General features: G+C 33.8%; 1 long non-coding RNA gene and 1 pseudogene across 1 annotated transcript; one reads left to right on the top strand and one right to left on the bottom strand.

The window, feature by feature from the left end:
• Positions 1-95,291: 95,291 nt before the first annotated feature.
• On the bottom strand, positions 95,292-208,889 carry LOC134477562 (uncharacterized). Its single transcript, XR_010049576.1, has 4 exons — positions 208,496-208,889; positions 112,833-113,019; positions 106,447-106,784; positions 95,292-95,562 (listed from the first exon to the last, which is right to left on the bottom strand). It is a non-coding gene; the product is annotated as an uncharacterized LOC134477562 (long non-coding RNA).
• A 779-nt stretch (positions 208,890-209,668) lies between these two features.
• LOC100731551 (pre-mRNA-splicing regulator WTAP-like) lies at positions 209,669-214,013 on the top strand (annotated as a pseudogene).
• The last annotated feature ends 74,345 nt before the right edge of the window (positions 214,014-288,358 follow it).

Genomic DNA, 288,358 nt, shown 5'->3' with positions numbered 1-288,358 from the left:
ACTGGTAAGGTTAAAGATGTCAAAGTTAATTGCATCCTCCTAATATTTAGATCAATCATTTGCTTCCTATGCAGCATCAAAGAAGCAGAGTAGTTAGAAGTTGTCAAATGTGATTGATATGGAGAAACACAGTAGTATTAATGCTATCCATAATAATAGCAATAATGATTTCTAGAAGAACTGACTTTTCTAATGCTTCAAAGAATTATTAGTGCTTCCCAGGCACGGTTACCTTTTACTCTTAAATATGAATGTGAGCATCGTAGTGATGAAGTGAGCATTACTATTATTCCATTTTACACATGTTGGAACAAATAATTTTTTTCAGTGTAGGTTAATTTGTAAGTGAAAGAATTGGAATTTGAATCTATGCTCGCTTGATGACAAAATCTGAAAAGAAAAGAAAGTGTTCTAAAGGTTATAACTGCATATATGTTTAAGTGTATAAGATAAATAACCATATTACTGAGTGTTTTTTGGATCATTGAACAAGACTGTTTGCACTCTCACTGTTTGAAATTCCACTTTATATGTTTCTATTTTGTAATTTGAACAACTATTTCTAAGATGAGAATATGTAATCTATTAACTAGTGATTTCTTACTGATTATTTTTTAAATTTTGTATTACTTGTACCCTTTTTCTATTTTTTCTTTTTCTCCTTAAATAAAAAAAAATCTGAACTAAGATTAAAATGATCACTGCCACAGAAAATTTAGTTTTGTAAGGAAAGTGTTGGAAGCATAAGGCAAAGTGCAAAGCCAATTGCAAAATTCATATCATATTTAAAATGGAATAATTGAAGCCATAGGAAAATCTGGGAAAATCTTGGATTAAACAGAGGCAGTTATAGTTTTGATAACATATTCTTTGGATTCAGACCTGTAATCACAACCTTGTTTTAGAACTCGGTGTTAATTACCTTTAAAATGATACTTAAACATGCCTAAATTCTTGGTTTTACATGATCAACTGCCCAGAGGAATACAATGATTATGCACTCCAAACATGTATTGATAAAAATAAAAGTTGAAAAAAAGTTAAAACATTGTCAAAAATCTTTTTGTGGGGATATTACAGTTTATATACTGCATGATGAGATGAGATGGTATGAAATGATTTTCTTGGAAGAATAACTGATGTGTTGTGAATGTTGTGTAGATAGCAGCTCTTGTTTGACCAGGCTAATAAAAGACAGAACAAATAGTGTATCTGAGAGTAAGAACATTAGTGATTAGAAAAGTCAGTTGTGCAAAATTTTTAAGAAAATACAATAGCGTAACTTGAATGTAGTTTAGAAAAACTTCACTTTCAAGCCCAATAGTTTTCTATTAGGCCATTGTGAATCTCAGAAAATAAAAATGGAGAATTTCAGAAAGTAAAACTAGAGAATTTTAGATGTACTTTATTGACTACTGATCTGTATAACTGAGCTGAGGAAATGATTAAAGGACTTTTTTTTTTTTTTTTTTTTTTTTTTTTTTTGGTACTGGGGATTGAACTCAACCTCAAGCTTGCCAGGCAGGTGTTTATGCCACAGAGCTAAATCCCCAGCCCTGATGTTTTGCAACTTTAAAGGGCCTACGTTGTAATTGGCACAATTTTAGTAATAACTCTTGTCTTAGTTACTTTTTTACTCATTGCTGAGACAAAATACCTGATGCCCAATTTAGGAAAGGAAAGCTTTATTTCTTACAGTTCTTGGAGGTTTCAGTCGATACTCTGTTGACTCCTAGGCAGGGTGGCATGGCGGGTCCGCAGCTCATGGAGGTTGTAAACAGCAAGACAGAGAGACACGCCTTCTTCCAGCCATTACCCTGTATGCTGGCTGAGCCCCTAGGCGGGTGTAGCACTGACACCATCAATCAAAGGTCTAGACAAGGAACCAATCACAAATGCACAATGCAAACGCATGAGGCCTGGGGCCACCAACATAAACCATGACAACTCATATTAATATATTACTTTATTTATATATTACTTTATATTTTAAAATATGACTTATAGGCAGATTTTAAACTTAATTTTCATACTAGGCCTATAAGGTGAGCCAAGCAGGTACTATTTTCAACATTTTATAGATGATGACAGTGGGACTTGCACTCAGATATCAATGACATCTGAAATCTTATGTTCAGAAAGTGGTAATGCTTGACACATATGCCAGTATCCAAACCAGTTCCAGTACTACATCTTGTACTTCAAGTAATTGTATACAAAAAAGCATGATGTAGTCTACCACAAAAATACCTGTAAAACTGAATTCATACCAGAAAGCATAAAAATACTGATAAATAACCTTTTACAGCAGGATGACGGATGGGGCAAGATTAAAATATTTTCACTTTCTACTGACTCACACAAAATGTTTTTGATACCGTTGTTTACTCTTTTTGTATAAATACGTACCTTGGGAGAGTTCTATTTCCAATCAAGTTCAGGTAGCAAGACTCAATTACACTTATGCTTAAAAAGTAAAAAGTTTTTCAAAGTGATAGGCAGTACATACTGAAAGATAATGAAGTATAGGAAACAGAATAAAAATGAGTTGATTGGTGTACGGCAATGCTTTGAGATGGTTCTCTGGAAGAAAAGGAGATGGAATTCAGGAATTAAATGAATGTTAACAAAATGTAAATATTATTACAAAGTAGAATATGAAGGAAGAGAAAGATGAACAGAGAGAAAAACAGATATTTTAGAACCAGTATAATTTAGCTGTGTGATTATGAGAAAAATACACTAAACTAAGGTATTACTACCTAAAAGACTATCAGGAACAGTACCTGGAATGACAGAGGGACAGGAATAGGGTCAGTTCCCTTCAGTCAGACTGGAAAATTCAAGGTTTCTTAACCTAGAGTGTCACAAAAGGAACTAGGCTCATCAGAAAAGAATAATTAGCCACAGATTTTTGACAATCACAATACACTTAAAATGTAGTAGTAGCAAGATATAAAAGAGTATAACTATTTACAGGTTATTAAATTCCATTGTGGAATAAAACTCAAGACTATCTATATAAGTAAAAAAAAAATCAAACACCAAAAAGGTAAAACATGTGGCATCTGAGTATAAATGATCAGTAATGCAAAGAATCAGGAAAATAACAGCTGTCACAAGTAACTAAATCAGTCAGAACAAACATAGGTATTATAACTTAGTGAGAAGAGGATGCAAAGAGTTTTTTATGATTTTATTTTTGTATGTAAAATATTAGGAGACATAAAAGATACTAATAAACAAATTCTACAGATGAAAATTATGGTATCTGATATAGAAAATGTTATGAATAGAATTAATTGTAGATTAAGCTTTGTAGAAGAAAAGATTAGAACTTGAAGATACAATAATAAACCATTCAAAATTAAATAGGAAGCAAAGACATTTGGTAGTCTAATAAATTTACAATTAGAGTACTAAGAAAAAAGCAAAGAAGTATTTGAATGTACAATGTTCCAAAAGTATAAACAAATAAATACAAAAGGCTTGATGAACCCCATACATGAGAAATATTGAAAAAAATGACATAAATATGTATAATTAAATTGATTAAAAACAGTAACAATAAAAAATCTTAAATCAGAAAAAATACTGAATAAAAGAATGTACAGAAGAACCAGTATAAGGATGGTAATGTCAATGAGAGAAAATACAACACTCTATTTATAAAGTATGAAAAAGAATAAAAGAAAAATAAAGCAACAAGTTGAGACCTATATGCCCAACAAAAACTATTTCCCAAAACGAAAGTTTGGTGTCATTTGTGGTTTACAAAACTGAAAACAACTAATCATCACTAACTCATAATAAAGATTGTTGATCCTTCGAGCAGAAAGAAAAGTACAGCAAATGGAAATGTAAAATTATACAAAGGAAAAATTGCACTGCAACAGGTAGCTGCATGGGTAAAGTAATGAGATTTCTTTTTTATTTAAACTTCTTAAAGAGTAAAAATGTAATAAATTTCAAAATTAACACATGGATTTTTAGGTAAACTTCTTTCAAATAGAAAGGATACAAGCAAGTATGTTAAAGATTGAAATATTATTGACCAACTTGTTATACTGATATTAATAAAATTATAGAATACAACTATAGAATACAAGGTTTATACATGGACATAGCCACGTAGAAAATTTATCAATATTCTAGGTCACAAAATAAGGCTCTGTAAGTTTGAAATGTCTCATGTCATAAAAAAATTATATTATCTAACTACAAAAAATTAGATTGAAACTCAGTAATGTCCGTCTCTATAAAATTCTCTAGTTCTTGAAAACTAATAGCATGATGGCCTAGCCCATGAGTCAAAAAGAAATCAGAAGAGACAAAGGCAATGTTTTAAGTTAAATAGTAATAAAAGTATTCCTATCACGATTTGTAGAAAGTAGTCAGGCAGTAATTGCAATGCTACACATCAGTATCACAAAAGAAAAGCTGGTATCAAATAAATATTCTCAAACTTAAGAAACTAGATAAGGAGATAATAGAAAGGAAATAACAAAAATGAGAGAATTAATCAATAAAGTAGAAAACAGTGAACACTAAAGACTTTCTTCTAAGAATTATTTTTCTTTTCATTTTCCTTTTCTTTCATAAGGCATGACTTTCTTTTCCTATGGGATAAAAATTCTTTAACATGTACACATTGACAAAAATGATAAAACTAATGACTAAAATCTGAAAAGAAAGGAAAAATCCCTACTTGTGAAGAAAGTGATAAGAAAAATTTGTCAACAACTTCATGCTACTAATTTTAAAAATGTATAATGATGTGGACAAGGTCTTTCAAAACTACAATCTAAAATGTCACTCAATATCCAACATCACTAAATAGCTTCATGACAAATTCTACTAAGTTTAAAGAAAAAAAATTATAAGACGTCTACATAAACTCTTACAGAAAATTAGGACTAAATCTCAAAAGTGTCAATATTCTTGACATTTAAGTTGTTTCTTTATTGTAAGTAGAAATTTACAACATCTCAGAAAGTAAATTCTAAAAATATTTTTTAAAAAGTTACAATTTTAATGACAAATAATTTTATCCCAGGAATTCAAGGGTGGTTTAACAAATAATGTAAGTTACCATATTCATATGAAAAAATATGTAAGTGACACATAGATTAAGAAAATATTTGATAAAACCCAACATGCACTCATATTAAAACTTGTGCATAACTAAAAATCAAGAGGTATAAGTCAATTTAAGAAACATGGATGGAAACTATTAAAATGGGGAAGAGATTAATGGTGTCCTTAAGATCAAGGTACAATGGATGTTCTATATATTTTCAGCCTTTTATTTGAATTTTAGTCATTAAAAAGTAAAATTTCAAGTCATCCAAATTGAAAATGATATAGAAAAAAATTTAATCATATATGGCATTACTTATAGAAAATCTAAAGTTATCTCCTAAAATCTAAGATAATCTTAAAGCTACTTTGCAAAAATTACACATTACATAATTAGTACTATAAATTCATTATAGTTGCAGAAATTCACTAGAAATATAAACATCTTTGAATACAATTTGCAATATAGCAACACATGAATTTTGTGGCTAAATCTGACAAAACTATAAAGGAATTTAGAACTGCAATCTGTAAAATTTGGCTACGTTAAAGCACAACTAAAGAAGAGCTATACTATGTAGATGAGTGTAAATACAATGTTATATACAAGATGGATAACTATACTATTTATCTCTATAAATTCATCAAAAAGAATAGTTTGTGCTTTCTTTGTTTGATTGTTGATCATTTTTTCATAGCTAAATCTTATAACCTGAACAATTACTTCTAAGATAGCAATATGTAATATATTAACTAGTGTTAATTTCCTACTTTTTTTGAAATTCTGTATCATTTGCTTTTACTATTATTATTGGTACTGGAGTTCAAACTCACAAATTGATGCTTACCAAGCACCAGTTGAATCACTTAGCTAAATCCCTGGCCCTTATTTTTTATATAAAAATATTTTTAAAAATCACAGTTCTCCCTCAACTGATCTAAAGACTTCATTCAATTATAACCAAAGTTCTAGTAGTATTGTTTTTGGAAATTTATAATTGATTCTAAAATTTGTGTTGAGATATAAATGACTTAGAATAGTCAAAACAAGTTTTGATAAATGTATCCTATTCAATTTCAATAGTAATTTTTAAATTACACTAGTGAGAACATGGTGGTATTAATATAAAGCAAATCAATAGACCCTCATCTAGCTAGATAACTTCTTCTCAAAGAAATTTTTGAAGCAACGACATGTTCATTATATTGACAGTGAGAATAGTTTCTCATATCTTATTTATGAAAGAGTACACATTAGAAATTCATGCAACTCTCAAAAGCCTGTCTTTTCTTGTACAAAGAGAAGCTAACAGACATATTAGAAAACTTACTGCTTCCTTCCTTCCCTTTTTAATTTCCCTCCCATGGTTTCTTCCTTCCTTTTATTTCTTCAGTCATTCACCCTTCACTTTTTCCTTCCTTCCTGAAACATTCTCTTCCTAATTCCATAAACCAGCTTCTAAAAAGCAGAGAACAAGTCCGGTTTTCATTCGTTTCCCTATTAACCAGACCTATATACCTAAATGTAATGAGCTCAATTTTTGAAGTTAAATAAAAATAGACTTAAATCCCCTCTTTGTCTCTTTCCATCTGTGTGATTTAAAGAAAATCATTTAGTCTATTTGAACCTCAATTTCCTCATCTGCAAAACAAGGATAATTACAGTTGTTCTGCAAAGATAATGCATAGATTAAATTTAAGTAATATGTAATTTGAAACAAGACTCCTTATCTTTTTTAGATTTAATTTTCTCAACTGCAAAAAGAAAAAATATCTCAAAATTATAGCCATTCTTTTAAGGCTGATACAAGGATTAACTATAGATAATACATGTTAACTCTTCTGAGTCTTAATACTGAACATGATAATATTCCTTCTCTCTTGTAAGAAAGGGTCTTTTGTACGGAAGGTACAATTACAGGTCTAATAACTTAAGATTTGAAAGACATAGTTTCAAAGCTCTTGTTTCTACAATGGTAGAATACGGAGCTCCAAAAACCCTCAGAGGAAATTAGATCATTCAAAACTTCCTGAGAGTTCATTTGGCTCCAAAATCACTGTATTTTTGTGCCTTGAATTGTGTGAAAGTGAGTAGAAACATCCTCAACCTTCTGACAACCTGGCTGTCCAAGCTGATTTTTCCAGGAAGCTGCAAATCATTTCCAGGCTACCTTCATTACTACTGCTTTCCACGAGAAGCCAATTCTGTCTCTTGTGCTGCTGATTTCCAGTCTGACTGCTCAAAGTAATGAACCTTAACTGGAAGCCCCAAGTTGTTCCTCAGTCACTGTAACTCTTTATTTATGCCTTTGCCTAAGCTGCCTTCTGTCAATAGAAATCAAGCTGAGAACCATCCTTTCTAAGCAGCCCAGCGAAGCTTTGCATTTTTTTTTAAGCTTTGCATTTTTAAAAACATCATTTCACCAGACATTGAACAGATCTCTGATTGGGCTAAATAAATGTCAGAATAGAGTTGAAATATGTCACACTCTGATAAAATCAGCTGAGGCACTCATTGTGGGGAGAACAGTGAATTTGCTTCCCTGAAGAATCCAGAGCAGGTCGGCAGAGAAGAAGACATGTGTCTTATTTCTCCTTGAGAGAGGATTTGCAAAATCCACTGGGGTTTTTCCTAATTAGAGTCACAGAGACACCTTCAGCAATTCGTAGTCCATATGAAGCACACCATCTTCCCTCACTAACTTGTTCTTTCTGGACATCTCATCAGCATCAGCTCCAGCACGGAAAAGAAAGTCATAAACACGACTAGGAAAATGTGAAGGGAGACACTGGAAAGGAAAAGCTATGGTGTCTTCTCTGAGCTAATTCTGCCTAAGGATTGCACGTTTTCAACTCCTTTAACCGTCAAATACACCTTTGCAATATTTCTGATTCATAGAAAATCAAGACAGAGAATAGTGGCAATTCGCCAAAAGGCAATGATTCAGTGAGAATAAATTTTTTAATATTGTATCTCATGAGCAACTATATAAATATATATTAACTATTAAACATGCTTTTTAGAGGTGGAAAACAGTTAAATATCATCCTAGCCAAATATATGTGTAAAACTACTAATATTTAAATTGTCTTTTAAAATATTATTATTGTAATTATTTAGAATATTACCCATTTGACTGACTTTTATTAACTTAATAGTGTGTCATCTCTGATTAAGTATTCTCCACTCCCTTCTCACTCTCTGACTTTAGATTGGCGATTGCTTAAAAAGATCAAAATTGTATTAAATGTAGCTCAATGCAGGGCACAATCAGGTAATATTTTAAGTATGATTCAAAATGAAAATTTCTATTAATATTGAAATAACTAACTTTTATAGATTACTTATTACTTAGCTAATCTTTCTGAGTGACTTCATTTCCCCTTACTAAATAATGAACCCATTTAATCTTTTTCTTACAGCTTAAACTGAGGATGAAGGAAAGAAAAATGCTTTATAACATAGATACTAACACTTGCTTTTAAAATTGGGAATGGATTCTTGGTTCAAGCCATGTTGGTTATTCAAAATAAGTATAAAGGATAATATTATTATTTAGTTGTCTCTACCTCTATCCCATTATCTCTTTGTTTAAAAATTACCTCCCTCATAGTGCTGTAATCAGTTAATTCTTTCATTATCCCAAAAAAACTTCAGAGCAATAAACTACTGCAAGTGTAGAATCCGCTCATCGTAGAAGTGCTCTTTCCATTAAATTTAGCTAATACCAATGGCTGATGCATTTCAGTTAGTGTCAAGTTTGTGATAAGAATGTGACAAGATTGTAAAAATGGAATACAAATTATTCCTCCCCTTTGGATGTCCTCCCATAGTAGCAATGGAATGACCTTATACTTTCTTCATCTACTTAGACATTAGTAAAGGCCTCAAGGAAATAAAGACTTGTGCAACAAACACAGATTCATGAGGTCTTGCTACTTCTGGAACTCTGCTATTGCCATAAAGTGAAAGGTTGGATATCCAGTTGGAATTAAAACCACAAAGTATTCCAGGAGAATCTGAGTGTCAGCCTGATTAGGGTCATCCTTGGTCAGTAGTCTCCAGCTGACTACCACGGAACTTGAAATAGATAATCAAGCCCAGAAAGATTTGGTCTGCCATCCCAGACTGCAAGAACTGCCCTAATGTCCCAAGGAACCTGCAATTTTTTAAAATGGGATCAAAGCTTAATGAAAAAATTCGACATCCCAGGAAACATTTGCTACTAAAGAACAGCTGTATTCTGAAACTTTCTCACACTTGTATCAGTACACTACCCCATTAGTTCCCTCTAAGAGATTCCAGAAATCCTTCAATGGAATATTAATTAGCTAATTCTGGTTTGCGTGTACCTTCAGTGTTACTGAAACCTAGATTACATGGGTGTAAGCCTTGTGTAATACTGTTGTTTGTTTGTCGTGACATGAATGTTTCTGTGTATGTTGCTACAAACCTTTGATTGCAAAATAAGGCATAAAAACATATATTTACGCAGTTATATAAATGAATTAGCTTTTCTATACGTGTGTATAGAATGTATAGTATGCGTGCACGTGCGCACACACACACGCACACACACGCACACACACACACACACACACACACACAGGATGAAGTCTCATTGTGTTGCCTAGTGCATTTCAAACTCATGGGTTTAAAAATCTCTTGCTTTAGTGTCTGGAGTAACTGAGAGTACATGATGGTACTGCCATTCCCAGCTCTGATTATATTGCTATTTGGAAATACATTATGTTTTTATCATATATACGTGATTTGTTTGGGATGACAACTCAAAATTTAGTTCTTGGGTTTATCATCAACTATAAGCCAGAGCTTAAGGGATACCTCAAATAAGCAAAAAATTAGAAAAGTCATTTAACTGTTTCTGATTTAAATTTAAGCAGTGATTTGTTCTGCTCAGATCCACAGGGCAAACTATGCAGACACTGCATCTATATTTAATTCCAGGTTCAATTTTGTACTTCCAAACTGCAAGTTTAGCATGAAACATATCATAGGCAGCAGTGTAGTTAAGAGCGTAAGACTGTCAAGATCAAACTACCATCACCCTGGAAATTTACTCAATACTTTTAAGTGCCTCAAAGGATTGTTCTAAGTATTAAATAAAACAATTGTTATAAGGTATGTGTATGTACATAGTCCAGAGTCAATTCTCAGTGATGTATTTACTCACATTAATGCATTTATTCCCTTAGAGACATTCATTGTATGTAAGTTCATTAGTGAGAAAAAAATCATCTGCATAAGACTTTTAAAATAGTTAAACAGTTGGTTTCTCTTAGTTCATTCAGGGGATAGTTTTGTTCTAGAAATTTTTTGGACAATGTTTTATGCTCATGTCTTGTACTCTGAACCACTACTGTGAATATAACAATACACAGTGTGTTGGTTATTGTTATTATCCTACTATCCTGTTTTGAAACTCTGTTTTATTGTTATTTTTTTATTTTTGCTGTTTAAAATTTAAAAGGTCATCTGAATTACTAATCATTAGCAATCTCAGTTCTCTTTCATCTGGCTTTTCAGACAAAACTCAATTTTGGCTCATTTTATACTCTATATTCTATGCTCAATATTTGGTTCTTGATATGAACTTGTCATGATATAATGATTAACAACACAGAGTCTGAAATCACATGATTGATTTTAGATATTTATGCAAGACTTGATTCATTATTAAATAAATATCTGTGACACAATTTTTTCTTTCATAAAATGAAGAAAATAATATGTTCTTGTATTTTAGTAAAAATAACATTTTTAGTAAATATTACAATTTTTGGTACTTGGGATAAATTACTATTTTTTTTTTTTTTTGTCTTTTTCATTTTTATCGGTACCAGGGATTGAACTCACGACTGCCTGCTTGAAGGCAGGCGCTTATGCCGCTGAGCTAAATCCCCAGCCCCTAAATTACTATTTTTAAACAAAACTTTATACTGACATTTTTATATTTGGAAACTGTTTAAATTTATAAGTAGAAAAAACTTGATTGCCATATCATGTTCTACATTCAATCTGTACTACAAAAGTTTTTTTTTTTTTAAATACATTTTCTTCTGTGTATTTAAAGTATAGAGCATATTATGGAAGAAAAATAAAAATATAAATACCACGTACTAGATTCAATTTGCACTGACAATTAAAAATGAATATGAATATGATTACAACCAGTTTTCTGAGTAATGTTGATAAAATCAAGTAAAATATACATCAGAACTACTGCAAAGCTGTGTCTTCAAAAGCCATCTTGGATTGCATTATTCTTGTGATTTTACTTATTCTAATTTTTGCAACAATTAACTGAAACAACATTTTGTTTAGAAAATGCGTGGTTTAAGAAGATATACACATTTATATTCGTGTTATCTTTTGTTGGATATGTAAATTCAAACAATGTTGTTCCCTTGTGTCTTCATCTACTTATCTGCAGAACTTAGTTAATAAAATATGACTTCTAGGACTGTCACTAAGGATTAATGGAAAAGTATATGTAAAGATGTCTGGCACAGATACTTTCAATATATGTGACAAATACTAAATATTTATTTGTATCTAATTTCAATTCTCAACAATTGTAAAATGTTAAAGTGGTAGGAAATTGATAAGGCCTTATTATAATGACAAAAGTGTTCAGAGACATTATGTGGAACATGAATTCCTACTAGTAGAAATCAAATTGGTAGAACAAATGACTATTGTCATAGTAACCATATCTTAGCAACAAGAAAAAGAGATAGAATATTTGTGCTGCTATCATGATGCTTCCAGCTTTACATTTTTATGTAGCAAGATATCAAGATCCCTACTTACTATCCAGATCAGGATAATGGTTGGATACAAGGCAAAACTGCTTGTACTCATACTGATTTGTTTTGCCTATTGAAGCCTGATTTTATTTTAGTAATAGTAATCCTGTAATGTTTATACACTAAAGGATTTTGAGTATACCCTGTCTGATAATAACTAAATGTTGTATATTACAAAAAAGTGCAGACTTTGGAGAAAAAGTAGCAATTTCTGTAAGTGTAAAGATCAGGACAATGAAGTTAAAGGTATTTGAAAAGTGGATTGGTCATTTTAATTTTAAAGAAAATAATAAAAGTTCTTGAAGATTATAAAGATACACAAAAACAGATTTTCCTGATTTTTAAATTCATTTTATTTTTTATTTTATTAGTATATGTTCCTGCTTTCCCATGTAGAATCCATTTTTATCCTTGTCACTCTTACTTTTTATCACATAGCCTTTGATGATACATAGTCATTAATTTATTTGCTCTATTCAGAATCTGTTATTCATCAAGAATATATATACCTAGATTTTGGTTACGCAATGACTAACAAAAAACTCTAATTTTGATTCTGTCACTCTTTAAAATATCAAACCATCAAGTGACTGAGGAACTTTTTTCAATTATCAAAGAAAGCCAACTCTGTGGTAGAACACATGCCTCATATGTGTTAAACCCTGACTTGACTTAAAACCAAACAACAACAATGAAAAAAAAACCACTGTAGGTATGGAGAGGGTTATTACAAAGAATCAAAGAAATATATAGAACATATGTAATTGTTAATATTCATTGAATGTGCCTAATAGTAGAAATACTCTTGCAAGCATTTTGTATATGAATGGATTTAATCTAATTATATTATCAGATGGACACTCATCTTTGCATTATTAATTAGATACTGCAACTGTCACCATTTTATAGGTGGGAAACAAAAGAAAAGTTAGGAAGCTTGCCTAAAATCACACATCTAGTGAAAATGGGAAGAATCCAGGTAGGCCGTCCCTGATAGTCAAAGAAGTATATGATGCACGTACACCACAGGGAATCAAGGGATTGCAATTCTCCTCCGGCTCAGTATCTCACAATTCATCCTTCACTTTTAGTCACACAGTATAATTTGATTTCCACATTGAAAAAAATTCACCTGGAGAACAACTAGTCTTATGTTTTTATTTGTCAGGTTAGCTGCTTAGATACCAATAAATATGGTTTCTTTAATCTTAACTTGCCAGAAATACTGAAACCCAAACTCTGTTCTCTAGAACTTCTGAAGTATATTGAAAATATGTGCTCCTTCATGCTGCTCTTACTCATATAAGCTGATTTTTATATAAAAATTACTGAAAGTCCTGAGTTCAGTGGATGGGACATCAATTCTCTTCCTTTTAGCATATATTTATGCTCAAAAATGTATCAAACCATAAATCTGACTGCAAAATGAATTATTTTGAGTGATATGCATTTCTACCAGAATCAAATTTTAATGGTACTATTTTCAGTCCATGAAAATGAACCACGTGGAAGGAAATGAATACTTTATCCCTAACTACTGGGAGCCTCCATGTACCCCACATAACAGCCTTCCAAGCACACCTTGAAAGTTACTTCTGAATTAGTGGGGAGTACATTCATTAAAAAGGCAATCCCTGACTCTTTACCACAGACTGTTTTTTGCTTTTGCTATTTGTTTTTGTTTGACTGAATGACTTATTTCTTCTCTAAGTATCTGCAAGATTTTCACCTTGTGCATACCCAGTTCATTACCAGAAAGTTCTGTAGTCATTTTCCCCTCCTCTTACAGCACTAATAAATCTCCATTTATGTTAATAATAATAATAATAATAATAATAATAATAATATTGCTGTGTAGACTGAGTATAAAAATGTTCCTAAGCAATTTTCAAGTAAATCTTGGCGTCTCCATCAAATCTTCTAAATAGTCCTTCTCAAGCCAAATCCTATGTTATCAGGGACTTTCAGTATTTCTGAAATGAAATTCAGTATTTCTTCTAAATAAACATTTGATTTGTTGTTTCAGGGAAACAGCCTAAAGCTAAAACAATAAACAATTAGTTTTCTTAAGACAAAATTAATTAAAACTCACTGGCTATGATTCTCTGCATAGTATTTAATAGATACTAATGTTTTGACACAAAAGCGGAAAGTTTGCTTCCGAGATTTATTATCTAAATCGTAGTTCCACAGGAGAATTCTGTGTTTTCTGCCTTAACAGTGATTTTAAAATTGCAAATCTGGAAAAAAAATGATGATTTGAAGTTGGAACTCTGCTATCCTATGATTTTAATGAGGCTCTTGTGACAGAACTGTCAATAGTTTATTGTTTCGTGGGTGGTTAAGAACATTTATAGATTATTTATGGTTTTCCCAGAATGGGTATAAATAATCAGTTGATGAACTAAGCCTTCTCGTCTAGGTTTCAGTGTGTGAAATATTTTCAATATACAGTGGCAGAAAAGTCAATATTTTGCCCAAATGATTGGAGGTAGTAAGAGTCAAGCTGGTTTTGCCCAGTGGAACATCTGGCCTTAAATGTAAAAAATGATTATTGTGATCTCTGGGGGAAAGACTTCAAATTAGCTGTGAGAATATCTGGCTTTCCTTTTTTAGAGACACGTATAATTTTTTTTTAATTTTTTTATTTAAGAGGAAAAAGAGAAAAACACAAAACAAACCAAAGCGGCGTAAGGGTACACGCAATACAGAACTACAAAACAAAACAAAACAAAACAAAAAAACATACCAGTAAGAAATTACCTGCTAGTAGATTACACACTATCTTCTTGAAAATAGTTCCTCAAATCACAGTATCAAAGAACACAAGGTGGACATTCAAACAGGGAGACTGCAAACAGCTGTGTTCAATGTTCCAAAAACATTGATAAAGTCAGCTATTTAACACCCCCAAACACACTTGCTGTTATATCCGTTAGAGCTCTTTTTCTTTTTTTTTTCCCTCTCTTTTTTACAACAAAATTTACACATCTTGGATTTTATTACTCCTTAGTGCTTATTACTTTCTTTGGGGGGGGGGAATAATACAGTCAAATATGACAAAACAAAGCTGTCAGTCAATACCAAGGATAGACATAGCACATGGTGTAGAACAGAGTACAAGTTTATCAACAATGGTTATCAACGTTGTCCCTTGTTTCCTTAAAAAGAATTGTCTATCTTATTAGATATTATAAAGTTGGACAAAACAGTAGAGAACAAGACCAATAAAACTTAGGCATTGTAAACATTACAGGACTTCCAAAGAAGACAATAGTCAAACCAGAATGGGTATCTTAGTGAATCTTATTGTCTTCAAAGTAGTTGCCTATGTCTTCAAACTTGATACTATCATATAGAATGGAACAGAGTCTAATCAGTCAAAACAAGATCGTGGGAGTACTACAGGACTTCAAAACAAGTTAATAGGAAATCGAAAAGAGTTACTATTTATATATCCTAATTTTTTTGAATTTTTTCTTTAATTAAGACAAACATAAGAAATGACTAAATATTTTTTTTTGAAACAATAAGGGGGAGATTGAGATAAAACAGGACATAACAATATAACAATAGAGGTCACAGCATGACTGTTTCAACAACCTAGTACTTCACCACCTTATAACCTGACTTAATAGTAGTTACCATAGGAGACACGTATAATTTTTAAAAAGAAGCAATATAATTAAAATAAAGTCTACGGAAGTTGGAGAAAAATCTAGATAAAAAAAGGTGCAAAATGAAAGCAAGACTAGAGAGAGCTGGGCATAGATTGATTTAAAAGAACTGTAGCCAGTGATATTTTTATTAGCATACATTGTTTGCAGAGTAGAGCGAATACAGGAAATGGTGCAAAGGACACACAGTTAATCAGTTACAGCTCTGTAACAAGGACAGGAATGAGGAAGGTGTATAAAAAGGGCCTAGAAAATGTGAAAAAAGGAACTTACTTTGGAATACTGAGATGCAGGAGAAAGTAATATTTTGTTGTGTCACTAACAATACATTGTTATTCATAGCAAAGTTTCTAAATTGTCAGCTCTATTTTGAAGTCCTGTTTCCTAAAGGATTTCAAAACTTTTAACTGTCATTGACTTTATTTCACTTACTTTTGATCTTTGATATCTATTGATAGTTTTCTATTAACTGCTCTTTCACTGTCCATTTCTCTTCATATACAGTTAAGGTACCTTTTCTTCCTTGGTCTAAATGAGTATATATATATATATATATATATACTCATTTACAAGAACACAATATATATTGTATTTTTGTGTTAAGAGTAAGGTGCTAAAATGCTAATTTAGAAATTTAGAGTTAATATGCACTGGTAAACAGACCTGTTTACTAGTATGATTATCTGTAGGGTTAATAATTTAGATTTTTTCTGATTGATTTATAGATACTATATATAGAGATTACCTTTTAAGATTGCTCAATTACTTTCAAAGTAATCTTCCTAGTATCTCTCTTGAGGTATTTTTAACTGCTGACGTTTCAGCTCTGGGTGAGAACATGTGGAATATGACTTACACTGTCCGGCCCTGGTCTCAGTTTTATTCCCCTGCCATTCTCTGATCACTACCATGACTTTCATTTAAGTTTGAGAGTCAGTAAATTTAATAAAGCTACATAATACAGTTTGACACTCACTCTTTCAGGAGAACACATGAGGTACACCATATCACTTCCTAAGAAGGATTTTCTCCACCTCTTCTTAAAACGTCTTCTAACTTTTAAAACTAATCAGTGCCTGGATCTTGATTCTCCTGAGGATTCTATGTATAAATTTGTTGCTTCTGACCCTTCAGAACTTTGGGTTGAAACTTCTTCAAAATACATTCATTCTGTCTTCAAAATATAACCCCAGCCCCCATTCTTATTTCTTGCAAGATTTTCTTCCACTGTAATATGGCATTCATAACTATTTATTTCTGCATACTTGGTAATGTTTTTTCTCATGTAAATCTTAAAAGATCCTCTAAGACAGTGATATGCCATGCCTTCTTTTATGCTTATTTCTGTTATATCTCACTTGTGTATATATAAATTTAACATATGCATGTAGGTATGTTTCACTTCTGCCTTTTTTCCAGTCTGTAAACTTATATTTCAGTGTTCTAGTAACTATGTGAACATTATTAGGCAACAAGCACATATGGATTTGAATGGACAATTAAATGAATGAAAGTACAAACAAATTTTCTGTAACAATAACACATAGTTGTTAACAGGACTCAGAATGCAAGCAATGTACTGTAGTTAATTTGGATTGAACTCTACAAATGGAATGACATCATGTGCTTAGTGTAGTCAGTAGCTGAACACTAAATGGGACCTGAGTGACAGCAGGAAAAGCATTATTTAGGAAGGTTCACCAATATCTAAAAGAGTTGCACTAGAAATTGCTGTAAGGAGAGTGATGGAAAGAAACTAATGTTGCAGAACTAGGTAACAGCTCATGCAGTGACATATGGAATTACACGCAGCAAGTATTTTTTTGCCCTAAGTTAGTTGGACATAATTTTTCTAGCAGCTACACTTAAAGGACTATGTTTTTTATGGTTTGCATTGAATTTCATCTTCAAAGTTCCACATAACCTTACTTCCAAAGTTCCCCTTATTGTAAAATAAAAATTTAGCTTCTGAAGTAACAAGAATTCAATGAATTTTCATTATTTGCTTTACAAATATTAAAGACATATTAAATACTTTCCAAGAAGCTAAGCTGAATGAATGAATCCTGGTTATAAGGGTGTTGACAAAAAGAAAAAAAATCTTTCTTACAACTGCTATTGAGTCATTGTAATGCCTACAAGAATGTCATAGATATTTGAATAAATATAAAAGAGCATGATTTACACATTTAAAAGGTAAAATGACTTTAGAAAACAATTATCCTTTACAGTTCTGCTCTAGGAAATACTTTGAACATGTATTTCTGAACACAATTGCACAAAATGGCTATTAATATAACAGTTGTTGTTAGATATTCAATCTCAGATTAGAAAATATGTTCAAGGATACAGCTTGTAAGTAACTTATATAAGCATTAATTATAGACGTATTTTTCTAAACTCATGATAATTCTTGTAGGTCTTGCCAGAATGATCAGAATTCATCTAGTCCCCTTTAATGGTCTGGTTAGACTACAAAAGAAAGACTACTGAAATATTTTTCAAAGTACCACAGACTCCTGTAGAAAAAATATATCACGATCTTAAATATGTAATAATGAATTAGTTCTTCCATAAGAATGTGAATTTTTTTCTTTGTTTTAATATTTGTTGTCTTTGAAATCACTGAACACTACTCTGAGGCCAAGTCATCATTTTTACACATTGATACATCCCCTAGAATCATGAGAGTGTGAAAAATGAGAGGATCTCCTGGCCACCACATTTGGCAGTGGCTTTCAGTCTAAGGTTTGTGGTTGAAAGGCATTAAGCAAAAAAAAAAAAAAAAAAAAAAAAAAAAAAGATACCTATGAATGTTAAGAGACAAGGTAGATTATAAAGACATCATACATCTAAAAAACTTACAGAAGCAAAGGTCACAGAATAGTTTCCACAGAAAGGAAGAGTTAGCAACTAGATAAACAGACATAAACCAGAGCTTTAAACAAGATAGCCCTAGACGCTACATGAGGAAATGTTCAGTCCTTGTTCCTACAGAGTTATCTGGAAAGGAGAGTGTGGAAGACACTTTGTCTTCACCTTTTATTCAATCTGAGCTCTGCTTTTATGTTCTCAGCCAGAGCTGTCTCATTTTCTAGTCCCTTCCTAACTTTCCTTACTGCTCCTTAGAAGCCTCATATAGAATTAAAACACTTCTGCTCAGATTTTAATTGAAAGCTTGACTTTAAATGCATTTTCATTCTTATTTCTTCAATGCTGGCCAAACTAAACGAACTTGAAAATACTGCTGTTATTTTTCTATATGCTGTGTGAACTTGGAAAATTTCTCTTTTATTTTCATACCTCCCTCCCTTGAACTCAGAAACCTGTATCTAGATACTAAACATGCTCATTGCTTATTTTAGTCCTTCTTAGATGACAAGAAAAGAAACCATGTCACATATACAAACAAGGAAATATATCTGTAACTATTTCTGTAGATAACAATTGAAGTCTATAGTAAAACTAAACCTGGGTTTACATTAATGTTTAATCCTCTATCATATAGGTCATTCCAGTTTCTTCCTTTTGATTGACTATAAACTTCTACTTAATAATAAGTGTATCTTCTGCTATGTTACAATCATTTACCCAATTTCCTTAATCTAGTATATTAGAATAACATTTGCAAAAGTATTAGCTTGCACACTAATACCTATTTTGGGAAGTGGTATTCTATTCCACTTCTGTATGCAGTTCTTTTTGCCTTTAGCTTTATGGTTGCCAGTCTTCCCAAAGATACTTAGATTAACATACCCTCTCCCATTCCATTTCCTTCTGTGCTGTCTCGTGAACTATCAAGATTCTCTTGTCGCAGTTCATGTTGCATTTCTTCCTGGAACTCCATAGCCTCCTAAATAATAAGACATTCAGGTATTAATAGCTATGCTGGAATCTTGCAGTAAAAACTTATTCGAGGAGTCTGTTTGCCTTTTTTAGAATTTTTCACATAAACAATTTTTTAACTATAAACATAGTTTTCTTCCTTCTACACAATTTATTTCCTTTCTTTATCTTTCTGCTGTTTTCAAGACTTTCAGCATTCTGTTGAACTAGTAATCATAAAAGGGAACATCTCTGTCTTCCTGATCCTACAGGAAAACTTTTAACTTCTCACTATGAAGCATGATCTTGGTTATAGAATTTTGGGAGATTTTGTATTTAATCAAGTAAAGAATGTCCTCTTCTATTCCTAATTTTCTGCCAACTTTTATCACATAGGTAGTATATTTTTAGTAAATGCTTTTTCATACAAAATTGGCAAGATCTGCTGATTGCATTTCTTTAGGTTGATGATGTAGTGAATTATATTACTTGATCTTCAGTTGTTCAATTAGCTTTGCATAAATCTCCGGAATAAATCCCACTGGTTGTGACATAGAACAGCTTGTATCCATCGCTGGGTTTAGCTTTTTAATATTTTGTTGAGGATTTTTTCATTCTGGTATGAAAGAGGTTGGTCTGCAGTTCTCTTTCTTGTCTGTCTTGGTGTTATGTACTATGGGTTCACTGAATGAGTTAAGAAGGATTTCTTTTCATTATATTTTCTAAAACAGGTGACAAAGAATTGCTATCATTGTACTTTAATATTTTGCAGAATTCACCTCTGAATTCTTCAACATTTGGTGCTTTTTATTGGGGAGTTCATTACATACTGATCCAATCTCTGAAATTAATTTGACTATTTAGGTAATGTACTTTTCTTGTATGAATTATTATAGATTTTGTCTTTCAAGAAATTGATCTATTTTACCAAAGTTTTGAAATTTGCAGTCATATAGTTGTTCATCAACTTATTTTATTACCCATTTAATTGTTACAAGATCAGTAATGATTGTTCTATTTCATGTATTAGTAGTTTGTGTCATTTTATTATAGTTTTGGTTGTTAGTTTAGCTATAGACTGTCAACTTTTTCTAGCTTTGAAAGCATCCACTTTTAACCTGATATGGTGGCATACTCCTAGAATCCCAGCATTGAGAGGCTGAGGCAGGAGGATTGCCATGCATTCAAGGCCAGCCTGGATTACACAGTGAAACCTTGTCTCAAAAAAAAAAAAAAAAAAAAAAACAGCAAATAAATAAATACATAAAGTAAAATGTCAGCTTTTAGTTTTGGTGATATTTTCTTTCTCCTGCTATTAGTTTCATTGATCTCTAATCCAATGCTTATTATCTCTTTTCTTCTTATTTGAAAGTAGACTATTCTTTCCTTTCTAGTTTCTAACGTGCAAGCTTAATTATTCAATCAATATTGTTTTCTAATATACACATTTAATACTTTACACTTCACTCTGAAGCATGGTTTTGCAGAATCTCACATGCTTTAATTTAGTTTCAATTTTTTAAATTATACTATATTTTTAAAAGTGTTAGATTCATATTAAAATTAAGTGAAGATACAGAGATATTTGAAAATATCCTCTTCACATATGAGAATCTTCTCCTTTTTCCAGCCTTCAAATTAAAAATAGTATATTAGTTATGACTAAGGAAATTACACTGAGACATGATCATTGCCTAAGGTCCAGAGTTCAGGTTCACTTTTGTTGCTATACATTTCCTGACTTCTGGCAAGTGCATGATGACATGTATTCATTATTACTGTACTGTATGCAGTAGCTTCTCTGACCCGAAATTCATGTGCTCTGCCTTTTCATTCATCTTCTTCTATCCTAAACCCATGACAAACACTTATTTCTGCTGATTCCATAACTTTTTCCTTCCCAGAAAACAATATAGTTGTACTCAAACAATATTCACTTTTCAGATTGATTTTTTCACTTCCTAATTGATATTTAAGCTTCACCCATTTTTTCATGGCTTGATACTTTTGCTTATTTTGTTCTGTTGAATAATATTCTATTATCTGTGCATTCCAAGGACACCTTAGTAACTTCCAGATTTGGGGAGTTTTGAATAAAGATGCTTTGAACATCTATGCAAGGTTTTGTTTTGATACAAATTTTTAACTGCTTTGGGTAAACACAAATGAATGTGATTGCCAGATTACGTGGTATATATATATAGTTATACAATAAACTATCAAACCATTCTGTGTCATTTTTATTATCATTAGCAAAAAAACATGTTGCATTATTCCAAAATTCCAAATATTTCTCTTAATATTTCTTCTTGCCATGCATATTATTTAGAATAAATTTTCAAAATTCAAATATTTGAAATTTTGTACCTATTATTTTTTCTTATTGATCTCTAGTTTATCTTCCTTGTATCTGATAGTATAAGATTTTGTTGAAGTTTCCTTAGTAAAATACCATACACTGCATAGCTTAAATCTAAGAACTTCTTTTCCCTCACAACTCTGGAGGCTGGAAGTCTAAAACTCAGCTGGCAAAATAGCCCAGTTTTCTTGGAGTTTGTTGCCCTGTGTTGCACATAGCTGTCTTTTTCAATTATTGCAATTGAGAGCCAAAATTCAATCCAGATGAGAGAACATAATTTCTGTTCTTTTACTTTGCTAAATTGTTTTATGACCCAGCACACAGTCTGTCTTGGAGAATTATCTACATTAGATTGGAAAGGAAGATTGTTGTGCTAATATTGAATAAAGTGTTCTACAAGTGTCCATTACACCAGTTGTCTTTGTGCTTTTATAAAAACCAAATCCTTCATACATGGAGTCTTATGGTTCTTTCAGTTGAAATCCATTACCATACCAATGTGGTAGTGGCAAGGTATGGGAAGACATGAAAGTGTTCTACATTCCTAAAGTCTCCAATTTTTATTTGCTGTAATTTGAGAGTTTTTAACATCTTTGTTGACACCACTGATGGACAAAACTGGAAATATAGGGTGTATAAAATTTGAGAGGTTTGGAATTATGCAATTCATATATTCATGGAACTGTCATCATTTCAGTTAGTCCTCCAAATTTCCTTGTGTCCCTTTTTGTGTCTGTACATGTGTGTATTGGTATTAGAAATATTTAACGTGATATCTATACTCTTAAATTTTACATGAACAATATAGCATTGTTGGCTTTTAGCACTATGCTGTGGAGCATAAATCGAGGACTAATTCATTTTTGCCTAACTGAAACTTCTGAAAGTTTCCTTTTATGCCATCTATAAAATGAAAATCTACACTTTCATTTCTGCTGAATGATTAGCATCAACCTTATTTGTAAAAGTGACTAACACATAATAGGTACTGAATTGTTTTAATGGACAATTTCATAAATGATTTAGTTAGACTTTATGCAAAGAAAAGAGACAATGTTTTATGTTAAGTGCTCAAAAATGAACTTATTTTTTTACTTTTGTTTTAAATATAATGCAGTAGAAAGAAACAGCATTTTAAAATTTAGAAAAGTAAGCATATTTCAGTTATGCAGTTTGAAAACACGTTTTTTGAATGTAGAAAATAACTATACAAAGATTAAAATAATGGCTTTATTAAGATGAAAGTATATTATTTTGCATCCTAAATGTCTTCATTCTCATTCCATAATTTATATAGTTCTGACTTTAGACATATGCTTTTCTAACTCTCCCATAGATAATTGTAGTGAAAATGTAAGGAAACAAGAGAAAGACAAAGAACTAAAATCCTTTAACCAGTGGCTGAGAATTTAGCTCAGCAGCACAAGTGCCTACTTGGCAAGTGCAACTTTGAGTTTGATTCCAGGTAGCAAAGAAATAAGTAGATAAATAAAATCCTTTCACTTGGCTATAGAAGAATGGAGTCCAAAGACATTGGATTATTTCATCATGTTACAGAACTAGTTATAATTTTCTTCTAAATAAGTCTGATACACTTACAGCTACTCCCTGAGCTTGCATGGTTGATAATATCTCGCATTTTCAAATATTGCCATCTAATGAAACTACTATAAATTCAGTGATCCTAAAATCAAATGAAACTATCATTTGGCTGTGCTTTGATGAATACAACCTGCTGCATTTTCAAAGTGATTCTTCTTGAATATATTCTTAGAGATTAGTTTGGCTATATAAAGCCATTCTCTCAAATATAGGGGGACTGTATTGTCCATTTGACTGACAAAGAATGATTTTAAATTATTTCATAACAAGTCATTCTAAAGGAGTATTTTGAATCCAAAGGCTTTTTCAAAAAGAGCTCAGTGATATGTAAATAGAAAGAGAAACTATGAATAGATTACATGCCTGATAAAGAAAAACCTGGTAAGGAAGATGTACATGAAGTTCATGAAAGAATTATCTTATTAAAAGTGTACTATCTACTTGATATTTTTAATGTGGACTCACTCAAATATTTGTCATTTTAGTGGTCTATAATGAGCAGTAAAATGACAAATATCTTGCTAATATTTTTACTGTTATTTCTCCTTCAACCACCACTACCACCTCTATAATATGTACTTTTCACTGAATTTCATTCCAAATACAATATAGCTGAATGGCTAGAGTTTTATAATACATTTTTAAAAGGCATGAATTTTGCATTAAAATAATTCAAGTCTGTCCCATTAGCTTTTAATGTGTAACTATGATGAGGTTACTCAAGTGGCATGAGGCTGAGATTTTATTGATAAAATCAGAAGTAATAATGTGTTTTTAGGATTAATATTAATAGTTAATAGAACATGTTTATGACATTTTTACTATTTGATATTTAAACTATTATTATCTATGCTGCAACTATTATTGTCTATGAAGTTTAGCAGTTCTTATAAAGATAAATCTCTCCCTTGCTTGACTACTTTGTTCATTCTTCCAAATCTTACTGATGTTTCCAAGAGAGGCTGCACAGGGAGGTATCAAGCAAATATAATATTTGCATCTGAGAGCTGAGGAGAACTTCTGTCCCCAAGTCCACACTTTCCACCTGCTGAATTAGTAGCATCAACTTTATCAGCAAAATGACACACTTTCCTTTTCTTAAAAAAAACTAAGAACCTAGGTATGTTCATTAAGTACTTTATGTCATAAGTACTTGCAAAGTCTTTATTAACGATTTAGTTTGAATTGAGCATCAGCTGATATCTGGTTATGTGTTGATAAAAGACAGATTCCTGATTCTTGTGAAAACTCAATACCTGACAGAAACTGCCTATCCATCTGCTGATCACATCAACTTTGGTGAAATGCCTCAACACATTTCACAAAGCCACATGGAGAAATGCCATGAATACATTTTTAGGACAAAAGACTAACCATAAATAGGTCTGCACTGAACGTGGATGAATGTGGATGAAATGTGGTACAGTAGGACTAATTGTTGGGCATCTAGTGCTTGCACAGACAAAGCTGGTAGGAACTCAGATAAAGAAGCATTTATACATGTCAGGGAAAACAGGAAGCATTTATAAAAGATACAATTGAAGTTTATGTCAGAGTTTACTTGCAAAATTGGAGAACACTCTACTTAAATTCAATATGGACAACATCTTGCTGTTGTGGTATTATGTAGTATAAATAAAAACTGCAATAAATTACACTTGGATTGTAAGCTATGAAAGTGAAAATGCCAGAACTTTAGTGCAAACTCCCAGGTTAGTTTCAAAGATCGATACAAAAATTCTAATTGTTCTGGGTTTTAGTTTGTAAACAGAAAAAAGCCATTGCAGATTACTGAGGAAGAAAATCATAGTATCATGTTATTATATGTTATCTAGAATGACTTGTAAGAGATAAACTGGAATAGATGCATATTGGCAAAATTTTAAACTCTGAAAAAGCCTTTGCAAATGTCCAGACAGAGCTGATGCTGGTTTTCATAAAGTAGCTCTGGGAGTTTCTATTCTCATAGAGGCAGAGCCTAGATTTGTAACAGTCCAAAAAAGTGAACAGCAATGAAAACAGTCTAATGGTAGGAAAAGTTTTCCTATTCGAAAGCTAAATTTTCACATTTACAATTAACCAAAGTCAGAAAGAGAAAAGTAAAAAGAAATGGGGAAAATGAATTAATTTAGAACTATTTTGTATTAAGAAAGTTATGGTACATCCACCTGGCATATAAAAGGATTACGTTAAAATATGTATTTAATATACTTTGGTAACTACTAATAGTCACAAAACTGGAAAATATATGACTATCAATTTTAAGTTTTGTATTTGTAGGAGACAGCAAAGTATCTGTCTAATGTTGGAGGGAAGAGAGAGCATCATTCAGATGACTACTGGAAATGCCAGCAGTGTGAACACAAGAGTGATCCAGATATAAGTAAGAATAAAGTGTTATTATCATATCAGAAAATTAGTTTCTAATCACTATTTTTCTAACAAAGGTGGAGTAAATATGCCTCGTAACTGTCTGCAGATTACTATTTTAGAAGGCTAATAGAAGATGTTACTCGTGAAGGAACCAATGCAGGACCAGGAAAATTGATCAGTCGTAATATTAAGTTACGTATAAAATTAATTTACACAAATGAATAAGTAATTAACTGGAAATATACTGAAGTCATTGACAAACTTGTTTAATAAAATTGACTATAGGAATTATGGTACTTGAGATTTTTTTGAGATTAAAATGGATTCAGTTATCATCATCTTATTTTTGTGCTTACTTAATTCTCTATTAAATGTGTTTACAAAATGGCTGGGGATTTGACTTAGTGGCATCAGGGCCTTCCTGGCAAGAGTAAGGTCGTGAGTTCAATCCCTGGTACCAATAAATAAATAAATAAATGGGCTTTCAAAAACATGACTGTAAATATGTCCCTATAAACCCAAATCCAAATACATATAAGCTGTAGATGCAAAGAATTGTCATCTCCCAGCTTCTGAATACTGATTGAATATTATGGAGACCAAAGCATCACAAAGACATATACTTGAGTAGAATTATCTAGCTATAACTTGAATCAGTGGAAATAAATTTTGTACTTTTATTCAGAAAAGAAATTGAGTTAATCTACAGTACTCAGAATGCTCTAAGATCCTGATGGATCCTATTTTGTGAATGAACAGACAGAACTTTTCATTTAGAAGGAAAACCTCCCAGTTGATTGTTGGAAGAACTATATTAAGCAGCATGAATGAAGCCAACTGAGGAAGAATCAGGAGTCTGTTTATGGTGCTGTGTAGCAAGCAGCATGTTGATCTTCCAAATTCTTAAGTTCAAAGAACACCACTTAGCATTTTCTCCCCAAATGAGAAGTTACATATAGACCACTTCTGCAACCTGCAAGCAGGAAACCTCTATTATTTCCATATCACCGGAAGCCAGGCATGGTGGACATGTTCTTTGTAAGAATGCTTTAAAGACTGTACAGAGTGTTAAACTTTGTATGGACTTTGACATGTTTCTTTTCTTCTACTTCATTTTGACATGTGTCTTTTTTTCTTGCTTTTATCTCACTTTTTCTAAAAACTAAAACTCTATAGACTGAGTTCATAAATTCACTATTTCAAATAGTATTAGGAATGTCATTTCCATAGCAATTTCATTTTCAATATTATCATTTTTGAGTCATAAACACGGTGTTCTGAGAGTATTATTTCTAGCTTCATTACTGACCCTTTCAGCAGAAACTTTCTCTAAACAAAAGTGTTTAAAACATGTGTCAGTGTTAGCTAGAACAGAGGATTTGTCAACTGATTTCTTCTGACTAGTGTTAATAAAAAGTCCATTTCTGATGCAGATGTTATATGTTCTTTAAAAATCTAAAAAAATGATGTCCCACATGTGAATGTTCTCTTCATTGTATTTTGGTGGCCAGTTTTCCATTGAAGACAAGGAAAAAGTGTCATGTTGATATTTTCCTGTACGTATATCCTATATATTAGTCTATTTTAAAATCTGGAGATAAGAAGGCAAAGTACATCCTGGGAATATGAAACATAGTGTGAAATTTGAACAAATAGAATTATGTCAAAATAACAGGAAAATAAATGAAGGAAACAGAAACAGTGACAAGCTAAGAATTTTTCAGAACTAAGGAAAGAAGAAAGATATGAGAGATTAACATTAATCAGGAATCAAATAGATTGTTCTTCATCATATGTGGTATATAATATACTGTATACTATTAAATATTTATAATATCATTGAATATAAAGCATATATCATTCTCTGTAAGGAGCTCTGTAAGTAGCCCAATAGTCTCTGTTTGTCTCAAATAAAGGCAGAGGTATATGTAACGAGACCAACACATGAAAAAAGACATGATAATTGTTAGTGATCCCTGTATTTTAAAACTTTTATAAAACTAGATTTTAAGAAGGACTGAGGGACTTATTGAGTTTGGTTTAAATATAATTAGATCTAAGAGACAACCTGACTCCTACATGGATATTTCTAGCAGGTAATTGGCATGTGGATCTCCATTTAAAAATTATTCTTATGAATGCAGCATCTGATCTATTCTAACAAAAATCAAAATAGATTAAATATCTTATGTATGTAAGTCTAAAATTGATATATGTGTGAAATAAGTTGAATAGTGCTACTTAGATTTCCTATAAAATGTCCTGGCCAAGAATGAGTGATTTTGGCCAGTGACCATGGATTTTTAGGTTTCATTTGGTAACATGAAAGTCTCCTCAAAAGTCGTGGCTAAAAAAAGTTCTGATTAAGCATGAGAGTGCATGCCTGTAATTCCAGCATCCCTGTACTGTAGTGGCTGAGACAGGAGGACGGTGCCTTTGATGTCAGACAAAATTGCATAGCACATTCCTGTCCTAGAAAAACAAAACAAGAAACAAACAATCAAAAATCCAACTATAACACGAGACTCATTCTGAACCAAAGAAATGAGATGATGAAACCTTCTGAAACATACATGGAGAACAACTGTCTTGTTTCTAGACACACAAATACGTGATGCCCAAAGATGGTGATTGTATACAAAAAGGTATATATATATATATATATATATATATTTCCTGAAAATCTCTCTCTCTCTCTCTCTCTCTCTCTCTCTCTTCTCTCTCTCTCTCTCTCTCTCTCTCTCTCTCTCTCTCTCTCTCTCTCTCTCTCTTGAGAGTTCAGTTAGTATCCTTATAAAAGATGACTAAGAGAGCTTGTTTCTCTCATCTATCATGTAAAGATATAGGAAGAATTTGTCCACTATGAAGAAGGAAACCACCCTCAACCAACACTAACTTTATGTTGGTCTTAGACCTTGATCTTAGATATAAAGTATTTCAATATAACAATATGAATAAATAAGGACATTACTATTCTTTGAGAATTTAATCCTCCAAATTCCTGTGGCAAAAATCAGATAGCCTTTTTTTTAAAAAAATATGTTAGATACCCTTTCAGGAATGAGAGGAGAACCATAAAGTTAGGGAGGTAAGAGAAGGCATCACGTGCCTAAAAAGTAAGACATGTGCTGAAACAAGAAAGATACACATGTATACATACTTTGGCACACACTGTGTCTTGAATGGACTACTTAATTGGTGTCTGTGTCAGGTCTTCATAGAATTTGAGACAATAAAATATACTTCAGATCTCTTCTTCACTTCACTAAACGTCAACCTAAGCTCAGTGACACACCCTGGAATTAAATATACCAACCTGAGAGGACAGAGGCAGGCAGATGTCAAAATAACTACTGTTAGGCAGGAAGTAATTAAAATTAGGCCCTTAAATAGTCTTTCAGAGAGCCAGAGCTGCAGACACAAAGGAAACCAGGTTGATTCTGCAGTACCTGGGAGGAGAAACAATGTGTCTCTCCTCAGGTAAGTCTGCTTATTCCCAGTTTGTACTTGCAACTAATATGAGTAGAGTTGATTTAAAATCTACATACAAAATAAACCCAGGGATTTATCAATTGTGGAAAAATTGTGATGATGCTAATAGTGAGGATTATAATGACTATAATGATGATATAGATTCTGTAAATTCTTGTATAATAAAACTTTCCTGCAAAAAATTTGTTGGAAAAATGTATTTTCACAAATATGAAGATTATTACAATGTGTAGACCAAATATTTCCAAATAATTTCAACCATAAGTGAAATATATCACCACATAAACTGATGAATATGCATAGCAATCACTATAAGTCTTCAAGAATAGTCTAGAAAATATTTTTTAACATTTTATTTTTTTAAGTAGGGCTAGTGTAAGACACGTAAAGATATTTTTTTAACACTGAATCTTAACATAATGTGGTTTAGCAAAACAGTATGTTGTATTCTGGAAAAAATAAGAAATTTAATCATAGGTTTTAATTTCAATTCTACTATTGCTTTAAGTTTGGTCAGAAATCTTTACTCTGGGCCTATAAGGTCAGCTTTAAAATATCTTTCACCTCTACTATGCCATACTTTTATCATACCTTTTTGATAATGTGCTAAGATGGAAGCCTTTATTCAAAACTTGTCAAATAAATTAGCAGTTAAGGTCTTGGACAATAAGTGAATTGATATTTTTTAATACCTAAGAACTGTGTGTGGACAGTAAGATAATAAGCATACTCCATGAATAACAAACAATCTTCATATATTCTCAACAACTTAATCTATAAAAATTTATAAATTATGAAACAACAATTTACAAAATACCTCAGGAGAAGGGGTTAAAATATATTTCTTCAAACTTACTGTCTGGAAACATTATATTCTAATTTCAGAATTATGATTATCTACATATTGATATATCTACTTACCTATTTATTTATCTTATGTTTTATCTATAAATAATGGTCAGTTGCATAGTATCTATGATAATTTATAGAAAAAATTAAAACTATAAATCATCACAACTCATAAACTGCCTATTGGGAGCCAGGCATTCAGCACAGCACAAGACATTGTATAGATTTATGATGCTCAGGCAGTTTCTTTCACACCCAACTTTAAGAAAATAAAGAGAAGGGGAAGGTATTTAATTAAGATAGTGTCCATAGACAATGTTTATTTAAACAGATGGGATCGGCTACCTGGAAGACAAAAACCTCCCAAACTGGATGGGGTATTGGGCGTGTATTCACTTATGCGACTCCACATAGTGAAATTCCAGCTTTGCATGATGCTCCATAGAGATCTTCTTTATATAATTTCCCTGCCAATAATAATGATTCATACTCATTTCTTATTTTCCTAATCTTTAGTAAGTTTTATGCCTTATGTAATAGCTAATATATTGTTTAGGCTTATTGGGGCTTTCAGAGAATAGGCAAACATTTTATATTATTTTATCTTTGAGCCTAATATTAAGTTACATTTCCATCCCATTAGGAGTGGGATTATGATATAATTCTGACAGTCAGTTACAGAAGTGACCAAGTATGTGGCCCTCTCTCTCTCTCTCTCTCTCTCTCTCTCTCTCTCTCTCTCTCTCTCTTTCCCTCTTCTTTATTCTGTCCTTAATTTCCTCACTTTCTTCTCTGTTCCCAACAGTTTGATCCATCTAACAGTTTTATGGATCTCAGGCACACTAAATTTTTAAAAATTAATGTACTTGGTATCTTAGTAGGAACATGAGTTGTTGGATAGTTTAACTCCCTAGGAATACGTAAGTATTTGTTGAAGAATTAGGCCTAAAGACACAATTTAGAATTTGGTGCTACTTATCATATGAGTAATATAAATTGTACTAAATCATTACATAAATTAAAAAATAATTGGTGACACCTTTGTCTTCTTAGCATCTCTTTGTATACTGGCTTTGTTCTCCAGAATACCTTTAAGGTTTTCTCACTCTCTCCTCTTTTTGAACATTCTGGGCTACCTATATAGCTTTGAAATTTATGTTAGAATGACACTTTCTGCTTGGATCCAGATTTGGATATTAACTTACATTGTAGGAATGTATAATTGAATGTTAGCACCACAAGCACATTAAAATGAAGCTCTTGTCTTTTCTTAAAAATATGAGCATCTACATATTATAAAGGGACTATATAAAATTACAAAACAGAAAAATAATAATTCTGATAGAATCCTTTTCATTCCTACTCCTATCTGTCAGTGCCCCCAAAATAGTAAGTCTACCTCTTTATTTTTAACTATATTTTTTAACTTTATTTTTAAATATGAATTCCTTTTAACTGGTTGTTCTTCAAAGACTAGTTCTTTGTAATATTAATATGTCTCTCTGGATTATTGATATAAAACTTCAAAGAAAGTGTTCATACTCAAAGAAATTAAGTTTCATCTGAATATCTATACCCAGTCACTGAAGTTATATTCCTATGGCAAAAGTTATGTTCAGTTATGTCTTCCAGTTGTAAATAATTTGCCTTTGCTACATGAATGTTTATAAAACTTTTTCTTTAAGTGGAAACTTTAAAAACAAACTTTGAAACGTTGCCATAGTTTGAAGCAGCTAACGTACTTTTAAGGTTAATTTTATTTAGATTATAAAACACTCAGCGTCCACATTTTGGGTTCCAGTATGTTGCATATTTCCATTTTCCTTGCTTTCACTAATTAAACAGTTTTTAGTTAAGCCATTAAGACAAGAAACAGTCTGTATATTCCATTTGAAACAAATGTAAAATATGTTACTATTTTTATAATTATTATAATTACACAAATTTATGAATGATGATATTATAATTTGATATGTGTGTACAGTGTGTTAGGAAGTCACGCATTAATACTGTCATCTACTCAAACATTTTAACAATTTTACTGACACATAATAGTAACTCAGAAAGTACATATTTATGAAGTACAGTGAAGTACTTCAGTAGGCGTATACAATTTCTATAGGTCAAACCAGTACAGTTAATGTTTCTGTTTCATTATCATTAGTATTTTGGAGTATTGACCTCATTTCTTCTAGTTATTCATAACGTATCATAGACATTTTTTTTATGAGGCTGCAGTTTAATTCCAAGCACTGTATATATTTTTCTCTCCTTGAGATTCAGCCAAACCCTCTTTAATTATTATGTGCAAAAGTTTTCACGGCTTTATGCAAAAGTACACAGAGAGACTGCCCAAAACATGTGTGCACGCTTCAGTGGCTCACCATACTAATAAAAATGTGGAAGCAAACAGCTGCCATTTGAACACCTCTTGCAGTTGTGGAGACCGAAAGTAAGTTGAATTAATCTCTTGATGTCTCAATAAATTTAGTATTAAAAAGTTTACACAAATTTCTTTTGCTGATGTGTACATTTTTGGCAAACTCTCTCTCTCTCTCTCTTTCTCTCTCTCTCTGTGAGTTCTATTCTCCTGTCTGCTGAATTTTTACTTTTTCTTTACTATTTCATTTAGTATCTATTTACAAGCATTTCACTAAAATACAAATAATAAAAATCCATTCACTTTCTGTACATATCAGAATAATGTTGAGTCAGAAACAGAGGATGACAAAAATGTTTACACACTTCATGAACAGAAAAATATTATGACTTTTTTTCAATGGATGGTGTTATTCTCATATGGGGAACTCTAGAGGATATTGCGATTTGCAGAAAACTTTATGTCACTACTGGCTCTAGGAGAACAAATCAAAAATGCACATGTTGCAATCACAATAGCCAGGTTACCCAAGCAGGAGTTTGTGGTATTAATGAATACCTGAAAGGTAAAGCCACCACTTTAGGCACTTTGTAATTCTTGAGGCCAAAGGTAACTTGTGTTGATTTCATGAAGTCTCAGTAAATTTGTTGTTAAAATATTTATGCAAGTTTTTATTTTCCAAAAGTACGTCTATGGTTTTGGTACTCTATATACATACATTTAGACAGTCATACAGAATAGCTCCAATTAACTTTTTTTACTAGTTATATAATATTTTTCTCATGTAGCGTAAATTTAGCATTAGCCTGGTTTGGAGCTTTTCTTGTGTTGATCTGTGTTGTAGTTAGGGATTGTGCAGAGAACAGTTAGAATCAGGACATGGAATTTATAATATTATTTTTATAATGGTCATCTGCAGTTAACACAAGAAAATGCAGGAAATCTGTCTGCAACACCAAAATCATAGAATATTTACTCAAGGCCTAAATCCCACAGCAATGTCCGACATGAGTCCAGATGAAAACCCAGAGCTCTTGACAATGCCTCCCACGAGTCCAACTGGAGGTTCAGACCTCACAACAAGGACTCACGTCAGTCTCTTTTACAGATCTGAGAGGAAGGTCCAAAGGACAGAGGTGGAAGCCAGAAAGTCCATGCCAGCGGGTGAAGGAGCTGTGTTAATGGGATGAATGTTCTATGCTGGAGCCAAGAAGCTACACTCACAACAAAGACCAGGGCTGCCCTAAAAGCATCATAGTCATCCTCAGTGACATGGAGGCTCTGAGCTCCTCCTCCGACAAGCACAGTCGGGTACATGTCAGGAAGCAGAGTGACAATTTCAACCTGGAAACCAAGTGGCACACATCTTCTCCTCTGGAGCCAGGAAGCAATGCTCAATGTGAGGACCAGAGCTTCTCCAGGAGAACCAATAGCTCAAACAGCAACTCGTAGGAGAGCCCAATGCCTCAACACCTCAACACAATAATGTGTCAACACAATAGCTTCTCCTTCTCCACTTCTCTATTTATGCTGGCAACTTTCCTCAGGCGGGATATCTACACTCAGCACCATGCTGATGTAGTCCACCTGGCATTAAGTTGACCACCAGTTTTTAATCCATAACAATCTCTCTCTCTATTATCTGTCTGTCTCTCTGTCATCTATCTCTGTCTGCTATCTATCTATCTATCTATCTATCTATCTATCTATCTATTTTCATGGTTATAAATAATATTTCAAAGATTTTTTTTAATTTACCGATGTCTTTATCTTTTGAAACTAAATTCAGGTGTGTGGTTTCTTTTAAAGAGTATTTTAGTCTATAGGTACATGTGTACAGTGCATAATGTTTCTTTTCCTTGTAGGAATACAGTACCTATACTTAGCACATTTTAATTCCTTTTTCCCCATTCCTTTTTCTTCCTCTGCCCATCCATCTTTGGCTTCTTCCTGTTTCTGGTACATATTTGTAGAAATGGGATTTCTGAGAAAAATGTATTTACACATTTTATATGGTATTGTGAGCTTGCATCATTTTATTCAATCTCAAGTGAAATCAACCTTCTCATTTGTCCAATCATTCCACATACTTCCGTATTACCTTCCATTATTCACACCTGGTCTATGTTCGTCTTGTTAAATACATCCTCCTATTTTTTTTAATGTCAACATTCATGAATTGGGCTATTTCTAAGTCTCTTTTTCCTAGGTGATTATTTTTGAAGTAGGAACTCCATCTCTCTCTATATATATATATTTAGTTTTGTCTCAGTCACTTGAACTTTTATTTCTATTTGCTCTCTTTTTCTTTGATTCTTTGTCCAATTTATTATGTCTTCTTTGATTGGGCTAATTTTTATTTTAATGAAGATATATGGACTAGACATTTTCCCCAAGAACAGCTTTTTCTGTACCTCAAGATTTCTATAGTAAACATTGTTGTTCGCTTCTCTTCAATAGAATATGACTACATTCTCTTTAAACTAGGCATTATCTAGATTTGTTCATACAATTTTAAGTAGTTCTTTACATTGTTGTTGTTCTCCTTTAAATAAGTGGGCTTCTCATTTCATTTAACAGTACTTTTTTTCTTTGTAAATTTTCTTTTTTCCTTGCATGAATCCTAAAACCTATCCCAGACATGCTAAATGTGTACCTGTATCCCTAATTTTTCTGCCTAGAAATACAAGTATGTGAGTGGTTTTGATTTGCAAACTGAGGTGTTTCTTGTGGAAACAGACTTTGTTGAGTTTATTTATTGTCCTTTCTTGCATTGCTAACTCACAGATTATCTTGAAAATTCCTGTTTGGACTCAAAATTTCTATTCTTTTCCATCTTTGCTATATTTCCTGGCCACTGATTCAGTTTTGAATTGTGATCATTCTCTTCTTCATTAATTTTCTGAATTTCACAATCAGTATAACAGAAACTTTCAACTTTCTATCTAATGTATATACTCTTTCTTTTCTAGAATTAATTTGCGTGTGTGCGTGTATGTGTGTATGATGTTCAACTTTTGTTAATTGCTTTTATCTTTAATTTTTAAGGGTCTATCCCAGTTTTTCCAGTATATTGAGCATACATTATAATGTATCTGCTATTATCCTCTTATGGGTGTGGATTTTGATAACTGAATCAGAGCTGGTAGATGGAGTGTAAAGGGTACAATTAAGATCAGGTTCTCTCAGGTGGGACAGCTGATATTGTGTCCATAGCCTTGTAATACAGGTGAGAGAGCAGTGAAGTTGCCAGGGTCTCGCTGCAGTTCCCTGACCTCCACCATCCATTTCACACTCTTTCCCCTTCAAAGGCAGTGAGACTCACCTCTCCATTCAACACATCTTTTAAAATTTCATTTGTGAATCAGAACAACCTAGTAAAGTCAAGAAAGTCAGTGATGATTTTAATATAGTGAGAGTTCACCAACATTTGAAGTACAATTTAATTTAATGATTTGCCACTGTGTCACTAACTTTCTACGACTATCTTAGCTTTCAGAATTAAAAATCATAGACCACTTCATTTTACCATGGTCCTAAAAGATTTCATGTAAATTTCATACAGACTGTGTATTTGCCTGTGGTTACAGAAATCTTTGTGAATGGAGGTAAAAGAACTGAAATCAAAGTGGAAGGAAACAAGGGCATTCAACCTGGTTTAAATTGTTATTAATTTTTTCTAAGAGTCATCTTTCAAAGTTTTGTAAGTCACACTATTTTGCACTAATAAAAGCTTTTCTTGGCCTTTGTGTCACTTATCTAATTCTTTATACTTTGTGTCACAGTTATTTTTCTGGTTAATAAAACAAAATTCCCAACAAACATGTTAAAAGAGGAAAGAAAGATTTATTGTTGCTGACGGTGTGTAGAAGAATTGGTCCGTAATTGTCTGGCTCCAAGGCAAGGCGGCATGGAGGAGGGGTACCACAGAAGAGAAGCACTTCTAAGTGGGAAAAAGGCAGCAAAGCAGCAAGTAACCACAACACCAATGGATGGCAGCCACCCTCTTTCTGTCCCTCGTATTCCAGCCGGGCTAGCTAACCTTAGGGCAGGCAGCACTCACACCCAGGGCCTGTCTTCCCATCTTCTACACTCAGAGCTATGTCAGACCAATCAGTGGACTACCTTAGTAATCACACACTTAATCCCAAATCACACAGTCTAGATCCAGTCACCTTTGAAAAGCCCCTATGATGGCATGAGAATTTGGAGAGACATCTAGACACAAGCCGTAACACTTTCCCAGGGCATCTTTTTTTTTCTACAGAAAATCATTTGATCATCGTACTTATTTTTTAAGTTATTTCTCATTAAAATAAAATCATTTTACTTATTCAACTATGAATATAATCATATTCTGTTCATTTTCCATAATCATTTTACTTTTATTAGTTTATATTTGCCATGCATTTCAATTTTACTTTTAAATTTATTATTGAGATATTTCAGAGATATAATTCTATATTTTAAGAAATAGTGGGTCTTTTAACTAAGTAAAGGTAAAGTTTCCCCATATATTTTGTATTTAGAATAAAGTGACATTCTAATATAAGCTTTGATTGGTCCACATTAATTTGAATTGTAATATACAACAATATAAATCTGTATATTTCACATATCTGTGTAATCTTTGCTATTTTCTATTTCTTAGTTTTATATGTTTTAATGTTAATTTCTTAATGCTCAAGAATTTAATACCGTTTGATTTGCACCATTACAAGTCAATTTTGGAATTATAAATGAGACTATTAATCTTGGTTAATGCTCTTTGCCTTAAATTCTTCTTTGCTGCTGTTGACATTTCCTTCCTCAATTGCTTTCTGTGTGTCCATGCATGATAAACTTTTACTTATTCTTTTTTTTGAAAAGGTGTTGTGTCACATTTTAGGTATCTTAAAATTTGATTTAGTTTTATAATTCTTCCTGAGGTTTGCTTCAGAGTCACAGAACACTTTAAAGCAATTTCCTCTACTATAATGTGCTTTGCCTTAATTCTGTCACTTTGTTTTATGTTCTAGTTTTCTTTTTATATTTCTTTTTTGTTGCTTTTGTTTCCTGTCATTTGCCAGATATGTGTTTGCTTTCTAGCATCCAAAATAGTAGAAAAAATAATCATCCTCTTCATAGTAGATTTTTATAATTTCCAGTTTACTATTTTTCTCCTTTTGAAAATGAATATAAAGAAAAACAATGAGTTTATTTTCTTGTTCCAAGTCTGAGCTATCTTATCTTTGCAAAATTAATGCCTTCTTATAGATTTGTTTCTTCTTATAGTATTTATTAACATTAATATTTAATTTTATATTTATTTATAATATTGGCACTTATGAATTATACTACATATGTTGGCTAGCTATTGTTTCATACAACTATCAATATTACTTTTATTAATTCTGATTATTTCATTAGACTGCAAAGCAACATTAAACATATTTTTCCCAGGAAGTATGTATTACTAATACATGTTTTTTCATGTTTAGTAAACTTTTGATGTTTCAAAGTACTTTGTTGACATATGAAAGAAAATTCAGTGTTACAGAGAAGTTTTGAGAAACAACATCTTATTACAAAATTCACTATAAATTGCTGTACTATTTTTGATGTCTAATGTTGTGAAGAAGCTGAAACTATTTCAGAATGTATTGATTTGTACTGTTTCTGGATATACTCTTCTGAAAGTACATCGAGAGGTTGTGCAAAGTACAGAGATTGTTTTATGTTCTTTACTTAAAACATAATCAGTTTTTATCTTATGTTTTGATAAGTTTTCACCTTTTAGTTTGACTTGTATTTTGATTTTTTGTATCTATTAAAATTTACTTCTGATCTTTTTGTTTTTAGAGTACATTTTCATCATTTAACCTAAATGTATATGTAATAAAACTCATCAGTTTAATTTGTGTAGCTCTATAAAATTTGACAATTGCAAATAGTAACTTTACACCCAACCCTAACATTGAACAACAGCACACACTTCAGCACTGGACTTCTGTCTTTACTCATATAAATTTTTACTTGCCATTATCAAGTTATTTTCTAAAATTTATTTGATCACTTTTTAAAACATTGTTTCGAAAAGGCATTTATCTGTTCTCTAAGTAAATGACATCTTTCTCATGAGTTACACAATGTCTTTACCTCTACCTCCTCCTCCTGTCAACTGATGTTTTCTTTTTTCTTTCATCACTAAGTAACAAAAGATGCCTCCTGTGGACAGGATGCATCCTTACTTTCCCCAGTAGCCTTGTTTTGTACGTCCTTGCTGGGAGACAGTTAAAGAGTTAGTACCTGCTTTCATTCCACTTGAGCGATCCTGTTACCAGGAGTGTAAAATTTTGCTGTTTAGGCCTATATCTTTCTAGTGGGAAATTACATTAAAAATTCAAATATTCTTGACCATGAATTCTTATCTAAAGGAAGACTTCAAATTGCTGAATAGATATCTAAAAATTAATTCTAATATTTGAAAAATAAAATCTTAAAAAGAAAAAAAATGATTTATATTTGAAGTACTATGATTTTCCTTTACTAACTAGGATTGTTGCCTTCTCATGTGAGCAAACTATATTATTACTCATTATTACTGCTTTCAAGAGTTATATAGAAAATCAAACTTTAGCTTTCAACATTGTAAAAATTCCTCCTAGTCTCATTATTGCAGGTATGCACAAGTGATTCAATAGGTGTGAGATACAGGTAATGTTAAAAGTTATCTTGACCTAAACCCCTAGATTTACATTGTAATGCCATTATTTCCTCTTATTGACAGCTACTGCTAATTATCTCTTGCTTTTTGGTTTATGCCTCAATAAGTTACCACTCTGACAATTTTCTGTTGACTTTCCCTTTCATTTTACTGTGCTTCCGAGTCCAATCTTGACTAATTGAAATGCAACCTTTTGTATTTTTATGAAATAAACACAGTTTTATTATACTCCAAAAATGTCTTTTTTGAATATTTATGTCAGAAATACTGAGCTATCTGATGAATTTGTCAAGACTAAATATAGAGAGCATCTCAACTATTGGGACGCTACCATACATGTTGTAAGGTTTTGCTCAGTTTTCAAAAGGTGAATGAGAAGGGTATTATAGACCAATTTTTACTTAAATATAGATGTGGAAGAAATAATGAAAAGTGGTGACTGGAGATACCATAAGGTTTGAGTTATCAGTCTGAGGATTTAATAAATACAATTTTGTGATTTGAGTATCAAAGATACTTTCCTTATGACTACTCAGATTTTGTTGTGGTTTGGTTTCTGTTTTTGTTTTTACCTTTCTTGAAACATTATGTATCCCAGAATGACCTTGCACTCATGATTCTCTTGCCTCACTCAGCTGCCAGAGTGCTGAGATTGCAATTGTGAGCTTCCAGTCTCACCTCAGTTTTTTACTATTGGCACCACATATGATAATGGAAATGCAATCCAAAGCAAATAGTTGTTTTCATCTGCTGCAAAACAAACAAATAAACAAAAAACCATACATTACAAGAGGTACTGTGTGTGTTTAAATGTCTAACATATCGTGTGTACGTGTTTATGTTTAGTGTTATTTAACAGAAAGAATACTAATTAGAAACCAGTAAAAAGAAATGAATAGGCTATGCATTTTGAATGATGGAAGTTTATAGTTAACTATAAAAAATAAGAATATACAAAAGTCATAAATATTTTATATATTTCAGTTTTGGACTTCTAAAAGGATGGCAACAGGGACTGGGAATTTAGTTAGCGGAATAAGCACATACCTGGCAACTGTGAGATCATAATAATCTAATACATAATATAAGGAGTCAGGGAAGGTAAAAGATTAGGAAATGAGAGTCTAGACATATAGCTTTCTTAGTCATTATGTGTAATTATGCTGATAATTACTTAATATAAATTATTTTAGTCAACTTCTTTGTAACAAATAAGTTGGATCTTCCTCTTTGTCAGTTTTGATTTAATAAGATAAGACAGCGTGTATATTTGAGTGCATTATTTGTTTCACTCACTATGATATATTTGAAGGATCATCACATTTGCCATTCATCAAAAATCTGTTTATCCTTATCTTTGTGTTAATGAATATTTAGGATTTTTCATATTGATGTAGTATGCATACAATGTGAACATTTTTCCATAGGGTTTTTGTGGAATACAGTTTTCCTCCATTGTTTACATATTGCGAAGCAAATTTTCTAGGTAATGAGGCAGATAAAATTTTAACTTTCAAAGAGAGTAGCAATGAGTTTCTAAAGTTACTGTATGGTTGATGGTATGCAGAATAAACATTCTCAATGACTCCCAGAACCTAATCTCTGGAACTTGTGAATAAATGTCTCCCAAGGCCAATGGGACTTTACAGATGCCATTAAGATTAAATATAAAAGTAGGATTATTCAGTGTTATCCAGGTGGACTCAGTCTAACTATAACTAAAATTTGTGAGTTCTTAAAATAGAAGATAAAAACAGAAATCGGGTCAGAAATGTGATCATGCACAGAGGAGCAAAGACAATAGAAGCATGAGAGAAACCTAAGGGAAGCACTGCAGGAAAGTGAGAGACTTCTAGAGACTGAAAATAACTCTCAGCCCACACTCGACAGTGATCTCTATCCTAAACCTCAAGAATCAAATTCCTCAACCATGTGAATATATTGAAGTTAATTCTCTCTAAGTCCTCTAGAGAGTAACAAAGTGCTGCTGATACACTGGTTTTAAGGTCACCACACACATATGATTCTCCTGAATCATATAAATATGAGCTATTCTAGATCACTGAATACATGATTTGGATGTAGGTTGAAATTCCCCCTATGGTTCATGTGTGGAAATCTAATCCTCACTGTGAATGTTACACAGGTGAAATCTATATGACTATTATGCTTGGAGTGGGGTTTGGAAAATGAGGGTTACATAGGGTCATTAGTGCCGGTCTCCTGTGATTTAACCCTGATAGCTTCATAAGAGAAACAGAGACCATAAACACATGCCCCTCTTCCTTGCTTTAGGATACTATTCTGCCCCTCTTTGGGAGTCAGTCAGCAGAAGGGTCATCACCAGACCAAGCCGCATGTCATTTGACTTTCTGAAAATGAGACAAAATAACTGAGACTAGTTATAAAGAAAAAAAAGATTTAATTTGGCTCAGTTTTAGAAGTTGCAGTTTATGGTTTCTTGGCCACATTACTGTGAGGCTATGGCAAGGGTGAACCCAAGAAGGAAAGAAGTCTTTTCCTCTCCAAGCAACCAGTATCAACAACCTCTGAAAGTTCACAATGCTAATGGTGTAAGTTCCTAGGCCTCACGTCCAAATACTTTAGCACATAAAACACTTTAAAGAACATAATAGGTTCTTAGACCTTACAGCTGCAGAAGTGTAAGTAAAATTAAACATCTTTTGTTTAGAAAGTTAGCCTGCCACAAATATTTTATTATAGTGTCAGAAAGTTGACCAGTATAGCAAGTGTGTGCTAATTTGATATAACTGTAATAAAATAAAAACAGTACATTTTACAGTTCTGTGAGTGATATTCTAGAAAATGAACTTTTACAGATTCTTTTCAACATTTGATAATTTCCTTTTTCATTATATTCTAATAATTTTATTTTGATTTATTTTCATTTGCTTTGTGTCTAATTTTATTTCCTTATAATTCATTACTTATTTCATTTGTGCATTTGCCTTAAATCTTTTTTTGTGAATTGTGTATTGGAAATTTTTGCTCATTTCTGTTGGGCTGTTTGTATTTATATTATTGAGTTGTGGAAGGTCTATAATGTGGTATATTCAAGTTCTTTGCCAGATATGTACTTTGTAAATATTTTCCCAGGCTCTAGATTATCTTTCACATCCATAAAATATTTTTAGAATAGTAGAAAATTGAAGCAAATCTGAATTTAGATGAAAAACTTTATTCCAAATAAATACTGATGAAATAGGAAAACTTCCTCATCTCTTCTGTAAATGGCATCTCAAGGACCACTAGATAGTCTCAAGGATTTCAGACTCTAACAGCAAAGAAAGACTGCTGAAAAGCAAAACATCCTGACTTCAGATTCATGAGGATCTTGGAATTTAACAACAAATGTTTTGGTCTAACTGGGAACTAAGTAGTATGGGAAAGTTAGACAAATAAAATTATCCTCAATGTTAGACAGAAAACACTCTGTGTTTGTTTGGCTCTTTGGATAATTTAACTACTTTTTAGTGTTTTCGCAGATTGGAAGTAAGCAGAGGTCAGAGGTCTTCAAAGAAGACTATGCCTGGTTAAACTCTGGTAAAGACTAAGAGCCCGTAATGGCAATTTTAAAGTTTGATCAGCTGAACATTTTAAATATTATTAAGTCAAATTTTTTCATACTCCTTTCTGTGTAATGTGTGTTTTGTCATCTCAAGCAAATCTATACTTCCCATATTTAGTGAGATATTCTCTTGAATTGTCTCATAGTGTTTGTTTTTATGTATTTGCCTATTTATTTATCTTTACATTTAGTTCTATGATCCATGTATATTAACGACATTGATGTTTAGTGAGGAGTCAAGGTTGATTTTATCCATATGTATATTCAGTTTTCTATCATCAGTTACTGAAATATTTTGGCAAAATTATTGAAATTTCAGACCAGATCATATCTGTGAGAAGTAATGGTTGACTTCTTTTTCTGTTCTACGTATTTTTGTTTGTTTCTATCTATATGACAAATTCTTGATAATAGTAGCCTTAAAATAACCTTGACCTTTGTGATGCCTCTAAACATTTTTAAGGGTTATATGACAAATTTTTGTTTTTTGCTTCTCTGACTAAGATTTCAAATAAGCTTATAAATTTCTACATGTTGACACTTTGAGATACACTAACCCTATAGATGAATTTGAATAAAATTGATATTTTATCATACTAAATAGTAGATTGTATATCCCACAGTTGATTTAGATCTGTTTTTGCTCTTGTCAACAAGAATTCTTTTGAAAGAGGAAATCATTCTTCGTACTACCATACATTGAAAGAATTTCAAATGCTTCAACTTGATATAATTAGAAGAACTTACCATCTCAGTTCTCTGATAGATTTTTAAAACTATTATTTTTATACTACTTGCCTTCTTGTTAATAAGGAGCACTGTTTTACAGAGATAATATTCTAAGCAGAAACCTCTTGACAGCCATAAAATTTTATACACTTTAGATCTATTTTTAGTGGAAAGATGAAGCCAAGGGATTACATGACCTGTTGTCATAGCATTTCTAGAATGGTTTTCTTGTAGACCAGGTTTGCAAGTACCAATTTACTGTTCTTTATTTTAAACAAGATGTATGATGTAAGATGGAGTTTGTTTCCTGATTATTTTCCCAATTATTTTGCTTTTATGGGCAAAACCCGTTTTACTTTCTAAACAGTCATAGCTACAAAGAAGTATTGCTGACATCTTGATTTTAAAATTTTGAATTCCCACCAAGTCACCTAGGTTCCATACAGGAAAAGGAGTCAATTAATCAGTCACAGTTATGCTTCTTCCATGAATAGAGAATTTGCATTCTTTAAAGAATATGACTTTAAATTCAAATTATCTGGTAATAATTGCTTATATAGTCATGTTCTTTCAGAGATACTGTAGATCATTTGCTTATATAGTCATGTTCTCTCAGAGATACTGTAGATCATTTTTATGATAAATTAATTAAACTCACTTAAAAGCTGGGAGTGCTATTACTTCCCAAGAAAGCTATTTCAGATTGCCTTTTAATGAATACTGCCTTCAAATGAGAAATAAAAAATATAAATGGGAAACAAATAGTAATATCCTAAAACATAATTTTTCAATGAGATGAATATATACGTCACATATAATTTGTAAAATGGAATAGGATATTTATTTATTCTATACTTGAATGCAACTATATGTTCTAAATTTTCTAAATCTTCTATAGTTTTCCTCATGCACTTGTCTCCCAATGGGTAGCAGAGACAACTTAAACCTGCCACACTAAACTATTTGGTCCTAGTTTAATTACTTTCTTTTTATTTTAAATATCTTGTCATTTCAAATTTTATTTATGCATTGGTCATGGCTTACATCTTCCATAGACTTGTCTCTTTAGTAAAATCTGAGTCTCTCAGATCATCCTTGTTTCTGTCTTAATTGAGGTTGCTGCAGTATGCGAGATAGAAATTACTCTGTTTCTGTGACAGCTGGGGAGTAGTACTGAGACTTAATTGGTAAAGAAGAGATCAGTCCGAGAGTGAAGTCAAGGAATAAAGGCAACTGCATAAGAGGAAAAGAAGAATATTTACTGAGAATTATAAAGTAGTATAGAAAGACTTGTTTAAGTCAGAATAAGGTAAAACACTATTTACACATTACCCTGCTGTTAACTAGTGATAATACAAATCATAAAGAACATCCTTTAAGCTGATGACACTGGACAATTTAAATTATTGTTGTTGTTCATATAAAATATCTCTGAAATGCTTTTCTTTAACATGAAAAGGAAATGAGATACCCAGTTTCAATTCCTGAAAATAAACAAGTTTGAGCCAATAATCCTACTCCTACTCTTATTGCACTAAAAAGAGAATGGAAAATCAGTGACTTTTGAAAGATTCGTCAGACAATAAGAATTTCAGAGAAATGGTAAGAAATTAAGAAGAGAAATAAATTCACTCAATTTGTTAAAGAACATCTACAGAAACTCACAGTTAACATTATACTTAATGGGACAATGTAGATGATTTTACACTAAAATTTTAAAAAGGGCATCATTTTTCTTTCTTACCTACTACTCAGCATCATCTCAAAATTCAATAAAATAGTCAATAAAATAAGATGTCTAAAGATATAAAAGTTATACAGATTGAGAAAGAAAAAATAATTCCATAATATATAGGTAACATAATTTTCTTTGTAGACAATTTTTTTTTAATTTTATTTAAGAGGAAAAAGAGAAAAACACAAAACAAAACAAAGCGGTATAAGGGTACATGTAATACAGAACTACAAAAAAAAACATAAACAAAACAGTAAGAAATCACCTGTTAATAGATTACATATTATCATCTTAGAAATAGTTGCTCAAATCACAGTATCAAAGAATACAAAGTGGACATTCAAACAGAGAGACTGCAAACAGCTGTGTTCAGAGATCCAAAAACATTAATATAGTCAGCTATTTAACACCCCTAAACACACTTGCTGTTATATCCGTTAGAGCTCTTTTTTTTTTTCCCTCTCTTTTTTACAACAAAATTTACACATTTTGGATTTTATTACTCCTTAGTTCTAATTACTTTTTTGGGGGGGAGAGAATAAAGTCAAATATGGCAAAACAAAGCTGTCAGTCAAAACCAACGATAGACATAGCACATGATGGAGAACAGAGTACAAGGTTATCAACAATGGTTATCAACGTTGTCTCTTGTTTCCTTAAAAAGAATTGTCTATCTCGTTAGATAAGAAACCAAAAATAAAGTTTTGGTAATAAATAAGACTAAATGCCATAATTAAAGGATTAGAGGTAATTTTTTTCCTTACAATGTTAACAAGGAACTATTAAAAATACAAATTGAAAGAAATATCATTTAAATAGCATCAAAATGGATAGGCATAAAAATTAACAAAATATTAATTATAAGCTTTATGTACAGAAAGTAGCACACAATCCAATTTAAAAATGTGCACAGTATATGACTAGTTGTTTTATCAAAAAAGATACTAAAGTGGTAATCATGCATATGAAGAACTGATCAGTACAGCTGAAGTTGAAAATCAAAATAATATTGGGATTCCATGGCACACCTATTAAAATGGTGAAAATCCGACATCTGACAATCCCAAATCCTGCTGAAGATGTGAGGCAATACGAGCTTCCACAGGATGCCCAATGGTACAGCCACATTCAAGACACTGCCTACTTTTTGCGGAGCTAAATATAATCTTGTCATTTCATTTAGCATTTTTGCTTTTTTTGGAATTTAGGCAAATCAATTGAAAGCTGATGTTAAAAATGCAACCTGCTAATGAAAATTCCCACTAGCTAAAATTAGAATAATCTGGGCAAAAAAGTAACATGATTTATAAGAAGAAATATTCAATAAGTTTCCATGCATCATTATTGAAAGAAGTGAAAGAAAGAATAAATAAATCAATGGAGAAGACATTAATCTCACAAGAATTCTTAATAATTTAAGAAAATGCCTTATCTTCAAAAAGATAAAGCACCACTTCCGACTCTTTAATTGTGGCTACAAGTTCCTTCAGTAGTAGAAATTAGAACATAAAGAAACATAGTGAAGTATTTTGACAATCACCATCTCTACCAAATACAAAGGTCAGTAGTAGCAGCAGTAAATTCTGTTGGCAATGTGTAAACTTAACATGACCTAGTGAAGGTAGAACTCTATCTTGGTAGTTTTCTCAAAACATATAATATTCTAATCATAACACATACATCAGCCAAATCTCAACTGAGGGACACTCTGTTAACTTACCCTGCCAATATCCTTGGAATTGTGAAGGTCATCTAAGACAATAAAATTCTACAAAATTGCCACAAGAATCATGATCCCAAGGAGACGTGATCAATATAATATGGTGTCCTGAATGAGATAGAAAGGCACCAAGAGATGAGGCAAAATCTAAAGCATCTTGATACATTTCTACAGTAATTAATGAAACTGGAAAAGATATTTATTTTTTATATTTGAAGTTTTCTGTAAATCTTAAAATAGATCCAGGAATAAAGCTTACTTAAAAGAAAAAAGTCAAAGAGTGTCTTGTTAAAAGAATGTAATGCAGAGACAAGGTCGCTGGACTAGGATTCAGGAGACCTATGCAGTGGTTACCATCATGCGTCAAACTATGAACATATCATTTAGAGTCTCTGGACTTTTGATTTCATGTCTTTATAATTACATTTTTGCTTTTCTGCCCTTTTTGCTCTTGCTGTTTGTAGCCGGCATGCACGATTGCCCCTTAGCTACACCACCTTGTCTTGGAGCCAGCTGAATATGGACTGAAACCTCCAAACTGTAAGATAAATAAACCTTCGCCTCCCTAATTTTGGCCTTCAGGTATTTTGTCTCAGCAATGAGAGAAAAGTATCCAAGACACGCAAAAAAATTAGAACTCCTAAATTTTAAAGACACAAGCCAAAAATGGACATCAGAAATGAATACAAACTTTTCAGATGAAGAAATACAAACAGCAAATAAATATGTGAACAATATTTTCAACATCACTGGTCATTGGAAAGATGCAAATTAAAATAATACTGAAATTTCATCTCACCCCAGAAAGAATGGCAATTATCAAGAAATCAAGGCTGGGTGTGGTGGCACACACCTGAAGCCCAGCACTCATGAGGCTGAGGCAAGAGGATCATTATGAGTTTGAGACCATCTTAGGCTACACAGTGAGCATAAGGCCAGCCTCAGCTGCACAATGAGATCCTGTCTCAAATGGAAATCATAATCATAATAATAATAAAGAATACATGGTGACAAGAAATCATCCAATAAATGTTGGAAGGCTTTGGGAAAAAAGGAACCCTTCTCCACTGTTGGAGTGTAGACTGGTGCAAGCACTGAGGAAATCTAGATAGAGATTTCTCAAAAAACTAGGATTAGAGGTCACATTTGACCCAGCTGGGCACCTTCCCAGAAAAACTGAAAACATCATATTACAGCGTTATATGTGCCCACAGATTTATTGCAGCACATTTTGTAATAGCTAGATCTTGGAAGCAACCTAAATGCCCATCAATCAAAGAATTTTTTTAAAATGTGGTATTTTTATATAATGGAGTACTATTCAGCCATAAATAAAGATAAACTTGGACTTTCATAGGTAAATTGATACAATTAGAGACTATACTCATAAGTCAAATAAATCAGACTCCCATGTATAAACATCATATTGTAGTGTGAGAGGCTGCAAGAAATTATTTATATATGTAATATATAATACACACACACACATACACACACATATATATATATATATATATATATATATATATATATATCCACACACATATATAAAATAAGATAGTTATGCTGCTAATTTCTCTTTAAAAATCCCGGCTTCCAAATTATATTTCTAATATAACAACTCTAATCAGAACATCATTGTATCACTTGCTTTATATTTCAAGAGGATTTATGTCATAAGGAAAATTTTCTTAGCTTTATTTTGAATATAGAGTCCTTTTATCATTTGTACCTGATGTACAAAAAACATAAAAAGACATAGAAATTTCATCCAAAAGCTTGTTACCTACTGGAGATGTATCAAAATTTATAATTCTTTACTACCTTAATAGCTTTCATTATTTTAGTAGGATTATAAAGATGAAATATTTTGTCACTTCATGGAGCCTTCATTAGATAGAAAGGCAGCATTACAAACACTGTTTTATTATAGTTCCAAATTAAGAGGTGGTAAGCCAACTATTTTATACATCTATTTCTCATTTTCATGTTCACAAGAAAATAAGCATTGTTTTATAGAGGAAAATGGAAACACAAAGTGGCTCTATAACTTGCTAATGATGTTCAGTATTCAGCAAGTCAGATATAGTGATAAAACCTGGCCTGGAGCTTTTTATTCCAAGGTGAGAATTTATTTAAATCAAAGCTTGCACTTGTCACATGATTGAAAATTTTAAAAATACGTATTTATGGCATAGATATTTGATGCTACTTCTCCTTCCAAACTAGCAATGAAAAAAAGTCAGATAATCTATCAAATTTCTGCCTTTTGAAAAAGTATTCAGAGGTGTAAGTTTCCCAGGTGACCTAGTGAAATGAATTTTAAAATGTGACAAAACATTTTTGAGTAAGACCTTTGCTGAACAAGAGAAGAAAATGTGATGTTCATAAAAGAAAGAAGAAAAAAACCAAAATTTTATCACGATGCTTGTAGGCCAATGTGATGGTTTAGTGTCTATAAAGATAGATTTCTTTTTCATGGTTCTCTAAAAAATGTGATTAGAATGATTGTAGAAAAGTCAAAGATACAATAATTTACCCACCCCCTTTTTAAGGGTCACAAGCATAAAGTACTGCCAATTTCTGTGATCTTTCTTTTATGTAAATCAAAAACACCCTCAACCTGATCAAGAATATGATCAAAATCATATGCATCATATTTAATGAGGAAAGAATACATTGCTCAAAATTAGGGATAAAGCAAAAATAGTTCATTCACAAACCTGTTCAATACCATCATGGAACTCCTAGAAAGAAAAACAACATTGTTAAATGTGTCACAAAACCATGTAGAGTTTTTCTTTATTGGAAATAACTGAATTAATCTTTATTTATAGATGATGTGAACACTTACATGAAAAACAACCAAATCTCAAATCTCTAATGCAGCAAATACAAATGATATCAATTTTGATGAATAATATTTTTCTGAAAATAATATTTGTTTAATATATTAGTAACAATTGGAAATGGAAATTTAAAAATATTATTTACTTGGGCATAGGAATAAGTTTCCTAAAATTCAAAACCTAAATACTGTAAAATAAAATATCAACACATATGGAATAATAAAAGTTAAAAGTTAAACATTGTGTGGTGAAAATAAGATATTAGGGCTGGGGTTACAGCACCTGCTTGGCAAACATGAGGTGCTGACTTTGATTCCCAGTACCCCCCCCACCAAATATATAAGATTTTAAAACTAAGAAAAATCAAAGAAAATATTTCTAACACAAACCATGTATAAAGAGAAAATATCACTAATACATAAATTAAAGATATGACAATACAATAATAGGCAAAAATACATGATCGAACAGTCAAAAATATGTCAAAGTAAATTTTACTATTTTATAATTCAATATCTCTGTTAATCAATCAAATAGCAGCATAACACTTCTTTCTAGACTTGTAAAATGTGAAAAGCGAAGACTAACTTCTGTTGAGGCCATGGTGAACCAGATAGCCTTACCCATTATTAATAATAAAATTAAGTTTCACCAGGTTATGTAAGGTCATTGAAAAACTTATATATGTTTACAATTTTGAAAAAGTAAATTTTTATTTTGCCATAGATTAGTCAAATAGATAATAGTTTTACAGATAGTCAAATCTCCATTGTACCCAAATGCAACCTTCCCAAATCATTATGATATTAGTATGGTGCATTTGTCTTAATTAATGAATTAATGTTGATGTGATACCGTGCAATAAAGCCCATATTTGATTTAGATTTTCTTCACTGTAAACTGATATCTGTTACAGGAGTCTGTTGAGGCTACATTTAATTAGAAAATCTCTTTTTATATGCTCTTGCCTATAACACTTTTGCAGATTTTCTTTCTTTTATAACCTGACAGTTTTGAAGATAACCATCCATCAATGGTAAATGCCTCTTAATTGAAATTTATTTAATGTATGCTTCATGTTAAGAATGAAAGGACTAAAGGTTTCAGAAAGGAAATCACAGAGGGAAAATGCCATTGTTTTCTTCAAGAGAATAACAACATGACTTTTGGTCACTTATGTTCATCTGAATCACCTGCCTGTGGTAGTGTTTTTATATTTTCCATACTCTCACATCACTATTTTCCCTTTTTCCTGTAGCATTCTTTTGAAGAAGTCATTATGTGAGGCAAAGTATTTGCAGTGATTTCAGACAGGTGGACCATCTTCTAAAATTATTAGGATTTTTCTGAATGGATTGGTCTTTCCTCACACACGTATTACTTTGCTCATTCAAACATTCATTTATATCAGTATCAAGAGGAATAGTTATTTTTTATCAGGGTCATACTCCTAATACATTTTCTTTTGCTGCTTAAAAATGTCTACTTGTGGACATTGGGAATTCTACCAAGTGATTTTGGCATTCCTTTGAAATAATCAATCATAGTACATTTTGTTTTCCTTTGTGAAGCCTTTATGTTAACACCACAAGATAATTTAGAGTCATTTTATGTATTTTTGTTCCAGAATTAGAATTAACAATTGCTGAAAGAATCCTGGTTTATTTTATTACAAAATAGAATTAGAAACTTGGATGTAGGCAAGGTATGTACTCATTTTTTCTGGGAAATCATTGCTTCTAGATACCCTTAGCTAACAAGGAAATGTACATGTGTATACTCATCTACTTATAATCATAAATCTGTAAATATTTATCTATATGTATATTAAACTTAACAGAATTCAATACTGTTGCATCCCATTATAATTCATTATGACATGGCTTTTTTATCCTCCTATACTTGCTTATCTAAACATTTCCAAAATGAGCCAACCATTATCTTCACAACTGTCCAATGCTAGTATAGTGGTTTCATTATTCCATGGAGGACAATTTTATAAACTAGAGCATAATAGTGACGCAGGGTCTATCTTACCTTTAGTTTTCAGACTCCACACTGAAGTTAGTATCGTTTGTCCTATTCATCTTGGTTAAGTTTCTGCATACGCACATGACTAATTTCAATGCTTTTTCACATTTTTTATTTCCCCTTGTAATCCTCCAATATCTTAATATTTTTTTAATTTTGCATTTATTACAATTCACACCATGTGTAGCCAAGCTCTATGAATTTTAATACAATGCAAGATAATGTTTTTTATCTACCATTACAATATCATAATTAACAACGTTAAATTTTATCTCATCTAATCAACATGCCCCCCCAATTTATATAGGAACAAGTGATCGGTTTATTGTTCTGTAATTCTGCCTGTTTCAAATGTTCAATAAACTTAATAAAACATTATAGAGTCTTTTCCTATATTTTTGTTTCACTTAGCAATATGGATTTCATCCAAGTTACTATGCCTTGATAGTTCATTCCTTTTATCCTCTGAATACCATCGTATTAAATGTTCCTACCACAGATTGCATTTGTCATTCAATTATGAATAAAAATGCTATAAATATTTGATTGCATGTTTTTGCAAAAACATGTTTATAAATCAGTTTATTCAGTACCAGAAATGTAGGTGATAGATCCTATGGTAGATTACAAGTAACTTTCTAGGAAGCTGACAAACTGTTTTCCAAAGTAGGTGTTCTACCCATAATGATTCACCAGTTTCACGTTCTTGCCAGTAATTGGCATTTGCAAAGTCTTAAGTCATTCAAGTAAATGAGTAGTGATATCTTTTTTGTAGGGGAGGACTTTTTGGTTCTTTTGAGACAGGGTCTCACTCTGTTGTTTAGTCTGGCCTTGAACCCATGTTGATCCTCCTGTCTCAGCTTCCTCAGTGCTGGGATTATAGTCTTGTGCCACTATAACCGGCAAGGAGTGACATCTTATCATTGTTAAATTTGCTTTTCTCTAATAAAAGTTTGTGTATATTTTCAAATCTTTTTCTGTCTGTCTTCCTTGATGAGATACTTATTTAAATCATTAATCATTTAAAATAGAATGTTTGTTTTCTTATTTAAAGTTAAGTTCCTCTAATCCAGGGGTTATAAATATATTATTGGATGTGTTTTTAAAAATATGCTCTACAATTTTTGTTGCAGGCAGCTGAGCTAGTTAGAAATATTATAGGCAGTGAGACAGTGCTGTCCTCAATAGAGCCAGTGCAAAAACCTGGCAGCTGCTGGGAAGCTGAGGCCTCCTCTTCAAAAGACCATAGAAATGCACCCATATCCTGGGTTTGATACCCTATATATTCCCATTCCCCTAGGAAAGAGTAAGAATGCCAGCTTTCTGCATGACTCATTTCCCCATTTGCCTTTAATGTAATCAATTTTACCTGAACTATTGATCTTATTGGCTGACCATAGTTATGTCCCACCTTATGCTCATCTGTTTTGTCAGTTCCCAGTCTTCTCCTGCTTTGACCGCATGGTTTTACTCTATAAAAGTCCCTGGAAAATGGGGGCTGGGGATTTAGCTCAGCGGCATAAGTGCCTGCCTTGTAAGCAGGCAGCCATGAGTTCAATCCCCGGTACCGATAAAAAGGAAAAAGAAAATAATAATAATAATAATAAAAAGTCCCTGGAAAAGACACCTGCTCGGGTCCCCTTCTGTCTCTTTTCAGACGGAAGCTCCTTCGGTTTTGGAGAACACGACATAGCAGACATAGTGGTTGGGCGTTTCATTCCCCTGTATCACTTTGAACTTTGTCTTTTCATTCTCTTCCAAGTGTCCTTTATGCAGGAATGTTCTCAGTCTCAATAAACTCCTTGTTAACTCTTTCTCTCATGTATTAGGTTTTTGGAATTCTATTGCCAAACAATGTCACATGTATTTCCTCCTACATCTTAAAATATTATTTTATTGATTCATTTTTACCTTTAAATCTATGTTCCACTTTTTATTAACCTTTGCTAAAAACAAAAAGTGTGGAACTTGGTTGATTGTTTCTGTATGGAACAGTAAATATTCTAGAATCATTTATTAAAAAATCATTTTTCTCTAAGTATTTTTATTCTTCTACATAAATCTTTTGAATGTATTTGCATGGATTACTCTGGGCTATTTCTATTACTCTACTATCTACAATTAAGGAATATGTGCAGCTTTTCACTATACAATGCGGTCTTGACGCCTGCAGTTTAGGAATTGCATAGTGGTAGCACTGCTACTTGTTATTTCTTCAATTTTTTGTTGACTGTCAAATTTTTCATGCATTCACATAAATTTTAAAAGCTATTTTTCAATTCCTCAAAGTAACTTATTCAGTTTAAGTTATGTTCATGTTAAATATATAGATTGATTTTGGAAAAAATTATATCTGATGTTTCAATGCTTGTTTGAATATAGAACTTTGCATTAGAAATTGTTTTCTATTTAAAGTTTTGTTTCTTTCATTGATATTCTCCTTTCAGAGCCATGAAGATTAACTTTTTCCTATTTCTATTGTGAAAAAATTAAAGCCCCTAAGGCAAAGTTTACAAACATACAGCACTCCTTTCTGAAATTACAGCTCCCAGGCTTTACCACCTTAATAGTAGTATCCATGCAACCTCCAATAATCTGTTAGCATTTCCTTCAATGATTTTTAAGTGTATCGTTTTAATTCTTTCTGTTCCTTACAGATGTCCTTGTTACTCTGGGTCTTCCTGTTTCTCCAGTTTCAGGACTGCAGTTAGCCACATGACTCAGTTTTGTAAAGCAAATGTCCTACCCCCAATCAGGATGAGTCTTTTCAGTTTGCTGACTTATGTGCCATCATCACTAGAAACATCCCCCAGACACAGCTAAAAGGCATTCCATTTATCTACTAGGTGCTATTTGATCATTTTAGGTTGCAAATTTACGACAACAGGTCACACAAACTATTCTGTAAGTGACAAATCCATAGGAAGAATGCATAAGAGCTAATCCTAGTAACCTAAACACAATACAAACTAGTAGAATGAATATTTATCTTAAATTGAAAACAAAAAGTACTATGGGCAATAATGACCTCTATTTAGTTTTGAAATACTGTTTTCTACTTTGATGTACTTTGTGTAGATTGCTGATTTCTGATCTGAGAAAGTTTAAGTTCATCCTAGTATAACTCTGTGTCCCAGAAATCAGGAGGAACAAGCAGCAAGAGGCTACCACAGCCAGCTTAAAAGAGCTCTCACTGTCCAATAGCAGAACATTGGAGCATTAAAATAAGTTATAATAAGAATGGACAGTAATTCAGAATAAATAAGTAACATAAGACAGTTTTTCATTATGTAAGGCAACAGAATAAGGAAATTATAAAGTCCAAAATTGTTATTGTATGTTAACTCTAACAGACAAATAATTAGATGAATAATTATTTGCAAAATAATTAGATGTTTACATAGTCTCCACTATATCGCACAAGATAACTGTTCATTATAAGGAAAAAATAGTAATTTGACACTCATCCCAAACCAAATGACCAATGTTATCATCAGTATGGTACAACTTTGTTATGGAACAAATTGACAAGGTATCATTTGGATCTTGCTATGATGCCCCCCAAAACAGCATATTTATTCTGCAGTATTAGTACTAGATAATGCATCACATGAATGTAAATATGAGGGAATATGAAATAAAGCCAAACTGAGAGAATTCTACTGAAAGAGTTTTGGCCCAGACCAGACACTGTAGCTGGAAAAGCCTCAGCCTGAACCAAGGAGCTCCTATCTCCCCCACCCCTAGGAATCTACCTATGGCGCCAAAAGTATACGAATGGGATACTTATGCATCACTAATGCCCCTCAGGCACCACCTAAGCTACATGTATGCCCCCACTCCAGGTGTTCCACGGAGAGATCGCAACCCAGGGGCGAGATGCCATGCCCCAGGGGATTGGGGGTGTCTCTCCACGCATTCTCAAAATAAAGGTCATTTATATTTCATACTTCTTATCTTTTCAGATGCCGCCGGTCCCCCACAGTTCTGTCATCTACTATTTTCTACTCTTCAAAATTTTAATGCTAAGCACAAGGAGATTTGCAGGTTTGAGGCCACACTGGGCAGCTTAACAAGGCCCTGTTATATGATTACAGAAGACCTACAGATGTAGCTCATTGATAGAGGGTTTTCTGATTACCTTAGAGGCTATGGTTTCAACCACAAGTACTTTGGAGAGAGAGCAGGTAGAGTGAGAGAGACAGAGACAGAGAAGAGGAGGGAGGGAAAGGGAGAAGAAAGAGGAGATTCCTCAAATAGAAGAAGTTAAAGGAAAAGAACTAGAAGCAACAAGTTATTTGGAGACAGAAATGATTGATGAGTTCTGAATTAGGTTTATAGATTAAATAAAGAGGCATTATATATGTATGTAACGCAAGTGGTTTAGAAACTAAATAACTACAAGGCTGCATAAATAAATGTGTGTGTGTATAAATATAAACTCTAGTAAAGAGTAAGAATTCTTGTTGTTATGCCTGCAAAATTTCACTACATCTAAAGTACTTTAAAAGGTCTACAAAAGTATAAAATTAAATACAAATTGCAATAATACTACTGACGTTTCTTAATTCATGAAAAAGAACAGTTAGTGCTGTTATTGTTTGATTGATCACTTTTGTATCTAGATTTCATAACCTAAACAAATGGTTCAGAGATAACAATGTACAGTATATTAACTAGTGTTAATTCCCTACTTTAAAAAAATCTGTATCATTTCTCTCCTTTTTTTCTGTTTTGCTTTTTAAATTTAAAAAATTCTGTAATTTATATGTGTGTCTATAGAGTCACTGTACCAACGAAATAAAAATTCACATTCTTATAAAGTTTACAATGAAATGTACATAATAATAAAAGAGGAACTATACTGAGACTTTTATGCAAAGATTCATATATAAAACTGTCTCTAATTTACCAAACAACCCATAGAACATTATCATCTATTACTAAACAAACTTACTTCTACCCACAAAGAAAGAGAACAGTAGAAATAACATTGGCTCTAGTTCTTATTGCTTCCAAATATAATGCTTTTAAATACATTACAGTATTTTTCTTATTAAAAATTCAAGCTCAATATTATTTAAGGTTTTAGAGTTTTACTATGTTTCAAAATCTCTGATACTTTTGACTACAGGAGAGCAAGATAGCAACACAGTTTTTTCTATACTTCAAGGCAAGAAACAATGTCATCACTGTGTGTTGTGGTATGCTGCTCAGTGGAAGAGTATATGATCATAATTGGGAAACTCTAGGTTCAATATCCAGCATAAATAATCTATTTATTTATCAATCAATAATCAATTCTGTTAAATATTTCTCATGAAATAAAATTAAATCAAATAATTGTAATCATACCTATCGTTTAACCATTGACAAAGTTCATTTTTTGGGAGACAAGCTTTAAAAATTCTTGAAATCTGTATTATTTTGTGAAAAACTAATAATATCACAACCTAGTGGAATTATTGCAAATACCAAATAATAGATGGACTATAATACATGCAATGGCAAATTTTAAAGAATATAACAATATAATAGATTGTGTGCTTGAGTGTTTTTTAATTAAAAATCTCATTTCTTTGCAGCATTTTAAATGATGTTTGCAAATTTTGCTAGTATTTTAACATGTTAGCCTGCTTTTCATTTTAGATCTGACTAGTTTCAGGACTATGGTATTCACTAGGAAAAAAAAATAACAAAGAACTTACTGTACTATGCAAAGAAATAACTTATTCACAAAATAAATTATAGAATTTTAAAAAATTATATTTCAGTGATGAATAATACCAAAGGAAACCAAAATCTTATTTCAAGGCATTTCTAATTTTCTTTGCTTCTTTTTTCCATTTTTACTTTTTGTTAGTCATGAGAAAATAAAAATAATGATTGTAATACTTCCTAAAAAAGAAGAAAAGATGACAAATATTTAGATGATAGTACAAACAGAAGTTTCAACAGGATTTCAACTTTGTGGGCATCAATAAATTACAATGTCAAATCCAAGATAATTTAAAATTTTAACGTAATGTAGTGGAGACACCAATTCTACTTGAACAGTGGGAAATATATTTGGAAAGAATAGGATTTGCTTAATTTTGGAGATATTAAGAAAAAATACAGTCCTTTGACAATCTCAAATTTATTTTGTTTTCTTTTAAATGTTTACTCAATGCCTATTGCTGTTATAGCAATGACTATACTTTCAAAAATATACAAATATGAATAAATAAGCAATGAGTATGTATCTCAGTATATTGTATTTCTACTATTTATCACTTATTATTGTTTCATTTAAGCCAAGAAAATCTGAAATTATCAGAAGAGAAAAATATAGGACAAATTAGTGAATAAACTATTTTCAAATGCTGGTAGATATTGAATGGGAAAACTTGGGTTCTAATTTATGTACTTTCCCTCCAAAGACTATTCCTTCTGATGATATAAATTATTTACTCAATATGTTGCAACAAATTGGACAACAAACTATAAACCAATCAACTGTTGATTGGTTACATGGCAATGTAAAGGTAACAAGATATTTAAGAGGTTCATTGTTCACTCTTGAGATAGGAAAGAAAATAGTTTAAAATTTTTTCTGAAAAAAATTTGTAAAGAAGGTGATATGGAAGATATATTTTTATATTCTTCAGATATTTAACAGGAAAACATAGAAAGACAGACAAATAAAAATAGTGCAAACAATTGAAATCCTTGTATCTCACTAGCAAAGATGGAGCCTGAATTGCCAATGACATTTAAATTAGTAGTTACATAATTAGAGTGTGAGAGGATAATGTTTAGACTGATATTTTCCTTTGAAGGAGGGTGTGCCTGAAACTCTGCGCTTGAATCTCCATGCGTATCCTCTTCTCTCCTTGCACTGCTACCTACTCCATTTTTCTCTACCTTTTAGCTGGATTTATCTAAGCACATGACTTTTCATGTACATTAATAAACATAACTATTATTCTTAACATTGGTAACAATGTATTGCACTTATCTATTGAGGTCTAGAGATGGTAAATCCCTGTTACTATATAATCCTTGAAGTTCTCTAATACTCAGTTTTTGCAAATGAATACCTTTTAAATAAACCCTCCTCAAACTATCCAGTTTCAAGTGTGCCATCTGCTTCCTATTGGAACCCTTCCTAATACAGATGGCTTCATGTAAAAGGCATCCAAATTCAAGAGAGTACAAGGCTTAATGAGTTGGAGTAGGGAGAAGAAAGTCCATGTAGGAATGCATGCCGGGCTGAAATAAATGTAACTTGCACGGAAGCACATTGAAAACTATGATCGTTAGGCAGTCAACACATAATGAAAATGACTGTGACAGCATTATTGACACAGACCACCTTGAGTTATAAAAGGCTGTGCCCAGGGAGTAGAGTGGCAAATTAAAACAAGAACAAGGTACCAACTGAGCAACTTTAACAAAGTTAAAATGTTTGGCTACCAATAAGATAGCTGGCATAGTCAAACCAGAATGGGCATCATAGTGAATCTTATTGCCTTCAAAGTAGTTGCTTCTTTTGAAGTCCTGTAATGTTTCCAAGGTTTAGGTTTTATTAGTCTTGTTCTATACTGTTTTGTTCAATTTTATTATACCTAATGATATAGGCAGTTCTTTTTAAAGATAGCAAGAGGCATTATGGTAACCAATGTTGATAACTTTGAATTCTGTTTTTACATCATGTGCTATATCTATCCTTTGTTTTGACTGACTGCTTTGTTTTGTCATATTTTGTTTTATTCTCTTCCAAAAAAAAAGAAATATGAACTATGGGAGTAATAAAACCCAAAATGTGTAAATTTTGTTGTAAAAAAGAGAGGGAAAAAATTGCTCTAAAGGATACAACTGCAAGTGTGTTTAGTTGTGTTAAGATAGATGACCATACTACTAAGTTTTTGTTGGATCATTGAACAGAACTCTTTGCAGTCTCACTGTTTGAATGTCCGCTTTGTATGCTTTAATCCTGTAACTTGAGCAATTATTTCTAAGATGACAATATGTAATCTATTAACTAGATTTCTTACTGTTGTTACTCTTCTGTATTACTTGTACCCTTGTACTGTTTCTTTTTCTTTAAATAAAAAAAGAAAAGAAAGCTGGCATAGCCCAAGAATATGTCAGTGACTGGTGTGCACAAGAGGAAAGGAGTGGGAGAGGCGGTCAGTGTTGCCCACTGGCTTGCAAGCCTGCTATGGCACTCATCACATATCTGTTTTAGGGCTCATAATGGCATAAGTGAAAGGCAAATGGTGGAGGCTAAATGTTGTGCAGTGTCATGGTTTATGTCAGTAGCCCCCAGGCCTCATGCATTTACATTATGCTTCTGTGATTGTCTAGTGCTTGGATTGACAGTGTCAGTGCTACACCCTCATAGGGGTAGAGGCAGGATGTGATGCGATGGCAGGAAGAAGGCGTATTTTGCTCTTTTGCTGGTTTCTGCCAAGCTGTTTGCAGTTGCCATGAACTGTGGCCCATTATGCCGCCCTGCCTTGGAGCCAACTCACTTCGGACTGAAACTTCCAAAAACTGTAAGAAATAAACCTTTCTTTACGAACTTTGGACATCAGGTGTTTCGTCTGAGTGACAGGTAAAACTAAGACATGCAGTGATGATGAGACAGGATAGTGATACTACAAGTCAGAGTGATGGTGCAGAACATGGAAATTTGAGGATTATGTCGATAAGATTGCATTGGAAGTTCAGTGAGGGAGAATTCGGAGAGGTGTTTAGATGGGTGATTGCAACTGGATTACAAAATCAAAGTAAGTGCTTGAGTCACGTCTATTTCTCTATAATTATAGAATGATAGCTGTACAGATTGAGCATTCAGTTGAGAATGTACAACTGATGAGCACAGTGACACTGAACAAAGATTACAACCATCACCAAAGTGAATAGGTTTATTTGATAAAATTTCTAGTGCCCCTTCAGTTTATTCGAGTCTGTAATTTCCTGCCTCTTCACTCAGTAGTGATAAGACATGTCACACACTGAACTAATGCTAGCAAGCAGGTGCTTGTTTGCTTTCTTGCTGATTCAGGATTTCAGGAAAGGATAACTCATTCAAACTATGACTTGCTCCAAGAAATTAAACCCAATAGGAAGCAGTTAGTTTTATTTAATTTTGAACTGAAAAACCACAATTGTATATAAATATAAACATATATATGTATATAAAATTTACAGGACTGAGGATTGGATCCAAAGCCTTCACAATGAGTTATAATCCTATCATGTTTATTTTTTTCCTTATTTTGCCACAAGTGCTAGCTAAATCATTGATTGTGACCTAATTGGATTCAAACTTTCAATCCTCTTGGCTCAACTTACCAACTTCTGGGATCGCAGATATAGACCACAGCGCTCAGCTTATCAGTAGTGTCTACTTGTGATGTTTTGCAGGTTAAATGTTTAGATATAGAAACACAATATTACTCAAAGGTAGGAAAAATAAACTAAGTACTATTGGGTTCTTATATAACATGTTGCTTTGGTTATGTTTACTACTACTGTATTAATATGCTCAATATTTTATCATTTGGGCTACCATTCAGATTAGGTCATACATATACATTACTGGCCATTTAGTAATTTAACTACCAACTTGGTACATAAAACCTGTTGGAGACAAATATCTAAATTCTATACTAGTGATACAGGGGAAAAACTGAGAAAATTATCAAATTTCCAGGACAGCCTACAAAAGCTTTTGTAGATTGTAGTGTGGCTGAATTTCTTTCTTACTCCTACAAACATTATTAAGCATCTACTTTGTTTCAAATACAACGCTAGGTAGAATAATCATAAATAAGAGAGCAGCTCTGATGGTAGCAAAATATGAACTCATGAAAATCAAAAGCATCATTTTGTGTGATAGAATGGAGTAAATAGGCTTTGGAAACTAGCCTGGAAATGTTACATATCACCTTGGATTTTACAGCCATCTCTCTTCAAGGAGGTTTTGAGAAGGAAAGAAAAAGGGCAAAAAAAGCAATGTTTGGTAACTGAAGCGGATCTTTTTCTCTGAAACAGATTTTTAAAATTTTTATATTATTTTATGATTATAAAATTGGAAGGATAGAAGGTTTAGAATAGGGTTTTCCCAACATGTTCACATTATGACACATAAAAAAATTATGATACTTGTGCAGCACATTAGATAAAACTAAGATTTTAACATACAGCTACATGTAAATCTATTCTTTTTAAAATAGTAACTTAAAAGTACAAAAATATTTAAAAATTAAATATTGCTAACCCAATGTTTTATAACATTTTGACAAGAAATTTATTACTCTAACTTGATCATTATTCACTATATACATGTGTTAAAACATCAATTCTACTCTATAAATTTATACATTTAAAATACTGGTTAATAGAAAAAAGGAAAAGAAGTTTGTCCTATTGTTGTGAATATAACTTTAGAAAATATTTTAAATTTAGTCTTTATAATTTTTATATTTTATGCTTTAAGTGGCATAAATTATGTATCAAACTATTCTGAGATTAATATTCCTTATAAATATGATTTATATAGTATAAAATTATATTATTTAAACATTTAAATAAAATTGTGGTTTAAGGAGTTAAATGAAAGGGTTATAACAAAACCATTTCTGCCTTTTTTTCCTACTCTTATCATCTTACCCCAAGACCATTTCTTTTAATACTTTCAATATAATGTATATGCCTTGCTTTATCTTGATTATTCAAATTTAACAATTATCTATTTAATTAATGTATTTAAATTTGTGCTTTTTACTGTTACATCTTTGTAATAACCTATTATTCTTGTTCCTATTTCCTACAAATGACTCAAGTTTTTCCTTTTTTGGGGGGCAGAGTAGCATTTCATTGGGTTTAAATACCACATTGTATTTGTCCAATCATCTTTTAGTAGACATACGGGCCTTCTAAGATTTAGGCACTTATAGATTTATTATAACTGTGTTACTAAAACATGGGTATGCATGTCACTGGAAAATGATGTCTTTAACTCTTCCAAGAAGATATCTAGAAAGGCACTAGCTCAAAGATTTGAAGCAATCTCTTTCAGAAGTGTCATCTTTACCGCATTCACTATCTCAGTACCACTATCAATTTTTATGGTATAAAGTCTTTACATTATTACTATGTAACTCTGTAAGCTCAGCATTATAGTATACTCCATTACATTGCCATTCTTACCTCTTTTCACGAATATTGAAATTTTATTTATTGTTTGTCCTCTCCTATAGGTTTTCAAAGTCCTTTAGCATATTTCTCCACAAGTTCACTGTCAGCATTCGTGTCTCATTTTCTGTTTCTCACTGGAGACTCTTCTCTTGGGGTGGTCGTTCTCTTCTCTAGGCTGAGCAGAGAATAGCTGCACTCCCCAACATTCTTTTGACCGGGAGGGCCTACCTGGAACTGGCACATGGAGCCCTGGATCGATGTCTCTCTGCCTTTGCCCTTATGTCATGCTGAAGACACCTCAATCATATCCTGTGTTGAGCCACTTGCTTTGTTGTTTCTGTAAATCATGCCTGTTCTCTCTTTCTATCAGACTCTTTTTCTTTTTTCATATTTGATGGCATAAAAACCAGAAATTTTATGCTCTGATATCAGGACACAGTAGATTCTAAAAATTATTAAAAGTATTCTTACAATCAGAAAAAATAGCTGAAGTCCTACTTGATCATAATAGATGAATCCTTATATGTATTGCTGGATTTTATTTGTTAATAACTTAGTGAGAATTTATAGTAGATGTTCATTAAAGATATAGGTCTGTATAATTTTTTCTTGCAAAGTCATCGCCTGTTTTTTTTTCAGTGCATACTTTTCCCATAAAATAAATTGGAAAATGAGAAAAAGAAAATTGTCATCTAACTCATACAGCACTGTAGTGTTAACTGTATGCACATGGGTACCTCGTACATTCCTACAGATTCTTATTATGTAAAACTGAAACTCTGTGCACTTTAAGAAAAATCTTTGTTCCATCCTCTCCCAACTGGTAAACCATAATTCTACTAAAACTTTGTTCTACGTTTTACCCTTTTGCAATATTTGTCTTTTTGATAACAGATGTTATTAATTCAACTAAAATTACTGATTAGGTACAATCTATTTTTTTTTTCTAATGTGGCAACTCCATGCAGGTATTTGAATGTGATTTTTTCTAGTATCTCTAGCCTACCAAAGCTGCTTTTAAATTGTAAATCTGATCCATTTCAGAACTAGAAATAGAAGACCAATTAGGTCCATTGACATTTTTTAGATAACTAACAAACTAAGAATGAGTTTTACATTCTTTTTTTTTTTTTTTGTCTTTTTCGTTTTTATCGGTACTAGGAATCGAACTCATGACCACACACTTGCAAGGAAGGCGCTTATGCCACTGAGCTAAATCCCCAACCCCCGAGTTTTACATTCTAAACAGTTGCAAAAAGCAAGACAAATAATATTTGAGAAAATTGGGATATCATATTTTACATCTGTAAATACAGTGCTATTAAAATACAAATTTGTTTACAATAGCCACTTTTATCCTAAAATGAGAGCTGAATGCACGCAAGTGTTACTTAACTATAGGGTTACAATCTGGGAAATATGTTGTCAGGCAAGTTCATTGTAAGAACACTGTAGGGTAGATTTACACAAAGCTACATAGTATACTCCACTAAAAACCTAGGCTGTACGGAACAAATCATCACATTCGTGCTTCATTTTATACCCACATTTCATTATCTGGGAGATAAATGTTATGACAGAGATTGGCCCTCAAGACCTAAATTATTTACTATCTAATCATTTGCTGAAAATATATGTCATTCTCTGTCATAGCAATTCAGAGGTGTGTGTGTGTGTGTGTGTGTGTGTGTGTGTGTGTGTGTGTTCAGGTCTTCCATTGGAGCATGGAGAGTGAATTGATGGGTAATGCACTTCCATTTCTTGAACTCCAGCTTAAAAAGGACAACTTTCATTGATAATAACTAGTCACATAGACCCATCCTCATACAAGTTCAGAGGAGCATTTAAAAACAGCTACTTTTGCCAACAAATTTTATTTATTAAAATAATCACAAGTTTTTGTTGAATAACTAGCTGTTTTGAATAATTAGATAGGTGACCTGATTCAAAAGTCCATCTACAAACTTTATAGCTGACATGACTTAACTCTGGCTTCACCATAGTAATCAATTCAATAGAATTAATACCTTGTCTTAGAGTAAAATATACAAGCTAAATTACTTAGGAATGTCATGGTCTTATATACTTTAAAGTCACTGTAACCAATGATCTAGAGAAAAATAAGTAACAGACAATAGCTTATAGAGAGAGAGTTTTTATGATTGTGGAGGTATGAACTACAATGATTCAGATACTTTTAACAGTTATTTTTTAATCAAAATAAGAAGTAAAGTAGACACAATCATTCATTTTGAGAGTTGACCTGAAAATTTACCAAGTTTTCAGAAGACTTTACAGGTAGATAGTGATACTATCAAAATTCATCATTAAATCAGTGTAGCACTAAAACCACCTTTTCCTTAATATGTACCCCAAATTCTGTGACTTCCCATAGTCAAGAAGCAGAATGATCCCTAAACAGAGGGCTTGAAAAAGAAAATGGCAGTCCAAAGGTTAAAAATGATAGAACAACAAATAAAGATCTAAACTAATTTATATGTTTAGCATTTGCTCTAGAGAAATATCACACAAAATATATCATGTCTGAAACCATGTCTGATGAATTTCATTATACTTGGGCATTTCGTTGAATTCCCTTTTGACAAGTTATTTCTGGAATATGAAGCCTATATGAAAAAATATTCATTTAAATAAGATATATAAGTAATTAATAAGAGTCAAACCACTCTCCATGCAAATTTTTAGTTTACCACTTCAACAAAGAAAAAAATTAACTAAATATTGGTTACCTTTAGAAAGCAGTGTTAAGGAACTGAGAAAGGACACAAGGAATGATTTCAAAAGTTGATCATATCATATTTTACATAATCATGCTTTATAAAACTTCAAATAACCTACACTTAAAATACATATATGTGTATGTGTGTGTGTGTGTATATATATATATATATATATATATATATATATATATATATATAGTGTCAAGAGATTTGACAGTAGCATTCAACTGTTGAGGAGGATAGTTTAGGTCATACTAGGGCAAACTTCTGAAATAATTAGAAAAAATAACTCCAGTTTTTAAAAATTATACTTTTAAAGATATGAGAAATTATTTTGAACCGTCAGAAATTCATCAGTTAGAACTCAGAGCAGAAAATCTTAGATGAACTGATTGATGATCTACAGTTGAGCCTTTTCCTTTTCCCTCCTCTCTTCTCTCCTGCCCCTGACAAGTTTCTGTTTGGTGAAATCTTCTGCAAGTGAAAGAAAATCAGGCTCAACATTGACTTCCAAATGTTGGCTTCGGGGGCTTTCCAGAAGCTAGCAATTTATAAAGCTCTCAAAAGGCAAAGTAAAATCTTCTACAGTATGTATTTAGTGCCTAGAAAACAATGATCTTCAGAATAAAATACTAACTTTTAGTTCGTGAAAGACATTTTCTTCATGATATTTATCAGAACATGAAGTTCTTGGAGCAGGAAGATAGAAGTATTGTCCTTAAAGTATATGTGAACTGAGAAAGTACATATGAACCCTCCTAAAAATAGAAAGTCACTGCGAACTGTTCACCACCGTAGTCAATTGATATGATCAATAAATCATAATTTCCAGCTAAAAAGGAAAGGGATAATCTTTCTGGATGTAGATGGTTGGTCTTCTACTTCTCAGAATACCTTGTCCTTCATACATAAATGAATGCATTTCTCTCTGATTGTCCACCCAACAATGAATTTAGTTAATGCAAGATGGGAATGAGTCATAGAGGTTAATTTCCCCTTAATCCCAAACCAAGGAAATTTATTTGCCATTCTGAAGAATGATCACTATCATAGCAGGAAATGTGCTTTATCCCAATGAGTTGTTTCTTCCTGGGTAGGCTAAGGTGGTGGGCACATCCTGATGAATACGTGTAGGACTGAACTGAGCAGTCCTTTGAAGAATATAGGACAGATATTTTTAATCATTTTTAAGAGTATGAAAGCTTACAAAGCAAAAAGTTTTTGTCTAATCAAATATAAGATTAGCAACTGATCTGAGAAATTACAAAACACATTCATAATTTTTCAATATTGCTAACGGCATCAAAATTATTTGGGATATTTGGCAAAATAGATAATAGATCTGTGGGATTTGAGAATAGCTGGTACAATGAAGGTGTTTAGATTTTTGGATTCAGATGAGTTTGAACTCCAAACTTGCCTTTCCTTAATTTGTAACTTTGCTTCAATTTTATAAAAGAATCTCTGAACTCAATATTTCCATTTGTCAAACGAATATAAAATTCTTTAGTTTTACCTGGGGTTGCTGGGAGGCTTAAGCAAAAATACATAACACAATATCTTTCATTTGATGTATATTCCGTTATTTTTTTATTCTCCTTCAAACTAGGACTAAATCCTAGTGTGACCTAATTTTTAATGTGACTATTTTGAATTCAAGCAGAACTCTGAATTGGTCAAGACTGTGATATAGCCACAAAGCAGACAGACAACATAACCTGAATAACCAAATGTAGATATAGGAAGAACCCGTCTCAGAAGTTACTAGGGGCCAAGATCACAACAGTAATTATAGTTTAAAGCGCATATATTTAAAATCAGGACAAGAGCAGGCTAATGTTTTCACTTATATTCTGAAAATTTACACCACAGTCTGGAGAAATCAAGATAATTAAAAAAAAATTTGAGAAGATGCTGTGTTGTAGTTATGTCAAAGAATTCCCTGTGAGAAGCACAACCAATTGTCTCTCAGCTTCATAAATTTCAGAGATCCATGGGGTTCTGTGAAATATAGTATCTTTTTGAACCAATAAATTTTGCCACTTTCCCCTTAAATTATAGAAATTTTTTTTATAAAATTCAACCAAACATACTAGAAATCTAAGAAGATTACAAAAAGTAAAAATGACAAAATGTACAATAGATATTGTGAAAATGAAAGGAACTGCTCAAAAGGAAAGAACAAATGATATGGGGAAAGGAGAAAAGAAAGAAGGAAAAAGATAATGTGTGTGTATATATATATATATATATACATATATTTTTATTTTATATATATCTGACAGATAATTATACTATTAATCTCTTAGTTCATCAAAAAGAATGGTATGTGCTTTCATTGTTTGATTATCTGATCATGTTTTCATGTCTATATCTTGTGATCTGAACAGCTACTTTGAAGATAACAATACACAATATATTAACCATTGTTAATCTATTATTTTGTTTTGAAATTCTGTATCACTGTTTTTATTCTTTTTTTGTTTTTCCATTTTAAAACTTAACAAAGACCAGCAATTAAAATATAAAACACTATTAATTATAATTTGTGTAAAGCAATTGAATTTATAAATCACTTTGCACATTCTATATCTATTTTTTTACAAAGTGAACAAGTAGTTTCATTAAGTAATTATAATGTATATAATAAGTGTGAAAACTAAAACATAGATTGAGGAAATTTCCAGTCTAGAAAGGGACCAAGCTACTGTTCTGTTTGAACTTATCTCTGTTTTCAACTAGTCACTTTGTTATTGTTTATGAAATTTTAATTGTTCTAGAAATATGTCAGTATTAAAGATATCAATAGCTCTTTTATCCTATTATGTGAAAAACTATCTTTGGTACTTGATATATAAAATATTTTAAAGAGAACATAATCATGATTTTCTAAAAATTCAGTTTGGAGATAGAGTTGTGACAATGTAATTGCTATAATATATACTACATTAAAAGAAGATAATTAGGGGCTGGGGATTTAGCTCAGTGGCATAAGCGCCTGCCTTGCAAGCAGGCAGTCGTGAGTTCAATCCCTGGTACCGATAAAAACGAAAAAGATCAAAAAAAAAAAAAAAAAAAAGAAGATAATTAAGAAATAATAAAATAATCGACTTTGCTTATATTGTCAGTCAAAAATAAGTTGTTATATAATATAAAGTTATTGTGATGCTGTTTGCTATATGACCTTATGTAATTTCAAATATATCCTGAATATTAGGGTTTTTAAATGCTTTTTTATAGATAATTCAGCCAAGTTGTAAAGTAGTAATCAGCCACAGTTCTAAGGGCATAAGTAATGAGAACCATGTGTTTGCCTTGTGCTCATAAGTATTAGACACACTAACTACCTCAGAGGTTGTTGCCCTGGAGAATGAGACAGGATGCTATGTGTTTAATCACTAGATAAACTAGGAATGATGGTCACAAGGGAAGTTTAATATTCACAAAACCCCAAAGTGAAGAAACAATGCATGCGTTTCAATCTTACTGGTCAGTGTAAAGCCCCCATGGAGAGTGCTGAACTGAGATGCTAAAGAGAGGAACACTAGTCAGATTTGACTGTCCTGGGGAGCCAGCTAAGAAAAAAGAATGATTCAGAAGCACTAGCCAGTAGCGCCTTCAATTAATATGAATTCCTAAATTCCAGCAATCATATCCTTGAGAATTTCAGAGAAAGATCAGTGAACAAAGGGACTGAGGCTTCAGATAAGCAAGACTTTTTATCTTCTCTGGGTTTTTCTCCATAGTGCAAGCTGGCAAAGAGTATCACTTGCATTCAGCATCTGTGAGGATCACATGTAGTTTCATCAAATTGGGCAATACATTATGAGTGGCAAGACATATGCAAATTAGTTTCATTTATTATACCCACCACAACCAGCCCTTGAGGCACGTTACCACAGTAGTGGTTCATATCTCAATCTGATAGTGATTACTTCCACACAGGAATTTAAAGTAATAAAAGGAAAACCATGGACCAATGCCTACTGATATAATATTTCTCTAGGTAGCACTGACTCATACAACTATCCTCATGATTATGTATTAAAATTAAGTATAGTTTATATGTGGGAAGCCGCCTATGATGGCGCCCATTTCCTGCTTCCGGGTTCTTCCCGGCCTGAACAAGCCCGCCAAATTGTCATGTCTGCCCAGTTACCCGTGACGCTAGCCTATCAGCTTGTTAGACGCGCTTCTCTGTGATTGGATACTGCTTCCCCTAATAAGAGGTTGTTCCTGCCCCCAACGGGCGGAAGAGGAATCAACACTGAGGGTGGCGGACCTTGTTAGGTCCGGTTCGCTGTACGCAATAAACTTTGCGAGCTGATCCTGCTCGAGTTTGGTCTCCTGTCTCCTGCGGCTCCGGTCATCTGGTGGCCCGTACGGGGAAAAAGGTAAAAGACTCAGCGACCTGCCTCTTCGGCCGGGAGGTGCGATTGCTGTCACCTGCGGTACGATGGAGGACCTGGCCCAATAACAACGGAAGACCCCGAGCGCCTCTTCTCTTCACCCTGATCAGCTACGTGAGATACAGCGGTTCCGGGACAGGTGAGTACTGAATCGCCTGGGTTGGGTGGACGCACCTAACAGATTTTGAGCACCACACGGGTGGACGCCGGTCTCTTTTTTTTTTTTTTTTTCCCTTGCATTTGTTTCGCTTTCATTTCGCCATTGTGGGCAACGCTGCTCGCAAACCCCTCGCTGACTCCCTAAGAGTCCTGCTGCGGACCCGAGGCATCTACATAAACCGGGTCACCCTTTCGAGATTTCTGGATCGTGTTAATGAAATTGCCCCCTGGTTTTGGCCCACGGGCTCTCTAACCCTCCCGTCATGGGAGAAGTTAGGAGGGGATCTTAGATGCGCCCGAGAAGAGGGACGCTTGGATCCCATGGTTTTACCCCTGTGGGAACTGATTAGGGCTTGTCTGACGGACGAACAAACCCCCGGGCTTTGTTCAGCCCGACAGGCTCTTGACAAAGCTCGATCCGAGTGCTCGGAGGAGCCCGAAGTCACACCTGACTTTGGGCCTCCAGAGAAACACAAGGGCTCCGAAGCTCGCGACCCATGGTCACCCCCTTCAGGGCGCCAGGCCCTACTGCACCGCCGTGGCCGGAAGAGGAGTTGCTCCCTGGGCTGCCACCTCCACCCGTGGCCGCCAGAGGGCGCCCACAACCTATGGCACCGCCCTGGTTAGAGGGAGAGCTACTTCCCGGATTACCTCCTGCGCCCCCTTCTGGGGGAGGAGGAGGACGTTCCTTCCGTATGTGGTAAATGCTCTCCAAGTTCTGGAGACGGCGGGTCCCATTAAACCCTCTTCAACGGTAGCCTCCATATTCCTAGGTATTCAACATCAGCTATGGAATAGAACCTCAAAAGTGTTCATCTCACATATCAGAGCCCATACTAATTTACCTGGGCCCTTGGTGGAGGGCAATGCCTTGGCAGACTCGGCCACGCGCCCGATATGGGTCTTCACCTTTCCCAACCCTCTGGAAGCAGCCCAAAAATTCCATTCTCAGTTCCATGTTAATGCCCGCACCCTCATGGCGCGCTTCAACATCACGAGAGCACAAGCACGAGAGATTGTACGGTATTGCCCAGCTTGTGTGATCTCTTCACCCCAACAATCTATTGGCATTAACCCAAGAGGACTTCGCCCAAATCATATTTGGCAAATGGATGTTACACACATCCCAGAATTCGGAAAACTTAAATATGTTCATGTTTCGGTAGATACCGCCTCCCAGGTTATGTTTGCCTCGGCAGAACCCGGAGAAAGGGCCACCCACGCTATTAATCATTGCCTGGCAGCCTGGGCTGCTTGGGGAAAGCCCAATATACTAAAAACAGACAATGGTCCTGCCTATACCAGCAAAATTTTTATGACATTTTGTCAACAAATGGAGGTCACTCTTAAACATGGCATTCCTTACAACCCCCAAGGACAAGGCATCATTGAGCGATCCCATCGGACACTCAAGGGTGTCTTACAAAAACAAAAGGAGGGAATAGGCCATGGCCTAACGCCCAAAGGAAGAATATCATTGGCACTCTTTACCATAAATTTTTTAAACCTTAATCACAATAATCATTCCCCTGCCATGGAGCACAATAACCCGTCCCCGGCCGACAAAGGGCTGGTGAGATGGAAAGATGTCCTTACAGGACAATGGATGGGCCCGGATCCAGTGATTAGCTGGACCCGAGGTGCGGTTTGTGTCTTCCCACAGGAACCAGGCTGTGAACCGCTGTGGGTCCCGGAAAGATTGACGCGAGCAGTAAACTCCCCACCAGTTCCTGATAAAGCACAGGAGGATAAGCCCGCGGACACAAGTCAACTTGACCCTTCTGGGACCGACGCTCAGCGCCCGAGACCATCTACAAACTAAAATGTCTGGTTTGGAGCTTTTTCTATTCTGTGGGTTCCTATTAATCACCCCTGTTCGCACAAATTTGACCAACACTGTTAAAAATATGACAGCTTGGCTGCAAGACACCTACCTACCTAAGTTTCACAATTTGTCCCTCATAGTCGGTCAGGAACTTGACAATATGGACGGTATCCAACTAGGTCCAGTCAGGGGTTCTCCTGGCCCAACCTGACTACTTGGATCCTGATTGCCGTGGCCATCCTAGTGGGGCTTGTGGTTATTAAATGCTTGTTAGATCGCCTCATACAAACTCAGCAGCAGGTTAAGATCACAGCCATGGCAGCCATGCAAATGGCATCAGGTGGCCCATCAGGCCAGCAGGCCGCCGCATATCTCCTTCACATTGCAGAACATCAGCTATAAGAGCTGAGTGGGCAAGCCAATGATGGGTAAGACGGGAAAAGCCCTCCCGGTCAACCTAAGACGGGCTCCACTCAGATATACATGGCCTATAAGGCCAGGGGTCCCTCCCAGAGTCAAATTATTGGCATTGAGATGCGAGACCAAGGGTACTGCAGTGCCATCCGCCCCAAAGGTTGGGGGGAAGGCAGGAATGAATGTCTATATGCATCCAGGTTCGGTTCACAAAAGCCTGGCCCTGCGAAAAAATGAACCACTCACCTTGAGCATGGTCCTGGCGCAAGGATATGCACAAAACAGGGTGATGCACAGCAGGGTATAGACCTCTACATTCTCTCATGCCTCGGCCTACAAGGTAGGCCCACTCCTAGGTGTCTAACAGCAACAAGGTCATAGACACCTTGGAGGGACCCACAGACCATCCTATTTTAATAAATAAAAAAGGGGGAGATGTGGGAAGCCGCCTATGATGGCGCCCATTTCCTGCTTCCGGGTTCTTCCCGGCCTGAACAAGCCCGCCAAATTGTCATGTCTGCCCAGTTACCCGTGACGCTAGCCTATCAGCTTGTTAGACGCGCTTCTCTGTGATTGGATACTGCTTCCCCTTATAAGAGGTTGTTCCTGCCCCCAACGGGCGGAAGAGGAATCAACACTGAGGGTGGCGGACCTTGTTAGGTCCGGTTCGCTGTACGCAATAAACTTTGAGAGCTGATCCTGCTCGAGTTTGGTCTCCTGTCTCCCGCGGCTCCGGTCATTTATATATGATAAAATTCACAGATTATAAGCAAGTTTGTTTGACCATCAGTCCAATAAACTATAGAACATTTTCAGCATGTAAGAGTTTTCTTATGTCTTCTGTTATAGCTTGGATCAGAATATTTCTCAATGGCCTATGTGTTAAAGCTTTGTCCTCTGCCTGTGGTTTTATTGAAAGGTAGTACAATCAAGAATTGGTGCAAAGTGAAAGAAGTTAAGTCCTTAGGAACATGCATTTTGAGAGAATGTTGAGCTCCCAATCCCTCTTTTTTGTTTTTTGTACGTAAATTAAGTAGCCTCTTCTGCCATTTGCTTCTACCGTAATACAGATTAACTTCCTGGCTATCAACACCAAATAATAGGGGAAAGGCACTGACAGAAAGCCCCAAAACAAAGTCAAAATAAATCTTTCCTGCTGTAAAATGTATCATTTTAGGTATTCTTTTGCAGAAATGGAAACCTGAGTAACATAACACAATGTTCTTATCACATTCTCCATAGACAACCACTATTCTGATTTGCATCACCATAAATTATTTATATTTTTTCAACATCTAATAAATCACAAGCATGTAAATATATAACAATTTGTTTATCCATACTATTGATAAAAACTTTGTAGGCATGATCTTTAATTGTGATGCGTCAACTTTTATAAATAAAAGAATCTTAGTAGATTGAATTAATTCAAGGTGTGTGCACATGATTGACATGCAAACCAGCAAAATGAGGGTTGAATACCCACTGCTGACATGAGTGGCAACAACCAATAGGCTTATAGTTTAGATAAAATTCACAAAGGAAAGAAGATGGAAGTTTTCTCTTTGCTGGAGGAGTCATTGTCTTCATCATTGCATTTGGGTATTAGTCTCCTGGTTCTTCAGCCTTTCTGCACAGACTCATAAGACTGACGACCTAAGAGTTGCACTACTGTCTCTGTCTTGAGCTTCTAGACTTTCAAACTTTCACTACTAGTAGGTTCTCTGTTTATCCAGCACAAAGATGATTTTTTGAATTTTTCTCCTTCTGACTCTATCAGTTGCCATTGGGAAGCTTCCAGTTCGGATCTTGTAAGCATATATAATTTACTGTGTAATTTTTTGTAATAAAGATGTGTGTTTTTTGAGGACTTAGTTTTATTTATTTATTTAATATATCAATGAGAAAATTCACAATAATTGATAGAAAAATAGTAAGAGTTAATACATTATGTATCATCACCTTCAAAGTAGTTACTCAGACACTAACAAGTGTGAGACATTACTCAGTGACAAGACATTGAGAAAAAAGTCTTTTACAACAATAAACATATTAGCAGAAAGCATTCTTTTCAATGAATTAAGAGCAAATAGTATAAATTAAACAAATCATGTATAAAATATTTTGAAACAACAATATAGAAATTTTTTCATCAGGTTGTTCCAGAGAATCAGGACATCAGTGAGACACTGATGCTTAAGGGGCAGATTGACTTGACGATTGCAGATTTTTCAAGAATGAATACCTGATACTTTGTTCTGATAACAGAACAGGTACTATCTTGTACTGTAGATTATCCATGGCCCTTTTACCTTTAGAGGATAGCTTTTGTAATAATTCTTATTTCAGATTTTATTAGTGGAATCCTCTGCTGTGTAATTTGAATATTTTGTGCAATTTTAGTCAAAGGCTCAATATGTGACATAACATATTCAAGTCCTATTTGAAGCAGAAAATGAAGGCCAAACTGGCCTGTGAAAAACTGATCTGGTCCTTCAGTGTGACCAGACTAGAAATTTAGCCATCTGATCTACAGTTTTAACACAGGATCCTTGCAACCACGCACATTCTATACGTTTGTGCCACAGAGTCACTGGGTATCATCTGGTGATTGTCATTTTATTCAAGTTCTTCTTTACCAATAAACAGCAAACAACTCAGTATCTAGTAACACAGAAGTGTGATTACAGTTTTGTGGAGGAATTCTTCCCATATTTTGGATTACATTAGCTATGCCATATAACATTGATTTTGCTCCTGTAATGAATAATTAATAAACTATTTTATAATATGTTCCTGTTGACTTGTTAGAGAGACAGAGTATACACTATAATCATACAAGCATGAATTTTCTATACTCTATAACTTACTCAAAATATTGATTGAGAACAGTGAAAATAAGACTTTTTCTACTTTCAACGAACATACTACTTAATGGTTTTATATATAAAATGTTAATGTTTTAGAATGTTCTTTATTATAGATTATAATGTGTTAACAACTTTTTTCATAGCACCAGTATGTTTTTCAGAAAGCTTTCATGTCAAACACAGACCCCATTATATGATCAGGATGTGATTAAAAGAACTAAATTATCAGAAAAAGAAGAGGAGTAAAGATTCCTCGTAAGAAAATCATATTGAAACTTACTTATATAGTACAGACTGTGCAGTGTAGGATGCAGTGTAACATGAGCTTGAATAGAACTCTCTGTTTTCCATATGTACTAGAGTTACCTGCTGAAACATGCAGGTATCTCATCTACAGTAAACATTCAGTCCAGTATGAGAAGCTCAGATCATTTTCTTAATCTCTTTTTCCCACTCAGATGTTTTAGATAGATTGGGAGTATGCTCTGCTAACTGAGTCAGCAGACCAGAATAACTGGTAGTGAAGGAGTTGTGGATTGGCGCATGCCCACAGATTCCTGCGTTGTATCTAAAAATGGATGCCTGATGAAGATGCATTTCTGTGCTGCACTGCACTGTTTATGCCATACTTGTATTGAAATCATACACAATTAGTTGATTGACGAGTTGAATGTGATCAAATTGGATGATCAAATCTAAAGATGCAGAAGAATAAATTATAAGGAGATTTAATTCTAGCATATTACAACTGGATGATTGCAATAAAAGACGAGAGGGAAAAGAACAGAATTCACCTATTAGTCAGTAAAGCTCTATAATAGCTGACTCAGAGCACACAGACACCCTACAAAGGGCAGTGACATAATGAGTATTTGAGTGAATATGAATATACAGTGGTGGCAATACTTGGACTTATTATAAACTGCCATGAGTAGTGTTTGTGGTCACTTACTACATAAATTTGAGCACCTCACTCGAAATCTCTGAGCAATAATTACCTTGTATAGCAAAAGGCAATGCTTTATCTTTTCTTAAGTTATGGGGCACTGTATAAGTGACAAAAAATTTTTAAATATTTTGTCAACTATGAAAAATGTTTTGGAAAGTGACAAGAATGGGATTTGTGTGTTCAAAGTGCATGGGAATATTTTTAGGTGGATTAATGGTAATGTGTCTTTTCCTGTACTTTTTTAATATTTTCCTGCATTTAAGAATAATACTTCGTAGACCCAAATGTTGTACCTCTGGGAGTGACCCAGACACATCCAGAAATAGCAGTATGTTTTAATGTTTCCCTAAGTGATCCTCAAGCCAATTAGGTTGACAATTAAGATTTTGTATTGCAACCAATTGTAATTACCTTTTTCTACCTTTATCCTATATTGTACATACAGACCCATATATCTGTTTTTCAACATGCCATGGAATGTTCATCCTTGAATTTAAACTCAATAAAAAACATTTCATGCTTTCTGTGTAAAAGTGTACAAATGTCAATGAATAAATTAACAAATGACTAATAATTTAATTTGTTGATTATTGAATAAATAAATATAACAATGAAGTTAAGCTCTGACTGAACTCTACTCTTTGTCTGGATTAGCAACCTTTCACACATCTTTCAATTGTTCTCTATAGATGGATTTTACTGATCAGACAATAAAATGCACTTGAAAATTTTAAAATGATGGAACTTCATAGTAAATGTTGCTGGTTCAGCTCTGCCTTTCTCTTTTCTCTATGCATAGTTAAAGTTTCATGACATGCATACAAACAAACTGATACATTCCAAGACCATTAAGACTTTAGTCACATATGTCCCGGACCAGAAACTTGCCTTTGATACAACAGTGAAGATTACCAACTCATTTAAGCTTTTTTTAAAAAAATAAAATGGTTTCTTGCCTTGGGACTAGATTGCAGAAGAAATGTTAAATCACATTTGTGTCTTTTTACGCGTCTGTTAACTTTCTGAATTACATTTTTCTTCGTTATGCAAACTTAAACTACTGACTCAAGCCAAAGCCAATCCTTTTTGGCTATAACAAAACCCCTCTGCTTATTTTGGTCATATCATTTCTAGAACTGCCCAAGATAGTGGTATTATCTCCCTGAACTTTTCTTTTCTTTTCTTTTCTTTTTCCTGATCTTTTCAATGCTTCACCTATTGGGAAGACCAATCTGTTGTGGGTATAGATCCATAAATTTGTGCCAACCTAAAAGATTTGTCTAATCTAATTGTGTTTATTTTCAGTGTTTTCTCATTAAACACCTTTTCAATTTTATTTGGTTTCCATCATATATCTGCATATTAAAGTGCTTGAATCACGCAAATGTGAATAGTCACATCCATATGACCTCTCTCCCTCCTTTTTATTTTTTTATGTTAGATTTAGAGGCTTAGCACTGGGAATCAGTCCCAGGGAGATTGCTCTGCTCACAGTATGTTGGCAGAATGGTATTTTGAGCCCAGAAGGTAAGAGATAGAAGGGTGAATTTTCATCAAGCATGTTGAAGAAAATATATATAGTTATATTTTAATGAAGATTTTTAAATAGTATTATTTGTTCTACATTTGAACTGATGACCATAATGAACAACTTCCCAGTGGGTTTCACTAACATTACCTGATGATGTAGAAATTTTAGCCATAAAAGTATTTGCTCTGCACATTCTAGAAATTATTCATGGCTCCCTGAAGTTGTTTATGAAATTATATTTTATTTATAGGCATCAAACTCTTCCAGAGATAATTTCACATTTTCTGAATGGTACCTTAAGAGACAGGATTTAATAGTTTTATGGAGCATGATTAGAATAAATGAATCTCTGAAGTATCACCTGATTTGAAATTATATTCTATTTGGTTTGGAGATTGATAAAATTAATGTATACAAATTAATAAAATTCTAATCATACAAAGGTATAAGACCATTCTATTTAAAAATAATAAGGAAATAAAATAAACCATCATAATTGATATTTGAAATGAGAATTCAAAAATAATTTTCATAATAACTATAACATGTTATGCATATTTTGGGCACTTGAACTATTTTAAATAATTTTATCCATTAAATATGATTTTGTTCAGCATCTAAATGTTTACATCCATTTGATTTAAAGTTTTAAATTATATTCCCAATGTAACATTGATCACTGGTTGCATGATATCAACAAATAATTTATTAGAAGATGCATAGAAGGGAATGTCATTTTTAGGCTATGCATTATCTTAGATTCCTGAGATTCTTCTGTGAGAACACTGATCAATGAATTCATCAGAGGTCTTCATACACATGGGATTTTTTAGGATCATCTAATCTCTATAGTTTGCAGGATAAGTAATATGAGAAATGATTCGGCTCAACTATAAAATAAATTAACATGTACCAACTCACCTGTGAATTTATTTATCATGTATCACAAACATACATTACTAGCAAAAAATGAGGAGGAGATCCTTTTAAACATGAGGATTTTCTTCACTTTTAAAAGAATCATTTATTTTGATTTCCATCAGATTCAGTGATAATCAACTATTTCCTAACCAAAAGAAACTTTTTGTTTCATTTTAGCAAATCTTTTGACATAAAATATAATGAAAAATCTCCATTAGTTTTAGTACTCATGAAGACCAACACTTGGGGGTTTCCTTCACAAATCTGTATCACAATGTTTTAGATTCTCAAGAATAATGAAAAACTACTGGGGATCTTCCACATATGGACTGCATGCATATCAAAGTAAAACATTTTGAAGACTTAGAATTCAGCTCACAATTTTAGCATGAATGAAGTAACACAAAATGCCAAATACATGGTTAGTATAAGGGAGCAGAATATAGCCATAGTCATAGTCTTTATCTCAATTACCCAGAAGCACTTTTGAATGTAATTATCCAAACCTTGCAAGAACCAGATGACTCAATTACAGAAGGAAACTATTCACAATTCAACCTGCTTATGGTTTTCTTTCACTGTTGAGTATACTCCAGAATTTTCTCAGATTTGAGCAGGCTTCCATTTGGGTATATTGCCATCAACCTCATACATAATTTCAGATGCAGGTTCAAGTCAATTACAGATATTGTCTTGCTTACTGTTGGTGAAAACTGTTGTATTATGAACATTTGTAGATAAGAAAATAGTATCTCAAATTGATTCAACAAACTGATTTTAAAACCCATGGTGAGTAAGTGCCAGAATCAAATGTTCATGTGGGGTTGATCCTATTCCCTTTGTTTCCATCACATTATTCTGATTAAAAATTTAAGAGTAGCAATCATAGAAGAATGATTTACCTTGATCCAGAGATACTTATAGAGTAGTCAACTCTGTCCTGAGTAATAAAAAACACCTCATCAACTGGAATAATAAAAAAAAAAACTATGAGAAGTATATATTATAATTTCAAACAATTTTGAAACTGTCACTTCAGTTGGGAAACTTATATAGTATAATAAGTTCACCTGGTCTTCAGATTCAGAACAAATGGGCTTTAAATTTCATCTTGCCACTGCATATGCATATTACCTTAGGCAAATCACCTGAGACTCATTCTGTCTGATACCACATCTCAAAATTGTTTTAAATAACAATTAAAGAAAAAATAGGAGGGATGTTCAAAGTTAAATCTCTTCTTATTTTATAAACTATATTTATTATTCTCTTTTGTTATTATCAACTGAATCCTTGCTCTAACAAACAACAAAATTAGTAACTGTAAAATTAAATGAATCTGTGAACCTGTTTAAAATAATACTGAAGATCCAGGATTTGTGCATACTTTGTAACATTCTCTGACATTTTAAATGAAAACATTGAAAAGGATAGAAAATTAGAAACTGAAGATTCAAAACAACAATAGAAGCCGGCTGACTATCTAGACCTTTTGAAAGACAGAGGTGTTAGGCTTCTTGCATTCTAAAGACAAGTTTCAGGGCCTGTAATATCCAAGAATAATGAACAGTGTTATGGTAACCCTTCTGAAGAGTTACAGTGTCTGTTATTGTGGTTTTTCCACAAGTGAGAAAACAGATTCAGACAGACCTTGGTTTTTCAAAACCAGAAAAGATCAAAAAGCTAATTTGTAGTTGCTTTTACTGATTCTGAATTCTTTCCCAATATAGTGTACTTTCTTTTTCAGTGTGGTATAATTTTATAATCAATTTACTATTTTCTTTCTGCAAGTAGTATTATAATTTTCTCCACTTAAAAAAGTTGAAAATATCTGTTGTTTATTATAGAAATTAAGAAATAGCAAGGAGTACTGTACACTGTTCTTACATTTCTTCTATATCATCTCTGTCACAAGTTTTCCATTTAATGATGAAATGGTCAGTGCACTCTTGCTTGTCTAGAGTACAAGTGATCTCCAAATACAAATTCAATCTAATGAGCATTTTGGATATCATTTGTCAAGCAATCTTATTTTCAAGAACATAATTACTTTGTTCAATCAATGTTTCTCCAAGTGCTTTGCTTGGAGATGTCATGATTTAGTTTCTATCAAAGTACTTCAACCCTGAGATGTGAAATTTGATTTAATAAACATAAACAGAAATGATGATTTTATGCTTCTCAGGAAAACAACAGTCTCACAGTTCTTATGTGCTTCTAAGAGCCTTAAAGGACAATAACAGATTTATGATCTCATTATTGCCTGGAGCAATAACTCTTCCAATAGGTAATTCTTATGCTATGGGATCACAAAACATGTGGGAATAAATGTTCTTTAATAAACGAAATGGCTGACAGGGTTTTCAAATGCAGCAGTTAAAACAGTAGATTTTCACAAAGAAATGGGCTTCTTTCCTCCTTAGTTTCTCCCCCATGTTCTGTCATTAACCACATTAGAAACACTTGTCTCTAAGCAGTAGAAAAAAATACCATACTAGCAGTTGATAAACATTAATACAAACCTCTAATGCCACATCCAGTTAGCATTTTAATATTAGAGAGATTGAAATTCATTAACATAGTACTGGGTACTAGTTTAATAATGAAGAAAATTAATTATAATAAACCATCTTTACTTAATGATAATTCCCATTCATCTGATTCCTATTCTCAATTTCAAACAGGATTCAGTAGAGCACTGAGAAGGTTATAGGAAATATATTGTGCATCACTTAATATATTTAAATAGATTAAATAGCCATGAGTATATTTAATACTAGGGATTGAAACAGTGCCTTGCATGTTCTAGGCAAGTGTTTTACCCAAAGCTAAGTCTTTACGACTTTTAATTTAATCTTATATTTTATTTGGAGACAGGGTCTTGCTAAGTTGCTCAGCAGAGACTTGAACTTGCGATCTTCTCCCTCAGCCTCCCAAGAAGCTGGAATTATAGGTATGTCCAGTATTCCTTACTATATTTTAACAAGAGAAAAGAAATAAACATTTGCATTTAAAAACAAAGTTTATGTGGGAGTTTTAATCCCAATACATTGTCATCCATATCTAAGCACAGTTTTCTCAACCTTGCTTGCTTCAAGTCACCTTAGCTATGGCGCCTCATTTCATGACTACACCAGTGGCCATTATTTCATGATTACACCAGTTGGAATTATCTTTTTATTTCATCACATATACTCTGCTGTTTCCCCACTTCTAAAATGAAACCCTCTCATTGGTTGCTCATTAATACCTAAAATAGTGCCTGGCCCAGAGAAGAGCCTTAATAAATATTTGCTGCATTGAGTTTAGTTTTATACAAGTAATAATACAAGCTTGCAGCACAAGAACGTGACATTTATAAAGAAGCAGGCTTGAATGGTGGGAAGGTGGTGTGTTTGAAGCCAGTGGAAGCCTGAGAACTTCCATGCCCACTGCCTCTTTGCTTTTTCCCCCCTGGGAGGGACAATGATTGTCTTGATATTATGGAGTATAATAAGATATATAATGTGGGTAAGTTTCACAAAATACTCTTAAAAGAGAGTTTTAGAAAGGAAAGTAAGACCATATTGTTTTATTTCTTATTTCCTGTATTGAACCACTAAAACTTCATAGGAAGAGAATATATAATAAAAAATAATATTGTAAAGGAAAAATTAAATAAAAATCTTAGAGAACAGAATATTTTTAGTGAATATTATAAAGTGAGGACAGTTATAATTAATGAAAGATTATAAATATGGTGACTAAAAATTAAATTTGGTATTATAAAAAACATATATTGAGCCATTAAATGATTTTTGACTTGGAAATCTTAGCATATGTCTTACCTTTTATTCAACAAATGTAAACTGCCAAAATATGGGAACTGAAGTAAATGATTTCATTTGTTCATTAAACCCAATGTAGTGGCATGCATGTGTGTGTGTGTGTGTGTGTTTAAAATGTGGCTAGGAATAGAGCACTTTTGGAATTGTACTTTAAAATACTAAAGCCTCTGTAAAATCATTACTTCTATTCCAGTTCTATAGCTATTCAGAAGGTCAGTTCTGCAGGTATCTCACTACAAAAGACTGTAAATGTATGTAAGTAAAACAAAAGCAGTGTGTGTGTGTGTGTGTGTGTGTGTGTGTGCGCGCGCGCGCGCATGACAGTATTTTGGCAAATTGGATTAAACGGTTAAAAATCATCATAACCTTGGATTTTCATAAGGTATACTTGGATGTGATTCAAACAAATTCATCTGCTATGTATCAGGGATAAAATGCTGTATATTTCAACAAACAATAATGTAAACAACAGTCCCTAAATCTGTGTTAGTGATAAATTTCTGGAAGAAAAACTCAAATTACAGGGATGACAGGATATGACGAAGCTACTTGTTAAAAATTAATTTGAAAATACACACACACGTGAAAATGCATCACAATAATTGGTTTATTTTAATAGGAGATAAACCAAATACATGTTATTACTTACAGCCTTAAGGTTAAAAATGTTGATACGCAAATTCTTCAGCTAAGTAAAGATATAAGCATATTTTAATTATACTCATATATCTATTTAAATTAGATTTCATTTTATGTATAAAAGTTACCTTGAATTCATATAGTATGATGTAGTCAAAAATTTTAAATTAAAGCATCTATTTACTAAATTGAAAGCTCCTAACCTGACTTAAATTTATTATAATTCTATTTATTTGACCCAAGGGGGAAAAATTAACTGAGGCCATAAAAAACAAAAATGAAACATTTGATACAATTATTTACAAGATATACAAATAGTTATGTATTATTAAAAATATATCAATTTTCTAATTTTATGTTTAAAGTTACCTTAGAACATGGGAAAATATTGACTATATTAGACATGTAAAATCAAAGCAAAGCTAATACATATATTATTTTTTTCTGAAAATATGAATATTGATCTGAAGTTCCCAGGATTTAATAATTTATTGAACAAATAGCATTACTGCACTAGAAACTTGGGTCAAGATAAAACATAGGTTGCTTCCTCCAGCACTATTTTTCTAAAATAAGGTTGTAATAGAACCTATCTGTATACTCTAAAAGACACTTTAAACTGCATATTGTTTCAGTAATTATTTACCACCATGTGTCTGTTTCAATCCCCCAGAATTGAGTCATATCACCTCCAAATTATTTTTTGGCAAACTTTCTGGGCCTCACTTTCATCACTTGCCTGATGGGAAATTTCAGGGTCTTTCCACAAGTCTCCCAGTAATTTAGTATCTATTTCACCATCTGTTCCATGGAGATTTGAGTTAGGAGAGTATAGGAAATAGTAGGGTGTTCTCTTTACCTTCTAAAAGCATGAAGAGTCAACCAGACTTTCTCTGTTGAAGTCTCAAATTGTCCTTCCTTCATCTAACCTCAAGTTACAAATAACTACAAACATTTGTAAAAAGACTTGGGCAGAGGGCAGAACCCAAACACCAAGAACAATATATCCAGATTCTTATTCTTGTGTAAGAATTACATGTAGTATTGTTGATCTGATACTTTTTCTCTCTTTGATATTTACCAGCAAAGATAAAATTAGAAGACAGATTCCATATGAAATAATATTTCTAAGTTTACTATTAGACTCAAAACAGTATCGCACTTGTGAGTACAACTAATGTTTAGTGTAAAACAAGAAGATTAAGTAAAATAGGAGTCAAAGAACATTTTTTAAGAAACATAGCTTGCCTCAGACAAAAATCTCTCAATCTTTAGCAAGTGTAAAAATTTTTATTTAAATTTACATGAAACTATCATAAAATCAAGCTCCTCTGCCTCAACTCCTCAGTACCTTACATTTCTTAAATCCAGTATAATCATAAAATATGTTTCCTAAAGCAAGATATAAGAAAATCAGAGTAAAATTTGTATTTTATGCATAGGTTATTTTCACCACCGCATCTTTCTAAATAATTAAAATGCATGTAAATTAAATAAAAATATTTTTAAAATGTCTTATATTGCCTATCAAAATAACAGTAGAATAATTAATATATGAATATATTATTAATATAATCAGTTTGTTAGCAATACCTGTTTTAAATATCATTCAGTAGACTGTTTTTGGGTGAAAAAAATATTTAAATACAATACTCTCACTAATCAAGATTTTTTTACAAAATTTTCTGCAACATTCACATTATAATTTGTGGTTAATGGACTTTCAATATAATTATACTATTTTAAAATATATCTAAATATTACTAATATATATCAGACTGTAAAAATTTTAATTAAGAATTATTTTTCTCTGGTGGAAAATTCTCAGTCAACTCAAAAAATTGTCCTAGATAGATATTTTAATTACTTAAAATGTGCTGATTGAAATGTGCACTTTTTATAGAATTTTATAAGAAAAGAATCATCATATGTGCACTTAGTTTTTAATTACTTTTAGTTATATGTCAAACTTAAATTCTGTGAGACAATGTCTTCATACATTTATTCCATTTTACTCAAGTCCAAAAATCAATTTCAAAATTATCAAAATAGACTTCTAAATATTCAAAATTTAACTCAAGATTTTTAGTGAAATTTTTATTTTTATATAGATCAACTCTATAATTTTACCTTTGCAAACTTTATTGGTTTTTTTGTTGTTGTTTTTGGTTGTTTTTGTTTTTGTTTTTTTGTACGAGGGATTGAATTTATGACTGGGGGCTTGCAAGGTAGGCTCTTATGCCATTGAGCTAAACGCCCAGCCCCATGTTTTTAATAAGTACAATTCACCAAAAGCTTCATAAGCTAGAAATTTCTTTTTCCTGCTTAGAATATTTTGATTAAGGGTTCCCACCTGACTGTTCAAAATATAAAATTAAGTTTTTCTTTGGAAATATGTATTTTTAAATTTATGGATAAAGAGAATTATCACTATGGTAAAGTACTTTTTTCTAGTCAATATTTATTTTCTCATTAAAATCTGAAGTTAATGCTTATATGTGCAATAAACATTTTTAATTCTTGACCTCCTTAGTTTATATTGTTGGAAATATAACAACTTGACTGGCTAAATTCAGGAATTTATTTGTGAGACACCATCAATTAAGCATACATATCTATTTATTAATTTAATAATTTAGTGACTTATATAATCTAGTTCATCAGGTCTCTAAATTAATAGCTAAGTGATGCTCAAACATAATTTTATATGAAACATAATAAAAAAAATCTTTGTATTTCACCTTTTTGTATGAAGTTACAAAGTGATTTATTGTAATGTAAAATGTTTCACTTTTGACAGAATTTCCAAAAACTTGATGTTAATCCCATAACTGCATGAACTTTAAATGTTTATTGGAAATTAATTGATTTTTTATTTGATTCCTCATATGGCATCAGCATAAAACTGACATAATTGTGAGTGACATAACTAAGTTCTTCTGCAAATAGACTCCCACATTATCAGGTATTGTATTAGTTTACATCTACCCACAAAGATATTGGAATCAAGAGTAAACAAGATTATTTTAGAAAAACAATCAGCTGAGTTGGTAAAAAGTCATGCTTCACAGATTGAGGTGTAAATCATCTTCTGCAACAATCTATCCTAAGCTGGTATCTTGAAGCATAAACTTCTAAAATAACAGTTGATTTATTGAAGACATTCATCAGTAATTATTTTATTGTTTTATATTCTATTTCAAAATAAATTGTCTTCCAGGTGTGAGAAACTGAAAGGGTAAATAAAGATAAAAATATACAATGAATATTGTGAAATAGGAATAAATTGTTCAAAAGGAAAGAAGAACTAGGGAGGGGGAAGAGGGAAAGAAAGGAAGGAAAAATGAAAAAAATAACAAAGAATAAAAGGCTTTCTTTGCTTCTTTTTTTTTTTTTATTTAAGAGGAAAAAGAGAAAAACACAAAACAAACCAAAGCGGCGTAAGGGTACACAAAATACAGAACTACAAAAACAAAACAAAACAAAACAAAACAAAACAAAAAAACATAACAGTAAGAAATCACCTGCTAGTAGATTACACACTATCTTCTTGAAAATAGTTCCTCAAATCACAGTATCAAAGAACACAAGGTGGACATTCAAACAGGGAGACTGCAAACAGCTGTGTTCAATGTTCCAAAAACATTGATAAAGTCAGCTATTTAACACCCCCAAACACACTTGCTGTTATATCCGTTAGAGCTCTTTTTCTTTTTTTTTTTTTTCCCCTCTCTTTTTTACAACAAAATTTACACATCTTGGATTTTATTACTCCTTAGTGCTTATTACTTTCTTGGGGGGGGGGGAGAATACAGTCAAATATGGCAAAACAAAGCTGTCAGTCAATACCAAGGATAGACATAGCACATGGTGTAGAACAGAGTACAAGTTTATCAACAATGGTTATCAACGTTGTCCCTTGTTTCCTTAAAAAGAATTGTCTATCTCATTAGATATTATAAAGTTGGACAAAACAGTAGAGAACAAGACCAATAAAACTTAGGCATTGTAAACATTACAGGACTTCCAAAGAAGACAATAGTCAAACCAGAATGGGTATCTTAGTGAATCTTATTGTCTTCAAAGTAGTTGCCTATGTCTTCAAACTTGATACTATCATATAGAATGGAACAGAGTCTAATCAGTCAAAACAAGATCGTGGGAGTACTACAGGACTTCAAAACAAGTTAATAGGAAATCAAAAAGAGTTACTATTTATATATCCTAATTTTTTTGAATTTTTTCTTTAATTAAAACAGACATAAGAAATGACTAAATAATTTTTTTTGAAACATAAGGGGGAGATTGAGATAAAACAGGACATAACAATATAACAATAGAGGTCACAGCATGACTGTTTCAACAACCTAGTACTTCACCACTATATAACCTGACTTAATAGTAGTTACCATAGTGTCTTTTTCCTTGAAATATTTGGATAAAACTTCATATACTCTAGCTTCAAATATTTTGATATCAAGAAGCCCAGAATAAAGCCTTTCTAATTAATGAGTGAAAACTTTATAAGGCTTCAAGGCCACCTAATGGGGAATCATGATTACCACATATTTTTTATATATTTGAATCATTATTTACATTAGGGAAACTATTCGGTATTCACACATGCGAGATTGATTTATTTCACTAATGAGTATGGTCTCAAGCTGCGCCCATTTATTGATAAATATCTCAATGTGATCCTTCTTTATAGCTAAATAATACTCCATTGTATAGAAATACCACAACTTTTTTATCCATTCCTCAGTTGATGGGCACTTGGGTTGTTTCCAAGATCTGGCGATTACAAATTGTGCTGCTATAAACATAGGTGCACATATATCACTGTGGTATGATGCTTTCAGTTCTTCTGGGAATATGCCTAGAAGTGGAATAGCTGGAATAAATGGGATTTCCAGTCCCAACTTTTTGAGAAATCTCCAGACAGATCTCCACAAAGGCTGTACCAGTCTACACTCCCACCAGCAGGGCAGGAGAGTTCCTTTTTCCCCACAGCCTCTCCAGCATTTGTTGTCGGTTTTCTTGATCCTGGCCATTCTTTCAGGAGTGAGATGGTATCTCAGTGTGGTTTTAATTTGCATTTCTCTAATGACCAATGATGATGAGCATTTTTTCATGTATTTATTTGCCATTTGCATTTCTTCATCTGAGAATTGCATATTCATCTCAGATGCCCATTTTTGGATTGGATCTTTGAATTTCGGAGGTCTGAGTTTCTTTAATTCTTTATATGTTTTAGACAAGAGTCCCTTGTCTGAGAGAGAGTTCACTAAAATCTTTTCCCAGTTTGTGGGTTTTCTTTTCACTATGCTGGAGATTTCTTTTGACATGCAGAAACTTTTTAATAAGAAGTGGTCCCAGTTATTGATTCTGGGAAGTATTTCCCGTGCGGTTTGAGTCCTGTTCATGAATTCTTTACCTACTCCTATGTCTCCAAGGTTTCTACCTATTTTGTCTTCCAATAGATTTAGTGTTTCTGTTTTAATATTCAGATCTTTGACCCATTTAGATTTTAATTTAGTACATGGTGATAGACATGGCTCTAGCTTTAGTTTTCGGCAAATGGAGAGCCAGTTTTTCCAGCACCATTTATTAAAGAGACTGTCGTTCTTCCAGTGAACCTGCTTGGCTCCTTTATCAAAAATAAGGTGGTTGAGTGTGTTCGTAGTTGTGGTTGTATGTTCTAATCTATTCCACTGATCTTCGCCTCTGTTTTGATTCCAATACCATGTTGATTTTACTACTGTTGCTTTGTAGTATAACTTCAAGTCAGGGATTGTGATGCCTCCTGCTTTGTCTTTGCTGCTTAGAATTGCCTTTGTGATTCTAGGTCTCTTCTGGTTCCAGATGAAATTTAGGAGTGATTTCTCTAGATCTATAAAGTATGTTGATAGTATTTCTATTGGGATTGCATTGAATCTGTATAACAGTTTTGGGAGAATGGCCATTTTCACAATGTTTGTTCTTCCTATCCATGAGCAAGGGATGTCTTTCCATTTTCTGAGATCATCTTCAATTTCCTTTTTCAGTGTATTATAATTTACACTGTATAAGTCCTTCACTTCTTTCGTAAGAGTAATTCCTAAATATTTCATTTTTTTGCTTGCTAATGTGAATAGTCCAGTTTCTCTTATTTCCCTCTCTGTAATTTTGTTGTTCGTGTATAGGAATGCTATTGATTTCTGAGTATTGATTTTGTATCCAGCCACATTACTGAATTTATTTATTGTATCTAAGAGTATTTCAATGGAGTTTAGGGGGTCTTCTATGTAGAGTATCATGTCATCTGCAAACAATGATAATTTAACTTCTTCTTTTCCTATCTTTACCCCTTTTATTTCTCTTTCTTGCCTAATTGCTCTGGCTAGTACTTCCAGTACTATATTAAATAGGAGTGGTGATAAAGGACATCCTTGTCTTGTACCCGATTTTAAAGTAAAGGCTTTCAATTTTTGGCCATTTAGTATGATGCTGGCTGTTGGTTTGTCATAAATGGCCTTTATTATATTGAGGTAAAGACCATTTATTCCAATTCTCTGTAAAGTTCTTATCATGAATAAGTGTTGGACCTTATCGAAGGCTTTTTCTGCATCTATAGAGATGATCATGTGATTCGTATTTTTGGCTTTATTGATATGGTGGATTACATTTATTGATTTGCGTATGTTGAACCATCCTTGCATTCCTGGGATGAATCCCACCTGGTCATGGTGTATAATCTTTTTGATGATTTGCTGGATCCTATTTGCAAATATTTTATTGAGGATTTTTGCATCTGTGTTCATTAGGGAGATCGGTCTATAGTTCTCTTTTATAGTTGGGTCTTTCTCAGGTTTTGGTACTAGAGTAATATTTGATTCCAGGAATGACTTAGGAAGGATTGCTTCCCTTTCAATTTCATTGAATAGTTTGAGGAGTGTCGGCATTAGGTCTTCTTTATATTTCTTGTAGAATTCTGCAGTGAATCCATCTGGGCCTGGGCTCTTCTTGGTGGGCAAGGACCCAATTACATTTTCAATTTCATTAGCAGAGATTGGGTTATTCAACAGTTTTATATCCTCTTGATCTAGCTTTGGTACTTCATATGCTTCTAAGAATCTGTCTATTTCTTCTGTGTTATCAAACTTTTGAGAGGTTTTCGAAATAGGTGTTGATGATCCTCTGTATTTCTATTGGGTCTGTAGTGATTTCTCCTTTTTCATTTCTTATTGCATGAATTTGAGCTTTTTCTTTCCTTTTTTTAATAAGGTTGGCTAGGGGCTTATCGATTTTATTTATTCTTTCAAAGAACCAACTCTTTGATTCATTGATTCTTTGGATTGTTTTCTTAGTCTCTATTGCATTGATTTCTGCTCTGATTTTTATAATTTCCTCTCTTCTTTTGGCTTTGGGCTTGACTTGCTCTTCTTTTTCTAGTTGTTTGAGGTGTAGCATCAAGTTATTTATTTGTATTCGTTCTGCTTTCCTGATGTGGGAACTCAGTGCAATAAATTTTCCTCTCAGAACGGCTTTCATTGCATCCCACAGATTCCGGTAAGTTGTATCTGCATTTTCATTTTCTTTTAGGTATTGTTTAATTTCTTCTTTAATTTCTTCTGTGACCCACTGATTACTCAAGAGTGTGTTATTTAGTTTCCATGTGTTTGCGGAATTTTTTCAGTATCCTTTGTCATTAATTTCTAATTTCAGAGCGCTATGATCCGATAATATGCAAGGGATGATTTCAACTCTTTTGCATTTGCTTAAATATGTTCTGTGAGCTAATATATGGTCTATTTTAGAAAATGATCCATGTACTGCAGAGAAGAATGTGTATTCTGATGTTGTTGGGTGGAACATTCTGTATATGTCTATCAAACCCATTTGTTCACAGGTGTGATTCAGTTCTGTTATTTCTTTGCTCATTTTCTGTCTGGTTGATCTGTCCCTTGGTGTCAGTGGTGTATTAAGGTCTCCTGTTACAATTGTGTTACTGATAATTTGAGTTTTCATTTCTGTTAATAATTGTTTTATATAACTGGGTGTTCTGGAGTTTGGTGCGTATATATTTAAGATAGTTATCTCTTCCTCTTGGAGTTTTCCCCTTACGAGTATGTAGTGACCTTCTTTGTCCTTTATGGTCATTGTTGGTTTAAAGTTCACATTGTCTGCAAACAGAATGGCTACTCCTGCCTTTTTTTGGATTCCTGCTGCATGAAGAATTGTTTTCCATCCTTTGACTTTCAGTCTCTGAGTCTCTTTCTGGGTTAGATGGGTTTCCTGTAAACAGCATATGGTTGGATTTTGTTTCTTGATCCATTCTGCTAGTCTGTTTCTTTTGATTGGTGCATTGAGACCATTTACATTAATGGTTATTACTGTTAAATGCTGGTTAATTGTAGGAATGTTATCTCTCTGCTGTTGCATCTTTATCTTTCTGTTCTGTTTAATTATTTGCTTTTCTTAGTGCTTTTTTCCTTTGTGTATCTAAACTGTCTTTCAATATTTTTTGCAGGGTTGGTTTGGTGTTCATGAAGTTCTTCAGCTGTTCTTTGTCATGGAAGTATCGTATTGCACCATCTATTTTGAATGATAGTTTTGCAGGATATATCAGTCTTGGTTGGAAATCATTTTGCTTTAGGATCTGGAATACTTCACTCCATGCTCTTCTTGACTTTATCGTTTGTGCTGAGAAGTCTGCTGTGATTCTGATAGGTTTTCCTTTATAAGTGATCTGTCTTTTCTCTCTGACAGCTTTTAATAATCTATTCTTGTGTTGGATTTCTGGGATGGTGATTATTATATGTCTGGGTGTAGTTTTATTTTGGTTATGACTGTTTGGAGTTCTATATGCTTCACTGATCCTGATGTCGGTTTCTGATCTCATGCTTGGGAAATTTTCAGCTATTACTTCTCTAAATATCCTCCTGACATCCTTCATGTTGTCTCCCTCTCTTTCATTAATCCCTATCATTCTTATGTTATTCTTCTTTGCATCGTCTTGCAGTTGTTGAATTGTTGTTTCCTGGTTCCTTGTTATTTTCAAAAGATCTTTCCTTTCCTGTTCACTAGCTGCAATCCTGTCTTCAAGGTCTGAAATTCTATCTTCACTTTCATTAAGGCGGTTTTTACAACTTTCAGTGGAGTTTTTTATTTCCTGTATATCTCTGTGCATCTGCATTATGTATTCTGTTTGTTTCTTATATTGCTCGTCTAGGGATTCTATCTTTTTGTTTAGTTCCTCCAATTTTTTATCTGTGTTTTCTTTAGATATATTTAGAATCTCTTTCATTTCTTTTATCATTTCTTCTTTTATCTGGGAGATTATTTCGAGTTTGAATTTCTTTAAAGCTTCCTGGAGTTGCTTGTCAATTTCAGTGGCTATTGTGTCCGATATATGAGGTGGATGGGATATATTTTCTTCTATATACATCGCTCCTAGGGTTTCTTGAGATGGGCTGGAGGTTTGAGGTTGTAATTTGGTCTTTCATTTTGTCATTTTCCTATATTTCTGTGTTTCAAGTGTTATTTGAAAGCTTCCTCAGGATCTGTTGAAAATCCCCTTCTATGTTTGGAGCTACTGAGACTCTGGCGCCGCACTGCCCCAAGCCATTAGGCCTACAGAACCAGTGGCCCTCCTCTGCCTGCTCAGAACTCCGCAGTTCCAGACAAGCTGGGCCTCAGGGACACTGTGCGCCCACCTGCCCCTTGGAAGCTCCACAGTTCTTCAATCGCAGCCGGGTTAGGGTACTCACCACAGGCCGCAGTGCTTCAGGAACCTGTGGACCCTCCCTGGTTGCAGAGATATCCACAGTCCTCCAGACACATGGAGAGGCCGATGCAGGCACCCCAAATCTGCCCAGCTCCTCCTCTGCAGACCAATGGCCAGGCGCGGCAGCTAAAAAGGCTGGGCTAGGCTGGTAGTGTGGGCCAGCCCACCTATCGGGAGCTGAGCAGGTCTCCAAGTGAAGCCGGGAATGGGGAGGCTGATGTGGAAGCCTCAAACCCACCTCTCCCCTTCACTGCACCTGGAAGCCTGAGGGAACTCCAGCAGTCTGGGCGCAGATATCCAGAGTCCTCCAGACACGCAGAGAGGCCGGTGAGGGCACCCCAGATCTGCCCAGCTCCTCCTCTGCAGACCTATGGCCAGGCGCGGCAGCTAAACAGGCTGGGCTAGGCTGGTAGTGTGGGCCAGCCCACCTATCGGGAGCTCAGCAGGTCTCCAAATGAAGCCTGGAATGGGGAGGCTGGTGTGGAAGCCTTAAACCCACCTCTCTCCTTCACTGCACCTGGAAGCCTGAGGGAACTCCAGCAGTCTGGGCGCAGATATCCAGAGTCCTCCAGACATGCAGAGAGGCCAGTGAGGGCACCCCAGATCTGCCCAGCTCCTCCTCTGCAGACCTGTGGCCAGGCGCGGCAGCTAAACAGGCTGGGCTAGGCTGGTAGTGTGGGCCAGCCCACCTATCGGGAGCTCAGCAGGTCTCCAAATGAAGCCGGGAATGGGGAGGCTGATGTGGAAGCCTCAAACCCACCTCTCTCCTTCACTGCACCTGGAAGCCTGAGGGAACTCCAGCAGTCTGGGCGCAGATATCCAGAGTCCTCCAGACACGCAGAGAGGCCAGTGAGGGCACCCCAGATCTGCCCAGCTCCTCCTCTGCAGACCTATGGCCAGGCGCGGCAGCTAAACAGGCTGGGCTAGGCTGGTAGTGTGGGCCAGCCCACCTATGGGGAGCTCAGCAGGTCTCCAAATGAAGCCTGGAATGGGGAGGCTGATGTGGAAGCCTCAAACCCACCTCTCTCCTTCACTGCACCTGGAAGCCTGAGGGAACTCCAGCAGTCTGGGCGCAGATATCCAGAGTCCTCCAGACACGCAGAAAGGCCGGTGAGGGCACCCCAGATCTGCCCAGCTCCTCCTCTGCAGGCCTATGGCCAGGCGCGGCAGCTAAACAGGCTGGGCTAGGCTGGTAGTGTGGGCCAGCCCACCTATGGGGAGCTCAGCAGGTGTCCAAGTGAAGCCGGGAATGGGGAGGCTGATGTGGAAGCCTCAAACCCACCTCTCTCCTTCACTGCACCTGGAAGCCTGAGGGACCTCCAGCAGTCTGGGCGCAGATATCCAGAGTCCTCCAGACACGCAGAGAGGCCGGTGAGGGCACCCCAGATCTGCCCAGCTCCTCCTCTGCAGACCAATGGCCAGGCGTGGCAGCTAAACCCTTTCTTTGCTTCTTAAATAAGAAGGGGTTGAAGGGAAAACAGGAGATTGGCATAGAAAGGATTTGAGGTACATCATGTACAGGTACACATTTCATATGAGGAATACGATTAATATGCATATCTAAACTGTGCCAATAAACTTAATAAAAAAATAAAATCCCAAATGTAATCTCATTAAAAATCCTTTGTTCATATACTTGATTATTAACTATCTTGAGGAATTAAAAGCATCTTAAGTTCTTACTCAAATTTTATAGTCCCTTTATTAAGCTCATTATTGTGTAAACAATATATTTTAAAATAGAATATAAAACAATAAAATAATTACTGATGAATATCTTCAATAAATGAGGGACACAGTATAAGAAGAAAATTAAGCAAATCACTATTCACTCTAGAGCAATAACATTCGCACTCCAGTTCTGCACAAATATTTACAATTATTAAGTGCATTCCCCCACATTCCTTGGTGGATCTACTGAGTCCTTGGAAGTCTTGTAACTTTCTGAATGTATGGCTCGGGCCATCATGTGGACATAGAAGACAGCACTAGGAAATACCACTGAGGCCTGAATTTTGTTATTGTTTAATTCTTCTCTGTAAATTCATCTCTAAGATATGGAGCTTGATTAGCTCCCACTAAAGGAGCTGACAAAATTGTGAAATTGGACATAATACCAAAGAACTGGCATAAGATTTGGTTGTCCTAGCACCAAAAATATTTATCACTTTTTAAAAATACTCCAGAATATGTTTTTCAAATTAAGTTTATTGGTTCATTTTCGACATACATATTGACTACATTCATTATAGGGAATTTGTAGAAGAAAAAAGGATACTTTTCAGACTAACAACTCTTTCATAAAACAGTGTTTTTATCTTTGTTAGCCTGTATCAACCATAGGTTAAATTTTCATGGGAGATCTCAATGGCATTTTGTCGTGCAATTAGTTTGGTAGACTTGAGTCAGACTTCTCAATCTAAATTCCATCTTCATTTTTCTGTAGCTGAGTAACTTTGCACAAGATAGCTTTTTTCCTGCTACATCTGCTGTATGGGGAGAAATTAATATTCATAATAAAACTTTTCATGAAAAGTGAACAGTATATCCAAAGCTGGAATAGCACCAGACAGTAAAAAACTGTTGGCTATTCTTATTACCAAACTTTTTTTAGCTACTCTATTTATATAGATTTCTTTCTTCAGATCACATGCCATTCAAGGCCAAAATCTTTGTCTTATTCACACTTCTTATGGCAAAATCTACCTTGCACATATACTGAGCATTTCATAAGTTGTAAATGAAAGCTACAGTGAATGATTAAATTTTAAAATTCGTAACAGTAAAAGATTCATTATTACTCATTCCCTCAAAGTACTTCCCTGCACTTTAAACGTGGCTTAACTGGTGTCTTGAATTCATTGAAACCATTTGCCTCTTATTTTGCTGTTGTTGACTTTGGGAAAAAGACAGAAGTTGCATGATGAAAAAGGTGAAGGAGGACACGAGAATGTACTTACCAGCCTGTCTTTCAGGTGGATGATTCTCTGCTATAGCATCTATTATATATTTGATCATATCTCCTAAAAATACTCCTTTTACATAAAAGTAAACTGTCAGAACTTCAGAAAGTGACAAGAACTGTGAGATAAGTGTGTTTAAAATAAATTTTAAGTTTCACTAATGCCAATGTGTCTTTTACTGTAATACTTTCTAATTTAAATATTCACCATATATTCTGATCACATCTCAGATGTTTAATAGTATAAATAAGTGTGCACAACAGCAATATCTTGATTCGTGGTCACTACTGTCCTTGGATGATTTGGTTCTTGAATAGTAACTTTTGCCACAGTTTGTTTTTGTTAGTGATCTCCACATCAGTTGAAAATGACCATAGTTATCTTCCCTGTTCTGGCACATGGCCATGACTCTCTCTAGTTAAAACCACAGTTGCAGACAGACCTGTGCACATTTTCTGGAAAGCTGTTCTGCATGTTTTTCAGGAGCTACAGTACTGTATGATATTATTCAATCCAGCATATCTCCAAAGAAAATGCACAGCGAGCATGGTGTTAAAAACAAGGAGCAGAGTGGCTATGAAGATGGTAAGAATGTGCAGGACAAGAGCATAAGAAGGAGATTTTGAAGAAAATAACCATTGAATTGCAGAAGAAAATTGAAGAAAATGGTGAATATGGTATTTCTGCGACTGATCTGGCTTCAGAATAAAAGAAGGCACAGTCTCAACTACTTAGAAGAGTAAAGATGACATCAAAGTAGCTGATGTGGCAAATAGAATAATAATATTAACCAAACAAAAGGCTCAAGTTCTGGAAATGGTGGAAAAACCTTTATTAGTGTGGTTGAATTAGAAACAGTGGCATATGATGGTGTAAGTGTAGCTATGATCTGTGAAAAAGTCAAGAAATTTCACAGTGAATTTACTGCACAAAAATTTCCTACAAAAGCAACACATTATGACTTTAAAACCAGTAGAAGGCAGTTTGGTAAATTCTGTAAGAAAAGTGGCATCCACAGGATGGTAAGCCCTGGTGAGGCTTGCAATGTGAACAAGGCCGCTGCAGAGGCCTACAAGAAAGAATCCATGGAATTCAGAAAGTTGCAAGAGTATGCTGCTCAACAAGTGTTCAACCATGATGAAACATAAGCAAGAGACACCATTGGGCACAATTCTATAAAGGACAGATTGACCTTTTTGCTGTCTGCAAATACAATCACCTATCTGAAGATTAAACCACTAGTGCTGTACTCCATCCCCTCATGCACTCAAGGAACAGAATGGAAACAAGATCAGATTCTCTGCCATGTGGAGGGCTAATGCGAAAGCATGGGTCACAAGGCAATTGCTGCATGAGATGCTCACACCCACTGTTAAGAAATAACTTTCTGACAACCAACAATCTGAAAGTTGCCTTCTTTTGATGGACACTGCTCAGCATAGACATCAGCCTTGGTGGACAATATAGATATTGAGTATGATTTCATAAAGGTAAACTTCCTCTCCCAACACAATACCTCTTCTGCAGCCCATGGACCAGCAGGTGATCTGCAGTTTCAAAAAGCTATACGCAAAGGTGCAAGGTGCTCTTTACTAGTTGTTTTAATGTCACTGAAGAGATGTCACTGACTCTAAAAGAATGAGAGAATTATGAAGGGACATTTCAATATCTTCCATTGCATCAATCTCATTTACAAAACACAGGAAGAAGAACATTAAATTCAGCCTGTGGAAAACTAGCCAGAATATGCCACTGAATGTGACTTTAAAGGGTCTGATGCACAACTAGTGGACGAGGTTGTGCTTGTGGGCAAGAGTTTTGGTCTGGACATCAATGATACAAACAGAGAAGCTTTCTGAGGACCTTAAGAAGGAGATGATGACAGAAGAACTTGCCAAACTCCAGAGTGAGCAGCAAAAGGCACTTGTTGAGAAGCATTTCCCTGAGGCCAAGGAAGGCAGGGAGGAGATAGCACTAAGGCATAAAATCCATTATGGAAAAATGGAACCAGTGCCAGGATTTCTTTGAGAAACATCACCCCAATATAACTACTGACCAGAGTGTTGAATGTGATGAACCATAATGTGATCTTCCATTTCTAGTGTTATGAAGTGCAGGGAAAAACAGTGACTTTGCAGATGTTTGTTATCAAACTGAGCTTATAGTTAAGAGACAAGGAAGAGAAAAAAACCCTTGAAAGAGATCTTCCAGATGTCCTTATGGAGGGTACTCTCCCTCCAAACACCCATTTTCCTGTCCTCTACATGAGAAGGCACCTTAAGCAATGTTAATATTCTGTCTCTCTCTCTGTCCCTGTCTCTGTCTGTCTCTCTGTCTCTCTGTCTCTCTCTCTGTCTCACTGTCTCTCTCTCCCTCTCTCTCTCTCTTTCTCTCTCTCTCTCTCTTTCTCTCTCTCTCTCTGTCTCTCTTCTGTACTATACTGTACTCTATTGTAGTTTGTTTCAATTTTTGCGGTTAAAAAATACGTGTTGCTCAGAATGAATAATCCTCACTTGAATTGCACCCTATGGGTGCAATTAAGCTTGCAACCAAAATTGGTTTGCAACCATATTGATAAAGGCCAGAACCTTTTTTACAATAGACATCGTGGGGAAATTTGATTTGGTTTGCAACCAATTCAGTTCAAAACCAGAATCATGGAATAAATTCAATTTCTGAACCAAAGCACTACTCTACTTTCATAACATTTACCATATTGTGTTATAACTGTTTATTTAAATATTTCAATTCCACTCAGAATAATTGTGATAACAATGTTTGTATTTAATGCATGTTATTTAATATGTGCTATACTATATGCTATATAATAAGTGCTATGTACATCTTAAGTATGTTTAGAAAAGCTTTTAGTATTTTACTTTCCACTTGGGGAATGTTCCAACATTATTTTCCCTCTGTGCATCCTAAATTCTTTACTGTCTAACCACTGATTTACTGATCCATAGTTTAAATACAAAGAAGAAAGAAAAAATAAAATTGTTTTGGTTTATTTTCATATAGTAGGACAGCATATTCCAGGGAGCTTCATAGAGCGGTGTCTGCTCTGAGTGGAGTCATTAGCTTTTTGCAATGATGAAAAGCTAAAGAGAGAGATAGTTCAAAGCCATTTGTCCCTCACAGTCCTTTTCCTCTTGGAAGAGAATGCTATTTTGTTAAAATTGCAATTGTTATGAACCTGGCAGCCCGGAGTTTCTACAGTTTCACAAAACTGAAGTTTATAAATTAAATGGTCAAATTATTCAAAAATGATAACATTGATTCTGAGAATTAAAAATTGTGACCCTATAGGTAATGAGTTTTCAGATCTGAATGAGCTATACTGCTCGCTCTTCTACCCCAGGACTGCATGCACTATCATCATTTGAAGGACTAGGAAGAGTTATACTGAGATATACAAGATGGTTTGTGTTATATAGATGCCTGGTGTTTCTGAAAAATTTCGATATTGTGGTAAAATTCAGGAAATCAAGAGAGCAGAAAAATCATATATAATGTAAAAAGATTTTTTTTCAAATAATACACTTCTGAAACATAAGCTGAACAAAGATAAATATGCACTGTATGATTCACTGCAGGAAAATTCAAAACTTTTAATATGCTAATATATGTTGTGAACCTCTGATAAGAATGTGGAATTTACAGCATTTGTCAAATTACCTAATCACAGAAAATTCTGTTGGCCTAGTGTAATATGAAATATATTCTGGGAACCGAACTAAATCAAGAGAAATCAGAGCCTTAACTGTAGTGTTTGCTGCATTTAAATTATGTTAAAAACTTTGGAGCTAAATTTTCCTCCATTCTTAGTAAGTTTCATTTTATCCAATGTAAAATATAGATATATTTGAAATAATTTACATGTTTACACAATTTCCTTTTACAAAGATGTCCACAAAAAATATATATGTGGGTACACATATATGCATATAAATATATGATACATATGTATAATTATATGTATATAATATATAATATATAGTATATTCACATATTTTACAATACTATTTTAAATATTATATTCATATATAATACCTTTATATACTCATATTATATATGCATACATAAATCTATACACATATAATGTCAGAAAAAGTGTTTGCCATACTCTACATGTTTGTGTCCTGCCATAAATTCACATGTTTATGTGTTTGGGAAAGAGACCTTTGGGAGGTCAGTAGGTTATTATTATAGAGACTTCATGAATGAGATTATATCTCTTATAGGAGGTGGCCATGGAGCTAGTTATTTTTCTACTGACCAGGAAATAATATCAACAGGAAAAGGAAGTAATCTCGTTTCAAAAGAAGCCCCAGAAAATTTGTTTGCCCTTCCACCACATGAAGACACATTAAGAAATAAAACTCTCTGCAGAGGAGGAAGTAGAACTTTACCAGACTCCAAATCCGAATATGCCCGGATCTTGGACATCAAGAAATAATGATTTGCTGTTCATCAGCCATCTTTGAAAAGTTGTGTTGTATTTTTCATCTTAAATATAACTTCTGTTGAATATCTTTATATTTCATACTCAAGGTTTCAGAAATTTTTGACTTGGAGAATTTAAATGCTTGATGATTTTAATGAACAGCTAGTACCCCAACCCTGCAGTTAACATCAATATGCAAAACTCTACTAGATATATCAGATTATTTTCTTGGGATACATTTTCAACAATGAAAAAGTTTTCATACATATAGCACACTTATTTTACCAGAGGATAGAAGGTTAGGGAATGGGAAGTATTTGCAAAGGACCTTGAAAATGTTCAAAGTTACAAAGCCCTTCAAGAAATATGAGAAAAAATTTTATGTGAACTAAGAGTAGACGTTATCAATAATGTTACTACATTATTACAAACATAACATAAAATTACTAAGCTGTTTATAAGCTAAAAACTATCTTAAACATTTAATTTTTATTGCCTTTTAACCTCTATGAAACTCAGAGATAATTAATTTTATTGTTCTCATTAAAACTTAAGGCACAAAGACATTAAGAAATTTATGAAAAGTCTAATTAGCTAGTCAGAAGTAAAATCCAGGTAGACATCCAAACTGCGCAACCTCAGATCTTCTTTCATAATCACTTCTCTTAATAATTCACAGAAAAGTATACATTAAGATCAATCAATATGCAGATGTCTATAATATAGTTATGAACTGGACTGCTAACCTTGCCTTGCAAACTACCAAAGCATCACAAATTTGGGGACAATTCATGCAGATCCTTCTATCTTTCTTCTTACTCCAAATTCATACTGAAAAGTCAGAATTAATCTGTTTGATTTGGAATTAAATTCCTGGCCATGTGGATATTTAATGTTCATCTGTATTGATAAAATCAAATTAAAAGCTGACAGTATTTCCAAAAATAAAATTTCAGCATAAATGTCTTAGATAATATATATATATATATATATATATATATATATATATATATATATATATCAGGTGAACTAAACTTTCAACAGGCTCAACTGTTACAAAGCATGCACAGGGTCATGTTCATATGTGGACATATATTCCCAATATTCATGATTATCATGCAATCAATTGATTAGTAAACTCATAGTGCTTTGGGCTGTTTTGTTTTTGTTTTTGGTGCCAGGGATCAAACTCACAATTTAGTGCTTGCCGTGCAAAGTAAACTCACAGTGAAACGTGAACTACCAAAGCTGTTTGAATGGAATAGATCTTGAAAGTTACAGTTCTGTATATCTCTTATCCAGTACTGTAGCACCTTGCTTGGCTGACAATTACATTCCCTAAATCTTATTAACTCATTTTCCCAACCAATATTTGGCTAGGACCTGGCTCAATTTCACTTTCATGGAAAGATGCCCCTTGAAAATTTAATTTGTATTTGCTTAAATGCCCTCAGACTTACTTCTAGTAAGCATATGCAAATTAGGTTTTTCTATAGCATTCTAGTACATATAACTTATTTCTTTTATGTCATTTACTTTCTACAAATTACCCAAAAAGGCAATAGCTATATTTTTCTGAAAAATTTTATTGCTTTTTTTTGTCTTAAAAACTAATTTAAACTAGGAGCTAATAAACGTAGGTGTTTTTACTTATAGGACTAATTGGTTGGTTGAAAAACAAATAGAACTAAATATTACACTTATACTCAAAAACTTTCATAATGCATAAACTGAAGATTTATGAATTTTTATTTATTTATTTTTGGACCAGGGATCAAACTCATGACCTAGTACTTCCCAGGCAGGCACTTATGCCACTGAGCTAAATCCCCAGCTCCTGATTTCTGACTCTTCAATATGAGCTCTTATGAAGTACTCCCTTGATTTTCTTTTTGCTGCTTTACTAAACTTCCCTTTTTCTTCTTTGGACATTTCTCTACATCTTCACAAATTAGGAACTTTAAAAATTATTGCTTCACTATATGGAATGCATTTTAAATGAGGTATGAAGAATATTTGATCCTTTATACTCTAAAATGAGCAAGAAAGACCTATACGACAAGGTGAAGGCTTACTTTATTTGCTATTATCCTGTTAAATTATTCCTCTTTGAAAACAATTACAAAATGATTTTATGAAAATAATAATTAACACCAATCTGATGTTCAGAGTTTCTGGTGGAAATTTATTTCAAGATTTATTTAACAAAGTGAATAATCAGGGCTTTATTCTTGCCTACTGAGAAAAGTTTGTCTTCAAGGATTTCATTTAACCATTAATACTTCTTATATCTATAGTAAAAAGAGAAATTTCTTTCAGGTAGTTCCCTTTCTTCTTTTTGCTGTATGGAACTTGTTCCTCTGACTCTGTGTTGGTATATCAGGAAGTCCATAAAAAAGCGTATTTCTGCCAAAAAAGGATATAACTGCCTGAAGGAGTACACAGATTTCCATCTACACTTTGTGTGACCTATTACTCTGAAAATCTTCTAGGTAAGAGTCACAGGATACTGTTGCCTAAATATAAACTTATATACCTATTTATTTTATAATTTCTTGTAACATTTATTATAATAACCTTACATTCATGCATAGTAGTGCTTCAATAATTTTGTACTAAAACACTGACTCAATGAAGAATTATACATTTGTAATTATATATATAATTATGATATATACATATATATTATATATAATTATATATATAATTATAATATATAAAAGAATTGTGTATACGATCTTGAAAATTTCATCATCCATTGTCTTTTGGTGTTCTATTTGATATTCCCAACATTAATCCTTCTCTAGTTACACTACTGGTCCATCACTGAAGTGACATCTCTACTATAAATCCATGAATATGACTCCTTCACTTCTTGTTCACTTACTTAAAGAGCCAAAAGAACAAAGCTCAGTTTAACGAATCACCTATATGAAATTTAGAACATTTAAATCTCAACCACAGTTTGTCACCAGGCTTGGAGGACTTATTTAAAGTCTTAGAGCTTTTCTTTCCTCAACTGTTCAGTCATAAACACAGAATTATCTATTTCTGCCAAAAGATTGCTGTGAGATATCCAAAGAACTAATTTAAGGAAAAATAGAAGAGAGGAAATAATAAAGATCAAAGCAGAAATTAACAATATTGAGACTAAGAAAATAATACAAAGCATTAATTAATTGAAGAGTTGGTTCTTTGAAGGAATAAACAAAATTCACAGACAACTAGCCAACCTTATCAAGAAATGGAAAAAAAGAATTAAAATCATGCAAAGAGGAAAGAAAGGATGAAATTACTACCAACCCTTTGGAAATTCAGAAGATCATCAATAAATACTTCAAAAATCTTTATGTTCTTAAGACAAAAAATAGAATAAACAGATTCCTAGAAACACATGAAATGCCAAATTGAATCAAGAAAATATAACAATTTTGAATAACCCAATATCAGCTACTGAAATTGAAAATGTGATTTAACACTTACCAACAAAAAAAATCCCAGGTCCTGATAAATACATAGCTGAATTCTATAAGAAATTTATAAGACTTATAAACTTATAAATTCTATAAGAAACTGTTTAAAGGCAATACCCCTCAAATTCTTTAATGGAATTGAAAAAGAAGCAATTATCCCTAACTCAGTACTGGAGGCAAGTACTACTCTGATACCAAAACCAGAGAAAAGTTCAACCAAAGAGGAGAACCAGAGGCCAATCTCCTTAATGAACATAGATACAAAAATTTTCAATAAAATACTAGGAAACAGAATGCAGCAAATCATCAAGAACATTATACATCATGAACAAGAGGGATTCATCCCAGGAATGCAGGGATGGTTCCACATATGCAAATCAATAATTGTAATACACCACATCAACAAAGACAAGACAAAAATCACATGATCATCTCAGTAGATGCAGAAAAAGCTTTTTTTTAAAATTTTGTTTAGTTTTAAAGATAGTAAAATATAGCAAAACAAGACAGAACAAAGCCAATCAAGAAAATGCAATGAAACTGGTACATAATTTCAGAGCAGGATACTGGGATAACAATAATAGCTTCCATAGTATGTCTTGTTATCTACACAATAGTTACCCATTCAATCAGTTATAGCAAAATCAAATTGAAAACAGAACGCTATAAAACCAATCAAAACAATATTGAATAGTGCAATCAGAACAAGGCAAAAAAGTGAAAACAATATTGGACTTCAAAGACAAGATAGAAGGAAATCCCCCATATTTGCTATATTGCATGTTGTTATCCTCCCAAGAGATGCTCAGAACTCTGGCCCCAGGTCAGAATAATCAGCCAAACAATATGAGTATTCGGTTGTTTTATGTACCTTAGATGCTATAAACTCTGGCTGACCTCAAAACCATCCAGTTGCTAAAAAGCAAGGATGCGGGTGTTGGAACCAGACATTTGATTCTCAGCCTGCGCATAGGTAGGTTTATGGGAGACACTGACATGTTCTCTCTCTGGAGCACCCGCAGCGGCGTGCTTGTGCTGCTTACCAGGAAGGATGGCTCGTTGTTTTCTTGGTTGATCCCCCAAGTTCCAGCATGGCTGATTCTTGGGAAACACTGGCTTGTTCTCTCCTTGGCACACCCATGGCACACTTATGCTACTTACCAGGAAGCCAACACTCATTCATAATAAAAACATACAGAAAATTGGAATAGATGATATCTACCTCAATCTGATAAAAGCCATATACAGAAAACCAAAAACCGACATCATAGCCAATGGGAAAAAACTGAAATCTTCACTCTAAAATTAGGAATAAGATAAGGATGTCCACTACAACTACCCCTATTCAAAACAGTTCTGGAAATGTTAGCCAGAGCAATTAGACAAGAGAGATAAATAAAAGGAATAAGGATAAGAAAGGAAGAAGTTATCATTATTTGGAGATGACATGATATTCTACATAGAAGACTCTAAAAACTCCACCAAAGGACTACTAGAATTAATAAGCAAATTCAGTAGTGTAGCTGGATACAAAGTCAACACTCAAAAATCAGTAGCATTCCTGTATACAAACAACAAACTCACTGAGAGATAAATTATAGAATAACACCTTTCACAATAGCATCCAAAAAATGAAATACCTAGGAATCAGTCTAACAAAAGGATATAAAGATCTATGTATTCAAAAGTATAGTATAATGAAAAATGAGACCGAAGAGGATCTCAGAAAATGGAAAGATATCACTTGTTCTTGGATAAGAAGAGCCAATATTGTGAAAATGGACATACACCCAAAACTGTTACACCAACTTAATGAAATCCAGATCAAAATACCATTAACATATCTCTCATATCTAGAGAAGTCACTCTTAAAGTTCATATGCATCCCTAAGAGGCCTGGAATAGCAAAGGCAATCCTGGGCAACAAAGGCAAGATAGGAGGCATTACCATCCCTGACTTGAAGTTATACTACAAAGCTATTGTGATAAAATCAGCATTGTACTGGCAAAACAATAACAAAAACAAAACAAAAAAAAAAAAAACCCCACAGAATTGAGGATGAGTGTAACAGATTAGAAGATTCAGGCACAACTACAAAGACACTCAACCACCTGTTCTTTGACAAACAGGCCAAACATGTTCACTGGAAGAAAGATAGACTATTTAATAAATGGTGCTGGTAAAAAATGGCTTTCCACATGTTGAAGACTAAAACTAGACACATATCTATCACCATATGCTAAACTAAAGTCAAAATGGATCAAATATCTAAACGTGAAATAGAAACACCAAATCTACTGGAAGACAAAATAGATAAAAATCTTGAAGTCAGAGGAGTAGGCAAAGAGTTCATGAACAAAACAAAATCCACATGGGAAATATTTTTAAGAATCAACTAGTAGAATCTCATTAAAAAGATTTTGCACATATATGAAATCACAGAGTGAAAAGAAAACACACAGAATGGGGAAAAAATGTATCCAACTGACCTGCAGACAAAGGACTTCTTTGTAGAACATTCAAAGAATTGAGAATTATTAGGCCCCTCAAATTCAAAGAGCCAGTCCAAAAATGGGCAGCTGAGATGAACATGCACTTCTCATTACAGCTACAAATGGCAAATAAATATACGAAGAAATGTTCAACAGTACTGGTCGTTTGAGAAATGCAAATTAAAACAATACTGTGATTCCACTTCATTCCAGAAGATATGGCTGTCATCATGAAATCAACCAATATCAAATGCTGGCAGGGCTGTGGGGAACAGGAACTTTTCCCTCTTGGTGATGGGCTGGTACAACCACGGTGGAAATCAGCATGAAGATTTCTGAAAATGCAAGAATTAGAGGTCCCATTCAATTCAGCTATTTCCATCTGGGTATTTTCCCAGAAGAATTGAAAACATTGTACCAGAGTGATATGTGTTCACCCATGTTTATAGCAGAACAAATTGTAATAGGTTTTACTTGGAAACAACCCAAATGCCTATCAGCCGTGGAATGGATAAAATAGATATGATATTTTTATGGTGTATTATTCAGCTATAAAGAAAAATAAACTTGAGACTTTCATAGATAAATGAATACAATTTGACACCATACTCCTCAGTGAAATAAATCAGACGTGCATATGTAAATATCATCTTGTCTCCCTAATATACAAAAAAAAAAAAAAAAAAAAAACCCTGAAGGTAAATAAGATCAAAAATCTAAAATAGATATTGTGAAAATGAAAGGGAAGGAAAGTGCTCAAAAGGAAAGAACATCTGGGCTAGGGAAAAGAGGAAAAGAAAGAAGGGAAAAAATATGTGCATATATATATGCATATATACATATATATATGCATATATACATATATACATATTTGTGTATGTATATACCTGCAAGATAGGTAATTACACTACTAAATTGTTAGTTTATCAGAAAGAAAAGTTTGTGTTTTCACTGTTTGACCATTTTTTATGCCTAAATCTTATAATTTGACCAACTACTTTGAAGATAACAATATGCAATATATTAACCAGCATTAATTTCCAATTATTTTATTTTGAAATTCTGTGTCATGTTTATCTTTTAATGTTTTTAAAAATGCAACTTAAAGAAAAATGTTTTAAAATATTTAATGAATAAAGGAAATGTAAACAATTATTGTAGCAAAATGTTGAAAGTATATGCAGTTTTTTGCCTAGATCCTTCTTAATCTTCCCAACTCTCTAGCTGTTCTAGTATTTAGAACTAATATTACACTTAATGAGATAATGACAATGGCCAACATGCCTACCACCGAACAAACATAGGTTTACATATTTACACTTTAATTTTTGCAAGAACTCTGTGAAGTAGTTTCCATTACTAACTGTATCATATAGATGTACGCATTAAGGCTTTCAGAGGCTTGGAAACTTATCCAGAGGAAGAGCAGCATTATGTGAGAGAGTTCATATTCAGAGATATAAAATGAATGACCTCAGAACCTGTAATCTTACTTAATGAGCTACCAACCCACTTTTATCACATTTGAATGCCCCCTTTTCTCTGTGTCCATCCACATGAAGGTGCCAAGTGTGAAAACTACTAGGATCTCTTCATTTGAGAAAGTAAGAACCCAGAGAAAAATGAAAATTAGGTCACAAATTTATTGTAAAACAGAGTTCAGGTTTGAAAGAATTCATCTGTTGAATATCTGCAGTTTAAATGACTGAAAGTCACTTCTCACACAGAATAATCTCTTCAAATTCAATTCAGTTACATCAATGTGATTATGGACTATGTAATGACTTATGGAAATTTAAAGTTGGGAGCAAACAGATTGATTTTTGCTCTGCTGACCAGAGCCTATTCTGTAGGGAAGATATAAATTTTATTTTTATGCAAATCACCTGAAATACACCTCTTTCTTCTAAATCATATAAAACTGGCATTTGGTCATGTGCATTATTTCCTGGGCAACAGGAACTTTGCCTGGCTCTTGAAAACTCAATGCAAATCCAAATGTGGATATGAGGGAAAATAGGAGGGAAATGTTAAAATAGAGAGGCAATTTCCATTTTTCAATTTCAAAAGTTGACAAATGCATTGAGACTTAATGACCATTTAGTATGATTTAATAGAAAAATTTGGAATTAGACTCAGAAAGTGTTGGGTTCAAATTCTATGTTAATTTCCTTTAGGAAACTTGACCTCTCATGTCTCTAAGGTACATGTCTCCCCCATTCCCCACATGCTTTCAACAAATATTTAATGAGAAAGTCTATACAGCAGTCACTTGGATAGGATTCCAGAAAGTGGGAAATATAATTCAGTGTACAAACTAGAGAGAAAGTCAAAGACTTAAGCCTTTACATATTGGAGTAAGAAATGTTGTGCGTGAGGGAAGATGAAACATAGAGAGAAATATCAATTCTACTTTGCTAAGGGAGACGTCTGAGGAAATATAGGATTGTAAGTTAATGTAATGCTTAATAAATACACTTTTGATGGAAAATCAAGATATGTATGTATTTATTTAACAGAGTCATTATTGGAAGTAAATGCTACAACATATGCAATATCAAAATAATAGTTTTTGAGTATTAATCAAGCATAAAACCAGTATTTAGTCCTTGCTTTTCAAAATCTATTCTGCTCTGTATTAAAAAATAATTTGTTAATATAGTTGGTCTCATGTAGCTATAAATAATGCTCACTGTGAGTATCAAATCTTGGAACTACCATAATGTGGCAGGGGAACATTCAGAACACTATGATTCAATTCAAAATGAATTTTTCATCCCCTGGAAATATAAATGCAGTTGAGCCATTCATACCTCACAGCCTTTCACACACATTACAAAGAAATTACTTAGGTACAATCAGGGGTGGGGGGGTGGAATCCTGGCTTTATATTTTTTTCCTACTTACGCTCACGTTCTTCCCCCTCAACCCACCACAACCTATAGGATCATAACCCGGCAATCTTTTTTTTTTGTTTGTGTATTTTGTTTTCCTAACCAATTTATTTGGTAAAATGTGTGAATTATTGCATCAAGGTTATTTGTCCTGAACTCCTCAAAACATGAAGGATTATGAAAACTATTTAATATATCATAGAAATGTTATCAAAAATAATCATAAATTATAGCATGATGAATTTTCAGAAAGTGAGAGTCCTCATATAAACTTTATACAAGTCCACATATAATGACAACATCTCAGAAGTGCCTCTTTAGGGGTTAGATCTAAAATGCCTCTCAGAAATTTCAAGTTTGCAGGATGGAACGCTCAGAAGAGGATAGCTCACGGGCCATTTTTCTCATCAGTGGATTAATCCATCAGTGAGTTCACCACTGAGTGTGCGGTTAGGAGGTGGGACCCAATTGGAAGGGTAGATCACCTCAGGGCATCTTTGTCACCAGCTGTTCCTGTTCTCTTCGCTTTCTAGCTGCTATAGGCTGAAAAACCTTCCTTTACCAATTAATTCAACTATGATATATCTGCACTGGAGCCAACAAACCATGGACTAAAACCATGAAGCAAATCAAATCTTCTCTCCCTTAATTTATATATATTGGATATTTTCCCAGGTTTTAAAAGTTGAAAAATAGATAACTTAATCTACTTCCAAAGGTAATCACTACTTAGATAGCTGGTATCAAATTTTTTTCAAGTATGTAAATATATAAAAATTAAACTTTTTAGTGTAAATCCATTTATAGTAACTTGTATTCAATATTCTATTTATGAGATCCATGTTGTTTCATTTTAAAAACCTACCAAAGCATTTTTGTGAGTTGTACTGTTAGTGGATATGTGTCATTTCCAGTGTTTTTTCTATTATAACTAGCACTATCATGACTATTTTGTATGTAAATTTTGGTTCACATATACCCTATTGAAAATATCAAAATGAACATAAGTTTAACTTTGGTATCTCACGCTTGCAGGGCAGCCACTGCTCCACTAGGTTGCATCCCTGCCCACACTCAATAATTTTAGCCCTATTTGATATTAGCTTTTTTGGTATATATACCATACTATTCACTTATAGTTTTATTGTGCTTTTCTTTGATTGTAAACAAAGCATTTCATTTTTGTATGTTAACTGGCAATTGAGGTATCCTTGTTGTTGCCTGGCTAATTTTTTTTTTTTTCCTAAATGGATTTTCTTTACAAAGAGTCAAAAGAAGAAATGCATCCACAAAATGGTCACATCTTGACCCTTGCAAACTAGAAATACGTAAATAATGTTAGTTTATATGGAAAAGGCATTTTGTAGATATGGTTAAAGTTAAGGTTTTAAATAAACTAAAATGAAATTTAAAGTATATCTTTTACAAGCTGTTTTCTAATTATTGGTTACAAATAGATACTTATATTTTATGTGACTCTTGGAAGCAAATGCTTCCTTTTCTTCAGTTGTGTCCACTGACATCACCACAGTCAATGACATTAAGTGTTACCATGTCTCTTCAAATTTATGGTCAGAGTTCTTCAGTGCTAAAATTCAAGAACATAAAAATAAGTAGCATCTAGGTTATAAAGTGTGACACTCATTTTACTTCCAGATATTATCCTGCAATATATGAAATTTCTTTTTTAAACATTTGTGAGTTTTTTCCAAGTTGGATATTAAAGAACTATGTATAATATGGCATATAAAATAATATTTCTGCATTCCATAGGTGAAAAATATGAAATTACAATTTAAAATATTGTTATTATTAAACTATGAATTCTTTGAAAATTTCATTAGAAGATGGACAAAATATAGAGAGGTTTGCTTTTTAAAGTACTTCCTGCTATTAGACACTATTATATGCATATAGTTATGTGTCCACATTTGTAAACATGGAATACATTTTTTGCAATCTCTGCAATAAGAATTGAGATATTCATGAAAGTCCCTAGCATGATATCACACAGTAGGAATTAAATGAATGAAAATTATTCCTTCACTTAGTTTCACTAAACATAATTTCACTAAAATAGTTTTGGAGAAAATTTGATGAGGAAATAATTTATAGTACAAGATTCACAACAGCCAATCTGGAGGAGAAAAGAGAAAAGACTTTGAATGGTCAAGGAAAGGGAATTGTTTCTAGAGACAGTGATCAGCAGTACCACAGAAGGGGAGGGACTGCAAGAGCTAACAGTCATGGAGAAAATCAGCCACTGCTGAGTATGAGGCGATCAAGCGAGAGGTAGAAAGAGTTCTGCTTCTTTTGTCCCCTGATAAAGACTGATGAGTCCAATGAGTGAGTCCAATCAGAAGCCAGATGTCTGGGAAATACAGGAAATGCACATAGAGTCCCTCAAAGCACACACCAGAAGAGACAGAGATGATGAAGGTGGAAAGTGGCTTCACACAAGGGACAATCTATAAAGCACCTTTTTTCCTTTTTAAAGAAAAGAAGACACAGTGGGTGCCAAAGGTGCTCCGCCTCATTTGTCCTCAAGCCACCTGGCTCTGTGGAAGTTAAGTACACTGCAATCATTTGGCTCTGTCTCTGAGACAAATGAGGCTGCAAGCTGACTTAATGGTATCAGTGTATATTACCTCCCAGAATGCAAACTAATTTTTCAACATTTGACATGAAGTAATTAAAATACTACAGAGTAACAGGACCTGTTCTAATTTCCTCATTTATTATAAAACGTTATTAGACAAAAGCAGGTATATCATAGTAAGCCATGAATACAGGCAAGTGGTTTAATAGAAAAATTCCAGACTAATAAGGAAATAGAACCCAATTTGCATGATGAACCCTGACTGGCACTTAGCTACCCCCATAATTACATAGATTACTCTTTTCCTTATAGGCGGTGTGAAATTTGTGCCTTTGCATGTACAAGTCCCTCTTCTTAAAGTACTATTTTTCCCCATTACCAACTATTGAAACCTTACTCATCCTTTGCAGACTCCAAAAACAACCTCATTTTTTTTCATATTCATTCCTGGAGCCTTAAGACTTGCTAGAAAATCTCTTTTCCTGCAAAATATCTCTGACTTGCTATGATCATCTCGTTTTTCACCAGCACAGTGATTTACAAAAATGTAACAACAAAACAAAGTTTGACCATAAAAATTTCCTGCTTTAAACTGCTAAATTATTCATCATTGTCTTAAAAATCTATCTTACGGGTCTTAGATATAGAGGCTTTCAAGCATTATTTTATAACCTCTCAGACTCACCTTTGCCAATTCATAAATACTTTTAAACTCCACTATTTAAACCACGGCATAAAATTTTCTCTGCCACGTTTGTTTCATATTCACTCATATGACTTTGATCTTGGTGTTAACTTTACCTAGAAGTTCATGCTTATAACCATGCCAAGAAACATGTTGTTCTCTCATCAAATTTTGGTGACTTTATACCTCAGTTCATTTTATTTACCTGAATTTAGGTTCTTCTTCATCCCACATGTTCTCAGTCTGTATATACTTAAAACATATTACTTTTCATCCTCAATTGCAGAACGCTGCTAGATGTTGAGTTCTTCAGATGCTGGGTTTGTATTTTATTCTCTTTTGTGTTTCCACACTCATCATATTATGTGGCATATACAAATGTTCAATAAATACTGAAAAAATGAAATAGAATTCATATATTTAGTCTATCTTCAAATGGAAATTTATATATTGTGCTCAGCATGTTGCTTATAACAATGACTATATTTTGTTTTTGCTTTTTAGTTTGATTTTTTGAGGCAAGGTCTTGATACATAGTTCATATTGGCCTGAAACTCTCATATAGCCTGGGGTGGTGTTGGACTCTAGGCAATCCTCCTGCCTCAGCCTTCCAAGTGCTGAGATTATACAACCACACCTGGCTGAAGACTCTCTATTTAACTAACCTATAATTAGATTTTAGTAAGCCCTTTTTAAAAACTACTCTTCATCTGCAGAGCTTGCTGTCAAGTTTACATCATCCAGTAATAATCTTATTAGTCATTTTTTTTGAGAATCCTCCAGTCATCATATCTCATCACCCTGGCCTGCCTTCAGTAAGAATGTTAGTTAGGTCATTTTAGCACAAATTCCCCATAACTTTGGTATCCCATCTTAACAATTTTTCATCCACAAATCCCTCGAGACCCAGATTGCTCCTTGACTATTAATTTCTACTTGTTCTTGTTATATTTAGAACTAAGTCCATTTATATATTTCTGTTGTAATAGTCTCACAAATATCTACCATTCTAATTTCTTTCTAGCTTCAGTTTTAACACCATTTTAATCATCCTATTTTTTTACGTAAGCATTTGTTTAATCTAGATTAATTCATTGCATGGCATTAAAAAGTTAAGCTTCTAGACATTCTGTCCAGTAAGTATATCTATGTGATTCCAAGTAGTACTTTTATTAATGATATTCTGTCTCCCTGAATTATCTAGTCATTTATTTTAGCCCATAAATTTAATCAAGATATTTGTATGTCATGGCAGTAGGGAAAGCATTAATTGATTGTGTTACAGATGCAAGCCACGTTATTGGTTACCTCTTAATCTTTTTATGCACTAGATACCCAGTTAGATAATACTAAAAGAGGCAGCCAAACTCACAATATCAAATAAACAGATAAGGACATATATAAAATTGTAAGGAAAACCAAAATATAATTTCAAACTGCAACATGTTTATGGAGAAAAATAAGAAGGATAAAATAATGGAAGATAATGGGGAAACTGCTATACATTTATCAACTTACCAAAATAGTTGGCAAATGTAATCGACTGACATCTTAAAAAGATTAGCAGTGATCTGAAAATAATTTAGTTGAAACATTTTATTGCTGATGTTACATTTTTTGTATAGTATGTTAAAGTGATTGAATCAATTTTAACATAATATTCAAAGTGGAATTCTAAAATTTATCCAGACATTTTTGAATGTTTACTAGGTAACTTAGGTCTGGACCTTTCCTCATAAGGTTGAAAATCTTTGGAAACAATATGACATAAAGAATTGCACAAATAGTCATTTATTTGCAAGTTAAATTTTAAACATTTTTATTAGTCCTAAATGTTTAAAGTCGATGAAGTCTAACTTACTATCTATAAATTGAAACTTGCAAATAGCATCTGTATAAAAAAGGGAAAATCATGGAAGATAAAACATGCCTGACAATATACATAGGTGCTGTATTATATGCTATTTTGCATGTTTGCACAGTAATTCCAAATGTCTGGTAGTGATAGGCAAACAACTTTTACTTAAAGTAATTAATACCCAGAGAAAATAAGGAACATTCCTTTATCACATAGTTGCATCTCAGAGGCACAATTCAAAATGAGCGCTGTCTGGTCCAAGACCATTTCTTGCTCATCTCATGTATTCTATTTCAAATAACAGAAAAGAGAGAACATAATAATTTTTTTTAAAAAATCATGTTACCAATTTGATTGAATCAGTGGCACATTTGGAATTCAAAGTTTCCATCTCACTTTCAAATAGTTTTCATTTAAATATCCAAATACAATAGAATTTGTTGCTTCTTGCAAGAAAACAAACAAAAGTACATTAATGTGATTTAAATTTAACCTAAATTCCTCTAATGTAATAATGTAAAAAGGTAGATATTCACATCATCCCATTTAACTGAAAAAATGTAAAGCAAAATTAGGTAAAATGACTTGCCCAAGATCACAAAGCACATGTATATGAACACTTGTACAATCTAAACTCTAAGGGCACTGATCCAGTATGTCCTATCATAACTCTGTATTAACTTTGTAATATACACATTTCTATAACTTTACATTCATATTTCCTGACAAGATGTGCTTTTAATATAGGATTCCTCTCAGTTATGTGGGAATGGTTAAACATACTCAAATAAATAAACAAAATACATCACATTGGAAGAATCAATTACAAAAATATATGGCTATCTCAATAGATCCAGAAAAAAGTCCTGAAAAAATCCACTATCAATTCATGAAAAAACCCTTCTATTACTGTATATAATGATACAAATATAGAGTGCATACAAGTATAGAAGGACCTTACCTTCTGATAAAAGACATTGTCATAAAACCTGCTGCCAACTTTATATTAAATGAAGAAAAACTGAAAGTTTTCCCTCTAAAATAAGGAACAAGACAAAATGCTCAATGTCACTATTCCTGTCCAATAAAGTGCTTGAAATATTAGCCAGAGCAACCAGGCAAGAGAAAGAAATAGAAGAGAAATGTATAGCAAAGAAAGGTAAATTGTCTTTGTTAGCAGATGACACGCTTCTTTACATAGAAGACCCAAAAAAATCCACAAAGACTCTTAGATTTAATAAAGAAATTCAATACTATATCATGATAAAAAAAACACAAAAATCAATATTTGAGGGGCTGGAGATTTAGCTGAGAGGCATAAACGCCTGCTTTGCAAGCACATGGTTGTGAGGTCGATCCCCAGTGCTGATAAAAAAAAGTCAATATTGTTCCTGTATACTAATACAAATCCATCAAAAAAGAAATTATGAAAACAATATATTCTCAAGCATCAAGAAAAAGTAAATACTTCAGGTCAGAGCTAGCCAACGAAGTGAAATCCCCACAATAAAACTACAGTACTCTGAAAACAGAGATAAAGGGACAACTGAAATGGAAAGCTGTCCTCTATTCCTGAACAAGCAGAGTTAATATTGTCAAAAGGCCACAGTCTCAAAACAGATATATAGAGTTAATACAATGCCAATGAAAACACCAGTAGGATTTCTCATATAATAAGAGAAAATAACCCTAAAATTCATATGAGACCAGAAGAGACCTGGAATAATCAAAGCAATCTTAGGCAACAAGAACAAAGAATAGACTTCACAATCTCCAACTTAAAATTATACTCCAAAGTGCAGTGATAGAAACAGCATTATACTGGTACAAAAATAAGATGTGCAGATTAATGGAACCGAATGTAGGATACAGAAAAAATCCAGGCTCATTCAACTATCTAATCACTGACAAAAGTGCCCCAAACCTACTGAAGCCTCTTTAACAAATGGTGTTGGGGAAATTGGCTATCCATAAAAATATTTAGCTTAAACCCATATATGTTACTGTGTATGTAACTAAAATGAAAATGGGCTAAATAAATAAGTGTTAAGATGGGAACAATCTGCTGGAAGATAAAACTCTTGAATTCGTAGGCATAGGCAACAACTTTCTCAACAGAATCTCAGTTTGAAAGAAAATATTACCAACATCAACAAATGGGAGCATGTCAAATTTAAAAGCTTCCATACATCAAAAGAAACAACCAACAGTGAAAAAACAACCTACAGAATGAAAAAAAAAAGTCTCAACAGCTATTCCTCAGGAAAATAACTAATATCTAGAATGTAGAAAGAAAAAAATTTAGACACCCCCAAAACAAGAATCAACCCAAAACAAGACAATTGAAATTAATAGACACTTCCAAGAGGAAGTATTAATTGTTAATCAATATATGAAGAGAAGTTCAACATGCAAATTAAAAGAGCAATGAGATTCTATCTTACTCTACAATGAATAGCTCCTAATAAAAAATTTAAAAATAAAAAATGTTGGTGGGGCTACATGGAAAAATGAAACTATGAAATACAGTATGAAAATTTCTTAAAACCTAAAACTAGAAATTCCATTTAACCTAATCATTCCCTTTTTCTTTGTCTCCCAGAGAGATTTAAACACATATTATAGTGATCCACGCATATATACCCACACATATATACGCATATATACCCAGCACATTTCATAAAACTTAAATCTTGGAGGTGGCCTATATGTTCACCAAGAAATGAAAGAAGAAAGAAAATGTGGTATTTATACACAGTGAAGTACTACCCTGTCATAAAGAAAGATAAGCTTGAGTCATTTGTAGGACATTTGCACCTTGAAATGAAAACATTATTTGAAATAAATTAGACATGCAATCTTAAATATCACATGGTTCCTATTATACCACAAATGGAGAGTATAAATACACGGAAGAACAAATAAAAGATAGATAATAGGAACCTGAGTGCTAGAAATTTGCAAATGGGAAGAAGAACAAAAAATGGAGGGAGAAGACAGGAGAACAAGGATTGAAGAAGGGGATAAGAAAAAATTCAGATATGTTACATACATGTATCAACAACCCAAAATGCATATAATCATTATGTATCGCAAACATGTACTAATGAAAAAATTAAAAATACATTTTAGCTATAAAATAATTTTAATTGTTACTTCTACCAGAAAGCCAAAATTCTTCAAGCTCATATAACAGTTGTTAGCCTTAAAATACACAATGACTTCCAAATTATCTTGCCAAGTGAGTTCAGTAGCAAACACCCTCATGGTCATAACATTAATATAATCATAAAAGCACCATTACATTAATTAGAACTTTGTAAATGCTGTAATTAAGATATTCTGTGACAGCTGTCTTTCCTGTCCCTGAGCATTCCCAAGAAGTCTCCCAACACTACTTATTTCTGATCCGTCATCTGCCTAGAGCAGGGAGAAGCCATCTGTTAGTGTATTCAAAATGTTAAGTTGACAAAGGGGTTTCAGACTATTATAACCAACAGATTTCTTTTTTGAGAGAATAAGTGGCAGCACTCCGCAACCATTTTTAAGTGACTTTTAGTAGACCTAGAAGGGGGAAAACTGGTTTTCTTTTTGCCCTTGAGGAGCAGTCAGTGGTGGGAAGAGTCTAAAATGCGCAGTCCCGTGGACGTGAACTGACTGCTGGCTTAGCACTGAGGGAAAGTTGCTTAAGCTTTATGAGCCTCCCTTTCTTCATCTTTATGATGGGAAACATTGTAAATGAACACAGTCAGATTAACTTTTTATTGGTATTGAAAACATGATAAATTTCATGTGTAATGTCTCATAAAATTTCCACTAAAAACTGATTTATTTCAAAATATCATCAAATGACTCTAAAGATAATAGCTTTCTTGTTTTTTCCTCGCTATTTATGCAGCTTTGGGAGATGTTTACTTCAATTCCCCAAAGTGCATCTTATCTCAGCCTAACATTTATTAAAACTTAGAGAAGACTGTCAGTGAAGTAGAATTCAAGTATTCCATTTGTACTACAAGCAACCGCTCATTTAATTCTAAGCAAATCACTTTATTTCACTGTACTTTTGCAATAAAATGATGAAAGAGAAAAGTGATACAGTTTATTATTAAGGGAAAAATTAAAATAGTAATAAAATCATGTTTTTTAAAAAAATTTTATCATGATATTGCATTTTTTGATATTTCTATTTTAGTTTAAGTTGGTATTGTGAGTTTCAAGGAATCAGCACTTCTAATACCATGTTCATTTTTTGTAAACTTTAATCTATGGAGTAGATATTATAATTATCTGATTATAGAGATGAGACTAACTCATAGGTTAAGTGAATTGCTCAGTGTCATAGAGTTCTTAAATGACAGAACATAGACAAAATTTTCAAATTAATACAAAGTGGCATGTTTTTAATGTTTTTGCCAATACTTTATCACCTAAAAAATACTGTGCAATTAAAACTACTAGTTGTGTAGGAACTAATGATCCACTTGATACTTTTACCTCTGCTATTATAGAAAGTTATTTCTTGTTAATCAAAAAAGTAGACATTTAAAAGGGAACTACTATGTAATTTACAAGTTTAAGTGGTATGTTTCTTATTTGATAGTGGAAGTAATTAAGACAAAGAACTGTTGAGTGTCTTGTCCAAGGTTGCATAGATATTAAGACCACTGGTTACAGCCCATAAGCCAGTATACAGTAGCATATCTGGTTATTTTTCCTTACAGGCAAAAGGTACTATAAGGCAAACTAACCAAAGTTCTGCTCACCGTGAAAATTTTCACTCACTATTCTCTAGGGATAGCCTAGACACAGGCTGGAATGCTACAGCTTTCCATTTACAGATAATGCCTGCATAACCTACAGAACCATCCAAGAACTAGGCCCTAGTCATCTCTTCTTCTGATAGTTTATCGTATGGTACACCCTGTGAGACCATAACTGCATGCTGGGAAACAGAAGACAATGAAGCAGAAATAGGAACCATGGACATTTGGGGAACTTCTTCATTTAACTTACATATGCCCTACCTGCTCTGGCTTGATCATGTATGTACCATTTCTATGTGGTGAAGGACTGCTGCTGTGCATGTCTAACTTTTTGACTTGATGGATCAGAAAATGCCCAGCTCATGATAGTAACTCAGATCACCTGGTAAGCTGGTGTCCCATGATCAAGCACCACTAAGGCCCAGTAGCAGGCAAAGAGCTGTTTTTCAAAAGGAGAGTAGTTGTCTGAAGATGGTGGCAGAGCTTTACTCCAAACTCCACCAACAAGGACACACCAAAGACTTGAACAGCATCTTTAGCTGCCAGTGACACTTCAGGTACCATTGTATCTGCTGGATCATATGTCTTAGTGCCATACCTGAGGATGGGATTTGATCATTACAAAAATGAGGGCAAAAGCAATGTACACATATCATGTTTTGCTAGATATAAGTGTGAGGTTATATTGGCAGTGGAAATATTCACCACCTCAAATAATCTGGCACTCATGGGGAAATTAAGCATAATCAAGTATTTTCTGCATTAAATGGAAAACAAGTCACTGAAAATCATTTATTACAACAATAAGGAAAACATACAGAAATTCAAAAGCTGAAGAGAAAAAGGAGCAACTTAAAGTGATAAGATTGTTAATAAGATATGAATGTGATGAACATAAAATTCTCAAAAATTTTGAGTTGAATATCACAATTAAAGTCTTCATTAAAGGAAATTAATATCAAAGATGCAAAGAAAAATTGAATCAGAACATTAAAGGTGAATTTAATTTTTATTACATGGTTAAAATAACAATCAAGGAATAAGATAATAAATTTTAAAACTGAAAATAGGAATTCAACCTAGGGTTTTTTTTAACTTATTCTGAGTTAGAAATTAGAATATTTAATAATAAGAACAATTGCTTTAAAAATAACAAGATAAAATTGTTCTGAACTTTACATACTCCTATACAAGATGAAGGGGATTGCCAAACTTCAAGCAACTCTAACTGCACTTTATGTTAGCTATAGTCATGGCTGGAGGCTATGTTGCTACTGTTCACTAGGGCGTAAATTCTTTAGAATTATACTGAATAATCTCTAATGTAAAAAGAATGAATTCAGGGGAAATAAGAGACAAATAGTATGATGCAGAAAATTAGATCACCATTTGGTGTTAACCAGAAGCTATGATGATAATTTTTTGTTCAGTATTGAAAAAAAATCTATACCTAAACTTGAATGCACTCACAGACTCTGAAACAGATCAGATATTATCCAAGCAAGTACTCCACTGCTCCAGGTGATTCTTAAATATACATCCCAAGCTGGGAAACACCAGTTCATTTTATGATAATAATAGCTATTAATGAATTTTTGTTATGTGTTTGATTCTACATGTTTATTGTTTTCATCTTTAAAACTACTTATCACACAGTAATATTGCTATTTTACTGATGAAAATCCATTGCTCAGTATGTTTAAATATTTTAGGAGTATAACCAAAGGCTTTTACTTCATCTAACCATCTTAACACTTATTTGAAGGTATTTCCCCACCATTTCCAAATAAATGGTTGAGATAGCTAAACCAATAAAACCAATAATTAATGTAGTCATAATTAAGAATTCTGACATTTAATTATAAGTATAGTATCAAAACCAGTATTTAAAATTAAGTCCATACGACTCCAAGAAAATTCACAATTAAAAATGTATTTCTAAGTGAGAAAATATTTTGAAAGCTTTTCTAAGCACAGGTAACTCAAAGAACTGTAGTAAATTTTTCCATATTCCAAAGAGTGGGATTATAGATTTATATGTGTTTCATATATATATATATATATCTCAATATATCATATCTTGTCCTTTAGTTTTTGTGTGTGTGTGTGTATGTGTGTGGTGTGCGTGGTGTGTGTGTATGTATTTTGTGTATGTATCTTACTATGTAGTTCAGGCTGGCCACAAACTGTGGCAAACTGCTGCCTTGGCCTTCCAAGTGCTGGAATTACAGGTGTGTCACACCACAATCTGCTGTTCTTTTATTTTTATATTGTTTTATGTAATTTTATCTGACTTATACACTGTTTCACCAATGAACATTGTTTAGAGAACTAGATACAGGAAATACTATTTTATGATTCCCTTTAGATTCTAGAATATCTCTAATGATTTCATATCTCAATGAACTGACTAGTTCCCTACTAAGTCAAAATGTGGTTAGAATATTCCAGGAAGATTCTTAAATATTTATACTATTTCTTTCTTTCTTTTATTTATTTATTTATTAGTTTATTTATTTATTTTGTATCAGGGGTTGAACTCACAACCTTGCACTTACAAGGCAGGCTCTTATACCACTGAGCTAAATCCTCAGCCCAGATTCCTTAAATATTTAAAAGACAATACAGTAATATATATCATATATTGGAAGACCCCATTGAATTTGACTTCATAAAATACTAAGTATCTAAACTTCATTCATTATTTAAATGAGGCTGAATCCCTTTTACCGTCTTTTTTGTGTAAAATGAAAAACAATACCTACCTTACATGACTATAATGTCACCTAGAGTGAGTTACAGTGACAGTCCAAATGTTTCTCTTTCTTTCTTTCCATTTAATGTTTTGGGAATGATCAGTCTGAACCAAATTGTATAATTACCTGGTTTAATTCATATTTATATATTCAGTTAGGTCTGCATTAATTCTATCTTATCTTTTTAAAAGATGCCCCACTGTATGCAATACATTTGGATAAACAATGTGCCAGAAAAATGTCCATAAGCTTTTCAGGAGTTAAGACCTTTTAAACTTTGAGCCCATTTCTATCCTGTGTACTGCAACTACATTTTCTGAAACAAGATGTAGAAATTTCTTTCAAGTATTTTCTAGAGTTCAGATAATTTCAATTTTGTTAGTGAAATAGGATTTTTAAAATGATCACATTATTTCCATCTTTTTCCTAACAGACAGTAGTAGCTAGAAAAGTCAAGTTACCATTTCAGGTAATTATTTTTGGTAAATCATTAAATTAAACTAATGCATCTTTTCTCTTAATCCTCTGCTCTGTTGTTTGTGCAGTCTTTGGACCTCAGTTCAATCAGTGAAAAGTATGATGTTGTGGTACAAATTGTTTGGTAGTTCTTCTCTTCTTAAATTTTAAAACTGACTTTAGAATTTTTGAAATAGTCATTTGAAAATGCAAACTTCTTGAATTCTCTCCAGAATTTCTCTGATAGTCATCCAGTTTATTATGCTAGCAATTCTTTTTAGGATTAACTTTATCCTAAATCATATATTTCAAGCACTTTCTGGGGATTTAGCAAATTGCATTGAGTCAAAACAATTGCATTTATAATTCTGATGTAGAGTATAAATTATATTTTTCTTGCTGCCACCAATTATTGCTCAGTTTTTAATAACTCATTGGAGTTTGACCAATTTTAAGATCATCTATCCTGAATAATCAGGTAAGTGCCATCACAACTGTAAATGCTGCAAACAAAAATAGCTTATGTTTTTTATATGTAAAATACAATTGAAAGGAAGGATAAGAGTTTTCTTCCTAAAAACAATCAAATAAAAACAGACCTGACCATGAATTATAAATCTCATCATAAGTGTGGTTTATTGTAATATTTGGGATTTAAGGTCAATGGATTCACTAAAGGTAAGGTATTTTATCTAGGACCAATCTAGATTGTTATAGCATCTTACTTCAGTTGAGTGTTTTACAATGACATCATTCTTTACCAATGTCACCAACCAATAAGGAAAATTCGCATAAGATGGTAAAGTGATACTCAAAACAGTGGTTAGAAACATAAGAATGTGCCTTTCTCTTGCTCATCAGTTGCAAATGTATGAAAATTATTGAATTGATCATACTGAGACTACAATGGAATTTACTCACGTGACATTTTAAGGTTATGAGTTAGGAAGTCACACAGCCCTGAGATCTTATCCTTATTTTGTCATTTATAGTCTATTAAAATCCAAGTATGTAACTGAATAATTCTGAAACTTTAGGTCTTTTTCAGAAAAAAAATCTTTAACATGTAAATAATGCAGAGTTCAGGGGACTTTTGCAAGATTAAATCAGATCATATGTGAAAGACACTACTTAGCCTTTGACTAATTATCAGATTATAATTATATTAGAGATTATTTTCATCATTGATTTTATTCATATGTCCAAACATCTGAAAATTATTATCATCTTCACAAAGGGATTGGTTTACTGACTTCAGCTTGTATATCAGGGTTTGAAACCAAATGTTCCACTCTATGTGTTACTCCAGAAATATGAGACTATGTAGCCTATGCTCTTTCTAATAATAGGCAAATAATTTTTCCTGTATGAAAGTGTTGTGTTCACATTTTTCTTACATTAGTTCTATCCTTAAATTCAGTTTACAGATAAAACCAATGCAGTGTAGCTAAGTGGTAGAAAAACTGCCTATCCCAGCATGTACAAGGCCCTGGGTTCAATCCCTAGTATCTCCCCACCAAGAAAAAGGCAAGAAACCTGTAAGATTTTTTTTTAAAAACTTGGTTTTGGAAATTGTCTAATTAACATAAAGCAATATATCACAAAATGTAATTTTTTCCCAAAATGTTAACATCTATTTGGAAAGATAATTAGCACTGAATTGGTCCTATTTTTATAATCAAACATTATTCACTTGTCAAATGATGTTGAGATCAGAAGACAGTTTTTGTATACCACTTTGATATTTGTAGAGCTTTTCTAGTGATAAACTATCTCTACATCAATTCTCATCTTCCAACTCTCATACTGAATTTCACTGAGCAACAAATCAAACATTTTTCACAAATAGTCGAAATTGAAAAAAAATATATTGTATACACTCTAGAAATTCATACAATAGTAAAAAAAAATAAAGCAAAGATTATGGTAACAAAATGTACAAGTTAAACAAGAGGATAAAGTCTCGTAAACCAGACTTATGTAATAAGATTATAAATGGAATTATGCTACAAAAGGATATTAAGAATAGTATAAATTTAAAAATAGAAAATGAATAAAAATATCTCCTCTTATATATTTCCCTATAAGCCAAAGGAATGATTAAACATTTGGAATAATTTAAAAGTCACTGAATAGCAAACATTTGTGAACACTGAGAATAGCTACACCTCAATCAATGCCAGAATCATAAGCTTTTAGCGGTGCTGTCCTTGTATATTTCTGCAGCTTAATTTTTTATTCAATATTCTCAGCTTGCTCTTATTGGTATGTGGCAGCTGGCTTAGCACGTGGTAGTAAGTGCTATTAATCTGTAAAATACATTACATAGCAACAACTTAACAGAATCAATAAAGTTATTGTACATCCTGACTCATCATGTCTTTGTTTAGAGTAGCAATGCATATTTTTACATATATTAGAGTACTACAAGGAAAATATAATCATCAGGACTAAGAGACAGAGTCAACAGAAAGAGGATTCACTTTTTAATAAACTGATTCTTTTTTTCTGTTTTAACTTTTTAATTAAGTTTATTGGTATATTTTAAATATACATCGAAACCCTATGCATCATATGGAATTTGGACCTGTACACATACCCTCCTTCAATATCTCCTCTCCTGATTTACAAAAGCTTTGTTTTGATTTTTTTATTTTTGCTTTTTTCCCTTCTTTATTTTCTCCTTCCTCCTTCTACAGTTCCCCTTCCCATATGAAGATTTTCTTTCTGTTTCACAATATCTATTTTGCATTTTGGTCCTTAATTAAATTTTCAGTTTCTCATGACACAGAAACAATGTGCTATTTACCGTTGTGCATCCATTTACCTTAGTGTATTTTTTATACAATGGAGTACTACTCAGTTATCAAGGAGGATAAACTGTTTTGCATTTCTATAGGTACATATTTGTCATATGCAATGATCAGACTTGTCATAGAAAATTTGAATCTGTAAATCATGATCTTAATTTTTCATTTTTTGCATTCCCCATCCCTTGCTTTAAACCTTCTTCCCCTCTCCATTTACACAAGATTTTTTCCATTTTTCTTTCCATTTTTTTGTCTTTTTAAATTCCCTTGTTTCACTTCCTTTCCTCCTATCAAGTCTTATTTCACTTCCTATTCGATCATATTGGTTGTGTTTCCCAACCCATTCAATTTCATCAAAATCAAATTTATAAATTATATATACATATATATTTTTATAGTTATATTTTTTTTAATTTTAAAAAGAGTAAGATAAAAGAGGACATAACAAAACAGATCAGAACAGAACAATTTAAGCAACATAGTGTTTAACCACAAGACAACCCAACATAACAGTAGCTACCATAGTGTCTCCTTCCTTGAAATATTTCCTTCATAAGCTATAATATCAAACACAACAAAATAGCATAAAACCATTCAAGAGAATGAAAGTATTACAGGGCATTCAGAACAAACTAACAGAAAATAAACAATGGTTACTATATTATCTGCCTGTTCATAAAATATTTGTTCATACTACTACATATAATAAAACCAATAAGATACAACATGATAAAACTGATGGAGACAGAACATAAGTTTGGTAGGACTTCAAAACAAGATGGTATTAAATCAACACTAGCTATTTTAATCTCGTGCTTTCTTCAAAATAGCTGTTCATACCATCACAGATAATAAAATCAAGCAACCCAGAATAAAACCATTTCAACTAATGAATGAAAACACTATAAGTCTTCAAAGAAATATTATGGGGAATCATGATTACCATATAATTTATGTATTCTTACCGTTTCTTACACCAGGGAAACTATTTGGTATTTATACATGTGAGTTTGATTTATTTCGCTCGTGAGTATGGCCTCAAGTTGCATTCATTTATTTATAAATATCTCAGTGTGATCATTCTTTATATCTGAGTAGTGCTCCATTGTATAAAAATACAACTTTTTTATCCATTCCTCAGTTGATGAACACTTCCAACATCTGGCTAATACAAATTGTGCTGCTATAAACATGGGTGCACATATATCACTGTGGTATGATATTTTCAGTTTTTCTGGGAATTGCCTAGAAGTGGAATAGCTGGAACAAAAGGGACTTCTAATCACAGCTTTTTGAGAAATCTGCAGACTGACCTCTACAATGGTTGCACCAGTCTACACTCCCACCAACAATGCATGAAAGTTCCCTTATACCCACAGCCTCTCCAGCATTTGTTGGTGGTGGTTTTCTTGATCCTGGCCATTGTTTCAGGAGTGAGATGAAATCTCAGTGTGGTTTTAATTTCATTTCTCTAATGACTAATGATGATGAACATTTTTTCATGTATTTATTTGCCATTTGTATTTTTTCATCTGAGAACTATGTATTCATCTCAGATACCCATTTTTGGATTGGATCTTTGAATTTTGGGATTATGATTTTTAAAAAATTATTTCTATGTTTTAGACAGAAGTCCTTTGTCTGAGAGACAGTTCACTAAGATTTTTTTCCCAGTTTGTGGGTTTTCTTTTCTCTATGCTGGAGATTTCTTTTGACATACAGAAACTTTTTAATAAGACATGATCCCAGCTATCGGTTCTGGGAAGTATTTCCCATGCAAATTGATTCCTTTTCATGAATTCTCTACCTACGCCTATGTCATCAAGGTTTTTACCCAATTTGTTTTCCAATAAATTAATATTTCTGTTTTAATATTTGGATCTTTGACCCATTTAGATTTTAATTTGGTACATGGAGATAGGCAAGGGTCCAGTTTTAGTTTTTGGCAATTGGAGAGCCAATTTTTCCAGCACCATTTAATAAAGAGACTGTCGTTCTACCAGTGAACATATTTCGTCCCTTTATCAAAGATAAGGTGGTTGAGTGTGTTGGTAGTTGTGATTGTATCTTTTAATCTATTCAATTGATCTTCAGCTGTTTTTGTTCCAGTACCATGTTGATTTTATTACAGTAGCTTTGTAGTATAACTTCAAGTCAGGGATTGTGGTGTCTCCTGCCTTGCCTTTGCTGCTTAGAATTGTCTTTGCTATTCTAGCTCTCTTCTGGTGCCAGATGAATTTTAGGAGAGATTTCTCTACATCTATGAGGTATGTTGATGTTATTTTTATTGGAATTGCATTGAATCTGTATAACAGTTTTGGGAGAATGGACACTTGCAAATTATTTATTCTTCCTAAACATGAGCAAGGGATATCTTTCCATTTTCTGAGATCCTCTTTGGTTTCTTTTTCAGGATATTATAATTTTCCCTGTATAGGTCTTTCACTTCTTTTGTGAGATTAATTCCTAGCAATTTCATTTTTTGGATGCTAATGTGATGGTGTGGCTTCTCTTATTTCTCTATCAGTGATTTTGTTAGTTTATAGGAATGCTATTGATTTTTAAGTATTGATTTTGTATCCAGATACATTGCTGAATTTATTTACTATATCTAGGAGACTTTCAATGCAGTTTTGGGGGTCTTCTATATAGAATATCATGTCATCTGCAAATAATGATAATTTAACTTCCTCTTTTCCTATCTTTACCCCTTTTATTTCTCTCTCTTTTCTAATTGCTCTGGCTAGTATTTCCAGTACTATATTAAATAGGAGCAGTGATAAGAGGTAGCCCTGTCTTGTGCCTCATTTTAAGGTAAAAGCCTTCAATTTTTGTCTATTTAGTATGATACTGCCTGTTTGCTTGTCATAGATGGCCTTTATCATATTGAGGGAAAGACCATCTATTCCAATTTTCTGTTAAGTTCTTATCATGAATGAATGTTGGATCTTATCAAAAGCTTTTTCTGCATCTATAGAAATGATCATGTGATTATTACTTGGGGCTTTATTGATATGGTGGATTACACTTATTGATTTACATATGTTGAACCATCCCTGCATGCCTGGGATGAATCCCATGTGGTCATGGTATATAATCTTCTTGATGTTTTACTGCATTCATTTTGCCAATATTTTATTGAGGAATTTTGCATCTGTGTTCATTAGGGAGATTGGCCTGTAGTTCTCTTTTTAGTTGAGTATTTCTCAGGTTTTGGTACTAGAGTAATATTTACTTCCAGGAACTACTTAGGAAGCATTGCTTCCCTTCGATTTCATTGAAGAGTTTGAGGAGTGTCGGCATTAATTCTTCTTTGTATTTCTTGTAGAATTCCACAGTGAATCTATCTGGGCCTGGGCTCTTCTTTGTAGATAAGGAATTAATTACCTTTTCAATTTCATTAACAGAAATTCGATTATTCAGCAGTTTTACATCTTCTTGACCTTTGGTACTTCATAAGTTTCTAGGAATCTGTCCATTTCTTCTGTGTTTACAAACCTAGGAGACTAGAGATTTTCAAAACAGATGTTGATGATCGTCTGTATTTCTACAGAGTCATAGTAATTTCATCTTTTTCATGCCTTATTGCATGAATTTGAGCTTTTTCTTCCTTTTTTTTAAATAAGGTTGGCTAGGCGCTTATTGATTTTATTTATTCTTTCAAAGGACCAACTCTTCGATTCATTGATTCTTTGGGTTGTTTTCTTAGTCTCTGTTGCATTAATTTCTGCTCCAATTTTTATAATTTCCTCTCTTCTTTTGGCTTTGGGCTTGACTTGCTCTTCTTTTTCCAGATGTTTGAGGTATAGATTCAGGTTATGTATTTGTATTCGTTCTGTTTACCTGATGTGGGAACTCAGTGCAATAAATTTTCCTCTGAGGACAACTTTCATTGCATCCCACAGATTCCCGTAAGTTGTATTTGTATTTTTATTTACTTGTAGGTATTGCTTAATTTCTTCTTTAATTTCCCCAGTAACCCACTGATTGTTTAAGAGTGTGTTATTCCATTTCCATTTGTTTGTGGGATTTTTGCAGTTTCTTTTACCATTAATTTCTAGTTTCATGGCGCTATGATAACACGCATGGGATAATTTCATCTCTTTTGCATTTATTTATATATGTTCTGTGAGCTAGTATATGGTCTATTTTAGAGAATATTCCATGTCTGCTCAGAAAAATGTGTATTCTGATGTTGCTGGATGGAACACTCTGTATATGTCTATCAAGTCCATTTGTTCACAGGTGTGATTCAATTCTGTTATTTCTTTGCTGATTTTCCATCTGGTTGACCTGTCCCCTTGGTGTCAATGGTGTGTTAAGGTCTCCTGTTATAATTAAGTTACTGCTAATTTGGTTTTTTTATTTCTATTAATACTTGCTTTGTATAACTGGGTGCTCTGGAATTTGGTGCATATATATTTAAAATTGTTATCTCTTCCTCTTGAAGCTTTCTCCTAACCAGTATGTAATGACTTTTTTATCTCTTCTGATCACTCTTGGTTTGAATTTCACATTGTCTGCAAACAGAATATCTACCCTCACTTTTTTGGGGGGTTCCTGTTGCATGAAGTATTATTTTCCATCCTTTGACTTGTAGTCTGTGAGTATCCTTTTGGGTTAGATGGTTTTCTTGTAAATAGCATATGTTTGGATGTTGTTTCTCAATCCATTCTGCCAGTCTGTTTCTTTTAATTGTTGAATTGAGACCATTTATGTTAATGGTTATAATTGTTATATATTGGTTTATTGTTGACATGTTATCTTTCTGCTGTTGCATCTTTATCTTTCCATTCTGTTTAACTGTCTGCTTTGCTTAGTGTTTTTCTCCTAAGTGTATCTAAACTGTCTTTCAGTATTTTTTGCAGGGTTGGCTTGGGGACCATGAAGTTCTTCAGCTATTCTTTGTCATGGAAGTATATTATTTCTCCATCAGTTTTGAAGGACAGTTTTGCAGGGTACATCAGCCTAGGTTGGAAATCATTTTCCTTTCAGATCTGAAATACTTCACTCTATGCTCTTTTTGACTTTATTGTTTGTGCAGACAAATCTGCTGTAATTCTGATAGGTTTTCCTTTATAGGTGATCTGTCCTTTCTCTTTGACACCTTCTAATATTCTATTCTTATGTTGGATTTCTGGAATGGTGATTATTATATGTCTGGGTATAGTTTTATTTTGGTTATGACTATTTGGAGTTCTATATGCTTCACTGATCATGATGTCAGTTTCCATTCTCATATTTGGGAAATTTTCAGTTATTACTTCTCTAAATATCATCTAGTTATCCTTTGTGTTGCCCCCTTCTTTTTCATTTATCCCTATCAATCTTATGTTGTTTTTCTTTGCATCATCTTGTAGCTGTTGAATTGTTATTTTCTGATTCCTTGTTATTTTTTTTTTTCTTTTTCATTTTTATCGGTACCAGGGATTGAACTCACGACTGCCTGCTTGCAAGACAGGCGCTTATGCCGCTGAGCTAAATCCCCAGCCCCGATTCCTTGTTATTTTTAAAAGATCTTTTCTTTCCTATTCCCTAGCTGCAAGGTCTTCGAGGTCTGAAATTCTGTCTTCACTTTGACTAGGGTGGTTTTGGCAACTTTCAATGGAGTTTTTGATTTCCTGTATATCTCTTTGAATCTGCTTCATGTATTCTGTTTGTTTCTTATATTGTTCTTCCAAGGATTCTAACCTCTTTTTTTTTTTTTGTTCCTCTAATTTTTTAACTGTGTCTTCTTTAAGTGTGTTCAGCATCTCTTTTATTATTTTTATCATTTCTTTTTTTCCTGGGAGATTATTTCTAGTTTGGATTCCTTTAAAGCTTCCCGGAGTTGCTTCTTTATTTCACAAGCTATTATTTCAGGCATTTCAGGAGTATGGCATATATTTTCTTCTGTGTACATAGGTCCTAAGCTTTCTTAGGATGGGCTAGAGTTTTGTGATTGCATTTTGGTCTTTTGTTTTGTTATTTTCCTGTATTTCTTTGTTTCAACTGTTGTTCCAAGGCTTCCCATGGGCCTGTTGGAAATTGTCTTCTATGCCCTCACCTCCTGGGACTCTGGCTACCCAGTTTCCCAGATTGAGAGAAGCTCACTGCATGGCCTAGGCAAGCTGGAAACCTGCAGAGCCAGTCCAGTGTGGCAGGAAGCTGGGAGGTTCCTTGACCACTGGGAGTGATGATGTTAAAATCCCGGACCTTGGGATGGTGAGTGGACTCTCACCTCTGGCCGCCCAGTTCCCCAGATTGAGAGAGGGTCATTGGGGTTGGCACTGGCAGGCACAAGACCTGTGGAGCTTGTCGAGTATGGCAGAAAGCTGGGACGTTCTATACACATATATATTTGAGAGGAATATATATTCATCTCAAAAAGCTCATAAAACTGTCTTTATTATAAGTGTGTGTACATAACTATATGTGAATATATCAATATTTCTATAAGGAAGAAAATATAAAGTAATTATAATATAAAGCAATTATAATATTTAATAATTAAAATGAAGGACATGTGTATATTCTTTGTGCAATTCTTGCAGCTTTTCTATTAGAAACCTTACAATTGCCAAATGAAAAGTTAAAATTATGAAAAAATACTTAGCATCATTAGGAAATTATGAAATAAAAATCACAGATTCCATTAGACAACTATTAGTATAATTAACATTTTAAAAAGAAGACAATGGTATCAAGTGGTGACAAGCATGCACAGTAATTAGAACATTAATTCCTCACTAGCAGTAGCATAAAATAATACCACATATTTGGAAGACACTGGCAGTTTCTTACAAGGCTAAGCATATACTTACCATATACTTTAGCAATTTTATTCCTAAATTGTGAAAATAAATCTATGTTCACAGAACTAAAAGGCAAATAAATATCTGAAGCAACTTTATTTTTAATTATCACATTGTAAATACCACAAATAGCACTGAACTGGAGGTTGACTAAATGAACTAGGAGACAAACATACAATGGAGTCTTAACTGTTAATAAAAATGTATAAGTTATAAATATATGCAACTAACTGGATGAATCCAAAATTATAACATTAAGCAAAATAAAACCAGATCTAAAGCTTTTCTGCAATTCTCCAAAGCTAAAATGTACAGACAGAAAGCAGATTGCTCCTTAGAATGTGGACCGAAACATAAAGCTGTCTGCAAAAGGCCACCACAGAATTTTGGATTTGAAGATACTTCAATAGGACTGTAGTTAAACATCTGCCTATATTTGTGAAAACCCTTTTAATTTTACAATTAAAAAGAGCAATTTTCTATATATACATTATAACAATACAAGGTGAGGGGGAATAATAACATTTGTAAAATACAAAGAATTCAAGTTAAGATTAGTTTGATTTAGATCTATTTCTCAACTTCCAGTTTCTGAGATATTATTTCCACTCTCTGTTAATGACTTATTACCCATAATGTTGAGTATCTCTTCCAAGTTTAATGTACTTTTGGAAGCACTGAGCCTGATATATAACAGAATGTAGTACATGGATCTCAAGGAGGCCAATTAGAGACAGAATATTTATTCAACAAATGTGCTATTCCGATCCAAATGTCTGACTTATATCCAAATGCATTGCCTATCAAAAGAGGACAATCTAAGAAAGAACATAAGTATAAAATAGTAATTCAGTACTTCAGTGATAGCTATTGAAGAAATTCTCTGGAATGGGAATATTAGCTACATCATTTGGTTTATTTCCTTATCTAGGAAAGAGCCATTTAAGGTACATCTTAATCTTTTTTCATTTCTTGGACACAATAACTGACAACCATAATTTAAAAGAAGAGAGGTTTCCTATGTCTCACATTTTAGTCCGTAGCTGGTTCCAAGGAAGGGTGCCAGGGCAGTAAATTCCAATAAAGGAGAGGTTCTCATAGCTTTGTGGACAGGAAGCAGAGATTGAACAAAGGAACAAGGAAGGGTGGTATGCCCTTCTAAGACACTCCCCCAATGACCTGTCTTTTCAGACCAGACATTGCATCCCAACACAAGGCAGCTATAAGACTCACATAATCCTATCGCCTTCCAAAAACACTCAATGAGCACATGAGGCTCTTAGGGGGCATCTGTGCTATAAGCCATAATAAAAAATATTTTCCACAGAAATAAATAGAATCTTCTCTCTGAAAGATTCCAAGATGGCTATGGAAGTTCTCAAATAGAGGACAGGATCTTATTTATCTCTTTTGTTATCTTTTATTTTTCTTTGCAGATTTAGTAGTAAAGTTGCCCCAGGAACTCTGTCACATTCAGCAGATGTCCTATCCAGAACTGACAAGGCAGATCACAGAGACCCAGGATGAAAATGGAACTCTCCATCCCTTTAATTAGTTTAACATGAAAAAAGAAAGTGGCCAAAGGACACCTTTGTGAAGGGTGCCATTTTAAAGTTTGACCAACAGTGATCTTCAAAATAATGGAATACAAGATTCATAGCTGTACAAAAGCCTTCCACATATAAAGATCGTGCTTTCATCTTGTGGGAGAGTTAACAACTGTAGCCAAAACTCAGGAGGAAATACAAGACAAATCACTGTAAAATACATATAGTAGAAGAATAATTTCTTATTTTGCTTCCCAGACAAGCAAATGTAAATTCTGAGGTACAAACTTCTAAGATTTGACCTTGTGAAAGATGCTTGTTATGAGTTCTATGAAGCATTGGAGCCTGTAGAAGCTTTTTCATTGGATTCTGTGGCCTCAGATATTGGCAGACAAGGAGACATGGCACAGAATTTTGTTATCAACACTTGACAGTTTTCTCGTCTTACAGCATTCAGCTTGTTTATTTTTCTGTCAAGCCCTGATTCTTCTTTTCATATTGACTTACTTTTTTTTTTTCTCGCAGTACACTGTCTTTATACAATTGAGACAGAATAAGTGATCAGTCACCTTGCCAAAGTAAATATTGCAAAGCAGTGCAAGATTCTTAAATTTAGTGACTGAGATATGGCATTCATTCATCCATTATCTTTGTCAGTAAAATAGTTATAGAAATTTGTTAATAGCTCGTTAATGGCCCTGGAAAGATACTATAAAATGTTTTCAGTAAGAGTAGTAATTCTTTAGGTTTTCTATTTAATTTAGCATTAAATTTTTATCAAAAACATACAATTATTAAAAGTTTCTAAAAGCAGAAAAATCTACTTTGCTCTGAGATATACTTTCATTGCTGAAACAGAAGCCAAGTACACTGGAATGAACAATTAAATTCTTCTTCCATTCTCAATGACCCTACTAGAATTAAAGGAGAAAGAAGAAGAGAGGACAGAGAAAATCTTTATGAAAATTTCCCACTGTATTTAACAATATTTCACAGTCACATGCTTGTAACAGTTTGCTTATGATCATATTCCAAGTGATTGATGTAAGTATAATGAGAATACATTTTTCTGTCTATAATGGAATCACCTAAAATACACTTTTTTACTTTGTAGTTATAAAATAAATGATTAAAATAAATAATAGCTTTGGCTACAATTAGAGATATGTGTCACAATAATTCAGACTGTTATGGCAGAATTGCAAGAAAGACTCAAAGAGAATGAAAACAGATACAAGCAAACTATTAGCTAGTGGATGGTGGTCAGCAATCAGCTAAGGCAACAATGCCAACACTTTATTCTCAGGAGTTTTTATACATTTACAAATTCCTCAGTAACCATAGCAACCTCACAATCTTACTTCCCTTGGAAGTTTACAGGAGTGTCATAAGATCTTCCTCAAACATGTGGGTCATTAATCAAACAGAATGTGGTCAGAGGTCAGCATGTCTGTTGTTTGAAGTAACCATTTGTTCCTCTCTTATGGGTTTTATGGCTAACTAGGAGATTGTTTTGAGGACTGAGTTCATCCAAAGGTTTACTACAAACTAAAATGGAGATCTCAAGCAAAAATGATACTTTTGGCACATCATTTTTCCCTCAAGAATATGTTTTCCTTACTTTGGACACATACAGTACTTCATATGGTGGTGGTTCATGGTTACAGCCTATGTTCAGCCAGCTCCAAGGCAGAAATGGCCTAGTGAAAAGGACCTGGCCAGATAAGGCTGCCTACTTTATGGTGGATGGGAAGCAGAGGGAGCAGGAAGGATCCGGGGAGAGGAAACATCCTTTGAGATCATTCCCCAGTGACCCACCTCTCTGACCAGACCTGACCTCCTATCAATACAGTCAGTTGTGAAAGCATCAGGTGGTTAATCTGTTGATGAATACAGACAGTGCCCCCATAATCTAATCATCTTCACAACATGGGATTCTTTTGGGGGAACTCCTCTCCATAATAGTTTATTCCTGGCCCACAAAATCTCATGTCCATCTCTTTATGTAAAGTTCACTTAGTGCTTTTATAAGACTCACCAGAGTATTAACAGTTTTAGCACTGTGAAAAAGTTCAAGTCCTCTGAGACTCAAGGGAGACTCTTGTCCATGAGCACTGCAACATGAGGAATTGAGTCACAGCAAGTGGCACATCAATTCTTCAGAGACTAGCTCCAGAAGGAGTCCAGACTGGAAGAGGGTCATAACCACAGTCAGGTTGTTGGTTTCATCGCAGCAACTTTCTACTGGAATCTTTTAGAGAATTGAGGTGTAGATGTCTCTGTTGTGGATGACTAGGTTGTTTGGCATTTAGGTATTCAATTTTCATGTGGGGCTGATGATATATCCACAGAGCACAGCCAATGACTGAGTACGTGCAGATCAAAACCTGCAAGTATTTCTTGTTGCCACTAGTGGGTTTGATTTCAGTAAAGTCTGTCTCAATATCTTCAAATGGTAAATTTCCTTGCTTCTGGACACCTGGTTATTGCTGGGGCCAAAAGACAGTTTTTTTGTTCCTGCAGGTTGTGCACATTGCAGTCACTGAAGGACACAAAGTCCAGAGTCTGAGAACAGAGAAATGGCAGCCAAAAAATTCTACCATAGATGTATTTTCAAAATGGATGTAGTTGTGTAAGTTCTGTAATCACTAAATGTCCCAGACTCTCAGAAAGAAATACCTTTCCTCCTTGCAGAAGTTATCATCTATTTTTGTCTGTGGCTCCTTCTGATCCAATCCATGTTAGTTCTGTCTCTGAGAACTTGGGTAGCTTTAGAAGTGGGACCACTGAAACACAGGCTTTAGGATTTAGCTCTCTAGTGGTGGCCTGTTCTGTTGCTAGATCAGTCACTTGGTTTCCCTGAGCTTTCATAGAATTGCCCATTGGATGGCTGGACAGTGAATCACAGCTATTTGGATGAACAACCAGCCTGTGGTAGTTAATATTTCCTGGGAATTTGTAATATTCTTTCCTCCTGTCATTAAAAGGCCTCTTTCTTGTAAATGGTACCATATACATGGAGAGCAGCAATGTAAATGTTCACTCACTTGCCTTTTTCTACATCCAAGGCCCAGGCAATGGTGATCAGTTCAGCTTTCAGCACAGACATTCCAGGAGGGAAAACCTCTGACCTGATAGTCTGTTCAAGGAGACAACAGCCATTCCTGCCCTCTTAACCTCATCAATTACCGTGTTGCTGTTGTCTGAAAATAGAGTCCTATCTGGGTTCTGGAGAGGCATGTCCTACAGGTCCAGTTGACTTAAGTAGATCATATCAATTGCTCCTGTGCAGCTCCAAGGATGTGGGCAAAAGGGAGTCAGGATTAAGCCCATACAGTTTGAATAGTTATTCTGGGGTCTTCTAAAAGTGTTCCTTGATATTGTGCCACTCTGCTTTCCAATAACCACTTGCTGCCACATCTTCTCAGGAGGTCGATACTGTATGAGGGACAAACACATTTAGCTTTTGTCCTACAGTCAGTTTATCAGCTTCTTTTACTAGGCTATCAGTGGTGGCGGTGGAGCACAAGCAATGCAGTCATCCAGCTGCCATGGGAAATAATCCTTTAGACAGACAGGCTACTAGGCATTTCCAAAGACCCAAATTTTGAGTTAGGACACCCCAAGAAGTTCCTTCCTTTTTCAACAAGTAGTTGAAAATGCTTAGTGGTGTCAGGCAATGTCAAGGCAAAAAGATTTAACCATTTTTCTTTTAGAGTCTCAAAAGCTGTCTGGCACTCGAGCTCCACTCAAGCCCTTAAGTCATACAAGGGCTTTGCAATAGCTACAAATTTGGGAACCCAGAGGTGACAATATCCAACTGTCCCTAGGAATTCCCTCAAGCCTTTTCTAGATGAGGGCTCCTGTAGGCCCTTAATGGCCTGGGTATGTGAGGCTGACAATAAGTATGTCCCATCCTTCAACACAAAGCCTCCAAATTTTCATCTGTACACAAGTTTGAGCTTTTTCTTTGACACTCGATACCCTTTGTGTTGGAGCAACCCCAACAGCCTTTTTGTTCCCTCCTGGCACAATTCTTGTGTCTCCACAAGTAAAAGCAAATCATCGACATATTGTAAAAGGAAAATAACAAGATCTTCTTGACTAAAAGGCACTCAGTTTTTGAACAAGCCTTCCCAAAATTGTTGGGCAGTTCTTAAATCCCCAAGGGAGTCTTGTTCAAGTAAATTGACATTTTTGTGTTCCTGAGGTTTTTCCCTTTTGAAAGCAAATAACTGTTGGAATCCCATAGACAAGAGAATATAAAAGAAAGCACCTTTCAAACCTAATACAGTATGCCAAGTTTAAGCAGGGGGAAGTAAGCTGAGCAAAGTATAATGGTTCGGGACAGTAGAGTGTTTAGTTACAAAGGAAATGTTCACAGCTTGCAAGTCCTGGTGTAGTCTACACGCATTTGTTCCAGGTTTAAATAGTGGCATGAGGACTGACACTCTCAGTGTTGCTGTGTGAGTGTTACTGTCTCATTTTGAGACTCCATGGTCATTGGATATTGTTTCAAGCAGATGGTTTCACATGTCCCACTAGTTCTACTGCCAGCAGGGACCCATAAAGTGCTAAACCTGGGAGGGTTTGTCCTTCCCCCAGGCTTTGGGGAAATGTTGAATCCAAAAGGGGAAAACAGAGTGTTCTGAACCAGTTTTCCTGAATCTGAGAAACAATACTCTTATGCATAGGAAAAGTAACAGCTAGAATGTAAGTTTCCAGTGGGGTCTCTTCCCTGGTAGTCAAAATAGTTTTTCTTGGAGTAAAAGAACTTTGAGCTCAAACCTTTTGAAGAAGACATCATCCCAGGAAGGGGAAGGGACATTTAGGAATCTAACAGGTTTTACACACACAGAGTTGTAGTCAACATGGGTTTACTGGGGCTGAGAGACAGGGACACACATACCTGGCATTCAGAAACTTCCCCTGAATTCATCACAAGCACTTCCTTTTCCCCTCTCTGCAGCAGCTTTGGACCGGGCATTCCTGCCCATAATGTCCCTTTTCCATACAATAGACACATTGGTCTGGATCTGAATAAAGATGGCATCCTCCAGACTGAGGTCGCTTGTCCCTCACTTTCTTTCCTCTAGCTTTTGATGGGGCTGCCTATGTAAAAGCTATCACTAATACTTTTGCTTGCTCCTTCTGATGCTGTGACTGTTTTTCCTCTCTATTTTGATGTACTTTCTGAGCTACCTCAGTCAACTAAGTCATAGTCACTTCTGAAAACTCCTCCAATTTCTGTAACTCACAGCTAGCTTACATCAGGGGCTGACTGGATAACAGACGCCGTATTAACAATGTGGGCATTCTCAGGTGCCTGTGTATCAAACAGAGTGTCATTCAATAGCCTCCTAGCAGGCACTTGAAGAACATACTAGGGCATTCTTTTGGCCCTTGGTTTACCTCCACCAGTTTATTTAAGTTGGTAGGGCAGTGGTCAGGCACAAGGAGCCCATTTTAGGCTTTATGGTGTGCTTCTAGCATCTCAGCTTTCATCTTGATGTTTGGGTCCCAATTAGGTGACTGCTGGGACATAATGTGAGCCTCTGTTCTGTCCTGTTTAGTTTCCCTCAGTGTCTGACCCATGTGATCCTCTGCTGTTTTCTAGCGTTTTTCTCCCATCCTCTGTGGAAAACAGGTTTAAAATCAGCTGCTTACCATCATCCCAGTTGGAGGTGGTGAATTTTAAATACTGATTCCAGCAAGCTAATCAGATCCTGAGGCTGCTCTGAAAAAGGGGGAATTTTGAGTCTTCTGATTATACAAGTCACTAGTACTAAAACAAACATAAACCAAGAGTGATGGAACATTTCCTCCTGCCTCTGGCATGGTCATCTATCAGAGGGGAAGATCAGGTATTGGGTCTGAGGAAGTCACCTCCTCATTTGGTAAGGTAGAATCTGTCATGGGCTCTGCAAAGAGTTGTCAGGAGAAGCAGGAAGGAGGGTGTGAAACAGCATAGCGTGAAGGTGGTATGGAATCACTGTCCTCAGAAGCTGAGGGCACACAGCGGGTTTTGTTTGGACTTCCCTTTTATCACCAGAATTCAATCAGAAAATCCACATGCACATATCCTAAGCTGCTGGGGTAATGTTCAAACTGTACACAGTCAGAAGTCTTTATACAGAAACTGATCTGGGTGCCCATGGTTCCAGGTGACATTATACACCCTATTGGTTACCTGGGGATCGAGCGTCAGATGACCATCACAATCCACATAGAGTACAGAACCTCTTTGGTTTCATTTTCAACCCATAATCACCATTAAATCTGTCAAAATTCTTAGTCATACATTCCAAAATAGTTGAGTTATTGCCACCAAAGTAAATAAATAAATAAATAAATAAATAAATAAATAAAACAGCAGTGTACCTTGGGAAGTCTTCTCTTCTCCACTCAACCAACAGTCCAAAAAAGAGTGCAAAGCTAACAAAGTCTGAGAAGATGGGCCAGATTATTCCCACAATGACATGTCAAATGGGCCAGATAGTCTCCAAGTACGGAATAGCAACAGGCAAGAAAGGCAACAGTAGAGTGACCACTAGTTCTCCAAGTCATACGATGGATTTGACCATGACCTGAAATCATGGGCACATTTGAGGGATAACACAAATATCCAAAAAATGAACAGCCCTGGGAGGTGTTTACCATTCCTAAATGTCTAATCCAGAATTAATTCAGAGGTAGACTCTGACCAAATGCTCAGCTACACTGAGACTAATTGACCACTGAATCCACACAAATTTAACCAAATGCTAATCCACAGAAATTCCTGGATGAGCCCAAAAATGAAAACAAAACTTAGCCAAAATTCCAAATGCTTACTTAGGTTGGGAGGCAGGGCCTAGTTGTTCCATCTCACAACCAGGGCATCCTGCCCCAAGTTCATTCTCTTTCAGCCAGCAAATCCTGAAGATTGACCTGAAGATCAACCACCAAAGTGGAGAAACAGGGGGCTTCCTCAAACAAGGATCTTTCCTGTGAAGATCTCACTTGGGCCTCCAAATGTTATGAACAGAATTGTGAGCTTAGGATACAGTGGCTTTTATCTGTTTTCAGAGAGGCTAAGAAATCTTCATGTCTTTTAAGAATATTTATAAGGGTCTCATGGGAAATCAATAAAAACAGACATTTTCACAGAATCATATATTACTAATCATATCACTTCTCCTAAATGACAAAACTTTCCTGTCAGACATTCTGGTAATGGGATAGTCTAAATAACTGCTTCTTTGAACATAGTTTGTTTAAATGGATTCAAAACCATAAAGAGTTTAATAAAATTTTATATCAATACTTGCTCATTGGCCATATTTCTGGCACAATTCCAGGTATTTTTATATTTGTGATCTGATCAAATGTATATAACATTTCTTTGTAGAGTCAGTCAACCCATTCATTCAAATATTCATCAAAAGTTGATTAGAAATACTCTGGGCACTGTCAAAATTACTCTCTAGGTTAAATTCTCTTTACACCTGGGCAATCATTCTTCTTAGTGGAAAGGGAACAAGTGAACAGCTCTTATCAAAACAGCAATATGAGATTCTCCAAGACAAGGAAGTCCACAAGTCTGCGGAGGAAAACAGGAACAGACTCTAATTAGGTGCAAGAAATCAGAGACTGCCTACAAAGGTCTCCTGACTGAGTGATAAGATAGTTATTCACAAAGTAGAAAAAGGGAAATTAGGAAAAAGGCAGTGGTAATATTACTTAAGATGAAGACTTAAGGATGTTATTTATATTCATTTGTTTTTTGAGTAAACTAAAGCTGAAGGAAGTGAATAACTATTTTCAAATGCATAATAGCCATGTATATACATGCTAATAGGTAGTACATTTATGCAAGTTTATACATTGTGCAAAAGTGTCGGTTTTACTTTTACTGGCCATCATTGAAGCTATTTTTATGTAAATGTGTTGCCTTGCTAGCTACTGAGTTTTTGTGTGATGTTTTTGGATGATTTTTTAAATATTCTCCTTCTAATGATTTTTAAATATTCTCCTTATAATGATTATTTCCATCCTCTACGCTGTCGTAATCCTGTCTGTATTCTATGAGCATCTTGAGAAATGAAAATTGTACCAGTACATTGTTCCAGGGGTTGGGTTGGTGATGAGGTGCTTGTACATCCCTTTCCCAGGGCATGCAGAACATGCAGCCAAATGTAAAAACTATATAACATTCCCAAGAATAAATTGAAACACACAAGTTTTTTAGGAGTAAATATCTGAAATTATTGGGCAGAAATTCCATTTTCTTTCCAAACACCTAATCTCCTTTTCTTGATTCCTTTTTTGTGGATAATATCATTATCTTACACTCACCTTCCTAGTCCAGTCATGCCAGTACTCAGAGTAGCATTAGGAAATCCAAAATAAAGTTATTCATTCTTCCTTTCAGCAAATGTGAAGGTGTGTGTATGTGTTAGTGTGTGTGGATTCATGCACATGTATGCACATTTTGTCTAGTTTCTAACTCTAGGTAGCAGTTTAAACTTCAAAAATCTTTAACTTGTGCTTTCTTCTTGAAACTCATCTTAGATTTACTTATTAGTTTCATGGAGGAGCCAGACTTTTACTTATCTTAGTGCTTTTTAAATTGCTGCTTATTTTGTTCCCAATTTACCTGAGTCCCACCGTTTTTCATGCATCAGTTTATATCCTCAGATAAATCTTTTTAGATGCCCCAGGATTCACTTTACCCTCTTTTTCTCTTTTAAAATAGTACTTTTTTCCTTGTTAGGCTCATTTTACATGCTGCTTACTGGTTGATTATTTTAAATGTATACCTGTCTTATAAGCTTATTGACTACAGGAAATACATTGACTTGAATAGCCCAAGTAAACTCTGTGGTTCTCAGTGGGAAATTAGGTATAGATCATTTATTAAAAACTATAGACACTTTCAAGATGAAGACATTGAGCCTCTGAGAACAATACTTCACAAGTAATACACATACAGCTGGTCTTACTACACTAATTTCCACTCATCACCATAACTCTTGGGTAAAGAAGTCCTCAATAACTACTTAATAAGTAAATTTACTAGAATATGAAAAGTAGTTACACATCTTGATACTCTGATGGGAACAAATTGTTCAGAACATTCCTAAGGAGCACATTTTAAGAATGGTAGAAAAATAAGTGAATCAAAGCAAGTGAATCAATGGGAAGAAAATACAATGGTGGAAGCCAGAAATACAAAGATTTGTTATTAATATTATACTTGGAGTTTTTTTGTTGTTGTTTCAAAATACTTAATAAAAGTCTCACCAAAAGGGAAGAATTGAATTCTTTAGGAAGGAAAAAATTAGCATTTTGAATATATAAACTGTTCCAAATAAAAGGTCCTTTAACTTATGTTAACTTTCCCAACAATTATGATATAGATTTTGTTCTTTGTTCAAAGTTTTAAATTTTATCTGTATTAGTACATGTATGAAATACCTAGTGATTACATTCATCATGAGATGATGGTACATGAATGTAACATATCTTAAATTTTGTCTCCTCCCTTTGCCCTTATCCACCCACCACTTTGCTCTCATTATTCCATAAGATATTGCAGCCAGAGGTTATACAATTCAGTTTACCTAATTTGCCAAATTAATTGTAAGAAAATTTACAAAGTTTAATTAATTAGAGAAGTGGAATAAATTTTTATACTTTGGGCAATAATGACTGGTATTTGTCTTATGGGACCCTGCTATGACTTGTATCTAGATGTCTCCCCAAAACGTCATACACTCATAGGTAGGGTTTGTCAGAACTGGCTGGATCTACAACATGAAACATTGGATTAAGGACCGTGGCACTAAATTAGTCCATTGATTGAAATAAGCATATTTGTGAGTATGGATAATGGAACCCCCATCCTGAGTATAAGTGGCATCGATCAAAGGAAAGACAAGGCTTGTGACTACTTGCTGCCCCCTGCCTTCTGCCTGCCATGAACTATTTCTCCTCTGCAATGCCATCTTGCCTTGGAGACAATCAACTATGGACTGAAACATATACAAATTGTGAGCTAAACTAAGCCTTTTCTTCTTTAACTTTGGAGTGTCAGGTAATTTGCTTCAGCAACAACAAGGTAACTAAGATAGAACCATTGTTGTGAGATGACTTCTTTGAAATGCTCAAGTCTTACTTTGGTACTGTGGACTAACAGAACAGCAGTGCTTTCAGGATGAAATGCCCTGTACCTTGAACTCACATAGGTACTCAGATCTAGGTTCACTTCTTTAGGATTCCATTCGATCTTCTATCCCCACCTTCAAATTCTGGATTAACAAGCCCTGATTCAATTAATGAATAAGAGAACTTAAAAATGACCAAGCATGAAAAAAATGCTAAAATACTTTTGATACAGATATCTATTGTCTTCATATGTAGCCTTGAGAAATCACTAAGCAGTATGGGGAAAAAAGCAAAATTTCTTGTTAATTGTACCATTATCTATAAATGTAAGGATAAACATTTTATTAACTTTGTGACTGTCCAAGACTTTTAGAATGAGTAGACTGAGTGAGAAAGAAAATCAATAAGTTATATGACATTGAGCGCTAGAAGAATATCTTCAAAATTCCTGTTTGAAAACTACATGCCTCACAGGTATATACTTGATTGAATTTCTTTTGTTGTACAGTATACTTTGGTTCATTTATTTATGGCAGAGCTGCCCCTGGTTTGTATCTCTTATCCTATGCATCTCTTGTCTAGATGTCCAGTATACTGATTTCATCCCTCTAGATTCTGGAATTCTAGGAGCAAGTGCATGTGTCTTTTCTGAGAAGCCAATTGGAACTTCTCATCACTATTCTTTATCACCTTTAAATTAAGGAATACTCTCCAGGCTGTTCATGTGTCTTGTCAAATGAGGGATGGACATTCCTTGCTCAAATAGAGTTCTTTCTCTTCACAAGACTCTTAGGCATATTCCCTGTTTATGATCATGTGTGAAAGTCAGGGATGCAGTTAACATTGAAAGAGACTATGTAGGAATACAATAAATAAAGAATCCAAGGGAAGATAAACTTAAAAGATACTTTGTAATTTCATATGATAAACTGAATCATATGTTTAATATGGCTGAAACTATTATTCACATGTGCTTCATATCAGTAAGTTTTGCATTTTTAGTCAACATCATCAGAAATAGTTGTTCTTAAGAGTCAATGGGGTCCAGAACTCACAGGTGGCATTGTGAAAGATAGGTGGTTGGATTACAGTGAGGATGATGCAGAATCATGCAGAGTGATCAATTACATTCTTTTCAGACAGTAGACTGCAAAAATGTATGATATTATTAACAGCACTTAATCCTTTTTTGTCAAGGCAGAAAACAGAAAATTAGCCAGTGATTACACATCTGTCAGTAAAGAATAGAAAGAGGTGGTTTATGATCCTTCTCAAAAAGAGTTGGCTCCTGATCACTATTAATAACCTTGAAAAGTATTGATTAAACAATATAATAAATATGAGTACTCCTTCTATCAGATTAATTATAAATCTTTTCTGAAAGATCACATTTTGCATCACCCCATCTATTTTGTATTATGCTTTTAAAATATTTTATATAGACAGAAAGAGACTCCATAGAAGTATAGCCTGGGACTGTGCATACCATGATCCATGACATATAAACCAATCTCTATTAAGGAAGCAGCCATACCCTTATATCTATACAAAAGAATTAGAAAAAGCACACGACACAGTAAAGAAAATAATTCACTTGGCTTTTGCATGCCTGGGGAAGCATATGTTCTCAGTGTGAAAGCAAAAAATCAAGCTTAATATTTGTTGAACAATAAACACAGGCTTTTCTGTGAGATAAACTGAATTATCTTCTACCAGAAAACTGTGTTAAAATCACAGAAGATAAATCTTACACTTTAAAATGGGAGGCAGGTTGTATAGATGCACCCAACTATGAAGATAATTACAACAGGTATTTATTAACCTTGTAGTCTAGACCAATGTACTACAGAATCAAAGTTAAAAGAAAATACAGTTCCTGTTCAAAGATTTGTCCATTGGGTCAAGTGATATTTGATTATTGTTCCACTACATTTTGAGTTGCATTTCATAAGCCATATGTAATGACAAGGCACTGCTTATTTTTCCAGTGTCATCATGTACCCGTAGACAAAGTCATCTAATTCCTTGAGCCACACTCAGTTTGTTCTGCCAAATGCAAATCACAGCAAAGCTAGTAAAGCTGGATTACTGCACATAGTTTTACATTGGTCTCAGTGGCACTAAAGGGTTTTAGGTCTGCACTTTAAAACTCATAATCCAAAGTATGTGATCTATTCTTTAACCTTTTTTAAACATTCAGAGCCATGCTTCTTAAGTACTCTAAAAGTCTGAATACAAAAATGTAGGTGATAAATTATTTAACCAGAGATAATTTTCGATTCTTCCTCCATCCTTAAATCCCAGAGTAACTAAAAGACTTATTTAAGGACTATTTCATTAAAATACTGGTGCATATTTTTTCTGTGTCTCCAATTATTTCCTTTCCATTCTAGCAGAATACGTGTGTGAATATACTTGGATTTTACTCAGAGAGTATCTCAAGTTATCCAAAGTCCCTCTGAGATCCTATAGGAGTAGGCTAATGGAATACTGTTCCATCTGTCTAAACTCACTTTTCTCTCTCTTGATGTGAAGGCTATGTTCTTTCTCAGGCAAGTTAAATCTCTGTATTCTCTAGGCTTCAGTGTTTCTTATCTGGCACTCTTACTCTTTTCAAAAAGAGATTTTAAGGAAAGCTACATGAGTCAATGCTTTTATTGCCCTCAGAGGTGGAAACTGAAATAACAGAGAGAAAAAGTGGCTAATCTCTCATCTTTCTAAAGTAGTATGAATGCAGCTCAAACCAATACCTTAGTTTAAAGAAATAGAAATTCAGCATGTAATTTTCTTTGTTAAATTTTTAAGGATATCAAAGCCCAACAAAACAAAATAGAATAAATCAAATCAAAACAAAGTAATAAAATTGCCATGGAAATTCAAAGAACAAGAAAACAACAATGGTTACCATAGTATATCTTGTTATCTTCACAATAGTTGTCCATTCCATCAGATATACCAAAATCAAACCAAAACAAAATATTGAATGAAACAAAATAATTAATTGGAACAAAACAGTGAAAACAACATTGGATTTCAAAAATAAGACAGAAGGAAATCCCCCATTATGCTGTATTGTATAGTGCTATCTTTCCTCTAGATGCTCAGATCACTGGCCCCAGGACAGCGAAGTCAAACAAAAAATATAACCATTCAGTTGCTTTTTTTTTTTTTTTTGTCTTTTTGAGATTTTGAGACAGGATCTCACTATGCAGTTCAGGCTGTCTTGAGCTTACTTTGTAACCCAAACTGGTCTCAAACTCACAGCAATCTTCCTGCCTCAGCCTCCTGAGCCCTGGGATTACAGGTATGTGGCACTACACCCAGCTTTCAATTACTTTTGGTACCTTAGTTGCTATCCACTCAGACTGTCCTCTGAACCAGCTGGTTGCTTACTGGGGTACGGGGGAGGTTGGCGATTCTAGTCCACGTGCTGGTAGGCTCATGAGAGGCAATATCTGACTGTTCTCTTCCTGGTCCCCTCATGGCCTGTGAGGACTTAGTTGGACTTTTGATCAGCTCCTCCCAGTCCCAACATGGCTGATTCTCCAGAGGTGCTATCTGATTTTTCTCTTCCTGGGTCCCTCATGGTCTGCCTACAATTTTCATTGCTATATTCCTCATTTACAGCATTCATTCAGACACTGAATCTTGCATGTTCTATTTCCTAAATCTATCCTCTCCCTTCTCTCTGGCTCCCTTGCTGAGATCCAAGTTCAGGCTACCATCAATCCTATTTCTAGTATGTCCAAGAAAAAAAACCAAATCTCACAATTAGTAAAACATTCATTGCAGAACCTCTTCTGTAGAGTCTATTGTGCCCACATTTCCACTTTTAATTTTTTATTAGTATATATTTATAGTACATAATATTTACATTGTAATTTCTCTTTAGCTTTGATCCCCTTTCCCTTCCTTCTCTCCCCACTCCACCCATCCTTAGATTCCCACCTTGTGTTTTTGCACATGTTCTCTTACACATTCTTTTATTTTAAAAACAAAAAAGGATAAAAATATACAGAATTTCAAAACAAAATAATAGGTAATTAATACTATTTCATATATTGGATATTGCTATTTTTGAAATAGTTGTTTAGATTTTAAGATTTATGCATAAAAATGATCAATCAAGCAATGAAAACACAAACTGTTTTTTTCATGAACAGAGATTAGTAGTATAGTAATCTGTCTTGTAAAAAAAAGTCTTATTTTCTCAAAATAGTTCCTGAGAACATGAAGTTAAGAAAAAGCACTGTAGGTTTAGATAGCTTCTGAAATACAATTTAGAAAATGAGGAAGTTCAAAATTTTCTTAGGATCTAATAAATATTTACATAATGTTATAATGCTGTAACTGTGTGCATTCCATTTCTTTAAAGTGTTCATTTGAAAATATCCACTAGTCTATCATATTGCAAAAAAATCCCTAATGTAAAAATTATTTTCTAGTGAACCCGATCTTCATACATTGATAAATACGTTAAAGAAAATGTACAGGATGATATTGTAAAAATAAATTAGGCAGTTCGGTAATTATCTGAGAATAGCTTATCACAAGACACTCACTTGGAAAGTAATTCTAAGCTGAACTCAAATTGTAAACTATACAAGGAGCTAGGTAAGCAATAAACAACTCAAGTGCAAAGAGTCTGAGGTAGAACAGAATAGAGGCTAATGTGGATGAGACCGAGGGACAGAGTAGGTCAGAACAATACTGCTGATTGAAATAAAAAATAATAGACTCTCATTCATTGAGAATGAAAATACAAAAATCACACTGCCACACTGGAAACAAAACTAAAAAAACTAAAAAATACTCTTACCATGACATTCAGGAGCAACAATCCTCAGTATTTACTAAGAAGATTAGAAAAGTTATATCTGCACAAAAACTAAGTATAGGTGTGCAGAGCACATTTATCCTTGCTTTTCAAAACCTGGAAATAATCAGATGTCCTTCAGAAAGGGAAAAGGAAAAAGTGTGTGTGTGTGTGTGTGTGTGTGTGTGTGTGTGTATGTGTGTAATAGTTAAGAAAATAATAGAGCTAGTTTCTCTTAGTTTACTGAAAAAGTATGTGCTAATATCATTTGGACAATATTTCATACCTAAGTCTTATACTCTGAAGAACTACTACGTAGAAAACTACATTCCATGTATCAATTATTGTTATTGTCCTACCAGCCTATTTTGAAACTGTTTTATTGCTATTTTTACTTTTTTTCTCTTTAAAATAAAAAAGATAACATCCAGTAAGTGAATGGATAAAATGTGAGATGAAATATCATCATTCTAAATCAAAAGGGTTGTCAAGTCATGAAAGACATAGCATATGTTTTAAATGCATTCTACCAAGTGAAAGAAGCCAATCTTCAAAGGCTACAAACTGCATGATTCCCACTACATGACATTGTAGTAAAGGAAAAGCTACAAAGAGAAAGATCAGTAAGAAGTTTAGGGACATGGGGTTGGGAGGTATGATCTGAGAGAGAATGGAGGATAAAGGGCATTTTAGAACAAGATAACCCTTCTCTTTGATTCCCTAATGCTAGAAACAGCTTATTATAAATTTGTCAAACTCATGGAATGTGCAAAAGCAGTAATGAGTCCTAACACAAACTATGGGCTTTGGATAATTATCATCTGTCCACGTAGATCCATTCATAGGAGCAAATGCACTGCTCTGTGTAGGAATGTTGGTAGTAGAAGAGGTAACATGTGAACAGTGTAGGAACCGGGTGGGAAGGTCAGAAGATACATGGGAATTCATTGTACTTTCAATTCAGTTTTGCTATGGACTTAAAATTATGTTAAAAGTAAGGCTATTAAGAGTGAGAAACTGATAAAATATGTTTAGTTAATAAAGTTAACTAAGTGTTTCAGCACTTGGGGTGATGAAGTCACACAGCTGGGAAGATGTGTAATTAGAATTAGAGCCAAAGGCCTCTGACTTCTGAACCAATTCTCTTTCCTTACACACACACGTGTACACACACACACACACACACACACACACACACGCACACATTCAAGCCATAAAATGTAATTTATGGTTTTTTTCTAGCCAGAGGAAATTCTTCATTCTTTGCTGAACCATTCTAAAGGTCATAAGCAGTCACACGTTAGTAATTTACCATTTGTCAGAGAAATACAAGAAGCCTGAGAACAAGAGTTAATAATTTTAAAAAAGTAGATAGAATGAAAACGAATTATGACAGAAACATAAGATCCTGTATCATCAACTTTCTCATAAAATCTGTATTTCCCATGATGCTCACTATTCAGTTGGCCCATGTGACCAACAACCAGAAAATTAACAGTAACAGGAAATGAAGTATACTACTTACAAATTACTTACAAACTAAGATATAAAACTGAATTAAACAGCACTTGCTGAATTGAATTTATATGAAACGTTTCCAAGCTCTGAAGAGTCACATAGAATATGAAATCACAAACTGATGACTTAGTTTCAGTGTGTCTTGTTTGACTTTAGATAAAATAACCTCAAAGCACAGGGTCAGACTAATGCAACCATTAAGACACTAATAGCTCTAAAACAAATATTTGATGACATTCAGATATTCTTTGTTTTTCTCTGAAAACCTTTATCTTCCTTAGTTTGCCACTTCTAAAATGTTTTGTATTCATAATTAAAAGCATGCTAAATATCTATTATTTCCATCCAGTGTGTGAGCAGAATTATATGCCACAAACATCAATTTGCCTACTCAGGTCCCAACTAGTTCATTATCATGGTGAATGCAGAAACCTCTGACTTTCTCTCCCTAACTTCTCCTGAGACTTAGCACAAGAGGTATTGTTTAGAATAAATCCCTTAATATCTGCCTAAACTTAATAGATATGATCATTAGTAGTTATTATATCTAATCAACATCATTAACATAATATATGAATAGGATGAAATGGGAGCAAAACACCAATAATGTTAAACATTCGTTTCATTGAATAAATATTCAATAACATTACATTTTCTGCCTTTTGAAATATGACTCTGAGAGAACATGACCTGCTAATTTGCGGCCTGCCTTGAGCTATTCATTAGCAGCCCTTACCTTCCATGATAAATGGGTGCACAGAGTACCAACTAAAGTGAATATATAGCGTATTTGTCCAGCTATTAATGTGTGAAATTAAACAGTACTAAACTATCAAGTGTAGGCCAAGCAAATTAATACTCCCCAACAGATATAATTTAATTATTTAATCTTCAAAAGCAGTACTTACCCATTGTTTTTGGTAACTTTAAGGTGTGGAATGTAGCCATTTCATTGCTTTTTAGTCACTATGTTGAAAAATGTGACTTACTTCAGTACCTGAAATTTATATGGTCTTAATTTGCATAATGCATTATTCAGGGTTAGCAACTCCCAATAGCTTAACAATTTAAATATCTTGAAACTTTTAAGCACTTCTCAATATCTAAATTTAAATATCTTGAAATTTTCAAGATAATGAAAATGATGAATCTTTTTTTATTTTAAAGAGAATAAAACAAAAGATAACAGAACAAAGCAAATCAGAACAGAACCATGCAAGCAACACAGTACTTCACAGTAAGACAACTAGATATCAACAATAGCTATCATAATGTCTCTTTTCTTTGAAATAGTTGAGCATATCTTCACACACAATAATATCAAACATAATAAAATAGTATAAAACCATTTGAGAGAATGAAAGCATTACAGGACATTCAAAACCAAATAATAGGAAATGAACAATGGCTACTATAATATCTAATTTTTCTTAAAATTTTGTTTATAACATCACACATAATAAAAGCTAATAAGCCACAGCAGATAGAACCAATTGAAGCAGAAGAACAAAAGCATGATAGGACTCCAAAGCAAGATGATAATAAATCAGCAGTGGCTACCTAATGTCTTGTTTTCTTCAAAATAGCTGTTCATACCATGATACATAATAAAATCAAACAAAACAGAATAAAACCAATTGAATGAATGAATGAAAACATTATAAGACTTCAAAGCAATATAATGGGAAACCATGATTACCATAAAATCTAATGTACTCTTACCATTTGTTAAACTAGGGATACTATACAGTATTTACATATGTGAGCTTGATTTATTTCACTTATGAGTATAGTCTCAAGTTGCATCCATTTATTTATAAATATCTCAATGTGATCATTTTTATAGCTGAATAGTACTCCACTGTATAAAAATACCACATCTTTTTTCTATATTCATCGGTTGATGGACACTTAGGTTTTTTCCAAGATCTGGCTATTACAAATTGTGCTGCAATAAACATGGGTGCACATATATCGCTGTGGTATGATGTTTTCAGTTCTCCTGGGAATATGCCTAGAAGAGGAATAGCTGGGTCAACTGGGACTTCCAATCCTAGCTTTTTGAGGAAACTCCACACTGACCTCCACAGAAGTTGCACCAGTGTACACTCCTACCAACAGTTCAGGAGAGTTCCTTTTTCCCCACAGCCTCTCCAGCATTTGTGGATAGTTTTCTTTATCCCGGCCCTTTTTTGAGGGGTGAGATGGAATCTCAGTGTGGTTTTAATTTGCATTTCTCCAATGACTAATAATACTGAACATTTTTTCATGTATTTATTTGCTATCTGTATGTCTTCATCTGAGAACTGTGCATTCATCTCAGATGCCCTTTTTTGGATTAGGTCTTTGTATTTCAGGAGTCTGATTTTTTAATTCTTTATATGTTTTAGACAGAAGTCCTCTGTCGGAGGGACAGTTCACTAAGGAAAATGATGAATCTTGTAGAGATTATCTTACTAAACTTTATAGAATTTAAGCTATCTTCCATCAATGTCCTGTCTATAGTAGACAAACACTATATATCAATGAGTAAGTTTTCAATTGGCTCCATGTCTTGTTTTTATATGGTCATGTACATGACTTGAGGCTCAGGTAGACAAGATCCCCTTCATCATGTCTGTGTATGTTTGCCTTTTCCAGGTCTTTGTTACAATCTTTCTTTAGAATCCCTTTTTCAAGGGCTGAATCCTACTTACATGTTCTGCAAATATTATATCTATGTTTCTTGAGATATTGCCCCTAAGTGCCTCTGCCTCTCATTCCTTAAGAATAAATGTCATCCATAATAATTATCACTTATAATAAAGTGATTAAGGAAAGATCCAACCATTAGGAAATTGTGAAGTACAAGTTCTGCTATACAATTGTCACTGTAAATGGTCTTAATTTTTAATAGTATGTAATATCAAGTACTTCATTAACCTGAAATTTTGCATAAATAAATCTTATTAAAATATAATGATCCTAATGTCAGTATATCATTGTTAAAACATTGCAAGGAAAAGTTTCTGAAATAAACTTCATAAACATTGGCTCCAATATTGCTACTCAGAGGAGCCTCCTATAACATATATATACTGTAGTGTTCAAATTCAAGCAGATTAACACTGTTATAAACACATCTTAGCAATCTTCTAAACAAATGAATACGCTTCATTTCATTCGTTAAATACAAAATTGGGATGAAAAGCTCTAAAGTGATTCATGATTTCATCATCATAGAAGCATCATAAAAACAAATTACTAAAACTATTATTGCTACATGTAAGGTATCTTTTGCCTATGATATAGTATATTCATTATATATTCAATAAATATGTTTATTAAGTAAAATTCTTCTTGATTTTTAGCCAAGCAATGTTCTGAGTGCCTCACTGCTACCACGCTTAACTGGATTTCCAAGATACTGCTTCTGCCTTCTTATTACATTGGTTGTAACACTGGGTGAGTGGAAGAAGATTATTTTCTTGATCATAAAATTCAATCTTGCTAAATTATGTTTAGAGAAAAAAATGAATAAGCTTAGAATATAGACAAGGAATTTATAAGTATAAGGGCCTTTGAGAACCATTTGGAATTGGTTTTGAATAATTATTTGGTAAAAGAGAGGGTTAATTTGTTTTTTAGTCAACACAAAACTTGGTAGTTAGGGAACAATAAATTGGTAAATATCACAGGAATTGTCTGAACTTTGAAATTGGACTAGTCATTTGAAGTAAGATGATGTTTTAATTCATAAGTCTTGGACTTCACATAATAAAAGTAGGTTGGCTGTCATATCTTGGGTCTCTTTATCTACATAATCTCTTATCTCACACACACACACATTGTTACACTAAAATTTAAGCTAAACATATGAAAACATAAGATCTCTAGTTTACATGAACATAATCACAGACACACACACATAAAAATTATGTTACAGACAAAGATATACAGGTTATATAAATAGATTTTGGTAGATTCCCGGTGCTTAAAAGAATCAATATCATAAGAAAACACTTCTTGGGCAATAGGTCAGCCTGGATTTTAATATATTTAGGTTTTCCTCACTAAAGAGTAATTGTTGGTAGAGTGTATACTGAATTCATGATCCTAGAAAATGTTTGCATTTCCTACAGTTGCTGATGTGAGGATATACAGGGAAAAGATACCTTAGATACAGAGATGTATAAACTAATAACCATCATTTATGAATCTCAATGAAAATAATTTTTAAACAATAACCAACCATTTTGGAATTGTGAAGCTGATAATGCACATTATAGCAGTACTAGCTTCAGATAAAATAATGAAGTTTAGTGTAAAATCATCTAGTCTAATTTCTACCTATAGTCCTATTTCATGCAAGAATGGCACCATCAGTATTCCTCTTCTTTCTGTATAAAAGACTCTAAAATTGTATATTGAAATTATGTATTAGTAAATCCTATGGTAAACTCTATAGAGTATATTAACTGGCTTTCCCATCACTGAAACACAATAAACAACACATAACTGAAAGGAGGAGAAAATTAATTTGGATCATAGTTTTAGGGGATTCAGTCCATGGTGGGGTGGCTCCACCAGAAATATGGCAGATGGTCCTGGTGTGGCCAGTCTGCTCACTTCGTGGTAGTTGGGAAGGAGAATAGGGAATAATACTAGATACAAAGGGGCGAGTGACCATATTTACTACCCAAGGTCATTCCTCCATATCTCACACAGACACACTCCAAAGTGTGTTTTACCAATCCCACATATGCAAAGCAATATATTAAGCAAGTGATTTCTTTGCTTCTGATCTCTTGATCAGGTATTTTAGAAGTAGAATGAAGTTGAAATAATATATGGAATTTCTTCTGCTACTATAGACATGGTGTCTCATGAAAGTCAGAGGATCTAATTTCCATTTGTTCTTTTTAAAAAAAATGAAAGCCTTTACTTTAAAATCAGGCACAAGACAAGGATGTCCTTTATCATCACTCCTATTTAATATAGTACTGGAAGTACTAGCCAGAGCAATCAGACAAGAGAGAGAAATAAAAGGGGTAAAGATAGGAAAAGAAGTTAAATTATCATTGTTTGCAGATGACATGATACTCTACATAGAAGACCCCCTAAACTCCATTGAAAGATGCTTAGATATAATAAATAAATTCAGTAATGTAGCTGGATACAAAATCAATATTCAGAAATCAATAGCATTCCTATACACTAAAACAAAATCACAGAGAGGGAAATAAGAGAAACCATATTCCTCAAACCAGCAAGCAAAAAATATTAGGAATTACTCTTATGAAAGAAGTGAAAGACCTATACATGGAAAATTATAATACACTGAAAAAAGAAATTGAAGATGATCTCAGAAAAATGGAAAGACATCCCTTGCTCATGGATAGGAAGAAAAAACATTTTGAAAATGGCCATTCTCCCAAAATTGTTATACAGTTTCAATGCAATCCCAATAAAAATACAATCAACACCTTATAAATCTAGAGAAATCACTCCTAAAATTCATCTGGAACCAGAAGAGACCTAGAATAGCAAAGGCAATTCTAAGCAGCAAAGGCAAGGCAGGAGGCATCACAATCCCTGACTTGAAGTTATACTACAAAGCAACTGTAGTAAAATCAACATGGTACTGGAATCAAAACAGAGATGAAGATCAATGGAATAGATTAGAAGATACAACCACAACTACAAACACGCTAAAACACCTTATCTTTGATAAAGGAGCCAAGCAGGTTCACTGGAAGAACGATAGTCTCTTTAATAAATGGTGCTGGAAAAACTGGCTCTCCATTTGCCAAAAACTAAAGATAGACCCATGCCTATCACCATGTATTAAATTAAAATCTAAATGGGTCAAAGATCTGAATATTAAATAAGAAACACTAAATCTATTGGAAGACAAATTGGGTAGAAACCTTGAAGACATAGGGGTAGGTAGAGAATTTATGAACAGGAATCAAACTGCATGGGAAATATTTCCCAGAATCAATAACTGGGACTACTTCTTAATAAAAAGTTTAGGCATGTCAAAAGAAATCTCCAGCATAGTGAAAAGAAAACCCACAAACTGGGAAAAGATTTTAGTGAACTTTCTCTCAGACAAGGGACTCTTGTCTAAAACATATAAAGAATTAAAAAAAAACTCAGACCCCCAAAATTCACAGATCCAATCCAAAAATGGGCATCTGAGATGAATATGCACTTCTCAGATGAAGAAATACAAATGGCAAATAAATACTTGAAAAAATGTTCATCATCATTGGTCATTAGAGAAATACAAATTAAAACCACACTGAGGTTCCATCTCACTCCTGAAAGAATGGCCAGGATCAAGAAAACCAACAACAAATGCTGGAGAGGCTGTGGGGAAAAAGGAACTCTTCTACACTGTTGGTGGGAGTGTAGACTGGTATAACCTTTGTGGAGGTCAGTCTGAGGATTTCTCAAAATGCTGGGATTGGAAGTCCCCTTTATTCCAGCTATTCCACTTCTAGGCATATTCCCAGAAGAACTGAAAGCGTCATACCACAGTGATATATGTGCACCTATGTTTATAGCAGCACAATTTGTAATCGCCAGATCTTGGAAACAACCCAAGTGTCCATCAACTGAGGAATGGATAAAAAAGTTGTGGTATTTCTATACAATGGAGTATTACTCAGCTATAAAGATGGATCACATTGAGATATTTATCAGTATATGGGCACAGCTTGAGACCATACTCATAAGTGAAATAAATCAATCTCCCATGTGTGAATACCGAATAGTTTCCCTAATGTAAGTAATGATTCAAATATATAAAAGTATGTGGTAATCAGGATTCCCCATTATGTGGACTTGAAGCCTTATAAAGTTTTCACTTATTAATTGGAATGGCTTTATTCTGGGCTTCTTGATATGGAAATATCTGAAGCTATAGTATATGAAGTTATATTCAAATATTTCAAGGAAAAAGACAGACACTATGGTAACTACTATTAAGTCGGGTTATTTGGTGGTGAAGCACTAGGTTGCTGAAACAGTCATCCTTTGACCTGTATTGTTATGTTGTTATGTCCTCTTTTGTCTCAATCTCTCCCTTATTCATTAACAAAATTATTTAATTATTATTTTTCTAATTAAGGGGAAAAATTTTTTAAATAGGATATATTATAGTAACTTTTTGATTTCCTATTAACTGATTTGAAGTCCTGTATGACTCCCACTATCTTGTTTTGACTGATTAGACTCTGTTCCATTCTGTATGATAGTATCAAGTTTGAGGATATAGGCAAAATATCCTTCAAAAGGCAGTAAGATTCACTAAGATCCCATTCTGATTTGATTATTATCTCCTTTGGAAAGCCTGTAATGTTTACAATGCTTAAGTTTAATTGGTCTTAGGATGCTCACTGTTTTGTTCAACTTTATAATACCTAATGAGATAGACAATTCTTTTTAAGGAAGCAAGAGGCATTATGGTAACCATTGTTGATAACCTTGTACTCTGTTTTTATACCATGTACTATGTCTATCTTTGGTTTTGACTGACAGCTTTGTTTTGCCATATTTGACTTTATTCTCTTCCAAAAAAAGTAATAAGAACTAAGGGTTAATAAAACTCAAAATGTGTAAATTTTGTTGTAAAAAAGAGAGGGCCAAAAAGTGCTCTAAAGGACACAACTGCAAGTGTGTTTAGGGGTGCTAAATAGCTGACCATATTAATGTTTTTGGTTGGATCATTGAACACAACTGTTTGCAGTCTCACTGTTTGAATGTCCACTTTGTATGCTTTGATACTGTGATTTGAGCAACTATCTCTAAGACGATAGTATGTAATCTATTAACTGGTGATTTCTTACTGTTTGGTTATTTTTTTTTTTTTTGTAGTTCTGTATTGCTTGTACCCTTACACCACTTTATTTTGTTTTGTTTTTTCTCTTTTTCCTTTTAAATAAAATTTAAAAAAAAAATAAAATGAATTCCTATATACCAAATCACTCTTACTAAAAAATACGCAAACATTTGAACAATTGTTAAACCACGCTTTTTCTCTGGTATATAATTAAACATTCCCATAACTCCTGGTAAGCTGTGTGATGTATATTCCTCTACATGCCTCACAAAGCATGGGGGCACATCTCCTATGAGAATTCTTCACTTTTCAGTGGACATCATGACCCTGTACTATGACTTCATAAGTCACTTCTCTTGATAACTACATATTCCTTACTTTAGCATCAGCTGCATTATTGTAGCTTTAATAATATTGTAAAAAGTTGAAAATTAATAAGAGTTTGACTTTAAGGCAGATAATTTTAAATATCTTTATTTGATTGCTCATATGTTCAAGGAAAGATGATATTTGGTGAGCATGTACTTGCATAATGCTTTTTGCCGATAATTCCTTCTTGAATAATTGAGATCAAAATATCATTGTTGCCAGGCATGGTGGTACATGACTGTGATCTCAGCACTCAGGAGGCTAAGGCAGCAGGATCAATGAATTTGAGGCCAACTTTGGCTCAAATATATTGAGCTCAAGATCATCCTGAACTGAACAGGGATACCATATAGATAGATAGATAGATAGATAGATAGATAGATAGATAGATAGATAGATAGAGATAGACAGATAGATGGATAGATAGATAGATAGATAGATAGATAGATAGATAGAGATAGATAGATAGATGGATGGATAGATAGATAGATAGATAGATAGACAGATATGGCAAATCTCCTGAATTTATATTTACAGTAGGAGATTCCATGACTATCAACATAAACATATAAAAGTACATTTCTCCTATTTGAACTATATCATATGTTTTTTTTTGAGCACTGATATGTAGAACAGATCACTTATAAAGTCTCATTTTGTGCTTTAGAGGAAAAAATGTTACATTATACTATTTCCAGCTCTGATAATATATTACCATGAAACATTACAGTTATATTGAAAAGGAAATCATTTTGGTAGAAAGAGATGGGAATATATTACAATGTTGAGGCCATAACAATTAGGATGCTTTGAGCATTGCTGTAAATATGTCTCCTACGCTACACTTTTTATGTATCTTCAGCAGGAAAAGTTATGCACTGTATGTTTCCCAGAAAACTACCCTTGAATGGCAGATGATACAAATGATGTCATGCTTGGATGTGACTGGCAAGTCCCTTATCTCATAGTCAATGACTCATCATTCAGGTTAGAACAGAAACAAAATTTTTTCTTTCCTCTATGTAAAATAAACAAAACACTGTATTGTATAACTTACACTACCACAATTTAGACACAAATCTTTTGCTTCTTTTCCTCCAGTATGTGATCTCGTGTCCTTGAAAATTCTGAGAACACTCCCTTATTAAATTGTTTAAACAAGAAAACCATCTCAGTGTCTGCTCCTAAGGAATCCAACAGAGGAGCATTTGCTTCCAGGAATCAGACTCTGAGGAAGAACACTGGCCAGACGGCAACTAAGGGCCATCTCCAAGATTTTCATCTTAAATGAGGTAGAGTGGAATACTAGTGGAAGAGATGCAGTGCTTTATAAAATGCAAATGTTATTTTTTAAATTAAATAATTCTTATTAACATCCTTATGATGTATAATGAATATATTTACCATGAGGTTATATATATATATATATATATATATATATATATATATATATGTGTGTGTGTGTGTGTGTGTGTGTGTGTGTATTTTGATGCTTTTTACCGCCCTTCCCTCCCTTGAATGTCCTCTATCCACAGGTTCCCTTACTATGTCCACAAAATCTGCCTCCCTGTTTTCTACCATATTTTCTTTTTAGTTTGTTCCATGGTTCATAAAGACTGTAGAAGTAGGTGACTGAGTGTCATTCATACATTTTGGAGAGAATATGACAAGTTAAGGTAGAATATTTATCAATTTTATTTGAAGAACTCAGAGAGTAAGACAAAGAAACTTAGAAATGTATTCTGAACCCCTTAAGTTAATCAATTTTCTGCCCATATTTTTCTGGAGTTTGAAATTAACTAGACCAAGTGATGCCTTTGTGTTTTCCCATTTTGAGGCAGGAATATCTATAGTGTTTAACCCATGTTTCTTGTACTATTATGTGTTGAAGTAGCAGACAGAGAAGACATCTCTGTAGTTTCACACATACTGATTGAGGAGAACTGTAGTGAAGACCTCTGCTTATGGAACTATATTTCAGGAACAGTAACTGAGCAGACTTACCCTTAACTGGATCTTACGAGATCCTAGACTTTGAGCTCCTTCCATAAAAGTGTGACTAGAAAGGAGTGAGCATACTTCTTTTTATGTCAGATAAATATGAATCACACAGTAGTCAAGGACTAATCTCTACAGTGACAACAAATGACTGTGGTATTCATGTCCTTATGTACTCTGAAGAGTTGGGAGACAGATAGTTCTACTATTTCAAATGAATAGCATGAGCAATAGCTTATTGCATGTCTGTTCTAAGATTAATGTACCAAAGACTATGCCTTTCATCTTACATGCCTTCTGACCTTATTGTTTGCTCTGGGGGAAGCAAGTTATCTGCTTGCTATTCCATGAAAACTGCCTACAAAGTAAAAGATCAACATGCCAGTGGTCACCTGGTTAACTTGGAAGTAAAATTTTCTCCTAAATTGAGTCTTTAAATGAAACCTACCTCCTGGAAATCTGAGAATTTAACTGGATCCCATAACAGACCTTGACAGACAGATATCAAAAAAAAATGGAAATTGTGAAGTAATGAATGGTTGTTTAGCTATTACATTCTAAGGTTTTGAGCAAATGGATAAGTAACACTATTGCAATTCAATAACAGTTCAATTTTTAAATTGTTGGACTCCTGACATTGTTTAGCAATTCACTCTTCAAATTTTCAACTCTTGAAACTGCATCTGAGTTCTGCCTGTTAGTTGTGGCCCTCATTTTCCCTTATCCCTTAAATTTTGGCATTTCTCAGAATTCGATTCAGAGCTACATACTTATGTTCTTTGTGCTTACCTTTTTGTGGCATTCCATCTACTTTTTTAACTATCTACTGAACTCTAAAGCATAAAAACAGTCCTCACAATAATCTTGAGTTTAGCCAAATTTATCCAACTCATTAATGTTAACACACAAGCAAACAAAATGGGAATATTTTATAAACCCTAAATTCTCCATACCCAAAACTAAATTTATCATCATTTATGAAAATAACTCCTCATCTGACATTTCTTCTGCCAGTTAATTCTGTCAGGCATATTTATTCTATACACCTTGAAGTAACCACAGACTTCTGAAATCAATATGGTTCACTTCTTACTGAACACCGTATCATGCTGAGTCACCCTCAAATGTATTTCTCAAAGTCAGTCTTTGGTTGAAGCTAATATCCTCGCAACCCAGTCACATGTGAATGTAAGTTAAGCAATATTATCCTTTTAGACACAGAAAGTACACTCCCAATTAGGCATACATAAATAAACTATGGTCACTTCCTGGATGAGACCAATCTACTTTCAGATGCCTTTTATCATTCTAATTATACAGTCTTTGAATTTGGAAAGTTCTATTAAAATATTTGTGCTTTTATAAACTGTACTTTAATTGGAAACAAAAATCAGTACTACTTCATTTCCATTCATGCCTTCACAATACGCAATCTGACTCCTGGCATAAATCAATCAGCTGTCTTGTTTCTTTAGCCCACCATTAGGAATGACGTCAAAATCCAAAAAGTGTATGCATTATGACATTTTCTAACTGATTCCTCACCAATCAGTTTTCAAAATCAGTTTAGTCTGATATCAAAGGTATACCACCTGAGTCATTCTGTGAATATCTATACTTGAGGTTCATTTCCTTTTTAAACTTGGTAACAAAAATATATTTGTCACATGAATTCCTAAGGTGATTAATTTTATGAAAGTTACAGTATTCAAATCTTCCATTACAAGCAGTTTTGAGAATATAAGAATTTTAAGGATAAGTAATTTTTATATGACACTTCAAACTTTTAGATAAATGCATAAACAAATATGTAACATACGAACATACATGTAAAACACTAATTCTGTTAACATAAATTCTACATATAAATGTGAAAACCAAGAGTAAACTTTATTCTTAAGCCCATTTATCACACTTCTAAACTATAATGTGCCATTTTTTTTTTCTGTAAAGGGATCTCCTTGTCTGACATATAATTGGTATCAGAGCTGGACACAGAATTCTTTCAGGTAACAATCACACTGTCTCAGGCACTTTCCAGTAATCCATGAGCAATGCCATTATTATCAACTTATATCTAATTGCTTAATTCAATTTCAGCTCCTTCTAGTTTTGGTAATTTCATGAAGTTGGACTGGAATAGTTACCATTACTGGAAATAACTAGATCTCTTTTCTTTATCATTGCCTCAGAATTTCTTTGTGCCTCTTTTTCTTTATCATGTGAAGAGGTATAATCATATTTATTTAAGCCAAAACCTTTTAGTTATTTCAACTGATAGATTCTCATAACAAAACAGACACTACTGTGGATTTGTATCAGTTAAGATGATGTATAAGTGGTTAACAAAAAGACAATTTAGTAGTAACAAAAAATTTTATAATCTGAGAAACTGATTGTAATAAAATCAAATGACTCATTCCTACTACCTGTCCAACAAAAGCAGTGTAATCACAGAGGTTCAGTTGATAGAAGTCTAATTTTCTTTTCAACTCATATAAGAATGGAACAACATGTCACAAAACAAAAACATGGCTCTAGGTTTCCAGCCTGAGGTTACCTAGGTTACTTATATCTTTGATTAAAACAAGTAATGGCACAGTCTGATTTCAATGATCTAAGCAAGGGTAATTCTGTGCTTCAAAAGAGTATATTAAATTATCTGAGTATATTTCATGCTACCAACATGCACAGGTAATCAGATAATACTGGTTCAAACGTATCTGTAGAAATTTCTAGCTTTATCTTAAATTATCAAACACTTCTATGCTTCTATTTCTTAATTTACCGAAAGAGTTAAATAGGGATATCTATGTAAATGGTAATTGTAAGAAATTAGTGATGTAACAGAGTGTCTAACAGCATTCTTAAAAGATATGATTCCTGTTAATACATCCCTGAACTATAAGCAATGTATACTTACCTCTTAACTTCCAACGCTTCCAACAATGAAACAATATATTAATTATAAAGTATTTTTAATGTTTCTAAACTATAGCATATAACTTTTACTATAAACTCATAACTGGTCACTTTGATTATCATCCAAAGTAACTACAAAATAAATAAATTCATAATTTAATCTCATCATTTTCTGTTCTAATTATAGGGTATAAATTTTAAGAAGATAAAATAACTTAGAACTTTTTAGCTTTTAGTCTAAACCCAAAGTTGCAATTGCACAAATAACATATAATTTACTATAAGTGTAGAAAAAAAAAAAACAGAAAATGAAACATTACCATTTTCAAACTGAATATTGTCTTTCATTAATACAATTTAAGGTGTTGTCACTATTGTTTATACTGAATGGGAAAATACGGAAGACAATACAGCTTGTCCCAGAGTGAACAAAAACAATGTCAATATTATTAGCCCATGAATAAATGTGGGAAGCTATGACAAGATTCTGCTCTAATAAATGTCGCTCTTGGTTGATGCTGGTATAAAGTGCACAGTCTGAGGCTTGAGCTGTTGCTATCTGTGATGTCTCCGGTCTTATCGTGAGCTTTTTCTCTCTTACATATCACAAACAGCTTTACATCTTTTTGCCTTGTCAAAAAAAATCACATCTCCCCAACTCAACATCTCTAGAATAAATTCAAGCAAATAAATCAGTTACCAGAGTTACATGAACACCCAATGCAAAAACTTTTGCAACTAGAAATCTTTCTACTTTTAATTAAAGAAACTGGTGTTTTTAGTCAATGCCTGTTAAGTTTAAAATGTTATTCTTCCATTCTGAAGTTTCAACAATACAAAGTTTAGATATTTCAACAATGCCTCATATTTGGGGAGACCACATGTATTTATTTTTCTACCTTTTTATTCACTGATCATTTATATTAATTTATCTTCAAGTTCACTGACTCCTCTGTGCCTCCATTTTTTCCCTTTTGGTACCAGGGATTGAACTCATGACCTCATACTTGCCAGGCAGGCTCTTATGCCACTGAGCTAAATCCCTGTCCCTATATCTCCATTCTGCTATCAAGTGCAAGAGTTGACTTCTATTTCAGGTGTTTTATTTTTAGTTCTTATGTTTTTATTTGATTTCTTTTTACTGAGGGTTCTACATTTGGATTCATTTCAATATCATTTCCCCTTACCTCATGCAATACAGTTAATATAAATGCCTGCTTAAGGTCTTTATTTGACAAGCCCCTCACATTTGTTTAGCATTGATTGCCTTTCTTTTTGAGAAGTGGTTCTTTTGCTGGTTCAACATGGAAATACATTTCACCTTGTAAGCTGAACACTGAACAATATATTGTAAAACTTTTGCTTCAATTAAAATATTACTGAAAGTATTTAATATTTTGGTATATTATATTCATACAAGTTCCAAATAACGTGTATGCTTCCTGTGGGTGAAAATTCGATCTTCAAAGGTTTTGCTATTTCTTTGGGTCTGAAAATATTCCTCTAGGATGTAATGTGAAGTTTGAGCAGTAGTTTACATTATATCTCAGCTGTCAAACTTCTTGCTGTGGTTCTTGAGGTTCTTTTTAGCACACACAAACAGCTTGGGTTGAGCATGACTTTATGCTGGTTTGTACACAAGATCAGGAGCTTCATTTTATTAATATTTTCTTCTTTACAAGTGCTTCCTATTCTCTAACTTTTTGTTTATCTTATAGATAAAAATGTTTTTCTTTGTATCTTATTTTATCTGGTGGATTGATACACAGTTGTTTATGACTAGTGTTACTTTCAAGGGAAAATTATAAGTAAATAGCTCAAGAAAAGTAAAATATGCAGGAAAAATCTCCATCTTGTTTGAATTCAAACACCTTCTTTGTTTCCATCTTCCCCTAGAGGGTTGTAAAGATAAGAAGGAGGAGGAGAAGTAGGAGGAGGAGATGGAAGAGGAGAAGGTGAAGGAATAAAAAGACAAAGAAAAGAAGAGGAAGAGGAAGAGGAAGAGGAAGAAAAAGAAAAAGAGGAAGAAGAGAAGGAAGATGAAGGAGGATGAGGAAAGACGAGGAGGAGGAAAGTGGATGAAGGAGGAGAAGAAAGAGGAGACAGCGGAAGAAGAAGAAGAAGAAGAAGAAGAAGAAGAAGAAGAAGAAGAAGAAGAAGAAGAAGAAGAAGAAGAAGAAGACGAAGAAGAAGAAGAAGAAGAGAAATAAGGATTGTCCCTACAGCGTTCCTTCTAGAAACCCTTTTCATAGAAGCCCTGTCCTTCATAAAGCTAGAGGTCAATTGACCTCTGTAGAGCCAGAGGGGCATCCTCACCCTAGGCCAATATACCATCAAACATGATAGACAGAGGATGTTTAATTTAAGAATGCTCATCTTCCTAAGGGATCATTCTTCAAATGTTGGCTTTCTTTTCTAATCTGGATGCTATTATAATTTCCTAGTATCTTTAGAACTTGTGTGTCTTGTGTAGAATTTTAGTTACAATCATAATGACAGAGTGGAGTGGGATTATGCCATGTATTTATTTGCCCAACACCAGAATTGAAAGTACTATATTAAGTACTATATATTAATGAATGATTTATTGGCATTAGACAAAAGCTTATATTTTTAAGATGTGTCACTTATGTGTATCACATACAAATGATGTAAACATTATATATCACAAACATGAACTAAAATAACAATAAGAATTAAAATGGGGTACGGAATTTAAATAAGGAGGAAAGAAGGAAGGTGAGGAGCAGAAGGAGATTAAAAAAGAATCAATCTGTGTGATGTCTACCTAAGATGAATGCAAACTTCATGTACTGCAAATATGTATTTAAAAAAGCAAAAAGAAATTCTGTAAGTACCAATGGTTCAATGATAAAAGTTACTTAAGATACAATGAAAAAAATTAGCCTTCCTTCTGCTTGTACATGTTATATTACTGAAAGAATGTGAACGTTTCTGCAGAGAAAGTAAATAGTATTATAAATGAGTAATTTTCCTCCTATAATATTGGATATTTAGTATCATATATCTCAACTTTCTTTTATGAGGTAACTTTTTCATGAGATACATTTCTGGAAAACCTTAATATTCTCAGATGGTGGGCCTTAACTTTGGTAATTGGCAAGGGTTAATTGATATCCAAATTAAGACAAAAGATCAAAGTTTTCCTTTCTTTTTTCTGCTCTACCTCTAAGAGACATGAAGGGAAAATTCATTATGGCAAAACAATATTTTTCTATAGGTATCACAATTATGATTAAATGAAGAAAGCAATTATTAAAGTTTCAGATAAGGGTTATTGGAGGCTGTTTTGTACTGTGGTATTATTCCTTAAATTATATTACTATGTGGGAACTTAATAACTCTACATGATAAGTTGATTAAAGAAACCAAGGCAAAGAAATGTAAAAGAGGTGGCTTTAAAACACTGAAGTAAAAGTCCCTGCCTTACTGAAGTATCCTTTAAATCCAATTCAGTAGACTTTAGTACAAAATTAAAAGACCTTCAGGCTTTGATTTGTCTTTATTCATTTGTAGCAAATACAAATACAAGAGCAGCTACGAAAAGCCTCAACACAGATGGTACTTTCCTAAATTCTCACTTCTCTTTCCTGGAAAGCATTCTGATATGTTGGTCCTTATCTTGTCAGTACATTTGTTTTAATAACCCACATAATAAATTTAAGGAAATAGCAGTGTAGAAATCCTTTAGTTTCTTCTAAAAAGAGAAAGTTCAATCTGTAGGAAATTCGGAGGAACAGGTCATGGGCATCTGTCTAATGGTTAGAGTTTAAGATCTTCCGTTTTTTTTACTGGTGATTCTAAGCATTCTTAGACTCTCTTTCAAACAATATTTATGACTCCCTCTACAATTCTATGTTCATTTTTAAATCTCTTTTATTCTCTTTCTTCCTTGCTCTCCTTCCTTTTCCACATTTCCTAAATCCTCTTTATTCCCTTCCTGCAGTCTTGACATTTTTCTTCTATACCCATCTCATCCATTCTTCAAGTCAAGGTCACATTTGTATAGTTCAATTTGTAAATATGTTATGGTAGATAATTGTTTAGAAATTTGAAATCTAAAGATAAAAGAAGTATAAATATCATTATATTTCTTTGCAAAAAAGAAAGCCTTCAAATATATAAAATGCCCACAAGGCTTTGAAAATAATTAATAAGAGTAAGCTGAAAACAATCAAGTTGAGACAAAGCACAGTGTGCTAAATTTGAGATAACCAAATTTGGCTTAGTCTTTCAGTATTAGTAATTAGAGTACTGTATGAACTCTTAAAGCAATGAAATGTATAAACATGTAAATAGTTTTGTTAAACATGTTTACATATCTTATATTTACTTCATCAAATTCAAATATTTAAAAATAAGTGATCCAGAAAGACCTTTATTCATCATCTGCTGTATGAAGTACTGGTCTGAGTACCAACAAACTGTGATAAAGATTAGAAATCATACTTATTAAAAAATCTAAGATATTCTCCAGCTATAAACTTTTAATTTTAGGGTCAATAAATGTTAAATGTGGGAGAAGAAGGCCTTGATGGCAGTTCATAAAATGACTGAAGACTTGGTCTCTTTCTTTGAGAACTTGTCAGATACACAATAGTCATAAGAATTTTTCTAAACAAAGTAAGCTGTGAGAAGAAAAAAGAGATAAGATGGATCTCACAACAAAAGTACACTGGAAATTGTTCTCTTGCAGTATTATTTCTGTATCTCTAACCTTTCTGCTGTATAAAGAGGTATGCATAATATAAATAATATTTTCCAAACTTTCTTGCTAATATATTACCAATGAGTCCAGCAGTGAGCCATGTTTTTTGATTTATAAGGTCACAATGAAGAAATCTGCATTCACTTGAGAGTACAATATAGTGGCATTTGGACACTGATACACAGGAAATGCAGGGCCACTGCTGGTTTGGAGCATCTTCCTAAGGTTCCCTTTGGTATTGCAGGCAACTGAGACCTCTGGTTGCCCAACCTAGAGATTTTCTGAGAATAGTATTTCTAATTTTTGCCTTAACCATCATCATTTGTCTCTTAACTAAGGCTCTACTTCCTTTTGTTATACAGCCTTCTCCTCTAAATAAGCAGAATGGCTTCCTGACAAAACTATGACTTATACAAGGATCATTAGTAAAGAACTGGTGCAGCTTTATAAGCCAGACAACAATGAAGTCATATATATAATGTCCTTAAAATTGTACTTCTGTCAAATGGAGAGGAGGCTAAGAAGTGAAATTGATGTGGTCCCCGTGTTCAGCCACAGAGTCCTTTAAATGGGCTTATGTGTTATAGCAAAAAATTATCTTGAGATACTTATAATAAAATCACCACATAAATTTGGATTGCTAGATTATATATTTTGAATATGTCCCTCAAATTTGATGTTTTGGAAACCTAATCCCCAAATTTATGTTGATTGGAGATGGAGACTCTGGGATGTAATTAGGATTAGATAATACTATCATAGGGATAGCATCGGTGTCTTCATAACATAAGAAAAAAGAGCTGAGCCACCATGCTTTCCCTGTTTCACAAAGTGATACTCTCTGCTACACTATGATGTGGCAAGAAGGCCCTGGACTTATGGGGGTGCAATGCACTTGAATGCTTATCTTCCAGAAATATGATTTTAGTAAGCCTCATTTTCTTATCATTGACAAGTCTTGGGTATTTTGCTATAGTCACAGAAAATAGAATAAGGCAATGGGTACTGAAGGATTGAAAGTAACTACAAAGAACTTGGATCTTCAAAGTTTTCTTAGAGATCCTTACTTTAGCAATTAGCAATATAGACATCAATACCTTATAAACAATTTTTCACAGCAATGAACATGTGATGTGTGTGCATATGTGTGTGTATGTGTACATTAGTGTATGGGATACTTCAAAATATTCAGTGGTTTGAAGTTAAAATGTGGCTAGAAGGTATATATAAAATATCTATATGGAAAATATATTATTATGAATCCTATGTGTAACTACTTATCAACACAAACATAATAGTTATATACTTGTTGCCTTGAACCTAATCTTATACTATAAAATATCCCAATATAAATCAGTCCCTAAATCCAATCTGTTAGAAAGATCTTATTTCTATCATTCCTGTTTTGCTTTGGCTCTGTCTTATATATCTTTCTTTAAAAATACCTCCCATTCTTAATCAAATTACCTGTTCTCTCCAAACTTCAGTTTCCTTATCTGTAAAATGAAAGCATTAGATGATATGGTACCTGAGACCCTTGCTTGCTTAAACTTCTCATCTATCTCTGTCTTGAAAGCAAAGTGGCATCTTTTATCAGCTTCAGAGGAGGAGAGGACCTCCCTGCACCCCATCAGCAGGACTCAGCAAGTCTTGGTTTTAGAATTCATTCAAAGACTACCTATTAGATGTTAGAAAAATAAAGGCCTGTACCCTTGTCAACATCTAATCCCATATTAGTCATGAAAATATGTTATAATTTAGTGAATAATAAAGGTAGAAAGAGTGACAACATGAAGCCTAATGTTTCTATATTTCATCTAAACGAAGATACTTTCATAGAGGGATATTACATTTGGGATTATCTGTTTCTTTGGGCAAAGACATTTTTTAGATTTAATTTTTAAAATTTAATTTGTATGTCATATCAAAACCTTTCCTTAAGTACTATAGGTTATACCATTTCCATTTTCTTGTCCCTAATATGGTATTGTAATATTAGAGACTGACTATAGGCAAGCCATTCAGATCATAGTGGTCAAGAATCAAAGGGACAGTGGAGGATCTTGGAGCAGTCATATACCCCTTGAAGTCATACCCCAGCAGCCCACCTCTACCCAGGCCCCACTTCCAAACAGCAAGCAAGTCCTATACAGCACCCTCATAATCAAATGATGAGAATATGCATTTTTAGATCTAACTAAAACAAAATGTTTTGAAATGTGCATTTTGAAGCATACCTAGAACTTTACACAGAGGCATATTCACCAAGGAAAAGAAAAGCTTCATAGAAATGTGATAGAGAAATAACTTTTTACTGAGAAAGAAATTTCCTGTCATGTAAGTCCAGTTGACTTCTTATCTCACATAAGGGAAAAACACAGTAAGAGAAAAGAGGTAATAGGCAATTTTGAGCTGAAGGAAGAAACAAGTGAGAGGCAGCAACCTGTTCCACTATAGGAGAGACAAAAGAAATTATAGAATGCAAGATCCCAAGTCATAAGTCTCCTAAAAAGCTAAGACTTAATAAGAATGTTACAGGATTACCCTGATGCCCCTTACCATACCACCACACCAAGTTTATAGTTTAGTCACAATATATTATACAGGAAAATGTTGTAAGATGCAAATACTTAGATTTGTTACACAAGAACGTCTCTGTCTGAATCCGCTTGAAACATTAAAATAGAACATCCTAAATTAAGTGGTTTAAACAACATTTATTTCTTATAGTTCTCGAGTCTGGGGGTAGATCAATGAGCCAATACATTTGGTATCTCTTGATTTTTCGTCCTGGTTTATAGACAGCTTTTTCACTGTCTCTTCACACAGTAGGAGAGAATACACGATCTCTTCTCAGGTGTCTCTGAAAAAGGGAGCTGATCCTGTTATTGAGAACTTAATACTCATGACTTACTCATCTCCCAAAGGCCTCAGCTTTACAGAATCATCACACTGGGGATTAGGATGCAAGACACAAATTCTGGAGTCACAAATGAAAAACAAGTGTGCAAGCAGAAAACAATCTTAAGGATTGTGTCATTACTCAACTCTCAGTCATTTTAAAAGAAGAATGACAGTCATCAAGTAATTAAATAATAACAAATGCTTCTAAGGATGTGGTGGAAAAGGAACCCTTCCACATTATTTGTAGGAATGTAAGTTAGTACAATCATTATGAAAATCAGTATGGAGATTCCAAAAAAAATTAAGACTAGAAATGCCATTTAACCCAGTTTTCCTCTTCTTGGGATTTTCCCAAAAGAATTAAGGACATCATGGTATAGTGATATGTGTAACCCAGTATAGAGAAGCACAGTCCATACTAGCTAAATCTTGGTAGCAACCTGTATGTTCCATCGACAGAAAAATGAAGATTATATGAAATGATAGAGTACTGTTCTGACATAAAGAAAGATAAATCGTGCGTTTAAATTTGTGGGAAATGTATGAAACCGGGATCATTATGTTATGTGCAATAAATCACACAATAGTACATGGTTCCACTTGTATGAGGAACCAAAAGTAAAAAATTAATAAGAAATAAATTTCTCAAATAAGAAGGAGATCTAGAAATGGAGAGAGAGAAGGGAACAAGGAGGAGAGGCAAATGAGGCATAAAAAGGAATTAGATGTATAATATATATGTAGTTATTCCACATAAGGATTGTAAATATTATGTACTGAAAACATATGCTAACAAAAAAGAAACATTAATCTGAGCATAAAAATAAAAACATAAAGACAGATTGACAATGAACTTAAAAAGATTTAATCATATATCTTGTATAAAAAGTCTATTGTAAATAGAAAATCTCAAGATAACTAAAGGTATGAAGAAACAATCTATGTGAGTGCTAATTTAAAGAAAACTGACATGACTACATTAATTTCAAGCAAAGTAGACTTCTGAACTAGAGAGACTGTCAAGAACAGTGCAGGAGCCAATTCTGAAAAAGGCTTTACATTCTTAAATGTGTGTGTATCCCTAAGAACAGTGTCAAAGGGCAAAATATGTTGAATTGAAAGGAGAAATATACAAATATGAGTTTCATTAATGTTAGGTCAAGAAAGTCAAGAATTTTTTGTATTTTGCTTATTACTATATACCCATGACTAGTATTCGTATATCACTGGTTCATAAGAAACATTTTTAATTAGTTAACCCTATAAAAGTAACCTTAGTACATATCCTCATTTGAATAAACATGACATACATTCAAGATCTAGGTGAAGAGAAACTATCCTTACAAAAAGTAATGTTAAAAAGTAACTAAGAATTGCATAAGGATATGTTTTATCAAAGAATATATTAGAAAAATAATGTTAAAGAATGCATACCTGTTCTTATATACTTTTTCAAATCATTTGAATTAACATGCTTCCTTTTTATTTCCATCAGCAATAATAATTCATAGAAGACTTCAAAATAGAAGTTAATTATGGTAACTTCGTTTCTAAAATAAAATGAATCTCACAACGTTACAGTTAATAATTATCCTTTGCATACCAATATATTTATAGTTCTTTATAATAAAAATAATTTATAGTTACCTAACAAGGATGACAAATTGTAAATCTCATGATAGGTTATGATTTTCCCAAAATGTCTGAATAAAAATCTTCCATTGCCTGTTGAAATGGTTTTAAATTCAGTAAAAACATATTTTAGCTCAAGAGGAAATTTTAAAAGCTAGTAAAAAAGAGGAAACAAATTGAAACAACATTCTGCAGCCTTCAGAGACATCTGTCTAAGGATGACATACTCAAAAAGATAAATTATCTACTCTCATATTTACCAATCATAATACATCTTACAGGGAACCTAGCGTTTATTGAATAAGTTTAGTTCAATGTTATCTTCTCAATATAGTTCTAGTCCGCAAACAGATGTGATTTGATAATATATTTGATGAAGTTGAAATCAATCTTATAAACCTCTTTTTAAAGTATTCTAAACACCAATTCCTTATGAAGAAACCAACACAATGTGTAATCTTACTAAACCATGGGTTACAGTGTGAAATTGGAGGCTCTCAAAATATTAATAGTTAATAACCATCTTTGTCTTTAAATGAAAACAAATCATTTCTTATGTCAAATATTTTTCAATGCATAAAAATGGAATCATTCATTAATCAGCCTAATAGTTCTCCAAGTTAATCCCCAAATCATTATATTTTTCTACCTAACATATGTACTTTTCCAAGGCATGTATCTTTCACAATTCCTAAAAACAAACATAGTCTGGTACTGAGAACTAAAAAACATTTTGACATGATCTTTTAGTCAAGCATTACTCAAATTAAGGAGATATTCATTAGATTGAATTGCTCCATTATTAACTGACCAGTAATATCAATTGTTTTAGAAATATATAAATTCATCATTTCTTCCTATAGCATTCAAAATACATAATTCCCCTTACTTCTCTGAAATATTATCTATGTTCATTTCACAAATTCATATGCCTCAAATTTCTAGGCAACATGTCATATAAAGAAGGCACAATAAGATCAATACAGAATATTGTATTAATGAAATGTATAATGCTACTATGCAAAATATAAAATGTATAAAATACAAAAACAAAGAAAAATAGGAATTTTTTCTTAAAATAAGAGATACATATTTTATGGACCACTCAAAGTAAAGAGTGATTCTTTCCTATTATCTATGTACTAAAGTATTCATGATTGAGAGCAGTGTCATCTCAGGCAAAGTGAACAATGTCACCACTAAATATTCCATAGCATAAAAATGGAAAAGAGATGTAAAGTTAAGTTATAGTCAGATTAAAAACCAATGACCATACTGAAGCATTTTGTCTTCAATTCTTCTATAAATAAAAATAATAGTTTAACAAATATGAATACTAACTAGAAAACCATTGAAGCAATCTAAAGAAGACAGGATAGAAATAATTATAGATAAAACACCAGTATTTGGTTTAAAATTATATATTAAAATATGAGGCCTAAAACAATCAAAATTGATTTTGAATTTTAAGAGCCTGAAAGAGATTTTTAACAATGATACTATTAACCACGTTATGGAATACAAATACCAGAAAGCAACTGAAGACAGAAATAAATTAAGAAGCATTTCTTATTTAAAAACTAGACCTGCAGATAAGTGAGAGTTAACAATCTTTTCTGCCTGAGGATTTTGCTATCCACAGGCTTTTTCACAATTCATAACTCCAAGCACTGAACTCAAATGATGAGAAATGTATATATACCTCTGGAGGAAAAAAAGCCACTTGGCTGCTGTCAAGTACAGAGTCAGTTTCAACTGTGAAAGAAGGTACAAAAGCCATTAGTTTTTCAACTAAAACTGATTAATTCAGTGGGAAGCATGAGAAGAAAACAGAAGCATTGCTTGTCTGATATTTCAAATTTTTGGTAGGTAAGTAGTGGAATAGCCAGAAATTAACAAAGAGGGCCAGGAAATTAAAAAGTTATGAAAGAGCTATGATAAGCTCTCCACAAGTACTAGTCGACTGAGAAATGAAGTTTATTACAGGGGTATTCATTGTCAAAAAGCCCAGTGAAATGAAAGTCATGGATACTTGAGAACTGGTTGAATCTTTCAATAATTTTTTTCATCAGTTATCAGAGGGTAGGTACCTCAAATTCTTGGATTAATTGAGAAAGCAATTTTTGCTGAAAATAGCTTGTTAAACCATGCAGATATGTGTGTATACCATGGGAAGTCAGTCTTAAAATGGACACCACAGTAACTGTACAGACACCAGCCGTCAGAGAAGACACAGCAGGCAATATGGCTCAAGTGCAGCAATATTTTAAAGTCAAAATAAGAAAATAATTTAGACAAGTAAAATAGTATTTAGGGTATTACCATACTTCTTATTGGTGTCTGTTTTTCAACTAAAATGATGAGACATGCAAAAATCAAAAGAAAAGGAAAAAGAGCAAAGTGTGAGGTATACTCAAGGGAAAAACAGCCAATAAAAACCACATGGTCTAATAAATTGGATTTAGAAATTAAGACTTAAGGTAGTTATTCCTTTGTTCAAAAAATAAAGGAAAACACAATACTAACTCAACAAAATTATTTTCCACTGAACAATATTGAGGGGAATCAATACTTTTTTGAGTTAAAATGACAGTAGTCAACTTAATAAAATTCCCAGAATTGAGCTGTACATAAGACCTGAAGTGGTAGAGGAAAAGAACCACTCAAAATAAAGGTAGCCTAGTAGAAATTATCCAGTGTATACCAAATTGCCAATATAATAGACACCATAGTGCCTACATTTAAGAAAAAAACTATGTTGGCAAAAGTGGGCAGAAAAATGTCCTAAAGTATCCTTATCCATCACTCTGAGAACCCCAGTAAGGAGAAAAGAGCCTAGCTTATGGTTGAAGGGAGGAGAATTAAATCAAGGCCTTAGACTTGAAACCCAGGGCCAGGCGTCACAATGAAACTCTGTACTGGCCAAAGTCTCTTAACCACCTGCCCAATATCTGTCAACAGAGTCATGGAACCACATTAGGTGAAGCGACAAAGCATTTGCTTCCACCACCCCTTTTGCACCCTTAAGTAACAGAGCTGGGAGAAGGATTCTAAGAAAGCAGGGTATGAAAGATAGCATGGGCTTCCTATCAGAGCTAGTGCTAGGCCTACAAAAATGAGACCAAGTACACAGTAGAAACCAAAGGGCCAATACTCAGGTTACAGTTCATAAACAGAGCCCCTACATCAACTCCAGCCTCAGGTGGAGAACTGTATCCATGTGGGACAGACCCCAGTTTCTGTTGCTTCACCAGTAGCCTATTTTTGTAAATTTTATAATAACCGCAAAAAATCTATAATGAACAAATCAAAAATAAGTATGAAATCAAATATACTGCTAGATTAATTTACTCAACCATCAAAGATAGTCAGAAAGGGGGAGGAAAGGAAATACAACAAAACTATAAAATTACATAGCAGTTGAATAACACCTTACATATTAATAATTACCTTGGATATAAATGGATACAACTCAAATGTCCACCAACCAAGAAATGGGTAAAAAAGATGTGGTATTTTTATACAATGGAGTACTACTCAGTTATAAAGAAAGATAAACAAGGTATTTATGGGTAAATGGATTCATGTAGCGACCATACTCATAAGTGAAATAAATCAGATTCACATGTGCAAATATCATACGTTCTCCCTACAGTAAGAAACTGAAAGGGTAAATATGATCCAAAGGGTACAATAGATACTGTGAAATGGAAAGAAATTGCCCAAAGTGAAGGAAAACTGGAATGAGAAAAAAGAGTAAAAAAGGATGAAGATAACAATATGCAGTATCACAATTGTTAATTTCTCACCAACTTATTTGAAATCCTATGTGACTTTTATTGTTCTGTTTTGTTTTTATTGTTTTGTCTTTCATTCTCTTTAAAATAAAAAATACATAAAAATCATTCTGGGAAAAAAGGAAGAGAGTGACTGAATGGTTAGAAAAATAGGAGTCAGCTGTATATTGCTTATCAAAATATCACTACACCCTAATAACATTCATAGGAAGAAAGTGAAGGAATGCAATAAAACTGCATAAAAATGGAATCTAAATGAAATCAGTGGTAGCATATCAGGTAAAATAGATTTTACATCAAAAGTAGTAAAAAAGAGACAAGAATAATTATTATATAACAATAAGAGCCAACTCTCCCAGAAAAGTAACACGTATGAATATATATTATAGATGATACATATACTATATATGTACATTGGAGTAGTTACATACATAAATCAAACATTAATAGGCCTGAAAAAGAAATGCACTCTGATATAATAGGTGTGGATTTTAATATCCCACTTTCAGCAAAGGCTAGATTAACAAAACATAAAATAAGCAAAGAAGTATAAGAGTTAAATTATACCATGGAAAAATGGACCTAACATGTATATAGGGAATATTCTCCCAAGTATTACTGAAGACATATTTTTCTCATCAGCACATAGAGCGCTGTGAATGATAGATCATATTAGGCCACAAAGATTGTTCACAATTTTTAAAATTGCATTTATATTATCTTCTCTGATTATAGTGAATAGAAGTAGAAGTTAACAAGAAAAACTGAAAATTTTACAAATGCATAGACATTAAACTTACTTTTGAATAACCTACTGATCAATTAAGAAATTAAAAAGAAATTAAGGGACTTCTGGGAGAACATGGCGGACAGATAGCAGCAGCTACAGAGGCTTGCTGAAAGACGCAGCTTAGAATTCAGGAATGGTGCGGAGTAAGGAATCATAAGCAAGTGGAGATATGCCCTGTTGACCTAAGAAAGAACTGGGCTGAGAGAAACCAACTTGGAATGCAATCCTGGTGCTATAACAGGAACAGAAAAGCCTCAGTGTGGAAGCTGGAGCCCCCGCCATTGGAAGCCGCGATTTGGGTTTCCCACCACACGGCGGCTGCGTCTACATCGGCTCAGCAGGGAGAGAGATGCGCGGAAGCTCTGAGAATGGGAATCAGCGAACGGAGTTGAAAACAGGATGGGCAGGGAGCTGTGCATTGACTTGTGATGAGGTGAGTGAGAGAAACTGACACTCTTCCACAGTTTAGGAGACTCCAGGGAGGACATTCTGGGACTGGACAGACTTGCGGGAGCAGGGCGCTGCAGCGACTTCAGCAATGTATCCCCCTCTTAAGCAGGATTGGTGAGAAGTGCCTAGCCTACATGACCCTGCTGGCTGAGACCCAGTGGGCTAGCACAACCCAGATCCCAGAGCCTGAGGGTGGCCTAGAGGGGCGGCCCCGCGTAGGCTGCCTGGTCTGCAACTTCCTGGTGTGCTGCAGTGGGCAGGAACACCTAGCCGGCTCAATTCGATCAGGCTGTGGCTGACAGGGAGGGAAGCTGGGCCTCCTATATATGCTTGCATATATAAGGAACAACGAATATGGGAAGAGGGAGCAACAAGAAAGGCCCTTCGGCCCCTAATCCTGAGAAACAGGCAATAGCGGTCACTGCACCAATGACATAAAGCGCCATCTAGAGAGCCTCATAGATGAGTTCAGGAATGAAGTTATTAATGACCTGAAGCTAGAAATAAGCAGAATAGTTAGAGAAATGCTAAGCACTACCCAAGAAAAAATAGATGGTGGAATGGAAGAACAGAAAAAGAAGGGAGAATTGATTGATGGAGAAAATAGAGAAAGCATAGAATACGTGAAGCAGGTTCAAAGAGACTACCAGGAAACTAAAAACTATCGAAAACTGGCACAACAGCTTGAAAGAAACTAAGGACAGACTATCTGAACTGGAGGACAGATTTGTAATATGGGAGAATGAAATGAAAAACTTATTAAAAGTAACAAAGAAACAAACAGCAATAATACAAAGACTGGAAGATGATAAGAGGATCCATAACTTAAGAATTAAGAACATAAAAGAAGAAGTAGGGACACAAACAAATGAACTACAAAAGCTACTCACAGAAATAATCCAAGAGAATTTTCCTAATTTAGAAAAGGTGAAGATACTCAGATGTATGAAGCATACAGGACCCCAGCCACCTACAACCCAAACAGAGCAACACCCAGGCATATAATAATAAAAATTCCAGAAATTCAATACAAGAACAGAATATTAAAAGCTGTCAGAGACAAGAAACAGACCACTTACAAGGGAACACCCATCAGAATTACAGCAGCTTTCTCTGCACAAACCATCAAATCCCGAAGAGCGTGGGGGGAAGTAATTCAAGCTTTGAAAGATAATAATCTCCAGCCAAGATTGATATATCCTGCACAACTATCCCTGGAAATTGATGGAAAAACAAGGTGCTTCCAGGATAAAGAGTAACTAGGGGAATATGCAACCACCAATTCAACTCTACAGATAATACCGCAGGATACTCTAAAAAAGAAAAATACAAAGAATCCAGAAATAGTGGCAGAGAGGCCACAATGAATGGAGCAAAAAACAAAATGAAGAAGACAAACTGACAACTAATCACAGAAAAAGAGCTCAACAGAAATGAGGCAGAGAAGATTGGATGATAGGAACAGCTATTTTGGAGAAAATGATGTTTTAATAGGTAATACTGATTTAATAACATCGTGTTTTGAAGTCTCATCAAGCTTTTGTTCTTCTGTCTCCATTGGTCTAAACAGGTTGTATCTTATTGTATTTTATTATGTATGATAGTATAAGCAAAAACTTTTAAAGACAAGGAGATTATACAGAAACCATTGTTCATTTTCTGTTAGTTGATTCTAAATACCCTGTAATGCTGTCATTCTCTTAAATGGTTTTACATTGTTTTGATATATTTGATGCTACAGTATACAAAGTTATACTCAAAGATTTCAAGGAAAGAGACACTATGGTAACTACTTTTATGTCAGGATTATCTTGTGGTGAAACACTATTCTGCCTAAATGGTTATGTTTTGATCTGCACTGTTTTGCTGTTATGCCCTCTTTTATCTCAACCTCCACTTCATTATTTACTTTTTTTTTAATCCTTTTAATTAAGGGAAAAATAAATAAAAAATAGCAGGATATATTATAGTAACCGACTTTGACTTTCCATTATCTTGATTTAAAGCCCTGTATTACTCTCACCATCTTGTTTTTGCATGATGTCCCTCTATTCTGTTTTGCTTGATAGTACCAGGTTTGAAAGTTTAGGCAACAGCTGTGAAGATAGTGAGATTCATTATGACGCCCATTCTCGTTGACTATTATCTACTTTTGAAGACCTATAATGTCTCCAATGTTTTGGTTTTGTCAGTTTTGTTCTTTACTGTTTTGTTCAATTTTATTATAACTCATGATATAGGCAATTACATTAGAGATAGCAGCAGGCATTATGGTAACCATTGTTGATCACCTTGTATTATGCTTTTACATTATCTATTATGTCCACCCTTTTGATTTGATTGACTCTGTTCTGTTATGTCACATTTGGTTCTGCTCTCTTCCAAAAAAGTAATAAGAACTGTGGGAGTAATAAAACCCAAAATGTGTAATTGTCATTGTACAAAAGAGAGGAAAAGAAAGTGCTCTAAATGATATAACTGCATGTATATTTAAGTGTATAAGATAGATAATGATATCACTGAGTTTTGTTGGATCATTGAACAGAACTGTTTGCATTCTCACTGTTGGAATGTCCACTTTACAAGCTTTAATTTTGTGACTTGAACAATTATTACTAAGATGACAATATGTAATCCATTAACTAGTGATTTCCTACTGTTTATTTTTTTCTGTAAGTCTGTATAACTTGTACCCTTTCTCTGCTTTTTTTTTCTCCTTAAATAAAATTTTTAAAAAAATAAAAAGAAAAAGAAATTAAGAATTTCTTGGAATAAATAAAAATGGAAACAATCATATCAAAACCTACAGTATACAAAAAAGCATTGAACTGGAAGGAGTATATTCACCTAAGACTACATCATGAAAAAATAGAAAACCTGAACACATTAGTAAGTAGTAAAACTGATTTGGTAATGAACAAATTCCTATTAACAAAATGTGCAAGATCAAATGATTCAACTGATTAATTATACTAACCATTTAAAGAAGAATGAATACTTACAAACACATTCTGTAAGGCTAGCATTGCCCAATATCAAAGCAAAATAAGGACATAACATAAAACTACAGACCAATGTCTTTCATGAACACAGACATATGAATCCTCAGCAAAATACTAGTATATCAAATCCATCAACATATTAATTGGCTTATATATCATGAGGCTTCAAATAAGCAAGTAAAAATATAGGACATACTATTTCAACGGAATGAAGGACAAAAAATGTATGATCATCTCAGTTGATGTAAAAAAGGCATTTGAAAAAAATCAACATCCCTTCCTGAATATATATATCACAGCAGACATCCCAATAATATACCTCAACATAATAAAGTCCATTTGGATGGAACCAACATCTAATACACTGGATGGGTTAAAGAGCAAAGTTTTCACTAAAAACTGCAACAGATGTCAATTTCCACCCCTTTATTTAACACAGTTCTGAAGTTTTCTCTAGAGCAATTAGACAATAGAAACAAAGAGAAAGAAAGACAAAGAAAGAAAGAAAGAAAGAAAGAAAGAAAGAAAGAAAGAACATCCAAAACAGCAAAGAAGTCAAATTGTGTCTGAAAGTGGCATAGTCTTATATACAGTAAAATCACAAGACTTCTCCTAAAATAATATTAGAACTCATAAATTAATTTAAATAAATTTCAGGATACAAATTTATATAAAACTAGTAACAGTATAGCTGATAGCAAATTATCTGAAATGACAATAAATAAACAAAATCTAACACAATAGGCACAAAATATCCGTAGCAATACATTTTATCAAATAAGTTACAGATCTCTGCCATTAAAATTATAACACAGTGATAGAAGAAACAAAGAGACACACAAAAACTAGAAAGACATACCATTCAAGTATTAGAAGAATCAATATTGTTAAAATGTTTTAACTACACACCGAGATTTAAGATTCAATGTGATTCTTCTTAAAACACGTGACACTTCACAGAACTAGAAGAAACAATTCTAAAATTCTTATGTAATCACAAGAATCTTCAAATATTCAAACCTATTTTGAGTAAAAACAGTAAACCACAATGCAGTGTATTACCTCACTATGAAACATACTAAACTGCATTCTATTAGTTTCTCTTAGCTCTTTTAAAAGAAACATTTGTTTTAATATCATTCGAGAATTTTTATGCCTATGTCTTGTACTGATTAACTACTTTAAAGATAACAATACACAGTATATTAACTATTGTCATTCTTCTACTATTTTGTTATGAAATTTTATTTTACTTTTTTCATAAAATAAAACAACAAACAACTCACTACAGTTGTAATAAACTAATCAGAATTATATTAGCATAAAAAGGACACCTAGGCCAATGGAATAGAATAGAGAGCCAAAAAGTAAACCCATACATCTACAGCCAAGTGATTTCCAAAAAAGGTGCTGAGAACACACACCGGGAAAAAATCTTTGCTGTAAATATTATTGAGGACATTAGAGATAACATTAGATATAACAAATGAAATATGCTTCCAACAAGAGCATAAAAAAATTCAAACAAAACTAATTGAAACTATAATTTGGTCATTGTGAGTGGAAACTTCAATACTTCTCTTAGCAACTAACAGAACAAAAATACAAGGATTGGAAATGTCAAAGAATTTTGAAAAAGAAAATCAAAATCTAGGAATAAATATCACTTAAATATTTTGTACAATATTCTATCCAATATTAACATAATTCATATTTTTCAAGCATGCATTACTGTTTTCCAGGATAGATGATAAGCTGAGTTACAGTCTCAGAACATTTAAATTGGTTGAAATAAAAATGAACAAATAACTTCTTAAACTACAAGAGAAATGATGTAAAATTTAACACAATGAAATGCTCAGGAGTTGAAGAGGATATCAAAAGGAAAATGAAAAGTGAAAATGAAAAAAAAAACAGAGTGGAGGACACAGAAAAGTTTAAACAATCTTTAGGCTGAGGGTTTAGCTCAGTGGCACAAGTGCCTGCCTGGCAAGCATGAAGTCATGAGTTTGATCCAGGGTACAAAAAAAAAAAAAAAAAAAAAAAAGATTTAAGCAGTCTGTAGAATAATTTATACTTTTGAATCCCAGTTATTAAGGCAGGAAATTCTAAAATCAATATCTTAGCTTTTGCTTTGAAAAAATAGAAAACTAAGAGAAAAGCAACTCAAATTAGGTAGAATAAAAGACATAATAAATGGAAATCAATCAAATATATACCAGAAAACAATGAGCAAAATTAACTAATAGAAAATGGATTATGTAAAAAGGTGAATATTTAGTAATATTTAGCTTACTTGACCAAGAAACAAAAAGAAAGAAAACAAATATTACCAAAATCAAGACAGACTAGGTGGTCAATACTACAGACTAAAGAAATTAAAAAGACTGTGATTGAATATTATGAAAAAAAGAAAAAACCCTAACACCAATATATAGGCAACTTGAATAAAATTTACAATTTCCTACTAATACACAATCATAAAAACTGAGTCAATGAGAAAAAAATGCTTCCAAATAATCAAACCTACGTCAAATAATAATACTGAATTAACTTTTAAAAACTTGTAAAAGTTCAGGCCCTAATAGAATAAAATCTATATGAAATCTATACAACCCCAATACCAATAATGATACCAGCTACACATATAATTTCATAAATTTGAGGAAGAAAAGTAGATACCAATTATTTAAAAAGCCATTCTTATTCATAGTAAAGGCACATAAAGATAGGGTAAAGATGTTTGTTCTCACCACTAGTACTCAGTATTTTTCTAAAAACTCTCATAAGTGGAAAAAAATCAATTGGTCAACTAATCAATTAATGAATAGTACATAAGTTACAATGAAATAAATAAAATGCTTTCATCCAATAGTAAATCCGGTAAACAAAAAATCCTAAATAATCTGTAAAATCTCACTACATCATAGACTGCATGACTGATATTTTAAAAATAATTGTTTTACTAAGGTTGCTATCATAAAAATAATACAAAAATCAAAATTTCAATGAGATATAAATGCTTAAAGTATATTTAACGGAAGAAATGAAACACCTATACTTTAAAAAAAATTTTAAATTGCGTAGAGAAATGTAAAAGGACATTTAAGAACTATAATAAAATACTACATGTCAGTACTTAGCACGCTCCTTAAATATAACATTTACATCCAATTAGATAAGTAACCTTAATGCAATTCCCATGAAAATTTAAGGGGCATCGTTTCTCAGTGACAAGATGTTTCTAAAACATATATGGAAAAGGAAAATTAATTTTAAAAAATACACAGAGAGTTCACATTGCTCTCAAATGTTAATATCCTCAAGTAAAAATCTTACATTATATAAAAATTAACTCAAATTGGATGTCAGCTATATAGCTAAAATATGAAATATTGATCTTTTAGAAGAAAACAGGTGAAAAATTATTACTCAGAGCTAGATTTAATTTTTTGGACTTTAAGCCAAAAGCAAATGCATAAAAGTCCTCTTCCAAGTTAAAATAAATGCTAGACCAAAAGCTAAAAAGAAAATAACATTTTAAGTAAAACAATGAATAAGCTGCAAACAGGCCGAAAATATTTATGAATCATATAATCACTAAACGTACTTGATTTGAAATGTATAACAAAATATGTAAACTCAACAGTAAGAAATATACAATTCATTTAGAAAATGGGCAACATACTTAAACAGACATTTTGCCTAAAAGGATAGCATGTAAACACATAAAAATAGGAAATAAATCATTAGGCATGGGAGAAATGCAACTTAAAATCTCAATATATAGAGCTCTCAATATATAGAGCTCGCCCTATACTTGTATTAAATTTTCTGCAATAATGAATACGAATCTATCTATTTGTTCTGTGTTATCAAACCTTTGAGAGTAGAGGTTTTTGAAATAGGTGTTGACAGGGGTGGGGCACTCCAGCCCAAGCCAGCCCCAGGAACTGATGGTGCCTGCTCACCCAAACTCCAGAGGCCCCCAAGCACAGCCATAGCGGGGAGGCCACCCTAGACCTGCCCAGGACCTGCCACGCTGGTCCAGTGCACCAGGAAGTCACAAAGTTCCCTTTCTGAGCTGGCAGGGCGGGTGCTTTCTCCAAGTTAGCTGGATTGGGGGGGGGGGGGCGTGGAGCACTTAACGCCAGACTGCCCAGCCTCTGGAACCAATGGTGCCCGCCCACTTGCCTGCTCAGAATTCAATGTCAGGTTAATTCTAACAGTCATGTTATTTTACATTCCCTCAGTGAGTAAAATCTATGTAATTTATGAGGGTTCTAATTTCTTCTACACTTCTACAATGTTTGCCATTGCCATTATTTTTTTTTTTATTGTAGGTACCTCTGTTCTAGCCAGTGTGACTTGTATAAAATTTGTGAATATTGCAAAAACAGAAATCAGCTTGTTGCCTTTACCAAAACAGTCTGTGGGCACATTAATCTCATGGTTCAGTTTCTCAACGTAATCCTATAGAATTAATATTTAATCAAATAAGTATCTGTAACAAATATTTATACTAGCTTATTTATAATGTCTTAAAACTAAAAGCAACTCAAATGCTCTGCAAAGTATTCATGATTAAGCAAACTGTTATACACTTATACAAGAGAGTCAAGTACAATTAAAAAGGTACTGAATTATTGATATGCACAATAAACTAGGTGGAATACAAGTGCTTTATGCAGAGTAAAAACACTTATTTCATCAGGTCACATATTATAGGATTTCTTGAGCAACTGGTATGGGTCATGTGGAGATACATAAAATATTTGTACAGTGGGCTTTCATAATTTTTTAATGATAATTACATGAGTCTCCACTCGTAAGATTTTATAGGATGACATTACACACACACATACACACACACACACACACACACACACACACAAGCACACAAAGATAGTACATTAAGCTGATTAAATTCAAATAGGTTTTACATGTTATGGTGTTTTATCAATTTCTTGACTTTGATAATTAGTTCATGGCTATGTATTTGCTATATTTGAGAAATCAAAACACAGCATATAGAGAATTTCCATGCTATTTTTACCACTTTACATGACCCTAAAATATTGGAAAATGAAAGCCATTTAAAGTGATAGTGAGATTCCATTATTTACTCACTAGAATATCTCTAAACAAAAGTGACAAAACAAGTACGCAAGTAAAACCCTCAAATATTATTTTTGTTGTTGAAGCAAAGTATAAAATGGAACAACCACTTTGGAATCAGGCATTTTTTGAAATAAACATACACTTTTCATGTAACCTAAAAATCCCATTTCTGAGATTTACCCAAGGAACATGTATAACATAAATGAATCACACAGAAAATATGCATAACATATATGCATCACACAGAGTACATAAGTGAATGTACATAATAGCCAAACGTAAGACAGATAACATTAGGATTACTTTACAATACACACATCCAGTTATCCAGGTGGTTTCTATATACAGATCTATGTACAGATATTGTTCACAAAACCACCTACTTCTCTGATGACTTTTCAGACTTACCATTATCGGACACTATTTAGACTTACAAATTGCTGCTCTGACTTATGACCTGGGGGCAGAGGGATTGGTACATTTCTATACATCTTGTTTATAGAGTGCCTCAGTGTCTTTTCCTACAGTATACCTTGTTTATACTGTGCTATAGCTTATGCTACTGAATAGTGCTATAATCTTATTCCTATTATATATTATACAGAAGAGTTATGCCAATTCAAACAAAGTCATTAATTTGGAGTTTCCTCTGTTTCTTTGTTCTAAATATTGTAATATACATGCTATGTGCAATCCTAAACTAGCAACCAATTCATTAAATGACCAACGGTACTTGCAGGTCCTTAACTCAATCATCAAAGGAGGAAAGTCCATAGTCACTTGTTTTTCATTTCCATATCTTTTTCTGTTACCAATATTTCTGTCTGTATTATTCAGAATCCTTGGTTGCAAATGACAGAAATCTCACTTCAATTAAATTAAACCCAAAACAAAAGCAAATATTCATTTGGCCTCTGCTATTTATCTCTCATCCTTACTAATACAGTAAGAAATTTTTCAGCAACCTCAAATGTTGCTGTAGAGGCCTGAGCATCTTCAACTTCATTTGACCTATGAGAAAATCAAGGCTGGAGATGGACTTAACCTGCCAATACCACTTCCTATATTTCTAAGGTCACTTAGGAATCATAGCCAGGATGAGCCCCAGGACTATGCAGCTCATTAACTTTGTTCTTTCTCTTGAACCAGGCAGATCCTATAGTGCTCAACTAGAATCAAATCTGTTTCCAAAATATTCATATAGATTTGACCTTTCTACTCTATACTAGATATAGAAAGATAAATTTAATCAATACTATATTCATGAATTTATTGCTGTTACTAACCTACCTTTAGAACTACACAGTCAGTCAACATTTCAACTGACTGGAAATCAACATTCATCATGACAGGACAAAATGTCAGAATTTAAACGTACATAGAGGATATGGTCTAATTTGCAATTTCTTCATCTAAGATATTATGATGCATCACTACGCTCATAATTGGTTTGACATTGAATTTCATAACACAAAGCATCTGGGCTCACTCCCATGGTGACCAATGAGAGCAATTTTGGAAGCAGGGACAAATTATCCTAAGAACAACAACAGCTGTCTCTGTGATCTATAAATGTGTCTTCCCCTTTAGCATGGAAGAATATTCATGTCACAGAAAAGACAAGAGCATTGTGGGAGTATGGCCATGGTGGAAAGCCAACTGCTCTCCATTTATCTTTTGGTGGCCAGTGAGCCCTTTCTTAGCGTACAGCTATTCCTTTCCCATTCTTCTGATTAGACATAACTCCATGCTGTAACATGCCTGAGCATTTAACACATTCATCAGTATGTGAAATGCTCCCCTTTCACATGATTTCCCTGTAATCTCAAGGGAAAAGCTTTCACAGACACCAATATCTCAAAAACAAAACAAAACAAAACATGCTGGTAATCAGATTGAGCAACAGGAAGAAAACATAGACTTTTATTTCCTGTTGCCCCATAAACATAAGAAGGTTATCGTGATGGCCTTACTACTTTAAATTCTGATTTAATTTTTTCTTTTAAATTTCACATTCATAAAAGCAAATATAATGCTTCAATTATTAGAAATATTTCTATTACATTTAATTAAAATATTATAAAAACAATTTTGCCATAAAATGTCTGAAATGTGGCTGTGCCTCAGATTTCTCATGGAAGATGCAGAGCAGCTCCTCTAATTGCTCATGAAAGTTACGGCATTGTGTTCCATAACCCCACAGCTATGTCATAAAATATTTGCCACAGATACTGTGCTTTCTGGGCTGTGGTACTGTCTGCATATTTTTTGCTAAATTTAATGAAACACTGAATGTAAATATATTTACTGCTACTTTTCCAGGACTAACATGATTATTTTGATGACTAAGAAACAATTAGTAGATACTTTCTGTCCTTGTCTTGAATTTATCTGTTAAAATTTGAGTTCTTGATAACAAACACTGAAAATGTTTCTCATTGCTTAAGATATAGTCCAAAATTAGAATTTAATCTAAAAATATATGAAATAGACACTTGACATTTGACTATCATGATCCTTTGTCAATATCTTATTCAGAAAAATTCCTGTTTGAAAAAGTGATAAATCTTGTTTATGATTTGATGAACTCAAATGTGTATAAGAAATCTCACAACAATGATGTAGAACAGTTTTATCACTGCAAAATTTGATAATTTTGTAATTACACCTTTGCAAAATATGTAATTTTGACCTTTATATTAAGTTCTTTCATTTTACCAAAATCCCTAGAAATCATTAATTCTTCGTCATTTTCTATAGTTCTAACTTCTGTTTCTACATTAATGTAGTTTCTAATAAGGAATAACATGCTTCTAAACTTCTAAAATATTTTTGCATATGCCAGTAGTTCATTAAGTTTTATTGCTGAGTTGTCTTCCATGTGTAAATATTTACACTTGGTATGTCCTTTTACCATTTTATAGATATTTGATTGTTATTTAGCTTGGGAATATTATGAATAAATCTACTATGGATAATTTAATATGTCCTTGTGCTAAGATATATATTTTAATTCCTCTTCAGTAAATAAATATGAGTGTGGGACAGGATTTAGCTCAGTGTCATAAGTGCTTTCCTGGTAGGTGTGAAGTTGTGAGTTTAATCATTGCTACCAATAAATAAATAAATAAATAAATATGAGTGCAACTACTGGGTATTATTTCATGTACATATCTAAATTTATTTAAAAAATTACACTGTTTTCAAAGTGTCAGTATACATTTGTATCCTTGCTAACAAGGTGTGACATCCATGGTATACTTGGTATTATCAGTGCCTTTAGTTGTAGCTGGTATAGTGGTATTAAAATATCACATTGCAGAAACAGAACCTATTTATCTGTATACAAACTGATGGATTGATAACATTTCCAATCATTGTCTGTGATTTGTAAGGGGTATAATATGGCAGGAATCTGGAACAATATGAATAATTGTTTGAAGTTGTGATTGAGTCGAGACATAAATTTTTACTTGTTTGATGCTAGTTATTAGACTTAAAGAAAGTTCTATCTGAATATAAATGAACATAATTTTACTCTTACACTTATCAATCTTTAAGCTTAATAACAATATCTATTGTCCCACAAAATTACAAGAAACTGTTAACCAGGAAATATAGTTCTAGCTTCAAATTTTTGCCCAAACTTTGGCACAATAGAGAAACTCAGAAAAATTTACACAGTTCACTGGTGATCTTATTAGTATTTAGGTAAGAAGGAACCTTGGAAAAAGCTCCAGCAAGGAAAAAATATTGGGCGCAAACATGAATTTCAAGTTCTTTGAAAACACTTGATACTTGTACTCAAATGGCATAAGCTCCCAAAACTGATACTGTAATTCACCTAAATCATCATCAATAGTTAAAATTTAACATTCTTATCCTCATTGAGTCTCCATGGGAGAAGCATCTCTATTGTAATTAGGTCTACTTTAGAGTGGTTTTACACTAATCTATCAGTATTAGCAATACCTACTAGATTGTCTTTGAGATTCCTAACTCAAAAATGAGCATCTACTTCCAGATTTTTAAAATACAGAATTGGCTTCCTTATTCAAGGGAAATTATATAATTTCAGAAATTCATATATAATCCTAAATGTGTTGCTGTTAAGCAACATTATTAATCAACATTTAGAGATCTCTCTAAGTGAATACATAAGTAGAATATAATTAACCAAATACTATACAGTACACAAAATATCTCAGTTTATTCAAGTATTATTTATAATTTTATGTAGTAGGCAGAGACTTTAGATGCAGACCCAAGATCCTGCAAAATCTTACTAGTTTAAGAATGACGTGTAAAACCTCAGTTTCCTCATCTGTGGTATGAAAATATTTCTAAATTTCTGTTCCTCCAGATCAAAGACTGAGACATAGATTTAATACACAGCATAATATCTAGATTTTAATAGTTATTTAAGCTTTAATTTCTTCCCTTTTTCACTTCCATTTTGTATTACAATGAAGGAACTCATGTGTTATGGTTTGTGTCTAGATGTCCTCTAAAACCTCATGCTATAGGGCTTTTTCAGAAATGGCTAAATTTAGTGTGACTGATTAGTAGTACAATGCTGGGATTAAAGATTATATGATTAAGAGTGGGTGATTCCTAGATCAATGCACTGGTTAGATTGGTACTACCCCAATCCCAGTAGACTGGATACAATATAAGGGACCAAAAGAAGCTTCTCTCTCCATTTTCTTGCTTGTTGTTTTTGCTGTATCCCACCACCATAAACTGTTGCCTCTTTGGCATGTGTCACCTTGCCTTGGAGCCAATCAATTATGAACTGAAACCTCCTCAAACTGTGAGCTAAATAAACTTTTCCCCTTATAACTTTGGGTGTCAGATATTTTATCTCAGCAATGAGAAAAGTAACTAGTACAACATGGAAGGGTTGTTGTTTACTTATTATGTTGCTGTTGAGTACATAATAAAGCCCAAATTGGAACTCAAAGTACCACAGCTAACACTATACTGGTGCTAGTCTGGTTCTTTTACTACTATGAGTCATTACTGTCATCAGTCATATTTATGATGGTTAAACTAGAGGCAAGAATAAGGTATTAAAACAGGACAGTACTGTCAGGAGTTGATGGGTTCTTGAAAAAAATAATACAGAAAAAATAGAATGATTTGATACACTCAAAGAAGATAGGGTATGGCACTTCCAGGAAAACATGACAGACAGATAACAGTAGCCACAGAGAATCTCTGAGACAGCTAGCTTAGAATCCAGGAATGATGCGGTGTGAGGAGTCCTAAGCAAGCAGAGACATACTCTGCTGACCCAAGAATGAATTCAGCTGAGAGAAACCAACTGGAAATGCAATCCCAATGCTATGACAGGAACAGATAAAATCTCAGCGTGGAAGCTGGAACCCGCACCTCTGGAAGCCACGATTTGAATTTCCTGCTGCCGCTGCTGTATCCCAATCGGCACAGCAGGGAGAGAGACGCTTGAAAGCTCTGAGAGCTGGAATCTCAGAGCTTGAAAGCTCTGAGAACTGAACTGTGAACCAAACGGAGTTGAGAGTGAGACTGGCAGGGAGCCCTGCATTGACCTGCGGTGAGTGAGAGGAACAGGCACTTTCATAGACTAGGAGGCTTCAACAGAGGACATTCTGGGACCCAGCAGACTAGCCAGAACAGGACGCTGCACATATTCCCCTCTCAAGTGGGATTAGTGGGGAGCACTTGGCCTGGGTGATGCTGCAGACTAAAATCCAGTAGGCTAGACCAAACCAGGTCCCAGCACCTGGTGGTGCACCCTGGCAGTGAAGCCTTCAGTAGGTTGACCTGGAGGGGTGGGCCCAGCAGAGGCTACCCAGGACTGTATCTCCCTAGTACACTGCAGTGGGCGGGAACATCTAGCCGGCAGATTCAAACAAACTGTAACAGACAAAGAGAAAAAAAAAAAAAAAAAAAAAAAACAAAAAAACGGGTCTCCTATATATGCTTGTATGCAAGGAACAAAAAGGATGGGAAGAGGGAGCAACAAGAAAAGGTCCTCAGTCCCCAATCCTGAGAACACTGATCCAGGAAAGGTAAATGCAAAGGAGAATGAGGACAGAAAACATGCAATATCAGACACGGCACCAATAGACATAAAGCGATATCCCAGTGCCTCATAGACAAGTTCAAAAATGAAGTAATTAATGAAATAAAGCAAAATATAAGTAGAATAGTTAGAGAAATGCTAAGAACAGCCCAAGAAAAAACAGATGGTGGAATGGAAGAACAGAAAAAATGGGAAGAGTTGTTTGATGGAGAAAATAGAGAAAACATAGAATACGTGAAGCAGGTTCAAAGAGATTACCAGGAAACTAAAAACTCTATTGAAAGGTGGCATAACAGCTTGAAAAAACTAAGGATAAATTATCGGAACTGGAGGACTGATTTGTAAGGTGGGAACATGAAATGAAAAACTTCTTAAAAATAACAAGAAAACAGCAATAATACAAAGGCTAGAAGATGATAAGATAATCTATAACTTAAGAATTAAGAATATAAAAGAAAAAGTAGGGACACAAACAAATGAACTACAAAAGCTATTTAGAGAAATAATCCAGGAGAATTTCCCTAATTTAGCAAAAGGTAAAGATACTCAGATGTATGAGGCATACAGGACCCCAGCCACCTACAACCCAAACAGAGATACACCCAGGCATATAATAATCAAAATTCCAGAAATACAATATAAGAACAGAATATTAAAAGCCATCAGAGACAAGAAACAGATCACTTACAAGGAACACCCATCAGAATTACAGCAGACTTCTCACCATAAACCATCAAATCACGAAGAACGTGGGGGGAAATAATTCAACCTTTGAAAGACAATAACCTCCAGCTAAGATTGATATGTCCTGCACAACTGTCCCTAGAAATTGATGGAAAAACAAGGTGCTTCCAAGTAAAGCGGAACTAGGGGAATATGCAACCACCAATTCAGCTCTATAGAGAATACTGCAGGATATTCTAAAAAAGAAAAATACCAAGATCCCAGAAACAGTGGCATAGAGGCCACAATGAATGAAGCAGAAAGCGAAATGAAGAAGACAAACTGACAACTGATGACAGAAAAAGAGCTCACCAGATATGAGGCAGAGAAGGTTGGATGGTAGGAACAGCTATTTTGGAGAAAACAAGACATCATAATAGGTAGTGCTGATTTAATATCATCTTGTTTTAAAGTCCCATAAAGCTTTTTTTCCTCTGTCTCCATCAGTCTTAACATATTGTATCTTATTGGATTTTATTATATGTGATAATATAAACAAAAACTTTTATAGACAAGGAGATTATACAGAAACCCTTGTGTTAGTTGATTCTAAATACCCTGTAATACTGTCATTCTCTTGAATGGTTTTACATTGTCTTGATATGTTTGATGCTACAGTATACAAAGTCATACTCAAAGATTTCAAGGAAAGAGATACTATGGTAACTACTTTTATGTCGGGATTATCTTGTGGTGAAACACTATTTTGCTTAAATGGTTGTGTTTTGACCTGCGCTGTTTTGTTGTTATGCCCTCTTTTATCTCAATCTCCTTTTTTATTATTTACTTTTTCATTTTTATCCTCTTAATTAAGGGAAAAATAAATAAAAAATAGCAGGATATATTATAGTAACCCACTTTGACTTCCTATTAACTTGATTTGAAACGCTGTATTGTTCTCACCATCTCGTTTTGACTGATTTTCCTCTATTCTGTTTTGCTTGATAGTACCAAGTTGGAAAGTATAGGTAACAACTATGAAGACAATAAGATTCATTATGACGCCCATTCTGGTTGACTATTATCTTCTTTTGAAGTCCTGTAATATCTCCAATGTTTTGTTTTTATTGGTTTTTTGTTTACTGTTTTGTTCATTTTTATTATAACTGATGATATATTCTTTTTAAGATAGCAAGAGGCATTATGGTAACCATTGTTGATCACCTTGTATTTTGTTTTTACATCATGTATTATTTCTATCCTTTTGATTTGACTGACTCTGTACTGTTATGTCACATTTGGTTTTACACTCTTCAAAAAAAAGTAATAAGAACTGTGGGAGTAATAAAACCCAGAATGTATAATTGTCATTGTACAAAAGAGAGGAAAAGAAAGTGCTCTAAAGGACATAACTGCATGTATATTTAAGTATATAAGGTAGATAACCATACTACTGAGTTTTGTTGGATCACTGAACAGAACTGTTTACGGTCTCATTGTTTGAATGTCCACACTATATACTTTAATTTTGTAACTTGAACAACTATTTCTAAGATGACAATATGTAATCTATTAACTAGTGATTTCCTACTGTCTATTTTTTCTGAAATTTGGTATAACTTGTACCCTTTTTCTGTTTTTTTTTTCTTTTTTCTCCTTAAATAAAATTTAAAAAAATAAAATAAAATAAAAAAGAAGACAGGGTATGGACATGAAACAGATTTAAATTCTTAAGGAGTCAATGTTTTGAGCCAATTAATCTGAGAGACAGTTATCAGGAAAAATCTCATTTTATAATTGAGAAAATCAGAGGTCATTTTTTCCCATTATCCAGAGTTTTCTTCTGTTAGGGGGTAGATCTAGTTCTTTGATCTTGCATTTTTAATCTATAGATCTTCATGGGTTCTGAAACCACCCCACATACTTTACACACTGTCACAGAAACACATATATGTATTTTAATAATACCTGGGCAATTCCCTTACCTTTGGTCTAAATACTTAAGCTTGAGAACAATAGTGAGGTATAGGGAAGAATATACATTGACTATAACCACATTTGTGTTTTATCACTACCTTTTTGTAGCAGCAATTTAATTAAAATCTCAAAGATTTCGTTTAATCTACTAAAGCTAAGAGTCCATAGGCTTATTCCAAAGACTAAGATTATGAAGACATATAAATCACTGAGTTCATGGCTCACGTAAAGTCATGATTGGTTTTTCATATCACTGTGCTGTGTCAGAATATTGTGAAGCAAGATCTTTAGACTGAAAACTGACTTGCCTATGGTAAGGCATGAGATCTATTCAGGAACTCAGCTTCCCCTCTTAACAAGACAATGTGGTGCTTCCTTTGTAGAGAGGCCATTATATTTTTTAGAAGAAGCTAGCAAGTGAGCATGCCTACTTACTGTTCCCTTCTCCAGAGAGCAGATCTTTCTCTCTAGACTCATTGATCCCCAGGACTGCCCAGACAACCAGGATGCATGGAAACAGAAATGTGTTACTCAGAAAGCAAGACTTGGCTATAAATTTTAGGAAGACTGAAGTTGCAGCAAAGATACTTGAAACAAATGCAGAGTAACAGTGGAAGAAGAAAAATTTTTTTTCATTTTTATCAGAGTGGCATGTTCTAGCATTGGAAATAGAAGGGAAAATAAAATTTTAAGAGCTCGTATTTGTGTGCCATGTTGAAGATACTTAACACATTTTTAACTTAACATTTGTGATAACACAATAAAAGATAATATGAGAAAAGATCATTCCCAATTTTGAAGGGAAAATTGAAATACAGATAACATCACTGTCTTGTATAACAAGGAAGTGGAAACACGTAGATCTGAAAAAATATTTTCTTCTTGCTACATAATGGGACACTTCTGTCACTTGTTTTCCTTGATGAAAAATATGTAACCATAGACACAAAAACTGACCTGAAAAGGAGGTGTGCGAGCAAAGGCCCCAGTAGAAGCAGATGGCCTGTTCAAGTGGGAAAATTTCAGGAGAGTTTAATAAAGGAATCATTTAAAAATACATGGGTATGATTTAGAGAAACCAACAGGGAATGCAGTGTTTAATCAAAGTAACAGTATGGGATCAACTAAGATCCCTGAAGAAGCAAAGGAAGGGAGCAGATACCAGAATATGTAGAAATGCCAAGAAAAGAGAAAAATCCTAGAAAAGTCAAAGCTTCTGTGGATAAATTTGACTCCTACCAACCCTACCTAGTGGGAAGAAAGCACACACCAAGCTCACTTTCCTTCCATCTTCTACTGCTTTCCATTAGTCAAAGCACTTGAAGGTCAGAAAAGCCATCTAAGGCAGCCCAAAATTATCCTGGTAAGATCAAATTGGGGTCATGCAGTTCTAACAGGGTCAGTGCACGTTGTACTAAAGAAAGCCACACTAGTACTCCTATTAGCCCACAGTCCTGGACATTGTTACCTTACCACTCTTCTGAGAAAAGTAGCATCTCTCCTTATTGTTCACTGGCTGCACAAAGCTTTGTTTTTGCTTTAAACTCCTTGGACATTTTTACTATATATATATATATATATATATATATATATATATATCTCCACAAGGAAATTTTAAAAAATAAATTTGAAAGGAAAAGCCTATAAGTCATGATCATACCTCCCCAAGGCAATCTCAGTTAACACTATATTCTCAGCCCCTTTTTCCAAGTATAATTTTGTTAGCTCTAGACTTTTTCCAGATATAATATTATTTGCTTTTTTACATAGTAGAAATGTGAATTATAAGGCTCCATGCAGAGTTATTGAAACGACTATGTTGAGACTCAGCAATCTCCATTTTAACAAGTCTTCCAGGTAATATGATGTTTACTTAAATTTAGGAGCTATTTCTGCAGTCATTATTTTAAGTTCTGACTTTTTACTCAATATTGCCATATTCATACTTTAAGATTATGATTAATACAATCATTTCAATTACTACTTAAGATTTCCTAGGGTAGGTAATTCCCATATACTTCTGATAATACATCCATTTATTTTGTAATACCCCATACAATAGATAATAAATTAAGTGTGGAAAATGTAGGATCAGAATGAAGAATATTCTGCATATTCATTACACATCTTAGTTATTTCTAATTTGTCAACCTTATAGTTTGCTAAACTTAAACCTCTTTTTCAATATGAAATTCTATTCCCCCTGTATTTTAAAGGAACAAAGGAAGGAAAGAACATACAAATTACAATGACTTTTAGCAACCCATACTTCTATTGAAGTAATATCTTTTATTTTTCCCATATTTCTATTCTTTTCTACAAATTCAGCTTCCACAAAATCAGCTATATATATATATAGAAAGTAAAAATGTCCAAGAAGTTTAAAGCAAAAACAAAGCTTTGTGCAGCCAGTGAACATTTTTTCAAAAAAAAAAATGATGGGAAACACGATTGATACAATTGTTCAGCCCTGTTTTTTCCCAGCTCCTCACAGAGAAACTCCTGTGAATGTTAAGAATAAATTTTTCTCTGTTCGTACTAAAATTATCTGGTGCCAGCTATTTGATATAAATTCAGTTTAGCAGTAAACATTTCCATCATTGCTGGTCAGCAATAAACTTTTATTTTTGGTCTAAAGTGTGAGACTTATACGACTATTTTTTTCCAGTGTTATCCTCTGCTAAGATCCCTAGTGTGTGTGCCCATTCCGACAAGCTCATTAATGTCAGTACCCTTATACCAGTGTGGTCAATGATCCAGAATAATTGGTTTGAAGACATGATTTCACAAGACAAAAACTGTGTCAAAAGACAGTGGTCTTCTCAGATGGTGTGTCTTCTTCGGACTAAAGTGTATTTGAGCACATCTGACTTCCCCCTCCATTTTCTGTGAATTTCTACCATATTTTTCAGTTACCTAAAATAGAACTAAATTGTCCTATCAGTGATAATTTAATAATGTTAAATTCCAAAAAAGAAGGGATCAGATCTAGTTATTCTCTTCCCATTACAGGATCATTTGGCATCACATAGAAAAAGTACACAATTTGTTAAACACAAATACACACCACACACACACACACACACACACACACACACACACACACATTTTTCTTTTCCTCCAATAGTGGTGATTTTACTTAATTACAGCCACTGAGAAGGGATACTCCAGTATAAACACATATAATTCTGGAAGATATGATATCTGATCCCAGAGACATAAGTAGAAACTAAAAATTTAAAGAGCAGTTTGCCTACATTATAAATGCAATCCCCCAAGATACCCATTTTTTTCTAATTTTCAAAAGTCAGAAATTATCATTTCAATTTTATTGCTTAGAAACAATATGTGAGGCTTTTAAATATCAAAGAGAAACTACTAGTAAACAACAGATATACAGTATGTGATTAAAAAGTAGTATTTATTCTTTTCTTTTTTATTCCTTCTGACATCTTATTTTCTTGATGTTCTTTTAAGTTTGTATCATAATATTTACTCCCAATTTGGCTCAAGATTTCCCTTTATCTTACTTTTATTAGCAATGTCATATTTAAAAATCTTCTCTTTTTCAACTTTTTATTTTGAAGTATTTATATATTCACAGATATTTGCAAAAATAGAACAAACATGTCTTATCTTTCTCCCAGTGTACTGCAATGCTTCTATCTTACATAACTGCAGTCCAATATCAAAACCAAGAAATAGATGTTGGCCTTATGGGAATAGATGGACATTCTTTGTGGGTTTTTATGTATTTATTTTTTGACCGGAGATCGAACTCATGACCTAGTGTTTTCCAGTCTGGCACTGACTCTGCTGAGCTAAATTCCCAGCCCTTAGATGTGCATCCGATTCTGTCATTTTATGACATATTTAGATTCACACAACCACCATAGCAATCAAGATCTAGAAATAGTTTGTCACTGCAAAGATTGCCCTTGTGTTACACTTTTACAGCCATGTGAACCTCTTTCTCAAGTCCCTAATCATTGGAAACCACTACTTTGTTCATTGTCATTAAGGTAACACCATTTTGAGAATGTTTACAGACACAGTATCACAGAGTCAGATAATCTTTTCTGATTGTTGTATTTTATTCAGCACAATACCATTTTTCAAATTTTATTTTTAGCTTTTATTATCAATTTGCTTGAATTGTTTTTATTGATAGACAGTATTTTTCATTTTTTAGTCAATTTTAATTTTTTTTCTTTTCAAAATTCTGCAACTTTTAAGATTAAAAAAATACTTGTCCTTCCAACTTTTTGGTAAATACTTTTCTTGAAGCTCTTTTATGTTTATTTGTTGTTTTATGTAACTAGAGAATTTGGAACTTTATAAATTATTGTATAATACTTTCCTAATTGTTGTACTTTGGCATAACTGACGCCATCTTGAGCCCTGCATTTAAGTAGTGCCCTGTATTTGACCCAGGAAAATGGACAATTACTCAGGTTATAAGTCCCATGAGAAAAACAGAATGAGATATACTCACAGTAGAAAAGGTAACCTGCTCAACAAATGAAGCAGGATACAGATGTCAACCAAAAATTAATGTAAGACTGTAACTAAATTGTTTCCAACAGAATGTCATTTGTGATTCTCTCTTTTAAAAGCTCTGTAACTTTCCAATTCGATGCCACTTGTTTGGACTCTAAAACGAGGGGGTCTGCATACGAGTAGCCCTGAGCTCAGTTAATTAAATTCCAAATTTATCAGTTTGGCTGCTTGCATTCCTGTATTGTTGTTCACAAATCCACCTCACTAATATGTAAACAAATTATCCAAATACCTTATTAAAAATAGTTTCTTGTTCCTCATTTTTAAGGTAGTCAGTCACGCCTTCTCTGTTACATATGTTCAGCTTTAGAAACAAAAAGTCAATGCCATGGAGGTTGAAATTACATTGTGTTTTTGTGTATATTAGTTCTACCAGTAGGTTTACCTTTTTTTATAATCAGGTTTGTCAAACATCACAGGCATTGAAAATAAGTCAGAGCAACCTTGGGTTCCTGTCCCAGATAGCACCAGAAATCAACAGATAAAACACCTAAGTATGTTTGAAGTGTGAGGAATAGTACATATCTAGTGAAAATATATTATTTTTCCATTTGGAATATTTCTGCAATGGCAAGCAGAAACACCAAAACAACACCCAGGATCTGGAGGTAGCTTCATATAAATGAGTCCATGAGCACTGACAGGGATCATTCCCAGAATATTAGGCCTTATATGAGATAAACAAGCAGATAGTACAGAGGCAGAATGTCTCCTCAGTTAGGGATTAGCTTATTCAATGTGCATCACAATGACCAGCAATGCATCACACTGAGCAGACGTTAATAAGAGACAGCAGCACCTGGAACAGGAACTATTACTTGAGCAGCTAAGACACTGAAGTATACTGGCTGGGAGTGGCTTTTTCTGCTATATTTCAGAGTTTAATTATTGAAGTAAATATTTATGGAAAAATCAACTTGTAAAATTAAGTCTTCACCTTCTAAGACCCAACTCAAACATAAGTTCTTCAGTGAGTTAACAGTATCCTTTCCGTCTCTTCACGTGTTCTGCCTAGATTACCAGATAAGACATCAAAGAGTAAGTTGGGAAACTGGTTGAGAGACAAGAGGAAGTCTAAAGGACATCGGTACCTAGGATGGCTGAAGAACTATTTCCCAGTATTACACAGGATTTATACAGAAATTTGTCTGACATGGCAATTCTAGAATTACAATCAACCGATCAATCAATAAGTAAATGTTTTGTTCAAATAAAAGAAAGTGAAAGACTGTGAATGAGAGCAGAGGTGATTATAGTTGTGTGGACCTGTACCACGAGGGCAGAAGAGGCTTCCTTGATAACCCTTACCCTCATTGACCCTTACAGTCGTTCCCTATGTGTAGGTCCATAATAGTGTTAATTTTTCCCCGGTAAATAAACCAGCCATATGAAATAATATGCACTCTATATTTGATTCTTTGGATCAACAATCAGAGAATAGTTCTACTGGTGAAATGAAGAGGTAAAATTCTCTCACAGAATACTTCCCTTGTTGCCTAATGGAGTAATTATGAAACCAACATATTTTGCAGTGGTTCCGTAGTACTGACCCACTAAGATATTATTAACCACAAATTCTGTCTGTCCCAATAAGTTACTGTGAAAAGCAACTCTTTTCATGGACTCTTAGAATTTATCTCTTTTATCTTCACAGTCTAAAGCAGTTTGCTGATACTTGGGTAGTAATATTTATCACATTATTTTCTTAAAATTTGGATATGCCATTCTTTCCTCCCTTCTGTAAATAAAAGATAATCCTAAATGTAGAAGAAATAATTTACTATCATTGTATCTTCAATACTTATTCTAGTACCTATGATTCAAAAGTGTTTTGAGAAAATTAAATTGTATTCAAGAAATCATAAATACTTAAACTGTATCAGGGAGCATGCATATTATTACCTCAATACTAATACGAAATGATAAAGGACATAGTCTTTGGATTATAAAGACCAGAGACTGAAGTTTTGATTTACTACTATTTTCCTTTGTAGGACTGAAAAAGTTTTCTAAACCCCTCTAACTATGAGTCTCTTCGTCCATAAAATAGGATTTAATAGTTGGATTTATACAATGGGGATGATGAAGATAATAAAAAGAATTCATAAAATATGTTTTAACAGTGTCTATAGTATAATCAGTAGCCAATAAAGATTAGTAATTCTCTAGTTAGTAAAAGAAAACTATGATAGAAACCCTGTTAGTCCACTTCTGAAGTGTAGATTCAATTTAATTACAGAAATTAAACAATTGTTACTGTAACTTTATTCAAGCTCAGGAAATGACTTGGCAGTTATGTTTTAGGCTAAAGAATAGTATTTAAGTGAATTCTCAAGTCGACCTCTGGAGAATTGATTGTGAACTTCTCTCTTGACATGATGGCTAAATAAACAATTACTTATTAACTGCCGCCTGGAGGTTCCCTTTTTAATCTCCTGAACAGCGATAAAGTGAAGATCTGATTTGGAGATTTAAAATCAGGCTCTAGACAATTTGCAGCAAAGGTGAGAAAGATACAGGAAACAGGGAGGCTTGGGTCAAATGGCAAAAACACAATTTAGTTGTTTAGCAAGAAGAAGGGCTGAAGAGAAATTTTTGAGGCTAAATATGCTCAGAACAATTTAGCCCCCACAGATGGATGACTGCATCACTACTCAATAGAATTTAATGGTTTTCTCCTGAAGGGCACTAGAAAAGGACCTTTTCCTGGCTTGCTCCTTTCTTTCTATTGCGAGAGTCGCACCCTGATTCCTGTGTATTTATTACTGACTATGTGCTACTCAAGTGATGCATACTTTTCAAGGGTTGTGGAGGAGGGAGATGTTTTAATGACAATCATCACTGCACATTTGGATGAAAACAAAATCCTGAGTGCTAAAACCCTCTTAAATACCAAGACACAGGTGGAAATATGTCACAGTATGACCCAGAACAAGTACTTGCATGACTCTGACTCCTACCTTATTTGTAAGATTGAAATAAAAGCATCAACCACAGGAGAGTATAAGTAGTCTAAACAGGGCCAGGGGATCACAGTTTCCTTACACTCACACCCACTATAGTTAAAATTCATGCCCTGGAAATCTCAAAGAACTGACAATAAAACACTGAACAAAAATAATTCATAAAGTATGTGTTAACAGTGTCTAAAGTATAGTAAGTAGTCAATAAATATTAGTAATTCTCTAGTTATTAAAAGGAAACTGTGATAGAAACCCTGTTAGTCCACTTCTGAAGTTTAGATTCAGAAGTGCTTAAGGATGGTTTATTAAATGATGTCATTAGGTTGTCTAGCACCTTGAAAACCTATTTCTCAATCTTGTTTGCAATACTTTTTCCACATTCAACAGAAAATTCTACTGTTTGATCTCAGTCCTGTGGTTTCCTGCCAAATCCACACTCCAACAAAAGGGTGAAGATGAATACAGACTCTGAAATACTCCCTCACTGTCTTTGCATCATCTTCTTCAAGTATGAGTATCTGATAATTCCTTTTCATTTAATCTAAGACTGACAATGTCATTGTTTTGTAAATGGTTACCTATGTGAGGCAATGACCCGGCTTTCCCTATAGCATGGTGACCAAGACAACTGCTCAGTATTTCTTGTATTCAGCACAGCACAAATGACAAAAACAAAAAACATACCCTATTACTTAAAAAATCAACATCTTCCTCTCAAGTAGTCCAGAATATTTGTTCAATATGTGATGAGCATCACATACGCTAGATAGCTTACATGTAGCCACTATCAATGATGCTTGACGAACTTAAGATTTAAGTATTGTACAATGACATTAGCTAAGATTTTTGAAATATATCTTAATTTTTCTATTTCTGGAAAAGTAATCCTCCTCAGGAACTCAAAATAAGTGGTTGTGTAGGAGTGGAGGTAATTCTTTTTAGCACTGCTTCATTTTTATGCAGCTAAACACACTATCATGGAAGAAGAATGCCTCCCTAAAAATGTTGCTGAATGAATTAGATTTCCATTCGAATTGTACTGCCCTTTCCTGGTGTTAGGAAATTACTGAGGTAAACATAAATGTTTAAGGCCTGCTCCACACCCAGTCATGTGGTCAGGAAGCAGACAGTGTGCAGCAGGCACCAGCCCTCCCTGGTATGTGCCAGGAGAAGAGCCCACACTGGAGGAATGACTCAATCTTGCTCCCCAATCTTTGGGAGCCAGAATTTACATTGTTCATGAGAAAGACTATATTTGGTCCAAACAAAGCATTTCTGTCACCAACAGTGTTTGAATGTCATTGGGTTGACTGCAGTACTATAACATTTGAATATATTTTCTTTCCGTTACCACTAGGAACTCCACGTTTAACACAAAGTGTCCGTGTTTTGTTAGCATAGTAAGCCTAGGTTCATGTATTATACAACAATGATAGTAACTCAGGCTTCTGTTAAAATCATTTTAATGTCAGAATGTTATCCTTTTTCTTTTCTGTCAAATAAATTTGTAAGTAAGAGGGTTGAAGGGAGAGGAGTAGAATGAGAAAACAAAAGAAGTATCAAAATATACCATGTGCAGATGCAAATTCACTATGATGAATGTGATCAATATGTATACCTAAATTGTATTAATAAACTTAATAAAAAATGATATACTTTTTTAGTATTTGGCAATATCATTCCATCATTTCATTTATATTTAAACCAAACACTTGTAAAATATCAGAACTTATATATTCTGTTCCTACAATATAATCTTCTAAAAATTTGACTTATTTTTCAGTCTCTGAAAAATTACATTTTTCACAATTTTTTTCCATTTGTGTTCCACTCAGGATTCAAATACTTTTAATCTCTTAGATGTTGGTAATCTCAAAACTTGGAAAGCATGACTTGTCTGCACCAGGATACTGTGCAATGCTCCAAACTGAATGGCTGCACAGATCACAGCCCCTTTGTCATTCCTATTAATATAACCACATTGCTAAGAATATACTGTTCATCTTCCAAAGTAATAACTTTTCTTTCAAGTATTTTTCTGCCTATCAGCCACAGGAGAACACCTAACGCCTGTGTTCCCCATCTGAAACACCAAGTTGTTAACAAGCCACATAGGCCCACACAGACACTGCCTATATATTTTGTCTCGGGTGCTCTTCCTTCATTTTCAAAAACAGGAGCATACTATGTTTCAATCTTATTCTTTCTCTTCTCTTGCTTCCATCCAGGGCAACACACCATCTTGTGTCTGACTCAGACTAATCTTTCATCTGTTTTATAAAGACCCTTGTAATATTATCAAGATTATCTGGTTAATTCAGGAAAATCTCCCCATTTTGATATCCTTAAATAGACTGGATCTGGAAAGTATTTTTGCATTAAGGTACATGAATACTGACTGCTTCTGAAGTTTAGGAGGTGACTACCTTTAGAGAAACACCATTCTGCCTATCATACACATCTAATAGTTATCCACAGTTATTTCTCCTGGTAATGAACATACGGTTAGGAGATATATCCACAACAATTTTTGTTTCACAACTTTGATTCTTCTTATTCCTTCCAACCAAATTAGAAAAACAAAGCACATGCACTGAAACACTCATTATATAAATGGCTGGTATTGCTGAAAATAATTAAAACAAAACAACAAAAACACCAAAGAAGTACAGAGTTATTGGTTCCCATCATTAATGAATATAACTTTCTAATTTGAACAAACCAGAAGAAAATCAAATCTTGGTTATTAATAATAAATATGCACCAGGTGAAACAAAGATTAATTCTAATTTTTACAACCATTTATATGTGCTCTGCATGAATGACTTGTAATTGAAATCACAGTATTAAATCACGAAAAATAAGTATATTTTTATTGATTTCCTCTGCTTTGCTTTGTCTTTAATTCACTTTCTCCAACTAACAGAAAACTATATATAGTTTGATTGTATACAGTTGTAACACCATATACCTTCTCTCCTGGTCCAAGAGTATTTACATTCTGAATTGAATAATGATTTTAGCTACAGGAATCTTGCTTCATGCAATACGCACAACAGTCATTATGCCGGTATATTACACTAATTAGTATCATACTGACAAAACCTGGAAACCAATAAGGTACCAGTTATCACAGGCTAATCCTATGAAAATTTAAAAATATGCCTTTTTTGGATAAGTTTTGCTGCATATCCAATAATTTAGACTAGAATTTATTTACATAGTTTATGGCTAAGAAAGTGGAACTACACTTAGTGAATCCCTGGATTTTAGAGGAAACACATGACACACACGACTGTTTCACTAGTCTAGCATCGTAGTTAAGCTTGCAGGGACCCTCAAAGCCAAAGGTCTTCACTTCTTCACATTGCAACCCAAGCAGCTTGAGGATTTGTCCCTTGTAATTCAGAGGACCCTATAATGTTAGGAATATCTCCAGGAATTTAAAATAATCTGAATTTTATGTCACGTGTCTTTAGGAGAGTTGCAGGAAGGCCTCTCAGGTTTTCAAGTTAAATTATCTTTAGAAAGTCTACATACAGAGAAAAATATATTAGATTAATACTCAATTGTAGAGACTAAATTCCTGATTATAGCATACTAAATTACTGTGGTGAGCTAGCTATCATAGTCTGTATAGTACTTGATCATATAGCTAAAATACAAGAATGCTAAATTAAGCTTTATCACTAACTGCATCACATATTGTCTCTAGGCCTAACATCATACCTTCTTCTTTTAAGAACAAGCACTTACATGACCATCAGGTTTCCTTCCACTTGCTATCACAATCTAGTAAACATCTATGTGTCTAATGTGTCTATCATTTCCAGTTACAATTTACCTGAGACACAAAAAGAATCAAGCACACAGATCACTTTGCATAATGTCCTAGCAAAAATGAAATTAGAGTTCTAGATTTTATTACTGTATTGTCCCACCTAAAGGCTCTTGGTGAAAGTGAAACTTCTGGTAATACTTCTCTGTACAATCTATCCTACTTAGAATCCTTCAGGTCTAATGACAAAGATGTTGAGTTTAAGTATGTGGGAGAACCTCTCAGGATAGATTCAAATGTGATCAAATATGAATTCCATATGAATATTCTTGAAAGAATAATCATTGTGAAAGTTTGGAAGTTTTATTTGGTAAATAAAATGATCCATGTGATACAATTAAGTGATTTTCTTCCCTAATATGCCACTGATTGAACAAAATGTTTTGGTTAAATGGATCATGAGTTTTAAATCAATGGAATATCCTGGAGAGCAAAAATCTGACATGTAATCTTCACTAAATTAACAATAAGAATCCCCCCATGCCCATAGCTGGCCATGGAAATGTAGCAATAAACTACAGATCTCAGGGACACAAAATAGCATTAACTTTTACTAATTTATGTGTAGGTTAATTAAGTTTCCACTGTTTTAACTGACTTAGCTATGGAATTTTACAAAGCTAAAACCTGAGTTCATATTTGTTCTGTCTTCCATTTTCTAGCCTAGTGGCTAAATAAGGGGCATTCTTTATGCATTAAAAATCAATGTAAGAAGGTCACGCTAACCTTTGCAGCCACAATTTACTGTGTGCCAAAATCATCACTGCTAACACATCATTGTCACAAAAAAGAGCATGGCCAAAACCAAAATTAAAAGGTAAGGAAGTATTCTCCCTCTCTCCAAAGGGCTAGGGGAAAACTGAGGATGCATAATATTGTTAGAGGGTATGAAGAATTGGAATTAACAATTACTTTTGTCACAGGTGCCACATCTAAGTACAAAACCCATTTACATATGGTCTGTCAGTTGGACTCTGTTTAATCTCTTTTTTCATGCCCAGGAAATGCAATTTGGAATCACTAGAATGTCACTTATTCTGGATTTGCATTTATTGCAGTTTTCTTTCATTCAAGTTTCTACTGGAACCATTTGTAGATGTATAAATTTCTGATAAAAATAACTATATGACTGGTAGTAATCATTACTGTATAATTACTAATAATTAAGCTGTCCAACCCCAAAAAATATCAAAAAAAGATTTAAAGAAAAAATTACTTGTATCATACAACAAAAATCTAAAATTCAAGCTGCCAATTCTACTGCAGCCATTCCACAAATCTAATAGGAATCAAATATCATCTGTAGTTCAGCGCTATCATTTTACCAATTCAGCTTCAATTCTTGTCATTCTGTTTAAAATAGTTTCTCTTTGCAAGGATTTTTCTTTAATGCAAAATAAAAGAATTTGCTCCTCAGGAACTTCTGCCAAAATCTCATTTGTTAAAATTTTTATAGGATCACATTTAGGTTCAAGATATCTAGAAAAAAGGCAAAAGTCTGCCAGGGCTCCTTCTCACTGGCTCACCAGATCTGATTAATGCATACCTTCAACAGTTGTCTGCTCTGAATTCATGTCAAGTGACTAACTGCCATTCTAGCAGTGTGGAGAAGTGAGATCTTTAGAGGTGTCAGGTCACCACTTCACCATCAGGAACAGACTAATCTCTTGTCTCAGGGATGATTTCTCCCAAGTTACCATTTTTTCTAATTAACTTCTCTTTGTCTTTCCACACAGGGTGCCTCTTGCTATAGGAATGAGGTAATAAGAAGGTTCTTCTCAACATTATTATGAGACGTTGGGCTTCTCAGCCTCAAAAATAGTTTAGATCATAAATTTCTTTCTATTATAAATACAGTCTTATTTATTCTACTAAAACAGTACAATGTATTGATTAAGGTTGTTCTAATTTCTGTATTTAGTGACATTCCTTCAGTATCTTTACAGTCAGCCACAGTAGTGATGGTTACACCACAGAGATTAGGAAATGTTACAGGTCAGAACTTGTAGTCTCTGACTGTCTCTGGCCCTGGCACTCCTTTCTCTCTTTCCATTAAATTTTCGCTTGCATATGTACCACCATATCACCAGAGAATTAAGCAGTTAGGATTGAAGGACTGGCATAGGCTGACTCAGTCCATCTGACTTTAAAGAATATTTCATGAAATTCTGCAGTCACCTCTTACCAATTAATTCATGGTACTGTTCAATTAGGGGAAAATGAAGCATTGTGTGCCACGTGATTCACTAACTATCAACTATATATCATTTAGGGACAACAGACTTAATATTTGGAAGATTTTTGAGAGGCCTATTTTAGAATTGAGTACATATTTGTGGCATTTTTTACTGAATATGTACAAGTGCACATGATTGGATCTTAAAGCAAAAGAATGAAAGTGAAAGAGGCTTTTTACCAATTGTATCTTAGGGCCCACTTTTCCTCCAAACCATTTTTAAACTTTTGTTTTTAACAATAATTGGAAACGGGATTGAACCCTGGGCCTTTTTTTTTTTTTTTTTTTTTTTTTTTTTTTTTTTTTTTTTATCAGTATCAGGGATCAAACTGATGACTGCCTCCCTGCAAGGCAGAAGCTTATGCCACTGAGCAAATCCCCAGCCCCAAACCCTGGGCCTTTTCACAGAGCCACATTCTCCTATTTTTTCAGATGGGGTTTCACTAAGTCACCAAATTGCCTAAACTGGGTTCAACTTGCAATCTCCCTGCCTTGGTCTCCCAAAGCAATTTGATTTCAAGTATATACCACCATACTCAGTGTCTTTGTGCTTACCTGAGTTAGATGTAGAAGAATGTGAGAGGTTGGTCCATGCCTTGAGCATGAAAAGATTCCAGTCTAGGGCTTGGAGCACACAGAAACACCTCATGGAAGTTGGTATCAGGAGGCCAAAGGATACACAATGAGAGATTAAATGATTTGCAACAGAAAGGCCCCGGGCCAGTGCCAGAAGCTGAAGTATCTGTGCCAAAAGGCTCAAGGATCAGAGCCAAAGGCTGAGAGATCTGCACTGGAAGCCAGGAGCCCAGGTCCAAGATGAAGACAAGGATTGATTCTCCCTCAAAGAAAACTCGGCCAAAGTTCCTTCCAAGAAAAACCACTGAAACTCTCCCAAAGTAAGGCAGCCACAGCGAAACTCATTCGAGGCAGATCAGGTGCCTGAAATCCTTCCCAGCTGTACTGTGTTTACACTGTTCAGGCAACCGTGCTCACTCAGTCAGCTGGTTATTTCCACTCATGTTAACAATCAGTCAGTGGAATACCATACCAGTTTAGCTGTTTTAGTTTAGCTAATTTTAGATGAACTGAGGAATGCTTCTATGAGAAGAGCATAAAAATGATTCTTCTGAATTGGAACTGAGATTGACATGTAGATATCTTAGACTTGCCATTCTCTTAGACTACAATACAAACACATTGGCAAAGATGAATGGTCCTGCTAGCAAAGATGAGTGGTCCTGACCATTACGAGCAAATTAGTTGCTACACAAATAAAATGTAGAGAAGTGAGGGAATTCTAAGTGATCTCTTTGGGCTTTTCCTAGGTTCTGTGTTAATAGACATTAACCACTCCCATATACTGGCAGAACGGCCTCAGAAACAAAAATATAGAGAAATTAATTAGTCCAACTGAGGAATGGGCTTCACAGATAATACCAAAAATATCCAAGACACATCTAAAATATGTACATCACTGTCATACAGGCTTATAAAATTGATTTTCTATAAAATGGCATAAAGTGAGGAGCAGTTAGTAAGAGCATATAATGTTCCATCTGTAACTCTAGAAAATATACACAAATGCTGTAATCTGGCCAAGGTAGGAATTGTTCCTGGTGCAATAAACACAAAACTGGGGGTTTTTGTCTCTTCCAACCTTTTATACTTACACACACTTACACATCATTAATATAATGAGTTTATCCAGTTCTAAAAATTTTTGACAAAATGGGGCACCTGATTCCAATACCTAGTATTTGCATACAATTTATTGTTAAAATATCAATACCATATTTGAACATAATCTATAGTACCATAATAATGATTGGGTATACACCAATACAGTTACACTGGAACCAACTAATTACATTTTGGGGATGTGAACTGTCACTTATTTACTATTGCACATGGACAAAACAACAAATTTGACTAAAACCACCAACTATAGAATTGAAAGTAGAAGAAACAGAACCTTGAGTTGAAAATGGAAAAAAATGATAAAAATGTCAAATATGGCTTTGTAGTCATACAAAGTCATTTAACTACTACAAGCCTTTTCTTTTGGAATTATATGTGCTAGTATGTGTTTCCACTTTTATAGTCTCATGTTACACCCTAATTAGACAATATATGTGGGAATTTAATCTGTGAATTGAAAGATCTATACATTATAAGTAAAGTGGATGTTATTCAAATTCCTTGATAAAATATCTGATTTATTACACTATTTTCCTTTGCAAAGGATATGATCTTGCTTAGGCTTGTAGGAGAAATAATCACATAGTATTTGGTGAGAATGTTTTGGGGGATCTATTGCAGTTTTATCTATTAGATTGTTTTATTGTTCTCTGTCACTCTCTCTCTGTCTCTGTCTCTCTCTCTCTGTCTCTCTGTCTCTCTGTCTCTCTGTCTCTCTCCCTTTCCTTCCCTTTTTCCCATTACAAGAAAAGTATATATTTTGGATTGAGCAAGGAGTTATATATGTGGTAGATATTTACCAACTTTGACCATTCTGCAGCCACACACACACACACACACACACACACACACACACACACAGGTTTGAGGAAAATGTCCCACTATAGATCATACCAGGCAAGCATTATGCCTTGTTTCTCCAATAACAATAATTAGAATACAGATCCATGAGATGCTTCTATCTGAGGCCGTGAATATGTTTTTGTTAATATATTTACTCATGATATAAAACTAGAGTCATATTTAAAGACAACAAAATTAGAAAATGGGAAACTAAATACATATTGAAAAAAACCTCAAGTGTTCAGTAACATGTGCAAGGATTTATTCTTTTAATAATTAAATTTATTGATGCAATTCAGATAAGTACAATGATCATATTCTTCATGCACATTTATTGGTACAATTTAGATATGCTTCATGGTCATATTCATCGTCAGGAATTTGTACTTGTAGATGATATATTTTAGTTGCTCTTTTGCTTCCATTCCACTCTCCCTCCTCATTCTCTCTTCCCCTCCTTATTGACAAAGCTTTGCTTCAGTTTTGTTCTTTTTTTTCTCATTATTTTTTATTTTCCTTTCCGTCCACTCCTTCAATTCACCTTTCCCTTTGAACAATTACTTCCTGTTTTACAATATCTATTATGAATTTTGGATCTTGTTTAAATTTTTAGTTTCTCACACAATATACAAGTATTTAAAAAGAAAACAAGGAGATAAAATATGTAATTGTCAGGTTGAGCAAATATTCATTGCCTGTGGATCTTTCATAGACAAAAACTATTCCCACCTACCTTCCTATTCTGAGGCCTCCAAATGTTATGCAAGCCCTCACCCTGACAACATGACACCATACTCATCTCAGTCATTTTAATAGAAAAGACCTTTTAAAGTTTAACAGCTTTGCAAAGAATGGACATTTTTACAATCTGCATATTCTGTGGCATTTGATTTAATTTACAGCTCAATGAACTTGTCTCTGACTCTCTGAAACTGACACTTTATATTTACTTCTTTTCCCCCTCTGCTTCCTGTTAATGATCTTGCAACACTAATAAAGTTTTACGAGAGTTGTGACTTCCTGACCAAGCATAACGCTGTTCACCAGTAATCAAGTAGAAAGACAGAGAGTTCTCTTTCAAGACCACATTTAATATTTCAGAATTGAGTTTCAGTTTATTTCCTTTATTCTAAATCAATTAGTTATCATCAAGTACTAATAAATAATTTCAACTACATGTTCATAGCAATGTAATCCTTAGATTCAAGTTAACACACTTAAATGAATCTAGTCACATTACCCACATAAATCTTACTTTAACAGAAAAATCAAAAGACACAGAGCAGAAGCATTCCCAGGATCATATATAAGTCATGGATTTTAAAAGAAAAGAGAAATAAAGGAAGAGAGAGAGAGCCTGAATGAGAATGAATCATCAAGTGTCTGATTACTCTTGACCACTTGGGTCAGCAACAAGGACAGCACATCCCAAGCAAATGAATGGCCTTCCCTACTTTTTCATGTATTGCTGGAGCGAAGGCTTCAAACACTAATGTAATTTCAATATGAGTTGAATTAAACTATTGATTATCTATAAAGATTCTGAGGTCAGAATTAAAATTATCCATAGACATTGGCTCCTTTTTCATAAACCATGCCATTTTTTTGGTCAATGGTTTCTTATCACTTAACAAGAGAGACCAAAAATAAATTTAAAAGTCACATTGTTCAAGTCACACAAAAGAGGGCCTTTTTATCTCTAAGAAAGAGACTTTCTTAGTCACTATCTTCAAAATACTTTAATGTTTTCTTCAATGAACCAGAACTTCAATTCTAGCATCTAGTAGAATTGATTTTCTTTGTCTTTGAATCTGGTCCACCCAGAAAACGGGCATGGTGTGTGTTTTTAGTCACATATTTCCATAATTTGTTTATTGTTATTATGTCCTTAACATTATATGAGATAAAATTAATCTCTGTCAAGTTACTGGACCTCAAGCTCTCACTTCCATACTTTGACCACAAATCTAAATACACATTTAATCCCTGGTACTCTGTATTGACCTCTAAAGGACCAATGGTGGTTTAACTAATATTTGTCTGACTAATACATCTTTGCTCAGTGGTTCTCATCAGATTCAACCCATGTCAGGAGCCTAGGTCTCTCTGGCTTTCTTCAGAGTTCTACACAGCCAGTTTCACCTTCAAAGAGTTAAATTAGAAAAATCCATGCCTTGCCAATTTGGAGGGGAAAAAATTATCTCTAAATGAGGGCTTGAGGAGTTCAGAAACATCTGGAGCTCCAGAAAAAAACAACCTGAGTTTAATTGGATAAAAACTTCCCTAGAACCATATTGTCAATTTATATGCAAGGAGATTATCAGATGTTTAGTACCAGTGCAGGCTAAGAATAAGAAGAGAAGCAAGTGTCAGTCTAACAGACACACTAAAGAGCTTGAAACAGATACTGAGTCTCCAATACTTTTTTGGAAACTGAATCTTGAAGAAGTCACGAGGGTTTTGTTATTATTACTTTGCTATGAGAGAAGGAGTTACTTTCCCTTATGAAAATGATTTGGGGTGGCAGTGCGGCTTCAGCCTATGTGACTAGCGGTGCCCAGTGACCAGGCAGGCAGCAGAGGATACAAAACGACCAGCGAAGAACCTCTTTCCAAAAAGGTTTGACTGAGTGGAACGGACTCCAAAGTTATGGCGTGAAATGAGTTAATTCAAAGATGGAAACAGTGTGAAGCATATGTTCAAGCTGTGGTGGGCAAGTACACAGATCTTAACTCAGTGTAACTGTAAAGTAGTCTGAAGAAAAGCCAAAGCAACAAGAGTCTGCAGGGAAAACATTCTAGTAATGATGCTGGCAACCAAGGAAGAAGAGATGCTAGAATATTCTGATCAAATCTAGTACCTCAAGCAAGCCCACCAGCCGAGTGCTGCCCATCTGAGGTCAACAGTGGCAGACCCAGTAATCAACTTGTTTTTGCTAAAGATGAAAGGTGAACTGGAACAAACTAACTAAAGACAAACCAGAGCAAGCCCCAAATGAACTGAGTGCCTGGAAGTTTATGTCTGATAGGTAAACAAATCCTCCTCCTCCATTAAGACCTCCCTGACTGTCCCACTATGAGAAAGCTGTGTGGGACAGCCAAATACTCCTTTCCACACTAAGACTCAGACATTTTGAGAATTAAAAAAAAGCCACATTTTTATACTATCCAGCTTGTAACAGTTAATGTAAAACTTATCAGATGAAACTTGTGTTTCAGTTTTTTTTGTTGTTGTTGTTGTTGTTTTTGTTTTTTGTTTTTTGTTTTTTTGTTTGTTTGTTTTTTTTTTTTCTCTACTGCTTGCTTCAAAACCTGATGCCATCGGACTACTCCAAACAAGAAGCCACCTTCGAAAAATTTCCATTATGGAATATGTGAACTCTTGAGGAAAGTTTCTGTTTGAAGAAAATAGAGGGAGAGACAGAAGTCTTTAGTCTATGGCATACTGTGTCTTCAGACAGTTGGAAGATTGAAAACCTAGAGATTTCAAATCATGAATTGAACATGGAAATTCCAGTTAAGTGTAAAAAAGGAATACACATTGCTCTTAATCTTGAGCATAGTGACTTAGAGACACTGTGTATCAGTTTTGCCAATAAGACTGTGAATTTCATGGGCATTGAACTTCTGGGTCAAGACTCAAATGAGGCGAATTTTGCCTTTAACGGGTTTATTGCTAAGAACCAATTTTAATAGTCATGAAAGAAATAACAGATGTTGGTAAAGTAGTACATATATTTAATCATTTAATGTAGGAGTCTGTTAACAGAACCTAAATGAATACGATTTTAATCAATGGTTTGTTCTTTGAATGGTTGGCAAAAACTTAATTTTAACTAAGGACTATACAAACACGAAGGAGTCATATCAAATTTCAGGCTTAAACTACTGGAAGTATTATAAACATGCATTTCACAATGACATTGTATAAGGCTATTGGCTGTGATGAAACTCTGCAATATTTTTTTTTCAGTAGTTAACTTTATGAAACACTAGTCCCATTCAACAGGCATGTGTTAAAATAGCATTGCCGTTGGTGTTAATGAAGGAATATGTTCTTTCACTGTACTTTGGCCTTTTGTGTTAACACTACTGACACTAAATTAAATGTGCCTTGAAGTAAAAAAAAAAAAAAAAAATGAGAGCGACCTTTAATATAAATGAGAACTATGGTATTTAGAAAGATTAGATTTCTTAACACATAAGACTTTAATATGCATTAAAAAGGATGGACAATTTGCCCTTCTTTAATTTTATTTTTATCAAAAAATACCATTAAGTAGCTGAGTATGGTGGCATAGGCCTGTAATCCCAGCATTTAGGAGCTGAGACAGAAGGACTGCTGTGAGTTCAAGACCAGCCTGGGCTACAAAGTATGCTCAAGACCAGCCTAAACTGCATAGTGAGACCCTGTCTCAAAAAGAAAAAAAAGTTTAAACATTTTAAAATACTCCACAGATTGAGGCAAAGCATAGCAAAGCACATATCCAACAAAGTTTCATCCAGATTTTGTAAATACAGTCCAATGATATAACAATAAATGCATAAAAATGATAAAAATAATTTGGTAAACACCTCGTGTATACACAGAACCATAAAAGCATCCATTTGGAATATTGCTAGCATTTTCTTATAAAATTAAACAAAATCTTGACCAGATGATTCTAGTCCTATACATTTACCCCTGTTCATGGAAAATTTTTATCCATGCAAAGAGAAACAAATGTTCATAACAGCTTTACAAATAATGCGCAATATATGGAAAGAACTTAATGTATATCAACAGGAACCAGTATGTAAAATAATGGAAGAGAGATGAAAGAATTAAAAATGGAAAGGAAAAAATTATGAACATCCATCAAATATTTATTGAGGACCTACTATTGCTAGTGCTTGTATTATATGTAGGAAATACAATGGCAAACAAAACATACCCCATGCTGAGTTTGAAGAGATCATATAACATTATGGGAAAACTGAGTCTCAGACAGGAAAATAATCTGGCCAAACAAAAAAAAATATTAATGACTCATAATAAAAAATAATTGATGCTTACATCTACTGTTTTCGCCATTGTATTATTACACAGTCTCTACCTGTGGAGCGTATCAGAAAAAAAATATTTCCATAGACTCTAATGATTGGTTTATAAGGTTAATACAAATTACTTGGATTCTTAGCACTCTGAAAAGATTTCTGTACTATAAGATTGTAATGTATTGTATGTGTGGACTGATATATCACTCTTTACCTTATAATTATACACTATTATTGCATATTTTAAATCCAAAATTTTAAAAATGTCCCTGATTTGATCATTGCTTATCACATTATCACCTGCATCCCATTGTTGCTCTTTGGAACTGGAGCGTCTCCACAAAACCTCATGCACTCAGAAGCAGAGTTTATGGAAGCTGATTATGGGCTACCACAACTGCTTGCTGTTAAGAGTTAGAGCCTGGTTGGAGGAGGGTCACTAGCAGTATGACTTGGAAGAGTGTATCTCAGTCCATGGCTCCTCTTTTCTTTCACTGCTTCCTGATCACCATGATGTGAGCAATTTTCCTTCTCTAGACTCTTTCACTATGCATTCCTGCCTTGGAGCCATCTGACCATTCACTAAAACCTCTAAGAACTGTGAATTTTCCATAGCCAAGAGCACCTTTATAGATTTAATCATCATTAGGGGTTCAAAATTACAAGCAGAACAATGTAAGCTGTAGATTAGGAGCCTCTGGTACTGACAGGCAAGCACAGTAACAGAGCTCCTATTCTCAAGATGATCTAGTAGACTTGAACATACATGACAAGAATCAGTGACTGGAACACTAATCCATGAATCAAGAACTACAGCAGATACTTTAAACTTAAGCCAGATTAATATCAAAGCCATTTTTTGTTTATTCTAAGAATCTTTCTTAGAGATACAAATATTTCCATTTCTAAGATTGGCCCTAGATTTTGAATTTTAGTCTAAATAATAGATGAATAAAAATACTTTCAGGTACAAGGTGCAATTTAAGATTAGACAGAGGATATTACATTGCCTTTTGCTTCTATTTGTCTATAAAATAGAAACAAAGTGTTCCCTCCTATCAGAAAGAATGTGGAAAATCCAATGACAGGATGTGCATACAAATGACGTGTAAGGCATAAGCAATTGTACCTTAATTGGTTTTATTTTTTCATAGCATTTATCTTATGATGCTCTTTGCATTCTGCCTATACTACTTATATTGATTTATCAATCTATGTCTTCTTACCAGACTGCAAAGTCTTAGAGGACAGGAACCTCTGTTTGTTTTGTTCACAGATTGTTTCCAAACATTTTTAAGTAAATGAATGTTTTATACATATTGTACATTTTAGATGGTAAAGAATACTTATCAGCTGAAGAAACATTTATTATTAACTGAATTGTATTGTTTAATATACTATCTATTTCAGCCGATAACTGAATCATCCTAAAGAAGCTTTCTAGCAACATTACTAACTCAAACAAGTGGTAAGAATCTTAGGCCTGAAGGCATGCTAAATATACAGTTGTTTCTGGGAAGGTAAAATTGACACAGAGTTCTTCATATGACAAAGCTTGGAATACTTGCCTGTCTAAGATCATTGTTGGATTCTTATACACCCAAAGTAAACAATACATAGTTTCTAGGAGCCAAATAGCTTTATCTTTAGTCTTAAATCCAGGAGCTGTGGGTAGACATAATTTCATTTAAATGAAAATCATTTTACACATAGTTGGATTTAGTGAAATAAATGTGTATCATGGATTTATAATACCTATTCCCTGAATATGGTTCTTTCCAGCTGTTTTATTTGTTTTTGTTTTTTTGTTTTGTTTTGGCTTTTTGGCTGTATCTAGACACAGAATGCAGGATATTGAGATTTCAAGTTCCAATCTCTTATAGGATTGAGTTTTTAATTCCTTGCATTACAGGCCACAACCAACATCTAAATATAAAAATAGTTGTGTTTTTTCCCCCTGGGAAAAAATAACACACTTGATTTGTTTGTGAATTCAGTAAACAACAGAATAAGAAAAATCAGATGCATAAGCATTGTATCTGCCCATCTTTCTAATATTTGAGGTGAACACAGGAAGATACAGCAATGTTAGCTTGGAAGTAATCAAACATGGCTTTCCAAAGAGAGTAGCTTAAGTGCTGGAGAATTATCTTTTGTCTTAGTATTTGTAGTACAGATTTATAGTACATTTTTGCAGTCCTTGTGAGGAGTTAGCACATGTACATAGCACATGTTAATTCCTTTTTGCATTTCATTTCCCTGCCCTCCCTTCCTACCTTCCATCTATCTCTTGATCTACTTCCTATTTGAGAAAGATTTATCTACTTCTTATTATTTATCTATTTATTTATTTATTTTGGTACTGAGGATTGAACTCACAACCATGCACTTGCCAGGCAGGCACTTATGCCACTGAGCTAAATCCCCAGCTATCTACTTCTTATTTTCTAATTTTTGTTCTGCTTATTATTTGCATTTGGTTTTCTCCTATAAAATAAATCATGTAATATTTAAGTTTGTGTGTCTGATTAATTTCACTTACTATAAAGAACCCAAGGTGCAACTATTTTAATACAAATTCCTTGAATTTATCTCTCTTTATGGCAGAATAGTATTCCATTGTGTACAAATGCCAAATTTTTTCACCTATTCATCTGATTATGGATTTACAGGTTGCTTCAAAGATTTAGTGCTCATGAATTCTGCTACTATGAGAATGGGCATGTATCGCGGTAATATGGTGTCCTTAACTCTTTTTGGAAGATAACAAAGTATAGCTGTGTTAAAAGTGAAAGAGCTGCACAACAAAATTATAATACTCTAAAAAGGAAATCAAAGATAACATCACAAAATGAAAATATATTCCCTGTTCCTGGATATACAGAACCAAATATAGTTAAAATGGCCATACTTCCAAAATTCAAATACAGTTTAAGGCAAACTCAGTCAAAATACCAATAATGTTTAATTTACAGAACTCGAGAATTATCTGATGAAAAGAAAATATAAATGCATCAAGAAATAGAGCATCATGTAGATGCCCAGAGATGTCAGCAAGCGTCACAGATACAAAACATGGAGATATTTAGCATGGGTGGGATACAGGGTGAATGTCACTAGGGTAGGATTTAAGCCCCATTGAAGGGCTCTGCCAGGAAAGGTTCAGAATTCTAACACACATGAGAAACCCCAAAATGTTGCCTTAAAATAACAATAACTGATATTTACTCAGGATGGACTCAGAGCTACAATATCTCACTTCAAGATTACAGACCTAAGTGTAGCACCCAGAGTGGGAACTCAGTCAGTCTAGCTACAATAGCCATGTGCTCATTACATACATTCCAAACCTATTGTCAGGTGCCGCAAATCTGAGCACGATGGCAGATTTCTGCCACAACGGAAACTTCCCCTTTCTGAGTCACTTCTCACTGTACCACTCTTCCATGTGTTGAAATACAATGTGTTCCCCTCCCTCGAAAGATCAGAGTGCAATGTCTTCTCCATGGGCATATTGTTGTTTCCAGAGCCCTCCCAGTGAGTGAGCAGATGCCCAGCCAGATGGTAGCCACTTGGACCTGTGCAGCCAGGACAATTGCCTTGTAACAGTTGTAAATGTCACCATCTCACAGACTGGACAGCTGGACAGAATGCCCAGAGCAAACCAGGTGTTAACCACAGAGCATATAGTTTTGCTGCCTGGAGGGAAGAAAATCACAGTTTCAGGGCATACCCAGCACTGTGCCTTTGGACTAGTTATCCTTAGTGCACTGAATGACAAACTATGACACCTCAGAAGTAAGAGAAATATCAAGAGAAAATGTGCTCATTTACTTTTCATTTCTACTTATATCAGTCCCCTGGATTCCCAGATTTTCCATATATAACTCCTGCCTATTGACCTCCATTCTTCTTTGTCCCAGTTAAGTCTTCCTCTGAAAATGTTTTCTGGATCTTTTCCAACACTGTCTAGTGCTATGCTTTAGTTACTGAGGCCTCTAGAGAAAAGAGTATGTGATAAAGTTTTATAAATGCTGGTTAATATGTAAAAAGTATTACATGGCCCCCAAAACAAAGCTATTGACAGATTCAAAGTCACCTTCACTAAAGGATAAAGACTTGGTTTAATTCTGAAAACATGAATAAGAATTCAGTAGGCAGAAAAGAATTTAAGTAAATCAAGTTCTTTTCAAGCTGAGTGGTTTATGACTATAGGTAGCACTGAGCTTTTAAATAGAGCTAAAGTAGAAAGCTTTAAGGGAATGTGTCAGATTGCTCTTGCTTTTGAGGTGGATTACACCAAAACTAAAAGATGTGCAACACTGAGCTGTGAAATTCTGGTTATGCCATCTGAATTTGTTCACTTAGTTATAGGAATCTCTGCTCTAGGCAATGTTTGGCTCAAACAATTTATTTGGTAAGTCTGCTCCAAACTTCATCCCCTCCCACGACCAACAGAATAAACTAGGTATATGCTTATCATGGTAGTGATGGAAATACAAAAGAAACAGGCCAACAAACCAAGTAGTTTTCAAGATACTGCTCTTATATATTAATATCTATTTAACCAAATATGTCACATCACAGAGTGTAGTAGCATCAAGAAATGAACCCATGAATCCTTTTAGTGGGAAGGCTCCATACCACACAAGCAGCAGAAATTTTAACAAACTGGAGGTACTAACATGCCTGGGAAGGAATCAAGAGATAAGTTTGAGGAGGCAGGTGTGAACTAGATCATGGGATACAGTATAAATACGAAAATGGAATCTGTGCTTTAGCCCCTCCTATAAGAACCATATACATTAAATTAATTTAAATAAATAAATAAATGACATAGTTATATAGGCACTTAACAAAGCTCCCTCTGCCCTACATAAAGGAGACACTTTGAGAGATATCAAAAATATACAGGTTTAAATTCTCTATTATGAATATGATAATTATGTATGTCTAAACTATACCAATAAAATTAATAAAAAAGAAAAGACAGTAATAAGTAATCTAGTATTAAGAAGTCTTAAGTTAGATAGTAGCAGAAGACTTTAGCAGCACATAAAGAGATTTAGGTGGTACAGACATTAAAGAATAGTACACTAGGGGCTGTGGATTTAGCTCAGCGGCATAAGCACCTGCCTTGCAAGCAGGTGGTCGTGAGTTTGATCCCTGGTACCGATAAAAATGAAAAAGAAAAAAAAAATAGTACACTATATATAGGGAGCCATGAAGAAGCGGTAACCTCCAAGTATCTGTCATATCTGTCTTGGATGACGAGGGAATTTTGGAAAAAAATCAAGAAATAAAATGTTATGGAAGGAAAATAATAAGTCAGTTTGAACATAAGTAACCTACAAGACTCCAAAGAGGAAGATGCCCTAAAGTTAAACTAGAGAAATTTCTTAATCCAGAGGTATAACGTATGAGGAATCAGTGTTCATATAGTGGAGAATGTTGTGTTATGCTGACTGCTCAGAGGAAGATGAAACTGTAGCATTAAACAGAAGTTCAAATTTGTCATTAGATTCTCAGTTGCTTTGAGAATGTGTAGCACACCAAGAACCCTTTTCCAGAAAACTACTGGGGTACATAATGAATCAATTTTGGATATAATTCCAGAAAGACTGTAGATTCCTAGAGGTCTATCCATATACATTTTAAAGAATGGAGAAGTTAGATTATGAAGTGCTGATGAACAGAGAGAAAAATCAAAAGTGAAAGACATGAAAAGAAGAGCTTGAAGACAGAGAAACCTGAATTCCTGGTACAAAACCTAGAGCTCATAGCATTGCTAAAATCCTGGTCAAGTTGGGGGTTTAGAATTGATTTTCAATACAAAACTATAGAAGGCAAAAAGCTATACACAAAATCAATGAGACAGTGAAGGACAATGTGATTTTTGATCAGTACCTGTTTCTCAGGACACCTGCAGCACACAGACTCACTTCTCACTGATATGTAGCTCCAGGCAGACAGCACTAATGTCAGCGCTGGCTGTGCTATTGAACACAGTTGCCCATTCTTCCTTAAGCAAGATAGACATTAGAGCAGGGCCTTGGTCCAGGGTTTTTAGATCATGGCTTATAAATGTAATCCTTCTCCAAAACATGTCAGCTGTTCTGTAACCACCCTCTGACATTTCTAGGGAAGAACTATGTGTTCCTTTGTAATTAATTAATGTTATTGCTGTTAGCTCCCTAATTTGAGTCATATAGAAAGCTCAGATAAACTGTAATATGTATTATTATTATTTTTCTTTTCTCTCTGGCACTGAGCAAATTTGGCAATAAACCTAAGCTAATAAACTCTGATTTAAAATCCATAACATTTCAAGTGCATGCTCTAGAACTACAACCAGATGATGTAGTACCACAAAGCCCTGATTTAGTTAAAAGTCACATTAATGATTTCATCCTTCATAGTTGCCCAAAGAACCCTGAGAAAGAAACCTTCAACTCTTACATCGTTTTCTGTCTTAAGGGTAATGAACCATATGTGTAGACAGCTGCACTGTCTGTAAACTATGGTCATTAATTAGACAGGAGACAGGACACTTTCAGGAAGAGGCGGGTGTAAGCAGAGTGAGACTTTGAAAAGTCATGGGGCTTATTAATAACAAAGACTATTGAAAAGGGTAAACTGTCTGTCCTCCATTTTTCAAATATATTACATTACTCATAGCAGTAAAGTCAGTGGAAGGTCTGTATGGTGAATATTTTGGACTTTCCTATGAGGTTAGAGTTAAACAAAAAACAGAACAGAAAAATCGAGGATACAAAAACATTCACACCTGGAATTTTGAGGACTTTGCCATAACATTTACTCAAGGAAAAGGGCAATTTAAGCTTAGTAAGATACTGAATTATAGGGCAAAAATTAAATCAAAGTAAAAATGGAAAACAGTAGGCTTGAGATTTTCCCTAAGCATAAAGTATGAATCTTTAACATATCAGATCTTTATATGAATGAGATTGGACTCGGAAGAGTGGGGCAAAAGCCCATGTAGTTAGAACAAAGGCTATAAGTGACAGAACTTCCAATTTACAGGAACAAGTGCAAGAATAGAGTTGAGTACAGTCAAAGAAAATATGCTATGCTCCTGGACCTTATGTATTGTTCCTAATTCCTTCTTCATTTTATAGAACACATTAGACAGCTCTGAAAAGGTCTAGAATCAATGCTACTGTACATTTGCACTGTTGTTTCTTAAACATTTCAAATCATCTCCAGTATTCATTATGCTAATTCTAGTAGTGACCTGTGTCTATGGTCAGGAAGTGATCTAAGTACTTATGTACAGGTAACTGCATCTGTCTACTTACTGTATTTCTAATGATTCCCTTGATGGTCAGAACCAGATCAAGTTAGAATTTATTGAATACATTACAGTATGTTATTACTGGAAAATTATCTGTCTATAAAATAATCCAGAAATATTTTGAAGACAGAACAGTAAGTTACAAAGTCATGGGTATAAACATGAGAAGGGTGAAAGCTTGATCCTTGTTTCTGCTCTGTGAAATGAAAAGAGAAATTAAATATAAAAATAAAGGAAAATCTGGGATAGAGGAATCAGAAACACTGTCAAAAAGGATTTTTAAAGAACCTAAAAAGAAGTACATATATATGAAAGACATTATCATATTTTCATATGGTAAAGATCTCTCTGGTATTTCTACCCAAAATGGCTTACAGGCTAAGAGAGTCATTCAGATACAACTACACTCATCCAGATATAAGAGAAAAATGACATTAATTAGTATTAAGAATTAGAATAAAGGCAATGGAAGATATAAATGAAACTGATGTGACTGTGTGACACTTGGATATTAAGAAGAAACAATAAGAACAACAGGTAGAATGACTTCAGAGTCACGCAGTTCACAGCTACAACCTTAGTCAGTGTTTAGCAAATGTTTCAGGGATGAACGAATGAAAAGTTCACTCTAAATTTTCATGAAAGTACTGAAGAAGTAATATTTATATGCACTTTCTATTTCAGGGGAAATTTTTGGAAAACTGCATAGCTACTGAGCTAAATGTTGAATGGGACTGAAAAAACAAATAAAAATGGGAGAGATGGAGACTTATGTGAATTCTAAGAATGTGCCCCATTTGTGAACTGTCCTATTTGAAGTGTTCCTGTTCATATTTTCTCAGGAGAAGATTAGGATTTGACAAATTCAGTTTTGGTTCTGTTTCACAAAACTCTGATGGTGGCCAGCATCTCTCAACTGTGTGACTGAATGGGCCGAGAGGTACCTTGCCAACATAACTGGACCACTGCCCCTTAGAATGTGCCAAGCCACCAAGCCGTCCATACAGATTAGCAGTATTGGAAATTCTCCTCACAAACACATGGCACACTGTCTGTGAGACCTATCTCCAAATTAAACTGTTTCATGGAATCACAAAGGATATATACAATTCCTCAAGGGACCTTCAAAATCATTTTGCTCACACTTTCTTCCCCCCATTTATTGCATGTTTTCTTTATATTGCATGTCTGAATCATAATCAAATTTCAAACATCAGAGAAAATTTTGCACTCATGAAAACAGATTAATCAACTTAGTATTAAATTACAGAGTATATGCTTCAAGAATCCTGCTATTCCATTGCACTTTAATTAAGGAACTTTCACATCAACAACTTCTCTTATCACTGATATAATCTCATAAATCCAATTTATTTCAATAGGGACAGGTACTCATGTGTTACCTATTGTGCAGATGAGAGTGCTGATAGCTTGGGCTATCAAATTTTGTCTGAGAAAATAAATACATAAATAAACACTGCCTAAATATTGGAAGTACAATTACATATATGTAATTTATAAGCAATTTACATGCAAAGACTCTAAGTGGAGGGGTGTTCCTGAGGAATAGAAAAAATATCATCTGACTTTGATTTTGATAATAAAATAGAGATAAGTGGCAGGGATTTCCAGGATTGGAGGCAACCACTCATACAAAGAATCAATGTGACAAAAATAAAGAAACATCAAAAACAAAAATTAACAAGGCATGGTGTCAAGCGACTGTAATGCTGCCTCCCTGAAGAGGGGAAGTAAAATGATCACAAGTTTAAAGCTAGATTGAACTACATAAGGACACCCATCTCACCCTGCCTAAAAACCAGACAAAACCAAAAAAAAAAAAAAAAAAGAGAGAGATGGATTCCTTAAAGGAAAAATATTGATGACCGCATGATATTTTACACACTCAGAAAGACATTCAAATTAAGCAAATCAGAATTCAACGTATCAAACACATTCTTTGCCCTCTGATACCAAAAAAAAAAAATCTGTCCACTTTGATTCACCAAGGGAATATTATATGTCATAGTTGTATTCCAAGGACAGAAACAATCAAAAGCCACTGTATATTAGTCAAATGGTAAACAAGCACATATCTGATTTCCAAACCACTCATTAGCAGCTAAAACTTGAATTGGGACTTACAAAACAAGTTGTATTTATTTCAAGAATAGCAACAAAATATGCTAGTTTATACTTCTGTGTATTTACTAGAGGTTAAATGTTGTCCCAAGAAATTTCTCCAGTGAATGGATTTGTAAAATACAGAAACCACAGAAAATGCTGTAAATTTTTTATTATTATTCCCATTTTACAAACAAGGAAATTAGATATGTTTAATATTTTAAATGAGCTATCACTTTAAGACTCTTACAGTTGTAATGTAGGGCTGAGTGGTGCTGGGAATTCCTACTTTATGAAATAAGATGAGAACTCTAGGAGGTGGTGTGAGATGGTCTTTGTAATGCTAGTTTATGAGATGCTCACAAACACGTACGGCAAGTTTTATGAGTGGTTATTAGAAATGAGCCATTGGTTGCCAAAGAAATGTACAAGTGCTGGACAATGGCACTTTTGTGCCAGGCATTTTGGTGAAGCATTTGAGGTAATACTCACCTTAAGTATGTATTGCGTGGTTACTATGGGCAAGACACATAGTTCAGTTTGGGGAAATATGAGTGAATACCACAGACACCATAAACTGTTTTTTAAAAAAATACATCCAAGGGAAAAAATTCTGAGAGTCAGATTATAGTAATAAAACACTTTTAGATAGCATTTCTAACTTAGTCTGTGCTGCCCTGTTACACAAATGTTAACTTAATCTTCACAACTCTAGCATATATGCACCACTGTTATCACCAACGTTTCACTTTTTTTTGAAAAAAAAATACAAAAAGACGGAGAAGCTTGGCTATGGTTTTATACCTAGTAAGTGGCATGCCTCAGGTTTGAGGACAGGCAGGCTGGCACTTAAGCATTACATTAGAGGAAGAAAGGAGAGGAAAGGGTATGGAAATTCCAGTGGGGATGATTCATCTACTTTCTACAAAAATAGATATTGAGCGCCTATGCTGTGCCCAACATTATCCCAGGCAATGTGGAGAGAGCAGTGAACAAAACAAACCTGGCATTCCTTGTTCTCAAGGCCTGGAAACTGAGTTGGTAATGCCACAGTAAATTAAAGAAAAGCATACATGAGAGTGCTAGGACTCCACCTGGCCCTTTGTAGAAGTCCCTGAATTAGCCTTTGATTATCTACTATTATCATCTTCATTTTACAGATGAGGAAACATAGCCTTATGGGAATTAGGTACCTCATGCAGATTGTAAGTATAGATGTACTGATCTAAACTTAAACCTCTTAGATTTACAGATTTATACTTAAACCAGTTTTTTGTAATGTTTAACAAAGGAAAAAGTAGGGCCGGGGATAGAGCTCAGTGGCATAGAGCTTGCCTGGCAAGTGTGAGGCTGTGCATTTGACTCCTGGTACCATTAAAAAAAAAAAAAAAAAAAAAAAAAAAAGTTAGGGCTGAGAGTTTAGCTCAGCAGGAACAAGTGCCTGTCTGGCAAGTGCATGGTCATGAGTTCAATTCCCAGTACCAAAAAAAAAAAAAAAAAAAAAAAAAAAGACAGGAAAAAGTTAAAAAGAAGTGTTTTTATGAAGTAGAACATAGAATAATGTTTCGCCTTATCAGTGTGCAAGAGAAGCAAGAGGGAACTGGAGCTATGGTTCAAATGAAAATGCTGGAGAGAGAAAATGAATGACAGATACAGATAACATTTTAATCTAAGGGCCACTGAGTCAGAATAGAAGATTATCTGCATGTTTTTTTGCTTGACTCTGTCAATGGATTGATCGTAAAGGATTCTATAGAGAAAATAAAAGTCACAGTTACATGTATTTTTTTCTTCAAAGTTTAAATATACTGACATTGTCACAGAAACCCCATGGCATTATACCCAAGGATTGAAACTGTACAAAATGGATTTCACTTAATGAAACAATAGTAATCCTCTGGCGATTTGATCATATGAGAGATAAATAATTTTATCTGTACTAAAAAATGTACAGATAAGTTTAGATACAGCAGAGCTATCTCTGAAAAGATCTCCCTTTTTTTCCCCCTTCAGAGCTGCTATGTAGCCATCTCTCCCTTTAGGAAGGATGCCTTTGTGTCATCTGTTATCAAGAAGAACCACACTGTTCCAAAGGCATGTGATAGGCCAGGAATACCTGCTGGATGCTTTGACTTGGCTTGAAATCCAGCTGCTACATCTCCTTTGTCTCAGGCTGTGAGTGCTCAGCAGCCCATTAATGGTATCGTGATTATTTAAAATGTTATCCATCCCTGTGATAATGCATTTGGAGCTGTCACCATAAAAGTGATGGGTCATTCTAGTCACTTGCATAAAAAATGATTTAACTTGGCATTCAAAAAACAAGCAGATAAGCTCTATGACTCCTTAGTTTATTGCCACTGTGCCTTTTTCTTCGTGAAATGACTTAAAGTCTTTCTCCTATCTAGTGAAGATGCATTTGTTTTAATAAGTCAAATCCAACATTTACAACATAGCAAACTACCTATTACTGAAGGAATTAAATTTTCTGATGAATTGAAGAAAAATAAAATCTTCCAAGCTTCTTAAGCACTTTCAAACCTCAGAATTCCTTTTATGTCACATTTGATCAAAGCAATCTGATATTAAAGGTAGGATTAATTTCAGTAACTTCATTTTAACATAAAGAAACTGAGGCTTAGGGCATGAATAGGACCCCTTCATCACAAAATAAAAAGTGATACAATTAAAGATTAAAATCTATTTTTTTCATTTTTTGAAGCAAGTTTTTCTTTTCCTGACACCACTAAAAAATCATAATGAAGTATGAAAAGTTGAAGAAAATTTAAGGAAACTTACCAACAGTCACATGTACACATATATTACACATGTCATGTAGTATACAGTAACAACAAGCCTAATTCCTGCATTACTCTCTAGCACATTTCAGATAAGCAAGTTAAATCTTAGATATTGTCAGATTTTCAAGAGAGAAAGGAGATTGGGTTCCTTGGATCAGGTTGAGATTGAGGTCTTTCACACATAAAGGATTTTGCCTCTATGCCTAGGCAGCCAGAAATATATCCTTACCTTGAACTCTGAAGTAATTCTTGCTGATATTTATTCTGTTTGTTTCAAGGAATTATATGGCTCAGCTCATATGGGTTTCCTCAGGGCTAGGGATTTAGCTCAGTGGCATAAGTGCCTGCCTTGCAAGTGTGTGGTTGAATTCAATTCCCAGTACAAAGAAAATAAATAAATAAATAAATAAATAAACCAACCATGGGTTTCTTCTAGATCTTTAACCTGATGGTTGTTTTCCTCTGATGGTTTTTCATGACAACCTGGCCTTGTTGAAGACATTTAGACTCTCAGACAAATTCATTATAGCCTTTCATTTTCCCAGTTGCAACACAGGCACTGAGGCAAACAATGAAGATCATTTGTCATTTAAATCTTTGCTAAAAGAACATAGATTAGACTCCATAATCCATTCACTTGCCATACTAATAGCATTTATTGGTACATATAAAGTTACAAATTATTCTATCAGTCTGACAAATAACAAAATATTCCAGTGGTATTCAAAATAATGTTCAAACATTAATGTATTATTTTATTCTAAACAATTAGAAAATTTTTACACTTAATTTTGCTAAGTTGGTATGAAAGTAGCATTATCATTAACTGTTTATAGTGGTTTAAATTGCTAAAATATGTGAGAGAAATAATTTGCAATAGATATTTAGATCCTTCAAAACTTCATATAACAGCTTGCAATTCTTCTCATTGAAACAATTCTAAGTTAATAAAACAACTAAATGTGAGGCAAAGATTTATGCATCAATGTATTTATTACCTAGTAGTTTCACAAGAATAAGAAACATTTTAATCTTTTTCCAAACTGGAGGGACAATTAAATAAAGTAAGATACAGCTACATCAGAGACTATCACCCACAATTTTTTGCTGTGAAGTATCATTTCACAGCCTTAAAAAGTTACAAAAGAATTTCAGTTAAAAAAAAAAAAACAACACCATGTTCCCAATTTGTCTGTGCAGTATTGTCTTTATTGTATAAGAAGAGGCATACATATTAGAGGGTGAGTTTGGGAAAAGGGATAATGAAAGGGTTTCCGTTCTCTATCAAAGTGGACATGATGGAGAGCATCTTGGTCCAAAAAAAAACAAGATCTGAGAATTTGACTATATAAGAACTTCATTTCTCAGAATTCTTAGCTTTAGTCTTCAAAAGATATAAAATCCAAGACAAAAGTATTTATGCAAAGGATAAAGAAAAGTATTTGGCATACAAATTAGTTAATATTGATTGCTCATTTTTTTCTTTGTCCTGCTAGTTGAGGCAAAACTTTTTCAGAGCATATCTTCTCCAGCTTTCTATGTTGTTGGACATAACATTTCATAATTCAATTATGCTCTGTTTTAGTTTTTTTTTTTTTTTCATTTTTGAGACAACATATCTGATTCTCAAAGTTAAAGGATGAAGAGTTAATTTTGGCTCATAGTTTGTAGAGGTTTCAGTCCATAATTGGCTAGCTTGAAGCAGAGTAGAAAGACAGAGGGTCTTCACAGAGTAGAAACAGTTCATGGCAAGCAGGGACAGCAAAAGCAGAGAACAGTAAGCTACAACCGCAGCCTTCCTTCTGCCTCTTGCATTCTTCCCAGGTTACCACTCCCTTAGGATGAGTAGCACTCATACCCACGGTGAGCTTTCCCATTATCCATACCCAGAACTATATCAAATCAGTAAATGGACTAATTTAGCAATCTCACACCCTTAGTCCCATCATCACACACTTAATGCCAGCATCACACACTCTAGATCCAACCACCTCTGTAATGCCCTACTTATGAACATGGGAGCCTTTGGGGAACACCCAGACCTAAGCCATAACGTACCCTAATAGACTACTTTCCCCAATACACTCATTCAACCCATTCATCCATTATGTATTGTACTACTCAAGAAATTTATTCAGAGAAGTTTAAGTAACTACCTGGTTTGACTGATTTATAATCCTGATAAAGAAAGAAATCTAAAGTTATAAAAATCAGAAAACAAAATTATTCATGCATGTTCTTGCTTTGTACTGTTAGTACATATTAGTGAGAGTCATAAATATTTTGTAATAGAAAACAAATGAAGGTTTCTACTTCAGGCATATAAGCTACATAATTTGAAACAACTGTTTTACTGAAGGTATTGTTCAAAGGTGAATTAAATAAAAAGAATACCTTCCATAAATTATCAGGAAGCTAAAATAACAGAATACCTTCAATATTATCAGAAAGCTAAAAGAACCAAAGGATTCCAGGATTCCCAAGATAGCAGCAGAATCCTGGGCCTAGCTTTAGTCTTAGAAGTATTTTTATCATTAAGAGACATCTAGGAGGCTGTTCCATGTTTGGTGTTGCTCGCAGTATTTAAGGAGCTGAAAGTTAAAATCTATGTTCTGACAAAAGTATAGATCTGGTTTTAAAAAATGATGGAACCTTTCTTCTGTGTCTTGGAAATCAATATTAAACCAAAATAAAGACAAAATTACTGAATGTTTACTCCTTGGTTGACATCATATAGTGGAGAGAATTTGAAGGCTGAAACATAAAAGCATATTTTCCAGATTAACGTTGTTCTCAGACACCTTCAAAGCCTAACCATTTTATTTCCCTTTGCCAGAGAATAGCAGCTTGTCCTACAGTTCAATTTTTTCCCAGTAAATTTTCAATTACATGATCAAATTAAGTAATATATACTAGGCAACAGAAGGTGAGAAGTTAAAAAGAGGCAAAAGAAAAATGAGTTAAAAATAAATAGATACAATTATATTGTCTTTTGTAAAAGAATTAAGATGTTATGTTTAAGAGTAGAAGACAAGCATATAGCAAAGACAAGTTTTGCTTGGAAAAGATAGACCAGTATTAGATAAAAATGTGACATTTACATTTTACATTATAGTTTTCAACAATCCCAGCTGACATATTTCTAAACGTAAGTGTAGAACTTAAAAATTACATTGTTTTTTGGCATAATAGGAAAATTTGGTCTTTGGAGTCAGAAACGGCTGAGTTATGTCCCTTAAGAATTTTATGCTTTCCTAGCCCTTAGAGAAGTACTTAAACTCTTTCATTATTTACAAAATTGGAGTACTAAGAACTATTTCAAAAGGTATTAAAAATTATAAAAAGTGACAAATCTGAAAAGAAATGCAACTGACATTGAAGCACTGGAAATACGATATTCAAAATAAAGAACTTACTGGATCAGTTGGAAAACAGTCTCACTAAAGCCGAAAATCATTAATATTCTAATCTACAAATCTTCGCATCTTCCCTCTATGTGTCAGAGTCCAAATTGCCTCTTTTTATGAGTATCACTCATGTTGAATTAGAGCCTATCCTAATTACCTCATTATCTTAGCTAATTATATTGGTAATGACCTTGTTTCCAAACAAGGTCATATTCTGCACACCTCAACATATAAATCTTGGGGGAATACAATTCAACTATAACAAAAACCCTCACCCATTCTGTATCTGCCTGATAAAACACAGAAAGCCTCTGCTTTGATATGCCTTTTATCTGAAATATTTTATGTGTCTTTTATCTGAATTCTTTTATAATTTAGATTTTTATATAGCTGTCATTCAGTTCTAGCCCAAATGTTTTTATAAAAGTCATGCTTAGGAAGGATTATTTTTAATCTTAAAGGACTTTTAAAAGTACATTCCTCTAAGGCTTGACTCTTTTTTCATTCCCTTATCATATCATTTAGCTTCCATTTTTTTTACTCTCATGCTACAGAAGTTCATTCAACTTCCTCAGTCCTTTCATCCTGAAGAGACATATCAGTTTGCACCATTCCCTTCCCTTAAACCCATTTTTGCAAATTTTCTATATTCACGCTTCTATAACTACTACTTACTTAGACATAGTTATAGATTCATTTCATCTCAGTGCCTCCATACTTGTAGCAAAGACTCAACTTTTTCAAGATATTAAAGATAATGTTTTCTTTGAAAAGATAGACTAGCATTAGATAAACATGTAATATTTAGATTTAAGATTATAGTTTTATAACCCAGCTGAAATATTTCTAAACATGAGTTTGGAACCTGAAAATTACATTCTTTTGGCAGGAATATTTGGACTTTGGAGTCTGAAACAGATGACTTATGTAGCTTAGGAACATTATCTTTTTCTAATCCATAGAGATGCACTTAACTTCTTTTGCTATTTACAAAATTGGAATAACTGTGTATGTTTAATGGAAGAAACTAAGCTAAAGATCTGGTATGAAAAATATCTTCAGTAGGTGATGTCTCTTCTTTCCTTCTTCTCCTCACCTGGTCACAATTTGAGACAACTCCTAATTTGGGGAAAGCTAAACTCAAAATCCATAGAAAGTGTTCCATGTTGACAACATCTGATTATCTCTGCTATGGCATATTCTCCTGCTAATGTATTTTTATGATTCTACTCAGAAATAGTTACTGATCACCTCCCCTTCCTGACTTCCCAGCTGTGGTTTGCACCAATCTTGATACATTTTAAACATGAAATCCTAATCATATAATTCACAAAAGACATACTCTTTACTCACCCATATTGACTCTGCATATTGAAAATAAGAGCTAGCAGATCTTATTTTATTACATTGCTTTTATTTAAATATGAGATGCTTGAGTAATTAGATATACTTTTCAGCATGATTATGACAGTTGGGGACCAACTTAATCCTATCCTTCCAGGACAAGATAATCTAAAATTCATCATAACATCCCATGTGAAAAACTAAAATTGTCTACAAAACAAGTTTTGACTCCACATTCCTTCACAACAGAATCCTGTATTTACTTTTTCTGTATAGGATATATCCTTTGTGAAAGACAAGGCTCAGTCATCCCAGAGTACAAATCTCAGTAGATTCAAATCATTCATGCCAAACTCACTCTCCTTGCCAGCTGATTCACTCAGGCATAAAAAACCTGACTTCATGGATATTGTCAGAAGGTCTTCATGCCTGATTTAATGTTCAGCCATCCTTCATAATGAAATTTTTAATTCTGAGCCAGAATCTTGCACTTTCATTTTGTCTGTAGCTCTGCAAACCGTGAATCTGGTACTGTAGTCATGAACACAGAACATAATCATAAGCAGTGAGACATGATGGAAAGACTGCTGGGAAACTGCATGGAAGCTTTGGCTTTTTGATTTTATGTTAAAGCTAATTGAAGAAGCCTGTGTATCTGGTAGTCTGTATGGAAAATCTAAAACTTAGACCACAAAATCTTCCCAAAAGATTATGCCAACGCTGAGAATGACACATCCAGGCTCAATCCTAAAGCTACCATGTTGCCTTTTTTTAGTTTTTACCTGAAGTAGCAAAAATCTTTATCAGAATAATTTTAATTACGTTTCTATTATTTGTAAACAAAAGTATCATCTTACAATTCTCCTTTATATTTTAAAAAGGAATTCTGTTTTATTTGTGTCTATAGTACCTATTAAATTCACTGTTTTTGCATGCCATTGCTGTTGACATATATCTTGAAAAACAAGTCTAGGTACTTACCTTCCCCTCCTTCCTTCTCCTCATCCTCTTCTTCTCCCCCCCCCCTTTTTTTTTTACATTAGCGCTTTTTTACTATTTTTTTGCTAGAACATGTTTGCAGCACATAATGTTTACATTTCTTATGGACCATTGCTATATACACATAACACATCTTATTTTTTCATTTACTTTCTCTCCCCCCTTCCCCTCTCCCTCCATCTCTTGATCCCCACTCCATTCAAGAAAGACCTATCTCCCTGTTTCCTATGGTCTATTTTTTATTTTGCCTTTATTTATAATTTGAGTTTTCATATAAAAGAAACCATGTGATATTTAAACTATGTGTCTGATTTATAGCATTTAACTTTATGGTCTCAAGGTGCATCCATTTACCCAGGAATTACCCAAATTTATCTTTTTTATGGCAAAATAGTACTCTGTTTTGCAGGAGTACATTTTTTATGCACTCATCTGTTGATGGATATATAGATTGCTTTAAAGATTTAGCTATTGTAAATTGGTATGCTATAAACATATATGTATGACACTGTAGTAATAGGATGCCTTTAACTCTTTGGGGAAAATACACAGAAGAGGAATAGCTGAGCCAAATGAATCAGTAGATCAGGAGATCCTACTGATTTCCATAGTGACTATACTAGCTTACATTCTTGCCAACAATGTAGAAGGGTTCTTTTTCCCCATAGCTTTGCCAGCCTTTCTTATTATTTGACTTTTTCATAATGGTCACTCATCCTTCAGTGGGATACGACCTCACTGTTGTTTCAATCTACATTTCTATAATGGCCAATGATGTTAAGCAATTCTTCATATATTTACATTAGCCATTTCTACCTCTTCTATGAATTGTCTATTCATTTTGCTTGTCCATTTTTTGACTGAGTTTTTTATTTCGTGAGTCCAATTTTTTATTTCTTTATATATTCTAGATATTTGTCCTCTTTTTGAATAATTGTTGGCAAAATTTTCCCATAGCAATGGTTGTCTTTTCTCTTCACTGCTTATTTCTTTAGTTATGCAGAATTTTTTAATTTGATATAATCCAATTAGTTGATTGTGGGTACTACTTGTATGCAACTGAGGTTCTCTTGAGAATGTCCTTGCCTTCAAAAGTTTTACCTATTTTATTTGATCCTTCTAAAATTAACTACATACCTATCACCATTCCTTATTTACATAAAATACACTACACAAGGCCATGGAAGATTTACATATTAAATTACTCTCCAATTTTTGTATTGGTCCTGATTACATGTATAATCATCTGTTAAACCTGCCTGTCCTTGTCTTTTTCCTTTATAAAGTGTAACATTCCACTATATTTCAAAAGTTTCTAGTACTGACATCACATTACTTATTATTCAGTGGATATCTTGGTTTACAAGCTTTTAGCACTTTCACGTTTAGGAGTATGCTTTCTTGAAGTATATCCTGTGAAAATATAGAACAATATCTCCTTTATTTATTGAAGGATAAATAATTTTAAAAACTAACAATGTTATTGAAAAACAACAAACATAATACAATGCATGATTACAATGATCATTCAATTGGAAATCTCAATTCAGTAGTTGGTCAATTGAAGGATACTAGTACTAAGAAATTTTGTCATGATATATTCAGAAAAATCAAAGATTGGGAAATTATATAATACACAGTTTGGCTCTGCTATCTAGATATTACATTTGAAACTTTGAAACTTAAATGGACGAGGTCCTGGATTGTACAGAAAGTCCAGTATTCCTAATTGTCTCTTACATTTTCTAAGTCAGATTAGAGAACAGGTGACAACCACCTAGAGATTCCAATATATTACTCTATTTGTTCTGAAAATGTCTGAAATCTCAGACCCAGAATTTTCTTAATTAGTATTCCAGCTGAGTGGATGACTATCACTACTCTGCTCCACACCGCAACACTAGAGTGAATCTGGATACTGGAAGGAAAATTACAAAACTCACGATCTACTATCCACATAGACTCAGCTTAGCCATATTAATTTTGTCATACTACAAGTTAATATTATATAAAATTCAAATAATTTAACCTGATTAGCAAATTGTACTGTTTATGTATTAATTAAATTTAAAAATTGAATAAAAAGCAATTAAATCCACAGATCCATAACTCATGCTGAAAATGTACTTGTAGTCCTTGATAGATAATTTAAACAAGCCAAGGAATAACCTAAACCGTGTTTATGGGGTAGATTTTCAACAAAAGAATATCTTAGTTTCTACTGAAAGAAAAATAGAAAAATCTACTTGTTCTGGATAATATAATATCTAGCTATTTGCTCAAAATGTGCTTTCTGAATACAAATGATGCTTATTCATTCAAATATACTTTCAAAGTTCAACAACAGAGGACTAGGAGCAGTGCCTACTAACCAGTCATTAAATTATAGCCATGAATTTTAATAAATCTACTTGTACTCAAAATATCAGAGCTATTCAATGAATCATTAATTAATTGAATGTTAAAGACAATTTTCATACTATAAATTTGGAACTTTTTAAGTGTTCTCCAGTAATACATATGGAAATATTAATATTTTATATTGAAGCAAGATTATTAGATATTAATAATAAAAATGAGATGACAGTAGATACTATGATATTTAGGATATCTAAAAGTATGTCATTGTGTAAAAATCTGATAATTCATTTAATAAAATGTAAAGTGTTCTATGAATATAATCCAAAAATACTCGAAAATCTTGGCAAATGTACATCTGGATATAGTATGATTAAAATATTAATTTTTTTTATTATTGTAATGCTTACTACCTAAAATAAAATTCTCAAATAATCTGAGAAAAAGAAGTCTGAAGAAGGAAATATTTGTGTTTCAAAAGGTAGCATTAATTCATTTTGGTACCTCTAATTTGAATATATTTTAATAGTATGTCAATTATTTTCCATACTAATGGTTTCTTCAATTAATTAACTGTCCAACGTTTTTATTTAAAATGCAAGATGCTTGATATAAGATATAGTGTTTTTATTTTTATACAGTATCTTCAGAATCTGACATATTTTGTTATTTATGCTAGAAAATCACCATGAATATATTTATCAACCAAAGAGACTTATTTTTCCCTCTACTATCACTTCTATTACGGTATACTTCACAAATTAAAATTGTGTACTTTGAAGGTATGTAATGTAATGTTTTAATGTAACACATTCAAAAATAGTTGCTACAATCAAACTAATTAGCATACCTATCATTCCACATAATTATAATTTTTGTATGCTGAGAACACTTAAGATCAACTCTGTTAGCAAATTTCACATATATAATACAATTTTATAAACTCGTCAGCATTTCATACAGTAGACCTGTAGCACTTACTCATTCTGTATTATTAAACCTTTACACTTTTTAACCAGTAGGAAACCAATATTCCAGTTTGCTTTTATGAGTTCAACATTTTTATATTCCATATACAAATAATGTGCAGAATTTGTATTTCTGTGACTAGTTTATTTCACTAAAGAAATGGTCTCATTTTCTATTTAAATATATATTTTATAGAACTGGCATGAATCAAGGATTTCATCATAACTATAAGAACAGGTAATGATAATTACAAATATTATCATACACTGATCCTTTATATTCCATGTATCAGATTAGGGGCTTCATTTTTTTCATTTATGTATTTGTTTATCAATATATGCATTCAACAAATATTTAAGTTACTCCCAAAGAGAGATCCGTGAGTGAGACCAACAATGTTGTTGCCCACATGGAGCTTTTACTTCAGTTGTGTTTGCAAGTGGTTTTAAGTGTATTTTCAATTATTATAAATCAGCACAACTAAACTATATCTCCTCTAAAAGGTAGATTCACAGAGGAACATTACTGAGGTGAAACCTTGGTATCAACTGTTGAGCATGGAGGAAATAAGGTCGGGCTGCAGAAGGATTTGAAATACAACACAATTCAGTTACAGTAAAGGTATCAACTCATCTATGAAGAGCCATGGACACTGATATTGTCCTTCAGAGGAAACTAGCACAGAACAAAAGTGAGCAAAACCCCATATCTGCAGTCAGTCATTGGATATAGGCTGTTCTTGGGGGCCAAGTGACATTGGACAAACTTACTCTCTTCAGCTAAAACCAATTCACGCAAGGGCTCATAGACACCATAGTCTTTGAATCAAGTTGGGGGAAGAGATCTCTGTCTTTAAAGGGATATCTTGGTGACACAGCAAAACATTCCCTATAATTTACCTTCTGCACTAATAGGATGCACTTAATTTATAAACTAAAATATTGAACTAGGTCTTCCTGGTTTTGTGTGTTTTCCATGAAAATATCAAAGATGAACACTAGTGAGAAAAACTGCAAGCCCCACTGTTGCAACTTCATGCTACAACAGACACTCAATAAGTATCTCTTTTACTACTCATTTAGATAATCTTTCCCTCATCATGGACCTCCACTGGTCTCACTGGTCTAGGTGGCATGCCTATTGGTGAGTCTCTTCATCCTACAGGGTTCTTATCCCCTAATCAATTCAGCATCTCAGACTGTGTGTCTTAAACTTGACTATGTATAGTCAATACTGTGAAAAGATTGCCAGAAGATACGTCAGCAAAGTAACAAGACACCGAGTATGTTGTTCCGTGTCTCCTGCGAGTGCCAGAAACTCTAACCTTCCTGATGGGTCAATCAGTACCACATACAGAAGCCACGATGTTGTGTAGTTGCCTTCCTTCTGGAGATCATACCTCTCCTACAGCAAGGGACTTCCTAAGTTTGGAAATTGTCTCAGATCAGAAAGCTATGCAAGGGGTTCTGACTTTGTGATGATGCACCTGTCCTCTACCTTCTGATGTTGAAGTATATTTGGTTATATAATTTGAGCATAATTGTTCTGACTTTGGAGCTTCCTTGCTCTTAAGACTGATGTGTTCAACCTCCCATCTCCATATCAAACAGTCAGTAATCCTCTCCCCTCAGCTGCCTTTATAATCCTGGCAATTATTACAGTAACTACTACTTTGCTTCTGTCACATAACTCTGTGGATAAGTCATCTTCTCTGTTCTTGGACACAATCCTAACATGCACATGTTACAGGAAAAGGGGCTTAACTTGGCTTGTGACTTCATAGGATTGAGTACAAGGCTAGTTGACTTTAAATGGTAAATATCATGGAGGAATATTATGGTGGAGCAAGACTATTTAGTTTGTGGTGGCCAAGAAGCAAAGCAGGGAAGAGCATCAGAGAGAGAGAAAGGAGCAAGGATCATAAATCCTATGGTTTTGCCTCTATGATTTACCCAGACACACCCAGAAGGATGCTACACCAACCCCCCAGGCAGATCCTCAAGCCAATAAAGTGATACTACATCCTAACTGCCACACCTATTTCTAAATTCCTGTTGTTACAGGATTCTGTTACCATCGTTCTTTTCAAAGATCCTGGTTCTACCAGACTGTACTGTTATCCATTCCCTATTGTGGTCAATTACCCTTGACATCTTAGTTATAGTGGTGCCTCTCTTACTAGTGATTTGCTCTGGTATACAGGCTTGTCAAAAAACACAAACAAATTGTTGGGCTATATGTGCACTAACGTGACCAGTGCTCTTTACTTTCTAATATTTTTATTACAGTATTATATAAGGGCTGTGACACTTCAGTTTCACCTCTTTGAGCTATGACTGTCTCCAAATTTCTAAAAACCATCGTAGTATAAGTGTCTGTCTTCAACTACTTTAAGATAACAATATACAATAAAAAAAATCACAGTAAGTACATATCACCTTCCTCACTTCTCCCCAGTATTTTCAATCATATACCATAGAAACACATTCTTATCAATATTGTTTAAAACTATCATTTATCCAAATTTATCTTTCTAATCCTTTCCTCAGCACTCTCAGTTTACAACCCCATACAAACTGAATGCTACCAATTTAAATAAGTTCTGTAGTTCCTTGAGTATACTAGTTCTTTCCCTCATCTATAAACACAGTACTTCCCCGTACGTAGTAATGTTGTGACATTATCTGAGCTGTTGGTCAAATACCAGTCAGGAGGAGAAGAGAAGAGCAGAGCCAGAGGAAAGCGCATGCTAATTTGCTAGGTGAAGATGTCAGTACTGTTTTCCAGCAAGTTCAGGCAAAAAGCAGTAGCCTCTAACAAAAACTGATGGGCCTTCCTCCTGGTACAGATTCACAGGGATGTAGAGGTTCAAGGTTTTTAAGAATATTAGACTCTTCATCTGAAGCCAGAGTTCTACATTTTTCAGAACTATGACCCAGCACAATAAGCTTGGTGTGAATAAAAATTCAATGCTTTTTGAGCTCTGTCATCCTTGTAATTAATTCAGGTCTTGATAGTTAATTTTTCTTGGACTTTACTAGAGAAAGTCTCACATGTTGCCTAAAAGGCTCTCTGGTTTTCACCCTTGGTATTCAACTGAAGATGTATCTCCCATACCTTTCCATTTACAACCTCCAATGCATCAATGTCATTTGGCAGGAACCATGTATATAATTCAATTCTGTTAACCTATGTTCAGGGCAATTATGATCAGTTTTTAGCTAAAGGGGACTTTTGGACAAATGTGTTCTGCTTTAACTCTAACTGAAAAACTACACCAGAGTTTTCTCACCTACCTTCTTGAAGTAAATTAATTTTTATAATCTTTATATGCCTTTTTCATCCCTAGCTCTCCAACCTTCCATTACTTAAAGCCAATAGCCTAAATTCAAAAAGTTTTTCACCTATCAAATATTTGATAAACAATTGAGTGTTGAACAGAAAGAGTTTTGTATCTACCCTTACCCAAAACCTCAACCCTCTGGCTTCTTCTATCCAATATGTCTAGTCATTTCCCTGTACAAGACTTTTTTCCTATGCTTTTATTATGCAACTCTAACTAATTAATGAATAATACCTGAGACAATGCTTTTTATAAGGACAAACTTCTTGATTAGTTATGAGCCAAGATATACTAACAGGAGAATTTACAAACAAATCAGAATAGTTATGGTTCTATTTGTTCATGTAAAACATCTTTAAAAGTGTATATAATCTATTGACAATCATCAAGAAAATTAGTATACTGCCCGGAGGTTTAAACTTGTGTCATATAGTATGTTTTTTATTCTGAACAAAGCTAGACTCATGATAAATTTCAAGTAAACATTTTGCTTCCTCCCTAGGCAAAGGAAGGAGAAGGTAAAAATTTTAGGATGATATTTCCAATATCCATTTATTAAGTTTTGCTCACCGTACACTTTTAACTAATTGAAAATATTCCAATTATCCTATTTGACTTCTGAAAAAACTATAGCTGATATCATCTCTATTTTGCAAATGAAAAACTACATTGTACAAAGTTTCCACTCAGCTGTTCAATTAATGTCTAGCTCTCTGTTAAACTCTACCCCACAGCAAAGAATAATGCACTTATTGTAAAAATGGTGCCTCACATAGAGTAGATACCCAACACATAGTTCTTGAATCAAAGTATACATGCAGAGAATAAATTCATGCAGAGAAACCCTAGAAAGAAAGATCAAGCATAAAATTAAAGAGTGACAATACTTGAGGAAGTTAATTACACTTGTAAGTTTCATACAAGGGGTTATTTGGATTATTACTGTTTTGAATTATTATATGGCAAACAATTATTATTATGAACCAGTCTTTACAGTATCATTATGCTTCGTATATAAAATACATGTAAACTTTTGTAGAATGACTGACAACACCTTCTTGTAAGTAGATGTCTCTGACATTAAATTTAAAGGCTAACATACATATCTTCGAAGGTATCTTTAATTAAAGTGCCTAAAGAATGGAAGGAAATGAGTCTATATTGACTTTGTGGAAATTCAATTCAGTAATTTTATGGAATTTCTCATTTATGACTTAGAATGCAAACATAAGCCAACACATCAATGCTCTTGATATAAATTGACTTCACACAGCTAAATTTGTGTAAGTTCTGCTGTACATTTGCTCCTTATTTGTGGTGCATTTTGTATTTAAGCCATACTTGTACCACTTTATTTCACTTTCTTCCATCATTACAGGATTATTATTCTTTATTTGCAATCTTTTGTGACTGATAACGTTTCTTAATAAATGAAAAGGTTGATTTTACCAAAAGTAATAGTATGCAATAAAGCTGATTTACTCCAACAATTAAAAAAAATTATTATGTAATAAAATAGGTCTCTTTTCTCTAACTTTAGCTACACAACATTAACTCAGACACTAATTTGTACATGATATATTATTGTTCAGTGATACATGCATTTATTACTAGTATGTTTATCCCCACGTAATATTATATTATATTATATTATATTCTTAGATTACATAAATATTGTGTTTGTATGTTTTTATTTTAATTCAGTATACAATATATTTTTATTTTTATAAGGATAAGCCTGAAAGCTAAGAACAAAATAAGAAAAACTGACATAGGATAGAAGTATTTTGAAATGTATATAAATCAAATTTACTGAGCCAGTTTGGACAGCATATCTTTTCCTGTTTTATCCCCTTCCTTTGTGTTTTTAAAGACTTTTTTGAATCAGTATGCTTTGATTCCTTGCCCTCTCGATTTTCCATAACTTCTGTCTTTTTCATTTTTATCGGTACCAGGGATCGAACTCACAACTGCCTGCTTGCAAGGCAGGTGCTTATGCCGCTGAGCTAAATCCCCCCAGCCCCAGTTTCTGTAGATAGTTTTCTGTCTGTAGTTATGTGGTTACTTTGGGACTTACATGAAATATCTTGCACTTATAAAAGACAACTGTAAGTGGATTATAACTTAAATTCAATGACAACTTGTTTCCTCATACACAGTTTATATTGTTACAATTTATATCTATGTATGAGAATAGCCTTTTAAGTATTGTTACAATTACTTTAAATAATGTTTTCTGCATTACAATTAAAAGCGGTTTGCTTACCACCATTACATTAATTCGTCATGTACACTGAAGCTCTCAGTGAGGGCCCACCGGTTTTCACTGGTTTGCACCAGCTGAGACACAAACACAAACTATTTTAATAGAAACCCAAGTATAACTCAAAGCAATGAACCAGCAGCTAAGAGACTTGAGTTTAATCCCATTTCTACCAGCATGTAATGCTTGCTCATACCTGAGATGTCCTATAAATTTTTAAAAGTGATATTTTGAAATCTCATTTATGATTGTATCACTATTTCGCCTCTTAGGTCTGTAAATATATAAAGTATTCTGTATTTTCCTATACATTAATCTTTATCAAGTTTCAAACTTTCTTATACTAACATGTTTCTGCTTATCATCCTTTTATGTCAGCCTGAATACTATTAATATTTCTTTTAGGACTATCCTAATGATAATGAGCTTTTCAGCAACAGTTTGCCTGGAGATAATCTCACCTTTATTTTCATAGGACAGTTTGTTAATGAAAGTCAGTTGTTTGGCATTTTTAGTTATTATTATTTTTTCATCTCTTGAATATATCATCTCATTCCCTTCTGACCTGTAAGATATCTGGTGAAAAATTTATCAGTACTAGTAAAGTTTCTTTCGTACAAGCTGTTTTCTCATACAGAAATTCTCTTTTTGTCTTTGACTTTTGACACTCTGATTGTGAGTGGTCTCTTGAATTCAGCACACTTGATATTCTTTGAGATGCTTAGATCTGGATAAACATTTTTACCCTCATCTGGGAAGATTTGGGATATTACTTTTAGAGTAATATTAGTGGTCCTTCTTTTCCTAATGAGAGTTTCATACTGTGCATATTTGTTTACTTCATACTATCCAAAAAGTCCTAACTTCTTCACTTTTTTTCATTTTCCCTTTGTTCCTTTGGTAGGGTAATTTCCAATGATGTATCCACTTTACTGATGCCTTTTGGCTTAAGTCTACAGTGAATTACTTGTTAAGGGATAAACAGAGAACATGTACAGCCTTCCCATTAAAAGAGAGTCATCACCCCAAGAAAGTCATTTTTACATTTTTCCTTCCCTTACTTAAGCATGAAGTTTTCCATGCCCTGATTTAAATTAAGTCTTTTTCATGGAAAACTGTAGAACTACTAATCCCTAAGGTCAGCTTCTTGCTTTTGGTAGAACAGGAGCCCACTGCATTGTTGCATAGACAAATGCTCACTTCTGCTAAAATCGTTCCTCAACCTTAGGATATTAAGATAAATGGTGGCTCAAGATATTCTTGGTTGACACCTTTTGGCATAAAACCCAACTTTAAAAGTAACTGTGGGAAGGGAAAGTAATGATTCCATTGTTACTGGCCCATTGCAGCCAAAAGAGTCCTCACTTTCTTTGTCTTAGAATTCCTTACTGCTAAGATAACTGTATGCAATATATTAGCGTGAATTTTACTACTTTTTAAAAATTCTGCATCATTTCTATGCTTTTTTCTGTTTTGCTTTAAAAAAAAAAAAAAGACTGTGAGCTAGATGGAAAAAAAAAAAAAAAAAAAAAAGGATCCCACCTACTTCAGTCACTCCTACCCAAACCAGAGCATCTAGCACACAAAATGAGGGTGAGATTGAGTTCTGTAGGAAAGTTAGTCCCAGAGTGAGAGCTCCAGGATATAGCTAGCTAGCCTCTCTTTTCTTGAAACACTCACTTGCATTAAATCACCCATAAGACAGAGCAAACAGATGGTGGGTAGCAGCACATCATTGTTCAAATATCATGCAATCCCACTATTTGTACCAAGATTTAGTAGGTTATCTTTGTGTGAATGTCTTTAGGGCAACTTTCTGAGACTTAAATGAATTTCAAAAATAATTTGTCAGTCAAATAGTTGTTTTAATGGAAAAAGTGTCTCTCAAGCTCCTCAGAGTGTCATTGTTAAAATTCTATGCACCACAATATTACTTTAAAATATTAGAAAAATATAGAGAAATTAATTGGAAAGATAAGAAGAGTACAGGATTTTAGGAACCATTATTTTATTTGAAAGATAATAAAACCCAACAGAAAAACAGAATAAATCTAATCAATACAAAGCAGAGAAATTGGTACAGAATTTCAAAGCAGACCAATAGGAAAATAACAATGGCTAACACATTCTATCTTGTTATCTTCACAACAGTTGTCCATTACATCAGATACAGCAAAATCAAACAAAAACAAAACAGAATAAAACCAATCAAAACAGAACACTGAATAAAGAAGAACAATTAATCATAATAAAAAACAGTGAGAACAATATTAGATTTCAAAAACAAGACAGAAAGAAATCCCCCATATTTGCTATATTGCATAGACACTCAGACCACCGGTACCAGACCTGAAAAGTCAACCAAACAATACAAGCACTCAGCTGCCCCTTGTATCTCAGTTGCCACTAACTCAACCTGTTCTATGAACAAGCTGGCTACCTAAGTGGGAGGGGGACAATTGATGATTCTCAATTCAAGTGCTGGTAGGCTCATGGGAGGCACTATCTAACTTTCCTCTTCCTGGGTCCCACATGGTATGTGTGGCTTTCCGGAAAGGCTGGCTAGTTGACTTGCCGGTCGGCTCCTCCCAGTCCCAGCATGGCTGGTACTCAGGAGGCACTGACTTTTCTCTCCCTGGACCTTACAGGAATAACACAATTTTAAAAATGAAACTGCAATCAATGGTTTTAACACTTCAAAATAATGTAAGATTAGTATTGAATACATGCTTGAGTTTAATAGAAAAAATAATAATGACTTCAAAGTTTAACAGAAGGTATGAGAGTTAATTTAAGGAGATGATGCCCTGACATTACTAAGGACATGAAAAATGGAAAGCATGAATGTAGCCTACAAAAAGCTATAGCTAAACAGAGTAGTGAACTGAGGGGAGTTTTATATTTTTAAAATAACTGTCTGTGGACATGAGTAGGTTTAAACGTAGGTGTATTAGTCATCATTTCCATTGCTGGGACAAAAAGCCAGGCACTTTCAACTAAAAGAAGAGGTTTATTATAGCTAACAGTTTAAGAGGTTTTGGTCTGTGGTCTACTGATTCCAAAGCACAGAGATGATGATGGGAGGAATAGTGGAGAGAAGCTACTCCAGTCTTGTCATATTGGAAGCATAAAACAAAAAGAAGCCAAAGATGTGGTGCAGACCCATATGCCACCATTACCCACTTCCTTCAACTAGGTCCTATCTCTTAATAAGTCATTCAACCATGTAATCTTCATGGATTAAACTATTGATTATATTAATGTCCTCCCAATTCCATCACTTCTCCAGGAATCTCTTTACTCAATAAGACTGGCAATCAATATTAACTAGTATAGGAGGTGAACAAGATTCTAAAGACAGAAATGAATGGAATACCAAAAACAGAAATTTTAAGATTTATGAGACTGCAGGAAAAAAAATGAGAGACAAGAACAGGTAGGAAACTAACCATACAAAGCAGGAAACTTTTTGTTTTATAGCAGCAAGGAAACAACACAGAATAGCAGTATAACAGAATTCCAGGTGACAGAGCATTGATGGAATTCACTGGATCTTTATTACAGAAGGGATCTTAACTAGGCCTCTCATTTAATTTTATATTTTCAGGTGATAATAGTATTATAATTTCTTTTCCAAAACTAATATCTATTGACTTTTACAGAAGTCACATATTGAATAAGTACTGGAAGAAATAACAATGGTAGAGAAATAAGTACTAAGAAAAACTTCTGCCTCCTTAGTGGTTTTAAATATTCTCTCCTTCCCCACACTTGGACAGGAACACTCAGTGGGGCAATGTGAGAGCTGAGTCATAGAGATTTGAAAGTAGGAGTGGAAGAACAAGATGGTACATCTGAAAACAAGTTATAAGCCTTTTTTATGAGTGAATTCATAAACACAGGTGTTAAAATACTTTGCTTACTTACCATCAGGGTATACTTGGCCACCTCATTGAGAGTCCAGCTGAGAAAACTAAGCAAGTTGCCTTTTTAAATTAACACAATCACTTAGAGGTAAAACTCAAGCCTCATTATTTCTAGCTCAGTGACAAATTTACTATGTTCACGTATGCTATTTATTTTGCACAAAAGCTACCAAGATTAAAGTAATATAGTGACAGCTGAATTATTTATATCTAATAAATTTGGTGCATTTTGTGAATGAGCACAGAGTCTTAAAATTGAAGTACATAGTAACTTCACAGCTTTCATATTGCTGGGACACAACAATGAGTATCAGGGACATAGAAGAGGTGAGGTTACATTTGGCTCCCAGTTTCAGGGATTCAGTCCATGTTGACGACACTCTATGGCAGGTACTGCACAGCCTAAGAACATGGCCAAGTAAAGCTGCTTAGTGAGATAAATCACAATCACATGAGTAAATGCCATATTGTCTGTCTAGTGTAAGAAACTGAAAGAGCAAATAAGATTCAAAATCTACAATAAATATTGTGTAAGGGTAAGAACCTGCTCAAATAGGGAAAAGTAATGGGATGGGGCAAAGGATGAAAGAAGAAAGGGAAAAGGAAAGATACTTAAATTTGCATATTTATACAAATATATATATATATATACATAAGATACCTAGGATGACTATACTACTAATTCTATTAGTTCTTGGAAAATAATAGTTAATATTCATATTATTAGATCAATTTTGCATGTCCATATTTAGTAATCTAAGCAACTCTTTTGAAGATAACAATATGTAACAATGACTGTTAAATTCCTAACATCTTGTTTTGAAAGCCTATATTGCTATTGTTTTGGATTTGTTGCTGTTGTTTGTCTCTTTTGCTTTTTGTCTTTCTTTTCCGTGTCTTTTTTTTTTCTCTTAAATTAAAAAACAAACAGTTTTTAAAAGCTGCTAAATTCACATTGGCAGGAAGCACAGCAGGAGGAGTGCCAGAGAGGAAAAAGGGAAGACACCAGATATGAATGCCAGGTCAACCATGACCCACACAGACACACGTAGCATTAAGCTCTCCTATCCTGCTAGGAAGCCCACAAACCAATCTAACTAACCTATCTAACTGACATGTTGATTGTCACGATAATTATCAGCAAGTGAGGCATAAGTTTTCATGAACTGAGACACAAGTTCTGTCTTAATTAATCTGTGAGAATAGATATCTTCCAATTTACCACATTAGTTGTAAATTTTCTACATTGAGTAAAAAATCATCCACTTAAGGTTACGTGCCCATTTCCCATGCACATTTGAGGTTTTGCCCTCTGGTGCTTTCTAAAAATTTCTAAAAATTTTAAAGAAGAAGAAACTGTTGAAAAATAAACAATAAAAAAGCAATTTGTGCTCAGTGGCACAATATTATGACTGTTCTTCAGGCTTGCAACAACCTGCCTTTCATCTACCTTTCCCTTTCTATCCATTTTCTCTTTATTTTTTTAAATCACTCCAACAATCACTTCCTCCAGGCAAACAAACAGCAACATTTTTGATCAAGTGCCCTTTTTATGCTCTTTTACTGCCCTGTGTTTACTGGAAAGTAAGTTCCTTTATATAATGCTTAACTGCATAACTGTCCATGTATAGGTCCATATCCTCACTAGAATGGGAACCGTAATTCATCAGCATCACACCTCAAATGGCCAGCATGATTCTGTCTCTTGCTTAATTAAATGGAATTAATCTAAACTCAAGGTTTCAATTACTGGACTAAAGAAAAGAAAACTGAGCGGGAAGATGTGAGGAAACTTACTTCCAATCTTTGTGTTGCAGCTAGGCATCTGAGTGACTCTGGGAAAGTCACATCTCTCTGAGCTTTAGTGTTCTTAGGAAAATGAATAAATTTACTAGATTTAAATTCCCTCAAGGGTCGCAGTGCCTCATTCATAAATAACGCTCAGCAGCTATTTAAAACAATAAATTTCTCTATGAACTAGAAATCCATCCTAGCTATTAAATTATGTTGTCAGTCTTATCAGAAACATCATTATACCGAAGTGACGTGAACTATATATTGGTATTTAAAATGCTGGAGAAGAGTCCAGAGGAATCTCTTGTTCTCACCACTTCTAGTCCTTTACACATAATCCTTGATAATGGCTAATTGTGAGCAAGGACCGAGGCACAGAAAAGTCCTCTCTCAAATTAGCCCACCTGCGCCCTCTAGAGGTCTTTTGATTTTTTAAAACCACTATATGAGAGTGAAAATAATCTAATATGTGTACACTATTTCTAAGTAGAATTATTTTTGCTAAATTTTCCTACTTAGACAGAATACAATTAATTATCTGGGGCTATAAAACTCTTAGTTGATGGAGAAAGTAGATTATTAATTCTATATGTTTTTATTTTTTTTTACATCAGTCCTATCTAGTTTTTTTTTTAAAGAAAGATTAAACAAAACAGAAAATAGGTACAAATAGTACATACATTCAGAGAAAAAAAAGAGTAAGAAATCACTAGTTGATGTTGTCATTTTACAAATAGTTGTTCAAGATACAAAAATGGAACATGTAAAGTGGGAATTCAAACAGAGAGACTGCAAAAAGTTCTAATCAACTGTCCAACAAAAACTTAGTAACATGGTTATCAATCCTATACATTTAAACATACATGAAGTTATCCATATCTTCATTTATGTTTAGATTAAACAAACTAAAGCAGGTTAAAATCATTTTGAAGAAAGAATAATAGTATTGCTGGATTTCACTTCATGACATTCCATGATCAGCACTGGGTACTGTAGTGTCTTCTTTTTAAAACTGAATTTAAAGAAAGACTAAAAAAACAGAAAATGGGTAGTAATAATACATACTTTCAAAGAAACCACTAGTTGATTATTACAGATTGTCTTCTTACAAATAGTTATTCAAGATACTAAATTGGAGCATATAAAGTGGGGATTCAAACTGAGATTGCAACCAGTTCTGTTCAGCTAGCCAACAAAAACTTAGAAATATGGTTATCAATCCTCTACGCTTAAACATACATGAAGTTACCCATATCTTCAATTATGTTGACTTTCAATAAACCCAAGCAGGCTAATATCACTCTGAATAAAGAATAACACTGTTGCTGGGTTTCACATTATGACACTCCAGGATCAGCACTGGGTATTTTAGTGTCTCCTTTTCTTCAAAGTATCTGTTCATTTCATCAATTGTCATAAGATCAGTTCTTATAGACTGTTCATAGATTCTACACATGCATGGGTCTTAACAAGTATTTTTTTTTTAATTTTGAAAGTAGCAATTGTGCAACAGCGTAAGACAGAACAAAGCCAATCGAGACAATGTTGTGAAATTGGTACAGGATTTCACAGTAGGATACTGGGATAGTAGTACTAAGTACTATGGTATATCTCTTTAATTTAATAGCTATCCAGTCAATTATGTATTGTTAAATCAAACCAAAAATAGAACATTGTAAAGCAAATTGAGAATACTGAATAGAGCAAAAGAAATACAACAAAAAGTGAAAACAACCTATGCCTTCAAACAGAAGATAGAAGGAAATCCCCCATATTTGCTATACTGCTTATGGTCATCCTCCCAAGAGATGTTGAAATATCTATCCCCAGTAGGTAAGGGGGGAGGGGGCAGGTGGGAGAAGGGTGCTTGATTTTCAGCTCCCGTGGAAGTTGGCTCACAGGCAATGGTTCTCCTCCCGGCCCAAACTGCAGGTGCTTATCAAGAGGGCAGGTGAATAAGCTGCCTGAATCCCTCCATGACCAACCTCTGGAACTCTTTTCTCCTGCTGGCCCGCGTTGCAGACGCTTACCGAGAGGGCGGGCTAATACGCTGCCCAGAACTCTGGAGCCAGTCCTATCTAGTTTTAAAACAAGGCTAACTATAAAAGCATTCTCTGTTTAATTACTAAAAAATCCAAATGGCTCTGGAAATCCTGCTTGAGGAATATTCCAGTCATCGACCAACACACTTGATCTCACAGTCTCTTGAGATTTTCCTTCTTGTATTAAAATCTAGTTTGTAAGTATCTTGGTTTGCCATCCCTACTAGAATTTTAGCTACTAAACAGCAGACTTTATCCCTGTACCCCAAGTGCTTAGAAGAGTGGTTATATTAGAGAATTTTTTAAAAAGGACTGACAATAACTTAAGAATTTGCGATGAGGTTAACATGAAGGCAATGTTCAAGCAGCATTTGGATAGCTCTAATATAAATTTACACTATATAATCACTTATTCAGCCTCATACACGCTGAGGAAAAGAGGATCATTTTCCAAGCTATCTTCACTGGCTGAGGTAGTAGATCCTTGCATCTTGCATGGCTGAGAGTAATTTCAAGTGATAATAGCAATTTCTATAAAGATCTAAATGTATCTCCAACTATCGCCACAATTTCAGCCAGAGACATAGGATGCCAGTAGGTCTAGAAAAAAAAATTGAAAATGAAAAACTTTAATTTAAAAATATATTTGTTTAAAAGCACTGTAAAAATAGATGTATTCTTATTTTCATAATTATGAATTTAAAATGTTTACAAGTGTACATTTGAATATTGATTGTATGTATAGTTTGTGAAATTCAGATAGAAATTCCATATTAAATATAAGGACCACGAAAATCTTATAATGGCTAATGTATTATAGTTATTTAGATAAAGAAGACAGAAACAACCAATAAGGATGAATTATGAAGGGATAAAGATACCAACAATTATTGACATGCATATCGTTGACCTGTATTTAACTGAGCTCCAGATTTCACAGTCCTTCTGACCACTGCAACTTGAATCTTTCACACAGTTTCAAATGAGACACCTCCAATGTTGCAATAATGCTGTTCAAGGCCCAATTTTGTCCTTAACTTTCTTAGCTAAGGAATAATAATACTGTCTCCCAAGTCAGATTTTTGAAAGTCATCATTGCTCCATCTTACGACAATTAAATTCTCATCCCCCCCACCAATATATTATTCACTTTTTCAGTTCATTGCCTCTACATTACAAAGAATCCTACTGTTTCTTCTCCTCTCTAAAGTGTAGCCATCCTCTTCTTTCGATTCCTCTACAAAACAGTAGTCAAAGCAGTGGCCCCAGAAAAGTAATTTGATCATTTTGGTTTCTGCTCCTAATCCTTCACAGTTCCTGATAGCTCACAGAACTACTCAGAAATGCCTTAATTCAGGACATAAACTATTCACTCTTTCCTTTTGCTGTTTTATGACTACTTGTCTTCAAACCTGTTGAATCTTGTCTTGGTAATATCATCCTCCTTTTCTTTGCTAGCCTTCACATTTTATAGGACAATAGCTTTAGGGAGTCTACTTTCTGTTTTCTTTTGTCTGTCCTACATACCATGAAGGTGTTGTAGATACCATATTTCATTTTTAACATATTATAGAAACCTTTAACACATCACATATCATAGAATTCTTATGCATTCTTTTTCAGGAGAGGTGGATTTCCACCTAATCTTACGTTATACAGAATAAAGTTTTTTCTAAAAAAAAAAATGCTTAACATGAAGCACACAGTTCATTATAAGAGCTACCCTTTTTTGTATTGTTTTTAATAAACTTCCTTACCTTATATTTTCCAGTTCCACTGATTCATTTTCAGTTTGCCCAAATTAAATGTATCATAATTTACTATCAAAACTGTTTAGAACACCATTTTCTGATCTCATCTGTCCAGTGTTTAAGTTTACATCGAAAACCTATTAAGATCCCATTTCTTTCTTTAGTCCAAACTAAACTTCTGGCTCACCTTAGGTTTTCACTTCAATATAGAGAAATCAAAAGTTTCACTGTATGGCCCACTAACCTTAAGGACCCTTCAGGGGGGTGTTGGCTGCTTTGAGTTCAGTGCCTAGCACCTCCTCCAAACACACACCAGCTATATAGAATTTGTAGCCTAACAAGAGCGCTCCAAACCTCCCCACACCATTGTCTAATTATGTGGCCATAAGCAATTTTAAAAGTTAGTTCTCCAGATCTTAATCTATTCATGAATATACTTGAGATAGCAACATATCCTGACATTTCTGGAATAACCAAGATAGTATATTAAGTGATGATTTCTATGCCCAGCATAGCCTCGTGTTCCATAAGGATCCTCTATATTGTTGCATAAAAGAAAGACCAAATGAGCTATAGGTTCTGACCATGAATGAAGAGCTATGTGTCAAAAGTCAGAAACAGAAGTGGACATCATTTTAAATGAGAGAAACATCCAGTAAAATGGTAAAAAAAAAATATGTTAGACAGTTGGATATATTTGGAGTGCAAATGAATAAAGATGGAACAGAGGACACTGTAGTGTGTGATCCTGTCAAAAGCTTCATTGCGCCTTTAAATGCAAGCTGGAGAGACCACAAAGAGGACCTCAGATTGAAGCTCTGAGTGTATTTATTGAACTCATATCTGAGGAAGGTATGAGCTCGGTCTGGAAACATCTACTCTGTCTTAATTCTGTTGCATTTTTCTATGTGTTACTCTCAAATGAAGAAAAAAATCAACAAGATCTGAAGATTCTTATTGGGCTAATGGGCTACTTCAAAGCTAACCCTTAGTGCATGTTTTCCCTTCCTCTTCTCCACTGTGTTTTTCTGTTCTACCTATAGTTTCACCCTTCATAAACTAACAGGATTTTATTTACTATTGGTCACTTGCTATTCTTGAGCTTGTAGAACTGACTTTGCTGTTTTTCCTTGCTATGTCCCAGTAGAGGTCAGAAATGGAAAACAATATCAAAACCACACACCCCCCCCCACACACACACACATTCAGAACATATTGTTAGCTTGAAACATGGATCTAACAGAGAACTGAAAATGACCTGAGGTAAAGTATTAGAGAACCCAGACCACATAAAGAGTACATGAAAAAACTACAAAAAATGAATTGAACTTTTCTCATTTCTAATACACTGGCTTGTGCAGAGGATGACAAAAAATTTGTATCATGTTCTTGTCTGGGTCTACTACTTGGGGGATGCTCAGTCAGCTGCTTTCTCAAAGTAGTTTGAATATTATTTTCTTCAGAATAAGGGCAAGAAATTTCCATGCTTTAGCAGAGCATATTTTGCATAGTCCTTGGTATTCTAGACTCCAATTTGTACAAACATTAGACTCAAATATTTGTCATATTATATGCCATATAGTTTTCTTATATATCACTCCTCTACTGTAAACACTAAGTCCTTTCCAAAGAAGTCAATTGAATTATTACTTTCTTTCATATACTAGAAGAATTGCATTGTATGGTATGTGTTATAAGCTAGACATGATTCTAAATGATTTTTCAATATTATAATGTATTCATTCCTCCTAACAACTCTTTGATATAGGGACATATTATTATCCCTATTTTCAGAGTAGGAACCTGAGGTTCATGGGAATTGAATAATATCCCCACAGTGGTGAAGAAATGAAGAAGATGGTGATGCACATTATATTGTTGGCTCCATTGCCTTCTGCACTTTTAAAAATTTTTTCGCTGGTTATCAGTTATATCCTAATGTCAACAAAGGGTTTGAAACCCATAAAAAATCAATAAATGTCAAAAATTAAATCATATATATTTATTATGATTTTAGGTTTTCAGCTAACATATGTTTTTGTTTGCATCTCAGTAATCTACAAGCTCTCAGAGAACAAGAATTTTTTCTAATTTATAAGTACATCTTCAGCTTCTGAATTTGTGCTTGGAAAAGTACGCAGTAAATATCCATTCAAAGAATAAAGGAAGGGGCAAATAGGTTAGTGATCTTCTGGTCAAAAAACCAAATTTCCATAGTAGAGTCATCATACTCCTTTGGGCTAGTTTTTGGGTGTTGTTGTAACAAATATCAAAAACTTATTAGCTGAAGAAAGAGATTCTGTGTGACAGTTCTATATGTCAGAGCTGACCCTGATCTCACAAAGTTACAATTTGGATGTCAGGAGCATGGTGCACTTTCCTGGATTTTTAGAGACTGTGTGTGCTTTCCACTTCTAGAGCCCACCTGTTTTAGGTCTCAGTTCACTTTCGCCCTCAAACCAAATAACCTTGCATTATTTTGTCATCTTCGCTATAGTCACATTTTCCTGACTTATTTTTTGCTTTATCTTCCTTTTCCACTTCTGAAGAGGCTTCTTGGACCCTTGAAATAACCCATAATATTTTAAAATTAACTGATTAGAAAATTTCTATCATCTGCAACTTTAATTCTTTTTATCCTTTACTCTTACATTGGACAGGTCCCAGGGATTAGGAAGTGAATAGTTGGAAAGCTATTATTCAGTCTACCATACCTTTACTCTCTTACGAATTTCTCCAGCACTACATCTATTCCTTTACTTCATCTACAATAAATATATATTTTTTAAATTTCTGTATGCTTCTGGTTTTTTCTTATTTGCGCTGTAATTAGGTGTGCACATGTTTTATCCTCTAAAGCATGCCTTTTTGCTGCAGAAAGGTACATCTAACTGCATAGCTCAGAGTAGCTCACAAGGATTTGTGCATAGATCTACCAGTACTTGTCTGAAGAAAAGCCTCATATACCTTTGCTCTTGATCAGCCTTTCCTGAGAAACAAATCTACATATGTAGACAATGACCCAAATAAAGGATAAGAGGGATGCATGAAAGAAATAAATGTTTTTGTGGTGGCAACAATAATAAAGTTTCTCTTATTAAACTCTGTACTATAAGACTTAGTTGCAATGTCAAAGTGCACTAAGACACTGGGAGATATGCCAGTTTCAATACAAACTAAACCTCAGAAAGCTTAAGAACCAAAGAGAGCAGTTTGTTCAGTATTGAATTTCTCATAAAAATAAATGGAAATTTAGCAAAGCTGGTAATTTTTGCAAGGTTCCTCTATCATAGGTCAGACCCTGACTTTAAAGGAATAAACTTTTTTGTAGCACAAATGAGTAACTAAACTCAGTCTAAGAGACTGTATAGACATCATCTAATTGACATAAAGATGAATCAAGAAGAGACCTTAAATGATAATACTTTTTTTAGTTTATAAATTCTAAAGTTTATGACAAAAATAAATAACATCAGTTGTAACCTATTGGAAAAAATTGTGTTTTTTGTTAACACCTAAAGAAAATACAAGAGCATGTTCTGCATGAGCCTTAAATGAATGAATTTACAAAAGAAGTAATCAGTGTATCAATAAGTTTTTCTACTGTGTGAAAATATCTTTATATGTACTGTTTTTATTGTTGTTGTTTGCTTGTTTTGCAATACGGGAGATCTAACTTAGGACCTTGCACTTGCCAGACAGGCACTTACACCACGGAACTAAATCCCCAGCCCTGAGATTATTTTTTAATAATGGTTTTACTTACATACAAATACCATTTCACAAAATCTATCCTCTTTAAAGTGTGCAGTTCAATGTTTTCTGTTATATTTACAGATAACTGTCACTACTGCTTCATTTTGAAACACTTTCATTATCCTCACAAAAATCTCATGCCCATAACTAGTTATTCCCCATAGCCAGCTCCAGCGAAGCCTTAGGCAATCAATAATACTATGGTCCTGCAGATATGTTTAGTTCACTTTGTACATTTCCAATGAATGAAATCAGTTGATATGTGGTCATTCGTAATTATTTTTTTCATGTACAATAACGCTTTCAAGGTTTATCCATGTTCTATGTGTCAGTACTTATTCCTTTTTATGGTTAAAAGTTCTCTGTATAAATATTTAATTATATGAGGTAAAGAGAATAAAAGAACAGAGGTGTATTTTTTAAATGAAGGAACTTATATCTAGATTATTCCCAAGCAGTTGCCTGTGAAACTTTTCTATGATATTGAGTATGCTTCAGGGAAGCCAATTTTTTGAGGACTAAAGTATGTGATTTTCCACAAAGGAAAATAAAAGGAGAATTTTAAGAATGAAGCATTCTCTTTAAAAGATAGTATTTTCTGCAGAATAATGAAGATAAGACAATTTAACATTTCTTATAATCATGAAAAAGGAGGCAGCAGTTTAGTGAAGGATCTACTCTAAGTTACCATATGCTGGAACAATTATCTCTAATTAAATGCTTTCAATGAGCCCCATGGGAACTCAGTAGCCTACCAACATTAAGAACATCTAGAAAACATGAGCATATTTTGACCAGAATATAAGGAAATTTTAATGTCTATATTAATATTATTGTAATTAAGTGGTCTCAACATAATTATCTCTCTAGAGTTGATAAATTCCACATATAGGGTTATAATCTCAAGCAAATGAAATGGAAAAAAAATAGAATCTATCTGGTTTAAGTTTAGGTATAGTTCATAATATTGTTATGAAGATACTGAGCAAACCTTCACAGAGAATCAGATCCCTCTTATCAAACAATGACAAAGATGCTACCAGCCTACATGAAAGAAAATAAAATAGAGTCCCATGCTAACAACTATAAATTTGAGAAATTCTTGTTTTCTACCTGTATATTGGCAAAAGCCAAAAATGAATAATTCTTTAGTGTACTTTCACAATGGATACATTTAAAGAAAAAAATTCTTTAAGTATGAAATCTATTCTTTCCTTACTCTGTGCTGATCTGTATAAATTAATTGATTAAAATATTTGTTACTTTTTATACAGTCATATCTGGATTATTAACTCAGACAATGTGGAAGCTTTTTGTGTAGAATAAAAAGACAAAATTTTCTCTCCTAGCCTCAATTATTATGGTTATGTGAACTCAGACAAGCCACTTTGCCTCTCTGATTCCTCCATCTTACTTATCTATAAAATAGTTGAATAAATAATCAAACTTCTAGATTTTTCAGGTGTTAAAATTAGATAACATATGGAAACATTTCATAAACTGTAATAAATTTGCAAATGTCAGTAATTCATCAAAGAAAATTGGAAGAAAAAAGATCTGAGGTTTGGTGCTAACAGTACCACAAAGTACCACTATGTTTAGTCACTAAAATTTATTTTAAAATGTAGCTAGAAAGCATTTGTTTTATATTCTCTTAGAAAATGATCAGTAAAGCATTCTTTCTCCTCAGATAAGAAGCACTCAACCCTCACTTCAGGGCTAACTAAACTCTTTGTGCTTTCTTTTTTTTTTTTTTTTTTTTTTTTTTTTTTTGGTTTTTTTTTTTTTGTTTTCTTTAATCAAGATTGCACCTTCTTCTCTCCTGTTTTATTTTTACTAGAGTTGTCAATATTGCAGTACTACGGTACGGTAAAACATCTGTTGTAGATATAATTTCTCACATTACCCTGGCATTAAAATTAATTTTTACACTATTTGCCATGTAACTTTAGAGTAACACTTACACAAGTATATTATGTACTCCTAAACCTTGGCATCTTCGACAGTGTTCTGCAAGTGCCACGAGTTAAGTGTTTGGTTATCAATCAGCATATTTGGAATAGGAAGTGGAGATGGATGTTAGTTGAATTATCTGAATGGAATTCCAATAAGAATCCTTCTACTCTGCTACCTTTATCTTTTTATATCTGAAGACTATGAGGTTCAAACAGACAGTGATTTTCTCAAAATCAGATGATTGGTGAGTTTCCATACAGTTATTGGAATTCAGGTCCTTTCTTATTCTGGGATTTTTTCTATATATAATACATTTAATACAAACCTATTTTGTATTCCATATATCTTTTGGGAAACACAATGCCATTTCTGAAAGACATGCCTGTGAAAATTACAAAATTTTTTTCCCTAATCTATAGTGTTCAATTATTCATCAAGTTGGTAGCATTCAATATTTGTAGATTAGGCAAAAATGTGCCAGGGACCCTTGCAGCACAGCATGGAATTGCATTTACCTACATGAAGTAATTGCCTGACAAGTTTTCAACATAATGAGTTAAAACAAAATTAAACCTTATAGACTTTAACCTTTCTATTTCATTTGCTATACTGAAAGCTAGCCAACTCATTTTCTTCTGCCTACATATTTAAATATGTTTTTAAATTGGTAAATGTACACTGCATCTAGAGGGCTAATTATAAAAATTTTATTTTGGAAAATGTAATATAAGCAAAATCATTTTCCTAAATTGTACAATTTTGCTATATATTCTTCCCTCAGACTCATAATATTAAAAAGGTATTTATATGTATATCTGTATTCACCACCATGTTCATAAATATCTGTCACCTACCTATGTATATTAAAGCTACTGTATCCTCTTGTACAGTGACTGCAGACTAGACATGATATGAATATGCTCGGCTCTTTTCAGCCAAAAATTTTATATGAAGATAAAGACAAAAAGATTCACAAGCTGGGGCTTTAGCTCAGTGGTATAAGTGACTACCTAGAGCATGGAGTCCTGAGTTTGATCCCCAGTACAAAAAAAAAAAAAAAAAGATTCATGAATACCTAAAATTGAAAGCTATTTTAAATACCACTTAGTCTGATTTCCAATCTTGTAGTCTTATATTCCTAGAAATCCTTTAGTTTCTATCACTATTCTGAATATGTTTTCAATTTTTTTAAACAAAATGTGAAAATAGTACATTTATCTTTGCTCAGATCCATAAGGTAGGAAAGGATATCAAGACAAATTTACTTCAACTTAGAGTATTAATATGGAAAAACTATTCTGTGGTTGATATAAATTGAAATAATTACTAACTAAACAATTCTACTGTATGGTAACATTTTTTAAAAATGGAGAGTTGATTGAAAGTTTGAAAAGCACCGTATACTTTTCTAATTCCTTTTTTCCACAGGGAATATAATCATATAATGGAAATATGTACTAATAAAAAATAAAAACTGGAAAAAAATAACTGCAGTAAGATGAAATAATATGACTTTCCAATCTCTTGCCTCCACATAAACATCAATTTTAACTACTACTCACATTCAAAAACACAATAAACCGAGTTAAGGATTCTAGGAGCGATTATCTTCTGACTAGAACATAAAAATAAAAAATGATTCATTAAGCAAGAAAGACACTTTCACATTAGTTTTTTCATCCCTCTTTCCCCAACCACATGTAGCATAACTTTTATGTGGGAGAAGGACAATGAATTACCTCAGACCTCAGCACCAGGCCTTTCCCACTGAGCATTGATAGCAGCATGGTACCCAGGAATCCTGGCTCCCAGCTTACCCTACTGCAAGGTCAATCAGTTTACTACCTCAACACCTGCAGAGTCCCCCCAATACAGCTCAGCACCTACGTCTTGAGCACCAGGTCAAGTCCTACAGCTCCCCAGGACAGGATCATACACTTGGACTCAAATCTTTCCCATGTTCAGTCCCTCCTAGGTGACACAGATTTCATCCCTTGTCTAACTGAGTTTTCATGCTTGCACCTGAGTACCTAGGACCTAACCCTCATCCCAAAAACCCAGACACAAACTGCCCCCAGTGGTGTCACAGACTAGAAATTTAACCATGAGCCAAAGAATTGGTTAAGAAATTAATCAATTGATTAAGATTAATTGATTAATTGATTAAGATTCTTAATCAAAATTGATTAAGAAACTAAACATAAGTCCTGAAATTATAAAATTCCTAGAAGAAGACCCAGGAAAAAATCTTCATGACATTAGATTTGGCAATGAGTTTTTTTAGATACAGCACCAATTTAACAGCCAACAAAAGCAAAAGTATACAAATAGCACTACATCAAGATTAAAAACTTCTTTGCAGAAAAGGAAACAATACAATGAAATGACTCACTTCAGAATATAAAAATATGTTTTCAAACCAATATCTAATTAGGGTTGATATGAACAATATATAAAGAATTCATACACTTTAATGACCAAAAGAAAATCTGATCTAAAATGGCAAAGTAATTAAGTAGGTACTCTCCCAAAGAAAATCCACAAATGACCAAAAAGCTTATGAAAAGTTGCTCAACATCACTAATCATCAGGGAAATTAAGTGAAAATTACAGTAATGTGGCACATCACAACTGATAATGTGGTCAGTATACAAAACCAGGAAATGGTGGTTATGAAGATTTGAATAAAAAAACCTTTGTACAATGTAAAGTACAATAAATATTGTTTGTAACACTATTGTATTCTAAAATTCACTAAGGGTATATCATAGGTCCCCTGAACAGATATATGCACACTGATAACTGTTAGAACATGAATAATTAATTTGCTTCACTGTAGAAATTTAACTATGCATATGAATATAAAAATATGATGTTGCTTATCTTAAACTAGTATAGTCTTTATTTTAAAAATAGCAAGTATTTTCAAGGATAATGGAAAAGTAAAGCACTTGTGTACTACTAGTAGGAATTTAAAATGCAACAGCCATTATGGAAAACAGTAAAAAAGTAATTTCAATCATTAAAAGAACCATATATAATTCAGTAATTCATTTTTAAATATAGAATATGTGTATCAAATTATTTTGATATATAGGTTTCAGAACAAATTGTAAGACTTGAAAATAAAATCTTAGAGAAACAGTTGTATACCCATGTTCATTTATTGGCACATTACTGTTTGTAATAGTCAATTTTCTTGTTGCTGCAACAAAGTACCCCAGACCTACAAAGTATAAGGGGAAATCATTTATTTGATTAATGGCTTCAAAAGCATCTGTCCATGCTTCCATTGATATGAGTCTAAATGTAGCAGAACGCCATAGTAGAAGTGTGCAGTGGAGCAAACTTCTTACTTTATGGCAGCGAGTAAGCAAAGCAAAGTGAAAAAATGCCAATGAGTGATTCATCTCCAGCCACACCTCACCTCCTCACAGCACATTCGATTATGAACATCAGTGAGTTATTCTACTGATGAGTACAGTGCTCCCAAGATTCAATCATCTCTGCAGGAATCTCTTACTCCAGTCAATTCACGGTTAAGATTAACTTTCAAGAGCTAAAGGTAGGGGTATGCCAAGTGTCTACGAACAGAAAAATGTGGTATATCCCTACAACTCAATGTTATTCAGGCCTAAAAGAAAGAAGGAAATCATGTGTGTTATAATATGACTGAACATGGAGGAAATCAGGTGACATGAGCCAATCACAAAAAGACAAAATTTGGTGATATGGTGGTGCATGCCATAACCCAGCATGCAGTCCTCTGGAAGCCTAAATCAAGAAAATCAAATGTGTGAGCATGGCTTGGGAAAATTGGTGACTTAGTGAGACCCTGTCTCAAAATGAAAAATAATAAAAGGACTGGAGATGTGGAGATGCAGTTCATTGTGAAGACCCTGGATTTAATCCCCAGCATCAATTTTAAAATGAGAGAGAGGCAGAGACAGAGAGAGAGAGAGAGAGAGAGAGAGAGAGAGAGAGAGAGAGATCAGTAATTGCCTAAAGATGTAAATTAGGAGAAAGGAAGAAAAGAAGGGATTTAAAAGGCATGAAGAAATATCCAATTGTTGTGTCCAATTGAAAATCAAGAGTTTCCTGAAATAAATTAAATAGAAAAAATATAACTACCAAAGAACTAGGAAACAGCTTGAAGCCTTTGCATCCTTGTATTGAAGAGTCCTTTCTATTGAAGCTTTTGAATAAAGAAACTCTACAATAAATTAATAAATTCCCTCAGTTGTTTTTAGTTTCTTTTTAACTACAAGACAACCACTCTAAACAAAGTCTCACAAAAGAAAATTCATAAAATGGAAAAATACTTGAAATTTTCATCATAGGAAAAGCTATTTAGTACACAAATGGCTTTTTAAAATCTAGAAGAAAAGGGCAAACAACTCAGTGAAAATGTCTCAAGAGGCATGAAAAGACCATTTATATAAAAATAAATAGCAATTGCCATTAGTTATATGAGCAGGTGTTCCACTTTACTCAGAATAAGAGACATGAGACAAGCATGCTGTTTTTTTTTAACTTTTGAAATTACAAAACACATGACATGCTCCAACAAACTCTTAGTAAGATTATGAGACAAAACATTTGGAGGTTTAGTTGCATTGAAGAATATAAAAATGAAACAAACTTTGCACAGGATAAGTTAACAATTTTCAATGTAACATCTACATTTGTCTGGAAATTTCACTTTTTAAAATGGGTTTTAAGGATAAGGCTGATCACAAATTAATATACTCATTACAGTATATGCTCATTATATTCTCATAATAGCATACTCATATAATAATAGTATATTATATGAGTAATATTCATAATATATATTGAGTATATTGTGTATATATAATATACTCACTAAAGTATGTATATATATATATATGTATATATATATATATATATATATATATATATACATAGCAAAATATATATAGCAAAATCCTCCTTAAAAATATACCACTGCCCTGAAAGAGATTAAATTAGATAGTGGTCTCTGCTTTCATATACAAGTGTGTGTGTGCATGCACACACATACACACACACAAAATCATATATAATGTATAAAATTGTAAAAACAATATTATATATATAAAATCACACTTAAATATCAAATTTACTTCTTTATCTTGAATTACATGCTTTGTGTGCCCATGATTACTGGACACATCATGTTTTATGGCTGTCCTGGATTTTAATGTCTTTGTTTCCTTCACTATATATATTTAATCATTCTCTTTTTAAATCCTTTATAAAATATCTATTTAACTTGAAAGGTAACATCTGTCTGGCCTCACTTCTCATGACATCACAAACAGAAAATCTTTCCCCAAAGTGGCCATTGAAAGAAATGAACACAAGTTAAGACTTTGGTTAGCTTGATGATTCCTTTGAAGTGAATTCAGAAGTCAAAAGTAATTTGAAAACAATTTTCATTTTGACTTCCACCTCTAGAAAATATGAGGGAGTCTCAACCTAAAATTTATGAATGCCATATAGAAAAGCAAAGCTTCAGATGACAAGGTTATCAGGGAGGGAGTTTGCATGCCGTTTGGGCAAATTAACTATCCAGACTTCTTTCAGTATTTCTCTCTCGTTAAACAACAAAACAGACAAGGTAAACACTAAATATTTTTTCCAATTCTCTCCTCCCAATTTCTCTCTCATTCTTTAATCTTCCCTAGTATCCCATAATGAATCCAAATTTGTCTTCTTTTTATATATTTGTTACTCTGGGATTCCACTGGAATTCCTACTTGATCTACCCCGAAATCAGTGAACCTTCTAGGGCATTTTGAAGAACCATATATGTTGCCTCTATCCCACATGAAGAAAAACATTTGATAATTCCTCATTGTTACTCCCACCAATAATGGAAAGACTTATCTCACTTTGCTGTCACTGAATATATCATCTGGTACTTCAGTCTCCTCCATGTCAGTCATTGCTGATACAGTGTGTGCTCCTGGAACACAAGTGCTCTATCACTTTTATTTTTATTATCTGTTGGTACAGCACTTAGTACAAAGCAGGCATTTGAAGAAATTTCTGTGAAAACAAAATTAATACATGTGTGAGTACAGAGAAGAAAATGCATTCATAAGATTATTTGTGAGGCTCTCAATAATGATGGCAGAGAGCTAACACCAAGTCCGAAAGTTATTAGAAAATAGTTTACCTAGCACCATGGTTTTAGAGAAGTGTTTCTTTAGAGGTAGGACCAATTACCAAAGAAAATAGGTGCTTGGAATAGGAGATCTGAATAGGAGATTACTTCAAAGGGACAAATAGTGGTGATTCAGATCCACCATGTTCTCTAATTCTACATAAGTCAATGTATTTTTCTCATAGTCTTAGTTCCTAGGCATGCTGGAAATACGGTGGTTCAGATTTATGGATACAGAAAGTGAATGGGGATCAGGGGCTCTGACAAGGCTTGAGAAAACATGCAACAATTGTGCATTCATTTCCTCCCAAATACTGATGCCACTAAACCATTGGCTATATTCATGTTTTGAAAAAATCAATAAAGAAAAACTGTAGAAAGGTCAAGGGATATTGATCATAGGTACATGTTTTCTTCTTAAAATCAATAATTAAAATAGCTTTTTTATCATTTTTGATTATTTAGTGTGCTAAAAACTAATTCATTTGTTTTACCCTGGAAAAATCTTAAGAAATCATTGTTTCCACATGAACTGCATCAAAAGATAAAAACCATGTGACATTCATTTATACAACATACATTAATTAAAATGCCCAACATGGTGTATTCAAGATAATTCAAGAGTATGTTATTTCATGTGATTATTAGATGAGTTGAAGAAAACCAAGGTAGTAGTTATCTAAAAGGAGAAGTACTGGGATAATGCAATGAAAGTATATTATCTTTCTTTTTATTGGTTATGACAATTTATTCCTTTTATTAACAAAATGTTTCAGGATAAAATGTACTGATATAACTATTTTGATAAATACAATGCAGGTTCAATAAAAGCAAAATAGGAAAAGAAAACAGCCTAATTTTCAATAATGATTCTGCTTTTATTTTGTATTTTTAAAAACTTTCATGTGCATAATGGCTTAGATTAACCCAGCAACACTCAGCAGTTATTAGAATCTTTTGTATTTTACATAGATGGTACTAAGGCTTATAGCGATGAAAATAGCTATGCAACTATTCAAATTATAAACTATTCCTTCAGATAATAAAGCTTTTCCAGAACTCTCCATTTATTTTTTCTCATTTTTTTCTTCTCCCTTCTTTCTTCACCCCTTTATTCTCCTTTGATTTTGAACAATTTCTTTCTATTTCACAGTATCTGTTACATACTTTGCATCTTAATTGCATTTTCAGTTTCACATACCAAAGGAACAATGTGAATTTACATATGTGTGTTTGATTTATTTCACTTAAGTGTATGGTGTCAGGGCCCATTCATTTAGCTATAACTGTCTCAAGTTTATCCTTCTTTATGGCTCTGTTATATAAAAACTAATATCTTTTTTATCCATTAAATCAGTTGATGGGCATTTGGGTTGCTTCCAAGATTTAGCTATTACAAACTGTGCTGCTATAAACAAGGACAAACATACAACCCTGGGGTATGATGTTTTTCATTCTCTTGGTAAGATACCAAAAAGGGGAAAGGCTGAGTCAAATGGAACCTCTAGTTTTAGTTTTTAGAGGAATCTTCACACTGATTGCCACAGTAGTTGCACCAGTCTACAGCCTCTCCAAAAGTAGAGAAGGGTTGATTTCTTGATAATAGCCAGTCTTTCTGGATGGGGATGAAATCTCAACATTGTATTAATTTGCATTATTGGAATGACCAATGATGTTGAACATTCTTTTATGTATTTACCTGCCATTTCTACTTCATCTGAGAAGTGTCTTTTCAGTTCCAGTGCCCACTGTTCAGTTGGGGCTTTACATTTGCGAGGAGAATGGTGTTTTTAGAGTAATATATATATATATATATATATATATATATATATATATATATATTCTAGATATTAGCCCTTTATCTGATAAACAACTGGCAAAAAATTTTTTCCACTCTGTTGATTGTCTATTGTTGATGATTTATTTTGCCATGCAAAAGCTTTCTAGTAAGATGAGATAAATATTACAAAAAGTCACTACTATTTCTTTTTTATTTTTAAAAAGAATAAAACTAAACAAGGCAAACCAAAGCAAAACAGAAGAAAACAGATCAGAGTAAACAATGCAAATAACACAGGACTTCAAGATAACAGGAAATTGACAGTGACTGTCATAATGTCTCTTGTTCTCTTCAAAATAGTCATCCATATCTTCACATATGTTAAGTTAATACAAAATGAAACAGTATAAAACAATCAAAACAAAAGAATGAGAGCTTTAGGAATCTTCAAAAACAGAGAATAAGAAATCAATAATGGCTATCATAATGTCTCATTTTTTTCAAATTAGCTGTCCGTACCTTCACATATATTAAATCAAATAATTAAAAACAGACTAAAACCAACCAAAACTGAGGATAGAAGCATTATTAGGCTTCAAGACAAAATCATAGGAAATCTGCAATGGCTATGATTATGTCTCATTTTCTTCAATGTAGCTGTTCGTACCATCACACATACTAAAATCAATTCTTATAAATTCTTTAGATAAAGTTCTATATCCATATATCCTTTCTGTATTAGATGGAAAAACAAAACTAAACAAAGTACTAGAAAATTAAGGAGCAAGAGTCAAATCAATAACTATAACACAGAGCCCAAAACAATAACAATGTAGGCTTTTAAAACAAGGTAGTATAAACATAACTAATTTTTTGTTTGGACAGTTATCTGTCCTGACTCTTGGGTAAGTCAACGGAGACCCTAGAGAGGGAGTGGGGATGAGAAAGGGAAAAGAGATGTAAAGAATGGAGACAAGACAGTGCTCTGATCAAGTTTCATTTATTCAAAAAAGGAGTATTAAGGGACATGTCACAGGCTAGGTGAGGAGAGATGTAAACTCAACTACCAAATATAAACTTAACATTAAGATGGCTGTTGTCTTATTAACATAAGATGATGGCCAATTGCAGGGTTTCCCACAGTTCTCTTTGAAAGACTTACTTGAACTACCAGATATAGTCATGCAATATTGATCTAATCTTGTGTATGTTATCTGTTGTTCCACAAACTAACAGATTTAGTAATACAATTATCTTAATAATCTTAAGTGTATATATACAAATTTATACATTTGTTTCTTCTCTCTTCCCTCTTCTATCATTTTCCCTACCTATTTTTTCCTCTTTGAGCAGTTTCTTACCCTTTCACAATATTTATTGAAGATTTTGGATCTTATTTATGCTTTCAATTTCTTACACCTGGGAGACCATATGTTATTTACACATGTGAGTTTCATTTATTTCACTTACAAGTATGATCTCATCACATCCGTTTACCTATAAAAGCCTCAATGTGGTCTTTCTTTATAACTGAGTGGTATTCCTTTGCATAAAAATATCATATTTTTTATTCATTCTTCAGTTGATGGGCATTTGTGTTGTTCCTAAGATTTAGCTATTAGAAATTGTGCTGCTACAAACTTAAGTGCACGTATATCACTGTGGTGTGATATTTTCAATTCTTCTGGGAATATGCCTAGAAGCAGAACAAGTGATTCAACTGGGACTTCCAATCTCAGCTTTTTGAGGAATCTCTAGACTGATTTCAAAGTGGTTGCACCATTCTACTCTCCCACCAACAGTGCAAAAGAGTTGCTTTTTCCCCACAGCCTCTCCGGCATTTTTTATTCATGGTTTTCTTGATCCTGGCAGTTCTTTCTGGAGTGAGCTGGAATCTGAGTGTGGTTTTAATTTGCATTTCTCCAATGATGCTAAATATTTCATGTAAGTAAATTAACTTTGTTATCTAAACTTAATAGAATACCCTTATTTCTTACTGTATTCTATCTGCCTCATCATTCTTCACAAATAGTTTTCCTGACATAATTAAGGATATTCATAATTAGTTGAATATAAATATGTACTCCCTAGTCTTCCTTTAAGTGTTATTGAAGAATGAATTGGAGAGCACATCATTTTGCATTACACAAAGCATTTATACTGTTGTGCATTTGCTAGCAATAAAGATTTTTTCTGTAAAATGCATCCTTAGCCAATTTTGTCATTGTGTGACATCATAAACTTACACATGTGTAGATGGTGGAGCCTCTCACACATTGAGGCTACATTGTGACTGAGGCTATATGATATAAATTGAAGTTGCAAGACTAGAAGTCTGTTTACTATGTTACACTACTCGTTACTGTAGATGATTGTGACACAATGCTGATTGTGTATTTAAAAACATCTAAACAGAAAAGGTACAGTAAAAAGATATGATAGATAAAAATGACACAATGAATGGAGTTTGCAAGAAAGAAGTAGCTCTGAGTCATCTACTGAGTAGTGAATGAATGTAAAGGTTAGGACAGTATTGTCTACTGTAGAGTTCATCAACATTGTACTCCTAGGCTACAATGATTTAGGATATTACTAAATCATACTTCCTTATTTCAATAACAGATCAAACTTATTTTACTATAATTTTTACCTTATAAGCTTAGTAGGTTTGAAATTTTTTACTCTTGTAGTGATACTTGGCTTTAGACACATGTGCTTTATATAGTCATAAAAATAATTCTTTGTATCTTTATTCTATAGATTTTTCTATTTCTAAAATATTAGCTTTTCTTACTCCATTAAATATTTTGTTAAAAATTAACACAAAACTCAGTAAACTACATAGAAAGGGAGAAACCCTGCCCATGGCATCTCTGCCATCAGGGGAACTTCAGTGAGTTGTTCAAAGAGACAAATCCTGCCTTTCACCTCTCCACCACCCCAGGAACCTCAGTGAGCCATACAAGCAGGGGAGAAACCTTACCCATCAACTATCAACTATCCTGGGAACCTCAGCTTGGAAGAACCCTAGGTGCCTGGTGCATTACCCTACACCTCAGGAAGGGCAGCCAGCATGCAAAGCACCAAAGACTCAGCAATGGACTCTAACAAAGGGTCGTATTTTACATGCAAACTTCTAGTTTATAACTGCTCTGTTATACACTGTAGACTTCACTCCTATGATCTAAAGTACAAAATCAATAGTTACCTTAGCTAGATATATAGTCAACACTCAAAACTCAATAGCATTTCTGTACACAAACAACAAAGTCATTGAAAGAGAAATTAGTGAAGCCCACCCTTCACTATAACATTCGAAAATACTGAAATACTTATGAATCAATCTAACAAAGGATATAAAATATCTATCTACTGAAAATGACAGTATTCTAAGAAAGAAAATCAAAGAGGATCTCAAAAAATGGAAAGATATTCCTTGTTCTTGGATAGGAAGAACCAACATTGTGAAAATGGCCATACTCCCAAAACTGTTATACAGATTTAATGTGATCCTGATCAAAATATCCTAAAATTCATGCGGAACCAGAAGAGAGAATAGGGAAGGTAATCCTGGGCAATCAAAATCAAGACAGGAGGCAGCACAATTCCTGATTTGAAATTATGTTACAAAGCTACTGTGATAAAATCATCATGGTATGGGCAAAAACATGGACCTGAAAATTAGTGGAACAAAACAGAAGATACAGACAACTGAAAGCACACTTAGTCACCTTATCTTTAACAAAGGTGTCAAACATGTTCACTGGAAGAAACAAAGCCTCTTTATGAAATGGTGCTGAACAAACTGGCTTTCCACTTGCTTACAACTAAAAATAGACACATAACTATCAACATGCACTAAACTAAAGACAAAATGAATCAAAAATCTAAAATACTAACTCTACAAGAAGAGAAAGAAGACAGAAATCTTGAAGACATATGGGTAGGAGAGAGTTTATGAACAACAACCATAGTGCATGGAAAATACTTCAAAGAATCAATGACTGGTATCTCATCTTATTAAAAAGTATTCACACAATTTACATGAAAAGAAGTCATCAACAGAGTAAAAAGAAAACTCACAAATTGGGAAAAAACTTAGCCAACTTTCCCTCAAACAAAACACTTCTATCTAGAATATATAAAGAATAAAAAATGAGGTCCCAAAATTCAAAGACTCAATCCCTAAATGGGATGGATACATACTTCTATGATGAAATGCAGATGACAAATACATATATGAAAAAAGTTCAGCATCACTGGTCATTCAAGAAATGCAAATTATTAAAAAAAAAAAAAAAAACATGCTTCCATCTCAGCCCAGAAAGAATGGCTATCATCCAAAAACAAATTCTTGGGGATGTGGGGAGAAAGGAACCCTTCCTCACTGTTGGTGAAGTGTAGATTGGCTCAGCCACTGTGGAAATTATTGTAGAGATTCCTCAGAAAATAGGATCAGAGGTCCCTTTGGATCCAGCTATTCTGTTTGTGGGTATTTTTCCCAGAAGAATTGAAAAATCATACCTCAGTAATGTATGTGCACTAATGTTTATAGCAGCACAATTTGTAATAGCTAAACCTTGCAAGCAACTCAAATGCTCAACAAACAAGGAATGGATTAAAAGATGTAGTATTTTTATATTATGGAGTACTATTCAGTTATAATTAAAGGTAGACTCAGAGGGTTCGTAGAAAATGGATGCAACTAGAGACCACACTTATGAGTGAAGTAAATCAGACTTCCATGTCTAAGCATCATATTGTCTCCCTATTGTAAAAAATTGAAAGAGTAAATAATATCTAAAAGGTACCACAGATATTTTGAAAGAGAAAGAAACTATTTAAAAGGAAAAAACAACTGGGATGGGGAGAAAGGAAAATACACAAGAATTTTGATAGTTTGTTAAAATAAATAAATAATTTTTAAATGTCTGGATATATATATATATATATATATTACAGACACAGGTTTTTCAGTTCATTTTAATTAATGCAAGGAATGCTACTGATGAATCAAATGAAGGACATATTTTATGTTGTAGGAAACTGCCAAAGTGTTTTCTAAGGCAACAGTATTATGCTCTATTCCCACCAAAAGTGAATAAAAATACCTATTGTTCTATTATCCTTATCAGAATTTGGTGTTGCCAATATTCTGGCTTTAAACATTCAAATTGGTATGTAGTGATCTCATTGTTTTATAACGCAATCTTCTACCTAATAAAATATGATGTTGAATATTTTTCCATATCTCATTTTCTGCCTCTACATCTTCTCTGATTGTCTGTTAATGTCTTTTGCCCATTTTTAATAAAGCTTTTCATTTTCTAATCATAGAATTTCAAGTGTTCTTTGACTATTTTGGCTAAGAATATTTTCTCAAAAATGCATTTTTATTTTACTTTATTTTATTATTAATTTTTGAGTGCTAGTAATTGAACACAGGGCCTTGCAGGTGCTACAAATGCACTGCCACATATTTTATACTACTCTATTATTTGAATTCTCCTTCTCTTGACTATAACCTTTTATCTAGAGTAGTTTTGGATCAACAGAAGAGTAACAAAGATAGTACATACACTACTATGTATTGCCAACCTCATCATCCCTAAATAACCTTTTATTTGAATAGAAAACATTATAATTAATGAGCTAATATTAACACATGATTATCACATAAATCGTCATTCATTTTAAATTTAACATCTTTGCCATGTTCTACAGTCTCATCTAGGATACCATATTATCTTCAATTGTAGCATTTCTTCAGGTTCCTATAATCATGGAAGTTTCTCCACTTTTATTTTTTTACATATTTAATATTTATTTAGTGTTTATAAACATCAAAAACCAGTAGATACTGAAAATTTTGATGTCTTTAAATTTTTGTGAATGATTTTAACACTTCTGAAAACCAGTAATTGCTTATTGTACACAGTTGTCCTTCAACTGAGGGCAGATGTTCTAATGATTATCTTCAAGTTTGAGCTTTTAAGAGACAGACCACAGAGATAATCAAATCAGTGAAGATATTTTCCCCTAAACTTAATGTCTCAATTTTTAGGTTTGAGCTGATCATAGCAACTTCCTTAAAAGGGTGTTATATGGAAGATGGGTAATACTTATACTGTGCAAAAATTTAAGAAATATAGATCAGCCAAGTATCCAAGGTTATCATCTTGGTAATCAAATAGAAAGTGATATTGTGTTGATAGAACATGTAAAGATATTAAAATAACAAACTTCAACTTTAATAACATATAATTGTGGTTTTCTTTATGGTCATTATTTTAGAATAAATAAATCAAACGTGTTTCATTCTTTTCACTCTTCCATTTATTTTACAAAATTAGTGTATCCTTGATATTTACCTAGTACATCCAAGAGGCTTTTAAATAAAGATGCACATATGGCAGTCTTTTCTTCTTTCAACTCAAAATACAATAGAGTAAAACAACCAAGAGCTAAATATATTAAAGAAAAACGAAAGTGGAAGTGATGTAAAGGAAGAGACTCATTTTATACGAAAAACATCAAAAAGAAGTAACTTTTGAAGAATAAATAAAATCACGTTGATGAATAAATTAAAGTAATTTTATGCAGAAAAACAGAAACCAAGATATTGGACAGAGTCAAAATTTAAAATGAGAAGTTTGCATATTTGTATAAAATGGTACAGAAAACCATATTTAAATAAAAGTTAATCTTCACATACTGTGTAAGACTTTTTAATTAAGCACTAATACTGTTCTTATTATAATTTGGATTAGAATGTCTCCCAAAAGGCTCCTGTGCTCAGAGGTGGGGCTTTTACAAAGTGACTGGAATATGAGAATCTACACTCATCATTTGATTAATCCACTTATGAATCCATAGCTGAATATGCTGCTAGACGGCAGAGGCTGATAAAAGGGGTGGGTCAAGGTGTGTGGGGGAGAACTCAATCTCTACCCAGAACTATCAAAAGGTTCATGAGTCATAAACTTTTAAATTTTGCTTCTTCATTTCTTAGAATTAATCGTGAATGTATTCATTCAATTTATCTTTAAAACAATGAGAAGAGTAGTGGAGTTATTAGAGTCATTAAATGGCAGATAAGAGTAATTGATAAAGTTAAGTAAGATGTAAAAAGTTAAAGAATTGCTTTTGAAATAAATTACCAGAAGTTCTAGCATTTCTTTAGACCTTTACAAATTATAACACAAAGCAGGACCTCCAACCTGGAATTTTGTCATTATCTGATAGCCTTTCATCATTGTCTTCATTCATTCTCCACTTTTCTAAAATGGCATAAATCAAGTCAATACTCACAGTTCTTAGGTCAATTTTCATTAATTTTATATCATCCATTATTCTTTTTTCTATTATTGTATTACAAATTAGTATAAAGCTTGTGGATTAAAATAATACTTACTATTTCATATTTCTAAATATGAAAACTCTATGCACAGTATTACTAGATATCTGCTTAGGACCACGTAAGTTAAAATCTAGGTGTTGTCCAAAAGTGAATCTTGTATCTAGGAAGACGCTAGTCCAGCTTCACTTACTGTTATTACTAGAATTCATTTTGCTGCAGCTGTAAGTCAAAGAATCTCATTATTTTTCTCCTTTTTGACTGAACAACTGTGATATTCTAGAAATTGTCTATAGTTTCCTTTTGTGATCCCCTGGAATGTTTGCAACATGAACATTTATTTTCTTCCAGGACATCTAATATACATCTCTTCGACTTTCATTTGTAAAAACAGCTAGAGAAAATGCTGTACTTCTAAGGGTTTATGTGATTAGGTTAGAGCTGCCTGAATAATACACCAGTTGAAAAATCACCTAATCCAAGTCTTAGTAGGTTCTAATGTTTTCCTTCAAAGAATTGCCTATATCAATGTCACTTTTAATAATTAGACAATGTGTGCCCTGAGAGGTCAAAAAACTTGTAAGACCATCTTAGAATTCTGCCTTCTACATTTTACTGGAATTTTTGAAAAGTAAATTTCTTAGGTGCACTGCTTGATTTTCTAACAAAGTTAATACTTATATTCCCAGCCTAGACTTAACAGACTGGCTGCTCAGAACTGATTTCAAATTATGGTTCTTTTGCTTAAAAAAAAAAAAAAAAAGGCATGGGGATTGTGGATTTTTAAGCAAGCAGGCAAGAACCACCAGTTCCAGAGGCCCCGCAGCCTGCCATAAGAGGCCAGCGCACTCTCCCCTAAGCCCAGCCTGTTCCAGACCCTCAAGCCTTTCCGGTGCAGTGAAGTGGCTAAGTGGGTCCCAGGCGCCTACATCTGCCTCCCCATTCTGGCTGTGCTCTGAGAACTGTGAAATTTCAAGCAAGCAGGCAGACACACACTATCCCTGGAAGCCAGCCTATTTGGGACCCTCGCACCATCTGGGTGCAGAGTAAAGGCTGGGCAGGTCTGGGGCACCTGCATCCACTTCCCCATGCATCTAGAGGACTGTGGATTTCTCAGCAAGTAGGCAAGCATCACCAGTTCCAGAGGACCCGTGGCCTGCAATAAGTGCCCAGAGCACTCTCCCGCAAGCCCAGCCTGTTCCGGAACCTGAAGCCTGGGTGCAGTGAAGTAGATAGGCAGGTCAGAGGCACCTACATCTGCCTCCCCATTGCAGCTGGGCTCTGAGAACTGTGGAGTTCCAAGCAAGCAGGTGGGTGCACACTGTCCCTGGAGCCCAGCCTATCTGGAACTGCAGAGTTCTAAGCAGGCAGAAGAGCTCCATTGGTTCTATAAGCCCAGCAGCCTGGGGAACCTGGATGCCAGAGTCCCAGGAGCTGTGAACACAGAAGTGGATTTCCAACAGACTCTGAGGAAAATTTCGAATAACACTTGAAACACAGAAATATAGGAAAATAACAACAACAACAACAACAAGACCAAATTACAACCTCAAACCTCTAGCCCATCTCAAGAAACCCTAGGAGTGATACATATAGAAGAAAATATATGCCATACACCTCAAATACCAGATATAATAGCTACTGAATTAAACAAGCAACTCCGGGAAGCTTTAAAGGAATTCAAACTCGAAATAATTTCCCAGGTAAAAGAAGAAATGATAAAAGAAATGAAAGAGATTCTGAATATATCTAAAGAAAACACAGTTAAAAAATTGGAGGAGTTAAACAACAAGATAGAATCCCTAGATGAGCAATATAAGAAACAAACAGAATACATACAGCAGAGGAACAAAGATATACAAGAAATCAAAAACTCCACTGAAAGCTGTAAAAACCACCTCAATGAAAGTGAAGATAGAATTTCAGACCTTGAAGACAGGATTGCAGCTAGTGAACAGGAAAGGAAAGATCTTTTAAAAATAACAAGGAATCAGGAAATAACAATTCAAAAACTGCAAGATTTTTCAAAGAAAAACAACATAAGATTGATAGGGATTAATGAAAAAGAAGGGGACAACACAAAGGACGTCAAGAGGATATTTAGAGAAGTAATGGCTGAAACTTTCCCAAACATGAGATCAAAAACTGACATCGGGTTCAGTGAAGCCTGTAGAACTCCAAATAGTCATCAACAAAATAAAACTACACCCAGACATATGATAATCACCATCCCAGAAATCCAACACAAGAATAGATTATTAAAAGCTGTCAGAGAGAAAAGACTTATAAAGGAAAACCTATTAGAATCACAGCAGATTTCTCAGCACAAACAATAAAGTAAAGAGCATGGAGTGAAGTATTCCAGATACTAAAGGAAAATGATTTCCAATCTAGACTGACATACCCTGCAAAACTATCATTCAAAATTGATGGTGACATACGACATCCATGACAAAAAACAGCTGAAGAACTTCATGAACACCAAGCCAACCCTACAAAAAATATGAGAGACAGTTTAGATACACAAAGGAAAAGCCACTAAGGAAAGAAGATAATTAAACAGAACAGAAAGATTAAGATGCAACAGCAGAAAGATAACATGTCAACAATAAACCAACATATAACAGTTATAACCATTAATGTAAATGGTCTCAATGCACCAATCAAAAGAAACAGACTGGCAAAATGGATCAAGAAAAATTTCAACCATATGTTGATTACAGGAAACCCATCTAACCCAGAAGGATACTCACAGACTGAAAGTCAAAGGATGGAAAACAATACTTCGTGCAATAGGAATCCAAAAAAAGCAGCAGTAGCCATTCTGTTTGCAGACAATGTGAACTTTAAACCAACAAGGATCAGAAAAGACAAAGAAGGTCACTACATACTCGTTAGGGGAAAACTGCAAGAGGAAGAGGTAACTATCTTAAATATATATGCACCAAACTCCAGAGCATCCAGTTATATAAAACAACTATTAACCAAAATGAAAAATCAAATTATTAGTAACATAATTGTAACAGGAGACCTTAACACACCATTGACACCATTGACACCAAGGGACAGATCAACCATACAGAAAATGAGCAAAGAAATAACAGAACTGAATCACACCCATGAACAAATGGACTTGATAGACATATACAGAATGTTCCACCCAACAACATCAGAATACACATTCTTCTCAGCAGTACATGAGTCATTCTCTAAAATAGACCATATATTAGCTCACAGAACATATTTAAACAACTGCAAAAAAGTTGAAATAATCCCTTGTATGTTATTGGATCATAGCGTTTTGAAATTAGAAATGAATGATAAAAGATACTGCAAAAATCCCGCAAATACATTGAAACTGAATAACACACTCTTGAGTAATCAGTGGGTCACAGAGGAAATTAAAGAAGAGATTAAACAATACCTACAAGAAAACTAAAATACAGATACAACTTACCGGAATCTGTGGGATGCAATGAAAGCCATCCTCAGAGGAAAATTTATTGCGCTAAGTTCCCACATCAGGAAAACAGAACAAATATAAATAAGCAACCTGATGCTACACCTCAAACAGCTAGAAAAAGAAGAGCACATCAAGCCCAAAGCCAAAGGAAGGGAGGAAATTATAAAAATCAGAGCAGAAATCAATGCAATAGAGACTAAGAAAACAATCCAAAAAATCAACGAATGAGAGTTGGTTCCTTGAAAGAATAAATAAAAATCGATGAGCCCCTAGCCAATCTTATTTTAAAAAAGGAAGAAAAAGCTCAAAGTCATGCAATAAGAAATGAAAAAGGTGAAATCACTACAGACTCTACAGAAATACAGATCATCAACACCTATTTCAAAAACTATTCCCAAAGGTTTGATAACATAGAAGAAATAGACAGACTCCAAGAAATATATGAAGTACCAAAGTTAGATCAAGAGGATGTAAAACTGCTAAATAACCCAATCTCTATTAATGAAATAGAAAATGTAATTAAGTCCTTACATACAAAGAAGAGCCCAGGCCCAGATAGATTCACTGTAGAATTCTACAAGAAATACAAAGAAGAACTAATGCTGACACTACTCAAACTATTCAATGAAATTGAAAGAGAAGTAATCCTTCCTAAGTCATCCTGGAAGCAAATATTACTCTGGTACGAAAACCTGAGAAAGACCCAATTAAAAAAGAGAACTATAGACCGGTCTCCCTCATCAACACAGATGCAAATACCTCAATAAAATTTGGCAAATAGGATGCAGCAAATCATAAAAAAGATTATACACCATGACCAAGTGGAATTCATCCCAGGTATGCAAGGATGGTTCAACATACGTAAATCAATAAATGTAATCCAGCATATCAATAAAGCCAAAAGTAAGAATCACATGATCATTTCTATAGATGCAGAAAAAGCCTTCAATAAGGCCCAACATTCATTCATGATAAGAACCTTACAGAAAATTGGAATAGATGGTCTTTACCTCAATATAATAAAGGGCATCTATGACAAAGGAAGAGCCAGTATCATACTAAATGGCCAAAAATTGAAAGCCTTTACTTTAAAATCATGCACAAGAAAAGGATGTCCTATATCACCACTCCTATTTAATATAGTGCTGGAAGTACTAGCCAGAGCTAGACAAGAGAGAGAAATAAAAGGAGTGATAGGAAAAGAAAAAGTTAAATTATCATTGTTTGCAAAAGACATGAAACTTTACATAGAAGATCCCCTAAACTCCATTGAAAGACTCTTAGGTATAATAAATAAATTCAGTAATGTAGCTGGATACAAAATCAACACTCAGAAAAAATAATAGCATTCCTATACACTAACAACAAAATCAAAGAGAGAGAAATAAGAGAAGCCAACATTCTTCACACTAGCAACCAAAAAAACGAAATATTTAGGAATTACTCTTATGAAAGAAGTGAAAGACCTATACAGGGAAAATTACAATAAACTGAAAAAATAAATTGAAGATGATCTCAGAAAATAGAAAGACATCCCTTGCTCATGGATAGGAAGAACAAACATTGTGAAAATGGCCATTCTGCCAAAACTGTTATACAGATTCAAAGCAATCCCAATAAAAATACCACCAACATAACTTATAGATCTAGAGAAATCACTCCTAAAATTCATCTGGAACCAGAAGAGACCTAGAATAGCAAAGGCAATTCTAAGCGGCAAAGGCAAGGCAGGAGGTATCACAATCCCTGACTTGAAGTTATACTACAAAGCCACAGTAGTAAAATCAGCATGGTACTGGAATCAAAGCAGACACAAAAATCAATGGAATAGATTAGAAGATACAACCACAACTACAAACACACTCAACCACCTTATCTTTAAGGAGTCAAGCAGGTTCACTGGAAGAACAACAGTCTCTTTAATAAATGGTGTTGGAAAACTGGCTCTCCGTATGCTGAAAACTAAAATTAGACCCATGCCTATACCATGTACTAAAATAAAATCTAAATGGATCAAAGATCTGAATATTAAAACACAAACACTAAATCTATTGGAAGACAAATTGGTTAAAAACCCTAAGACATAGGGGTAGGTAGAGAATTCATGAACAGGACTCAAATCACACGGGAAATACTTCCAAGAATCAATAACTGAGACCACCTCCTATTAAAAAGTTTCTGCATGTCAAAAGAAATCTCCAGCATACTGAAAAGAAAACCAACAAACTGGGAAAAGATCTTAGTGAACTCCCCTTCAGACAAGGGATTTTGTCTAAAACATCTAAAGAATTAAAAAAGCTCAGACCCCCAAAATTCAAAGATCCAATCCAAAAATGGGCATCTGAGATGAATACACACTTCTCAGATGAAGAAATACAAATGGCAAATAAATACATGAAAAAACGTTCATCAACATTGGTCATTAGAGAAATGCAAATTAAAACCACACTGAGATTTCATCTCACTCCTGAAAGAATGGCCAGGATGAAGATGAAGAATACCACCAACAACAAATGCTGGATAGGCTGTGGGGGAAAAGGAACTCTCCTGCACTTTTGGTGGGAGTGTAGACTGGTGCAACCATTGTGGAGGTCAGTCTGGAGATTTCTCAAATGCTGAGATTGAAAGTCCCATTTGTTCCAGCTATTCCACTTCTAGGCATATATCCAGAAGAACTGAAAACATCATACCACAGTGATATATGTGCACCTATGTTTATGGCAGCACAATTTGTAATAGCCAGATCTTGGAAACAACCCAAGTGTCCATCAACTGAGGAATGGATAAAAAAATAGTGGTATTTCTATACAATGGAGTACTACTCAGCTATAAAGAAGGATCACATTTAGATATTTTTCAATAAATGGGTGCAGTTTGAGACCATACTCATAAGTGAAATAAATCAATCTCGCATGTGTGAATACTGAATAGATTCCCTAATGTAAGAAATGATTCAAATATATAAAAGTATGATTCCCCATTATGTGGCCTTGAAGCCTTATAAAGTTTTCACTTATTAATTAGAATGGCTTTATTCTGTCTGTTTGATATTATTGCCTGTGATGAAATGACCAGCTATATTAAAGAAAACAAGTCATCATAATAGCTAGTGCTGATTTAATATCATCTTGTTTTGAAGCCCCAGCACACTATGGCTCTTCTGACTCCACTGGTTTTATCATGGTATATCTTGCTGGATTATATTATATGTGATAGTATAAACAAAAATTGTTATAGGCAAAGAGACAATATAGAAACCATTGTTCATTTTCTGTTAGCTGCTTCTAAATACGCTACAATGCTTTCATTCACTTGAATGGTTTTACACTGTCTTGAAATGTTTGATGCTATAGCATATGAAATTATATACAAATATTTCAAGGACAAAGACACTATGGTAACTATTATTTTCTTTTTAATTTTATTTAAGGAGAAAAAAAAGCCGAGAAAGGGTACAAGTTATACAGATTTACAGAAAAAAAATAAACAGTAGGAAATCACTAGTTAATGGATTACATATTGTCATTTCAGAAATAATTGTTCAAGTCACAAAATTAAAGCTTGTAAAGTGGACATTCCAACAGTGAGACTGCAAACAGTTCTGTTCAATGATCCAACAAAACTCAGTGATATCATTATCTATCTTATACACTTAAATATACATGCAGTTATATCATTTAGAGCACTTTCTTTTCCTATCTTTTGTACAATGACAATTACACATTTTGGGTTTTGTTGCTCCCTCAGTTCTTATTACTTTTTTGGAAGGGAGTAGAACCAAATGTGACATAACAGAACAGAGTCAATCAAATCAAAAGGGTGGACATAATAGATAATGTAAAAGCATAATACAAGGTGATCAACAATGGTTACTATAATGCCTCCCGCTACCTCTAATAGAATTGCCTATATCATCAGTTATAATAAAATTGAACAAAACAGTAAAGAACAAAACCGACAAAACCAAAACAATGGAGACATTACAGGTCTTCAAAAGTAGATAATAGTCAACGAGAATGGGCGTCATAATGAATCTCACTATCTTCACAGCTGTTGCTTAAACTTTCGAACATGGTACTATCAAGCAAAACAGAATAGGGGGACATCAATCAAAAACAAGTTGGTGAGAGTAATACAGGGCTTTAAATCAAGATAATGGAAAGTCAAAGTGGGTTACTATGATATATCCTGCTATTTTTATTTATTTTTCCCTTAATTAAAAGAATAAAAATAAAAAAGTAAATAATGAAGTGGAGATTGAGATAAAAGAGGGCATAACAGCAAAACAGTGCAGATCAAAACATAACCATTTAAGCAGAATAGTGTTTCACCACAAGATTATCCCCACGTAAAAGTAGTTACCATATTGTCTCTTTCCTTGAAATCTTTGAGTATAACTTTGTATACTGTAGCATCAAATATATCAAAACAATGTAAAACCATTTAAGAGAATGACAGCATTACAGGGTATTTAGAATCAACTAACAGAAAATGAACAATGGTTTCTGTATAATCTCCTTGTCTTTAAAAGTTTTTGCTTATACTATCATACATAATAAAATACAATAAGATACAACCTGTTTAGACCAATGCAGACAGAACAAAAGCTTGATGAGACTTCAAAACAAGATGATACTAAATCAGTATTACCTATTAAGATGCCATTTTCTCCAAAATAGCTGTTCCTATCATCCAATCTTCTCTGCCTCATTTCTGTAGAGCTCTTTTCTCTCATTAGTTGTCAGTTTGTCTTCTTCATTTTGTTTTCTGCTCCATTCATTATGGCCTCTCTGCCACTATTTCTGGATTCTTTGTATTTTTCTTTTTTAGAATATCCTGCAGTATTCTCTTTAGAGTTGAATTCATGGTTGCATATTCCCCTAGTTCCTCTTTATCCTGGATGCACCTTGTTTTTCCATCAATTTCCAGGGATAGTTGTGCAGGATATATCAATCTTGGCTGGAGATTATTAACTTTCAAAGCATGAATTATTTCCCCCCACACTCTTCATGATTTGATGGTTTGTGAAGAGAAATCTACTGTAATTCTGATGGGTGTTCCCTTGTAAGTGGTCTGTTTCTTGTCTCTGACAGCTTTTAATATTCTGTTCTTGTATTGAATTTCTGGAATTTTAATTATTATATGCCTGTTTGGGTTGTAGGTGGCTGGGGTCCTGTACGCTTCATACAACTGAGTATCTTTACCTTTTGCTAAATTAGAAAAATTCTCCTAGATTATTTCTGTGAGTAGCTTTTGTAGTTCATTTGTTTGTGTCCCTACTTCTTCTTTTATGTTCTTAATTCTTAAGTTATGGATCCTCTTATCATCTTCTAGTCTTTGTATTATTGCTGTTTGTTTCTTTGTTACTTTTAGGAAGTTTTTCATTTCATTCTCCCATATTACAAATCTTCCCTCCAGTTTAGATAGTCTGTCCTTAGTTTCTTTCAAGCTGTTATGCCAGTTTTCGATAGAGTTTTTATTTTCCTGGCAGTCTCTTTGAACCTGCTTCACGTATTCTATGCTTTCTCTATTTTCTCCATCAAACAATTCTCCCCTCTTTTTCTGTTCTTCCATTCCACCATCTGTTTTTTCTTGGGTGATGCTTAGCATTTCTCTAACTATTCTGCTCATTTCTAGCTTCAGGTCATTAATAACTTTATTCCTGAACTCATCTATGAGGCTCTCAAGATGGCACTTTATGTCTATTGGTGCGGTGTCCACTGTTGCTTGTTTCTCAGAATTGGGGGCCAAAGGGCCTTTCTTGTTGCTCCCTCTTCCCATATTCTTTGTTCCTTATATATGCAAGCGTATATAGGAGGCCCAGCTTCCTTCCCTGTCAACCACAGTCTGATTGAATTGCGCTGGCTAGGTGTTCCCGCCCTCCACAGCACACCAGGAAGTTGCAGACCAGGCAGCCTATGCGGGGCCCGCCCCTCCAGGTCACCTTCAGGCTCTGGGATCTGGGTTTTGCTAGCCTACTGGGTCTCAGCCAGCAGCATCACGTAGGCTAGACACTTCTCACCAATCCCGCTTGAGAGGGGGATACGTGGCTGAAGTCGCTGCAGTGCCCTGTTCCCGCAAGTCTGCCCAGTCCCAGAATGTCCTCTGTTGGAGTCTCCTAAACTGTGGAAGAGTGTCAGTTTCTCTCACTCACCTCACCACAAGTCAATGCACAGCTCTCTGCCAGTCCTCTTTTCAACTCCGTTCGCCGATTCCCGTTCTCAGAGCTTCCGCGCATCTCTCTCCCTGCCGAGACGATTCAGACGCAGCCGCCGTGCTGCGAGGAAACCCAAATCATGGCTTCCAATGCTGTGGGCTCCTGCTTCCACACTGAGGCTTTTCTGTTCCTGTTATAGCACAAGGATTGCGTTCCAAGTGGTTTCTCTCAGCCCAGTTCGTTTTTGGGTCAGCAGGGCATATCTCCACTTGCTTATGATTCCTTACTCTGCACCATTCCTGAATTCTAAGCTGGGTCTTTCAGAGAGCCTCCGTAACTGTTGCTATCTGTCCACGATGTTCTCCTGGAAGTCCTATGGTAACTATTATTAAGTCAGGTTATTTGGTACTGAAGCACTAGGTTGCTGAAACTGTCATACTTTGACCTGCATTGTTATGTTGTTATGTCCTCTTTTATCTCAATCTCTCCCTTATTCATTAAAAATTATTTAGTTATTTTTTATGATTTTTTAATTAAGGGGAAAAAATAAAAAAATAGCAAGTTATATTATAGTAACTGTTTTGATTTCCTATTAACTTGATCTGAAGTCCTGTAATACTCCCACTATCTTGTTTTGACTGATTAGACTCTGTTCCATTCTGTATGATAGTATCATTTGAGGGTGTAGGCAACTATGTTGAAGGCAATAAGATTCACTATGATTCCCATTCTGGTTTGACTATTATCTTCTTTTGAAGTCCTGTAATGTTTACAATGTTTAGGTTTTATTGGTCTTGTTCTCTACTGTTTTGTTCAACTTTATAATACCTAATGAGATAGACAATTCTTTTTAAGGAAGTAAGAGGCATTTTGGTAACCATTGTTGATAACCTTATACTGTTTTTACATCATGTGCTATGTCTATCCTTGGTTTTGACTGACAGCTTTGTTTTGTCATATTTGACTTTATTCTCTTCCAAAAAAAAGTAATAAGAACTATGGGAGTAATAAAACCCAAAATGTGTAAATTTTGTTGTAAAAAAGCGAGGAAAAAATAGTGCTCTAAAAGATACAACTGCAAGTATGCTTAGGGGTGTTAAATAGATGACCATATTAATGTTTTGGTTGGATCATTGAACACAACTGTTTGCATTCTCACTGTTTGAATGTCCACTTTGTATGCTTTGATCCTGAGACTTGAGCAAAAATCTCTAAAATGATTATGTGTAATCTATTAACTGGTGATTTCTTACTCTTTTTTTTTTTTTTTTTTGCAGTTCTGTATTAACTGTACCCTTACACTGTTTTGTTTTGTTCTGTTTTTTTCTATTTTTCCTTTTAAATTAAAAAAAAGGCATGATCAGGGAATTTTTTAAATGAATAAAATAGATATGTGTTCCTCCTTCCATAAAAAATAGTATAGGTAAATTTGGGCATGATGGTCCATGCCTGTAATATACCAGCACTCTAGGATCACAACTTTGGGCCCAGCCTGAGCACCTTAAGTTGGGACTTAAAAAGTCTGTCTCAAAATGAAAAATAAAATTACTGGGAATGTACCTCAGGCAAAGGCCCTGGGTTCAATGCCCAGCTCCAGAAAAACAAATGCTTAGGTAAGTGAAAAAACCACAGCAAGTCTCCAGATTCGTTGTTTCTGTTCTAAACTCCCTTACCTGAACATCATATGCATCCCTTCAAAGCTCCTTAGTTAAGACCACACCCTAAATTAGCTACCATATAAACAAATCATTAATCTGGTTGAAATCTGGCCCAATGGGAACTGTTGCTTAATGATGTTCCTGAACAAAGGTTTGGATTGACGATAAGGAAGTAGTGATCATAGCTCTTTTCTAAAAGGTTTTTAGTGATGATCTTTTGTTCACATCAGAAATTGACATGCATTTGCTCACTAAGCCCTGCATTGAGAAGTGGAAATTAAATAACTTGGAGAAGTAAGTTAACACAATATCAGTTAATCTGTACATTTGAAAAATTCAATTTTGAATCCTCTTAAATTTCATTTGTCTGTATTTCAATTTTTGTTCAATTTTGAACAAATTGAACAATTTTGTTCAATTTTGAATGAATACAAGTTTTTGAAACATTTCTACATTTGTTCTAGATTTTTTAATGCATCAGAAAAACCCAAGAGATTAGTTCCGAGGCTAGGCAACTAAACGTAGTGCCCCATGCACCTTCCCCCGAGTCCAGCTAGTTTGGGACCCTTGCTCATCCCCAGAGAGGAACTCTGTGGCTCCTGGTGCACTGGACCAGTGCAGTGGGTCCTATGCACACCTAGGGCTGCCTCCCCACTCCCTGCTGTGCTAGGAGGGAGGAATCTGGAATTCTGGATGAGCAGAAGCCATCAGTTCAGGGGCTGTGCTTGGAACAGCCTGCAACACCCGCAGTGACCCTCACTCAATCCAGGGAGCTAGGTGGCCAGAGTCCCAGGAGCTGAGGGCATAGAAGATCTCCAACAGACTCTGGGGAAACCTTGGAATAACATTTGAAACACAGAAATACAGGAAAACAAAAAAAACCAAAGAACAAATTACAATCTCAAACCTCCAGCCCAGCCAAAGAAACCTTAGCAGTGACGTTCGGAGAAGAAAATATTTGCCACACACCTGAAATATCATACATAATAGCAACAGAAAAAAAAAGGCAACTCCGGGAAGCTTTAAAGGAATTCAAACTAGAAATAATCTCCCAGGTAAAAGAAAAAGTAATAAAAGAAATGAAGGAGATGCTGAACATATCTAAAGAAGACACAGTTAAAATATTGGAGGAACTAAACAAAAAGATAGAATCCCTGGATGAGCAATATAAGAAACAAACAGAATACATAAAGCAGATGCACAGAGATATCCAGGAAGTCAAAAATTCCATTGAAAGTTGTATAAACTGCTTCAATGAAAGTGAAGATAGAATTTCAGACCTCAAAGAAAAGATTTCAGCTAGTGAACAAAAAAGGAAAGATCCTTTAAAAATAACAAGGAATCAGGAAAGAACAAGTCAACAACTGCAAGATGACTCAAAGAAAAACAACATAAGATTGATAGGGATTAATGAAAAAGAAGGGGACAAAACAAAGGATGTCAAGAGGTTATTTAGAGAAATAATAGATGAAAATTTCCCAAACATGAGATCAAAAACCGACATCAGGATCAGTGAAGCATATAGAAATTCAAATCATCATACAAAAAAAAACTACACCCTGACATATTATAATCACCATCCCAGAAATTCAACATAAGAATAAAATATTAAAAGCCATCAAAGAGAAAAGACAGATCACCTGTAAAGGAAAACCTATCATAATCACTGTAGACTCCTCAGAACAAACAGTAAAGTCAAGAAAATCATGGAGTGAAGTATTCTAGATCCCAAAGGAAAATGATTTCCAACCTAGACTGAAAAACTGCCCTTCAAAATAAATGGAGAAATAAGATAGTACCATGACAAAGAATACCTGAAGAACTTCATGATCCCCAAGCCAACCCTGCAAAGAATATTGAAAGACAGCTTAGATACACTTAGGAATAAACCACTAAACAAAGCAGACAAACAGAACAGATAGATAAAGATGCAATAGCAGAAAGATAACATGTCAACAATAAACCAACATAAAACAGTTATAACCATTAATTTAAATGGAGTCAATGCACCAATTAAAAGAAACAGACTGACACAATGGACCAAGAAACAAAATCCAACCATATGTTGTCTACAAGAAACCCATCTAACCCCAAAAATCACTGACAGACTGAAAGTCAAAGGATGGAAAATAAGACTTCACATAACAGGAACCCAAAAAAAGTGGGAGTAGCCATTCTGCTTGCTTGCAGACAATGTGAACTTTAAACCAATAATGATCAGAAGAGATAAAGAAGGTCACTACATACTCATTAGGGGAAAACTTCAAGAGGAAGACATAACTATCTTAAATATATATGCACCAAATTCCAGAATACCCAGTTATATATTTCAAGTATTAACAGAAATGAAAAACTACCTTATCAGTAACACAACTATAACCGGAGACCTTAACACACCATTTACACCAAGGGACAGATCAGCAAATCAGCAAAGAAATAACAGAACTGAATCACACCTGTGAAAAAATAGACTTGATAGACATATGCAGAATGTTCCACCCAACAATATCAGAATATACATTCTTCTCAGCAGTACATGAGTCATTCTCTGAAATAGACCATATATTAACTCACAGAAAATATTTAAATAAATGCAAAAGAGTTGAAATTATCCTTTGCAGGTTATCAGATCATAGCGCTATGAAATTAGAAATTAATGATAAAATAAACTGCAAAAACCCCACAAACACATGGAAACTAATAAACTCTTGAGTAATCCGTGGATCACAGGGGAAATTAAAGAAGAAAATAAACAATACCTACAAGAAACGAAAATACAAATACAACTTACCTGAATCTGTAGGATGAAATGAAAGCCGTCCTCAGAGGAAAATTGATTGCACTGATTTTCCACATCAGGAAAACAGAATGAATGCAAATAAATAACCTGATGTTACAGCTCAAACCACTACAAAAAGAAGAGCAAGTCAAGCCCAAAGCCAAAAGAAGGGAGGAAATTATAAAAATCAGCGCAGAAATCAATGCAATAGAGACTAAGAAAACAATCCAAAGAATCAACAAATCAAAGAGTTGGTTCTTTGAAAGAATATATAAAATCGATAAGCCCCTAGCCAACTTATTTAAAAAATGGAAGAAAAAGCTCAAATTCATGCAATAACTAATGAAAAAAGCAAAATCACTACAGACTCCATAGAAACACAGAAGATCATCAATATCTATTTCGAAAAACTCTACTCTCAAAGGTTTGAAAACACAGAAGAAATAGATAGATTCCTAGAAACATATGAAGTACCAAACCTAGATAAAGAAGATGTAGGGGCTGGGGATTTAGCTCAGTGGCATAAGCACCTGCCTTGCAAGCAGGCAGTCGTGAGTTCAATCCCCGGTACCGATAAAAAAAGAGGATGTAAAACTACTGAATAACCCATGAATAACCCAATTTCTATTAATGAAATGGAAAATGTAGTTAAGTCCTTACCTACAAAGAAAAGCCCAGGCCCAGATGGATTGATTGCAGAATTCTACAAGAAATACAAAGAAGACTTAATGCTGACACTCCTCAAACTCTTCTTTGAAATTGAAAGGGAAGCAATCCTTCATAAGTCATTCCTGGAAACAAATATTACTCTAGTACCAAACCCTGAGGAAGACCCAACAAAAAAACAGAACTACAGACCAATCTCCCTAATGAACACAGGTGCAAAAATCCAAAATATAGTATTGGCAAATAGGATGCAGCAAATCATCAAGAAGATTACAAATCTTGACCAAGTGGGATTCATCCCTGGCATGCAGGGATGGTTCAACATACATAAATCAATAAATGTAATCCAGCATATCAATAAAGCCAAAAGTAAGAATCACATGATCATTTCTGTTGATGCAGAAAAAGCCTTTGACAAGGTTCAACATTCATTTATGGTAAGAACTTTACAGAAAATTGGAATAGATGGTCTGTACCTCAACATAATAAAGATGATCTATGACAAACCAACAGCCAGTATCATACTAAATGGCCAAAAATTGAAGGCTTTTACATTAAAATCAGGCACAAGACAAGGATGTCCCTTATCACTGCTCCTATTTAATATAGTACTCAAAATACAAGCCAGAGCAATTAGACAAGAGAGAGAAATAATAGGGGT

This window comes from Cavia porcellus, unplaced genomic scaffold, assembly GCF_034190915.1.
Source record: "Cavia porcellus strain 051 isolate PalLab524CR breed Dunkin Hartley unplaced genomic scaffold, mCavPor4.1 scaffold_9, whole genome shotgun sequence".
In the NCBI taxonomy this organism is placed as follows: domain Eukaryota; kingdom Metazoa; phylum Chordata; class Mammalia; order Rodentia; family Caviidae; genus Cavia; species Cavia porcellus.
Note: the sequence above shows the minus strand (reverse complement) of the source record. Positions and strands in the feature narration are given on the sequence as shown.